This window comes from Argentina anserina, chromosome 2, assembly GCF_933775445.1.
Source record: "Argentina anserina chromosome 2, drPotAnse1.1, whole genome shotgun sequence".
NCBI lineage: Eukaryota > Viridiplantae > Streptophyta > Magnoliopsida > Rosales > Rosaceae > Argentina > Argentina anserina.
Window position 1 is genome coordinate 26,557,649 of NC_065873.1, and position 279,261 is coordinate 26,836,909.

The 279,261-nt window shown below is 38.6% G+C and overlaps 40 protein-coding genes, 1 non-coding gene and 2 pseudogenes across 54 annotated transcripts; 29 read left to right on the forward strand and 14 right to left on the reverse strand.

Moving 5' to 3' along the window:
• Positions 1-1,771: 1,771 nt before the first annotated feature.
• Positions 1,772-3,535, forward strand: LOC126785256 (ethylene-responsive transcription factor ERF011-like). Its single transcript, XM_050510885.1, has 2 exons — positions 1,772-1,965; positions 2,082-3,535. Exon 2 carries the CDS (start codon positions 2,175-2,177, stop codon positions 2,658-2,660), a length of 486 nt encoding a protein of 161 aa, XP_050366842.1. The 5' UTR covers positions 1,772-1,965; positions 2,082-2,174; the 3' UTR covers positions 2,661-3,535.
• Positions 3,536-15,600: 12,065 nt separating this feature from the next.
• On the forward strand, positions 15,601-16,847 carry LOC126785252 (WUSCHEL-related homeobox 4). 2 transcript variants are annotated; one of them, XM_050510881.1, is made up of 3 exons: positions 15,601-15,912; positions 16,053-16,307; positions 16,431-16,847. In XM_050510881.1, the coding sequence occupies exons 1-3, from the start codon at positions 15,658-15,660 to the stop codon at positions 16,596-16,598; spliced, it is 678 nt and encodes a 225-aa protein (XP_050366838.1). In that variant the 5' UTR covers positions 15,601-15,657; the 3' UTR covers positions 16,599-16,847. The 2 variants fall into 2 exon arrangements, with proteins under 2 accessions (XP_050366838.1, XP_050366837.1); XM_050510880.1 differs by having other exon boundaries at positions 15,608-15,912; positions 16,053-16,322.
• Positions 16,848-19,922: 3,075 nt separating this feature from the next.
• Positions 19,923-23,519, forward strand: LOC126785236 (polyadenylate-binding protein 2-like). Of its 2 annotated transcripts, none has more exons than XM_050510858.1 (9): positions 19,923-20,455; positions 20,842-20,960; positions 21,045-21,701; positions 21,789-21,866; positions 21,953-22,042; positions 22,131-22,268; positions 22,479-22,655; positions 22,745-22,939; positions 23,048-23,519. In XM_050510858.1, exons 1-9 carry the CDS (start codon positions 20,197-20,199, stop codon positions 23,273-23,275), a joined length of 1,941 nt encoding a protein of 646 aa, XP_050366815.1. In that variant the 5' UTR covers positions 19,923-20,196; the 3' UTR covers positions 23,276-23,519. The 2 variants fall into 2 exon arrangements, with proteins under 2 accessions (XP_050366815.1, XP_050366816.1); XM_050510859.1 differs by having other exon boundaries at positions 22,146-22,268.
• Positions 23,520-24,074: 555 nt separating this feature from the next.
• LOC126784279 (uncharacterized) lies at positions 24,075-29,293 on the forward strand. Its single transcript, XM_050509753.1, has 3 exons — positions 24,075-25,453; positions 27,231-27,285; positions 27,723-29,293. The coding sequence occupies exons 1-3, from the start codon at positions 24,075-24,077 to the stop codon at positions 29,106-29,108; spliced, it is 2,820 nt and encodes a 939-aa protein (XP_050365710.1). The 3' UTR covers positions 29,109-29,293.
• A 2,320-nt stretch (positions 29,294-31,613) lies between these two features.
• Positions 31,614-33,314, forward strand: LOC126785241 (uncharacterized acetyltransferase At3g50280-like). The gene has a single exon (XM_050510868.1). The coding sequence runs from the start codon at positions 31,867-31,869 to the stop codon at positions 33,235-33,237; it is 1,371 nt and encodes a 456-aa protein (XP_050366825.1). The 5' UTR covers positions 31,614-31,866; the 3' UTR covers positions 33,238-33,314.
• Positions 33,315-45,775: 12,461 nt separating this feature from the next.
• LOC126785250 (NAC domain-containing protein 72-like) lies at positions 45,776-48,540 on the forward strand. The gene is made up of 4 exons (XM_050510878.1): positions 45,776-46,239; positions 46,994-47,266; positions 47,757-48,114; positions 48,207-48,540. The coding sequence occupies exons 1-3, from the start codon at positions 45,781-45,783 to the stop codon at positions 47,871-47,873; spliced, it is 849 nt and encodes a 282-aa protein (XP_050366835.1). The 5' UTR covers positions 45,776-45,780; the 3' UTR covers positions 47,874-48,114; positions 48,207-48,540.
• Positions 48,541-51,216: 2,676 nt separating this feature from the next.
• Positions 51,217-55,836, forward strand: LOC126785233 (probable E3 ubiquitin-protein ligase RHG1A). 2 transcript variants are annotated; one of them, XM_050510855.1, is made up of 6 exons: positions 51,217-51,538; positions 52,612-54,413; positions 54,605-54,658; positions 54,974-55,072; positions 55,164-55,307; positions 55,396-55,836. In XM_050510855.1, the coding sequence occupies exons 2-6, from the start codon at positions 52,692-52,694 to the stop codon at positions 55,525-55,527; spliced, it is 2,151 nt and encodes a 716-aa protein (XP_050366812.1). In that variant the 5' UTR covers positions 51,217-51,538; positions 52,612-52,691; the 3' UTR covers positions 55,528-55,836. The 2 variants fall into 2 exon arrangements, with proteins under 2 accessions (XP_050366812.1, XP_050366813.1); XM_050510856.1 differs by lacking the exon at positions 51,217-51,538 and having other exon boundaries at positions 54,608-54,658.
• Positions 55,837-57,168: 1,332 nt separating this feature from the next.
• Positions 57,169-59,969, forward strand: LOC126785246 (transcription factor SPATULA-like). Its single transcript, XM_050510874.1, has 6 exons — positions 57,169-57,562; positions 57,704-57,799; positions 57,907-57,972; positions 58,067-58,132; positions 59,163-59,486; positions 59,574-59,969. Exons 1-6 carry the CDS (start codon positions 57,230-57,232, stop codon positions 59,682-59,684), a joined length of 996 nt encoding a protein of 331 aa, XP_050366831.1. The 5' UTR covers positions 57,169-57,229; the 3' UTR covers positions 59,685-59,969.
• Positions 59,970-62,146: 2,177 nt separating this feature from the next.
• Positions 62,147-65,068, forward strand: LOC126785237 (probable serine/threonine-protein kinase At1g01540). The gene is made up of 7 exons (XM_050510861.1): positions 62,147-62,944; positions 63,095-63,199; positions 63,303-63,425; positions 63,513-63,683; positions 63,788-63,917; positions 64,001-64,210; positions 64,668-65,068. Exons 1-7 carry the CDS (start codon positions 62,286-62,288, stop codon positions 64,812-64,814), a joined length of 1,545 nt encoding a protein of 514 aa, XP_050366818.1. The 5' UTR covers positions 62,147-62,285; the 3' UTR covers positions 64,815-65,068.
• Positions 65,069-65,749: 681 nt separating this feature from the next.
• Positions 65,750-68,099, reverse strand: LOC126784280 (subtilisin-like protease SBT3; annotated as a pseudogene).
• Positions 68,100-78,905: 10,806 nt separating this feature from the next.
• On the reverse strand, positions 78,906-81,357 carry LOC126784281 (subtilisin-like protease SBT3). The gene has a single exon (XM_050509755.1). It carries the CDS (start codon positions 81,355-81,357, stop codon positions 79,087-79,089), a length of 2,271 nt encoding a protein of 756 aa, XP_050365712.1. The 3' UTR covers positions 78,906-79,086.
• Positions 81,358-83,056: 1,699 nt separating this feature from the next.
• LOC126784282 (subtilisin-like protease SBT3) lies at positions 83,057-85,345 on the reverse strand. The gene has a single exon (XM_050509756.1). The coding sequence runs from the start codon at positions 85,343-85,345 to the stop codon at positions 83,057-83,059; it is 2,289 nt and encodes a 762-aa protein (XP_050365713.1).
• A 1,268-nt stretch (positions 85,346-86,613) lies between these two features.
• Positions 86,614-92,759, reverse strand: LOC126784283 (subtilisin-like protease SBT3; annotated as a pseudogene).
• Positions 89,517-91,275, reverse strand: LOC126785258 (uncharacterized). The gene is made up of 4 exons (XM_050510887.1): positions 91,150-91,275; positions 90,478-90,833; positions 90,226-90,252; positions 89,517-90,133 (listed from the first exon to the last, which is right to left on the reverse strand). The coding sequence occupies exons 2-4, from the start codon at positions 90,509-90,511 to the stop codon at positions 89,829-89,831; spliced, it is 366 nt and encodes a 121-aa protein (XP_050366844.1). The 5' UTR covers positions 90,512-90,833; positions 91,150-91,275; the 3' UTR covers positions 89,517-89,828.
• A 3,710-nt stretch (positions 92,760-96,469) lies between the features above and the next one.
• LOC126783765 (subtilisin-like protease SBT3) lies at positions 96,470-98,942 on the forward strand. Its single transcript, XM_050509292.1, has one exon. The coding sequence runs from the start codon at positions 96,488-96,490 to the stop codon at positions 98,780-98,782; it is 2,295 nt and encodes a 764-aa protein (XP_050365249.1). The 5' UTR covers positions 96,470-96,487; the 3' UTR covers positions 98,783-98,942.
• Positions 98,943-104,477: 5,535 nt separating this feature from the next.
• Positions 104,478-106,379, forward strand: LOC126783299 (uncharacterized). Its single transcript, XM_050508743.1, has 3 exons — positions 104,478-105,325; positions 105,420-105,605; positions 105,694-106,379. Exons 1-3 carry the CDS (start codon positions 104,831-104,833, stop codon positions 105,973-105,975), a joined length of 963 nt encoding a protein of 320 aa, XP_050364700.1. The 5' UTR covers positions 104,478-104,830; the 3' UTR covers positions 105,976-106,379.
• Positions 106,380-107,180: 801 nt separating this feature from the next.
• Positions 107,181-110,058, forward strand: LOC126782875 (probable BOI-related E3 ubiquitin-protein ligase 2). Its single transcript, XM_050508213.1, has 4 exons — positions 107,181-107,305; positions 107,390-107,490; positions 107,729-108,039; positions 109,365-110,058. The coding sequence occupies exons 1-4, from the start codon at positions 107,232-107,234 to the stop codon at positions 109,890-109,892; spliced, it is 1,014 nt and encodes a 337-aa protein (XP_050364170.1). The 5' UTR covers positions 107,181-107,231; the 3' UTR covers positions 109,893-110,058.
• A 9,826-nt stretch (positions 110,059-119,884) lies between these two features.
• Positions 119,885-121,671, forward strand: LOC126782459 (heat stress transcription factor B-4). The gene is made up of 2 exons (XM_050507711.1): positions 119,885-120,347; positions 120,451-121,671. Exons 1-2 carry the CDS (start codon positions 120,096-120,098, stop codon positions 121,384-121,386), a joined length of 1,188 nt encoding a protein of 395 aa, XP_050363668.1. The 5' UTR covers positions 119,885-120,095; the 3' UTR covers positions 121,387-121,671.
• Positions 121,672-123,585: 1,914 nt separating this feature from the next.
• LOC126783297 (protein ROOT INITIATION DEFECTIVE 3) lies at positions 123,586-127,206 on the forward strand. 2 transcript variants are annotated; one of them, XM_050508741.1, is made up of 9 exons: positions 123,586-123,876; positions 123,973-124,086; positions 124,182-124,315; positions 124,417-124,561; positions 124,940-125,139; positions 125,592-125,719; positions 126,294-126,532; positions 126,678-126,882; positions 126,981-127,206. In XM_050508741.1, exons 1-8 carry the CDS (start codon positions 123,691-123,693, stop codon positions 126,849-126,851), a joined length of 1,320 nt encoding a protein of 439 aa, XP_050364698.1. In that variant the 5' UTR covers positions 123,586-123,690; the 3' UTR covers positions 126,852-126,882; positions 126,981-127,206. The 2 variants fall into 2 exon arrangements, with proteins under 2 accessions (XP_050364698.1, XP_050364699.1); XM_050508742.1 differs by lacking the exon at positions 126,981-127,206 and having other exon boundaries at positions 126,678-126,959.
• A 4,270-nt stretch (positions 127,207-131,476) lies between these two features.
• On the forward strand, positions 131,477-132,205 carry LOC126784528 (transcription factor HEC2-like). The gene has a single exon (XM_050509992.1). It carries the CDS (start codon positions 131,477-131,479, stop codon positions 132,203-132,205), a length of 729 nt encoding a protein of 242 aa, XP_050365949.1.
• A 9,930-nt stretch (positions 132,206-142,135) lies between these two features.
• Positions 142,136-144,811, forward strand: LOC126782477 (triacylglycerol lipase OBL1-like). Its single transcript, XM_050507732.1, has 5 exons — positions 142,136-142,442; positions 142,677-142,864; positions 142,966-142,999; positions 143,825-144,444; positions 144,533-144,811. Exons 1-5 carry the CDS (start codon positions 142,145-142,147, stop codon positions 144,803-144,805), a joined length of 1,413 nt encoding a protein of 470 aa, XP_050363689.1. The 5' UTR covers positions 142,136-142,144; the 3' UTR covers positions 144,806-144,811.
• A 7-nt stretch (positions 144,812-144,818) lies between these two features.
• On the reverse strand, positions 144,819-148,227 carry LOC126782476 (uncharacterized). Of its 2 annotated transcripts, none has more exons than XM_050507731.1 (8): positions 147,999-148,227; positions 147,814-147,925; positions 147,612-147,683; positions 146,866-147,543; positions 146,293-146,656; positions 146,027-146,108; positions 145,473-145,721; positions 144,819-145,134 (listed from the first exon to the last, which is right to left on the reverse strand). In XM_050507731.1, the coding sequence occupies exons 1-7, from the start codon at positions 148,164-148,166 to the stop codon at positions 145,518-145,520; spliced, it is 1,680 nt and encodes a 559-aa protein (XP_050363688.1). In that variant the 5' UTR covers positions 148,167-148,227; the 3' UTR covers positions 144,819-145,134; positions 145,473-145,517. The 2 variants fall into 2 exon arrangements, with proteins under 2 accessions (XP_050363688.1, XP_050363687.1); XM_050507730.1 differs by having other exon boundaries at positions 147,612-147,692.
• A 1,763-nt stretch (positions 148,228-149,990) lies between these two features.
• On the reverse strand, positions 149,991-154,375 carry LOC126784284 (uncharacterized). Its single transcript, XM_050509757.1, has 11 exons — positions 154,185-154,375; positions 154,050-154,077; positions 153,908-153,956; positions 153,684-153,769; positions 152,471-153,558; positions 151,930-152,342; positions 151,606-151,837; positions 151,036-151,171; positions 150,663-150,757; positions 150,415-150,538; positions 149,991-150,282 (listed from the first exon to the last, which is right to left on the reverse strand). The coding sequence occupies exons 1-11, from the start codon at positions 154,313-154,315 to the stop codon at positions 150,208-150,210; spliced, it is 2,457 nt and encodes an 818-aa protein (XP_050365714.1). The 5' UTR covers positions 154,316-154,375; the 3' UTR covers positions 149,991-150,207.
• A 129-nt stretch (positions 154,376-154,504) lies between these two features.
• On the forward strand, positions 154,505-158,271 carry LOC126782515 (THO complex subunit 5A). Its single transcript, XM_050507772.1, has 7 exons — positions 154,505-154,927; positions 155,022-155,649; positions 155,750-156,087; positions 156,235-156,494; positions 156,832-157,405; positions 157,481-157,612; positions 157,751-158,271. Exons 1-7 carry the CDS (start codon positions 154,712-154,714, stop codon positions 158,015-158,017), a joined length of 2,415 nt encoding a protein of 804 aa, XP_050363729.1. The 5' UTR covers positions 154,505-154,711; the 3' UTR covers positions 158,018-158,271.
• Positions 158,272-158,891: 620 nt separating this feature from the next.
• On the reverse strand, positions 158,892-162,554 carry LOC126782569 (bZIP transcription factor 46). Of its 6 annotated transcripts, none has more exons than XM_050507837.1 (5): positions 162,413-162,554; positions 160,968-162,133; positions 160,095-160,166; positions 159,949-159,978; positions 158,892-159,238 (listed from the first exon to the last, which is right to left on the reverse strand). In XM_050507837.1, the coding sequence occupies exons 2-5, from the start codon at positions 162,114-162,116 to the stop codon at positions 159,164-159,166; spliced, it is 1,326 nt and encodes a 441-aa protein (XP_050363794.1). In that variant the 5' UTR covers positions 162,117-162,133; positions 162,413-162,554; the 3' UTR covers positions 158,892-159,163. The 6 variants fall into 6 exon arrangements, 2 of the variants coding, with proteins under 2 accessions (XP_050363794.1, XP_050363792.1); XM_050507835.1 differs by having other exon boundaries at positions 158,892-159,241; XR_007670774.1 differs by lacking the exon at positions 158,892-159,238 and adding an exon at positions 160,376-160,474 and having other exon boundaries at positions 159,946-159,978.
• A 21,388-nt stretch (positions 162,555-183,942) lies between these two features.
• LOC126783693 (protein DCL, chloroplastic) lies at positions 183,943-185,825 on the reverse strand. Its single transcript, XM_050509207.1, has 2 exons — positions 185,275-185,825; positions 183,943-184,310 (listed from the first exon to the last, which is right to left on the reverse strand). Exons 1-2 carry the CDS (start codon positions 185,713-185,715, stop codon positions 184,134-184,136), a joined length of 618 nt encoding a protein of 205 aa, XP_050365164.1. The 5' UTR covers positions 185,716-185,825; the 3' UTR covers positions 183,943-184,133.
• A 993-nt stretch (positions 185,826-186,818) lies between these two features.
• LOC126782164 (glutamate receptor 2.7-like) lies at positions 186,819-190,070 on the forward strand. The gene is made up of 5 exons (XM_050507346.1): positions 186,819-187,079; positions 187,183-188,471; positions 188,654-188,957; positions 189,033-189,430; positions 189,541-190,070. The coding sequence occupies exons 1-5, from the start codon at positions 186,824-186,826 to the stop codon at positions 189,913-189,915; spliced, it is 2,622 nt and encodes an 873-aa protein (XP_050363303.1). The 5' UTR covers positions 186,819-186,823; the 3' UTR covers positions 189,916-190,070.
• Positions 190,071-192,122: 2,052 nt separating this feature from the next.
• Positions 192,123-196,232, forward strand: LOC126782165 (uncharacterized). Its single transcript, XM_050507347.1, has 12 exons — positions 192,123-192,523; positions 192,847-193,021; positions 193,239-193,322; positions 193,548-193,789; positions 194,010-194,238; positions 194,398-194,562; positions 194,637-194,768; positions 195,042-195,155; positions 195,339-195,386; positions 195,570-195,648; positions 195,744-195,800; positions 195,929-196,232. Exons 1-12 carry the CDS (start codon positions 192,336-192,338, stop codon positions 195,979-195,981), a joined length of 1,566 nt encoding a protein of 521 aa, XP_050363304.1. The 5' UTR covers positions 192,123-192,335; the 3' UTR covers positions 195,982-196,232.
• A 4,253-nt stretch (positions 196,233-200,485) lies between these two features.
• LOC126783467 (cold-regulated protein 27) lies at positions 200,486-202,949 on the forward strand. 2 transcript variants are annotated; one of them, XM_050508941.1, is made up of 5 exons: positions 200,486-200,680; positions 201,256-201,459; positions 201,546-201,843; positions 202,289-202,401; positions 202,484-202,949. In XM_050508941.1, the coding sequence occupies exons 1-5, from the start codon at positions 200,591-200,593 to the stop codon at positions 202,523-202,525; spliced, it is 747 nt and encodes a 248-aa protein (XP_050364898.1). In that variant the 5' UTR covers positions 200,486-200,590; the 3' UTR covers positions 202,526-202,949. The 2 variants fall into 2 exon arrangements, with proteins under 2 accessions (XP_050364898.1, XP_050364900.1); XM_050508943.1 differs by lacking the exon at positions 200,486-200,680 and adding an exon at positions 200,740-201,144.
• A 713-nt stretch (positions 202,950-203,662) lies between these two features.
• On the forward strand, positions 203,663-206,332 carry LOC126783473 (uncharacterized). The gene is made up of 4 exons (XM_050508948.1): positions 203,663-204,135; positions 204,439-204,634; positions 205,538-205,669; positions 205,821-206,332. The coding sequence occupies exons 1-4, from the start codon at positions 203,834-203,836 to the stop codon at positions 205,941-205,943; spliced, it is 753 nt and encodes a 250-aa protein (XP_050364905.1). The 5' UTR covers positions 203,663-203,833; the 3' UTR covers positions 205,944-206,332.
• A 7,274-nt stretch (positions 206,333-213,606) lies between these two features.
• On the forward strand, positions 213,607-216,866 carry LOC126783608 (abscisic acid 8'-hydroxylase CYP707A1-like). The gene is made up of 9 exons (XM_050509109.1): positions 213,607-213,884; positions 214,007-214,331; positions 214,758-214,907; positions 215,126-215,374; positions 215,526-215,618; positions 215,711-215,789; positions 216,072-216,178; positions 216,274-216,392; positions 216,487-216,866. The coding sequence occupies exons 1-9, from the start codon at positions 213,664-213,666 to the stop codon at positions 216,608-216,610; spliced, it is 1,467 nt and encodes a 488-aa protein (XP_050365066.1). The 5' UTR covers positions 213,607-213,663; the 3' UTR covers positions 216,611-216,866.
• Positions 216,867-217,191: 325 nt separating this feature from the next.
• Positions 217,192-218,170, reverse strand: LOC126783615 (thioredoxin-like 4, chloroplastic). Its single transcript, XM_050509116.1, is given in 3 exon segments — positions 217,192-217,368; positions 217,618-217,905; positions 217,907-218,170. Coding segments are annotated over 3 exon segments (678 nt in total). The 3' UTR covers positions 217,192-217,242.
• A 388-nt stretch (positions 218,171-218,558) lies between these two features.
• On the forward strand, positions 218,559-219,545 carry LOC126783616 (sterol carrier protein 2). Its single transcript, XM_050509117.1, has 3 exons — positions 218,559-218,937; positions 219,020-219,080; positions 219,185-219,545. The coding sequence occupies exons 1-3, from the start codon at positions 218,827-218,829 to the stop codon at positions 219,358-219,360; spliced, it is 348 nt and encodes a 115-aa protein (XP_050365074.1). The 5' UTR covers positions 218,559-218,826; the 3' UTR covers positions 219,361-219,545.
• A 184-nt stretch (positions 219,546-219,729) lies between these two features.
• Positions 219,730-219,802, forward strand: TRNAK-CUU (transfer RNA lysine (anticodon CUU)). Its single transcript has one exon. It is a non-coding gene; the product is annotated as a tRNA-Lys (tRNA).
• Positions 219,803-219,869: 67 nt separating this feature from the next.
• Positions 219,870-221,918, forward strand: LOC126783605 (pentatricopeptide repeat-containing protein At2g04860-like). Its single transcript, XM_050509105.1, is given in 9 exon segments — positions 219,870-219,889; positions 219,891-220,182; positions 220,184-220,244; positions 220,247-220,423; positions 220,426-221,060; positions 221,062-221,157; positions 221,160-221,695; positions 221,697-221,728; positions 221,731-221,918. Coding segments are annotated over 9 exon segments (2,037 nt in total).
• An 88-nt stretch (positions 221,919-222,006) lies between these two features.
• LOC126783606 (protein CYPRO4) lies at positions 222,007-224,866 on the forward strand. Its single transcript, XM_050509106.1, has 2 exons — positions 222,007-223,774; positions 224,285-224,866. The coding sequence occupies exons 1-2, from the start codon at positions 222,146-222,148 to the stop codon at positions 224,564-224,566; spliced, it is 1,911 nt and encodes a 636-aa protein (XP_050365063.1). The 5' UTR covers positions 222,007-222,145; the 3' UTR covers positions 224,567-224,866.
• A 142-nt stretch (positions 224,867-225,008) lies between these two features.
• Positions 225,009-226,622, forward strand: LOC126783613 (photosystem I chlorophyll a/b-binding protein 5, chloroplastic). The gene is made up of 6 exons (XM_050509113.1): positions 225,009-225,243; positions 225,355-225,487; positions 225,771-225,883; positions 226,004-226,108; positions 226,206-226,294; positions 226,372-226,622. The coding sequence occupies exons 1-6, from the start codon at positions 225,029-225,031 to the stop codon at positions 226,512-226,514; spliced, it is 798 nt and encodes a 265-aa protein (XP_050365070.1). The 5' UTR covers positions 225,009-225,028; the 3' UTR covers positions 226,515-226,622.
• A 4-nt stretch (positions 226,623-226,626) lies between these two features.
• LOC126783604 (protein WEAK CHLOROPLAST MOVEMENT UNDER BLUE LIGHT 1-like) lies at positions 226,627-231,329 on the reverse strand. 2 transcript variants are annotated; one of them, XM_050509102.1, is made up of 4 exons: positions 231,165-231,329; positions 230,990-231,041; positions 229,063-229,930; positions 226,627-228,885 (listed from the first exon to the last, which is right to left on the reverse strand). In XM_050509102.1, the coding sequence occupies exons 3-4, from the start codon at positions 229,894-229,896 to the stop codon at positions 227,002-227,004; spliced, it is 2,718 nt and encodes a 905-aa protein (XP_050365059.1). In that variant the 5' UTR covers positions 229,897-229,930; positions 230,990-231,041; positions 231,165-231,329; the 3' UTR covers positions 226,627-227,001. The 2 variants fall into 2 exon arrangements, with proteins under 2 accessions (XP_050365059.1, XP_050365060.1); XM_050509103.1 differs by having other exon boundaries at positions 229,063-229,950.
• A 3,286-nt stretch (positions 231,330-234,615) lies between these two features.
• Positions 234,616-237,597, reverse strand: LOC126783607 (UDP-glucuronate:xylan alpha-glucuronosyltransferase 2). Of its 2 annotated transcripts, none has more exons than XM_050509107.1 (3): positions 237,067-237,597; positions 236,259-236,916; positions 234,616-235,713 (listed from the first exon to the last, which is right to left on the reverse strand). In XM_050509107.1, the coding sequence occupies exons 1-3, from the start codon at positions 237,268-237,270 to the stop codon at positions 234,764-234,766; spliced, it is 1,812 nt and encodes a 603-aa protein (XP_050365064.1). In that variant the 5' UTR covers positions 237,271-237,597; the 3' UTR covers positions 234,616-234,763. The 2 variants fall into 2 exon arrangements, with proteins under 2 accessions (XP_050365064.1, XP_050365065.1); XM_050509108.1 differs by having other exon boundaries at positions 237,072-237,218.
• A 1,079-nt stretch (positions 237,598-238,676) lies between these two features.
• Positions 238,677-241,573, reverse strand: LOC126783612 (protein TIC 22, chloroplastic). Its single transcript, XM_050509112.1, has 8 exons — positions 241,154-241,573; positions 240,908-240,970; positions 240,653-240,727; positions 240,218-240,265; positions 239,799-239,858; positions 239,622-239,693; positions 239,254-239,289; positions 238,677-239,169 (listed from the first exon to the last, which is right to left on the reverse strand). Exons 1-8 carry the CDS (start codon positions 241,544-241,546, stop codon positions 239,077-239,079), a joined length of 840 nt encoding a protein of 279 aa, XP_050365069.1. The 5' UTR covers positions 241,547-241,573; the 3' UTR covers positions 238,677-239,076.
• A 6,488-nt stretch (positions 241,574-248,061) lies between these two features.
• LOC126784285 (probable calcium-binding protein CML41) lies at positions 248,062-248,508 on the forward strand. Its single transcript, XM_050509758.1, has one exon. It carries the CDS (start codon positions 248,062-248,064, stop codon positions 248,506-248,508), a length of 447 nt encoding a protein of 148 aa, XP_050365715.1.
• A 17,939-nt stretch (positions 248,509-266,447) lies between these two features.
• LOC126783617 (polcalcin Cup a 4-like) lies at positions 266,448-266,836 on the forward strand. Its single transcript, XM_050509118.1, has one exon. The coding sequence runs from the start codon at positions 266,500-266,502 to the stop codon at positions 266,785-266,787; it is 288 nt and encodes a 95-aa protein (XP_050365075.1). The 5' UTR covers positions 266,448-266,499; the 3' UTR covers positions 266,788-266,836.
• Positions 266,837-267,040: 204 nt separating this feature from the next.
• On the reverse strand, positions 267,041-273,401 carry LOC126783603 (phosphatidate phosphatase PAH2). The gene is made up of 12 exons (XM_050509101.1): positions 273,283-273,401; positions 271,468-272,909; positions 270,378-271,254; positions 269,503-269,804; positions 269,307-269,380; positions 269,058-269,142; positions 268,867-268,953; positions 268,704-268,776; positions 268,353-268,396; positions 267,932-268,060; positions 267,728-267,835; positions 267,041-267,612 (listed from the first exon to the last, which is right to left on the reverse strand). Exons 2-12 carry the CDS (start codon positions 272,725-272,727, stop codon positions 267,559-267,561), a joined length of 3,093 nt encoding a protein of 1,030 aa, XP_050365058.1. The 5' UTR covers positions 272,728-272,909; positions 273,283-273,401; the 3' UTR covers positions 267,041-267,558.
• Positions 273,402-279,261: the final 5,860 nt, after the last annotated feature.

A 279,261-nucleotide genomic window follows, 5' to 3' on the forward strand; every position in this document is an offset into this window, starting at 1 on the left:
AAATCATTGTTTCTTTAGGTGGCCTGAGCAAGTGGCAGGCAAGCTTCTCACCAAAAGAAATGAAATAGATAGCTTCAACATAAAATTACACTTCAAACCAAGGAATGAAATATCAGCGAGAACGGAAATATCGATGATCCGAAAATTGAAAAATTCAATAGAAATTTTGGGAAAATTTTGTTTTTAAAAAATAATTAAGTAAATTGATGGAAATTTATATAAAAACATGAAATTTTTAAATGAAACTTTGAGAAATGTTTATTTGATCAATTATCTACTATATGTCATAAGAAATTATTATATAACTATTAATTTATAGTGAGTTATAGTAATTTGAGGTGAGGTGAAATAATCGTCAAACATTATTAAAAATCTACTTAATATATATATATACCTAAATGGAGACTAGCTCATCACGCCTTATTTACATATGATACATTAAACATTAAATTACATTAGAGATTTAGAACCACATAAAGGATCTATGAGGTACAAATTTTTCACTATTTTCATTATGTTTTTGAGTAAAATCCTGAATATATTGTGAACAATAGTCATTAAATAATACCTCCCCTTTCTAATTTTATATATATTGATTTATATGCCAACCATATGAGTCATGAGTGATTAACTATGGGTTGTGCTACTATTAGTTCCCGTTTGGATCAAGCATTTCTCGATTTTGACCATAACCATTTGTGAAGATTGTGCATCAAATTGTGTCCATATGTTTTCACTTGATTGCATCTCATTAGAGAATAAACATGGTAGATAAGGCATATTAAATTCTCTCATAAGGATAAAGTCCATCATTGCTTCCTCCTAGACCAAAGGGGTTCGATTCCCTTCAACAACTAGTTCGGTTTTATTTCAATTTTAGATTAATGTTTAGACATGTAATGCAATATATAATAAAAAAAAGTCATATATAACAATAAGTTAATGTAGTAGAGTTGACTATAACTTTGGGCTTGTAAAATGATGGATCCGAAGTTTGATTCTCCTAACCCGTGATTTTTTATTTTATTTGAAGTTTACTTTGACACGTGGCGATATTGTAAAAAATCGGGAAATTTTGAAAGTTTCCGGATATATCGGGAAATATAGGGAAATTTCGAAAATTTCTATCGAAAAATGATTGGTATGTAACGGATATATCCATATGTCGAAAAATAAAAAATTTCGCAGAAATATCGAGGAAATTATGGATATTTTAGTCTTTGCTTCAAACACATATTCTATAAACACTAGTAGATCAGTATCAAATATAAAGTGACCAAATTAAAATGAGCTTATAGCAAAGCAACTTTAACCAAACTGATCTAAAAGCATAGCAGTGTTTTGCCACTTCAATCCTCAGGGTTTCCATCCTCCACCGACCTCGGTGGGTATGTGGTCGTCGACATTTTTTTTCCCTAGCTCTCAAGTAGCAACACAAAAAACCCTTAAAATTTTGATGCTAGTTCATTCGCATGTATCATGTCACTTATAGTCTTATATATTAATGCAGGTGCACGTCGGTGTTCATAATTTAAATCGTAAAATATATAAATTGGGATGGATATTGTGTATCGTGGCAACGAGGGCGGACGAATTATCCAAAGCTAGTAATGTGGTAGAGATTGCGTGCAAGAGGAGTAAACATCCATCTATCCACGTCGGCGGCCTCCACATGCCCACAAAACCAATACGTTGGTCCTTTGCCGATCGGAGATTATATATAACCTCCAAACGCCTTTCCACACTAACACAAAAATAAAACTGCAAACCAAGCCCTAGCAGCAGTGCCTAATTGGGAAAGAGCGAGAGAGAAACGAAGAAGAAGAAGAAGAAGAAGAAGAAGAAGAAAGCTTAGGGCAAAGGTGAAAGGTGGGAGCAAATGATGGAATATGTCGGCCATTTTTGTACTTATCTTCAATATATATCAACGTGGCGGCCGTGCCCATACGCCACACTAGCAGCCAAGTACGAAAACTAAATCCCTTCTCTCTCCCTCTCGTCCTATATTGAATTTCATTCTCATATTAATATATAATCATCCTTCATTCATTTGAGTTTTGTTTTTGTATTGGTTTCTAAAGCTAGCTTAGATACCGCAAAGCCAGAGAGAAAAGCTAAGGGAATCAATATCATATTAGCAGCCAAGCCAGCTACAGAGGTTTCGTTTTCTTGGGATGGAAGGAGAGTACACTTGTTCGTCATCGTCTTCTTCATCGACGACGACGAGCTTAGAGAAGCGCAAGAAGAGACAACACGAGAGCGATGACAACCAGGAGAAGCCCTACAGAGGAATAAGGATGAGGAAGTGGGGCAAGTGGGTGGCCGAGATTAGAGAACCTAACAAGCGATCCAGGATTTGGCTTGGTTCTTACACAACTCCTGTCGCCGCCGCTAGAGCCTACGACACCGCCGTTTTCTACCTCCGAGGCCCTTCTGCGAGACTCAACTTCCCGGAGTTGGTTTTCCAAGAAGGCCAGCTGCATGACATGTCATCCGCTTCCATACGCAAGAAGGCCACCGAGGTTGGAGCCAAAGTCGACGCTCTCCAAACCGCTCTCCGGTCGCCGTCGTCGCAGTCGAAAACCGGCTCCCGGTTTGGTTCTCAGGTTAAGCCTGATTTGAACGAGTACCCGGACCCGGAAAACTCCGATGACAACTGATCAAACTGTTTCCTAGGCACGATGATGATCAGACTGATCCCAACTGTCTATAATATTATTCTCCTTTCGTTTTTTTCATTATTGGTTTCTTCTTCTATATATTTCCACATATCTCAGTTGATGATGAACATATAGCTACCCTCTTTGTGCAATAAGTGAGAGATGGATAAATAGATATACGTAGAAGGAGATATTATTGGGGTCTTAGAAAACAGAATCAAAAAGGGTTGATGCTGTTTTGATTACTACACCAGTACACCAGTTTTGGTTTTTCATCGTGAAACTGTAACAGCTTGAAGAGCTAGCAATAGTTAGTTATTGGGGTCGATCATCAATAAATTCGTTCGATTCCAACGTATTTAGTTGCTTGTATGGTTTTGGTGGATGGAGACGGAGGATCATTCTCTGCGGTTGGTATCGATTCTGGACCCGGCCGAGTTTGAGCAAAAGAACAAAATGGGAAAGGAACACCGGTGGCCTACTTCGTGGTATTTGGTTACAGACTCTTATCATCTCAATTTGATTTTGATGAGTAAGTTGCCAAACAAGGCGAGTAGATAAGGAGATAAGGGAGGAGGAAGAGGAAGCAAAGAAGCGGGTAGCAACTATGACGTGCTTGTGGTGCGAAGTATGAGGTAGCTATGAAGGAGATGGTCTTCAATCAGGGAGGTTATGTCCCTCTCACCATTAACATAGTTTCATGATAGGACTCGTAGTATTGGTAGTGAAAGCTTTATCATGGACGGTGGGGCTTTTTTTTATTTTCCTTTCTCCCATTTTAATTAGTGCTTATTTACTATTATAGTTCTGTATTATGGATGAGCATATTTACTAATGAGGAATGAGAAACCTGAAGGCTTGGCCTGTGATCTGTATGGGGACCAAAACCTCAGTTTTATTATGTGTACAAGGATGGTGATCGATTCCTTTTCTTTCTTTGTTTCTCTTCTCTCTTTGTAAGCCAAATCTGCGGCCGGCTGGCTGCCCAACTGTCTCTGTATTATTCATATTCTTGACTTTCGTATATCAACTAGAATTATAATCTACGGTCTTCTTGGATCTTATAGGCCTTATCATATCGCAACTGTTCTATTTAAATAATTACAGCGCTATGAATCTGCTAAGGAATTCCCCCCCCCCCCCCCACTAGAGAAATAAGGTTATCATTGATTTTTACATTATTATTATGATCAACTACAATTTTTTTTGGTAAGCGTAAAGAGGACCAACATTCTCGTACGAAAATATATTGAAACGAAAAAAATAAATAATTGAGGAATAAAGAATAACAAACACAATGATCCCTCAACTAACTAAGAAACAGGTAACGAAAATGAAAATTAGGAAATCCTAATCGATCTCTATTACAATGACTCATCAGAAAATCTGCAACTGAATCCTACCAAATAAAATTATCTGAAGAAGCACCGAAATTAGCAAGAGTATTAGAAGCTTGATTGCCCTCATGATCAACTACATGAATTCCATTTTCTGTTTTTCCTTAAGTGGGGTGATTGATTCAAGCACCATGTTTTACGAATCAATTAACATATGATTAATTGACATATGAGTAATTTATATATTGACGGAGGAATACTGGAATTCCTCAGTCAATAGGTTTGACAGAAATAATTTCAGCTAAGTCAAGGCATATGTTTGGGTGGTGTTTATCTCTATAACACGTACGTAAAGCTATCGAAAATTAGTTTCTGACAAGATGTTAAACTAGAATTGCCATCTTGTTATGCAAATCAGTCGTCTATTGACACTAACTGGTTATAAAACTTTTATCATTGATCTTCATCCGAAATGTCTCAGCACATAACTTGCCTTTGTAGAAAAGTGGCACTTCGGTGGCGTAAACATATAGGAGATTCTCTTGACAGATTACACATTCAGCTTTTGATTCATAAAGCCACATTTTTTATTTGAAAACCTAATCTACCTTGCTTTACAATCAAAACAATTAACAGCACTGTACACTATTGAGAAAATCAGAAAAGAATCGATCATCATGTTATCTCAATTACCGAGAAGATTATGTTTCATTAATTTCTTTGATTAAGAAACATATCGGATGGGAATTGCTGTGGAAATTCTGCTGATTAAACATGACCAAACATCCAATGCGAACCAAGCGCCAGGGTGACCTTACTCCGCGCAGAAGTAAAAGACTACACGTACCTAATTAAACCTCCTCCGTTAATCAAATCCTAATATGAAGATCCTGTGTGGAGATTAATGTACTACTTCAGCTATATAACAAGTAGTGCTTCACGCCTTCACCACATACAAAAGCTATAAAAAACCCAAGGTCTACACAGATAAATACTATGGTCCCAACAGACTTCTCCATGTCACAAGAACTAAGACTGTAAGCACTGAATTAAGCATTCTTATGTTGAGATAAGCGTGTTTAAGTGCTGCCAAATCTTGGAGAAGTTAGGTTCTACCTCCCTTTCATTGTCTCACTTTTATAGGTGAGGTTCAATTACGTCAATATATAGCCTCTAGCTGCTTGTCTACTTCATAATTTTCACATTTATTTTTCTTTCTTAATTCCTCGATCGACATACATTGAGATAAAATGAATATGCCACCAATTTAACCACTGTCAAAATATTAAACAAAAGAAAAATGAGAAAATGATATCCAACGTGCAATTAAGGGTAATTGCTTATAATCCAAGATACATAGATGTTGAAGGGCCAGTCAGATAGATATAGATAGTCTCTTCGCAAATACAAGGGGGCGTCGATCATATATATAGCTAGCATTGACTCTTTCTTGTATAATAAAAGGTCACACATTTTCTCCAAAAAAAAAAAAAGTCACACACACACACACAAACTGATTTATAACAATAATGGATGCTATGTGATAGCAACATATATGATAGGAGTCCATTAAGCATATAATCATAAAGATCTAAACAACAGAAAATGACTCTACGATAGTGATAGATACTAGATGCCAAAGCATGAATACAAGACTTTAAAAATCAGCATATCTATTTGTCAATTTATATCGACTTCTCCTTCACATTGAAGGCAATTAATCAAGAAAGAAAGGGACAAACCAAACAATGACACACCATCTCCAATGAGGCCGGTGTTGTGATTTAACAGAATTGACAGTGGTGCTGTGCCCTGTAAAAGTTAATTAATAACTTTTCTTCCGGTAAGATGAGTTCACCATTCTGGTGATATAGCAAATTATTCATTTTATTGGATTATATAAACTACACTGAGTCACAATATCATATCATATGTGTTAATTCGTAGAAAAAATTAATCAGTGCTGTTTTTTTCTTCTTGTTCAGCAAAAAGTTGGTAAAGGGACAGAAATTGTGTAAGCAGAGTATTAAGGATGGATATATAAAAACACTGATACGTGAAGTGAAGGTCAGAATCTCAGAAAGGTCTTGTTTTAGGAATCAGTAATAGAACAAATTAAGCTAGCCCACGAGTCTAAGCAGATATTCGAAAACTCTCTTAGGAGATCAGATACATAATTAAGCAGTTTCAGATCCAAGTTTTCACGATTAAACATGAATAGAAACATGATCATATACATCTGCAGAAGCTTCTTACCAGGCATAGAGCAGAATCAGTCTAGGAAAACAAATTAGTGTTTGCCACTAATTGATGTGTGTTTGTCCAGTAGGAGCTGGGGAGGTCAATCAAAGATTCAAAGATCGAATATATTTCATGATCACTGATCGAGCTGCAACCAAGATTGAAGTCTGTTCTATCGTTTATGCATGTACAAAACAAACAGCACCATGTCATCCTTAATTAGCTGACGAACATTTTGAACTGACACATAATTGTGTCTAGGCCCGATCTAATTCTTACTATAGTTAAATACCTACCTCAAACCCTAAATCCTAATTAAACCCAGAACGTATTCACCCAGGTAGGTTTCTCGATCATGATGTCCTTGTTTCATCTGAGTTTTGCATGCACACACAATACGGGTCGTATAGTGCCATATATATGTACCACGATGGAACCGAGGACTTCATGCATCAACGGTGACATTGTCGCCGTCGACTCCGTAAAAACTGGGAGAACCAGCTCTTATGTTTGAAATTGTACGGGATAAATGACAAGACAAGACGAGTCATTTCAATCGGGTCACTGTCGCTTTAACTTTAAGCAGAACCGACCAATATGCAGGCCTCTCAACCCAATAAGAGAATACTGTAGCAATTGCATAATTGTCACTGTTCATAATTTGGGCTTCCCGATTCTATTATTGTATCCTTAATAACAATAATAATCTCATGATTTTATAATATAAAAGTTTTATGGTACAACGTTAGCTTTATGTGAATATGCTACACAAACTATGGCTAGATGTATTAGTCTCTAGCTACCAATGCAAAGAGCTAATCTATGTATAAGATGAACAGTAATCACGTATAGTCATGAATTCTCTACTCACAAAATGAAATTATATTGGATCTATATATAAATAGTAATATTGTATGAGTATGTCGCACCGTCTTTTAAAATACAGCCATATAATGAGCTAATAAATAACTCAATTCACATGAAGTATATATTTTCTCGTGACATTTATAGAATTATAGTGTCATTTATCTTACCATATTGTGGATGTATGTATATTAAAACGAAAGTAGTATAAGAAAGGATCGAGGTGTTTAAGACTATAAGAAGGGGCTGTACGTAAAAGTATTAACTCTCCGAGTTTGTGCAAAACGTTTATAGGTTAAAGGCAATGGAAGGAAGAGAAAAAGGCAGAAGCAAGAAGAATATATGAAGGAAAGGGAAAGCTAAGAAAAGTTTGTATAGTGAGATTTTTCAATGCCATCAATTCACTTAATTGTGTTTGGACTACTGTCATCCATTTACTCCCCAAAACAAAATCACTTTGCACCCACTTTTTCTTACATGACACGACCATTTCCTCACTACTCGATCATGCTCGATCTCCTTCATTCTTTCCTCTCTCTTTTTTGTGAGCAAAAGGAAAAGGATGATGAAAAAGAAGAGGGAATTAGAACTGTGGAACATAAAGTCATGAACTCAGATGCCCCATCTAAATCTAGTCGGGAATATATTTCAATCCAAACAATGATGACTTCCTTCTCCCGCATTCACTTTACATTTTTGCACAACATAAACATATCATGGTAAAAGCAGGAATGAATGGTCAGTGGCATTTGCTTCAACAATCCCTTTCCTATCAATTTCCAAGTTAAAAAGGCTTCCAACCAAAATGCGCGATAGAGGACTAGAGCCATATAGTAATCTCAAGTCCTTGCAATATATAAAAGGTACGTTGCTGAAGCCTGAAGGTGACCTTCTCCGTCACTCTATGCAACTATATATACAGGCAACTTTTAACTTCATTTTAATAAGAGGTCAGAGGTGTGTGTTTTGAGATAAAAGAAGTAATCCATTCAAACGGAAAAACCTTGATATTGAACGAATTCACGGTGTGTTGGCTCAGGCCTGAATGTACGTATCATGTTTAATATGCAATGTCCTTCTTCTATGCACAATATAAAGATTGACTAATTTTTCCATTTCGCCATGCACCGGGATGGATAGCGCCCGGAAAATGGTCGATCCGATCTGTTTTCAGCTTACATGCCATTCATCACCATTCCTAATTCTGCTCTATAAACCCTTCTACTTCTCCACACCAGAGAAAACACACAAAATGCATCCATTTTAATTTCATGAAAATGCAAAACGGAGATAACTTAGTTTTAGCGGCAAGTGTAAGAGTGATAGAGTAAATTGAGTGTGAACAATGGACACGTGCGAATGATGGAAATGTCTTATTAGCTAACTAATGATGGGTTTCCACCGATTGCTCCACTGCGTGGGTTCCAAAGATATCATTTAATGTCCACCCAACTTCACATTGCTACTACTCCTCCTGGATTATTAGTCCCCCATCTTTTCTTTTTGATACGAAATACAATATATTAAATAGAAAGCTCACAGGACACTCACATTGTATCACATTGTACAAAGTCAAATACAAGGGCACTATATTTGGCACACAATCAAACCAACTAGTCCCTTGATTAAAATTATGACTAAAATTGGCAACAACATTAGCTACAAAGTTTGTTTCCCGAAAAATGTGTTTGAAATATATAGAATTAAAACATGAAGCTAGTGATCGGATATCTTTCACTATGCTAAGAAGTCTCCATGAAACACTCGAAGCTTCATTGACCGCATCAATAACAAGCTTAGAGTCCCCTTCCACCTCTAGATTGTGAAGTCCTTTCTCCTTCGCTATGATCAAACTGTCCCTAAGTGCCAAAGCTTCAGCAACCGGGACTGTGGTTCTTCCAATATTTCTTGTTACTGCTACAAGGGGCTTTGCATTGCAATCACGAAGAACAAAGCCAATGGCACAACATTCTGATGTACTGAGCCATCAAAAGTAATCTTAATAGTGTTTGCAGGGGGAGGGTTCCACCTAATGGTGTTGTTGCTTTTCTCGCATCCCCTCCTACTATTTCCATCATCAAGACTTGAGCAGTTCTTCAAGTAGGAGTTGTTGTTGTCACCACATTTAATGTGGTATTTATTTTATCATTAAAAATGACATTATTTCTTGCCTTCAAGATTTGCCAACATAAAGTGAGAGATTTGGCAAACAAAGCTTCACCGTATGGTTTATCCAAAAATAATTCCTTGAAAACCTGTAGCCACTTGACCAATCAATGTTAGTATCAAAACAGATAAATTTCAAACTTCATGAGTGAAGGTGAAGCTACCAAAGAGGTGGTATGCAGTCTTATTGTCCAAATCACACAGAGAACATGAATTATCATCAATGTAACCAAAACGAGACAATTTGTCCCTGGTTTTCAGTCTTTTCCGAAGAAGGAGCCAAGTAAAGAATTTAACCTTTGTCTGTAAATTTAGTTTCCACATCATATTAATTAAAGCAATATGCTCATGCTTGCTTTTTTCGTTAATTTGTAGCCAAGTGGCAGATTTAATAGAGAATTTACTTCTATAGGAAGGACCCCAAACATATATGTCCTCTTAATCACAATGTGGGATTGGAATCCCTATAATCTGCTTAACCAAAGTAGGGTCGAAAAACATGGCCAATTCATTTGTATTCCAGCTCTTGTTCATGAAAAACTGCTCCACATTATCATCCCAATTGATGAGGTGTAGTTTATCACTACTCACCAAATTAGCTAATGGGAAATCAAAATCTCAATTAAAAGTCGAGAAATGTATAGTTTTACACTTTTACCATTTCCAAGTATCCATCTCATATTAGCTCTCTAGGGTCGAGCACTCCTTTCTATGCCAAAGAGTTAGTTTGCTTCTTCTTGGCCTGCAAGAGAAAAAACATTTCCTTAAAATACTTCAATTCCATAATTTGCACCCACCAATTGTCATTGTCCTGTAACATCTTCTAAGCTCCCCCATCTTTTACTTTTTTTTGACCGACACAATACCTAACACCCCCCCCCTGTTCCTGTTTCTTTATGGGGCTTAAGGCATAGATGATGACCCTAGTTTCGTAGTTGATATATAATGTTAATTTGTTGTTTCAAAATGTTAAATTTTGTCGACATTTTTGTGAAGTTTACCGGAGGTTCTTCCTCCACCCAAGTGAAGGTTCACCCTCAAATGCAATTCCCAACTGCATGCATCATCCAAACTCCAATTCTCCGGCTCCGTCGTCTACACCCTTGACGCCAGAGGAAGAAGAACGAAGATGAAAAAGATAAAAGCTTATTTTAAATTTCACAAAGATCTAACCTTTTGTGATTAAATTTCACACCGTCTGTTATACTATTTTCAACAAAAATTCGATGAAAAAACGTGATCGACAAAATTCAATTTACTCTTTCAGATCATTTTTTTGGTTGCGTCAATCATACTACTACCTATGATGACATTGTCCTATATGGATCGATTTAACCACATAGTCATCCTTAATAATATTACACATGACCTTATTCTTAACGTACATGATTACCATATAGGTATGTGATCGAGTTGATGATCAATCAATTTTCATGAATTGATATGTGCCCTGCAATTCAAATGGTATATATTGGATGTGACGGACATTTTTGGCCAATTAGGATGAGCACATGATCATTTCTGTTGTGTCTTCTTTTTGCTATATAAATTCAAATAGCTTTTGCAATTGTCGTTAAGTATAAGACTAATGTGTTTGTTGGGAAACAATATATATTTGTAATTTCTCACATTCTTCAAACACAAGGCCCACAAATAATTCGAATTATTAGGTAGAACAGCTCTGAATAGAAATGCATGCATGTTATCCCCTAGTTGATCATGAGTAAAGCCTAATGCAAAAATATCAATCATATCATTAATCCGGTCCATCTTGGTTTTATGGTTCACAACAATTATTTAGCGCGATAATGATAAACTTGGAAAAAGATTGAGGCGGTGGTTCTCTTAATTACTTGCATGCATGTTAACTTTAGCAAAAACTTAGATTTAGAAATCGACATCTTTAATTTTATTTCACATCTATTTGGCTATTTATTATATGAATCATATTTGGATCAGAAGAGCTTTTATATGTTTTAGGTGAGAGCATATATATAGCCGAGGAATTATTCCTTATACCTTGTACATGGCTGATCTGGTGTTCCCAACGAATAGACTTAAGACACGTATGCAATATTTTAAACTAACGCTGAATGGATTGGAACACAACGTAACTTCGTAACTCTGTTTAATTTGCAACACTGGCAACACTTGTCTCCCCAGTCTTTCATAAATCCCCAAATTCCAATCTCTTAATCTTTATAGTTTGTTAGCAAAACCTAGAAAAGTGAACAATTGTCCGATTAATTAGTTTTCGAAACTACGAGCCTTTGCGAGCAGTGGTGGATCCTAGATAGTCATATCGGGGATGCTTAAAGTTTTAATTTCTAAATCGAAGAAGAAGTAAATAATGAAAATTTGGACGGTGCTTAAAAATCATGAAGTAATTTTTTTCGAACGCTTGGTTTTGGCTGAAGTTTTGATATTACATGATCTTAGTCTAATAACCTATAATCATTGAACAAAAAAATACTTATATTAGACAACTACTAACAAAATGACATTACAACTAGCTACCAAAATTGATAAGTGCACATACATAACCAAACAATTCGATAAAATAGTATAACACAAAAGTCACAAAACAATTCGGGAATCTATAATTTTATTCAATCAATTCATACATCAAGAAATACTTAATTATGTTAATTGAATGAATAAAACAACTTGAATCGATGAAGTGGATGGTCAAAAACCTGCTTCTTCTTTGTTCTCTTCCTTGACTATTCTAAAAAGTAGCAATTAGAATTCAACTCAATCCAAACTCAAAATCAGAAGAACTAAAATAATTAAACGAAATAAAACTAAATCCTAATTCCAATTTCATCACCTTCTTCACTTGAGATTGTCAAACAAAAAAAAACTATAAATCCCCAATTCGATCTAGGGAGCTGGTCGAGTAACGCCGCGAAACCAACTTTAGTAGTTAATGGAAGACGGTAGTAATGTGGTGAATAGTGGAGCTAATGCAGAGATTTAGTTTAGGAATTAAGGCCTTAGTCTTTGATGTTGGAAAAAAAGTGAATTTAATTCATTACTATTATGTGTGCATGTGAAAATGTTGAGTGTATGTAGGTATAGAGGATGCTTTTATTTAATATATATATATATATATATATATATATATATTACTATTTGTTTTGTGATTGGTTGGGGATGCTTGAGCATCCCCTTATTATGAAGAGGATTTGCCCTAAATTGCGAGGAAGAAAGTTTAGGTGTCCAAAGATTATTTTGGATATCAGTTATCGGTTGCATGAATTGGGTTCCGGTGTTGCATAATGGCGCAGAGGTGTGAACGGTCTCGTTGGAAGCAGGCAAGCCGTGTCGGAGTTGAGTCATGGTGGTGCTCTGTTCTTGGTGATGGAAGAGAGAGGAACTCATATCTACTTTATCTTTCCTCTCAAATCTTTGTAAAATGAACCCAGAAACTTAAAATTGGCTTGATTGTTGAGATCAGCAGTGTGGAGTCCACTCAGTGGACAACTATTGGTTGCATAGTATAAGTTTGTTCTATTGTTGCATTAAGATAGTAGATCCCAGTTCACGTTCTTGAGAAAAACTCACCATCTGTAATTGACACGAATATGAGAAGTCATAAACATGACTTTATCGTATACATTGACACGGTCATCTGTTTGGTTAATTAGAGTAATTATTTTGTATAAATGAAACACTACGTGACACTATTATGTAGTGTACTCAGCCAATTATATTACTCTATAGTGGGGTAAATATATACGCTGTCAAAGATGAAAATATTATTTAAATATAAGTAACTAATCAGAAACAGAAACAGATACTTACAAAAATAATTAATAATATTAAAAAGTACGATATTATATAACGGATCATATAATAATTTTTCAGTTAACTAATATGACTGATGTGTTAAAAAAGTACACAAGTCCTGGAGTTATTCGAAAGGAACACCAGATCAGCCATGTACCAAGTATAGGGAATAATTCCTCATATATAGCCATATAGGTGCAGAATGATTATAATCAACCTTTATGCTATATGTGTAGGGAATTTTTTTATGTCGTGATTGAAGGGACCTTACGTGAATCGGTGAGTGAAGGTCGCATAGCTGTAAATTGGCAACTGATCGAGGTTTTTATAAGATTGGTAAACATGGGATTACTATATATATGGAGTCAAGCTCATCTTCTTAATTTGTTCTTACTTATTGTCAACAATGGTATCATTATCCCACGCACAGAGTCTAGTAGGAATGACATCTGTCCAATAAAATCGAAAAGGATCACCTTTCAAAAACGATCCTCCACTTTTCGAGAATCAAATTCGACTAGTCTCACTTTCACCGAATTGCATGCCAAGTATATATGTACATGAGTAAAATTTAAATTCCGATCCAGATGATAATATCACTGCCTCTTAAAAAATGGAGAAACAACTTTCGGGAGCAATCAAAGGTTTCTTCGATTCTTAATTCGACTTCGTTGAGTGACTAGAAATTAGTTGAAGTTTCATGTAGGAGAACTCGATCTATCGCTGATACAAGAGGGAACAAAACTTGAAGTTGGCCTGAACAACTAGCTAGCTAGTGGCTAAAGTATTTGGTGAGATTGTTTTTGTCAATGTTAAGAAATGAGCTGTTCCACAAATTTCATCAATCAAATCTTAATATCATGGGTTCACTATTGAAACCTGTCCACATGCATTAATAATACAGAAAATAACGCCACAAATTCAATACAAGTGTTAAACGTTTTTGCTATATATGAGACTAGCTTGTAGTAAAACGAGTGTAATTAACTGTACGTTGATGTAAATTCTGCGTGTGTATTGAACATGATCTACACAGCATATATTAACACGAAATATATTTCACAACCAGCTGCATGCAGATGCTACATGTTACTTGATCGCCTGATCGGTAATGATCATATGGGCAATGGATTTTTTTAAGGCTGTTCGATCTTTATTCACCGTTTGAAAAGGATCAGTCAAAGATAAGAACCCTAGCTAGCATTATCAACTGTGCTTTTGCAGTCGGATTCATAGTTCATAGTTTCCAGTAGCCTTTTCTAGTGCAAAACTGCATCCACACATAGTGTATGTTTCAAATTTACATAATTAAAGTAGTACTGCATAATTTCTGAACCAAGCCAATTTATACGAAAAACTAATGCACGTACATCACCGCTCTTGGGCCCTCGTAGCCTGCAACATAAAATGATCGAACTAACTCGATCATAATTCTTGTGCACGCAGGTGTTTAATTTGTGATGATTCATGTCGACTGCGTAATATGGTGTTCTTGAATGAATTGAGTGCTTCTTCATCTGCACAATTCATCCAGCACACGTGTAATTCGCAATCACTCCAACAAATTCACTGTGCTTGAATGTTTGATTGCAGTAATTTCCACTACCCCAACCCCATCATTAGTTCTTCCCCAAGTGGGAAACTTTAAAACCACCACAGGTCCGTAAGAAAAATACGTACTAGCTTGCAGGAATTCTATATTTGCAGACAGAGATATGGCAAAAGAAGAAAGTAGGGCTGGCTATTATATATATAAAGCTAAACATACTATTTGGGAAATTGGGAACTACAAGACATACAGTTCCCAAAACAAAGAACCAAGTGAAGAGGGTATAATTGGCATGCATTCATATAGATTTGGTGGTCTTGATTTTCAACGTTTGTATACAACTCCGAAATGCATATATAAAGAGTGAAGACTATCTACGACAGCATTCATTCATCTATATCCGTATCTGTCATGGGAAAAGCAAAGGCCCCTAGCCAAACACAAAGCAATGTAATTCCGACCAATTTAAATATTTTGGGTCTGAAATTCCCATTCATTTTCAATATTTTGGGATTGAAGGGAGGAATCTTTTGCTCTCATTCCCTCTCCCCTATCGCTTTTTAGTGAGGAAAAAAGCTGTGAGAGAGAGAGAGAGATAGAGAGGCCACCGAAAAGCATGGACACCTTATCATGAAAGCAAGAAAAAAACGACCCGATTTGACGGGGCCAACCCGAACGCACATACGTACACTCAAACACACTCTCACTCGTTCACTCACCCACACGCTCATTTCTTCTCATAGCAGTTCATAGATATTAGATACTCTCTCTCTCTCTCTCTCTCTCTCTCTCTCTCTGTTGCTTTGCTTTGGTTATTGCTTTCTCTATCAGCTAATTATTTTGAGATAGCTAGTTAGATCTGTCTCTCTTTACTCATATTTTTTGTGTGGCAAATCTCAAGTCAACCGCACCTCATCATTTGGTCTTGGTTGTTCCTAAGCACCACCTCATTTCCCACTTTTATTCCTTTCTCTTTAATTCTCTCATCATCACCTTCTTCTTTCTTCACCCTATATAACTCCTGGTTATTACTATCAATCAGTCCACCATGGGAATGAGCAGCATGAAGGTGCGTCAGTTCGCACGTGGATTCTGGGACTCATCCACCACCAATCTTGAGCCCTCCCTCAGCCTTGGATGCAAGCGCTTACGCCCTCTCGCTCCCAAACTCTCCGACACCACTGCAACCACTACTCTCGCTCCTTTCGATCTCAAGAGCTTCATCAGACCTGAAAGTGGCCCTAGAAACAAGTCACCATCCCCTCAGGACCATGAGAAGAAAGATTCATCCTCCCCCACTCAGGTACACACATATCTCCCATATTTTACGTGTATATTCAATCGGAATATTTATAAACATGTCACTTAATCTCTAAAAGTCAATATTCCATAATGTAAACCAAAGAATGAGGTAAACTAAACTTCAAAGTTTCTGTGATGCAGGTAGAGATGCACCCGGGAGGGACGCGCTGGAATCCAACACAAGAGCAGATAGGGATACTGGAAATGCTGTACAGAGGAGGAATGCGGACCCCAAATGCTCATCAGATAGAGAAAATCACGGCTCAGCTTGGCAAGTACGGCAAGATTGAAGGCAAGAATGTCTTTTACTGGTTCCAGAATCACAAAGCACGTGAAAGACAGAAGCAAAAACGTAGCACCCATGCTCTCACTCACTCTCCAAGAACCCCGACTCCTGTAATTACCGCCACCGTACGTATAAGTAATCACTAGGGTTCAACCGCAGTCAATAGATCATTATCGTTTATGTTTATACTTCCAGTCTTATGAAACTCATCAGTCATGCGTACAAATTTTCAGGAAGAGGTACTGGAGAGAGAGGAAGACAGTTTATACAAGAGGAAGTGCAGAAGCTGGGCCTTTGATTGTTTGGCAGACGATTCGAGTACTATAACTTGTAACAACGACGTAGTTGAGGGAGATAGGACCCTGGAGCTCTTCCCATTACGCCCTGAAGGCATGAGATGAGCAACAGATCGACGAGGCCAGCCAGCTTTAGTTTGTTTTCCCACTAGTACTAGTACTACTCTGACATGTGCTTTTCTTTTTTTCTTTGTTTCGGGAAAAGAAGAAAAGGACATGTAATTCTGTTTCATCACTTTCATGTACTGATCGATCATCTATCTACCTACTAGTGCCTTTTGAAAACCAAAGCAAGGCTTTGTCAATTGTCACTAGCTAGAATAGACAACTCTTTATTCCAAGCAAGTTCTGATCTCTTACTCTTTCTCTCTATTTGGTGGGTGTCACTGTGTGCTGTATGCATGCGACTCTTTTCGGTTTTGTCAACAGCAACATTTTTCCAATATTTCTTGAATAAGCTTTTTTAGGTTAAAAGCGGGGAGCTATGGGACACTGAAGTCCACGCATCTACTTCGTCTTCTTCTTAACTCCTAAGCATTTCAAATTGGTGGGAAAGATGGATTAGTGTCATATAGCGCCAATGTGAAAAAATTATAGTTTAAAACTCACCACTAAGATGACTTTGGTAAAAGTATTATATCAGTATCATGGATTATCTAGAGACGTGCATGCATTATTGCTAGTCTTCCATCATTAGCTTCTAATTTTTTTTTCATTTTATATGAATTCTTTGAAAAAAACTAGTGTTTTCGGTGGGATCGTGATGATTTAATAACTATAGCAATGGAATTTCATATAAAGGGAGGGAAGTCTATCATACAATTTGAAATATAACAATATTATCTTACATCATAAAATAGAAATATAATCTCATATATATTCATCATCTTTTGTGCTTTTAGATGTGATAACGTTATTTTGTATATGAGAGGGTCTTGTAATTCGGCTAATTAGGAAGGAGCTTGTATGAACTTATGTAAGAACGCATCATATACAAGATAACCAGCGAACTACGGAAACTCTGACTCTCTTTGGATACTTGGGCTTGTCTCCGCAAGATTAAGCTACACAATTTGTTTTGAGTTCATATGGTCCTGATCACCTAGTGGTATCAAATTGATCTATGCACTATTGAATCTTAGGGGTATACAAAGTTCAATTCAGAGCAATATGCACCAATGAATTGCATGTGAAATTACACAATTTGTTTTGAGTTCATATGGTCCTGATCACCTAGTGGTATCAAATTGATCTATGCACTATTGAATGTTAGGGGTATACAAAGTTCAATTCAGACACCTTACATTTTTTAATTGTTATTGTTTAGAGTTGTTATTCTTTATGCTTCTATTTCTCGGGTTTAGCTGTTGTGCAGCACTGCATACTATACATACTGAGAGAGCTGTCTTGAAATACACGTGAGCTGTGTTTGTGGTGGATTAGGGTCGCTGCACGCATACATCGATGAATACATAGTTGTTGTGAGGAAACATATTGGATGCACCACGAAGTGTAGGCACCGTTCAATATCTTATTACTATCGAGACAATCTTAGTCTTTTATGTATTTATATAAATAAATACTATGAAGCACCCGCCATTAGATCAAGTTTCCATCAGTAGTTGTTTTAAAAGTCAACGTTTGTTAACAAAAAAAACCTATAAGGTTTACATCTCTACGTTTTCACCTTCAAGTGAAATGCTTTTTTCTTTTGAACTTGAGGTCTCTCTCTCTCTCTCGTCTGTTTGAAGAACCCATAAAAATTAGGGTTGTAGCAATTAGGGGAAATTGGAAAGGGGGGGGGAGTCTTTTTGGATCTCGGTCTGATTGGGTTTAATGAGGGAGAGGGAGATGTGGTGGACACATGGCAGAGATCAGGTTTGTGTGGAGACAAGTTGAGGTCAATACTCATTGTGGTCGGGGGAATTGGGTGCTTTGTGATGGTGAATTGAGTGCTTTGTGATGGTGAATTGGAGCTATGTTTAGGTTGATTGGGGTTGTGGTAGGGAGAATTTGGATTTTAGGTTGATTGGGTTTGTTTTAGAGCTTGATCTGTCGAGTGTCTTCCCATGGCTTCGTCTGATTATTCTTCTATTAAACTAAGAGGTAACAAGTCCTTCCACTTTTGCCAATTGCTTTTCTTCATTATTACGACACAAACACAATCCATGATTTTGGTTTCGTAATTGTTATTTCAAATGGGTGCAATGAAATGACGCTATTGAAATCCCCACCGACTTGCTTAATTGCCTAATAAAATCAGACTTAAAGATTTGAATGACTTCCGATTTGTTACCGAGATTGAGACCCTATTCTAGAGCAGACTTTAAACAACAATTGCTGACGATTCAAATGCAGGCATACAAGAACACTCATCACAAATTTGAGGGAACTGGGAGTCCCACGTGTCCATTAAATGGTGATGGTAAAGTTTTATTTACTGTTTTTACCTCTTTACCGAATGGAGCAGATGAAGACTAAAAGATGGTTTTCTTAAAAGTCACGTGATATGCACGTGTTGCTTGTGTATGTACACCACTGAAGCACATATTACACTGCGGTTGTTGTGATTGATCTTCATGAAACTTGTATATATTTACCACTAATCTCAAATTGTGAAAGATTCTGCAAACCTAAATTTGACAACTTTGCTTGGAGGAATGACGACCAATGGGTTGCCGAATTCCGTGGCTCCCAACACTGCCGTCAATTTTGGTGAGGTTCTTTGAATTAAGGAACTTATACTGTTCTAATGAGGAAATCGAAGGAAAATACCATATTTTAGGTGCATCAGTGCCTCGGGTTCTTTCCATCCACAATTAAGACAAAATCCATGATTCTCTTTCTTCCAAAACTAAGTTATGGCATTAGAATAAGCACGACTCAGATTCACCCTTCTATTTCATTCCCGCTTTGTTAATTGCTACACATAAAAACCGTTTAGAAGAAAAAGGAATTCAAGCTGTAACGAAGGCATATAAGCATTCAGATGAAAGTCCTCGTTCCTCCATAGCCTTTGTACTTTGCTTTTATTGTTTATTAAAAATCGTCACGTGTCATGATATGATTGGTCGTAGTTACTCTGGCTGACCAGAAATAGTCTGCTAAGTTTCTTCCTTAACAGGGCGGGCAACTGGGGCAAGTAGAGGTCATATGATGAAAAATACGGAAGGTGCAAACCCTAAGGCCTTATTTATGGGGTACCTGTGATCCATACGAATCGCAGCCCAATACTATCATAGGCCCAACCCACTTCAACAGATCAATCTCGTGCGTCGCGCTGAGTCACGTGGCCGAACACTACGTCATTTCGCTGGCAGTTGAAAGCCGCTGAGTCGTCAGACGAAATCAGATCCAACGGCCCAGAACGAGTCTCAGATCAAACTAGGGTTTACTGAGCAACAAGGAGTATATAAGCGGGCGCTGTAAGACCAGAGCCGGCGCGGTGCAGTGTTACTCTGCCCTCCTTTTCATCCAAAAACCCAAAAAAATTTGAGTTTCTGTTCGTCTTTTTTTTTTTTTTTCATCCCGTCGGAATCTCTTCGGATTTCGAACGACGACTCTATCCTCCAATACCAAAAAAAAAAAACCAAAATTTTTGCCCGGGATTATCTAGAATATTAGGGTTTGCGTTTCTATCCATCACAGAAAATCTTTGCAAAAAAAAGAAAGAAGGGGATTAGGGTTTGTGATTTTGGTAGCGATGGCTCAGAGTCAAGTTCAGCATCAGGCTCCGGTGACCGGTCCGAACGGCGCGGCTGTCAGCGCCGGTGGTCAGCAGCAACAGCAGATGGTGTCGACGTCGCTGTACGTCGGGGATCTGGACCAGAACGTGACCGACTCGCAGCTCTACGATCTGTTCAATCAGGTCGGCCAGGTCGTCTCCGTTAGGGTTTGCAGGGACTTGTCCACTCGCAGATCTCTTGGCTACGGCTATGTTAACTATACCAATCCTCAGGACGGTTAGTCTTTCTTTTCCTTTCTATAAATTGATTTGTATATTTAGCCGATTGATTCAATTTATCACAGACGCTTTAGTTTTCGTGTTTAAATTAGATTAATTTGTGAGTATGATGGTCGACTTGTATGCGTATTGAAAAAATGGTCTATTTTGTATAGAGGATTTGCAACACTAAACTATATAATTCGAACATTTAAAATGGAAATGTTTTTCCAGCCTGTTTATAGAATCATGTCGATGTGAATTATGAAGTTGGTCGTTGCATTGTGGGCATTTGTTATTTTCTTTGAATTTCGTTGGCATGTTTATGTTTGTGTGCTTCCATTGGGGACTGTGGCCTGTGCCTGCAATGTGTGGAATTGAATCCTTTGTTATCGTTGGTTGTAGCTGCGAGGGCCCTGGAAGTACTGAACTTCACTCCACTCAATAGCAAATTGATCAGGATCTGCTATTCTCTTCGGGACCCTACTATTAGAAAGAGTGGTACCGGAAATATATTTATCAAGGTATTTATACATCTTCTGTTTGATGAATTTTGTTCTGTACAAGATATTAGCTCTATGCTTATATGTTCTTTCACTTGAATGCAGAATCTGGACAAGGGAATTGATCACAAGGCATTGCATGAGACTTTCTCTTCTTTTGGCAACATTCTTTCTTGCAAGATTGCCACGGATTCATCCGGGCAGTCCAAGGGTTATGGTTTTGTTCAATTTGACAAGGAAGAAGCTGCTGAGAGTGCCATAGAGAAGTTAAATGGCATGCTTTTGAACGACAAGCAAGTATTTGTTGGCCCCTTTCTCCGTAAACAGGAGAGGGATGGTGCTTTGGAGAAGACCAAATTTAGCAATGTGTACGTGAAGAATATATCTGATTCCACTACAGATGATGACTTGAAGAAGATTTTTGGTGAGCATGGGCCGATTACTAGTGCTGTAGTGATGAGGGACGGTGAAGGTAAATCAAGGGGTTTTGGTTTTGTCAATTTTGATAACCCAGATGATGCTGCTAAAGCTGTCGAGCTTCTTAATGGAAAGACATTTGATGACAAGGAGTGGTATGTTGGCAAAGCTCAGAAGAAGACTGAAAGAGAAGTTGAACTGAAGGAAAAATTTGAGCACAGTATGAAGGAAGCTAGTGATAAGTTTCAAGGTGTGAATTTGTATATCAAGAACTTGGATGACAGCATTGATGATGAGAAACTTAAGGAAATATTCTCCGAGTATGGTACCGTCACATCTTGCAAGGTATGTTAAGTGCGTCTTTGTTGGACTGTTGACAGTCCCACATCAGCACCTTCATCATTTGAAAAACTTTTTACCTTTGTTCTGCAGGTTATGCGTGATCCTGAAGGAGTCAGTCGTGGTTCTGGTTTTGTTGCTTTTTCAACTTCTGAAGAAGCTTCTCGAGCTGTAAGTCTTATAACTCTAAGCATTTTAGAATGATAATTAGAAAATTTGTGTTGGTTTTGTAATTTAGAAGTACCGTGACTTCTCAGCTTGCGGATATGAATGGCAAAATGGTTGTTAGCAAGCCCCTATATGTGGCACTTGCACAACGGAAGGAAGAGAGAAGGGCAAGGTTGCAGGTATGACTTGTAGTTTGGTCAAAAGTTTGTTGGAATCGTGTAATTTGGTTGTTTTCTCAGCCTCATGGTTATGTTTTACTCTTAACAGGCTCAGTTTTCACAGATGAGGCCTGTTGCTATGGCTCCTTCAGTTGCTCCTCGATTACCGATGTACCCTCCTGGTGCTCCAGGTCTAGGCCAACAATTTTTGTATGGGCAAGGACCTCCAACTATTATTCCACAACAAGTAAGTTGTTTTTGCATTTGCTATACGTAATCATCAATTGGATGATATTATTTTTACCAAGTCAAATTAAAATAATTCCCTGAGTTTACATGATGTTATTTAGGATAGGGTGGAATTTCTTGAACTGATACATGTTTATCAGTTAAGCAGCTATGTGATTATACCATCTGTCCTCTAGTGCTTAATAATTTCTTATGTTTTTATGTGTAGGCTGGATTTGGCTACCAACAGCAACTTGTGCCAGGATTAAGGCCTGGGGGTGCTCCAATGCCGAACTTCTTTGTTCCAATGGTCCCACAGGGTCAGCAAGGCCAACGGCCCGGGGGTCGCCGTGGGGCAGGTCCAGTGCAACAGAACCAGCAGCAAGTGCCTATGATACCGCAGCATGTGAGCTCAATGCAGATCTCAGTCGCTTAATAAATCTTGGTTTTGTATTGGTCTTGTTGCTCTTATTATTATGTCTCTATATGTTTCAGATGATTCCAAGGGGACGTATGTATCGGTATCCACCTGGTCGCAATATGGCAGAAGCTCCATTTTCTGGTGGTATGCTCTCTGTTCCATATGACATGGCTGCCATGCCGATGCGTGATCCTGCAGCAGGACGTGCTATGCCCGTTACTGCTTTGGCTTCAGCCCTTGCAAATGCTACACCGGAAGAACAAAGGACGGTAAGCCTTTCTTGACTTCCCCTGATGACACTCTTCCTGTAGGCTCACCTGGAAAGCAATGAATGAGATTTCAGCTTTATGACGTAAGTTTTGTATTTCTGTGGGCAGATGCTTGGCGAAGCCTTGTATCCTCAAGTTGATGCATTGGAGCCTGACTCAGCAGCCAAGGTTACAGGCATGCTTCTAGAGATGGACCAGCCTGAGGTTTTGCATTTGTTAGAGTCACCAGAGGCTCTGAAGGCGAAAGTTGCAGAGGCCATGGAGGTCCTGAGGAATGTTGCCCAACATCAGGTTAACAACAGTGCTGACCAGTTGGCCTCAATGTCTCTGACTTGACAACTTATCCCATAAAAATACCCAACTCTAATTGGGAGGGAGGGGCATCTCTTGTTTTTATTCCTATCCTGAGACTGCTGTAGGATTTATCATTTGATTTTGGTTGCTCGTAGCTTTGTCAAACTTGGAAGCCTAGATTTTATTTCTTTGCTTTTAGTTGTGTTTTGTCCTCTAGGATTTTTGCTACTGCTACTTTGGCTGTGCCGTTTGGTTTATTCACTTTAATTAAGTGTTTATTTGTTTGGATCTGCTTTGTTACTCCATTTTAGTATTCAGTTTGAATTGTTTTCACCATGGGTATATGTTTTCTGTACTTGCTATCACCAGGGTGTGCTTGACTGATCTGTAGAGGCTGCGAGTCTGAATAAACCGTGCCGTATTTAGATAATGTTCATCAAGATGCACTAGAATCAAAATATCAGTACGTTATCAATGTTAAATGCATATACACATCTAGATTTTGCTTCTTCCCTTTTTGCTTGGACCCATGGGTGTAAAGAGTCGGGTGTGAAACCCCTGACGAATTTGCTCAAGGTGGAAATGCCAGTTTTTTCGGTCTTGGTATATGCTCCCTTGGTAAATCGTAAATTCGTAATCAAGCAGAAGCGTAGGGGAATGTGAATGTTATGGATCTGGAAAAACTTGTCAGCAGTGACATGAGCCATGGCCTTATCTACAGCCGGTTCATCTTATTAATTATAATAATCGGACTTGGGACCCGTCAACAGGCCTGCAGGTCTGCAACTAGATATGTAATACACAACCAGATGAGCTTACTAAGCAATACGGAACACGACTCATGGCTTCCCCGAGTGTCAAACACATTTCAGAGAGCTTCATCCAGCCTCACTATGCTTCTGAAGTGTCGAAGCAACCCTTCTACCTCACCCCCACCGACCTCGCCATGCTCTCCGCCCACTATATCCAGAAAGGCCTCCTCTTCAAGAAACCTCTTCATCAAACCAACAACCCCAATTTTATCGATACCCTTTTGGCCAAATTGAAACACTCCCTTTCCCTCGCCCTCGTTCATTTCTACCCTCTCGCTGGTCGGCTTGTGACGAAGAAAGAACAAGACCCTCATCTGTACTTGGTCTATGTTGACTGCACCAACAGCCCCGGAGCCAAGTTCATCCATGCTTCTCTTGACATGTCCGTCTCCGACATTGTCTCCCCAACTGATGTCCCCTTGGTGGTTCAGTCCTTCTTTGACCACGACAGGGCTATCAACCACGACGGCCACACAACGTCCCTGCTCACGGCTCAGGTCACGGAGTTGGTTGACGGCGTTTTCATCGGGCTGTCAATGAATCACTGTCTCGGTGATGGAACGTCTTACTGGAATTTCTTCAATACTTGGTCTGAAATATACCAAGCTCAAGAAAAGAACATCACTCTGACCGAGATTTCTAATCCCCCAGTGATGGATCGGTGGTTTCCTGAAGGTCACGGTCCTATTATTAGCCTACCTTTCACAGACCCGAGTGAGTTCATTGACAAATTCGAAGCACCGAAGCTCAGAGAGAGAATGTTTCACTTCTCCTCAAAATTCCTAGCCAAACTCAAAGCCAAGGCCAACTCAGAGTGCGAGTCCAGCAAAATCTCCACCTTCCAGTCATTGTCGGCTCTTCTCTGGAGGACTATTACTCGAGCACGGGTTCTCCCTGCTGATCAAGAAACCACTTGCAGGTTGGCTGCGAATAACAGAGCAAGGTTAGACCCGCCATTGCCTTCAAATTACTTTGGCAACTCAATTTATCCGATCCAATCCGAACCGATCAAAGCTGGTGAGTTGCTTGATCACGGGCTTGGATGGGCCGCGTGGAGATTGCACCAGGCGGTGCTCAACCTCACTGACCAAGAACTAAAAAGGTTTCTTGATGGCTGGTTAAAGTCGCCGGTTGTGTTTAGTATACAATTTTTCGATCCGTTTAGTGTTATGATGGGGAGTAGTCCTAGATTTGATATGTATAGAAATGAATTTGGGATGGGAAAAGCAGTGGCGCTTCGAAGTGGATATGCAAACAAGTTTGGTGGCAAAGTGTCGTCGTTTCAAGGGCGCGAACCAGGAAGCATTGACTTGGAGGTGTGCCTTCCTCCGGAGGTAATGAGGACTCTTGAATCTGATGATGAGTTTATGGAAGTTGCTTCCGTACCAAGTTATGATCAGTCCAGCTAGTTTGCATGGTCATTTGTATACTAAGCTGAAGCTATGTCATGTTGCCATGTTTACCTTGAGTCGAATAAGGGTGTGCCATGGGAATAATGCTACTAAAAAAATTTCATCATTAACTTTTGTTGCCCATCTGAGTAATTGGATATTTTTGTCGGAAACTTATTTGGTGCTTCAGAGCAGCCTTCATTCTTCGTCATGAGAACGATTTTCGTTTTTCCGTTGATCTGAGAGAGTGAGGGGTCTCGAGGAATAAGATTTCAAGAGTGTTCAAATTATGATATAACTCCATCGAGTAGGTAATTCGAACTTCGATTATGTCCGTTGTTTTGGACGCATTTTAGTTGTTGAACTTTTATTATTTTCGATTTAGTGCCTAGTGATAGTGACTGCATGAGGTGACTTGTCACCTTTTATGCCTCAACCTTGGACCAATGAGCCTCTTGCTCAAAGAGGCTTTAAGCCAAATGAATTTGTTTCACCTCATGCAAGCACTATCACTAGGCACTAAATCGAAAAATAATGAAATACATAAGTTCAACAACTAAAATGCGTCTAAAACAACGGACATAACTTAAGTTTGAATTAAAAGCAAAAAAGTAAATAACTTTCCTAACCCTAACATGAAAATCATAGTAGAGTTAGGAAATGATCTTTCTCCATGAGGCCTAAAGCTAACCAGACCAACATAGGAAAAGAGAGATTTGGATTTTTAACCCAGCCCATATGTTCGAACCCCCCAAATCCACCCCCATTCATAGTAGATCCGATCACCTCTGACCACATAGAATCTCCACCTCCTCAGTCCGACGGCCGACATGGCTTCAGGGTCATTACAAGGTTGGTGGTTAGGCTCGATGCCGCCGCCCCTATGAAAAACTGATCCACTGCTGATAGGGATTGGCCAAAACTCAAATCACAACCTCTGACAAGACCTTAACAATGTCCAACTTTGAGCAACACCCTCAGCCTCATATTCCAACCTGTAAAGATCGAGATGCCTACGAACCCTACCAAGTTCACAACACCAAATGGAATAAACAACCCAATGCCAACTCCGGCCTCGATTGCTTACACAACCGAGCCTTTGTTTGTGCGTTACCACTTGCAAAATCCGACGTCGGGACATCTTGGAGCAGTTGGCAGAGAAGCCGCCGTCGTGCATCCCTAGGTTTCAAAATTTTGCTCCGGGAAAAGTGGAGCCTCGAGGAGCTTTTAGATTTGGATATTGTTGCATGGTGATTGAAATATGTTCAATATCATACAGAGTGAATCATTTAAAATATTTTGGAGTCCCCAATTATTAAATGCACATAAAATGGGGTTGGACCTGAGCGAGATTGGAGGTAGTATGGATGCAGTTAGGTTGTTGAAGGCAGAATTTGAATGGATTTTGTGGAAACATGTGCGAAAACGCTATAACTAAGTTGCTCACACTCTTGTAAGAAAGGCTTTGAAGTTGGAACAAACTATGCTTTGCTATGAATCAGGACCTCATTGACTTATTGCGATTATTGATAGTAGTATTAGAAGCTAATGCTGGGAACCTTTGTTGTCTCTCGTGATTGTTACATTTCTTTGTTTCAATTCAAGTTTGTTTCAATAATAAAAATAAATATAAATAAAATAATGCTTTATCCAACTTCAAATTGCCCCTGAAGAATCAAGAAAGCTTCTTTTGACCTCGACATGCCTTCCTACTATATATTGAACTAGAAATCCAATATGGCCACACCTGTATGCAACAATTTGATTAGAGAACTGTTTCGCCATTTTTACTAGTTTGAGCATGTTGGTCATTGATACATTATATTTGGTTAATCTACTATATATCAATGTATGTTATACATCCCATATCCGACGGTTGACAAAATATATTATTTTTCTGACCTCACTAATGAAATAATATCGACCGTCAGATGTGGGATGTATAACATAGATTGATGTATATTAGAATTTTCTCATTTTGCGTTGGGTTTTAAAAACTCAAATCATGTGTTTAGAAATTAGAACCCAAGTACGTTATAAGCGGTGGGAATTCATTGTCATATGACTGATGACTCGTATCTCTGTTCAAACTTCAAAGTTGATGGACTCATCAAATCGAATCTTTCTTCCAAATATGCAATTTCATTTTGTTAGCTTCCAGATCTGAATAGCACGACCTTTCATCAGTGGTCTCATTTTATTCAATACCAATTAATAAGTCATTGCTGGAGACTTCATCGCCCTGCAATTATATATAAACCAAATCAGCTTAGCCAATAATCACAGCTCAAATCTATGGCTTCCCCAAATGTCAAACGCATCTCTGAATGCTTCATCCAGCCGCACTCTGTTTCTGAAGAATCGAAGCAACCCTGTTACCTCAACCCCACTGACCTCGCCATGCTCGCCGCCAATTATGTCCAGAAAGGCCTCCTCTTCACCAAACCTCCTCAATCCAACAATCCCAAATTCATCGACACTCTTTTGGCTAAACTGAAACACTCTCTTTCCCTCGCACTCGTTCACTTCTACCCTCTCGCCGGTCGCCTTGCGACAAAGAAAGAAGAAGACCCTCATCTGTACTTGGTCTATGTTGACTGCACTAACAGCCCCGGAGCCAAATTCATTCATGCTTCTCTTGACATGTCCGTCTCCGACATTCTTTCCCCAACTGATGTGCCCTTGGTGGTTCAGTCCTTCTTTGACCATGACAGGGAGCTCAACCATGACGGCCATACCACGTCACTGCTGACGGCTCAAGTCACGGAGTTGAAGGACGGCGTTTTCATCGGGCTGTCAATGAATCACTCTCTCGGTGACGGAACATCTTACTGGAACTTCTTCAACACCTGGTCTGAGATATTCCAAGCACAAGAAAAGAACGTCTCTCCCACCGAGATTTCCAATCCACCAATGTTGCAGCGGTGGTTTCCTGAAGGTCGTGGTCCTATTATCAGCCTACCCTTCACCGACCCAAGTGAGTTCGTTGACAGATTCGAAGCTCCAAAACTCAGGGAGAGAATGTTTCACTTCTGCTCAGAGTCCTTAGCCAAACTCAAAGCCAAGGCCAATACAGAGTGCGAGACCAGCAAAATCTCCACCTTCCAGTCCTTGTCTGCTCTTCTCTGGAGGACTATTACTCGAGCGCGTAGTTTGCCACCAGATAAAGAAACCAGTTGCAGGTTGGCTGCGAATTGCAGAGCCAGACTAGACCCAGCATTGCCTACAAATTACTTTGGCAACTCAGTCTATCCAATCAGATCAGAAGTGATCAAAGCTGGTGAGTTGCTTGATCACGGGCTTGGATGGTCCGCATGGAAAGTTCACCAGGCTGTGGTTGCCCTCGATAACCAAGCACTCAGAGGGTATGCTGATGACTGGTTTAAGTCACCGATGGTGTTTAGTATGCGATATTTCGATCCATATTGTGTGATGATGGGTAGTAGTCCTAGATTCGATATGTATAGAAATGAATTTGGAATGGGAAAAGCTGTGGCGCTTCGAAGTGGGTATGCTAACAAGTTCAGTGGCAAAGTGTCGGCGTTTCAAGGGCGCGAGCCAGGAAGCATTGACTTGGAGGTGTGTCTTACTGCGGATGTTATGAGGGCTCTTGAATCTGATGATGAGTTTATGGAAGCTGCTTTTGTATCTAGTTATGATCGGTTGAGCTAGTCTGAAATATGTATGCTGAATATATAGTAACTGTATGATGTTGCCAGGTTCGTTCACCTTTAGTCGTATTCGGTTATGCTATGACAATTCTACGAGGATTTATCGCGTTATGTTGACGTAGCACGGGATTTAGGTTATATGATGTCCTCCCGTTGTCAAATTTATCTTCTTTCTTAATAAATAAATCCGGGCGTGGGGATGAGCCTACCAGGTAGGCTGTGTTCCAAACCCCTTTAAAAACAATAAAAAATAACGCTACTGAAAAGTTTTAGTAAAAAAAAAAATGTATAGAGCTAGTTTTAGTAAAAAAAAATTTTTTTTGATAGAAAACTAAATACTTAAAGAATATGTTGTAACTAAAAAAAGATAATGAGAAAAAATGGGGAGATAATATAAATAAATTAATATAGAGTTTAGAGATAGGAAATAATAGACAAAGTTGTAAAATATAAGAACAGAGAAAAAATTTTGAAGGGGAAAAAGAACTGGGAACCAGAATGAAAAAAAAAACAGAATCAAACCCATAATCACTTGGTAGGACTAAAATTAAGTGCCAACATTAGCTAACTTGACCAACTCAAACATCTGCAAATATAACACATATACTAAGTACTTGCCCTCCATGTAGCTCTGCCCTTGGCAATAATAATAATGCCACCTAAATTTTATATAACCATTGTTGGCTATCTAATTAATTTGATGTTTTTGCCGGAAAAATTGTTTGGTGCTTCAGACCATCTGTCATCTTCGTCATTAGGCTGTGGTCGGATGGTGGTAACAATGGCAACAGAGATAAGAAATTATCTTCATTTTGCGAAGGCTGAAGCGTCTCAGCCAGAAAGCCAAACCCAAAATGTTGGACAAGAAGAATTTCAGTAGGCATAATTTGACAAACGAATCACATATAGAAAATATAACCCTGTGAACTCTAACTGGTATAATAAGGTGAATACAAAGGTGTAATCTGGGAATCAAAGTAGAGATTAGATAAAAAATGAAAGTGAAAAATGAAACTCAACCAATTTGCAGACGAAACCAATATTGAGCTGGTTTAATTTAAGAAAACTTGGAATGTATCTTGATCAGGGGCGGAGCTACGTTCATGGCTCTAGGTGCCATGGCACCCCCATAATTAAATCTAATTAATTATGTCTAGTCTCTAGCAATCGTCAAGTTTACTTTCAAGATTTTGTCATTCAAATGTTTGAGTTTTGTCTTGTGTCCTCATTTAATTAGCTGATGATGAATGTTAAGTGCACTAGCGGGAAAAAAATATTAAGAAAAAAATTTATATCATGAAGTAAATTAATGAACAAATATAATTGTACCAATATTAAATTCCTTGTGTTTTTTGTTATTAAAATGAAATAAATATTTAATAACAAAAATGTCCATCATGTGGATAATATGTGACCACAAATTGAATGAAAAATATTAAATTTAATGGTGAGGGTGTAAATCGACAGTTTTTACCAAGTTGAGGAGGTAAATTTTCGCATTTACAAGTTCGGGGTATAAATTGACAATTTGAGCCAAATTCATGGTGTATTTTAATAATTTTACATTTTTAATATTATCATTAACTTGGCCCCCTTTAGATCTTGGTCTGTCAAAAAATAGCAACAAACACCTAATTTGTGTCCATATAAAAAGCTTTTACATTCAACATAAAACTTTTTCTCTTGTTAATTACGACTTATGAGGATTAATTACCTAATGAGGAATGTAATTAAGAAAGCATCTTCTATTTTACCACTGCCTAATTCAATTTCAAATAAATTTATAAATGAATTTCTTAACTAAATTATTGCACATTGCATTTTCATAGTGAAGTTTGTTAAAACACCGTATTTTTGTAGTCATTTAATTTGTTACATTCCATATAACCTTAATTTTATATGCGAGAAAATTACATTTATGTATCGGCCCCCCTAAGCGTGAAATTCTAGCTCCGCCACTGATCTTGATTAGTATACAAGTTTAGACTTAATTGTGCTTCAATGCACAACACTTTGCTTTCTTTGCATTCAAAGTATCTTCTTTGTGTGTGATCCTACGTTATGTTCACCTTATCAAGTGTTTGTAGAACAAGCTTTTCTGAGACCAAAGTTACACAAGTCTAATTTGCTGCCCTACAACATTCGATCCACTCTTTATTATACTACAACTATGAATCTATGATCTATCTATCAGAGGTGTGAACTTTTTATTTTATTTTTAATTTTTAACATTTAGTTGTACTAAACTACTAGCATTTTCTAAAATTTATTCAACCCAAATTTCTCTCTTTTTGCCCTTCTCTTCTCTTTCTTATCACTTGTACCAACTCGAACAACTTTTGCATTAGAGTAAAGTACAAGATACGAATAGATAGAAGAAAATAGTCATACCTAGTAAGGTATACCTACTTCATCAAGTTTGTGAATTTAACTAAATAACTCTGTTCAAAGTTGGACTCGGCAAGAATTTTCCCCCATTCACATTCTGACTTTCTCCCTCTCTATTTCCTCCGAGCTTCCTTGAATATTCCGATATCCTAGTGAATCAGTTGTTTTTCACTTTAGGACATACAAATATGACCACAGAAAATTGGCAGTTCATGGCTATATATTATGATCACCAACCCTCATTGAGAATTTGACCGAACACTAAACAATAGCAAAAACTCAGAAGCTGGAGTCTTCACCAAATCTGCAACCACATATATAAACCAGAGCAGCCATTGCACATACACACAGAGCGAGTCATTCACAATATCATGGAGTCCCCAGGTGTCAAGTACATCTCAGAATGCTTTATCCAACCTCATACTGCTCCGGAAGAATCGAAGAAGCCCTTTTATTTGGCCCCCTTTGACCTCGCCATGCTCTCCGTCCACTATATCCAGAAAGGTCTGCTCTTCACTAAACCCCCTGAAGCCAACAACCCCAGTTTTTTCGAATCCCTTTTGGTCAAACTGAAGCACTCTCTGTCACTCGCGCTCGTTCACTTCTACCCACTCGCCGGTCGCCTTGTGACGAAGAAAGAACAAGACCCTCATCTCTACTTGGTCTATGTTGATTGTACCAACAGCCCCGGAGCCAAATTCATCCATGCTTCTCTTGACATGTCCGTCTCCGACATCCTTTCCCCAACTGATGTCCCCTTGGTGGTTCAGTCCTTTTTTGACCACGACAGGGCGGTCAACCACGACGGCCACACCATGTCGCTGTTGACCGCTCAAGTGACAGAGTTGGTGGACGGCGTTTTCATCGGGCTGTCAATGAACCACGCTCTCGTTGACGGAACATCTTACTGGCACTTCTTCAACACTTGGTCGGAAATATTCCAAGCCGAAGAGAACAACAATACTCTCTCCAAGATCTCACGCCCGCCGGTTTTGGATCGGTGGTTTCCAGAAGGTCATGGTCCGATTTTCAGCCTCCCTTACACAAATCCGGACGAGTTCGTTTACAGATTTGAATCTCCGGAACTCAGGGAGAGAATGTTTCACTTCTCCTCAGAATCCCTAGCCAAGCTCAAAGCCAAGGCCAACTCAGAGTGTGGGACTAGCAAAATCTCCTCCTTCCAAGCCTTGTCTGCTCTTCTCTGGAGGACTATAACTCGAGCGCGTGCTTTTCCACCGAATCAAGAAATCACCTGCAGATTGGCCGCCAATAACAGAGCAAGAGTCAACCCTCCATTGTCTCCTAATTACTTTGGGAATTCTATTCACCCGATCAGATCACAACCTGTGAAAGCAGGGGAGTTGCTAGAAAACGGGCTTGGATGGGCGGCGTCGAAGTTGCACGAGACTGTAGTGAACCACAACGACAAATGGATCCGTGGATCCATTGATGCGTGGTTAAAGTCTCCGACGGTGTATCAATTGGATCGGACTTTTGACCCGCACAGCATAATGATGGGGAGCAGTCCTAGATTCGATGCGTATGGCAATCAATTTGGGATGGGAAAAGCTGTGACGATACGAAGTGGATATGCCCACAAGTTCAGTGGTAAAGTGACGTCGTATTCGGGGCGTGAAGTAGGAAGCATTGACTTGGAGGTGTGTCTTCCTCCGGCTGCAATGACGGTTCTTGAATCTGATGTGGAGTTCCTGGAAGCTGCATCTGTACTTGGTTATGATTAGTCAAAACTGATTTGAAGTTCTATGCAATTTTTATTTAACTTTGAATTTCAATAAGATAAGATGATGGCTCTACCTAATCTTCTATTTACTATTTGAAAAAGAAATAGTATCGTTCAACATGATTGTATATAAGATTGACTCGTGATTCGTGCTCGGGTCTTTTCGATGATCCAAGAGGATGAAAGATAAAACAACTTTTTTTTTTGAGATAAAAAACAATTAGGAAAACAATTATACTCAGAGGGCTAAGTTTACACGAATTGGGTTTGAACTTCTAGAAGATATATAGTCTATGTTTTGTAGTATTTCTTTATCTAATCCAATTTGAATCCTAATTCACTTCAACCTTAATTAGGTGGTTAAAGAACTCACATCGGTCTCCAATTCGTATTCCAACAAGCTGCAGATCTTTCCCCATCTTGCATTATCTCAATGTGAATGTTTGTTGAAAACTTCATACAGTTTAGTTCTTTTAGGGTTTGGCTGCGTTTGTCTACATCGCAAAGGTATAGCTTGTAGCTAAGTTATTTCTTATCCAAGATAAGAATTCAAAGAGGGCACGTTGATAGCGTTCTGCACTTGCTAAACCCTAAGCCTAAAGGCTCTCTCTCTCTCTCTCTCTCTCTCTCTCTCTCTCTCTCTCTCTCTCTCTCTCTCTCATGGCTAATTCAGAAGCAACAGATGTATTCCCTCCCGGCTTCCGGTTCCACCCCTAAGAACAACGACTCCTCTCCTACTATCTATTGAACAAGAAATCCAACCCAGCCCGGAGACTACAATTTGATTAGCGAACTGCACGAGTTACAAAACTGCGAGCCGTCCTACCTACATAACTGGACCTGGTATTCGTGTAATACCCCGAATTTTCGAGTTTATAATCGTACAATTTCTTATAAATTATTAAGCTTGGTAATTCGAGTAAAATCGCATTTTTACGCCTTCTTGTCGATGTCTTGCGAAATGAAACTGATTTCGGAAATTAAGGTCGAAAAACATTACGTTTTCATTGGGTTTAGAGTCGACTATTGTTCCTTCGCTTATCTCTGAAAACTTCCTTCATGGAAGTTGTAGAGCTCGTTGATACGAGTTAGTGGACATGCGGCACACCTTAATCGGATGTCGTATATGAAAGTTGTCAGCAACAGAAGTTTGGTTTCCGATTTTAGAAGGCTATAGAATGACATTTTTGGAAACTTTCTAAAACCAGAATTTTTTTCGCAGCTTCTCTCTCTTCTCCCCCGACCCCGGTATTTTCCAGAAAATTCCTCCGGCCCGGAACTCAGCTGTGCTGTGTCGACCCACCCCGTGCAGCTTTTCAGCCGCGCTCGACCAAGCACAGCGATAACTCCATCGAGCTCGACGTCGCCGGCGAGAGCAGGGCACGAGGCGACCGTCGCAGGTCCTCCCTCCTCTTCATAGACACGAATCCACCAACGGTGAAGCTCTAATCGAGCCATTTCATCTCCAATCTTCAACCATCAATTCTAGATCTTGCGGCGGCAATTCTGGCGGTTTTCGGCCGACTTGGAGCGAACTGAAGGTATGGTTATGATCTTCACCTTGTGATTTACGTTTTTGTTGTTGAAAGTTTGTTGATTTGATGAAGCTTGGGCGGAGGTGGTTGTGGCGCGCGTGCAGCTGTCTAGGGCGGCGCGTGGGAGCAAGTTAGGGTGGTGGGGACTATGTAATAGGCCTAGGACGGTGTATGAAGGAAATCACTTGGTTTTGGGGGTTGTGAGTGAGGTCACGCGCGGCTACTGTGGGTGGCGCGTGAGTGCCACGCGCGGCTGCGGTAGGGTGGCGCGTGAGCCTTACGCGCGGCTGTCTGTGGCGGCAAGTGAACAATGTTTCGTGAACAGTGTTTTCGTGAACATTGTTTTGCTGTAATTAATAATCATCTGTTGGTTTACGAGTCGTTTTCTAAGCACTTTGTCATGCTATTAGGTGACCGACGAAACGAGTGAGGGAATCATTCTCGGTATTGTAGAAGTTGCCGCATGAAATAAGGTGAGTAAATCTCACTATGACAAGTCTACCCTTGGCGGTGACTCATATTTATGATTCTTAAAAAGAGTTAACTGTGACATCTATATAATATAATGAGTTGTGTATGTGTACGAAAATGGTAAATATGATACATATATATGAGTTTCTATATTATATAATGTTACGGTGTTTATTTAAATTATGAGATAACATTGTTTTCGATTAATTGTGGCAGATAAGACCGGAAAGGAGATAACGTATCTTCCGGTATGACGGATTATTGGAGTGACTACATATATATATATATATTGTTGTGCAAGAGTCGCTTGGTTGTAGTACATAAACATGTGTGGTTGTATTGTACGTGGTTTTAACATTGAGTCTTGTTAAAACGTTTTCTGGTCTTCGGACGTTGTTGGCATTAAATTGAAACCAAGCCTTGGTCGGTTTCAATCAGTTAGAGCTCTAGTTTGTTTGCCGGTGTACTGCATGAGGGGTAACAGATGGGTTGCATGGGTATCATGAGTACCCATGTTTTTAAATGATATTGGGTAACAAATGAGTTGCCCAGTGTCTCATGAGTACATATATTTTTAAATAATATTGGGTAACCAGATGGGTTGTCCAGAGTCTCATGAGTACACTTGTGTTAAAATGTTATATTTCCTTTGTATGTTATAATGTTAGTTTACTCATACGGGTTGTAAAGCTTACCGGGTTTGTGTTTACAATCCCGGTGTACCAAATCGATGGTGTAGGAGATAGTACTACATGTGGGGATTAGCAGGCTCAGAGAGCTTACTCGGAGGATTACTGAGAGTTTCATTTTTCTATTTGTGGTGATGATTGAATGTATATTACATTTCCAATTGTTTTAATAATTGAGTGTATAAACTGGTAATGTATTATTAAATTCAACTGAGTTGTAATGTGAACTCAGTTTCGATGTACTGTTGTTGTAAGATGATTTCATTATATTTGAGATTGTTTTAGAGTTATCATGGCTTCGAATTCGAATTTTTATCATTCGAAATTTCGGGACTGTGACAATTCGTACGGTTACAAAGGGAGGAAGAGGCACTGGCACTTCTATACGGTTGGAGTTTCGGAGGAGGAGAAGAAAGCAAAGGAGGGATGTTGGAAAAGAACAGGTAGGGTTAGGGATGAGTTCAACCGCCTTGGGGTTGTTTTAGGCACTAAGACTAGCTATGTCTATAATAAGGGGTCGCCCGATAAAGCCTCACGTACTAATTGGGTACTCTATCAGTATGCTCTCCTTAATTATGTTGAGGTAATCATACTTTCTCATATGCACTTTGTTTCTAGTGTCTATATAAATTTGTTTGGTTAGTGAATAATATGACTGACGAACCCCATTAGGGTTTCCTCATCCCCCGTTAGTGGATACTAGAAACAGTAGAAAGACTTCTTGCTCATGTCAATTATCTGAATTTTTTTTTGAAGATATTATCTGATTTCATACTGTCATTAAGTTAATACAGTGACTTTTTATGTGTACAATCTTTAAGTTATTCAAATGGTTTTACCACTGAATCAATGCTATACATCATCCTATTATAAATCTTAATTTGTGCAATCACTTTAGATATGAAGCATAAACCAGCTTTTAATGTCTGTTTTGCTTATGCTTCATTACTTATATACAGTGATGAAGAGGCCTATATAATCATGTTCTCTATAGATATTCAGCTGTAATGGCTTACCTTGTTGCAAGGCAAAAATATGTAAATTGACTTATGGGATGTACAACTATATATGCTCGTGTTGCAGGGCTCTTTTGTCATATGGCGATTATTTTCAAGATCGGATAATAGTTTCATCAATTCCTGTGCTGGTAATGATGCTGGAGTAATCACGCCAAAGCCAGAGCCTGAGATTGAGCCTGTGTCTATAACAAGTAATGAACAGGTGTTGCAATTTTTAACAGATATTTAGTATGTATCACCAGTTAATGAATGGATTATATTTCATGTCTAATTTTCTTTTAGCTCATGATTTTAATGTTTGCCTGCACTATCTCCATTTTGTTTCGTAGAACTTTGCTCCTGGAGTTTATCATCTTCCACCTGGAGGCTACATTCCAGAATTACTAACCCCAATCCCCCCTTACTGCTATGCACCACCTACTCCTCCTGTTGGCTCAAAGCCGTCTAGTTCTGAGCCTACAGATTTGAGCCAATTGATACACTACTAGTGAATGCCACACCGGAATCACGAAGGAATGTACGTAATTAACTAACTTAGCCTATGTATTATTTCCATAAATTGAGAAAATAATCGAATGAAATGCATGGAAATTCACCATATTATTTTAATGGGTGGCAGTTTCTCAGTGAGAATTTGTTTATAGAGGTTGAGAGGTGGGGGGAGGGGGCAAGCGCTGCTAATCACCTGGTCAACTGTTAAGTATCAGATGACGCTCAACAGCCGTCCGATCCAGTCAAACAGTGATCAAACAGTGGTCAAACAGTCAGATCAGACGGCTGTTAAACGCCACCTGGTGCTCAACAGCTGACCAAGTGATCAACACTCGGAGAGCAAGCCGGCAAGGCAGAAAAGGTGACAAGCATGCTTCTAGAGCTGGACAATCATGAGGTATTACATCTGCTCGAGTCACAGAGGCTTTAAAGGCAAAAGTTGCAGAGGCCTTGGACATCTTGGCCTAGCTGGGCTACGGGTCATTCTTAACAAACGAGGCAACAGTACCCGTTCCGGCACAATATACCATACCAGAAAGCAAGGCATTTGTACACCATTATCCGATGACTTGCGTTTTGCCACATATATTTTTAATCTCAAACTTACAATATCAAACTGGCTACATTCCGAACTCATACTAATATATATTTCCATTCTAACAGACATTGTTGTACCATGCAAGTACCAACTATATATTTTTCTTCTTCTTGCGGATCTTAACATGCTCCATGAAGTTTATATCTAAATGTTTGGATTCATTTGTCTTGGCCATCTTTTTGGTTTCAAAGTAACATTTATCTTTGTTCCTCTTCAAGAGTTTAATCTCTTAACCTATTCATTTTTATTTCTTTGTACATAAATTCAAATAAAATCTTCAAATCTTTGAAGTCTCGACAAATCTATCTTGTTATGAATGCAATCTATACTACTATAACTACAAGCTCTCAATTGGTGTCAACAACTTCACCAGAAAATGGATATGTCAGAAATACTTATGCCAAAGAGAATTATAAGCTAAAATGATAATATTGTTCCAGGAGAATTACTATTATACCCTTGTGTGTGTCTTAGCCTTATTAGGTTTCCTGTTAGAGATATATTCGCATCTCTGTAATAGATTAAGACTCTGAATCATGCGGGATTCAAGTGATGTAATGCCTATATGTAGGTCCTCATATCATTCAATAATACACAATTATTTCATCCTGCATCACGTTATCATGCACTTTGTTCTACAATGTTTGAGCGACGAGGCCACCAGAAAAATTAACCCTATCCCTAACCTCCAACATGTATGGCAGCCGTCTCTTTTAGCATAGCCAGTAAAGTTGAGAATTACCGACAAAATTGTCGTCGGAAAGCATAGAAGAAACTAGAAAATCCAAATCGATATGATAAGGGCACCCATATTTTTGATTTGGGCACCCATCCTTCTTCTCCGATCGATATGCTAGCCCAGCCGCAGCTCCGCCCTGGCTACATGATGCCGCCTTGCGTCTTCTGGTCACCCCCTCCGCAGCTCTACTGTCGTCGAGAGACCACCTATCCAGATCGCCAACGCCGCTTTCAAGCGTGCCTTTGTACCCCGACGCCGTCCCTGCCTGGGTCCTCTGCATCTTGACCCGGACCTAGCCTGGCAGCCTCGAGCTTTGCTTGACCCGACAACGCCCTCCTCCTTCTCGCCACTCGGATGAGACATAGCTTCTAAAAATCGACGGCCGCTCCTGTACGTCTAGAACCCGGTGCCGATGCCAAGCCGGAATCCGTGTGCAAGAGACGCCTTCGTTGCCAAATTTCTCGAACGAGCCTCTCCGACCAGTGACACATGGAGGTCTCCTCAATTGCATCTGCAAACCCGCGTCTCTTCTTGGACTCACCCCGGATCTCCACGATCCGACCCGTATCGGGGGTCTGTTGACCCGAACCTACAGGACCCGATCTGTTTTCCAAATCCGACCCGGCCCATAATTCAAGGCCTATGGCTCCACCAAGCCCAACTGAGCCTATTTGGCTTTAAACTTTCTTTTCTTTTCCTTTTTCCTATTTCATTATTTAAATATTTACTAGCATGTGTTTTATTTCTAATGATATTTCACGTGCTCGTATAGGAAAAATCATTGCTCGTTGTACTATGGTGATGACATTCATGCCGAGATGGACAATACTTTTTTCATCTACATATGATTTCGATTGTATCCTCATAAGATTTTTATGTCATCGGACAAAGATAAAAAATGATTTCATCAAGCAACTTCTTATATGACGATCGATTTGCAGAACAATTTAATTATATGCAGTCTATTTGGCAGACCAACAAGTATGTTTTTCTTAAAGTTGCTGTTTTTGAACACACACACACATATATTATCGGGCGCTATTAGCTTTCTTCATGTCTATTTTTCCGGCCTTTCTTATAACGTCGATGAGACCAAAGAGAGATATGATTCCCCTCTTGGTCGACGTTTTTCGTGTGATGGTCCTGGGGGAGTCACGTTATTATTTAAAGGGAAGAAATTGATTTCGTGTGGTCGCCTGAGTGCACTACTGTTTTGGGTGCGATCATGAGAATCACCGATATGCATCGATTATTTTGTGACCATATACATCACAACCTGTCTAATTCTGGTTATATACTTGAATAGTTTTGATTGCTCGAAACCTATACAACCCTCATTTCTTATGGATGCGTCGACATCGCAACTGTTATTTGAATGTTTGAGTTTTCTTAAACTCATGTCTATAAACGATAATCCCAAAGTCTACGTACTCATTTATTTGAGTTGAAATTCATTTCTCTGAAGCAGCACTATTTGCTGACAAAATATCCCAAAAATAACAAATTCTATGGGACACACCTAAAGTAATTCAATAAAATGTCTATGACGTTGTATTATCAGAGTTGACCTTGATGCATGCTTCATATCCAAGAAACACATGTCATTTTTGGCCCCTGTATCTATTTATTGAGGGAACTTTGGAGATGGAAACGTAACATTATTTCATTCTCAAGTAAGCAAATTTTTGAGCCTCATGCTAAGGCTCCACCCGATCCGATATGCAAGATTTTGTTGCTAAGGACTTTTGATTAGTCAATCTATTTTGGCTATGTTTTCTGTTTACTATTTTTCAAGTATGACGTTGGCATTGCCATGTTTCTTGCTCGACTTTAGCTTAAGTAGTCTATTGGAATTGAAAACTTGGTTCTATTGTAATAAATATTGACATATTCAATAAAATTTCTCGTATTCTTTGTTTACAAGATGATCTCGTGAGAATTTTATTTGCCTTGACTTAGCATGCATGGTCAACGTTTGCAACTCACGTGGTTTTTAAATTGACCGCTTTTGGGTTACATGTGACCCCAATAGAACTACATTGTGAATTTGAACCTTAAAATTTAGAAAACGGACCTCGGAACGTCAAAATTGACGTCGTTTTTCCCGGTTACTGTTCCAGTGTTTTATCGGCGTTTTGGCCGTCTTCCGGCCACTTGCCGGCGTTTCCGGCGCCATCATCCGGTGCCTGCCGGTGTCCCCTGTCCGGCCAGCTCCAACTGCCGCCGGTTCCGGCATGTTTTCGGCGATTTTTCGTCGTTTCTCGTCATTTTTTCCAGCAGTTTTTACTGCCACGTTTTACCAGTCCAAATTTTACCCGGTTTTTGAGTTATTTTGACATGGTTTTCCGGTTAATTTTCCGGTTTTTCTCCAAGTCGTTTCATAGCTCAAACGATTTTATTATTATTGGTGACCACCCGCACCAATTGGATGGTTTTCCACCATAATTGTTTGGTATTCAACTGCTCAAATACCATGTTTTTCCAACTTTTAAGTTGAAGAATGTAGTTCTATTATCATGTGATACATTCGATGGGATTGTCATTTGTTTCAATCCCCCTCTTACAATATCCTACGGCGTATTGTCCAGAAAAGTTCACCACGTTGTTGACTCTCTTAATCTTTATTTTGAGAATGTCCCGCCGTGAAATCGAGTGTCTTGCTAATTGCGTAACCATCCACACTGTTCTACGTCGCATGTAGTTGTTTTACGGATCTCGTGTGAAGATGTTTTATATCTTCGTGCCTTGCTAAGTTTTAAAAGGTCATACATGCCAATGATGAATTTTCATCTTGATATTTGTGTTAAGAATGAAGAGGAATAAATCTGTCCAATTTTATTGACAATAGCCTTTTCAAACTTAGACAGTAGCTTTGTTAGCCTGCGGACATGGCTTTACTTGCCTGTAGCAGTAGCTTTATGTAACTTAAGATTCTTTAAATCATGGGTTTGGTTTTGCTGTCTTCTCGGTTTTGACATGATCATTTTTTTGGTCATTTTGAACGAGATATGATGATTCGAGTTCTTTGAAATTCACATGATCATCTATTTTTCATGTTCATGAAGCGATTGGAGGACCACCTCACCCGTGCTCCACACGGTGAGGCCATGCATATCCGTCCCCAGCACGGTGAGCCCGAGATTGCCCCTCTCGGCAGCTCCATGGCATTCAGGCTGTCGGTGGCGGCATCTTCTCCTTCACAGGAGCTTGTGATACTTCCCGTATTTTCTAATGCCTCCATGGAAATCTCTTATGCTCATCGCTCATTTTGCAAAACTTGTTCTCTTGATATATTTCAAGGAAGTCCTTATTTACTAAGGCTCTAATCGAGAACATTCTATTCTTACAAAGTATTTAAGGTGACATTAGTGGACCCTACCCAACCGAATGCAGACATTTTTCGGTATGTTTATGATATAGGTTAAGAGCATCGACGCGTTGGTCACACGTCGCTTTGCTATCCACAAGAAACGCTGTATTTGCTAAAGATTTTAGCTATGACCATCATACTAAGGGCTCACCACCCTTCCCATCCTCTCGAATATATTTGATTGGATACCGTTTGAGAGTTCACCTCCACGATTTTTGATGATTTCGTTTTGCATGTCTACTGGGATCGTCGTTGAACATATTATTCCTCATGTTCATTCACTGTACGATCTAGCAGATCTCGGACTTGGTTATGGGTACTAACCTGCTTATTTTTGCATGAGGATATGTAATGATGTTGCATGCAGCGATACTTATTCGTTTCAGACCCACAACTTGCCAAGCGTATAGTGTGTACCAGATGGTTACTGGATACGATCCCAACATTCTTTTTACTAAACGCCTATTTGGTTAAAGTTGTTTATGTATCTCTATTGTAGTAATCTCAATGGGTCTACTTGAAACGATTAAGTATTTTAGTTGGTTATGATTTATGAATCACCAACACTTGTCGGCTATTTCCAATCTACAACCGTGAATCTCTATCCTGCGATTTTAGCAGACGGTCATTTTGTTGAGACATATTTCCCATCATTAGGGGGAGATATGGAATGCTCTCATTCCGATTTTAACGCCAGGAATTGACGTGGTGTGGAACTATATCTCATTAAGATATCGCACTACTCAAAGTGAGTAAAAGTGCAACGCATTATCAACCTCCAGAAACTCAAAGATTCGATGCTCAATGACTTTATTGATATTTCGAAAGTGACGAGATCGCACATAAATGATGTGATGTGCCGGTAAGGTTGGAACTCTTATAATATGGGAGAATTTCATATGACCTGGTCCTAGCACCGTTGGTACCATCCCTGACAGTGGGAAGGAAACCGACGATGACATTGTCGTACGTTGTGGTGTTGTCGGCGCCCGTGGTATTGCACCACAAAACAAGGGCGGCAAACACAAAGATGGACTAGTAATGGTCATAGCCTCGGTCTTGGCTCCTGGCTAGATGAGGGAGAGACTATTATTTTCTAGAATCAAAACCAGAAAGAAGCGATGTGCGTAGGCACAAGTATTTCGCTCATCATCAAGATATATTCTCGAAACATGTGTATCAACTAAGTTCATGTGGGACGCTACAGACTCATTTTGTTGATGTTAGAGAATAAAAGAAATCTCTCAATTGATCGTATAACCGCACACATGTGTTTAATGGATTGATCTCCTATGATTGATGATGTATTCGTTTATGCTCTTATTCCGTTGTAAAGTATCAACGATGAGCAACTTGACCGAAATGGAAAGAATCAATACAGGCTGAACTAGACTTGTTATGTTGGTCGTTGTTCGTAAGTGTAATGAGAAAAATGAAGTCATGTAATATTTGCAAGACTTATGGCGAAAAGATTGTATCATTATCCTAGTATTGACTATGATGGTTTATATTTTCTCGTTATGGACATAATTGCTTTCCGCTACTTGATCAGTAGTAATGTCCATGAAAACTGATTTCCAGTATATGATAGTGGTCATAGAATATATGTAAAGGGATCTTGACACATATATGACAGTGCCCGAGGGACTTTAAATGCCTCCAGACCACATAGAGCTTATGTAATCAGATTGTGACGTTCGAGAGAACGTAGTATAATCGGTTGCAAGAACTCATATCCATATGTGTTCATATGAAAGCTAATTCTTGATTCTCGATTCCGTCTAAGTATAGATGATGAAGAGATTCCATGAGCTATACATTCATACATGTTAGTATTGTTGGGATACTATTGCTTTTATTATGATGTGATTAACTATGTGCTTATGCATCGTCATTGGACTTGCATTGCTCCCTTGACATGAGTTTAGTTCTACACTTAGTGAACCAACACAAATCCTATCCACACCAACGCCGCCAACAGCTCCAGCAACATCAACGTATGCCTTGATGTAGCAGTCGACACTGGTAGCGTAGAGGATGCGTACGGTTCCGTCTTGGACCAAAATCAGTCATTCATTGGTCTATTCCCCCATTCTTTTGTGAAAGACACATTGTATGTGACAAATTAGAATCGTTCCAGTTCCGTATGTCAACTTCAACGAGACATACAAGACAGCTTGCTCAATAAAATATAGTGAAATTAGTACAGCTGGAAAGGTCTATGTGTCTACTTTCCAGGGACATAAACCATTTGTTCATAGCTATCGTATTGAGTGAGTTATGACCGTTTTAGCAAAATAGGACAGTTCTGTCTGAAAATTTGCAAGTCATTTAACTTTGACAGAGCACTGTGAACTGCTCCGATCGAATTAGGTTGTGAACTTTATGTCATTGAAAAGCCACTGGTTTACTTTCTAGATCATTTTATGGTTCACTGATACCTATTTTGATGAAGAAGTTATGACCATTTAAGTGAATAAAGTTCATTCTACCCGAGAATCTGATTTTCATTGCAAACTCTTGTTTTGAGTTGTTATGCAATCTTGTTTCCTAAGATATAAGTTTGGCTAAGTATAGCATGTATGATCTAAAGATATGTGGCTAGATTAATGATTAATCATTAGCTTAAGACTACGTTTGAGAAGCATGTAATGAACGTTGTATACGTTGTTCTTTGTACTCCATGATTATGACACTAATCAGTGAGAATTGTTTCGTAGACTTCAAGAGGAGTCTTCCTCACATGATGCTATCAAATGTAGACGGTGCGTTGTGCTCTTTTTCCATTCGATCAAGCTTTTGTTTTTACCCAAGAGGTTTTTATTTTGCTTGACAAGGTTTTTACCGAGGCAACGATGTGTGCACCATGCAACCTAGGCATGCAACACAAGATGGAGTGTTACAGGAGAATTATTATTCTACCATTGTGTGTGTCTTAGCCTTATTATATTTCATGTTAAAGATAGATTTACATCTCTGTAATAGATTATGACTCCGAATCATGCGAGATTCAGGTGATGTAATGCCTATATATATAAGTCCTCATATCATTCAATAATACATAATTATTTCATCATGCATCAAATATATAAAAGAGTCAAAAAAGTAAAATAATAAAGGAAAAACAAAAAAAAAATTCAAGAAATTAACAGAAAATAGAAGTGTTGTAGTTAACATTATTTTAGTGAGTAGTAGAATGTTGAATCCGTGTAAAAGGCCACTGAACAAATATATGTTGCGATTATCTTATGATGCGTGATATTTGCTAATTACTTCCCGCACGTATAGATATTGTACACGCACGCATTAAAGAAAAAAACTTAAAATAAATTAAAAGATTTTTTTTATTCCCATCGAAATGATGTCACGAATGATAAGTTGACTTATCTCAAGTCCACCTTTCAACTCAAAACGCTGTCCTTACAGGTCGTTTCATTTTCATAGCTCAGCATATGTCCCAACTGTACGGTTCCAATAGGCGGGGAGTAATTGAAGCACGAACAGCGGAGTGTAGAGCATCACTGCCACTCCCCCAAACCACACACAAGGCTTCATTAGCACGCTACTCCTCCTCTATATAAACCCCTCCCCCTCTCCGATTCTCACTTCCTTTCTTCTGACCCCAAATCCCATGGGCGACGCCAAAGCGACGTCGTTTTACCTCCCTCCCGGTTGCCGATTTTACCCCTCGGAGGAGCAGCTCCTCTGCTACTACCTCTCCCGCAAGAACACCGCCGCCGCCGCCTCTGACGGCATCTCCGGCGACGAGGACAACGGCTACGATTTGATCAAAGAGCTCGACTTGTACGGCCATGACCCGTTTGATTTGCCGGACTACGCCTGCTACCCGTACGGCCGCGGTGGCCGGAAGCGGCACTGGTACTGCTACACGGTTAGGGTCTTGAAGGAGCGGCGGGCGAAGAGCGGGTATTGGAGGAGGAAAGGGAGGGTTAGGGACGTCGTCGGCGGCGGAGGGAAGGCGGTGCTGGGGCGGAGGAGTAGCTTTGTCTTTTATTTGGGGAATTCGCCCAAGACGGCTGTGAGGACTGACTGGGTGCTCTATCAGTACGCTCAGGTTGATCATCTTCAGGTAGAACTGTTCGCCATTTCAATCTTGATTGTTCTTTATTGAGTTATTAGGTTTTGGAATTGCGAATTTCGAAGTTTTTTTTTTTTTTGAATTTTGATTCGGAATGTGGAATTGTTTCTTAAAGAGGAAGTCTTTTACTGTTTCTAGGGTTTAGGGTTTATGATTTGGGGAAATGTATGTGGTTATGATTTGTAGGCTGGGGTAATTTCTTTAATTGCTGTAGTAAGCATTCATTTGTTAGCCTTAAATTTCGTTTAAAATCTTTAACTTTATATAAAAAGAGGAATTCTTTTAGAACCATGCTTGATGATCACAGAGGGGGAGCTTTTGATCTGCATTATGATTTGGGAACTTAGATTTTCATCTATAGTGAGTGCTTGAGAATCTAGTTTTGTTTTGCTTAGTGGTTTAGTTTTGTATGGCAGAAGTGGAAGCTTGGCCTATTAAGTATCGTATGCAAAGTTGATTCTCTATAGTTTTCAATTGTCTATCTCTTTGTTGTAAAGATGAATTGTGGACATGCAAAGGGTGAAGTTATTAGGGGCCTTGTCAGTCTTGACCTGTGAAGAAAGCTATTCAATTGTCAAATGATGTCCGGGCAACCATACTTTTGTTTCTTATATTGATTATGGTATTATTCCTTCTTAGAATCAAGCATTTTGTACTAACCGGTGCAATTGATATTTCCTTTACCACTTTGTGTATACTTGCATAGGTGATATGAGTAACATATTTTATGTTTGTCTATGTGCAGGCCTCTTTTGTCCTGTGCCGAGTATTTGTGAGATCTCAGGGTGGAACTAGCATATCAGAGAATGGCTTAAGTTCATGCGCTGAAGAAACTGTTTCCACAGTACGTCACATTGGAATTCAGCATGATGGATTTAATACTCCTCATATTGTTCCTGAGATTCACGTTGACAAATCTGTGCCTAGGAACACTGACAAGTCAAACGATCAAATGAGACTGGAGACTGAGGTAGATAAGCAAGTCGAGACTGGGCATCTATTTCAAACTAATGATCAGGTAATGCATTACAATTTACAAACAATTCTCCTTTTCACTTCAGTTATGGTACATTTACCATTTACATTCTCGATGTGCTATATTGTCAACAACAGTTTGGGTTAAGTTTTGATTGCTATTTTTCTTTCCTGATCTTTAAGTTCTTGACTGAAGAGTTTGCATTATGTCATTTCCTTTCCTCCTGTCAATGTGAAGTGCATATATATAAATTTCTTAAATTCTTGAAATTTGACTGATTAGTTTTACCTTGATACATGCCTTGTAAATTGTCATTTTGGATCCTTGTTATCTTACCATTTTATTAGTTCAGTACACCATGTTACAAAAGTATTGAATCCACTGTAAGATATTGGCAATGTACAAGTTGCTTTTGAGATTTCTGCATGTGAATCCATTAGAAGACATCTTTTTTATGGCATTTCTTTCCTTGGCTGTTCTTACTTATGAACCATCTCCTGAAATCATTTTGATTTCTTTCTGTGCTATGCAGGTGCCGTCATTTATGGTCGGTGTTAATAATCCAGTATTGCTTGATGGTTTGTCTTCTGAGCATCTGATGTCCCTTATTGAGGGAGACTTTATAGAGTTGGATGATCTCATCGACTGATTAGTATCTTAAAACAATTGGATATGTCTTATTAGACTGTGATCAAAGATTAGCTCTCAAAGTGGTGAAGGTTTACCTTAATTTTCAGAGTAAAATAGCAGCTGAAGCAATTAATCTGAGGTGTTACATTTCAAGTTGTACAATTGTTCTGATACTGTAAATACACAAGGATGAGAAGAGAACCCTAAGATCATTAACTTAATGGTTGTAAAGTTCAGAGGCAGGATCTCCACCTGTAAAGGTAATTGGTACATTCTTGATACTTTTGGCACTTTGTTTTCAGTCCATTCAACGGGATACTCACTTTTGTTTTGTTTTGGTTTGGTGATGCAGATTTGCTTACGCCTCAAAGGGGTGGTTTTCACTGGGACAAGAAAAGACTTTCTGATGATGATAGACCTGATTTAAACAATATTAGTATCGGCTGTCTCACTGAGGAACACAATACTGCTGCCTTCTATGTCTATGATATGCAAAACATTACACTTACGGAAACATTTAAGTTTTCCATCACCTCTATAGTGCCTTCCCTTGATGAAGGTTGTCTGATTCTGTTTCCCTTCTGTTTGTTACTGCAGAAATTGATAGAACTATTATCAATTTTGGGTTTAAGGAATTTTCAGTTCCTGGTGGCATTCAGTTAAAAAATTGTACTTTTGTTATGCTATCTCTCGACTCAATTATGTGCAGAGATGCTTTCTACATTTTAATTTGCAAGTGCATTTTCATGAATATTTTGTGTTTGCTATGTTTGAACAATTCTCTTCTTCTAGAACCAATTCATACTAGGATCTTATACTATTGAGTATTGACCTTTAGGTTTAGGCGTTTAGCTAATCTATCTGCATGTTATGGAATCCAAGAACAAGGGTCGTTTGGTAACTCACAACTCCATTGATTGGGACTTGTAAGGTTGAGCACTATTGCCCCAATTCTGATACTGTACAACTGATGAACTTTAATGTTGGAGCTGTTCAAGTCAAAAGATGACAAGTAGTATTACCATGAATTGATTTCTAATTTGTCCACTGACAGGAGGTTGTGTTTCATAATAGTTCCAATTAGTGATTATTTCTCACCTAAACCTTGCTAGTGGACCTTGGTGGATGGTTTGGTTATAATTCACCTCTGATTTTCTCCTATATGGTAAAAGATGAATCATTATTGTGCTAATGTTATTGCCTACCAAAAGCAAGATTTCATCACCTTGTCTTCAGCAAATTTAGTTTTCTTGGAACTCAATTCCTTGCTATGAGGCAATCTTGCTCCCCCATACTATGTTATAACAGCTGCTTCTCTTGCACCAGTTGACCTCTCTCTATTCATGTGTTTAGGTACAAGAAAACTGCAAGGACTTGTTTTTCCATGTGCATTATCAGATTTGGCTCCATATGCCCACACCTTATAACATTTTGCTATTGCAATCCTTGTTTTTGCCGCAGGCCTTTGTGAGATCATGGGTTTTGCTCCCTTTGACTAAATTTGATTCAATAACTACACCACCCAACCACCCACCCTCAACAAAAAAGAATCAAGAGTGTTAACACAGGGTTTAGGTGCCATACGTACATCTCCCTCAAGGCCACCACAAGCTTGGAAGCTCAACCCCACGCCCATAAGATCATATTGTATGTATAGAGAAAGAAAAGAATACCTCCCACTAGGTCTAAGTAGTTTGCGGTTGAATTTTGATGCATATAATTGAATGGAACTCAAATTTTATGGTAGAGTAATGAGAGATATTCCTCCTCTTGGGTGAGGGAGCCATTTGGCGTGTACCGTAGCTAGAGTTTTAGGCTGTCAAGTTTTCTCTATCTTCCATCGTGAAATGCACCAAAAAAATTTCTTAATATTCGCTTTGGTGGAGGAATCGTCAAACGCCCTATCCTCATTAGCAAGATAAATAATGGTTTTCAAAAGAATAGGAGAAGATACTGGGATTACGCAATGACTTAAGATGGTGATCCAAATGGGGTTGCAAGGAATAGGAGGATTTTTGTTTTCGTGGCCTCAAATCAAAACGCAGAGAGAAAACTATGCGAAGTTAAAAAGCAAAGCAACGCAACCAGGTTTGAAAGGTATGAGGGGAGGAATAGGAAAATAAAAGCAGAAATGGAAGAAGAGGAGAGTATAGGAGGACCAAAACAGACGTAAAAGAAGCAAGAGGCCCATGATGGGGATTTGAACGGTAAGTAGGCAATGCCATATAGAAAGAAGAACCCTGCTTCAGAATACTTAATAGAGACATTTCTAGGTCCTTGTTTTCACACCTCTTTCAAGCAAAGTTATATGCCAAGCAATACGGCAAAAACCAACACACACAAAGAGAGAGAGAGAGAGAGAGAGAGAGAGAGAGAGAGAGAGATGAAACTATGTTCTCTTCTAGTGTCGCTTAAAGGGAAAAAAGGAAGAGCAAGATAAAGTCCTTGTGTCCAATATGATCAAGCACCCCAAACCCAACCACACCCATTTGCACACTAAATTTGTACCGACAGAATAATTCAATGACACACCCCTCTTTCATTTCTGGGTCGTTTTTTTCCCCATAACATAGAGATTAGATTTTGAGTACCCTAAAATAGGTATAGTCAAAAACTAAATTACCCTCAAGCACACAAGGCAGGCAGATCTTTAGGCAGATGAGAAAAATCTAAAGACATCCCAGCTCGGGACCCAGAATGCATCATATGACGACACGTGTGCCCTCACGAGAAGAGCTGGGGCTCTTGTTAGGGTTCAGAACTCAAACACAGGAGCTTAAAGTCACCGAGGCCAGAAAGGGGTATAGTGAGAAAGAAAAGAGAGGCAGGGCATGTGAAAATGTGGATGGTGATGAGGCGTGAGAGGGTCAGGCATATGGAAAATGAATGAATATGTATATGCTTGGCGTGAAAGAGCCACTGTGGGGCAAGTTTTTGTCTTTGATTTCCTTTCATTATTTCTAGCTGGCGTTGGTTACGTAGAGCAAATTATAAGTATGACTATGACCAAACTTAAAACCCCCCATTTAGACTTAAAAAATCTCAAACAGGCGTAGACATAATCGGTCTACGGTATATTAATGTATCGATAGATAAAAAATAAATTTCGAAATACTTGGTAAAACAGTAATTTTAGAACGAACAAAGTAGCTTTAGAACCATCTCAATCTCATCGTAGCCTCGTCTCTTTTGAACAGGTTAGCTTCAGAGCTTAGACTTAGTAGGTGGTGGAGTAGGGGTTTTGGATTTTTGTTTTGAATTTTTTAAGTTTTTATGTTTTGAATGTATTTATTTATTCTGTGTAGTAGGAAATATATATTTCTTAGTTAGGAAACTGCAATCTGTGCCTAGGGCCATAACTCTCTCCTCGGTTGTCTCTCTCTTTGGGTTATTTCGTAAATTAAAGATTACTGTCCCCCTCCTCCCCTCTTTAATCCCCTTTCTCTCTTCACATTTCATTTCAATTTCATTTCATCCACCCAAAGAGACCAAAGCCTCTCTCCCTTTCTCTCCAACCCCATTGCTCTCTTTCAGTGGGTTTTGTGTTGTTTTCTCTCCCAACCCTCTTTCTCATTTTTTTTCTTTTTTTTTTTTCTGGAGAAAGAGAGAGAGGAAGGAAATTCATCATCATCTTCTCGCCTAATTTGTTCCTGTTCTGGAACATAGATCGGTTCCTTCATCTGGGTATGTTCGTGCCTTTTGATTTGTTCTGTTTTTTGTTTTGGTTTAGAATCGATCGGTTGGTGGTGGTAAGATTGGATTTGAAAGCCTTGAGCTGGTTTTTATGGGTCAAAGTTTTGTTCTTTCTGGGCTTGTTGTGTTTAATATCTCCGGAGCTGAATTGTAAAGGGTAGGGTGAGGCTTTGAAGCCTTCACAGCTTTCAAACAGACCCAAAGATTGTTACTTTGCTATTGTTTTTTTGGTTTTTGATTACTGTTTTTTGGGTTCTCATTTGTGGTTTGATTCTATGTGGCCTTATGATACCAGCTGCTTTGAAATGGGATTTTGGTTTGAGTTTCGGTCATCCAAATTTGACCATGTATGTGGGTGAACCGATCTTTGATTTTTTACCAGTAAATAGGTTCGATCGGTCCTTTTCTTATTAGACTGGCTATAATTCATGATGTGCTGCTTGAAAGCTTGAACCTCTGAATTGTTTGACATGGTTATGCATTCTACTTTGCATATTTCAACTGGTGGGTGGCTGAGTTTATGTGAATTTTATTGTTTCTGAAGCATTGCTTGCAAAGGGTTAAGCTTTTACCCCATTTCTTTGCTTTACAGGTGGTGTGGGTTTTGAGGAAATGTATTTGATTATAAATTTTTGGTTGCTTGTTTCACTCATTATAGTTGTACTCTTTCTTCAGTTGGAACATGAACACATTTTCGGTGATGTTCAACAGCTCCTACCGTGAGGGAGCAATCTTAACCTTAGTAATGTGTGTTCTCTGATTGGGTTGTTGTAGTGTCATTGATATATCTAGTATTTTTGGGCATTTTGGTGCCAACAACAGCGACACAGGGCATAGCAATGTCTTACAATTCAAATGTTTCAGTCTTTCCAACTTGGCATTTGATTCCCACTTGGATCACATACATCACATGGTATCTGTAGAGGATTGCTTTTGTTTCTCTTAGTTATCAAAGAAACTGATAAATGAAAGATTGTTTTTGGCCTTATGAATTTCTTGTATAACTATAACTTACTTTGATTCATTGTTAGTAGTAGTAATCTTTCTTCTACTTTTGGTTTCAGGTCTGTCAAATTGCACAGAGCTTATTGATTGTACTGAAGTTTTCTTCTAGCATTTCACAAGGACTTCCATATTAGCCCTAATGCAAGGGCAGAGGGGTACTATCGGTTCCTTGCCTGAAATGCTTGATTTTGATCACGGGAATACGTCGAATGATGCTGCTATAGATCAGCAGATTTGCTGGAATGGCTCACAGAGTCCTGCAGAAAGTCGAATTCCTGACTTTTTACAACCACATATTGATATGAATGTTGGTTTTGGGAGTTCTATTGGTCGTGAACATCAGAACTTAGGCAGATGGTGTTTAGGTGAACCTAGTTCTAGAAACTCACAGGGAGAAGTAAGTCATGGTGAGCGAAAACCTGATTTTGGATGGTCATCTTCATCTTCAGTGGATGCTTGTGGTGAAGCTGGTCTAAGGTTAGAGGAGCGCCGCTATGAGCCAACTAATAACCTTTCACTGGACAACAATGTGAATACTATTTTTACACCAAGTTCCAATTCTGATGCAATTCCACAGAATCTGAACTTAAATGCACGTTTTACTGGTCATGGTGGTGATAGTAGTCAAGTTATGGAATGTCCCAACTCATACAAGTATAATGTTACTGAGAATGAGCGGACTCATACTACTGGTAATTCTGATCCTTTTCTGCTTCCTGTTGCAACAAGTGGATTTTTAGTGGGAGATAATGATGGCAGACCAGGTTGTTCATTGGAGGGCCGCCGCTTATCTTGCAAGAGAAAGACTATGGAAGGACATTTGGGACAGTCTTCTTTAAGTGGAGGTTGTAGTTACTTTCAGCATACAGAAAGTGGTTCAAGGCCTTCTGGCTCTGCTCACTATAATGCAGGCATAAACATTTCTACCCCGTCGCAAGAGGGAAATCCAAGAGTTGGACCAGCTGGCAGAGAACTTACTGCTGACAGCCCTCCTGATTCAAATGTTGGGAGGAGCTCAGAAGGTTCTCACAGAAACTTCCGTGTGAGAATAAATCCATCCAATCAACAAAATTCTATCCACTCGGCTAGGTTTTCAAGTAGGGCTGCTAGGCATTCTAGTGGTTCCTCTTCGCAACTTTCTCCTAGTCTTCTTCCAGTTGATCATAGTCTTGACTTGAGACCTGCACCGGTACTAGATAATATGAGTTCACAGAACCCACCAGTAGTGGTTCACGTCCCTGTATTGCCCCAAAATGTGCAGTCTATGAGGTGGAACAGTGGTTCAAGCTCAAGAACTGGCAGCTTATCAGACTCTCTGTTTATGGGAGAGAGAGATGCTCCACCGCGTGAGGAAGCAAGCTCAAGAAGCATGGCGAGACAGATATTGGGTCATCCTATATTTGTACCAGCAACTGAATTGAGGAATTCTGTTAGACTTTCTGCAGGTTCATCCAGTAGAAATTTAGCAGGTGTAACTGCAAGTGTTCCTGGAAATGTTGCTTCTACATCTCGGACTGGTCCAAGTTCAAGCGCTCATCCAGCATCTGCTCCTACATGGGTTCCCCACCACAATTCTCACCTGCAATTTCCTCGAAGGTTATCGGAATATGTCCGTCGATCATTGTTTTCTGCTGGTGGTAATGAGTCTGGGAACCAGGGTAGTAACCTTTTGCCAATGCGTGCCGGTTCTGCATCATCACAGGAGGCTGCGCATTCATCTGGAGCTGCTAACCCGGGTCATCATCAGCCTCACCCAAGGTCTGCATCCTGGTTGGAGAGACATGGAGATGGACTTGGGCTTCCATATTCATTACGCACTTTGGCTGCTGCTGGAGAAGGAAGCAACAGGCTTGTATCTGAGGTGTGTTACTGAGTTATCTTTTTATAGTGGATATCATGGGATAGACAATTACAACTATGATGAGTTAATGTTATCCCATCATTTCTCCTGAATCAGTTTTTATTTGTTCAAATCTCCAACTCATATTGTTTCGTTAATTATGGTATAGAGGTATTTGGTTTAACTTATGAAGATCTCTTTGTGCTCTTCAGCAGATTTGCAATGTCTTGGGTCTCATGCGAAGGGGTGAGAACTTGCGATTCGAGGTAAAATTTCTTTTTTCTTTTCAGGTATTCTAGAGCACATCAATGGAAATCCTAAACTAAAACTATCTAAATTTACAAAAACTCAAACTCTGATTGTTTATTTAGTTCTATGGTAAACTGACATGTGAAAGACTTGGAGAGGCTCTGGTAGTAATATGTGATAATTCTCAGTTGTGTTCAACAATGTGTATGTGTGTGGAATTTCTTTTTTGTATTTACTTTGTGGATATTATGTTTTGGGTTTGACAAGGAGTATTTTGACTGATTGCTAATATGAATTATTGTATTGAACTGGCTTTGAATTCCTATTGCCAGGATGTTATGATTCTTGACCAGTCAATGCTGTTTGGAGTGGCTGATATTCACGACCGGCATAGGGATATGAGACTAGACGTTGACAATATGTCTTACGAGGTAATTGGTACAAAATAAAAAGCGGACAATAGTTTCAAGTCCTTATTTATACGAACGAGACTTCTCACTTTGTGATGTATTATCTATGCAGGAGCTTTTGGCTCTGGAAGAGCGAATTGGAAATGTGAACACTGGATTGAGTGAAGAAATTATATCCAATCGTTTGAAACACAAGAAGTATGTTGCCATGGAATCTCAAGCAGAGACAGAGACGGAGCCGTGTTGTGTATGTCAGGTAATAACACCGTGATACATATAAACGTCTATGACTCTTGTGTTACTCCATTGTATTGTTGCTTAATTTATCTTCTACATGCATGCAGGAGGAATATAATGCAGGAGATGATCTTGGAATGCTTGAATGCGGACATGATTTCCACAGTGACTGCATCAAACAATGGTTGACGCACAAGAATCTGTGCCCCATTTGTAAAACTACAGCCTTGGCAACATGAGTTGACATCAACGATTTTGCAGGCTTGTCATTTCTTCAAAAAATAGGCAAAGAGGGTTGCTTTGGTTTGGGGCCTGCCTATATTGGTTCAGTGAGTCCCAATTCCCCAATGCCTCCCTCACCTTTCCATGCTTGTCGAGCTGAAGTTAGTCCAAAAGCACAACTTCAACAAGAGTCGAGCGTCAAATTTATTATTATTTTTTTATTTTATTTAAAACCATTGGCTTCCTATTGGAGGCGCAAATTTTAAAGTTGGAAAGCAAAACTGGGAACTGACTTTTCATTTTATGAATGATTAGGTTTTGATATTTTGTAATGGTTTGCTGCTGCGTTTTATTTCTTCATTATAATTCTTTTAACTTTTGGTTTGGTCAGATTATGCAGCATGTTCAACTATTACTGGTAATAGATCTGGTTTTGAACTCGTGTGCTAGTGATTCTACGGGTTGTAGTTGATTGTTCGCAGTTGATACTTGATACTTGATACTTGACGCATGAAACTTCTTAGCCTGGTGCACAGCTAAGGCAAGGCAGCCAATGCGTGGTGGAAGTTTTGCATCATTTTGTATGAAGTTGCTTGGAATTGCTCATATCAATTACATTGCTTATATCATGATTTTGATGTTTCATCACGTGTTAGGACTTGGGAGCCAAAGTGCATTGTAGAACACGGAATGTAGAACACACACTTTTGTTTTTCTTACAAGTCCATTATCCCTGGGTGCCAACTTTGAATTGGAATCCTAAGCTCAAGTGTCTTATTTATGGTAATAGCTTAGAAATGAAGGGGAAGGAGCCCTTCTTAATAGGTGGTAACTTAATGTAAATTGTAAGTGGTAAACGGGACCTCGGGAGTTGCACTCTAGAATGATAAATTTGCAGAGGCTAAAAGGCTGACGTTTGATTGGATAAGACGGTGGACGTGACATCTTTGACTTTAATATCCCAATTTAAGGCGTTGAACAAACAAACGCACTTTTGAGAACTTTGGTTGTAACATATAATTAAACTCAAATTTTATTAAAATTGCCACAAACAAAAGACTTATTATTAATTTTGCCCACTCCCTCCTCTCTTCTAAACTTACAAAGATTGCCTACCAAGTACCAACTTGCCGACTCATAGAGTATATAAGTAGCTATAGTGAGGGGAGTTCTCCATGGTAAAGTTTCAATACACGATTACAATTTTGTAAAACTAAATACTCCTAACATAAACACTTGTTAGATATCAAATCGATCATTTTAGACATCAAATCAACTAGGCCGATTCGTATTTGTGAGCATAATTAATTACAAATTTAAACCAATATAAGTAGATTCACATTTCATGCATTGTATAAGTTGAATCTCTAATTCTAAGTTATAACTATCTAAAAGAAAACAAGAAATAGTGATTATTGTGTCCTTAATTGTTGAAATTGATAAGCAAAGATCATAAACAAAAGAGAAGGAAGGGGCTCAAAATATAATTTCAGGAACGTCACGGGCTCTCTGAGCAAATACCAATAATAGAGGGGATGATTAGCGCGGGAGAGTAATCAAGATTGTGAGGTGTACGTTTAAACTCTAAATCATCCCTCTGATTCAAATTTAAAGCACCAAAAATGTCAAAACGGCACGGAAAAAGAGAAAACGGGAAACCCAAAACCAAACCGAACCAAAACTTAAAAGCAGCGTGTTCCTTACTCTCTCTCATTAATCATGGCCGATCTGTACGGAACGCCGCCGGACTCGGAAGAAATCTCCAACATTCTCAGCCACCTCCTCCACGGCGGCTCCTCCTCCGCTTCCTCTTCCTGCGCTCCCTTCAAGCATGTGCACCTCATCAACTCCTCCTCAGTGCCACCGCCTCATCATACGACACCGTCTCACGACCACCACCCTCAGCTGCTGGCCCGATCGGCCGACCGGCCCCCTGATTTTCATTTTTCGGATTCCGGCGGGTATTTCGTGGACTCGGACGCCAACACTTCGACGAAGGGGAGGAGAGTTTCGTCGGAGAATGATCTCGGTGACGTCAGCTGCGACAGTGAGGTAAAAGCTATTCTTTTTCTCTATCATCAGATTCAGATAGAAAAGACAAAGATTGAGACTTCTGATTTGTTTTTGTTAACAGTAAGAGTTTGTTGAGGTAGAATTAGTTGGAAATTTGAAATATTTTGGTGGATTTATAAGGGTCCTGAAGCGCCGGAGGTTCCATTGAACCCAGCTCCGTCGCGTAGTTTGTCCAAGAGAGGCAGAGCGGCGGAGGTTCATAACTTGTCTGAAAAGGTTAGTCTTTTTTTTATTCCATAACTTTGTTCTTGGCAATTTGGCCCATAATGTGATTATACGACCCATGTGAATTTGATTCGGAGTTGAAATTGATTGTGGAACAGAGAAGGAGGAGTAAGATCAATGAGAAGATGAAAGCTTTGCAGAACTTGATTCCGAATTCTAACAAGGTACTGTACTCTACTTCAAAATTTTCTGTAGCTTTAGTTTTTGACTTTTTGTGTTTCTGTTTACAAATGAGTGATCTGGGGTTGTTTTTGTTAGACTGACAAGGCTTCAATGCTGGATGAAGCAATTGAGTATTTGAAGCAGCTCCAGCTTCAAGTACAGGTCAGATAGTTTTCACTCCTGAATGTAAATGGCAATTGCTTTTTATATGCTTCAATAATAAGTCGTGTTTAGCAGTGTGAGCTCTTTGGTTTTCTGGTTTGCTAATTCAAGTATTGAGGAGCTATAGTGGCTTAGTGAGTGAACTATTTGCTACTTTCAAAGAGTACAGTTTTTTCTGAAGCATGATTCAGTTGCGATTATTTTGTTTGTAGCTAGATTTGAAATCAACAGAGCTCTGAGATCACTTTTGGCTAACTCATTATTGCTTAGTGCTTATGCAATAATCCTGTCTATGTAAAGAAGTAAATATTTTATAAAGTGTAGTGCATTAGCTTTGGAAACAACAAATGGTTCAACATTGTCCATCTGGATTTAGTAGACCTGACCGACTCGAGCATTGCGAAATCGTTGCTCCATGCTGTAGCGATTGTCAAGAAAGTCATTTCGTATTTGAGACAGAGTACTTCACAAAAGCCTATTATAACTTGCTAGATGGAAATGCATTAATAGATTAACATTGTTCTTACTCCAACGTTTAAAACCGAAGATGTTCTTTAAAAACTATGAACAACCTCTCAGCCTCATCTCTTGCTACCTGTTATTGTGGCTTAATCATAGCATATAATCAAGTTTGGCTGTACATTTTAGGGACTAGGCTGTTTTTCATCTTCCTTCATCCACGTAACAATTTAACATCGAATTTGTAGCCTTTTTCATGACCTAGGTCATGTGCTTTTTGAAGGAAGCCTATTGTGTCCTTTGTTTCTCGCTGATCTTTTGTTGATCCTTGGTTTACATTTTAGTCCTACCAACTGTGCATAAATGATACCTAGCACAGTAGTTAGGTAGAAGATCATGTGTCCAACAGTTATACTTGGACCAGGATATGCTGTGTATAAAGTCTACCCCTTCAGATTTTGTATTTGCAATATACCCTTTACCCTACTGTCTTGTGCTAAAATAATCATGAAAAGAAAGTCACTTTTCATAATAAAGCTAACATGCTCTTTTCTTCTGATTGTGTTTGCAGATGTTAACGATGAGAAATGGACTGGGTTTGCACCCCATGTGTTTACCAGGAATGATGCAGCCTGTGCAAATGCCTCATATGGCATCGGGCTTTGACGAAGGAAATAACAAAGTTCCAAAGTCTACCAGTGGAATGAGTCCTTTTTTTGGGAGTGAAGAGAACTGCATGCAATCAGCTTATAATATTTCTAGTGGATGCACAATCTCGAACCAGTCAATGGTCGCAACTTCAGCTGCAAATGTCCCTGGTTCAGAAGCCTCATTCGTTTTTGGACCATCGACCCAAGCTTACTACAGACCCTTTTTTGGTGCCACATCTCCCAAGGTAACTCTAGCATGAAATGCCTAACTACATAACTTATAAGAACTTCATGGACTAATGCTTGTCGTTTGCTTGCAATGGTGATTGTAGGAAATATTCTCCGGTGAAGGTGAGCCTTCCTCAAAATCAGAATCAAATCCGACTGGGAAAGCCTCTTCATCAGATGCTGATAAGGTGTCTCCAGTTAGACCTGATGTCTGATATCTAGCTGGTTTACATGAAGTTCAACTTGTTCAATCAAGAAACCCGCCATGAACCTCAAGTTGCTGATATGTTTCACACTTGCTTGTGTCATATCTCATTGTTTTCCAAGTGTAACAGGCCAGTTACCAAGATCAAGGCTGTGGCATTTTCTTTTGCAGCTGATGCTTCTTAATTACTTAACTTGTATAAAAACGCTCACCAATCTTGGATGAATGGTGGCCATTTCTGCTAATTTCTTAGATCTGTCTGCTCACTCTTTTGAAGAGCATTGGATAGCCAAAATGAGATCGTTATCATATAAACCAGTACATCAGGGAATGTCATTAGAATGATTTAATTATTTGTACTATTACAGAGAATTATGCTGAGGATAAATTGGGTTAGCTGTTCAATGCTTTACAAGTAAGAAGATACCTTAAGTTGGAGGATTACATTAGAATAAAAATGATTCCATAAAATCAAAAATCAGAAGCTAGGACTGATATTGGTTGTACAAGAAAAGCGGGTTTGGCTGCTCAATTTCAGGAAGAGGGGGATCGACCATCAAATAAGTTGGCTTCCAGAAACAATCACCAAGACATGGTTTTCCCCAAATGGTGAGCTGAACATGTACACCAGTATCTGTTCACCGAGAAGGCCAGGGCTCCTCATTACCTACTTTTGTATACTAGAAAAGCATAAACTGGATGTTATATCTGCTCACATTTCCTCCGATCAACATCGTTGCATGTACATGATCCATCCACAATATGTAAGACTACAAATTTCATTCTTGATCTTACTCCATTATCTTGTCTTTAATTACATACTAATTCACAACGATCTGGCAGGTGGAGCTTGTGATGATACTACAGACCCAGCTGGGGTGGTATCAGTAGAAGACACATTCAATGAAGCAGCAGGTGAGCTGATCTTGTGCCTCTTTTCATCATTCATATACTCCTAACATTACAAGGAAACTTTCAACAAGGAAGAGAGGGTAGGATACCGGTGTGTATTTCTGAAGGAAACTTTTCCGAGCTTTTTTAGTTGAAATCATCAATTACATATGAAATGGGATGGTTTAATTTAGAATCTTAGTACCAGAAACTGATGGCGCCACATTCACATGGCTAGTAATGGCAATACAGTACTGAAAGTAACAATTTTGCACTTATCAAACTGTGGTGTGCACCTCATTTACTTTGATGTTGTTGTTTGAGTAATTGTGTGTTGAAAAATGTTGATTCTAACAGTGACCCTGATCAGAGCATGACAACAATCAACCACATTTTGATACGAAGCATAAAGAGGGTTTTGCCAGCTGAGATGAGCCGACGACCACCAGAGTCCACCTACACAAGTGGTCCATTGGTGGGGGAGGGGCCCAAAAAGGACGGCCCATTTTGATGTATTACATTAATTCTTCTCATATGAAAATCAAACTCGTGCAACAGAAACCAATTATGAAAACCTTTTCTAATTAACCCCAATTTGTTTGGATTATGTTAATCAACTTGATGACTTGGAGTTCTCTTATTTTCCCTCTTAGCACTTGAGAAGCTTTGCCTCATTTAAACAAAACTAGCATCTTCAAACTAATCACCACCATATCCAATAACCAACAAGTCAATAAGCTACGTTATCCTGTTTAGAGACACGGGTCAGTAGAGTCTAAATCGCTTTTTTTCCTAACTGTTGCACACTTGGAATCTTAACATGTATAAATACGATTGAATATGTACAATTGGTGTGGACCTACGAAAATGACCTATTTCTCAATATACTTGTATAATTAATTTAATATATCTATACATGTGTGAGTCGTTCCATTATATTTTAGTTTGGTGATTTGATAATGTAACGCTATTTCAAGATAAGTAACTATACTATTTTGGAAATACTAGAGCTCATTTTCAATTCAAACACTATAAATGCATGACAAACAATAGAATTATATGCCAAATCATCTTTAGAAAAACTCATCCTATACATGTATGGTCAAACATACATCATGAACATTATGACAAACCATCACTCTCAATCTTCATACTGAACTCTCATATAAGTGATATAACTAACTTCAATTTACCGTTATAACGTTGATTTTATTGTTGACAAAAGAGTTTAAGGACGTTGAGGATTCCCTGCATTTTTGGTATCGTTTCATAAATAATATATGGAAAACACTCAACAGGAAAGTGATGATACTGCAACTCCAATTAAAATAAAGTTTAATTAATAATGTATATCTCATCAAGTGTTAAATACTAAATACAAGTAAGACCAGAAGTAGATACGATCGACACTACACACGTATAAAAGAAGGAGGAGGAGCAGATAGTGGACGATTCTCATCATGATTGCCTCTGCCGGCTTGCCCCACTCACCCTGACCCTCAGCTCTCACAGACTCCATTCTTTCCAATTTCCTCTTCATTTTAATTTTGTATAAAATCTTCCCACTCTCACTTGCTCGCTCACTATAATACGAATCTCCACTCTCCTGTCCTCATTCCCAGTTCTCTCTGTGTGAATGCCTCTCTGACTTTCTATGGCAACTCCTCCCCACTTTTGAGTTTGTGTTCTCTCGAACAAGGAGGAGTTAGAACTAGTTACAATGTCTGGCTACTCCTTCTTAAACGACCAGCTCTCCCGCCGCACCTCCATTTTCGGGTTGCACCTCTGGGTTGTTCTCGGAATCTGCGTCGGCGCAGCCATAGTTCTTGTTCTGTTTCTCATCTCTCTCTGGTTCACTTCTCGCCGCAACACTACTTCTTCGAGTCCAAAGCCAACCCAGAACTCAACTATCCCAAATGTCTTCAAGGAGATCCAGGAAATCCGAATCGACTGTGCTCGGACCACGACCAACCCGCCGGACCCGAAGCCGGCCCAGATCCCTGACCCGGTGCCGGAGTCTGATCCCTTGACCAGGGCGCAGGCGGTGCTGCTTCAGCCGGAGGAGGAGAGCCCGGTGAGTACTGGGAGGCAGAGAATTCACATTGAGATTGGGAAGGATCATCGGATTTCGTACCCGGAAAAAGGAGGTGGGTCGTCGTACGGGAGCGGCGAGACTCGCTCCGGCGACCAGGGGGGCATTGCTGGGCCGGAGGTGTCGCATTTGGGGTGGGGGCATTGGTATACTCTGAGAGAGCTTGAGGATGCTACTAATGGGTTTGCTGACGAAAATGTTATTGGTGAAGGTGGGTATGGGATTGTGTATAGAGGTGTGTTGGAGGATCTCTCAATGGTTGCTGTTAAGAATTTGATGAATAACAAGTAAGTGGTTGCTTATTTAGTTTGAGTTGTAATATGTTTGAGGTAAAGTTGGGATCTTTGTTGCGTTTAGTATGAACCCAGTTGGCAAATTTAAGACTTTTGTTGGTTAAGGTGTGAGAAAAGTCGATGATTTTAGTTGTGTTAGTGCAGGGGACAGGCTGAGAAGGAGTTTAAGGTTGAAGTTGAAGCAATTGGTCGTGTTCGTCATAAGAATTTAGTAAGGTTGCTTGGCTACTGTGCTGAAGGTGCTCACAGGTATATTGGTCTTCTGTTTCTGGTATCTTGTATCTCCATTTCGTTGTTGTTTACAGTTCATTGCGTTTTATGTTCGTGGCACTTACTTGGGAGTATTTTGTAGAATGCTTGTGTATGAGTATGTTGACAATGGGAACCTGGAACAATGGCTTCATGGAGATGTCGGGCCTCTCAGCCCTCTTACATGGGAGAATCGTATGAATATAATACTTGGGACAGCAAAAGGGTATGCCTTGAATCAAATGACCACAATTATCGGGACGTTGTTGTTGTTGTTGTTGTTTGTCAGTACTAAACTCTGCTGACATTATAGGTTGGCATACTTGCATGAGGGACTAGAGCCCAAGGTTGTTCATCGTGATATCAAGTCCAGCAACATCTTGCTTGATAAGCAGTGGAATTCAAAAGTATCCGACTTTGGCCTAGCAAAGCTTCTTGGCTCAGAAAGGAGTTATGTGACAACTCGTGTGATGGGAACATTTGGGTGAGTTAAACTTAGCTACTTAACTACTGTTTGTTTTATATCTGGATTGTTTACATAAACATGATCTTTTTTTGCAGAATTTAATTACGTGTTTACTTTTGTAGATATGTAGCTCCAGAATATGCTAGTACTGGCATGTTGAATGAGAGAAGTGACGTTTATAGTTTTGGGATTCTCATAATGGAGATAATTTCAGGTAGAAACCCAGTAGACTACGGCAGGCCTGCAGGAGAGGTTAGTTTCAAGTGATCAAATATTACTTGATAACATCATCTTATTACGAGAATGATTAGTACTAACTGGTAATTAAACTTCAGGTGAACCTAGTTGAATGGCTTAAAACAATGGTTACCAATCGGAATGCCGAGGGAGTTTTAGATCCGAGGCTGTCAGAGAAGCCTTCTTCCAGGGCATTGAAGCGCGCTCTTCTTGTTGCATTACGTTGTGTGGACCCAAATGCTCAGAAGAGGCCGAAAATGGGGCATGTGGTGCATATGCTTGAAGCTGATGAGTTCCCATTCCGTGATGTAAGTTTGCATATATTTCCCTACTTAATCTTGTCCGATGGATTTCTATTTTCTAGCTTTTGTATGAAGCTTACCTTGGTTGAAACTCCTCAACATGTTTGTTTATTGTTCTTTATGGACTCATATATGTAAGGCAACACCTTTCAAAAAAATGTGAGGCAACTACCTTTTGCCTATGTCTGCATTATAAGACATTAGCTGCTAGTGTATGCTGCATGTGTTTTCCAAGTTCTGGTATTTCAAGACATTTTAAATCAGAGCTAATATTTTGTATTTCATTAACTCATTTTGCTATTCATGCAAGGAGTTGATGCTACATTACCAATTTATCATTACATGAATAGTGGGTGTAGGCTGTGTAACTGTATCATATAGTTTGTTTTCAGTGAAAATTTAATGCTTCAGAGAGCTTTTGGTTTTGATTTCTCACTTATTATTGTTCTGTAAATAATTTCAGGACCGCAGGCCAGGAAGAGAATATGGACGCTCACCACGTGATGCTGCAAAGCGTGTTATGGAGTCAGGTGATAGTAGCGGATATGACAGTGGTGCCCAAACTAACATATCAGTATGGAGAAAGCAAGAAGTTGAAGAAGTGAATTAGCCGCCTACCAGTTACCAGCTTCATGTGTAAGGTGAAATGACACACCTTGTTTTACTCATGTGCCCATGTCTAGATCTAGATCAACCGTTATTTACTTTCCTGTATAGTAGCTAGTCATGTCAATATGAGTTTGGAGTCCAGCATTTTGTTCTCTTCTCTTGATGTAATTGGAATAACTAGAATTCCATTCTGCTTTTTCCCACTGGCTGTTGTATAACTATCTCAGTATAAATAGATCATTTCACTTCTCTGTGTCTTCAAGCATCATCATATGCATCATATGGTCTGAAACTCTGAATCTTTTTCTCCTGTCGGTGCGTTTCTATTGCTCTTTAGTCATAAATCATATTATCAAACTTTTGATCCACTGAAACAACTAGGGAGATATAGTTTATACTAGGATTTGCTATGTTTAGGCAAAACTAGAATAACTTTCGGGTCCTACAGTTCACAGGTATGGATTGCAATTGATTTTGTTAACTTTTGGCTTGAAGGGTGTGGGACTCTGTTTTGTTGTACAAGAAACCTTGACAGCTATGAGTGAATTCACGGAAGGGTGAAACTTTGGACCCCTCAGTTATGCGTTATGCTGGCTTTGTGTTTTGGTCTCAATGCAAAAGTTATTATGGGACCTTCTCTTCTGTTTTTTTTACCTTCTGGCTTTCTCTTCCAATTCCTCATTAGGTCCCGCACCCAACTTTGAAAATGTTGGTGGTTTTGAGTTCTTGTTATTTGTTTCACTTTTGGACTGAACATCAAAACATTTGACATTCAGCTTTTGTTTTATACTTAAGAGAAAAATACTTTATTTTCCAGATGCTGTAAAAATACAGGTAGTAAGAAGAACAGCACAGGAAAAAGACTTGTACACGCTGCTCTGCCTACTTCTCACAGCTGTACAGTGTGTATTTGATGAGATGATGACATGACAAGCATGGTGCTTCTCAATTCTGTTAGAGACGAGTGTAAACACGTTTTAATTTATTTTACATTGTGATTGAGGTTTATTTTGTATCAACTAGTTGATAATTGCTACTACAGGGCTTGATACTATATGGTTATACTGGTCAATCCATCTTAAATAACCATATATAACACTTGGGGCATCGCTATCGACCGCTATGCTCAGAGTGAAACCTTGCTCTTGATTCTTGCCTGTGAATACTAGAATACTAGGCTGTACTGTAATCCTCATCCCTTTCGGAACTTCTAAATATGCTCGGTAGGTTGATGTATCATCCCCCACGTTTGTCACAACCCTGCTGAAGTCTTTGGCTTTAGGAGAGTCTGTTCCATTAAAAATGGCTATGAAAGAAGGGTAGTTTAGGTCAGCAGCTTTTGAGCTGCAGTACCACTGGCTTCGTCTGATAACAGCTTTCATTTCGTTGTCATTATACCCAAGGCCACATAGAAACTCAATGTAATCCTGCACGTCCATGTCATAGATTAGTCCAGGGTTCATGGCTTTGTTTGGGTTGATATGGCCTGCACCAAAATCCAAGGGCGTTCCGGGACGATGAGACCCTTGATTTTGTATGGTCTTTCGAGTATTGTCAGTGGAGTATGCTGTGGTCATGATGGCCGATCTAATGGCTGCTGGACTCCATTCCCGGCGAACAGCCTTTAGCAGAGCTGCCACTCCAGCAACATGTGGTGCTGACATTGATGTCCCTGATAGTAGTGCATAATCTGTTTCTAAATCATACTTGTGTACTGTCATGAACCCCTGGTTAGTTCTATATGCAGCCAGGACATCGACTCCTGGAGCAAGAACGTCGGGTTTCAGAGTACCGGGAGTGACAGGGTCCGGTCCTCTTGAAGAGAAGTCTGCTATTTCCGGTGATGGTTTTGTACCCAAATTTGTGTTCACAAAACTCAGGTTCTTAACTCGAGTTGTATTGGCCTGTGTTGCATAGTCTCTGATCAAGGCCCCTGTCGCAAATGGAACAATGATGGCAGGAATGGAGAAGTCTTCTGGGTCTAGAAATGAGAAATCTGCCATGAAGATCCCAGCATAACCACCTGCCCTCTCTACCTCTTCCTTTTGTCTTTCCACATCAGTCTCAGTGGTATTATCGCAGAACACTACCTTTCCCTTCACTTCTTTATGGTCCAGTGCCCCAATATTGCATGCTGCTTTGTTTACATTGTCTTTCCGTAGTACAATGGCGCATCAGTAATGTAAACGCTCTCCGGGAAGTATGATGTTCCTTCAACTGTCAAATCATTATTCAGAGTTAATGTTGCAGTGAAGGTGCGATCAAGTGTGCCGGCCCCTACTGTTGTGATCCAGGGTGCTCCATTGTATGTTGTGTTGTACGCCCCGTCATTTCCAGCAGCACAAACAACAACAATTCCCTTTTCAATTGCAGAAAGAGAAGCAATGGCAATGGCATCCTTGAAATAAGGAAGGAAGTCAAAGCCAAGGGACAGTGACATTATATCAACACCATCAGCAATTGCCTGGTCCATGCCTGCAAGCACGTCACTAGCTGCAGTCATTCCTGATGCGTCTGTTTCCCAAATGACCTTGTACATAGCAACATGGGCTCGAGGTGCTACCCCTCTTGCTGTGCCTTTGGCATATCCGAAATGACTTGCGCCAAGTACATAGTTACCTGCAGCTGTTGATGAAGTGTGAGTTCCATGACCAAGCCAATCCCTTGGTGAATCAAAGTCATGTTTTTTAGAGATTTTGAGTCCTGCTGCTTTCAGGCCTTTGCTAAAGGATCGAGCCCCAATGAGCTTGTTGTTGCAGATAGATCGGCTGAAGTCAGTTCCATTCTCGCATGCGCCTTTCCATCTTTTTGGCACTTCAGACATTCCCCTATCACTAAAACTCTCGCTCTCTGGCCACACTCCAGTATCTATAATCCCTATGATCACATCTTGGCCAGATGAGGAAGCAAGCAATAAGCCAGAGTTTTGTTGTAGGCCTAAAAACTTGGAGCTGTGTGTTGTGAAGAGCTTGCCAAAAGACTCGGGGTATGTAGCTACATGCGCCGGGGATTTTTCCAATTCCGACAGTTGAGAGGCTGTGAGCTTGGCACTGAAGCCATGCATGACATGGCTGTATGAGTACAATAACATTTCGTTCTCTTGATTAGCCAGAGATGAAGATGACAGTAAAGACCTGTGCCATGATTCATGGGTGGCGAAAGACGTCGGTTTGTGGGAATGATCCATGTGAATGATGTATGTCTGAGATTCCTCAGCATTTGAAACTGCATTGTTGATCTGCAGTATGGTAAGCACTAACAGAGAGATCATCCGGTGGAAACCCATCTTTCGAGATATAGCAGAGAATACGAGATATGGAAGTAAATTTATACAAAAATGATACTGCTTACTGTATAAACTATAACATGTCGGATAATCTTATGCGGCTTTGTTGATTGCTGAACGATATGTTCAAAGTTCATACGTGTTGAATTGATATAGTTTCTTTCGATCGATTTTCGCTATGTCATACTGTTGACTACGAGTGATGTTAGATTTTGTTTTTGCATTATAAAGTTGGTTAGTCCGTTGCATTTGTTAAGTCCGTTCATTTCTATTCTGGAAAATTTGGACTAGTCTCCTTATCCGATTCATTATATTCTTGCTTTTGTTTTTATAATATGTTTGAGTTCTGGGTAAATATTCTGTCCAGGACATTCCCAATCTACTAGAACTTGAATCCAACCTGCATGTGTTTGGTAGTAGTCTTCTCCATAATTGCTGCAGCTCAAAATTGTTATACCGGATGACAAGGGCAGAGCTGGGATTATGATTTGAGGTGGGCTAGAAAAAAAAATTTCAATGAACGTTCACTACATATATTTTCTTTTTAAATTAAACCATATATTAAGATAAATATATATGGCTATATATAATTCCAATTTAACTATAGTGCGAGAATTGTTACGACCCGAATCTTTTACGATTCGTGGTAAGAATAATTTAATCTTTTCCTCGGAACGAGAGTCGTACTACGTGTGACGACTTTAAAAGTTGACTTTTGACGCGTAAGTTTTTCCGGAAAAACTTCCTTCACGAAAGTCGTAGAGCTCGTCGATACGAATTCGTGGACATGCGGCACGCCTAAATCGGAGTTTGTATGAAGAAGTTACGAATCAAAATGTATTTGGGTAATTTTTTGGAATTTAGTATAAATAGGGGGTGAAAAAAAACCGAAAAAGGAGAAAACCCCGAAAATTCAAAATCGTGTGCCAATGTTCACGCGCGGACCGAAAATCTTCGCCGGCGCCGTTCTCCGCCGTCCGGCCACCGATCGGGGCGCCACCGGTCTCATTCGCTCGGCCTCGTCATTTCCCGTCGATTGGTACCAGCCCCAACGCCTGCCGACCGCCGTGCACGGCGCAGCAATGCCCGAAAGATCTGGCCAAAGTCAACGCCGCCGTGCGACCGTTTTCCGCCGACTCCGGAGCTCGGGGTTAGCATCGTTCGACTTGGTTTTCCATTCTGGGCATGAATCGATGGAGTTGGGCGACGAATCGAGTTAGATCGTGACCTTGGAAACGGGGGCACTGTTCTGACCTTCATCGGCAGTTTCCGGCCACTTCCCAGCTGATCTGGGCTTTGACGCCATTGTGAAAAAGGTATGGTTTCTTGTGATCTACAACTTTGATGTTGGAGTCGAGTCGATTTGGTGAGGTCGGAGAAGGGTGGTGCGTGGGGCCCACGCACAGCCACTGTGGCGACACGTGCGGCGGTGCGTGGTGACCTTTTTGGGGCATTAGGTTACCTCTTTGTGTAGCATTCGTCGATACGAACTTATCGACATATTAATCGATGTAGTTAGTCGTTGTATGTTGTTGGTAATGTAGATTACCGTATAAAAGGATAAATGTGATTGTTGTGATTGTGGTATATTTGGTGTATGATGAGTATGATGATGGTTGTGTTGATGTGTGTTTGTTGGGTAAGGTTTACGATATTAATTGGGCAAGGGTGCATGGGCTGAGAAATGCCAAAAGGAGTGATTTGGTGAATTCGATGTGTTGGGTGTCCATAGTAATTTTAGTTAAATATTAGGGGGAACTACGAATGGCTTGATCTCTCGAAAAATGGTACGTAGGCAGCCCAAACAAGGTTTGGGTGCAGCCACAATTATTTTAGATTAAATATCAATTTACGTTTGCAAGTATCCAATTTTGATGCTAGGTTTCTAGCTACGAGTGGACGTTAATTTAAATATATGCATGCATGAATAATTATTTATGTGATTTCGGGCGTTATATGATTTAATTGTTTTGCGATAATATTTGGTTTACTTGGAAATATATATGAGATATATATATATATATATATATATATTTATAACGCTTTATTTGATTTAATCGGAAAGTGTGGATTTTTATCCGGGAACGGGGTTCTCGGGATTTGTTATAGTCATATTGAGATTTATACGTACGGTTGGGAACCATACTCGTTCTAATTATTATTATCTGGTATCCTCTCCTCTAACTTGTTAAGTTAAAAGGGGCACGATCAACGGATAAGAATGATTTTCTATCTTATTCCGGTATCCTCTCCTTTAATCCTATAAAGGAGGTACGATCAACGGAATCATATTCTATTCTATCCGGTATCCTCTCCTTAGCAACATCAAAACGGGGGCATGATCAACGGATATGAATGATATTTATTTTGTGACTATGTTAGCATACTGATCTACTATTCCGCCTGGAGGGCGATGCCGCCCGAGGGGCGAGGTTACATGATATCATTTTTCCGCCTGGAGGGCGATGCCGCTTGAGAGGCGAGGATATATAGCCGGCTAGGATAGGGTGTTTCAATACCCTCTCCGTGAACGTGACGTGACAGTATTAAAAACTTGAGATTTGATAGGTATATATATATTTTTGGCCAGGGCCTATGGTACGATATTGTTATATTGTTGCGACTAGCGGGGCTAGTCAGCTTCTAGCTATTTGCAATTATTTATGTAGACTAGCGGGGCTAGTCGGGTCTCTAGAATGATCGGATAGTATTAATTTGACTAGCGGGGCTAGTCCAGTTTATATTATGAGTTACTAGGTTGACTAGCGGGGCTAGTCTATTTTTATATTAGCTGAATGATTATTTGAGATTGGGAAATCCCCTAAATTGATTAGATAGTTCCGGGATTTTAGTAATTATTTGGGAATTATATATTACGTTAAATAACGACTTTGGTGGTCGTAACGTGAGTTGGGAGGTTGTGGTAAGAGGAGTGGAAAGCTCCAGGGATCGATCGAGGTTTGTGTCCTAACGTCTCATAGCGTAATGGACGTCTTTATGAATGTTATAGGTTGATAATTTTTATTGTTGACATATTTGTGATTTGTGTTTGAGGAGAATGTGAAATTATGGGGAGCAGATGGCTCCAGGTGTCAGGGTGGTTTTGAGATATTAGAAGTGTCGTTTTCGTGCAAGTAGGGTTGGCTACTTTCAGGAGAGACTATGCCGAAATTTTGGTAAATCTCTTTTGATAGTGGTCCCCGCACGATCTGCCTCGAAAGTAGGGTACATTTTGGGGCGGGTCGTGTCAAGAATCATGATATCTAATTGAATTCAAATTAATTTGACTTAGGGCATCAATCAATTAGCATGTGGAATTGAATTACAATCATGAGTATACTCGTACTTGGTCAATGGAGAGAGAATAAAGTGGGAGAGGCAACGGGTAAAGAAAAAAAATGTTGACCTAATTTTCTATAAAAAGCAAGCTGAATTATGAATTGGAATGTCTGAATTACTTAATAAAAGAAATAGTTTATATTTGATAAAAATATAAATGTGTTCTGGGAGAATTATTATATTATCATTGTATGTGTCTTAGCCTATTTAGGTTTCCTTATTGTAGTAGATTATGTTTTATGTAATAGATATGAATCTCTGATTCTTCGGGATACTCCGTGTCTCCGTATGTAATGTCTATATATAGGCCTCATTATCAATCAATAAACTGTTACGTTATGTTTCATTACGTTGTTATTATTCTCATTTCTATCATATTGTAACACGTTATCATGCACTTTTATTATAAAGTGTCTGAGCACAAGGCCACCACAAGAAAAATTAACCCTAGCCCTGAAATACTTATCCCCGGCAACCTTTTTCTTGGTATCGTCGAAAATTTTGAGCGAATTCGACAAATAGTTGTCGAAAAATTAAAAACATTGAAATCGACTTTGCTATGGGCACCTAGTTTTCTTCATCGATCTGTGTTGGTCGACCCGCGCCAGCGACTTGCTATTAATGCAGCTCCTTTTTTCGTCAAGTCTTCCCCGACTCTGTCGTCAACCAAACATGTTTTCCGTCAAACCTAGAAATTTGCTATGGGCACCTAAACTTCTTCTTCTTCGATCGATCTCCTAGCTTTCATGGCTGCAACTCCGATGTGCGTTCAATCTCCAGGAGACATCGACCCAGAACTGAACCGGTCTTGACCCAGTTTCAACTTTAGGCCGACCCGTCTCTGACTTGGGCCTACAGCCTGCTGAGCCCAATAACCCTTTCAACTCTATTTCTTTTTTCTATTTATTTTTTGTTTCTTTGTACGTTTTAGTTTCTACCTATACATTTCACGTACTCAAATAGGAAAAAGGATTAATCATCGTACTATGTTGATGACATGCATGTCGGAGATGAACGTTACTCAAAAGCAATTTATGTCATCTGTACGAAGATCGAAAAAGAATTCAAGAAGCTTTCTTGCATGAAGATAAATTTAAAGACTTTCTCAAATTAATACGGTTTATTTGGTAGACAACAAGTAAGCTTTTCTTAAAGTTGCTGCTTTTGAACATATATTGATATATATATATATATATATATATATATATATATATATATATATATATATATACAGTCTCTATCAAGAGTGAAGCTTCACTCTGAAATTTCAGAGTGAAGCTTCACTCTGAAATTTCAGAGTGAAGTTCCAATTTTGGCACACTTTTCGGTCAAATTTTTTCACCATAAGCGATTCAATATTTAGATATGCTATTCAAGATCATCTCTATAAAATTTCATCCAATTTGATAATGATTTGAGCTTTCAAAATTGAGATTTACACGAACGGTTCACGTTGAACAGTTTTAATTCATTCATTAATTTAATCTAATTTCAATACCTTAACGATGTTCGAATTAGATGAAATTTTGTAGAGATGATCTTGAATAACATACCTAAATATTGAATCGCTTATACTGAAAAAATTTGACCGAAAAGTGTGCCAAAATTGGAACTTCACTCTGAAACTTCAGAGTGAACCTTCACTATGGATAGGGACTGTATATATATATATATATATAAATTATTGAGAGCTATTAGCATTGTTCATGTCTCTTTTCCTGCCTTTCTTACAGTGTTGATGAGACCAAAGAGGGATATGATTCCCCTCTTGGTCGACGTTTTTCGTGTGATGGTCCTGGGAGAGTCACGTTATTATTTAAAAAGAAAAAATTGATTTCATGTGGTTGCTTGAGTGCACCGTTGTTTTGGGTGCGATTATGATTTATGAGAATCGTCGTTTGATGGGACGCGCGAGCGTCACACAATTAACCCTGTAAAATGTCATCGTTAGTATAGAATAAGCAGAGATCGTTCTTTCCGGGGAATTGAAGGGAACTAAACTTTTAGTGTTAACAAATAATTGGGGGCTTGAGATTGATTATTAACTACCGAAATAAAACTTAAATTACTATTTACATGATCGACTTCTTTTTAACAAACTTAAAGCAAACTTACCATTACCCCATATAATTACAAGTTCGAACCTATCATGCATTCTAATTCGACCAATTACATACTTTTTAGACACCAATACAATTAGAGCCTTAGGGGACCATCTAATCATGCAAGATTTCAATTAACATTCAGATTGACTTAGGGCCTAATCTAAATTTGCATGTAATCGAATTCAATAACACTTAGTGAGTAGAAATCAAACAAGATTACATTTAAGCACCAAATCATTGTTGGAGACATGTTTCATGTATGGCGTCACCCACCATGGTTTCACATGCAAATTTCCAGAATTTTTACCACTTTTAATCAACACAAAACGAACCTACTTAGGACATGATTTGATTTATGTCAATATGGTTGATGAATCTAGCACTCAAACACAATCCTAGGGACTGCATCTAAGCACTAAATTCATATACACATATTTGAAAATTATCTAAAAATATGAGAAAGATGATTAGAACACAACAATAGAAATAAAAAATCATTAATTATAGGAAACCATCAATTCGGCAAAGAACCAAAAATCCAATAAAACAATATGAAAATTTTGATTCTTAATACAAAAAAATAATCCCACACAAAAATCATACTACAATCTTCATAGACGAAGTATTGTAGAAAATCAAAAACGAACAAACTCATGAAGAAGAGTTGCGAGAATCACACGTTGTAGGACTCCATCTCTTAATTCTCTCCACTTTTTTATCTCTTCTATTTAATTGTTGCATGACTTGTTAATGATAGAACTCCATGTGCATGGCTTCTCCTTGTTTTCCTCTAGTATTATCTCTTAAATCTAATATGAAAATAAGAAAATAAAATCATAAGTAAGATAATTAGTTTCGAAACCTAACAAAGATTCCTAGTGCAAGAAGGACTTTCAAAATATCGTCAATGCGACCGAAACGTAGAAAGATGAAGACTCCTAATCCAACTAGGTTTCATATTTCTACAAGGATTCCAACTCAAACTAGGACTCTCGACCAATTCTGAGTGTTTAACTCATGTAAGCACAAAAATGCATCAAATACCTCCCAAGACTCTTACTACGACTCAATGACTCAATAGTACAACAATAAGGGCTAAGCAAAGTACAAATATAGGTAAAACATGTTAAGAACGTCACACAAAGTGCTCATATCATCGTTATGCATTGATTATTTTGTGACCATATATATGACAACTCTTCTAATTCCGGTTTCATACTTGAATTATTTCGTTTATTCGAAATCAATACAACCCTGGTTTCTTGTGGATGCGTCGCCATCGCGACTGTTCCTTGAATTTTTTGAGTTTTTTTTTAACTCATGCCTATGGACGATAATCCCACAGTCTTCGTACTCATTTATTTGAGTTGAAATTTACTACTCTGAAGCAGCACTGTTTGTTGAAAAAATATCCCAAAATAGAAAATTTTGTGGGACACACGTACTTAACATGTGATTCAATTTACGTCTATGATGTTGTTTTACCATAGTTGACCATGATGCATGCTCCACATCCAAGAAACAGAAACCATATTTGCCCCTTCTATCCATTTATATTGAGGGAACTTTGGAGATGGAAACGTAACATTCTTCCATTCTCGAGTAAGCAAATCTTTTGAGTCTCAGGCTAAGGCTTCGCCCGATTCGATATGCAAGATTTTGTTGCTACAGACTTTTGATTAGTCAATATATTTTGACTATATTTTTTGCTTAATATTTTTCAAGTATGACGTTGGCATTATCATGTTTCTTACTCGACTTTAGCTTAAGTCGTCTATTGAAATTAGAAGCTTGTTTGTGTTGTATTAAAGATTGGCATATCCAATAAAATTTCTCGTATTCCTTATTTACAAGATGATATCGTGAGAATTTATTTGCCTTAAACCTAGCATGAATGGTCAACGTTTGCAACTCACGTGGTTTTTAAATTGGCCGCTTTTGGGTTACATGAGACCCTGATAGCACTACATTGTGAATTTGACACTTAGTATTTGGAAAACGAACCTTGGAACTTCAAAATTTGACATAGTTATGATCTATGGCATTTTCGGAACATTTTTCCAGCGTTTCCGGTTGTTTTGGCCGCGTTTCGGCTCATTTCTGGCGTTTCTGGCACCAGTGTCCGGTTCCTGCTGGCGTTCTCTGTCGGGTATGAAGTTCGGCATCCTAACTGGCTAGATTCCGGCCGTCAGCGACTGATTTTCCGGCAATTTTTTTGTTGTTTTCCCATTGTTTTTCCAGCATATTTCCAACATTCTTCGTTAAAGCTTTTTCCCGCCAAAGTTTCATTCGGTTTTGAGCATATTTTGACATGGTTTTCCAGTTTTCTCCAAGTCATTTTCATAGCTCAAATGATTTTATTATTGGTGACCAGCCGCACCAATTGGATGGTTTTTACCACCCTAATTGTTTGGTATTCAACTGCTCTAATACCATGTTTATCCAACTCTTCAGTTGAAGAATGTAGTGATATTGTCATGTGATACACTTGATGAGATTGCACTTTGTTCAATCCCCCCTCTTATAATATTCTACGGTGTATTTCTAGAGAATTTTACCGTGTTGTTGACTCTCTTAATTTATTTTGATGATGTCCATCGGCAAAATCGAGTGTCTTGTTAATTGTGCAACCACCCACACTGTTCTACGGGACATGTACTTGTTTTACGGATCTCGTGCGGAGATTGTGTTTTATATATCTTCGCGTCTTGCTATGTTTTAAAAGCTATACATGCCAATAATTTTCATCTGAATACTTATGTTGAGAATGAAGAGGAATATCTTTGCCAGAAATTCAAAAATAGTTGTACGCAACCCTGCTGCTTGCCCCGTAGCCCCTGCAGTTGCCCTCTTGTTCCACACCGTTTCTTCAATCTTAGGTGTTGTTGCCAAGGTCCTCAAAATAAACTAAGACTAAAAAGAGAGGACAATTGAAGAAACGGTGGAGTGGTGACAGTGGGAGAGGGCAAAGCCCTTCCCTTTGGTAAAATGGTGCGGCGGCCTCACTATGTACGGAGAGATGATAGGGTTTTCTATACGGAGATGAGACGCTCAAGAGTAAACAATATTTACTATTTCATAACAAATCTTGAACTTCTTCTTGAATGCATCTTTCGAGTATCATCCAGCAAGGGCGTAGTTACATACGGGCTATGGTGGGCTACAACCCACCCCAAATTCTCTAAAAACTTGACTTTATAGTTTAATTTTAGTGTAAATTATTCAGTTTTAAAAATTAACCCACCCTTAATTTAAATACTTAGCCCATATGCTTTTAAAATTAGTTCATTTTGTTGCATTATGATAGAAACGAGAATAATAACAACGTAATAAAACATAACGTAACACTTTGATGATTGATAATGAGGTCTATATATAGGCATTACATACGGAGTATCCTGAAGAATCAGGGATTCATATCTATTACATAAAACATAATTTACTCTAATAAGGAAACCTAAATAGGCTAAGACACATATAATGGTAGAATAATAATTCTCCTGGAACATTCCCCCTTGTGTTGCATGTCTTGGTTGTATGGTGCACATAACGTTGTCTCGGTAAAAACCTTGTCTAGCAAAATAAAAACCTCTTGAGTGAAAAACAAAAGCTTGATCGAATGAGAAGAAGAGCACAACGCACCATCTACATTTGATAGCATCATGTGAGGTATACTCCCCCTAATGTCTACAAAACAACTCCCCCTGATTAGTGTCATAATCATAGAGTACAACCAATAACGTATACAATGTTTATTACATGTTTCTCAAAAGTAGTCTTAGGCTAATGATTAATAGTTAATTTAGTCACACATCCTTATATCATACATGTTATACTCAACCAAACTTAGATCTTTGGAAACAAGATTGCATAACAACTCAAGACAAGAGTTTGCAATGAAAATCAGATTCCTGCGTGGAATGACATTCACGTACTTAGACGGTAATAACTTCTTCATTCCGTGATGTAAGTTTGCATATATTTCCCTACTTAATCTTGTCCGATGGATTTCTATTTTCTAGCTTTTGTATGAAGCTTACCTTGGTTGAAACTCCTCAACATGTTTGTTTATTGTTCTTTATGGACTCATATATGTAAGGCAACACCTTTCAAAAAAATGTGAGGCAACTACCTTTTGCCTATGTCTCTGCATTATAAGGCATTAGCTGCTAGTGTATGCTGCATGTGTTTTCCAAGTTCTGGTATTTCAAGACATTTTAAATCAGAGCTAATATTTTGTATTTCATTAACTCATTTTGCTATTCATGCAAGGAGTTGATGCTACATTACCAATTTATCATTACATGAATATTTAATGCTTCAGAGAGCTTTTGGTTTTGATTTCTCACTTATTATTGTTCTGTAAATAATTTCAGGACCGCAGGCCAGGAAGAGAGTATGGACGCTCACCACGTGATGCTGCAAAGCGTGTTATGGAGTCAGGTGATAGTAGCGGATATGACAGTGGTGCCCAAACTAACATATCAGTATGGAGAAAGCAAGAAGTTGAAGAAGTGAATTAGCCGCCTACCAGTTACCAGCTTCATGTGTAAGGTGAAATGACACACCTTGTTTTACTCATGTGCCCATGTCTAGATCTAGATCAACCGTTATTTACTTTCCTGTATAGTAGCTAGTCATGTCAATATGAGTTTGGAGTCCAGCATTTTGTTCTCTTCTCTTGATGTAATTTGAATAACTAGAATTCCATTCTGCTTTTTCCCACTGGCTGTTGTATAACTATCTCAGTATAAATAGATCATTTCACTTCTCTGTGTCTTCAAGCATCATCATATGCATCATATGGTCTGAAACTCTGAATCTTTTTCTCCTGTCGGTGCGTTTCTATTGCTCTTTAGTCATAAATCATATTATCAAACTTTTGATCCACTGAAACAACTAGGGAGATATAGTTTATACTAGGATTTGCTATGTTTAGGCAAAACTAGAATAACTTTCGGGTCCTACAGTTCACAGGTATGGATTGCAATTGATTTTGTTAACTTTTGGCTTGAAGGGTGTGGGACTCTGTTTTGTTGTACAAGAAACCTTGACAGCTATGAGTGAATTCACGGAAGGGTGAAACTTTGGACCCCTCAGTTATGCGTTATGCTGGCTTTGTGTTTTGGTCTCAATGCAAAAGTTATTATGGGACCTTCTCTTCTGTTTTTTTTACCTTCTGGCTTTCTCTTCCAATTCCTCATTAGGTCCCGCACCCAACTTTGAAAATGTTGGTGGTTTTGAGTTCTTGTTATTTGTTTCACTTTTGGACTGAACATCAAAACATTTGACATTCAGCTTTTGTTTTATACTTAAGAGAAAAATACTTTATTTTCCAGATGCTGTATAAATACAGGTAGTAAGAAGAACAGCACAGGAAAAAGACTTGTCCACGCTGCTCTGCCTACTTCTCACAGCTATACAGTATGTGTATTTGATGAGGTGATGACATGACAAGCATGGTGCTTCTCAATTCTGTTAGAGACGAGTGGAAACACGTTTTAATTTGTTTTACTTTGTGTTTGAGGTTTATTTTGTATCAACTAGTTGATAATTGCTACTACAGGGCTTGATACTATGTGGTTATACTGGTCAATCCATCTTAAATAACCATAGATAACACTTGGGGCATCACTATCGACCGCTATGCTCAGAGTGAAACCTTGCTCTTGATTCTTGCCTGTGAATACTAGAATACTAGGCTGTACTGTAATCCTCATCCCTTTCGGAACTTCTAAATATGCTCTGTAGGTTGATGTATCATCCCCCACGTTTGTCGCAACCCTGCTGAAGTCTTTGGCTTTAGGGGAGTCTGTTCCATTAAAAATGGCTATGAAAGAAGGGTAGTTTAGGTCAGCAGCTTTTGAGCTGCAGTGCCACTGGCTTCGTCTGATAACAGCTTTCATTTCGTTGTCATTATACCCAAGGCCACATAGAAACTCAATGTAATCCTGCACGTCCATGTCATAGATTAGTCCAGGGTTCATGGCTTTGTTTGGGTTGATATGGCCTGCACCAAAATCCAAGGGCGTTCCGGGACGATGATACCTTTGAATTTGTAAGGTCTTTCGAGTATTGTCAGTTGAGTATGCGGTGGTCATGATGGCCGATCGGATGGCTGCTGGACTCCATTCTCGGTGAACAGCCTTAAGCAGAGCTGCCACTCCGGCGACATGGGGTGTCGCCATTGATGTTCCTGAGTCTAGTGCATAATCTGTCACAAAATCATAATTGTTTACTGTCATGCATCGCTTGTTTGGTATAACTGCTGCAAGCACATTGACTCCTGGAGCAAGAATGTCTGGTTTTAGAATACCCGGAGTGATCGGGTCTGGTCCTTTTGAAGAGAACTCCGCTACTTCTGGTGAGGGTTTGGTACCCAAGTTTGTGTGCACAAAACTCAGGTTCTTAACTCGAGTTGTATTGGCCTGTGTTGCATAGTCTCTGATCAAGTCCCCTGTCGCTAATGGAACAATGATGGCAGGAATGGAGAAGTCTTCTGGGTCTACAGATGTGAAATCTGCCATGAAGATCCCAGCATAACCACCTGCCCTCTCTACCTCTTTCATTTGCCCTTTCACATCAGTGTCAGTGGAATTATCGCAGATCACTACCTTTCCCTTCACTTCTTTATGGTCCAGTGCCCCAAAATTGCATACTGCTTTGTCTACATTGTCTTTGCCGTAGTAGAATGGCGCATCAGTAATGTAAACGCTCTCCGGGAAGTATGATGTTCCTTCAACTGTCAAACCATTATCCAGAGTCAATGTTGCAGTGAAGGTGCGATCAAGTGTGCCGGCCCCTACTGTTGTGATCCAGGGTGCTCCATTGTATGTTGTATTGTACTCCCCGTCATTTCCAGCAGCACAAATAACAACAATTCCCTTTTCAAGTGCAGAAAGAGAAGCAATGGCAATGACATCCTTGAAATAAGGAAAAAAGTCAAAGCCTAAGGACAGTGACATTATGTCAACACCATCAGCAATTGCCTGGTCCATGCCTGCAAGCACGTCACTAGCTACAAGCATTCCTGCTGATGCGTCTGTTTCCCAAATGACCTTGTACATGGCAACATGGGCTCGCGGTGCCACCCCTCTTGCTGTGCCTTTTGCATATCCGAAATGACTTGCGCCAAGTACATAGTTACCTGCAGCTGTTGATGAAGTGTGAGTTCCATGACCAAACCAATCCCTTGGTGAATCAAAGTCATGTTTTTTAGAGATTTTGAGTCCTGCTGCTTTCAGGCCTTTGCTAAAGGATCGAGCCCCAATGAGCTTGTTGTTGCAGAGAGATCGGCTGAAGTCAGTTCCATTCTCGCATGCGCCTTTCCATCTTTTTGGCACTTCAGACATTCCCCTATCACTAAAACTCTCGCTCTCTGGCCACACTCCAGTATCTATAATCCCTATGATCACATCTTGGCCAGATGAGGAAGCAAGCAATAAGCCAGAGTTTTGTTGTAGGCCTAAAAACTTGGAGCTGTGTGTTGTGAAGAGCTTGCCAAAAGACTCGGGGTATGTAGCTACATGCGCCGGGGATTTTTCCAATTCCAACAGTTGAGAGGCTGTGAGCTTGGCACTGAAGCCATGCATGACATGGCTGTATGAGTACAACAACAATTCGTTCTCTTGAATAGCCAGAGACGAAGATGACAGTAGAGACCTGTGCCATGATTCATGGGTGGCGAAAGACGTAGGTTTGTGGGAATGATCCAGGTGAATGATGTATGTCTGAGATTCCTCAGCATTTGAAACTGCATTGTTGATCTGCAGTATGGTAAGCACTAACAGAGAGATCATCGGGTGGAAACCCATCTTTCTAGATATAGCAAAGTATACGAGATACGGAAGTAAATTTATACAAAAATGATATTGCTAACTGTATAAACTATAAGAACATGTCGGATAATCTTATGCGGCTTTGTTTAATTGCTGAACGATATGTTCAAAGTTCATACATGTTGAATTGATATAATTTCTTTTGCTCGATTTCCTCTATGTCATATTGTTGATTATGAGTGATGTTGGATTTTGTTTGCGTTAAAAGATTGGTTACATGCATTTGTTAAATCCGTTCATTTCTATTCTGGAGAATTTGGACAGGTGTCCTCATCCAAATTATTATATTTTGTGTTTTTTTATACAGTAAAATCTCGTTAAATTAATACCCGATTAATTAATAAGTTCGTTAAAATAATATTTTTTTTCGGTCCCGACTCAGGCCTAATGTACTAAATTAATATTTTGTTAAAATTTGAGAATTCATATAGACCTCATTGAATATATAAATTAATACTGACATAATTTATATAATAATTTTTACATTTATGAGGATTTTATTGAATTTTTTTATTTATTTAATTATCATCAAATAAAATAATACAATATATCGGACAACATAATATTTTGAATAACGATATCCGTGATAAATCTAATATTGTAGTGCTTAAACAAAAAGTAAAAACAAATCTTCGAAAAAGTGAAATAAAATATTTATTATTAATAAGTTATCAATTAATTTATTGATATATTAATATCTCGCTAAAATAATAAATTTTCTTCTAAAGAAAACTAAGAGGGATGAAATCATCTACTTATGCACCAACAAATTTAATTGATTTAAAACAGTCATTTGTTTCTCTCTCTTTTTTGGTCTGAAGTCATTTGTTTCTCAATCTAGTCTTTCAAGTGAGTATATGAGAAATGATAATACATGATTCTTAACATGTTGTATATGATAGTGCACGAATGACAGAATGAGGTTACAATTATATATGATAGATCCATTTATCATGAAATATCTTTCTCCCTCCTTTCTTGATGAAGGCATTAGTTTGAGGGATGGGAAACAAAAGTAATTTGATTGACAATCTGATATATTGAGAAGTTTGATAGGTGAATGATCAATGATCCCTCTCACAACAAGTTCTAACGTTTGAATTTGAACAACTAAGTTTTTACCTGGGTTACTTGATCAAGAACAACAAGAAGTTCATAATCCAAGAAGCTTACACGGGTTTATTTTATTTCTGAACTCAACAACTATCTGCTGGGTGTCTAGTGTATTTTTCAGAGGATAAATTGGGAATATTGAACAAAATATAATAGGGCGGGGTATGTTAAGAAATTTGTTAGGTACATTTAACAGCATCCTTAATTTATAGAGGTTTTATTGTAATATGTTTGAGTTCTGATAAATATTTAGTGCAGGCCGGTCCCAATCTACTAGACCTTAAATCCAACCTGCATGTGTTTGCTAATAGACTTCTGCCGTAAATGCTGCAGCTCAAATTGTTATACTTTAATCTTTTGTGTTAGACTGTTCATCGAGAAATGACAATGTGAAGTTCACGATTATATTTTTATTTTATTTTTAGGAAGACAGAACATATTATATATCATAACAAACTAACAAAGTAATGCTTGCTTATATTTAACAACTGAAACACTGGTCACCACTAGTTCATTTTATTTCTAATTTTTCTCTAAACCTGCAAATGATGAATGCGTACTACTAGTTATTCATGGCCACTACAGGGCTTGATACCATGTGATCATGGTCATCAACCCATCTGAGATAACCATAGATGACATCTGAAGCATTCCTATCAATCTCTACATTCATAACAAAACACTGCTGCTGATTCTTTTGGGTGAATGTAAGAGTACTAGGCTCTACTGTTATCCTCATTCCAGTAGGAACTTGCAGAATTGCTCGGTAAACTGATGTGTCCTCCCCAACGTTTGTCAGAATTCTGCTAAAGTTTTTGGTCCTCAGAATGTCTGTTTTGTTGAAGATGGCCATGAATGAAGGATAGTTTAGTTCAACAGGGGACTGTCTACAACTCCATTGGCTTCTTCTAGTAACTGCTCTCATCTGCTTATCATTGTACCCCTGAGTACACAGAAACTCAATGTAGTCCTGCACATCCATGTCGTAGACTAGTCCGGGATTCATGGCCATATTGGGGTTGATGTGACCTGCACCAAAATCTAAAGGTGTGGCAGGAAGACCAGACAATTGGTATAGTATGCTGGTGTGAGAATTGTCAGTTGAGTATGCGGTGGTCATGATGGCCGATCGGATGGCTGCTGGACTCCATTCTCGGTGAACAGCCTTAAGCAGAGCTGCCACTCCGGCGACATGGGGTGTCGCCATTGATGTTCCTGAGTCTAGTGCATAATCTGTCACAAAATCATAATTGTTTACTGTCATGCATCGCTTGTTTGGTATAACTGCAGCAAGCACATTGACTCCTGGAGCAAGAATGTCTGGTTTTAGAATACCCGGAGTGATCGGGTCTGGTCCTTTTGAAGAGAACTCCGCTACTTCTGGTGAGGGTTTGGTACCCAAGTTTGTGTGCACAAAACTCAGGGTCTTTACTCTAGCTGTATGGACCTGCGTTTCATATTCTCTAATCAAGGCCCCTGTAGCAATTGGAACAATTATAGCAGGAATGGTGAAGAATTCTGGCTCAAAAAATGAGTGGTTGGACATGAAAATTCCGGCATGGCCACCTGCCCTCTCCACCTCCGCAATTTGAAATATGACCCTGCTACTACTATCAGGACCCTCGATGGTATTATCACAAAGGACTACCTTTCCTGCCACTTCTTTGTGATCCAGTGCCCCATCGTAGCATTTTGCTTTGGCCGCATTGTCTTTGCCATAGTAGAATGGCACATCAGTAATGTAAACACTTTCCGGGAAGTATGATGTTCCTTCAACTATTAGACCATTCTCCAGAGTCAGTGTTGCAGTGAAGGTCCGGTCAAGAGTTCCGGCCCCTACTGTTGTGATCCATGGTGCTCCATTGTTTATCGAGTTCGGAGCACCCCACGTATTTCCAGCGGCGCAGACAACAACAATGCCACTTTCAATTGCAGAAAGAGAAGCAATGGCAATGGGATCCTTGAAATAAGGAACGACGTCATAGGAAACAGACAGTGACATTATGTCAACACCATCAGAAATTGCCTGATCCATGCCTGCAAGAAAATCACTAGCATAAAAGTCTGAGTTGTTCCAGCCAACCTTGTACATGGCGACATGTGCTCGTGGCGCCACCCCTCTTGCCGTGCCTTTTGCATATCCGAAATGACTTGCGCCGGGCACATGATTACCTGCAGCTGTTGATGAAGTGTGAGTACCATGACTAAACCAGTCTCGTGGAGAATCAAAGTCATACTTTGTGGAGATTCTTTGTCCTGCTGCTTTAAGGCCTCTGCTAAAGGATCGAGCCCCAATGAGCTTGTTGTTGCAGAGAGATGGGGTGAATTCTGTTCCATTCTCGCATGTGCCTTTCCATCTTTTCGGCACTTCAGGCATTCCCTGATCGCCAAAACTCTTGCTCTCTGGCCATATTCCGGTATCTATGATGCCTATGATCACATCTTGGCCAGATGAGGAAGCAAGTAATAAGCCTGAGTTTTGTCTCAGTCCTAGAAACTTGGAACTGTGTGTTGTCAAGAGCTTGCCAAAAGTCTCCGGATGCGTGACAACATGAGCTGGAGATTCCTCCAGTTCGGAAAGTTGAGAGGCTGTGAGCCTGGCACTGAAACCATGCATGACATTGTTGTATGAGTACAACAACATTTCGTTCCCTTGATCTGCCAGAGATGAAGATGACATTAACGAAGTCAAGATAGACCTGTGCCATGCTTCGTGGGTTAAAAAAGACGAAGGTTTTTGAGAATGATCCATGTGAATGATGTAGGTTTGGGATTCTGCAGGATATGAAATTGCAATGGTGATTTGAAGTAGGGTAAACACTAACAGAGGGATCATATTGTAGAAACTCATCTTTCTTGTTGTGTCACTGTGGATATTGGATATGGAAGTAACGTGGGTTTAAGGATTTATAGACATGGAGCATGTGTTAATTGGGTTTAATCATTGAGAAAGGCTAAGAGCTGAGTCAGGGCATTACTATTATGGAGAGGATTTGACTCACCTACATAATTGTAACATTTATTAGCCTGGGTTTTTATCTCTACCTACTACATTTTCCTCTTCTGTTTCCATAAGTTTGAGTTCTTGTACATTTTCCACACAGGTAGGTAGACAAATCCAAGTAGTAAAGAGCTGAGATAGTCTCAATATACCAATAGAGAAAGCAAAAGGAATATGAAAGTCTTGATATAGATGTAAGAAACATAAGAGGACTATGTTAGCTGTATGCACATCATAGTTTTGTATAGTCTGATCTTCGTATGACTCTATCCCGGTACTAGCAGATGAACAATTAAGTAACAACGCGTCTTGATCGGATTAGAAGCTTTAAGAAGTAATCTTTTTCAGCACAAAATGTATGGTAGGATTGTGTGTTAGGACTTAGGAGTTAGGAGTAGCAGTCAAGTTAAGAAGGGGATCGACGTACACATCGTCTTGATAATGTCTAGTTTTTTTTTTTTTTTTTTGAAATGGAAATAATGTCTAGTTTTAACTAGTGCTCCGTGTCGGAGAAACTTTGGAGAAAGAATAATTGAGTCCAAGGATCTCATCAAGAAAATCGCTCCAATTTGTGCTGCTGCTAATTTTTAATTTTTTACTACTCCAGTAAGAGATGCAAGACAAGATTCCTCCAAGTTCAGTAAATCGATCCAATTCGTGTTAAAAGTAAATTTTATCTTGTGCTACAGGCTATTATCCCTCACTTCTTAAAGAGCCCTTCATTAACCACCATCCTATGATCCAAACAAAATCTAAACATTAGATCGCCAGTTATAATTCTCCTAGGGAAGCAGGGAGACTTACAATGATGATGTAAAAAATCTATTGTGTTATCAGAGAGGTAACAGATCCATCGTTTTGCTTTTGCTATGAACTACGACAAATGAAGCAGTCTCCTGAGGAATTTAGGGAAGGCTTCTCACCTTTCGAAAATATCTTTTATGTGTTTTCTTTATTATCTTCGACGTATACGGTGTTGTCATTAAATTGATTAACATATCAATAACCAGTACTAATTGCTTATTGTGCACTTGAATTGTGATGCTTTTCACCTCTGAAATACATGTTCATTTCAATGCATGTACTATTGAACTTGATGGATATGCTGATGATGACGATTAGTTACTGACGACAATTACAGGGCTTGATACTATGTGATCATGTTGATCAACCCATCTAAGGTAACCATAGAACACCTTTGGAGCACTGTCGTCGATCTCTACATTCAAAATATAACCTTGCTGCTGATACTTTGCTGTGAATATGAGAAAGCTAGGCTCTACTGTTATCCTCATTCCACTAGGAACTTGTAGAATTGCTCGGTAAATTGAAGTGTCATCTCCCACATGTGTCACAACCCTGCTAAAGCTTTTGATTCTCGGAGAGTCTGTGCCGTTTATGATGGCCATGAAAGAGGGGTAGTTTAGTTCGGTGGGGGGCTGTCTGCAAGTCCATTGGTTTCGTCTAAGAATTGCCTTCATCTGCTTGTCACTGTACCCCTCGGAACATAGAAAGTCAATGTAGTCCTGCACATTGATGTCATACACTAGTCCCGGGTCCATGGCCTTTCCTGGGTTGAGGTGGCATGCTCCAAAGTCTAATGGTGTGGCCAGAAGACCAGACCATTGTTCTTGCACGGTGATGACACTGTTATCAACCGCGTATGCTGTGGTGATAATTGCTGATTGGATGGCTGCTGGGCTCCATCCTGGTTTACGTTGATCAGCTTTTATGAATGCTGCTAGCCCAGCGACATGGGGTGCTGCCATTGATGTCCCTGATTCTGGTGCATAATCTGTCACTATATTGTCATTTCTTCCCTTCATGGATGGCTTGATAGATTTCATTGCAGGCAGCATATCGAGACCTTGGGCAAGAAGTTTTAGAATACCGCTAGTGATCGAGTCTACTACTCTTGAAGCGAACTCTGCCGCTTGGAGTGCTGGTTTGGCTGCAGTGTGATCAAATGTCATGCTCTTTATTTTGGTCGTATCGGCTTGTGTTGCATGATCTCTAAGCAAGGCACCTGTAGCAAATGGCAGAATCATAGCCGGAATGGTGCAGTCGTCTGGATGTAAAATTGACATATCCTGTGAGTGGAGAGTAGTAGGTGAACGGAGAAATAGTGGAGGAAATCACGGGTAGTGGAATATGTAGTGGAGAACACTTTATATGTGTATATATAGATGATTATTGTGTAATAAGATCAATAAGCAAGATTAATTTCCTCTTATCCGTCATGAAGATTCCAGCAGAAGCACCTGCTCTCTCTACTTCTTCCTTTTGTCCCTCAAGGTCTACCTGTCTCTTGCCGGGATTCTCACATAACACTACCTTCCCAGAAACTTCATTATGATCTAATGCCCCAGTGTAGCACATTGCTTTGCTCACATTGTCTTTCCCATAGGCCATAGTACAACAGTGCATCAGTGATGTAAACTTTCTCTAGGAAGTATGATGTCCCCTCAACTGTCAAACCATTTTCTAGAGTCATTGTTGCAGTGAAACTACGATCAGTTGTGATCCAGGGTGCTCTATTGCATATCGAGTTTGGAGCACCAGCGGCACAGACAACGACAATTCCATTCTCAGCTGCTGAAAGAGAAGCAATGGAAATGACGTTATTGAAATAAGGGGGAGTCTCTCCCAGGCTGATGCGAAGAGATATTAATATGATATCAACTCCATCAGAAATTGCCTGGTCCATGGCAGCTAGCACATCTGTAGCTGTACTCTTTCCTGATTCTGCTCCCCAGAGCACCTTGTACATGGCAATATGCGCATGCGGCGCCATTCCTCTTACGGAGCTTTTTCCATAGCCATATTGAGGTACACCAAGCACAAAATTACCTGCAGCAGTTGATGATGTGTGAGTTCCATGACCACGGTAGTCTCTTGGTGAGTTATAGTCAAATGGTGGGATTTTCAGGCCTTCAGCTTGGAGCCCTTTGCTAAATGATCGAGCCCCTATGAGCTTTCCGTTGCAGAGAGATGAACTAAATGCCGTTCCGTTTTCACACGTACCTTTCCACCTCTCTGGAGCTTTTACATTATAACGATTGTGAAAACTCACTCTCTGGCCATATTCCAGTATCGATAATACCTATAACCACACGACAGCCAAAACATCCCGATGGCCATGCGCCATAGTTCTGTTCATGTCCAAGAAACTTGGGGTTGTGTGTTGGGAGCAGATCAAGAATTAACTCCGGGTGTGTGGCAACATGAGCTGCAGATTCCTCCAGTTCTGACAGCTGAGTTTTTGTGAGCCTTGCGCTGAAGCCGTGCATGGCATGGTTGTACGAGTACAAGAACATCTCGTTCTCATCACGTTCTTCAGGAGATGATCGCTTTAATGATGTTATGATGGATCGGTGCCATTCCTCATGTGTTAAGAAAGATGCAGGTTTGTAGGAATGGTCCATCTGGATGATATATGTCTGGTATTCCTCGGCATTCGACACTGCGTTGTTGATTTGCAGTAGCATTAACAGTAATAAAGAGATCATACTGTAGAAACCTTGCTAGCTAGCCCTGGAAGCTATAATTGCAAAGGTGGTCTATTATATGTACTGGAGTCGGCAGGGTTATATAGTTGTATATGATATCTTTTATGTACAAGAAATTAACATACTTCACGATGAAAATACTTATTTCTTATATTGTGAAACGATATGTTCTAAGTCCTGCTCCACAAAATTCTTCGTTATCATTGTTTTTATGTCAACTTGTCTATTATTCTATTTTGCTGTCTTCAATTTGCACCGGAATGGTTAATTTGTTCATCGCATTGGCCTTTACTCATTAGTGTTCTTTTGCATTTAGAATAAACTGGACCGCTCCTTTTGTCCAATCTTTTTTAGTTGTTACCCTAATACTGTATTGTATCCGAAGAAGGTATCCACATTTTCGATATGGGCATTGTGTGGCATTTGGGAAGCAAGCTTAGATGAGCTCCCATCAAATTTGTGCTTCTCTAGATTTAGAACTGTAAAACCTTACATTCTTTTTTTGTTGGATTGATCAATTCTAATAATAATTAAACTACTACAACATGTAAAATTCTTAGAGGCATCTCGTCTATGGTGAAGATTCCATCTTCCTTTGGATTTTGAAGTTCGTGTTGAAGTATTGCTCTTGTTTAGTTGTATCCTTTTCATTCCAGTTTATGATTCTTCCCTTAACAAACACAAACTTTTTCTGCTCAAACAGCACTGCATCAGTCTGAGGATCGAGAAGATGGCAGCATCAAGAAGGTGGCAGCAGAGTAAAACACAACCACTTTCTGCTCAAACATCAGTCGAGGAAAACATAACCTCCTTCTGCTCAAACATCAGCCGAGGATTGAGGATTGAGGAGGTGGCACCGGAGGGAAACACAGCCTCTCTTCTCTTTGCTCACACTTCAGTCTAGGATCGAGAGCGTAGCGCGGGCACTGTTTTATGCAGTGTTCACCAAAGATCAGACAGTAAGTACAAAATTTGAGCCTGGCGCGCCCCCTGGAAAACAAACCATCACAAACTTTACAAACTATATCAGCACCAATGCCAACAATTGCATTCTTGCTGGGGACTTCAACCGCGTACGGACAATCCGATGAAGTGTGTTCATCCAAGGAACAAATCAAACATCGATCTTCTGCAAGTTTTGCAAATCATTTATCAGACAAATAGCAAAAAGAATGATTCATATATGCAGATCAATCATAAACAAAAACACAAAAAGCGCACCAGGAGGGCAGGCACCGAACTGGAGCCCTGCAAAGAGAACACAGGTATTGTTAAATATGCTATCCCTAATGCATATCATATTGTGTGAAACCCAAAAACCTGACTGACTACAAAACACTAGATAGTGATTTTAGTACGAACAACACAGCTCATGTCACCCCAAAACATGTGGTATCGAATCTAATCTATCAGTAATTTTAACTAATAGAACACACTTAGTCCGAGCAAAGCAAAATGAAAACAAAATCATACCGGGATAACGGCAGTATTTTCGAACCTGTCCCATCAATGCGCCTTAAATGGCCAAGTGTTGTTCACTAAGTTCCACAGTAGCTGTTTATGGGTATTATTGTCGGATATGAATGCAAGGGAATTTGACCAAACATACTTTTTTTATATATATTATTGAATTCACCACAGATCAGAAGACTGACCCCCAAGAGAATTTCAATTGAATTCATAATCGAATGAATTCAAAACACAGAAGAGGCATTAAACTAAAATAAAAACGGAATTATACACTCATTTCCATCAATAACTTGAATCGCTGAAGGAGAGCTTGTCATGCGCATATCTTCAGAAAGCTTGTCATGCGCGATGCCTTCCATCTGAAATTGGGGATTCATTATAGTCACAAACTTGCTATTTGATAGGAGTTATACTGTCAGATAAAATCAATATGAAGAGCAAAATCAACCTTAATGTCTATGCATCATAAAACAGTAAAACTCAAAAATTACTTGACATTGATCGAAAACGACCGCAAATTGAAACATAATTGACTCACAGTCCCTGAAGCAATGTACAGGAGGACAAATTGAAATAAAAAGCGAAAATCAAATGAAATCCAATTGAATTCATTATAAAAGGAATTCAGAACACAGAAACATTGAAACCCTAAAACAAAAACGGAAAGAAGCATACCATCTTCTTTACAGTAATTGGGCTGAAGAACCGAACTCCTTGGCTTTTTCTCGCACACATCTTCTCTGAGGGGAAGCTGCTTGTCACGCGCAATGGGTTCCATATGAAGAAGTTTGGTGATTTAGGTTTTCGTTTCCTTCCGATAGACCTCGGCTGTTAGGATGATATTATATGTATTGAGCTTAGCCCAGCTTTGTACTAAGAAGGCCCATCCGGCCCGATCATAGGTAGGTATCGAAATAGTAGTATTTTTTAAAGATTTTCCCAACCTTCAACCATTACACCTCATTAAGATTTCAGCCCATTCTAACCTTTACAAAAAAAAAACTGCAGAGAAAAGGTATCGGAAAATCTTACCTATTAGAAATAATTGACTTTCAAGACCCACCGTGTATTTATATGGTTTGATATAATTTAGGTTATTCAAAAATATGTGAAGATGTGCGCAGTAAACTAAGGTGAACAAATAATTTACGATTACATAATTTTTTGGGCCGGTATCCTTAAACAAGCTTTATTGGGCTCAAGGTGCATTCGGCCCGTATCAGAGTTCTCCCATCGGTTTTCAAGGTGAACAAATCCTCCGACGGCTGCCATTGTCACTTTCTATGAAGAAGAGCACGAGGCAGACAAATGAAGCAGTCAATGTTAGTATTTAAACGCTTGAAGACTTCAGGTTTGGCTTCTCACCTTTCGAAAGATTCGATTCGATTCTGTAACTTTCTTTCTTATCTTTGAGGTATACATTGTTGATTGAATCATTGGCAACTGTTGCTGTTTAAATTGATGAATTTTGGAAACAAGTAAACTCTGAAATATATGTTGTTCATAATATTTCTGATTCTGTAAAACATGCACTTGATCAATATGCTGATAATGTCGTCTAGTTATAAAGGGCAACTATGGGGCTTGATACTGTGTGATCATGTTGATCAACCCATTTGAGATAACCATAGGTCACCTCTGGCGCATCGTTGTCGATCTCTACATTCAAAACATAACCTTGCTGCTGATACTTTGCTGTGAATGTTACAGTGCTAGGCTCTACTGTTATCCTCATTCCACTAGGAACTTGTAGAATTGTTCGGTAAATTGATGTGTCTTCTCCCACATTTGTCACAACCCTGCTGAAGCTTTTGTGGAACTTCAGCCATTCCTTTGTCATTAAAGCTATCACTCTCTGGCCAAATTCCAGTATCGATCGTACCTCTAATCACATCTTTGCCAAAAGCTGCAGCTGGCCATATGCCAATCTTGTGTTTTAGTCCAAGAAACTTGGGGCTGTGTGTTGTCAGCGGCTCAAGAAATAACTGCGGGTATGTGGCAAGAGCTGGAGATTTCTCCAATTCCGACAGTTGAGTTCCAGTGAGCCTTGCACTGAAGCCGTGCATGGCATGGTTGTATGAGTACAAGAACATGTTATTCTCATCATATTTTTCTGAGGATGACCGCATTAATGATGCTAAGGTGGATCAATGCCATGCCTTATGTGTTAAGAAAGATGCAGGTTTGTAGGAATGGTCCATCTGGATGATATATGTCTGGTATTTCTTGGCATTTGATACTGCATTGTTGATATGCAGTAGCATTAACAGTAATACAGCGATCATATTGTGAAAAAAACTATCTAGCTAGTTCTGGACCCTATCAAGATAGTATATACGCACTAGGAGTCACTGGATTATTATATATTTGTAATGATATCTTCTATGTACTAGAAACATATTCCATAATGTTAATGTTTCTTTGTTTAGCTGTAAAACATTATTTTCAAAGTCCATTCTTCATATAATTCTCTGCGTGATCATTGTTTTTATCTCTACTTCATGTCTATGATTCTATTTTGTTTTCTTTTCTGTCCCATTTGTTTTTCTCATTTGGTATCAAGAGAAACTGGACTACTCCCTTGTCCAACCTTTATCGAGTTCTTATTCTAATACTGTATATTATCTGAAGAAGGTATCCAGATGTGAAATCCTTTGGACCTCACTGTGAGCGATTTAACCATTGTGTGTCACTTGGGTAGCCAAGCCAAGCTTAGTTTTTTCCCCTAATGTTCTCGGTTAAGATTTGAAACTAAAAGACAGATGCACTTTTTAGTTTTAGAATTGTAAAATCTTTCATTCTGGTGTTGGATCGATCCTAATAATGGATTACCACAGCATGTAAATTTTTAACTTTGTAAGTAGGCACAAGAACGGGGATAGTGGATACTATTACATCAAAATAGCAAGTTGACTCAGGAATTGCCCATGATTATCATTGTAATGCTCACCCCTATCAAATACAATGCGTGGTTCCTTTTCTTCCCAAATCTTTATGCTTCCTTAGCAGAGGGAAAATGTAATAGTGGTCCATTCAATACTGAGCCATACAACCACATTCCATGGATATCCTAAAGCTATCTCTCTGATTTTTTTTCGTTTGGTGCTAATTCACACGGCTCTTATTTCTTCTTTTTTGTTTTTATCAGGATAGAAGAAGGAAGAACGAAAGTCGAAGTTTCGTGAGTTGGTCGTGGAAGTGAGGTAAGCTACTCTACCACTCGATCTTCTGTTGTCATTGCTCTCACTACACTTCCTTTGGCTTTTAGCTTTGAAGCTAGACGAGTGGAGGAGACATAAGTAACAACAAAACAGTTGACTCAAAAAGAGGCAACATCCATGTGATAATATAAACAGGCTCTATCAACACAAGTTAGATTCTTTAAGATCATCGCACTTAACAGGAAAATGCAACAGTGGCCCTTTATAAATGTGTGCCTAACAACCATATATTATTCTCTGGTCTGATTTCTTGTAGGTGAATATCAACTTGGGAGTGGATAAAATCAGAAATTAGTGCACCAAGTAAGTTGAAATGCATGTGCTTCCTTATGTTCTGAACTGTTATATGAAAATAACAGATACAGCTTCGTTTGCCTATGATAATTGATCTCATAATGAGCCCAACTTGAAAACTGAACTGTGAATTAATTGGTATGCTGATGATGATAAATGAATCATTGAAAGTGAATCTTTGCATTCGCCCTCTATGTCCCTTCTGAGTTTCAATATGGTATAAAATCTCGGTGATGAGTTTTTTATACTGCCGAGTTATTGACACTCCAGATATGTGAACTGTTATATTACTTCACCACCAAATGAGGCATATTGCAAGCAACAACTAAATTAAAGGCTCATATTTATAGAGAATTGAGGCTCATGTCTCAGAAGTCTTCCGGAGGCTTAGAACTTGCGGTATGCGACTGTCATAAGTTGCTCTCTTTTTAGTTCTTACCATTGCGGGAGTGCACATGGTAGGCTTGAATGACGACAATGAAAGCATTTCAGTCTACATCATGACTACTGCAATATGAACTGAAGTTGATGTCTTTGTTTTCTGTGGTTAGCTCGGAAAGAAGCATTTGAGCAAAGTATGACAGATAAGCCAAGAACTCACCGAAATTTCTTGTATGAAACTGACTCTTGAGAGTGAAAGGTACACCGGTAAATGGGTTCACCACGTTTTGGGGTTCATTACAGTGTCAATCATTTTGGTATTTACATCTTCCACTTGCATTTTGGGAATTGGCAGCTGTGTACCTAGTTCACCATATATAAATAGAGGTTTTCTCCTGTTTTCTGTGGCGGTTAATGACATTGTCAAGATCGGCGCCCATCCTTATGTCACATGCCAAGAATCAAGATTGACTGTTAGACACCAATTTTATTTTATTTTTGGGTAAAGCGCGTTCCCCTATTAAAATTTATTAATATTTAAAAAAGGTACAAAAAAGCTGGAGGATAAAACCAATGTCACAAATAAAGCCAAATATGACAATTACAAAAAGAAATTGTAAAATAATATTGAACCTTAACATATAATGAAACCAAGCAAATAAAAAAGTTGTAACCATGAAGTTGAACTCCTAATTAATCTTCCGCACAATAGAAACCACATGGCAACGAAAAAATGTCATCCCATCATCAACTTACCACTTGTAGACTTTAAGTAAACAACTCATAATCAAGATGTAAAACGATATTTTGGGATGCCCAAAAATTCAGCCTGCAAGTACCTGAGTAGTTATGTCGGAGGCCTAGCATACCAAGTAAGTGAATCCTTTGAAAGACTTAAATTTGCCATCTATGCCGCTATATTTCATTATCTGAAAATATGCTAAAACACGGATAGAGCCACTCTCCAACCACATAGTAGACCAACCTCTAGAATAAGCAATTTCAATAGCTACAATCACCACATAAAACTCAACATAAAAAGAAGATTTGCAACTTAAAGCTGGCAAAAACTTCCTAAAACAACTCCATTTGAACTGCCTTGATGCTATGGAAGGGATTCTCATCCTCCAGTGGTGTCTATGTTCTGTGTCGATGTTGTACTTGTGTGAAATGGTGGCATTACGGTTTTCAAGATTAAGCGGTTTGAGTTTAGGGCTTAGTATTCTACTAAGCCATGGAAGGATGTAGTTTTAGATATAATCACCTGGATCAACACACAGAAGATCAACTGAGCAGTTTAGGACTTGAGGAACAGTCGCATTAGTGTATAGCTTAGGGGAGTATGTGATTTTGGAAGTCATAACCATTATCTATAAGATGCATGGGCATAGGGGTGGGCATAAAAAACGGAAATCTTGATCCCGTCCTGAAATTTATAGGGACGAGACGGGACGGATGTCTAAAAATGTTCGTCCCGTCCCGATCTAATCCCGTTTCATAATAGTGGGATGAGACGTGAGACGAATAATTTTTATCTCGCTTCGTCCCGTCTCGTCCCACCTTTAATGAAAACTTAAAACTTAATATATATTTGTATCAAAATGAAACTAATTTATGTTCTTAATAACTCTAAAATTATATCAACTCAAATAATAATGGTAAATTATAATATTTTGAACATAATATGCATTTTTTTGTTAAAAATTCATTATTGAATGTTACTTTGTTAATAAAAAAAATAAAAATATAGGTTTTTATTTAACTTCATATAAAAGTGAGATTTATCATGTCTCATCCCAACCGGGATTAATCCCGAGTGGGATGCATTCTTAACAACCCTTGTTCCGTCCCGATTCAAAAGAGTGGGATGAGCCTCGTCCCGTTCCATCGCGTCTCGTGCCCACCCCTACATAGGCATCAATCATAGATGCATATTGAGGGTCCCCTACTAATATAAGATAGCATTTGAATGGACAACTTTGGATCGTCAGTACTATTGAGGAATATCTTAAGGTTCACATACTCCTTACTCCTAAGTTTTCTATAAGAAACACCAAAGTTCACAATTTCTTCTATCTATTCAGTATTCACTTCAAATCTCTACTACTAGCCCTTGCATGGATACGCATAATCATCATGTTCCCTTGTACTTGTGGCTTTCCATTGTCACAGTCGCAAGCCTTGCCATAGTCTCAACCTTGGCTCATGAATCCAACAATTATATCATCCACATGGATTCATCATTTATGCCCAAAGCCTTTGCTGATCACCATTCTTGGTACTTGTCCACAGTGGACTCTGTACTATCCACTTCTTCTATCTCTTCTAAGCTCATATATAGCTACACTCATGTCTTACACGGGTTCAGTGCAAGTCTCTCTGTTCCTGAGTTGGAGGCCTTAAAAACTTATCCAGGGTACATATCTTCTGTTAGAGACTTGCCTGTAAAGCCGGACACGACTCACTCCTCCCAGTTTCTTGGCCTCAACTCCAAAGCAGGAGCATGGCCGGTTTCCAATTATGGCAAAGGCATCATTATTGGTTTGGTGGACACTGGGGTTTGGCCAGAAAGCGAAAGTTTTAACGATGCTGGAATGTCAGAAATCCCACCAAGATGGAAAGGAGACTGTGAAAGTGGAATGCAATTCAGCTCTTCACTATGCAACAAAAAGCTCATTGGGGCAAGGTTCTTCAACAAAGGAATCGTAGCACAAAACCCCAATGTGACATTTTCTATGAACTCCACAAGAGACACTGACGGCCATGGGACACACACCTCCTCCACGGCTGCTGGAAACTATGTAGCTGGGGCATCGTACTTTGGTTATGCCCCGGGAACTGCCAGCGGGATGGCGCCTCGGGCGCATGTGGCCATGTATAAGGCTTTGTGGGACGAGGGTGGCTTATCATCTGACATAATTGCTGCCATCGAACAAGCAGTTGTGGACGGTGTGGATGTGTTATCCCTATCGTTCGGATTAGATGGCGTTGCGCTGTACGAGGACCCTGTTGCCATAGCCACATTTGCAGCCATGAAGAAGGGCGTCTTTGTTTCCACATCGGCAGGAAATGAAGGACCTTTCTATGGTAGTTTGCATAATGGAATCCCTTGGGTTCTAACAGTTGCGGCTAGTACCATTGATCGTGACTTTCGAGGAACTGCACACCTTGGAAATGGAGAATCCGTAACAGGGATGACTCTTTTTCCAGGGGTTAATACGTCTTCATCTGCAATCCCAGTTGTCTTCATGAATGCATGTGGTTTGAAGATGTTGAACAAGGTTGGGAAGAAGATCGTTGTGTGCCAAGACAACAGTTCCATTGAGGAACAATATGTTGCTGTTCAAGATGCAAAGGTTGCCGGAGGTATTTTCATTACCAACAACACCGACCTGGAATTGTTCCTCCAGAGCCAATTTCCCTCACTTTTCTTGAGTTCAAAGGAAGGTGAAACTATCAAGGACTACATCAAGAGTAACTCTAACCCGAAAGTAAGCTTGGAGTATCAAAAAACACTTCTTGGTGCGAGACCAGCACCCGCTGTGACTAGTTACACATCTAGAGGTCCATCTTTCAGCTTTCCCTTTACTCTGAAGCCAGACATTGCGGCTCCTGGCTCACTAATCCTCGCTGCATGGCCTCAAAACCTTTCGGTGGTGATGCTTAACAACAAACAGGTCTTGTTTAACGAGTTCAATTTGTTGTCGGGAACATCCATGGCGTGCCCTCATGCAGCTGGGTTAGCCGCGCTTGTGAAAGCTGCACATCCTCAATGGAGCCCTGCAGCTATCAGATCAGCTATGATGACTACTTCGGACATCAATGATAACACCCTTAGCCCCATCAAGGACATTGGCGACGATTTGCGGCCGGCTAGTCCTCTTGCCACGGGAGCAGGTCATGTCAATCCCAACAAGGCCCTCAACCCGGGACTCATATACGACGCGACCATAGATGATTATGTGAACCTTCTTTGTGCACTAAACTACACCCAGAAACAAATCCAAATTATAACCGTATCAGCCTCGAACAATTGTTCAACCCCATCATTAGATCTTAATTACCCATCGTTCATTGCATTTTTCAATGTCAACGATTCAAAGCCGGGCGTAGAAATCACTCAAGAGTTCCGAAGGACAGTGACCAATGTAGGAAAGGCGCAGTCGACATACGTAGCAAGCGTGACAGCATTGAAGGGGTTTGAGGTTGGCGTCGTTCCGAACAAATTGGTTTTCAAGAGGGAAGGTGAGAAGCTGAGCTTTAAGTTGAGTATAAGAGGTCGGAGACTGATGAAAGAGATCGAGGCTTTTGGTTACCTGACTTGGGTGGACAGTGAAGGTGATCATGTAGTAAGAAGCCCCATTGTGGCCACTAGACTCAGCTCGGATGTTGTTGTGTCACGCAACCACTAGCTACAGTAGTATGTGGTTCGACTCCATTACTTCCATCTGCTGAGTCGAAATAAATATTATTTCACATAGGATCAGGCTTCGCTGAAATCATGCAGACTATAGGCAACTATTTTATGTGGAATTGTTAGTGTTAACGTAGTCAAGTGAATGTATCATTGGAATCGACATGAAAATCATTGACGAAATCTCAAAACCTTGCAAGAGAATTTGCGTCTTCAATGGAAAATTAAGAATTTTCTTACAAATTAAACTAGTTAAAAAAACTATCACAACACACACTCTACGTATGTGAAGGAAATTAAGAAAGTTACAGAGTAGTAGGAAGACATTTTCTACCACTGTTGTATTTTTATTTTCTATTTAATTATATTTATTTAATTACTATTTTAGCCCTATTAAGTAGAATTATTATAGTTTTTAAATATTTAAGAGTCATTTCAGAAAAAAAAAATATGTTTTGGCTAGCAAGTCATGTTCTTGTTATAAGAGTATAGATAAACAAAATTTAGAATAGATTCAGGAGTACTTGATATTGCACAGGAGCTGTTCGACCCCATAACCCAGCCCGAATGAAATTTTCAGACGATAAAACACGGGATTGGTGTCGTTGTTCATGACAGGCAGGCCAGATTATGACTTGGTAACCAATAATCCAATACACAACTGGTAACACGCAGGATATAGTTTAGCTTTATATACTCTGATGCATTCAGATAAGCTTTTTTATTTTCCGGATTTTAGTTTCTCCATATCCATGCTTATAACGTTAAGAAATTATAACTAAATAGGAAGAAGATATGCTTTCGCATACAATCACGACATAATCATATTTCTATAGTTGACTGAAAATTAAAAAATTTATGTTCGATCAGGATTTTGAACCGCAGAAAGGTTCGACTTCAAAAATTAGATCGTACTTAAAGACTTAAACTAGTATTTCAACGCTTTGAAGAACAAACAAAAACCTTGTCTAATTAATGTTATACGAATCAAAATCGTAAATGGTGTGTATGAATTTTACAGAACCTTTTTTCTGTTGGATTAAAGTCATGTTTTCCCTTACCAGCATCGTGAAGTTGCCTTTAGCCAAAAGTTGGACATGTCGGGATTCCAGATAGTGGGTGGAATCCATGAATGCATGCCATGAAGGTCTTTGTATTTCTTTGGACACCATTTCCAGTTCCCTTTCTAAAATTAGCTGCTTCTGTGCTTCAGCTAGCTTAACATTTTCAAGAGCGATCGATCGAGGCCAGTGATATTTGATGATTCAATTATTGAAGCTGGATCCAAACATACATGATTACATACAACCCAATCGATCACCGTACTACTAAATCAGATTAGCAAAAGTGAAAGGAGCCTAGCAGCTAGAAATTAAAGATATGAATCACAAAGTGCCACGCGCGCTGCCCAGTAATTAGTAACTACCAGCTCACAGTCCTGGTAGTGTACGTGGGAGTGTGGGACTGGGATAAACACCCATCTTCGATCACTTCGATCCTTTTTCTTCAGTGACAAAATAGTTTTTTTTTCACTTGCTAACAGTACTACGCACTCTGGAAAGGTAAATGCACGGTTCAATCGACTAGGAATTGCTGCCATATTTGATCACTCAGATAAGAAAGATTACAGTGCTCCCATATTATCATGAACAGATCTAATTAAATTGTTATGGATAGTAATATATTTTTCTACCACCATGTATACATATATCTGATAATGATTAAGATGTGCTACTGGAAATTAAAGAAACTCGAGCATGAAAACTCGACTAATACTGTATATATTACTAATGCAGTAATGCATGTTTTTAAAGCTTGAGAAATGAGAAGTGTGTATAATTAATGATAGCACCGTCTTACGTTCCCCAATAAGGGACGAAAGTCAACAAGGTGATACGCACCAGATCGATTTAAAGACATTGCTGTCATTGCAGCAATAATACAAGGAACCCTATCTATAACGAAATAAAGCCGGTAACCATGTCGGCCATGCAAATTAGGATCATAACTCTTTGGAGTTTTGGTCCAGTTAATCGGGCTTCAATTGTGGGCTTGATTCAAAATAGCCGGTGGTTGGACGAATTCTCTTGCACTTTATAAACTTACGGGTGCAACTCTTTTAAGGCCCACTTACCTTAGGTTGGTTACATTGGTTGATTGGTACTGTCCCCCTTACCATTACGTTGGGAACTTAGGATGATCCTAATCTTATATGCTAAGAGATGCTATGGTAGTGTTAAGTCATTGTCCAATGTTTGTTCCTAAATTAGAAGAAAGAATCTAGTTAAAGTTGAGGTGAAACGATTACGGCTAGCGCTTCAGTTTACCAAAGTTGAACCAGTTTAATCAATTTCTTAACCGCTGACATCGGGCTAGCAAAAAAAATGGGTTGGTCGGAAACGATCAACTTAACTGAGATCCAGTTTTGCCGATTCGGTTTTGATTTGTGATTGGGAATTATTTTATAATTTTTGACTCACCCTCGACATATTTCATACCGAAACCTGCATTGATGCACTTTTTTTTTACGAAAAATGACTGCTTTTTCTTTAAAAAAAATACACAAAATTTATCCAATACACTATCACAAAAAAGTGTACAGTCAAAAATCCCGCATAACTTATGCAGCCTAACAAACGATACCTTGAATTTGTGTATCACGGCTGGTTGTTCTTTCTTTCAATTAGGAAATTGGCCATGCTCAAATTGCCCTCAATCGACCTGATCCGCCATGAATCTGAAATGAACTTGCTCCGTAAGGAACTAAGGCCCATGAATCTTCATGAACTGCTCTTTTTCTTTCTAGACCCTAATTTTAGTCTTGGCAATCAAAAATAAATAGGTTTCTTGAGTGTATCGTGATGGTAGAATAATAGTTGGAAGATTGAAGTCTAAATAAATTGCACATGGTATGATATTTCTTTTGTTGGCGGTGGTATCGGTTATAATGCAGCATCTATGTTTATATTTGCACTTAAAAACTTGGTTTCGGTCGGCCTATTCACATGCTTACAATGAGAACCTATTTTTGCTTCACACAATATCCATACGTTCACAATGCAATAGCAAATGGAACCATCTGGATTAATTTAACAAATTAAGCATATGAAATAGTTACTCGTGAAAATGTACCATATGTCAAACATATCATTTGATATGAAAGTTAAATACACATATTTGTTAGAGAAAAATTCATCAACAGTCTCTAAACTCATGTGGTAAGAACAATCTGATCCCTGACTTTTAAAAATGATCAAAGAGATCCATGAACTCTTATTCTAATATCAATAAGGTACTTCTGTCAAAACTTTTGAAATATTCCGTTAAGATATTACTTTTTATGTTAATTTTGTCATTTTGTTAAAATTTTGACGGAGCATGGTGGACCTAATTCTTAAAATTTATTTTAAATCTACCATCTATACTCAAAGGTAAACATTTATTTTATCATCATAACAATTATCATAGCTTCTAGACTTAGGCTTTTAGCGTTTGTTAAACTGTCTTTAAAAGAACTGCAACAAGAAAAAGAAAAATATAAAAAACTAATAAGAAATAGAGAGAACCTTCCAAGAAATACCAAAAATTACTGAGATATTATCTATAGAATACAGCGTAGAATCTACGCATCCCAATAAATTTTTGAAGAAGATCATAAACCTCTTCACATTTTGAGCATCGGTTAGATTCGCCCTAACTGGTATCAGAGCTTGTTTCGCTCAGAAACAAGTGAAGATCATGCTTATGCCACAAAGTTGGCTCATTTTATCCAATAAAAAAGAAGTCAGAACTGAAAATTACCAGTCTTTTTGTACTGAAAAAGCTACTTATAAGTGGCAAGTGTGTTTTTATTCAAAACATATTCAAGAAAGCTAGTACTCCATAGAATACGTTTGTAAAATATTAAATACCCTATATGACGAACATATTCATCTCCAAAAGGAGATTGGAATAGCAGATATTGATCCATCAATACCTAGCCTGATTGAATTTCTAGATTATCTATCTAGAGAAAAAGGCAATAACAAAGTTGCAGAACAACTCAAAGGTTTAATCTTCGATTATATTAACTCAACGAAAGAAAAAATATCCCAACTAACAAATAACAAAATGACAAAATTAACAGAAAAAGTAATATCTTAACGGAATATTTCAAAAGTGTTGACAGAAGTACCTTATTGATATTATAATAAGAGTTCAGGAATCTATTTGATCCTTTTTAAAGGTGAGGGATCATATTGTCCTTACCACATGAGTTCATGGACTGTTGGTGAATTTTCCTCTATTTGTTATTAAGTTATCAGCTTATCAAAGAGATAACCAAGTTCATAATGTATATGCAATTGAAATTAAATTATCACATTTTAATACACCTTTTATGCCTACTTGGAATGAAAGAGAATTTTGTATCTACTTTGTCTACAAACAAGGAAGGAAGCAATTTTGTCGCCCACCCGTATTATGCTCACCACTTTAAATGCATGTTAAATGTCTTTATAATACTATAGTTATAAATTTGTTGAGAAAAATGACACTTGACATGCACTTAGAGTAGTGGGCATAAGATGAACATGATAAGGGTGAGCAACAAATTTGTTTCTAACAAGAAAGCTATATATGAATCTCGTGGAGAATTCGACCGCGGCTCAAGATGAATGCTGGCGTTATACCTAACGCATGAGTCGGACGAGAACTATAGTTCCCAATGGTGGACAACTAGCATAAGAACATGCACCTGGGCCTCATCATGGGCCGGACCGGGACAAGCCTTACCCTAAATTTTAGGGTTTAGGGTAGGGTCGGCCGGGGCTTTGATTAAGTCAACAAAAATAGGGTCGGACTAAGGCTCCGATTTTCAAACCCTTACCCGCTCTAAAAGCCCATTCCTTTAGGGATAAGAGGTACGGGTCGGGCCGGCCCTTCAAATAGTGCTAAATATGGCCGAAACGGGCCGAATATGGCCTTTTTTATTTTAAAAAAATTAAAAAATTATATTTAATTTTTTTTCTCAAAATTTACTTATGTGGTTGCAAGTATAACACAAGTTTTTTTTTCAAGTATATGATCATATTATAAATACATATATGCCTTATATTTAACTTAAACATCTACACTTTAAATCTAAGTGATTATATATGAATATCTTATATCAAATTACACAAGAATCATTGTTATTTTTCACGACAAATAGAAACATAAGGCATAAAGTTTACAAAATCAATTGTAATAAAATGTGAGGTGTATTGTATATAAAATATATATAAAAACATATTTAAAAATAGAAAAAAAATAAATTATAATTAGAGCCTAAACGGGCTAAATATGACATGTTTAGCCCTAAAAGACTTAATAGGGCCGGGCCGAGTTTGATTTGGTCAACCTTTACCCTACCCTATTCGGAAAAAATTAAGGCCGGCTTCGGCTCTATCGGGTAGGGTGGGCTTTCGGGCTTATGGACTAAATGATGACCCCTACATGCACCTTATATATGTGAGATTTTTTTTTTATCAAATAAACTACTCAAATGCTATAATTAATTTTTCGTAAGTCGAACTCATGACTAATTGACTATTAATTAGAATAAGAAAATAAGACTATGTCGCAAGACTAATGCTGATCGACACAATCTCTTAACCTTATAGCCACTTTCAATAATCTCTCTATGTATAGACAAAATTTCAAAATAATGGAGGAATTAGTTTAATTTTGTTTGGCATGGTGTGTGATCGCGGTGCCAACCGTGATTTGCCTGTCAGTTGATTCGTTCCTCGCTGGTTCCTACACCCACCAACATCCCCATCCTACAATCTTAACCCATTCCTCTCCATCTCAGTAAGGTATCACACACACACACACACTCTCTCTCTCTCTCTCTCTCTCTCTCTCTCTCTCTCTCTCTCTCAGAGTAACAGCAGAAACAGCAGCTAATCCCTTTCCTCCATTAAAGTCACATCCCCAAACTCTAATCGAAAGCAACAGCAACACTTGAGATCATACACACACACATTACATCTGAGTGAAGTGAAGACCCACCACCAAAATTAAAATGCACGCAAAAACTGACTCCGAGGTCACAAGCCTCGCCCCTTCCTCCCCTACCCGCTCCCCCCGCCGCCCCGTCTACTACGTCCAGAGCCCCTCCCGTGACTCCCACGACGGCGAGAAGACCGCCACCTCCTTCCAGTCCACCCCCGTCCTCAGCCCCGCCGGCTCCCCTCCCCACTCCCACTCCTCCCTCGGCCGCCACTCCCGCGACTCCTCCTCCACCCGCTTCTCCGGCTCCCTCAAACCCGGATCCAAGAAGATCCAGCCCAGCAACGACTCCTCCTCCCGCCGCAAGGGCCACCACCACCACAAGGCCTGGAAGGACTGCGCCGTCATCGAAGAAGAAGGCCTCCTCGACGACGACGATCGCGAACGCGGCTTCCCCCGCCGATGCTATTTCCCCGCCTTCGTTCTCGGTTTCTTCCTCCTCTTCTCCATGTTCTCTCTCATTCTCTACGGCGCCAGTAAGCCCATGAAGCCCAAGATCACCATGAAGGTTCGTTCATCCCTCCCGCACTGATCCAGTTTCCATAAGTTTTTATTTTTCAGTTTACAAATTCTCATTTTTTCTTTAATTTTAAACTCCGCAGAGTGTTAAATTTGAACAATTCAAGATCCAAGCGGGCTCAGACTCCACCGGAGTAGGCACCGACATGATCTCCGTCAACTCAACCGTGAAATTCACATTCCGTAACACCGGCACATTCTTCGGAGTCCACGTCTCGCCGAATCCTCTGGATCTATCCTACTCCCAAATCACCATTGCTTCCGGAATCGTAAGCATTATTAACACTAATCTCCATTCAAAATTTCCATATCTCATTGCTAATCTCCGTAATAATTAATCTCTCTCATAATTTTCAGATCAAGAAGTTCTATCAATCAAGGAGGAGCCATAGAACGGTGACGGTGTCAGTAATCGGTGACAAAATTCCGTTATACGGGAGTGGAGCTAGTATCAGTAGCTCAACGGGGACGACATTGCTGCCGGTGCCGCTGAAATTGAACTTCTTGATCAAATCGAGAGCCTACGTTTTGGGGAAACTGGTGAAGCCAAAGTTCAACCGGCGCGTCGAGTGCACTGTAACTTTCGATCCCAAAAAGCTCAACGTTGCGATCGCGCTCAAGAATTGCACCGTTTTTTAATCAATTAAGTCACGAATGAAGAAGAAGGGGAGGAAGAAATGGTTTCTATTTTATTCGTTGTTGGTTTTCCTTTTCGGTGGTGGGCAACTCAGCGGGCAGATTTCCGAGTTGGACGGGCAGGCTGCTGAGAGTGAGAGAAAAACGCGGTTTTGGACTTTTGAGCTGCCCTGACTGACCGAAAAGTGTAGAGTCAGTGACTCGTGGGTATGGTGTTACATTATTCACCTTCTTTTTGGTTTATTTATTCTTTTTTTTTTGAGTTGTATTATTAAGAAATTATTAAGTTATTCGCAATAATGCAACTTCTTTTTTTTTTTTTTGGTATAGGGGGTTAATGTTCTTATGAATCAAAGTTCACATTTGTATAAGAGAAATAGCAAAGCAAATGCACATTGTTTATGTTCCTTTGATTGCCCTAGATCTTTTTTAAATTGATCAATTAGGTGGTATCATCCTCAATCCTCATGAATTGATATGCATGAACCTGCTAAAAAAAAATTATGCATGAATTTAGATATTTTAAACTGATAGTATTTTGTCCCCAATGGATTATTTGTCATGAGCAAATTATATCATTTTCAACAATTTGTTGGGATTCATGCATGTTAAAGGTTGTCATTTAGTTCACTCTCTTATCTGAAAGGGTTCATAATAGTTTTTGATGATGAAATTGGTTCTTCTAAGGATGCGTGTGCAGTGAGAATAATGGTGTCTACTACCTTCTCTATTGTAATTTCTCTCGTTTGCGAGAATTAGGTCTGCATTTTCACATAAGGAAAGAGATCAAGCAGCCCATATGCACCATGGCAAACGAAATACTTAAAAACTACTACATTGTAATTAGTTAACGAAATCAAACCGATGATAATGTGAAAGGAAAGATATGAACTCCCTTAGAATGGAGGATCATCAAACTGAACTTGACAATTTGAATGAGAAATTAGTAGAGGTTTTAAATGGATTAGTTTTTATCAATTTTTTTAAAGGGGTTATTCATCAAGTTTACAAGAGTGGAACATGTCTTGGGTTCACAGACCACGAGCCCAAAATATTTTTCGCAGTCAGTTCTCCTTGAAGAGCGGCCCACACAATTTATCAAAAGTACAAGGACCATTTGGCAAAAATATGCGAATCTTCCTAGGCCAGCTCGCTGTGCTTATGACTCACGAGTCCTCTCTCCTCTCTCTCTCTCTCTCTCTCTCTCTCTCTCTAGTTTCACACCGGTCTTCTTCTTCTCCACTTTGTGAGTTTTAGTCATGGCTCTTCCCCAACACCACTTTCAACACCACTATCAAACCCAACAACAGCAGCAGCAATCCAAGTCGTTCAGGTATTCAATTTTTCTTCTCTCATTTCAAATTTCATCTCACAATTTCAGCTCCGCACATTTTAGTTTTTGATCTTCTTTTGCTAGAAATTTATACACAATCGACGGTCAGATGTCGCCGGCCGTCGCCTATTTCGACCCCAACGCTCTACAAGATCACTCCCAGCACCCGCCTTATGTTCCACCCTGTAATCATCTCTCTCCTCTTTTCTTTCACGCTCTGTTTGTTTCTCAGAAACCCTAATTCAAAATTATCAAATTCATTAGATTGTGAGCAAATTTGGGGTTTTGTATTTCATTTTCTTAAAGAACTGAACATCAGAAAATGCAAGTCCTGAGTAATTTGGGTTTTCCCTTTTCATTATCAAAACCTAATTTCACTAATTTTGAGCTTAATATGAGTTACAATCGGTGGTGTGTTTCTAGTTCATGTAGTAGGGTTTGCGCCCGGCCCGGTGGCCACGGCAGACAATAGTGACAATGCCAGTGATTTTCAATGGAACTATGGCTTAGAATCGAAGAGGAAAAAGCTCAAGGAGCAGGATTTCTTGGAGAACAACTCGCAGATGTCGTCCGTTCTGCAACAGCAATCAGTCTCAACGGGCTTGGGTTTGTCCCTAGACAATAATCGCATGGCCTCTACAGGGGACTCGGCTTTGCTGTCTCTCATTGGTGAGGATGTTGATCTTGAGATACAGAGGCAAGATTCTGAGATTGATAGGTTCCTCAAGGCCCAGGTCTGGTGTTTCTGGATATAGTTTTATTCTGTTGCGTTGTTGAGTATATTGGATGAACTGTTTGGAATGGTTGTGTGATGAGTTTGTGTATAGAAGAGCATGTGTTATTTAACTGCTGATAATTTGGTCTTACAATTTTTGTGCATGTTTTTGTTGTGGTTGTAACATGGTAATGTCTTTGGCTTTCTGCTCGTGGTATTTTCTGTAGTTTCCATCTCAGATTCATTGGTATGCAATTACTAATAGATATTTTAAGTGATCGGTTGCCACATATGGTTTCAGCTTCTGAACCCTGTAACCGGTCAATTTAAATTTCAACCATGCTAAAATCATACCTCAACATTGAATGAGTTCGATATGGATTGCCTAAATTGAAATGGTTGTTGAATCTCTTAAAATTTTTGAACAAGGTGTATTGTTGTCATCTGTAGTAGCAAATTTCATGAAACGGTCATTAGGGTGGTTGCCATTTCATGTAATTCAGTTAGAATACACTCGAGAAAGTACCTATGACTGGCTTCCGTTAAGGATATGTATTATTGATATTTGTCCGATTATGATTTGACCAATATAACTGAAGAAGTAACATAAGTGATTATACATTTCTTAGTTAAGTTATGTCTCATCTTCTCATTATCCAACAACAATTTGACAATTGGAGACTTATTAAATAGCATCCAGAGGCCCAATCAAACAAATGTCTTTTTTTTTTTGTTATAGTTAACTTGAAGATGCTTTCTAGAGTAACATGGGGATTTAAAGTGGTAGTCATTCAAAAGTTTGGAGAAGGAGAATTTAGGTTATAAGAGTTAAGAGTGTGTACTTGTGCAAAAATGATTGATTTAGATGTCCATGGTACTTTTCTACTTTTCTGTCCTCTTTGTTTCTTAACTTCCTTGTTGAAGAACTTGTCAGTATCACAAACAATGGACAACGTTATGACTTTTGAGTATGCTCTACTTTTGTAGCAATTGTAGTGGATATTCTCAACCAGTTGAGATATAGGTGGACGGTTACTTAAATATCCCATAAATAGAGTTACCAAAACAAGAACGGCTCCTTTTAGTCAATCTTGTTAAGATGAATATTCTTTACTCTTTAGGATTCTCTCTAGGTTTTCTCTGTTGACGGTTTCATTTCTGGCTTGTTGAACTCTCTGTACTGATGACGATTCCATTTCTGGCTTGTTGGCTTTCTTTGGCCGACATTGTTTTCCGGCAGTCTTGTTTTGTTTGCAATGTTTCAAGTGCTAGCAATTACCTATATTATTTTAGTTATACCATACTTTGGTAAACTTACATTTATGTTTTTATTTCATAATCTAGAGTGATCGCTTGCGACAAAATATACTGGACAAGGTCCAAGCTGCCCAACTTCAAACTCTCTCAGTCGTAGAAGAAAAGGTAATTCAAAAGCTTAGGGAAAAAGAAGCGGAAGTGGAGAGCATCAACAAGAAGAATATGGAGCTTGAAGAACGAATGGATCAGTTGAGTCATGAAGCAAGGATTTGGCAACATCAAGCCAGGAACAATGAGCACATGATCACAGCCCTCAAGGTTAATCTTGATCAAGTAATTACTCAAAGTAGAGACAGCAAAGAAGGATGTGGTGACAGTGAAATAGATGATACAGCTTCCTGCTGCAATGGTCGTTCCATCAATTTTAATATGTTTGGCAAGGAGAGCAATGATGCTAAAGAGGTCATGACGTGCAAGGCCTGCAGAATGAATGAAGTTTGCATGCTTCTATTACCTTGTAAGCATCTTTGCTTGTGTAAAGATTGCGAGAGTAAGCTTAGCGTTTGTCCCGTGTGCCAATCTTCTAAGTTTATTGGCATGGAAGTATACTATTAAGTGACTGCTTCATGTGAAGCTGTAAACTTATGTAGTCATATGCATTGTTGTTGTCATCTGTTCATTAACTGCTTGAATACCCTATTTGGCCATCCCATTCCATTAGGGTCCATCAAGTAATCAAAGAATTACTGGCTTTAGCCTAAAGTGAATATTAGCATTTATGCCTCCATTTTTGTACCTTATGTTTCTATATTAAGTCTCAAATGAATCTAACGCAATTAAACATCCAAAAATGAGGCTCCTTAGGCCTTGGCAGCTTCTGATGACCTGACACTGCTTGAGCTTGTTTCTCTATAGAAGTATAGAGTATACTGGTGAGTGTTGCAGTTTTATATACCTTCCGAGTTCCCACCGTAACCATGAACTTTTAATGGCACTTTTGGTTGAAGCATGATGCTTAGAATGTGTTCTACCTAATAGTTTTGGATTCAAGTGTTGCTTTTCTTTGAGAATACTAGGCAAAACTCAAAAGAAGGAAGATAAAAACCAGTTGAAATTGTAGAATCCGATCCAGGGACCCGTTACAAGTAGACGGATGGAGCTAATACAACTGGACTGGCCTGCAATAGATTACAGACCCGCTGTGCACTATTAAGGATTAGTGGGTCTGGATCATAACTGGACAAGGTACAATTTTATCCCAGAAGCATCATATGAAATCGACCTAGGGTTTTGTTGTGTTTTCGACTATACTCTGATTCATACTCCCTCCCATGTTTATTCCCTCCATGTTAACATACTTTGAGGTGTTAGTTTTAATCACAAAATTTTCAATACAATTAAGTATTATTCACTCACTTATGTGGAATCTCTCCTCCCCAACACCCAACAAGGCAACAAGTCTTATATAGATGGGAATAGTAATATAAGCTTGAGCTTATTTTCTTTATGGTATGAATCTTGGGAAGGAAGCTTATAGTTATGAACTTTTTGGATGGTGTGGTGTTGCAGAAAAGTAGGAAGAAATTAGGACTTAATTAGTAGCTTTAGTCTGAGGTAATAGAATTGGAGGGAGAGGATTGAAAACTTCTATCTAATCATGCCCTAGAAAGGGATGACAAAGAAGAGAGTGAATGTGCTTACACATGATTGTAAACTATAAATCTAAGCTAGCTCTATTATTATTACAACTATTATCGATCATTATGATTCCCACCTCCACTTCCACCACCGCAAACCCCATAGCCGAACTCAGTCTGTCAAACTCATACTCGATCGATCATATATATACACTTTACCTTTTCTTTCCTAAAATTCTAAAAACCCTCATGAAATATTTAACATTTGGATCCACTAGCTACTGAATAATTATATGGAATTTCAAATATTGAGGAAGATTGCAACTCCTTTGGTTCAGGCTCAATCATTCTGAAAACTCCTCCTTATTCCCTATAAAGCTGTGGGTTTTTATTTTTCTGAGCTTCACTTTCTTTCTTTCTTTCCTTCCTTTTTTTTTTTCTTGTTTCCATTGTAGGGACTGCCCAGCCTTTTGATGGCTTCATTCCACTTTGTATCTCCTTGCCTTCTTTTCACCAGACGTTCGTATGTTAGTGAAAGTATATTTAGGGCTCGAACTCAATATTCTCGATCTCCCTCTCTCACTGTCAAAAGTTATTCCATATCCCATTTTAATTCTAAAGTGAACTAATGAGCTTTTGTGGATCTGATAGCCATGCTTCCTGCCTGCTTTAAGGGTTTCGGTTTTTCAGAAGCTTCATATTTCAAGTCTGATTAGCGGTGATGCTTAATTTCTCTCATTCTAATTATATGAATCAAGACAGATTATTTTGGCACAGTCTCACTCTTGCAATCAGCAAACTCATAAGCTGATAAGCAAGTGAAGAATCGAATGAATATCCAAACCTCGCAGTCTACCAAAAATGGACCACTAACTATGACGCGCTAAGAATAATTTCATTTCAATGATAATAAATTACTACTTCTGCAAAAGCTATCCTGCACATACCAGCATGAAAATTACATATTTTACAGGTTCTAATCTAGAATATGTCTTGGAGTTCTACCATTCTCCATGTCCACCAATCCACTGCCCAGTAATTTGGTAATTATTAGAGAACGAAAAACAATTAGTGTGGAGTGCAGGCTGGCTTCGCAGATCTCAATATATAGTTTAGGATTCGTGCGTATAAAGAAACACTAATTCAGTAGCTTCCATCTCCAACTTGCATGCTGAATCGATCATGCAGCATAAATATATACATGCATGTCAATAAAATCCGAAATCAATAATATATATATAAGGCCCCTCACCAGAAATACTAGGTAAAGTTATTCTATTATGTTGCAGAAAAGAAAAAGACAGTGTCTAATTCGATAGGTCATGCATCCAAAATATAACACTTTACAGTTCAAAAGTTCCACAACCATATACATTACAGGTTGAATCTTAATTGTCTCATATATTTGTACTCACCCCATGTTCCTTGGAACGATATGACTCTTAAGTGTAGTGTAAATTTATAAAATCCATAATTGAAAGTGTTGCATATATAGCTACGGCATAGGAACAACACGTTGAATGTTCAATGCTATTGTTTGGTTCGGCTTTTGGCAACAGTTGCTAGCTACCAACTGATAGTATATATGGTGGTGGTCCTAGAGATATATAGAAAACCAAGCCACCTTAACATCACGTACGTCCTTGTCCGTAAGCTCTTCCGATCTAACTTAGAAGCTCCTAGTGCTCCTTCCACGCACAAAACAAATATTAATCTCATCGAAGCCTCTAAAAGGGGTAATGCATATGTCTTCCTATTCTTCACTATGCCTCGGACTTGATTAAATAAGTAACTAATTGCATAGAGCATGTTGTTGGATCGACTTTGTTTATTATTTGGGTATATCCTTGTATATATGCATGCAGAAAATCAAAATAGTGAGAAACTTAGATCTTGATATTTCTGAAACACTTTTTATATTTACCAAACAACAAAAAGTACTGGGATTTTTAATCTTCTTTTATAAACAATGAAGATTTAAATGGACATAATATATGAAAGTGAGTACATATATACAGTATGAGAGATATTAGTAAAAGGGATTAAATTATTCCTCACAAAAGCGAATGAACCTTAACTAACATTCATCTGCTTGATCAACTAGTCAATTTCTGTTTCAGTTAAATGATCTTGTACCGGACCGGATCACTTTGAAGCTTTATTACTTGGCATGATTGAGCAGCCAAAAAAGGAGTTTCGTAAGTGGATATGTAGGTGGCATGCAGTAATTTTTCCGGCAGAAGTCACACGAATATTATTTCTTCATATTTGCATGCAGAAAGAGCAAAACAAACAAATCGAAACCGATAAACTGTGGATGCAGTAGATTCAGTCGGGATCAACCGCAACACTACTGTAACTAATTTTCTTATAACGTGATCAATTATATACCAATCAAATATATATAATTAGCTAGCTAGTTTTCACCCAAAATTGACGAGATGTTTCTAATTCTAATTGATGCGTGAAGCATTATTGAATGCCTGAGAAGAAAATAGCAATTTAATCTGTAGCTACTTTAGCTTAATTTATAACCATCCCTGGCAACTAATTAATGGATTTTTATCAGATAGATAGAGAGTTGTGTGTGACTGTGAGTGTGATGTGGGTCTTCTTCAACCTAGCTAGCTCTATATATATGCCTGAAATGATAACCTTGAAGATGATGGAGGATCCCGATCAGCTTTCATCATCATATCACAGAATCCCTTGAATTGAGGAAGAAGAACTGGAAGAAGTAGTAGCAGTATTAAGCAATCGATTAAGCTAATTGAATTTGCAGCAGCCTTAAACCGTGGGACCTTTTTTTCTCTCTTTAACGTTCATCAGCCACAGTATAAAAAGAAGAAAGAGAATAGAAGAGAAGGAAAAGAATGTGATGTGCATGTGATCCAACAGCCTTTATGTTCCCCTCTAATATATAAGTGTCCTTGAAGTCCTTTACATGATCGATCACCTTCTAAAATTCTGATTAAAACCCAACCCAGAAATTTGTCTTCTTTTGACATTCGATGACTCACACTTTTTCGGGTTAATCATGTTTAGGTCATAGATGTAGATTTGCATGTCCTCGCGATCGACCTCTAACTTATATCTAATTGGGGTCCCAGGTTTATAAGACATGCGACTGATGCAAGCTAGCTAGGGTCGGCCATGGTTGATATTCGAATAATTGCACCGACTAAAAGTATGTTATTAGTGGAATCTCAGGCCCCTATATCATTTCATACAAAACTATATTATGGATCGATCAATGATCATGATTAATGTCTAATGTCCTTTACATAAACTTGGTGTGCAAGCAGTTTGTATCCATGCATGTAGAATATGCTTTGTATAAGTAAAGTCGCTCTCACACGTTTATAGAAGGATCTCATCGATCTCTTTTTAACGTAGAAGATGAACGAATGGCTTTTAAGACTTTAACAAATGAAGAAAAGGGGAAAGGAGGTGAAAATTAAAAGAAAAGATCGATAGTAGTAGTGGAGGAATTGGACGACTAGTCTTGTTCTTCTCTCCTTTTAATGTGTTTTATAAAGTGTAAGTTAAATTTAACTTTTTTTCTTCATTGAAAAGAAAATAGATGGATCGAGGCCATGCAAGTCTCGCTACATGCATTATTTTTAGTATTTTGATCACGTCGACCCTTTGTTGGGTCTTAGATTGCTCTCTTAGTCTTTGAGATGCTAGGAAGCTGCTTTAATGCGTCTTTTCTTGAATGAATAATGAACGTTTGCATGGAAACTAAATATATATTACGTTATCTCTATCCATTATTATCATATATAGTGACTCTTGCACCCCAATTCGAATATATATGAAGATACTAATTGTAAAGATAAAAACAAGTAAATATATTTTCTTTATGTAAAGTCAGTACCACCTAAAGTGGTAACAAGCTTTAGGGAACTTAGCTATAAAGCGCGAGTATACGCAGAAGATAAGAACGATTTGCTTTAGTAATCATAACTGATGCACTATACTAATAATTCACAGTCGGATACTGCCAATAAGTTAATTCTTGATTCTGAGCTTATTTCCTAATCCGGTGAAAACTATTTCACCGCTGAGGTAAATGCTTATTGTGTAATAATTCCAAACACTAGCTAATAGTTTCTCATTTCATGCATGCACTTATGGAAGTGGGATACTTTGTGTGACTGAAGAAGAGAAGGATCGATGCATGTGATAATTATAGAAACATGATCGAGAAGAAGCCCCTGCAGTGAACGATATATATAGAAACGTCAGTCTCATGTATTAAAAACAGAATGGACAAAGAACCTGGGTACATTAATATTATGTACGTAAATCAAAGACAGACGGGACTCTTGTCCGCTCCTTAATGCATGCCCAGTTGCTCGTGCCCAGGATCCACATATACGTAGTTATATATGATCCCCTCGTGACCGTTTTGAATATTGTGTTTCTCTGTCTGAATTGAACTCTTAGAAGAAAAATAAGCACCTGCAGGATTCGAAACCTAGCTAATATTTTCATTGTGCTCTGTTTGACCCAATTCAAACCCCATAATCCATCACTTGTGTAGTTGTGTGCCCACAAGGACCATCGATTCATCTATATTATTATTACTGCTACGATCCAGTTTCATTGAACACAGATATTCGATTGTACAAAAATGGTTCTTAATTATAAAAGGTTATTGTGTTGCGGGGAAGAAGTTAGTCAAAGAGACAAGAGAGTGCTAGAGAAGACAGAAGAATAAAAGAAAAAGAACCTTGTAGTAGATCTGTAGTATAGAAATAGAATACAGAGTTTGATTCTTTCGATTTAGAAAGAAGGAAGATAGGGTTCAGCTAGTGCGTATGTCTGTCTCTAATACAGATTGATTAAAATGTGCTATTACCCATAAAACACAATTTAAATATGGAGTTTTTATCCGTATTCGCTCTGCGGTTGAAGTTGTCGCTCCTTGAAATTCTCATTCCCAGACAGTATAATAAGCAAGGCTGATTTAAGAAAATCATATCAGAAAGCTTGGTTTCTCAGTAGAAATAATTTGTAAGGTTTTGATTGTTTTTTGGAAGCTAGGTATCGGCGGTGGTCATGTGAGAGGAGGTGGGGTTTCGATTTCACTTTCGCTGCGTTTTAGAAATTGGAATAGAATCTTCTTGCTCTTCAGCACACATCATATACAGAGAGAGAGAGAGAGAGAGAGAGAGAGAGAAATTGATGAAACTAGACTGGACTGGACAATGGGGGAGAGAGATTGGTGATGGATGGATGATTTAGGTAGTGATGGTGGTGGTGGGCTCGGTAAAGAAGGATCATATATGTCTGAGTTCCTGACATTTAACTTGTGAAATTATTTAGCTTTCTTGTTTTTCGAGATCTCCATACTCTGTGGACCCTCGTCTGTCTAGGTTTACCAACGGATCAACGTAGCTCATCACTTCGGTAATTCTAATGCATGGTTTGCTTGATTAAGCTACCTCATCACGACTATGATTTTTCTGTTGGAAGTCTTCATCAATCATTAGGTTTAGCAGTGGTGAGATTTGCATGCATAGGTTGTTTCGGATAGATGCATATACTGTATAAGAACTAGGCATGATTGATGCACGCTGAGGAATTCTATAATGTACATAGGTGAAGATAGTACTCCCCAGAGATGTATGGGAATGCCCATGAAATAATAATTCCCAAAAATGTGCATGCAACAAAACAAGAGTCACGAGAATGGTGAACCTACAGAGAGAACAGAACCCCATCAAAGATAAAAGGGGACTACTAGCTGCTGCTGCTACCTACTGTTTCCATGTCAGCCGCTGAAACAATGCAGAACTGTGCACAACCTCTCTCTCTCTCTCTCACTCAACTGCAGGGTTAGGTTCCGCGTGTTTTTTTTGGCTAATGCAGCTGGGATTTAAACAAAGAAAAAGGCCAACAGAGTGTAAGAACTTAGAAGGTGCGTCTCAGTGCCTGTGTTTTTCTTTCTCCGATCTTATGCTGGAGCTTGCTAGCTTAGCTGGTTGTCAACGGAACCATTTCCCATTTTAATTGAATATCGGGACTTGAAGCTACCGGACAATTTCTTCCTGTTATTTTCTATATTAATTCCCCAATCCAAACCTTCTGCACTGTGCGGTCTGTGCCAGTCTCACATGCATATACGTACATATAAATACAGATATATTTCATGGGGCAATTCCTTGTTCCTGTCTATTGTTTTTTCTTTTCGATACTTGAAATGCTTTTGTATGAAACTGAGTTTTTGTATTACCCTTTTTTAAGATCATGGTATTATTATTAATCGATGCTTGCCCAAAAGCGGAGGGTCAGATATACCTTTCAAAATACAAGTATTTGTCTCTCCTTTTGTAACAGTGATCATGTATAAGTTTCCAGTTTTATAATGGTAAAATGCATTTTTCAAACTAATTAACAATGTTGGGTAATGGCAATTTGAAGTAGGAAGGGAGATAGTGTCATAGTGGCATGCAGAAGTGAAATGAAATGGGACAGTTTATGAGTTTTAACTTTTGTTTTTACAATAATGAGAGAATATATGATGGGCAATGATCAAAATAATCAGTTGAGGATCTATGTGGTATAATTAGTCATCATTTTCCTATTGTTTTCACTTTGTTCCTGGATGAGAACACCTGATTGTGTCCCTACTACCCTGCCCCTCCTTACCCTATCCTTTTTTGCAGTCGGTCTTTTTACCTAAGTCACAAATTAAATGGTTATTTCTAGTTCTATAGGTAGGTCGCCTCGCTGACCAATTAATTACAGTGAGTCAGTGACTTACATGCTATCTAAGCTAGCCCAGATAATTTGTCACCTTCAATATTGACACTTAAGAAGTTAATGACCAATAAAAATCAAACCACATTTCCGCATCTGAACAATAGTTTATAATAATCATTACATCTTAGGTTTTGTAATAAACCACATATTAGTACTTCTCATCCTAAACTGAGTAATGTTGTATTACAGTTACCTGGGTATCGTCTTTGTTGGTTTGTAGTCGGATTAGAGAGCTCAATGAAAGAATAATATATGTAATTTATGGGGTTTTTTTATGAACTTTTATAGTCAATAATTCAATCGATCACCCGGGCACGTCAGCCAAAAGGAGAAGCCGAGCCGATGGAGAAGAAGGAGCCAAAGTTGGAAGCTTATGAAAGCAGCCGCAGCAGCAGCAGAGAAAAGTGTACCCTTACGATAAATTATTCATATTGAAGTTTGGAACATTATGGGGGAAAACCGGAAAAAAGGAAAGAAAGAAGAAGAGGAACAAGGCAAGGTAGAGAGAGAAGGAAATGGAAAAAAAGCAATAGAAGAAGCAGAAGAGAAGAGAAGAGAAGAGAAGGTAGAGAAATGTCGTGATGAATGAGAAGAATACAATAATACACACACACAGGCTTTAAATCCCATCACTCAGTTCGATGTATCCTTTACCTTATATCTGCTAGAGAGCTGTATGTTACAAAATAAGAGTAGTAGTAGTACTAACTAGGAACTAGCTAGAAAGAGAGAAATAGGAACAGGAAGTAGAAAATGATCGATGGGGATTATAAATTGGAAACTGTGTTCGGTTTTGGTTGGAGCAGAAGACAAGCAAATTAAACAGACAAAAGGAAACCTACAAATTGAAAAGAGAACACACGTTTGACGCGAGAGACCTCCATTTACCTTTTCTTTTCCTTTCTTCCATCTTTTTTACTCTTTTTTTTCGATCCATTACCCGAGTATTACTATACTTTATACTACATTGACCCAATACCCTTCTTCTTCAAGATTCTCTTCAATTAACGATGCATTTGTGTTTTTCTGTACTTAATTAAGTCGAGCACTCAATTCTAAACCCCATCTTTTAGTTTAATTAAACCACCTAGGATTACATGTAGGTAGCTTGGTTAGTATACAAGAATTATTGTCGTAATCTTTTGTTCTTGGTAATGTATGCTTAGAAATCTGTATAGGAGTTCTAGTTGCATTTATGGCATTAGGGAATGTTCATTTCTCCACCTATATCGTGTTTCTCAAAATTATAAGGAAAAATCTATATAACCTTACATATTTGAATCATGGATCATGAAACTTCTCGTATTATTTACTAGTCTCGTTTTACAACCAATTACGTAAGAGCAATGATCACAAGTTATCTCATAATATTTAAATACAACATCAAGAAACAAAATGCAAATACAATATAAAACTACAAGGACGTGTGTGTATAAATATAAATATATATGAGATGATTCGAATATATGATATAAATAATGAATTTGCAAGAGAAGTTTTCTCTATCAAAAATTTGGATTTTTCCGTATCATGAGAATCCAACATTGATTGTCAAAAGTTAAAGAGATAAAAATGAAGAGTATAGTGCGCCTATTTTTTTCCATGTCACAAATGATTATCTCTGATACGTGATTGAGACTGAATTTTTCATTTATTTATCGATGAAAACACCATACATCATTTATAGAAAAACAAGAGACACATAGGGAGAATGAGAACCCAAGAGGAGCAAATCACAAGTTATTAGTAAACTAAAAAACAAAATGATATCAAGGTCAGTTAGGATAAATCAAAACCCTAGCTAATTAGAAAGGGGAAAGAAATGAGAAAATTCTAATATACATCAATATATATTATACATTTCACATCCGACGACGGTCGATATTATTTTATGAGTTAGATTAAAAAAATAACATCAGTTGTCATTTGATAATATATATATATATAGCATAAATGATGTACAGTATTAATCCGAAGGAATTGAGAGGAAATGGTAAATTTGAAAAGACAAAAGGCAACAGCACACTGCTCTTCCCCTGTGCGTGATTTTTAAGTGGGTGTGCGCGGGATCAATCTGTCAGTACTAGTGTACAAAAACAAACAAAGATAGAGCGAAGGAGAGGAGGAGGGGTCACGGGTTTGTCTTGAAAGGCCCTTATTTCACACTCCCACACTCAGACACATATTCTCTCTCTCTCTCTACCATAAACCAAGAAGAGTTCGATCATTTCCAAATTTTTAAAACCCCCAAAACCCAACCAGAAAAACAAAAACAAATACCACAGTACCACCACGACTCTCCTTTTTTCTCCATTTTTATCCCTCCATTCCACCCAGTCTCTCTCTCTCTCTCTCTCTCTCTTCTTAAAACCCTCTTCCTTCATTTCTCTCCGGAGATCTGCTTCTCATGGCTTTGATGATTGACAATTGCGGCGAGGGCATTCTCCTCTCTCTCGACTCCCATAAATCTGTCCCTGCTCCATTCCTCACCAAAACCTATCAGCTCGTCGACGATCCCGCCACCGACCACATCGTTTCTTGGGGCGAGGACGACACCACCTTCGTCGTCTGGCGTCCGCCGGAGTTCGCCCGCGACCTGCTTCCCAACTACTTCAAGCACAACAACTTCTCCAGCTTCGTCCGCCAGCTCAATACCTATGTAAGTATATACATGTTCTCACACACCTATGATTATATCTATCACTTTCGTTTCTGTTTTTCAATCAGAAATAAAACTGTCGTTATGGTTTTGGTGATATTAGGGTTTCAGGAAGATCGTGCCGGACAGGTGGGAGTTCGCCAACGAGTTCTTCAAGAAAGGCGAGAAGCATTTGCTATGTGAGATCCACAGGCGCAAGACGGCTCAGCCAACTCAGCTCCCCATCAACCACCACCACCATCAGTATCCGCATTCGCCACTCGGCAGCCACCACGTGGCCACCGGCCCCGGCTTCTTTCCTTTCCCGCAGAGCCGTGGCAGCAACTCTCCCACCGACTCCGACGACCACTTTCTCAACTGGTGTGACTCGCCGCCGCCACTCGTGTCGTCCCCACCTTCTGGCGGTGTTGGTGGTCCCCTCAACAGCGGCTACTGCAACATGGCAACGACGACAGTGACAGCTCTGTCGGAGGATAACGAGAGGCTGAGGCGGAGCAACACCATGCTTATGTCGGAGCTCAATCACATGAGGAAGCTTTACAACGATATCATCTACTTCGTTCAGAACCATGTTAAGCCTGTCACTCCAAGCAATTCTTACCCAGGTTCTCTACTTCTCTGCAGTCCAACACAAAACTCATCACTCAATCCCAACTCTTCCGCGGCCATACACAAGCCTCTGAACCAGGTTGTTGGGTACTACCCCGGAAACCCTAAACAAACCCAACCACATCACCACCCCATGGCACATGTGATGATGAACAACAACAGCAACACCGTTTCTTCTCCGAACACCATCACCACGTCGAAGAGTACTGGCTCGGTGAGGATAATCGAAGACAGGCCAGGTAACATTAGCAACAACAATGGGTGCAAGACAAAGCTATTTGGAGTTCCACTGCTGCATTCGAAGAAGAGACTGCACCCGGAGTACAACAACGGCTCGAACCACATGGCCATGGAAGCAAGTAAGGCGCGCTTGATTTTGGAAAAGGATCATGATTTAGGTCTTCACCTAATGCCCCCATCCACATGTTAGTCAGCTATTTAAAATTAGAAAGGTTCAAAGGTCTCGTCTTTTTCTCCAAAACCCATCAATCAAAATTAAACTACTTAGCTTTAAAGGTTTCATCTTTTTGGTCCTAGTTTAAATTTTGTTTGCTTGTATTTCTGGGTCTGATCATGAGATATGTGTGGGTGTTTGTGATGAGTGTTGTCGTCTGTATATATATGACTTTTAGTGCAGGTTGTTTCCCACCGCCATGAATGCAGGTGTGGGTTTTGGGTTGAGTGATCGATGAAATATTATCAAGATGTTATCTTCAAGTTTTGAGTTTCATAAATGGTTCATAAATTTACAGATTTTGTTGGATTTGTTGTGGCGCTTTTAATTAATTTCTCTCGAATTTTGAATCTATTTCTTTCTTCTTCGATCTTCTTCGTCCTGAACCCTGCAGGCCTTCGTATATCTGAATGTGATCCCTGAGTATGTTTCAGTTGCATTAATGGCTGCCCTGTGAAGACAGACAGGGGTATTCATGACAAATTGCCGTCTGGTCCATTTTCAATTTTCTCTAGCATTTCTCTGATAATTGAGCTCTATTCTCGCCTTCTCGGTTCATACGTACAATGACCCCCGACGACTAAAACCCAAAATATAAAACAAAAATACAGGAATTTTGACAGAAAAATAGTGTTTAATAATGAAAAGAAACTGTTCAAAAATCAAAACCCAAGTATGATCTGAGATATGTCAATAATTGTAATTATTTCTATCATTATGAAAAGAAGATCAAAGTAGGAGATAGAGATGGAGATCGAAAACTATGATTTACTGAAAAGAAAGCTATCATCATTTTGATCAAGGTTGTAATCTCTATTTCTCGTTTCCATGAAATGTCAGGAGTCACTACTCCACGCAGCAAAAAGCCAAACACATACTTACAGATGGTCTGTATTAATCTAATAAACCTGGAAAAAAGGAGTTGGGGTTCCGATGAAAGCGAAATGCCGAAATGTAAGAAACGAAACTGACTCAAAAATGTGGGTATGAAATGTTTCTATCAATGCTTCTATGCACTTTCTTCTTCTTCTTCTTTTCTAAACCAGAAAAACCTACCTCTGCCTTTTCCTACTTCAAGTATCTGATCGATCATCAAGGGATTAATATCTTCTGCATTCATTTATTGCTTGCTATAAAATTTGAATCTCTATCATGGATTTCCTTGTTTCTCTCGGACATTTTCTCTACCCATGATTGTGAATAATGTGAGACAGACAGAGATCTCTGTTTTGAGGTGTGATGAGGAAAGGAGAGGACTAATGTTATAGAATTATAATAGAATTGGAATGTCTTTGTCGTACTTATTAGACAAGGGTCTGGTTTCGTCTCGTAGCCAATATATAATAACCAAGCCCTAGATTGACACCGGTCCACTACCACTAGGTTGGTAGCCTTATGCTTCTTTCTTCTAAGCTTTTGTCCTTTACTGAGTACTCGCACGTGACTGGAAACATGAACGTGTTATAGTCTATCATCCGTATATTTGAGAGCATACAGATCTACTGTGTCGGTGTTGTTGTGAAGATTTTGGTGTCCAAATCAAATAGTGTAGGAAGGAGGGGGCTAAAGTGGGTGATGGGCTTGGAAAGCGGATACGGATCATCCGGATAAAAAGAAGCTTTAAGGCCGTGTTGGACCACGAAATGGGTTCGTTCTTGAAAGCTCGAAAGGGAAGATGCGGTTTCTATTTTCTATAGACATGTTTGGCTGCGTTTTGGACTTTTTGAAAGCACTTTGTTGACATTTAGGCTTCGGTCTTTTGATGTAACACACTATTTTTGACTACTTAACAGTTAGTTGTAATATAATTACGTCAATTTAAGTACACGATTGCAATTTTGTGTAAGACATACTGCCCAAGTAATTGCTTTATGGTGCTTTAGCCCAAAAGAGGCTAAAAACAAACTAGTCTAGGTCATCAAAGACCATAACTCACCCCTAGAGATAATTTTACATTTCCAAACTTTGGAAAGGGTCCTTTGAATTGTTTTCTGAACAAAATGTTTTTCTTTTTCATCTTAAATTCTTAATCGAGCAAAGAACCGAAACACACCAACCTAAAACCAAATAGTATTGGACCGCCCAAAAATGTATCTGCCTGAATACACACAATTTTGGAAGCCCAAAACGAAAATTTGAACAAAACTTGAAACCCATAGGAGCGTGAACGGCACTGGGGGAATCATTCCCCGCCGTTTTCTTCTGGCTAAACCCTAGCAAAGCCACACGCACTCCATATATTCACCCCGCGGGAATTCTTATCCCAAAAACCCTACAAAAATGGAGGTGGTGGTGGCCTCCTCCTCCGTCGACTCCGACATCGCCTGCTGGGACTTCAGCTCCGGCGCCGAGCTTCTCCGCTACAAGTCCTGCGCCTCCCCCAATCACGGGCTCGTTTCCGTCGGCGACCGCTTCCTCGCCTCCTCCCAGACCAGTGGCTCTGTCAAGTACTGGGCCTGGTCCAAGGTGAGTTACAACGCACACTACTTGTTCGATGAAATGCCTCTACCAAATTTGCCTCTTTTTATTTGTAACTTGATGTGTTGAATTTGTTCTACGCAGCCTCAGCCTGATGCGAAAAGCTCGCAAGAAGAACCGATCAAGCCGCTTGCAGCTAACAGGGAGGGCACTTATGTAGTTGGTGGAGGTAAATCTGGGACTATATATCTGTGGGAGGTTAGTTTTTCAATTGTTTGGATTATCATAATCGATTGTGGTTCGTGTTAGAATTTAGGGTTTGAGTGATAATGTGGATGTTTTTGTTGTGTTAGGTTACTAGCGGTAGGATGCTTAAGAAGTGGGACGCGCACTATAGAGCTGTGAGCTGCTTGAGATTTTCTGATGACGGGACCATGCTGTTTTCGGGGTCTGAGGATGGAGAAATTAGAGTCTGGAACCTTGTAACGTACTAGTTTCTATCTTCAAACTTATATGTCCTGATGCAAATGTATGTATTTTAATTCGGAGATTAGGGCAGTTTATAACTCTGTCTATTGGATGTATTAGGATATTAGATGATCATCAGAGTCAACGTGAAAACCACCAGTACTTGCTTAGCTTTACTGAGCACTCGCTTTCTGTGACGGATATGGTGTTGGGATTTGGATATGATCCCATTATCGCGTCGGCTTCAGAGGATCGAACGTGCAAGGTATTACATGCTCGGTTTGGATTGATTATGGTACTTAAGTAATGCTTTGTCATTAGGGACTGATCATCTGTTGTTACATGTATTGTCATTAGCAGCATATTTCTAATTTATTTTGTTATGGTCTACATATGGTATTATATATCATAATATTATTGGTTGTAATGGATATTTGTGGATCATTCTGTTGATCAGGGGAGTATCTTATTGCTATATATATTTTTTTGCTTTCTTTTCACTACATTGTGATTGATTAAGCCACTTCAGTTTTTTATTACACATGTTCTGGTCATGTTGGTAATGTTCATATCACAAAATTATGATGCCTTCTTGTAGCCCATATAGTATGTCATTTTTGACTTGGATGTTTATTGTTCATAGATTTGGAGCTTTTCAAGAGGAACATTATTAAGAAATATAGTTTTTCCCACAATAATTGATGCAATTGCAATGGATCCTTGTGAAAATCTCCTCTTTGCTGGTGGTAGAGATGGAAATATTTATGTGGCCGCACTTAATACTGCAAGGACAGGTAGCAGCAAATATGGACTGCATATCATCAATCGCTTCTCAAATCACAGGTTTCTCACTTGTCCTATAGTTTGACTATTGAATGAACTTTTTGGCATTCTCATTGTAGGTAGCTCTATTATTCATATTGGTCGTGTTTAGTTACAACTATGAATCTTTGTATAAGTATATGTTTGTGTTTTTGCACTCAAATATAGGCACAGACCCCATAAATACCATATTTTAAAGTTGCATTTGTATTTGTTATAGACATAATCGTACAGTTGATGTTTCATACATAAGAGTCATGGTACAGTTCTTTTTCTTGTTCGCTCAATGAATGACATTGTGGCGGTATGCTATATTCAATCTCGCAAGGTGCACATTCCAAAAAGTTGTTGCATGCTTTGAAAACTCTTTACTTGAGATGGACTTTTGGTATTTGGTCCAGCTCTCTATATATTGCAGTATAGAAAATCAAATCTTATTTTCTTTTAATGATTTAAATTTGTTTTTTTAACAGTAAAGCAGTTACTTGCTTGGCTTGGGGACTGTCCGGAAACTATTTGATCTCTGGATCAGAGGATGGTGTGGTTCGAGTATGGGATGCTAAAACTGCTAACATTGTTCGTGTGCTCAGACATTCAAAAGGTTATTCCACAGTTATTTAATCATTATTTTCTTGGTTTTGTAGGATTCTTTATAGGTATCTCTTGATAATGTATGTCTTGTGACTTCTAGACTCATTCGGTGTCTGTGTGCAGTTCCTAAGCATCTGGGTTGTGTTTCAAACAGTTGCATTTATTGGAGTACATACTTTCATTCTAACAATTGAGTATATCTATGTATATGGCTTCCTATTTTTAATTCATTTTCTTCGCCTATAATATTTTTGACTGCCCTTTGTCTTTATATTGAATGGATGCATAGAATAGGCATGTGAGCTCATTATATCTACGTCGTTTTGATGTACATTTAAGATTTAAGAGTCAAATTGAGAACCACACCCTTACAATCTGGCAATGTTACAATTGGCAATGATATCATATCAGATTTTTCTCCTCATTTGGTTTAGGAATTTAGGGTTATGCATCTTCATATTATTGATATTTTTGTAGTCCTGTTGTAAACTAGTCTGCTGGTCACTGCTACCACATCGACATACTAGCCTGTTTCTTCTTAACCATGTTAGAATGTTGTGTGAAGTTTGGGTTATACTGTGCAGGTCCGGTGAATAATATTCTTGTCATTAGACAACAAGTTTCTCAGATGAACCCAAGTTCACAAGCCTCCTCATGGAGGCACGGGTCCTCATTACCACCTCCACTGGAAAAGCGTGCATATGAAGCAGATAAAGATGCAGGTTTTAAGGCAGTCATTGGTCTCAATAATGCTTGCAGTAAATCCACGGATGCAGTGTTGATCACTTCTGATGTAATGGAGCGCCAAATTAGAGAGCTTCAGGTTTATTATAAATTCTTAAATATTTTTTGTAGTAGAATTTTCTTAAATATTAGACTCCAGTTCGCTCCTAGATATAACCAATAAGCATAATGGGCACACTAATGTTTCAAGTATGTTGGTCTCATAAAAATATATTTGGTTTCAGCAACAAGGTTCTGCTTCAGCTGAAATGGAGATTGAGAGACTAAAGCTTGAGAATAAAAAATGCATACAAATGGTTCAGCAGTGGAAGAAAATGTATGACAATTTGCATCAGTTCTGTGTGAATGAGCTTGTCGATGGTGATAAAGGAGGAGCCCCAAATGAAAATGCTCTCTAAATGTTGCTAATCTGGACCGACAGCTTGTGAAATAGAAGTTGAAATCAGCATAGGGTATGAGACGCATCTTCCAATCTTGTTTTGTTCTTTGTAATCATTTTACATCAATTAGTTACGTACTTCAGTTTCTTTGGACTATCAGTTTCCATATGTAACGTCAATTAGTTCCAATATCACTGAAGCAGCTGGCTTGATATATGAACGTTGCATTCTGTTGCTCCCTCTTTAGTCTCAGAGTGGTACATCCATCCAATTCTGCATACAAAAACAGGACAGACATCTTACTCTGTCCGACTGTCTTCAGAGTCGTCCACAATTTGAACTGTAATAGTTATACTCGGAATCCCCTGGATAATCCTATGGGTCTGCGCTTATCAGAGAAAATTTGCGTTTGATAGTGATGCCCCTTGATGATCAGAATTGGTCTACACAGGGTCAGCCTCCGAGCAAATATAACTATAAGTATAATAGTACCCTACCCTCTTTCAAGGCCCAGTTTTCATCCAATGGAACCCCCCACCCTACTCGAAGACGCGAGACTTCGGGTTATAGAGGTTTAAGGGCCATGCCTTTTGCACTAAGCCAAGGTACGTAACTGTGCAGATTCTACTCCCCAGACAATGAATGCTGAATACCCTTCTCAATTTCCTTTCGAATGATTTTGAGAACCGTAGTTTTCAATGCAGCGTGTCTCAAAGTCCAATCTTTTCTGTTTAGGGGAGGCTGGGAGGGTAAAGACTAAAGACTAAAGACCAAAGAAAGTTGGAGAAGCAGCCTAGCAATGCCAAGCAAAGCAAGAATTCCATTATTAACACCATTAGAATATGTCGCTCTCTCTCTGTTTTATGCCTTCTGGTTTTTGGTGCGGTTATTATAATAGTACCTATGTACAAGTAGAGAATTATAAAATATAAATGGTAGTGTGGGGAAGAAGATAAGGTAGAGGAGAGGGTTTGATAGATATAATGCAAAGTTAAAAAACCACCCAACAATAGCAACACCAAGATCTCTCTCTTTCAGATTCTTTTTATCCAATAATCCTATCGAACCTCTTGCTACAGAGAAGAACATGTCTCTTTACTCATGTCCCACTTGGAACAAAAAATTATATGCTATAAATCATGCATTTTTATTGGATATATGGATCGGAGCAGTGGAGATGGGGTTTTCATATATGAACCATCTAGTATAGATATAAAAATCGATCACTCCTACCGAATTACCTAGCTCTCTAGCTGGTTGCTCAGGTATTGGATTTGTTTTATCATTCTGTGGGAGATTGTTACTGTAAAAATATTAGGGCTTTTTATAAAAAAGTATATTTTGACACATGAAATGAGAAAAAAGTCACCTAAGTTTTGGAAATTAGAAAAAAATCAGTTTCCTAAATCTCTTATACCGTTGCCACTGAAGTTTGAATTATTTACAAAATGCCACCGAACTCATAACTTTCCTATGTTTCAATCGCCGACAGAAAAGGGAAGATTTCTCGTCGTAACCTTCTCCTCCTCCCGTCGTCGTCATCGATCTGTCAGGTTACGGTAGCATTAGTTCTTCATTGATGTCATTTTCGTTGCTTGAATCGAAGGCGAAAGAAGAGGTGAGGCACTGATGCGGTGGTTGGTCTGGGTTGGGTTCGGTTAGGCTACGTCGGAGAACATGGCGATTACGTCGATGAAGATGGTGATTGGGTTACCAGAGTTTCGGGGTGCCCAAAAAAGAAATTCGTTTTCGAGATGTTGCTGCTTCTACTGCTGATGCTCGTCGGAAAAAGATATTGAACGAGTTTATTGTTGTTGTATCACAATAGCTATCACACTACCTATCACAGTAGAAAGTTAGTGTGATAAGTAGTGTGATAGCATGTGTGACAGCGAGTGTGACATGTAGTGTGACATGAGTGTGACAGTGAGTGCGACATGTAGTGTGACAGATTGTGTGATAGATAGTGTGACATCATAAGTTAGTGTGATAGCGAATGTGACAGTCGATGTGATAGTGGTCAGTGGGTGTAACACCAAATGTGACAGCGGGTGTGATAGGTAATGTGACAACATATGTGACATGCTGAGAAGAAATGTTTAAATATGCGAAATCATATTCAAATTCAAAGGAGATTGGTATGAGTATGTTCATAATGAAGAGAATAACTAGAATTAGGAAACCTTGAGCTCGGATACAGGTAGTGTGATAGGGGTTGTGACAGTTAGTGTGACATGGGTTATGACAGGGGCAATGTGTGTGATAGTGGTTGTGACAGTAGGTGTGACAGTTAGTGTAATAGGTAGTGTGATAGTGGTTGTGATATGTAGTGTGACAGAGGTTGTGACAGTTAGTGTAAATAGATAGTGTGACAGCTTCTGTGATAGTGGGTGTGATAGCGGTTGTGACAGTAAGTGTGAAAGTTAGTGTAAGAGGTAGTGTGACAGAGTCTGTGACAGTGGTTGTGACAGTAGGTGTGACATGCCGAGAGGAAATGTGGAAATATGCGAAATTCTGTTAAAATTCAAATGAGATTGGTATAAGTATTCTCAAAATAAAAAGAATACCTAGAATTAGGAAATCTTGAGCTTCGGTTTCGCCGGAATTGCTTAGAGCACCGCCATCAATGGCGGCAACCCTTTGCGATGGTTGTTGCGTCTTGTATGGTTGGTCGATTCGAAGTGGATAGTAGATCAAATGAAAGAGGGGAGCGAGATCTTTCTAACGGTACCAATTTCGTCAAAATCTATTGCCGGACGAAAAAGTTATGGCCGAAATTAGAAAAAAAAAAAAGTGAGAAAAGACAAAACAGTTCAGAAAATATTTTTTTCCTAATTTTATTGACCTTTTTCGAATTTCCACATGTGATAATATTTTTTATAACTAATTCATAAATAGTTACTTTTTTCTAATATAAATTAAGAGATGATATTTTTTAATGATTGGACCTTAATATTAAAGTTCGCCGAGTTCTGGTAGCTGCATGGTAATTAGCTGGTTGGAGATTCCAGCAGATGAATCAGGTCTCAACTGCTCAGAAACCTGATCCGCCTCGAAAGGTGTTCCCGGAGCAATTTATTTGAAGAGGAGTGAAACCCTAGCCTAGATAATTTTATATCAAAGATAATATATAGGTCAGCTTGGAGTCTCATTCCAATTGGACCATTATCACTGAGAAGAGGTCCACAATGATCGCAACGGCACCGGATTCGCACCGCCAACCAGGAAAGGAAAGGAATGTGTCTGTCATATATTATAGAGGAGGGTGCTGGTGAGATTTCTGACACCTGTCATGTGGGAGTGGGGTTTAGATCTTCAGAAGGCTGCTTCTTCAAACGAAAGCGATATTAATTTTAAGAGCAAAGTTATTATTTGATGACAGTCCCACACTCAAAATCATAAAACATAATAACGTACACCAGGACTTTCTCCAGTATCTTCAGAAACGAACATGATTCATGCACCACAATAAGCACTCATTGATGATTCTGTCATTTTCAATTCCTACTCCATCTAAGCAGTTGGGGTAGATCCCAGCCCTTCAATCCCCAAAACATCACATTCGAACAGAAGTGATCGATATGATCATTCGTATCACAAATATCACAAACTGGGTTATATTTCTCATTCACTTTTTGGTAAATTGACCAATGACCAAGATCCTTGTGAAGATAAGTGAAAGTAATTAATAATAATGCTCCAGCTTCAATCTTAGCCTCTATTAGGTATAAGGGTGGAGATGCTCTTCCAAATCTAGGAAGGTAACAAATTAGCAATAATTTGATATGGACTTGTTTTAACTTTTTATCTATAGCAAGGAATAGATTGTTTCCCAATAAAGAAAGGAAACAAAAATAATGGGAAAACAAGAAAAAAGAGCAGCAGCTTTGTGATAATACAATCTTACAATGATATCACGATATAGAATATATCAATGCAATTGGATCTAAGCGATTGGATGATGACCAATGCAATTGGACACTTACCTTTGCGATGGATTGGGTATTATTGTGTGAACACACACGAGTGGACTTAAACTAACGGACATAAAACCCCTGAAAAAAAAGAATATATCAATATATATTATGCAATTTACAGCATTTGTATCCCTCATTGTTTTTTTGAAAGGGGGTTGGGGGAAGTCCCTCACCTCATAATTATTCAATTAAACAAAACATCAGAGAAAAGCATCGGAGGGGACGTAATGCCTGAACTTCGGACTATAGTAGTAGCATAACACAAATTCTGGTAGGAACATCTGGACTCTCGTTGTTTAAACAATGGAGTAGGAAAAAAAAAACACCGTGAACTATCTATATATCATATATGTAATTTAATGGTTCTCACACTGTATTGATAGTCTGTTCCCAATACCGCTATTTAATTGGTTGGTTTTCTCTCCCATTTCTTGTTTCCTATATTACAGCCTTTGTGTGTTTTCTCCCCTTCACTGCAAAACTTATCAGAACACGATCTCACTCTCCTTTTATCTTCCCCATCCCTCTGCTACCTTACTTCATCAGTCTCAGTACAATTAACTCTTTGTACTTCTCCTTCCTTTCCCATCTTTTCTTACGTATAATAGATACTTGCCATACATAAGCGACTAGCTTGCTATCTAGCTAGCAACACCAGAGCAGCAGATGGATATGAACCAACTAAAATCAGAGGAGCAGATGGAAATGATGATGATGATGCAAATGGATAAAATCTCTGAGCTCTGCGGCGCCTACAACGACGTCATGTCTAACCTCCCTTCATCTGAACACTTTTCTGGTAGTGCAACTTCCATGCCACATTACAGCCATGACCAAAACCCTCACAGTGTTTCTTCACCTCCACCCTCATTTCTTAACCTAAGCCCATCAACCATATCATTCACCAACTCTCTTGAACAATCACCAGAACCTCAAATGGCATCGGATAAGCGTGCTTCAATGGCGGCGATGAGGGAGATGATATTCAGAATCGCCTCGATGCAGCCAATCCACATAGACCCGGAGTCGGTGAAGCCACCAAAGAGAAGGAACGTGAAGATTTCCAAGGACCCTCAGAGCGTGGCGGCGCGTCACAGGAGGGAGAGGATTAGCGAGAGGATAAGAATACTCCAGAGACTTGTCCCTGGCGGGACTAAAATGGACACTGTATCCATGCTGGACGAGGCTATTCACTACGTCAAGTTCTTGAAGTCTCAAGTTCAGACGCTGGAGAGAGCATCCGTGAATAACAATTACAGGGTACCACAAACCGGGATTGGTTTTCCGGTGGCGATGTCAAGTGGCAGTAACTACCTTTCTAATTCTATGACCAAAGCGTACCAAGCTCATCCTCCGCAACGTCATCAGAATATGCAGCATTTTGGAGATGCTTGATTAATTTCTTTAGGGATTACTATTAGTCTTCGTTTGATTGAAGGGATGTAAAGGAACATGAGCATGGTTTAATTGTCCTTACTCTGACCTTGTAATCCATGTCCTATTACTGCTACCCTAATAATTCTCATCAAGATTTTTTTTTAATATTTATTTAGTATACATCCGATACATTTTCATTCGGTTGGACAAGAACTATACTAAACGCTGACATAGATACATATAACCTATAGGAGACAATTGTATTGTATAGATCCATGTAGCAGTTAAACACCAAAACAATATCAATCAAAAGCTTAATCCGGTTGTTCAGACCGAAACTATATATAGCAACCAAATATATATTGTTCTTCAACTTGAGCAACATGTTGTCCAATATGGTTGAGATATCAGATTTCTGAAGAAACCAAAGTATCTTGGAGATGGGTCGTAGAGATACAGAGGTAAGCAAAACTATCTTGTTCGTGTCTGGAGAAAAAACAAATTGGAGAAGCTTAGATTAGAGCTAATAATGTTGATGGACCAATATAATGTTCTGAAATCTAGAATTGTAATTTGGGGACAACATATTATTGTCACGTGAAAGTTGAATGCTTTTGATTTTGCTGCCGACACCTGTACGTATATAATCCCCCACCCTGGTGTTGATTAACTACTGTTATCTTGAGCTTCTGATACGTCCCTGGATCGCACTAGTACAGTGATGCTTAACGTCTACAATATCTAGTTGCAGTCTTTCTTTCTTTTCTGGACTTGAAAACTATATATGTAGTCTTTTTTTCCTTGTTTGATGATCATGAATTCATGATATATTTTGAGAGTTCAGATGATATTTAAACTCTAAACTCTAAATATAAATATTTCGTGACAATATCATAGTTACATAAGCATGTTAATTAGTTGACAGTATGAGACTATGAGGTACATCGCGACGATCACTAATCATTCAACGACTTGAACTTCCAGAATATCATTATTTTGAAACGTGACATTCCGAGATAGATTAGGGCTTTAGAGATTGATTGAGCAATATAGTAATTGTAATAGTTGGCTATTTGGCTACTTGGCTAGCTTTGAAGAAAAGAGAGAGAGAGAGAGAGTGCATGGGAAGTCCACGTGAAGGTCTGACAGAGGTAACGGTGGTGCTTTCACTGCTGGATAACTTTGGTTGCTAGCTTGCTTTCACGATCAGGCAAAGGCAAAGTGATAATATTGTTTTCGATTGCCTTCTGAACACGTGAACTCAATCCTACTTGGCGCTCCACCGTGGATGTTTCAGCTGCCAACTTGAACTGTTGAACGGAAATTTAATTATGACCTGCTTCATCCCCATTTGATCACACACGTACAACCAGTCTTCTCAGGTGTAACGAAAAAGTATATGCAGCGATACATGCAGCCCAGAGCTTTCAATTGATCCATCAGACACCTTTGAAGCATGCCAAGCTGAGCTAGCTTCAATTCCTTCACCTTCGGACCAAATGAGAGAAGACAAAAGTCTTAGGGTAATTTCCTCACTGCATGTCTTGCATGACCAGTTGATTGGCTAGCTAGTTACTTATTTTTATCTGTATTACTTACTAACCATGAACTTTATATGTCTCAAGTAATTCACAGCAGAAATTTAACTTCCCCACTCATCTCAATACTTAGTTTTAGAATAGTCCCAATGATGCTTCTACCAGAACACTCAATATATAATAGCATGTTTGATAATGTCTTCACTACTCATTATTCAACAGGAACGCACAATTCAAAACGTACGTACATATACGTTGCATGAACTTGGACAGTGCTAGTTCACATATCAATCAGCATGTATATATACTTGTCTAGCACAAAAGTTTAATAATTAAGGATCGAGGGGAATCGGTGAGCATTGAAGAATTCGGATATTGCTTCCATATATAATCCTCTTTCGTGTTTATGGTTCTGCTCCTTATGATATATAATTATATATCCCATATGTTGATAGAGGATAATCGCCGATCAGTAAGCCTGAAAGAGGTCAAATTAAGAGTACGTCGCTAAGTTGTGTTATTTGACTTATTTCTGAAAGAGACGAGTGCGTGTATGCGTATGCTAATGTGTCAAGAATAGAATCTTGATCATGCATAGACAGATTAAATCCGATACATATTAGTTGCTTCAGTCCACAACACATCATCCCAGCAATAACCAGGATTACATATATATTTCTAGCAGAGCAAAAGATAGGCATGTATTGGCGGAACTAGGAATAAAGAATGGGTATGGCTGGTTTTAGATATTAAATATTTTTATGAAAAATTAAATATCTATAGAATTTGTAAATAATATGTTGTAATTAAAGAATAATAGTGAGAAAAATGGGAGAGTAGAAATAATATAGATTTATTAAAAGAAAATAGTAGACAGAGTTGTAAAGTATAAGTATAGAGAAAAAAATGGAAAGAATTGGAAGGAGGAAAAATAAACATGAATGAAAGAAAAGAGAAAACAAAAAGAAGAATGTGGGAATTGAACCCATGACCAGTCCTACCCAAGATTAATTGCACTTAGAGGTGTCAAACGGGCCAAAACCGGGTTTGTAACGGAGTTGGGCCGACCCATTTACATAAACATTAGGTAGGTCGACCTGACCCATTTTTATTTAAGACATAATTAGGAAACAAATTTGTGTTATTAGAAAATTATGTTTTATTTATCTATTTAGAATAGTATAGTAATAAAATACTACAACATATTTCATAATTTTAGTTCTAAAATGTTACATATGTCAAATCAATGATCTTTTTTCATTACTTTGATAATATTTCACTAATATATGTTGTTGAAATAGTGAAATAGTCAATAAGTTTTGATTTAAAGCGTGTATATTCAATTCTCATTGATATAATTGTTTAAATATTTATATAAATAATATAAAATTTTATGTTTAACGGACCAGTCCTCGAATTTATCGTGTTCGGACCGTGTCGGGTTCAAAACAAACTCGGGCCTGGTCCAGCACATGGGCTCATATATCTCAACCCATTAAAATAACCGATTATGACCGAACCGGACCGCTTTTTAACGTGCGAACTCGGGCTTTTCGGCCCACTTGCCACCTCTAATTGCACTTGGCCTTTAGCCAACTCCATTAACTCAAACTTTAGTATGTTTAACACATATACTTTGTAATATTTGAAAGCGATTTTCGACTGGGCTATAGTCCTACAAGCTCGCTAAGAGGTCCACTCCTGCCATGATCAATAAAATTAAGTGATGGAATACAAACAGTCAAACAAACAAGTGTTGAACAACTACTCAGAAGACCTATGCCATGTATATAGTGAGAAAATTCGCATCGAGACATCTAAGACCATTCTCTATCTATCTGCAACATATATATCTTCAACCTAAATCGGAAGGTCTTCTAGCAATCTGCATGCAGTGTTGGAGTAAGAGGTGTTCCCTTGTCCTCTAAACATGGATCATGCAAGGAGACATTGACTTCAATGCTCTCCTTCTTCGATTAAGAAATCTTTTTTTCTTTTTGATCTTCAATTTGATTTCCGTCTTTATCTCTTGGACTTTAAGCTCTATCAACCATAGAGGCCAATGTATCTTCGAACTGCATTATGGACGAGACATATCTTGTTTGAGAATAGATATGATGTAAATTAATAATTAGGTTTACATAGGGTTTAAAGCCTTGAAAGCTAAAGTAAATAAAAGAGAAAGTTATAATAAAACCTAATTTTTCAAGACAAGCTTTAAAAAGAAACCCACACATATTTTTTCTTTTAATCTATACCCAATCCACGTAGGCAACATTCCTTTTAGAGTGTTTGTGCATATTTTGTGTTAGTCTGTATGTCTGAATTGCCCTTTAACAACATTCTATGTAGAGTTTTGTTGTATAATTATAACAATTTGAAAGTATGTGAATAATGACCTAATTTATGCAAGTATTCATGTCATATTTGCATTGAAAAAACATTTATATTTAGCTAAACTCTAAACAGTGCAAATGTTGATACAAACAATTCATTTCCTTTGAACCAATGCAAAGAGGAAGAAATTTGAATCGATATGTTTATTGTGAACATGTGTATCACATTACCACCTATGCATATCCATTTGTTATTCTTGAGATTGATTTTTTTAAATCTTTTTTAATTGCAAGTATCTTTGGTTTAGGTATTTTTATATATTTTTATCTAACAGATAGGTTGTAAGTAAAGTAACTCTATTAGTTAGGTTAAGAACATAAAACTTATACTTTAAAGATTTATTTTTAATTGATATTTAACTTTGAATTAGGTTACAATTAATTGAAGAATGAAAAAGAAATAGTAGTGTGCAAATTATTGAGGGTAAGAACGTACGAAGTAATGAGTTTCAATACAAAAACGACCTTTAAGATAGAAACCTTAAATTACTGAAATGATATCAATAGATATATATACCTTTGAATTAGGTTAAGTTGAAGAATGAAATATAAATAGTTAGTGCAAAATGTTGAAGGTCATACGAAGTAAATTGTTTTTAAAACTCAAAAACTACCTTTAAGATAAAAAAATTAATTTACTCAATTTATTTCTTATTTAAATCTATAAACCTTTTGATATAGATACATGTAAAGTAGATTCCTGCAACCACGAATTCTTAGAGTATTGCTAGGATATCAAAATCCTAGCCGCACATAGAGCCCTCGTGCTTTGATAGTCTCCGAAACCAAAAATCTCACGATGTTAGTCGTGATTCTCATTACTCCTCCATCACACAATCATGTCTTCCACCCATGAATCAGTGACGACAAGCTTTATCGCCTCCCTTGCGCTCACACTGGGAGATGAGGACGACGTGATCAACATCTCACAAACGAACAAGGAAACAAAGGTGTGAACTAATTCCATACTCTACCTCCTTGTCAAGCCTCTCACCACCAAATATTATACTATTGGTGATTTGCAATCCCAATTTCGTAGGGTTTGGGTGCTCAACCACGGCTTCAAGGTGCTATCTCAACCAAATAACAAGTTGGTTTTCAAGTTTAACCTGGCGTATGATCGCAACAAGGTGTTCTTGGGAGGTCCTCGGTACTATCTGAAGGCCATTGACAAAATTATGTTTGAGGTTTTTTCTGATTATTCTATTAGCCCTAATGTTAAAAGTAAGGACAAAATTTAAGGTCTTTTTTTAATTTTGAATAATGTTTTTATAATTACGCTTGCTCATAGTTGTAAGATGAATAAGTCGTGCTTAATTTATAATGAGTAGACATATGTTATGTATCATGTGAGTATGATCACAGCCTCTTGTCTATATGGAGATGGTAGCAGATGAATATGTAATGACTATTTTGACATTGATTCCCTTTTTTATTCAAAATAGTGGTTTATTAAAAAAAAAAGTAAAGTAGCTTCCTTAATTCTAGCAATATTGATGAGTTGAAAAAAAATTTAAAATCAGGAAAGAAATCTACAATTAAGGTATTTAAACTATAATTCAATTCTAATAGTTGACTAATGAAATTAAATAGTGACCGTATGTAATTTTGATAAAAGCGAAAAATAATGTATTATTAAATTAAATGTGTAGGTTTATTTAAAAAAATGTCCCCTAAATAAAATTGACTAGTGAAATAGATCAAGTCATCATCATACTCCACATGTTGGATGAAGGATAAAACCAAAAAGGGTCATTTACCACATGTTTTTTTTTTTTGAAATGGTCATTTACCACGTGTTGGTTGGTCGGATTGGAGGAGTAGGGTCCCCATCGAGGGAGAGTGGCACAATCCAGTTTTTGGCCATCCCATTATTCTTCAATGGATCATCAAATTCTGAAATCTTATGATAGGAGAGATGTACCTGTATTTATTCCAACACAACACAACAACTTTTACAAATTTCGTGTCCTAATCCACTTTGAAATTCATAATGGATTTGTGCTCGCTGAACCAACTATTCTATTCTCGTCGGCAATAATATCGCTAAAGGGGCTAGAATAGGCCAGAGTGGGTGGAGTCACAAGTGGTAATGCCAATTAGTCATTGTTATATGTAATTCTAATTTTTTTTTTTAAAAAGAAGCCATGGGAACGTTAAAAATTGTTTGAGGCCTAATTTGGTATTGTTGTAACTTAAAAAATTAAAAACGGATGATGATGTAATTGTCAATTGCACCAAATGTGAATCAAAACAGTTTCATATTTCAATCAACTTTAGAAAACATATGTAAGATATTCTTAGACTGGTTCCATCACTTGGAAGTAGGCTTGAGACCGGTTCTAAAATACTGATTTTTTTTCATAATCGGAACCGGAATAAAAAAAAAAGAAAAAATGGTCCGGATTTAGCAGCATTTGCTTCCAGAACAGGAATCGAATCGAATCGCAAATATCAGGTCGGTTTTCAGATTTTACGGTTCCAAAAGTTGACTATAATATATATTTATCTCCAACCTTTAAACAATAACCAAATAAAATACCAACTTCAAAATGCAAATACAAAACGTCAATAACCTCTTTAGTACAGTTACCCAATGATCAACAATTAACATAATCAATTATTTCAAAAATAATTGAGAGAGAGAGAGACTGCAAACCTAGGATAATTTAGATTATAGGGAGTAACAAAATATTAGAGGAAGTCAGGGCGTAAGGCAAAGTGAATAGTTTTTTTAGTTTATATAATGATTAGTAGGAGCCTAAGAAGTAAAGAAAATAAAGTGATGAGTGATGCGGTGACGAAAAATATTTCTTTTAGGATTTTTTTTATATAATTGTGAATACTCGGTTCTAACGATTCCAAAATCATTTTCAAAAATAGAAACTGGAATCAAATCGAATCAGTCGGTTGTTTCGGTGCAGTTCCTCTAGAGTTAATAATTTATTTTTTTTGGAATCGAATCTAATCGACCATTTCAGTGCGATTCTGATAGTTCTAAACAATTCTCATATGTAAAGTCCCGGACCTACTTGGAAGAGATTCAAAAACTATGGTTTGCCGATTGTAGGATTGTGGATCGGTGGAAATGGACTAGCATGCTTGGCTCGACACATTTGGACGTACTTTATGCGGAAAGATATACGTTAGACCTAATTTAATCACATTGTCAAAACAAAAGAATATTGACTCCTCGAAAATTGTCAAAACAACAAAATATTGACTCCTCGGAAAGATGTACGTTAAACCTAAGTTAAGAACAACCGAATATTTATTGAATAGCAGCTTGTAAAGACTCGTCGATCACAAATTATCTGGAAATTTTTGCCTGTTTTATTGAGTAGCTAGCTAGCAGGTTGCTTACACGGACCTAGCTAGCTAGAAGGCATAGGCATAGTTTTGAAATATCAATCAAGGAGATTGTTATTCGCCATGACTAAAATATATGTATGTTGAAGTGAAATATAAAAAAATCTTGGCATTCAGGATTGATATGAGAGATCCAATTAATTGACTGAGAAAGTTATTCCGAGGAACGAGTGTACAACTTGATTTGCAGTTTAAGATTCGATCAAACTAGATGAGCTTGACAAAATCACACGCTTGACTAATTATATACTGACCTGCTCTATTTCTATGCAAGATTTCTATCCCTTTTATAGTTTTCCTTTAAACTAGCTGCGTCCAAAGACGGAACCCGGGGCCAGGGGGCCCTATACTTTTTGGAGATATCTTTAAAAAAAAATATACAATCAATTTTAAAATAGAACACATAGTTCAACGGAGAGATTCATATAAGGTCATTCATATAATTATCTTAATAGTCAAAAATTATGAACAAAAACGTATGAGGTATAGAAACAAAAGGGGTGTTTAAGTAAATTCAGTTATTCTTTTTTGTTTCCTCTTTTTTATTTTCCAATAATAATATGTATATTATGATCATTTTTAACTAACTTAAATCAGATTATGTGAAAATTAAAATAACGTGATGTGTATTAAGAGATATATAGTGTGTATTGAAAACTTTTTTACTTTAAATTGCTGAAATATTCCATTTCAAATTTTCCTTGAGAAAATTTCTATTATATATATATATGTAGCTATTATCAAAGTTTCAGAATATAACACTAATTCGACTTTTGAAAATCATATGAGAGAATTTCAAGGTTGTTGTGTTTACATGTATCATTCACTCGTTTACATTTTTTGAATATACCAATAATGTATGTTTCCCATGAGATATATATTTTCTCAATTTTTTTCCCGTATCATTGTAACATGATTTTTCGTATGATAAATCCTTTGTTTAGGTTTTTACTTTTTATTTTTTTCACAGTCTACTGTTACCTAATAGATAGAAACATGCATATGCATATTGGTACAAATTTCAAACTCAACCTATGAAAGAGATATTTGGGATGATAGTAAACCAAACAAACAGATTGATGTAAAATTCATACCTAAACTATAGTCTATATATATACATACTTAATCCTTAGGTTGTAATTATAACTAAAAACCTATTAAATAAGGGAAAAAACTTAAATTCTACCTCAAATTTAGGTTGCAAATAAATTACTGAAAATGACAAACCTTTGAAATAGAAAGTTAAAATTCTCATGAAGTAATTTCGATATTGAATTGATTTTAATTTATAAATCTCATAAATTCTAGATATGTAAGGAACTGATCCATAAATTTAGAATAATAATGAGTAAAAGAAAAACGGCTACTGTTAAGGGACCATGAAGATCTATAATTAAGGTAGTTAATGAGAAAACATAATTTATTTATTGACTTATCACTAATGTAAATCAGTTTTTAATAGTGACATTTTTGTAATTTAAAAATAAAAGAGTGGGCTGAATATAAACCTAATAAATAGTGTTGGGTGTAAATCTAAGAATTTACTAAATGTAAAACATGTGTACCTTTTTGGGCGTGTATATAAATGCCCCCTTCCTAAAAAAATCAACTATGCATTGGATAACCTACGGGCTTGACGTCCACTGTAGTATGCATATTCAAGGGCTGGAAGTTGGTACCTGCATAAATTAATCACTCCTCTCCCCTCTCCACCCATATAAAACTGCTTCATATATACTAAAGAAAAACACGTTTCTTTGATCTCCACATACCCAGTCTTCATAATATAGAACCCGATTCCTACATTTCTCTGGTGCTTCCATTCTCCTCGCTCGATCCCCTTGCTGCTTGTGAGTCACGTAAGTGCTTAATCTAATTGAGCTAAACCGAAGCACGTGCGCTTGACTACTGATTTTTCAATTGATATGCTCTCTCTTTTTTACGAGATAGATCGAGATGAGGCATATTACAAGGAAGTATGAGAAATTATCGATTATCGATGACATTAAGGAAGTATGCATGTGCTAAGTTAATTATTGGAGTTGCCAAATAATTAGAGCAATTATTTGATGAGCAACTATTATGTATGTGTACTTAGAATACCACGTAGCAATGTGATGTACTTAATCAATTATATTATTGCATGGTGTGATAAACATACACGGAGTGAAAAGATAAAATATTTAATATTATAAAAATATGAATAATTAATAAAAACAAACACATTAAAACTTGACTAATAATATTAAAGAGATTATAGACTATGTACTAAGTAAGTATAATTATTTTTTCTTATTTGATATGCAACTCAATTTTACGACTATTAAAATAGCAATCTGAGAACTCTAAGTTTCTATTTTTGACTTTTCACGAAAAACTCCAAAAAGCAAAATAATAATAAGAATCCTTCATTAATTTCATGTTGGATAGCTACCATCGCACCATGTCAAGTGCCAACGTTTGATTATTTGCGTAAGAAATTAAGCATCTAGCTAGAAGCCTACTTTGTGTATATATACAACAGCGCACCCATAGAATCTATTTCCTACATTTCACTGGCCGGTGCAGGCTTTAAAATTTCCAGTCAGACATTTGAAATAGCTAGCTCAGAAATCGATCACCTTGCTTCCAAGCCATTCCAGCTCAATATTAGCATGGCTTCTAAGGAATCTGTATGTGACAGTTACTTGTCTCTGAAGCCAGAAAAAGCAACAATCATCGAAATTATTCGCTCTCTGTTTTCCTCGGATTTAGAGAACGAAAGATTCATCGAGTCCTCAGAAGAAGGGAAGTTAGAGAGAAAATGGATAATCCTCGTCTCTGTTATAGTGCAATGGGTCTTCTTATACATCCGTGTTCCTCTGGCGAAAATAGGGGATGTGCTGCAGAAATGGCTCAACCTTATTTCGATCAATGGCGGACTACTCATGCTCTTCTTAAACTGGCTGAGAGGTACGTAATTATTTTTTGCATTGTCGTGAATATGTAATCAGATGTGTAGCCAGAACATGGCTAAACCTTTGATGATATGTGTGATCAGTTATCTGGGTTCGACCGGATTGATTGTCTTCTATACATATATGAAGTCATTAGTAGCTGGTCCATCTGATGTAAGATTATTTGAAGAAGTCGAACAAAATTTACAAAGAAGACTCATTATGGATGATTAATTAAAATGGGGTGCAGGAAAGGTGGTCGAGCCGGATTCATTATCATCTAGATCAGTGTTGGGAAATCTGGACACGAGAATTGAATTAGACAAGAGCATCAAACCTGAGAATACAAGATACAAAGCGGTTCTCTCCATTATGGCTGCTAAGTTATCATACGAGAACAAAGACCTCGTACAATCCGTCGTTAATCATCACTGGAAGGTTTTGTGAACACCAAAGTCATTAGCCTCATGCATGGCATCATCACTTCATGTTCCTTATGATGATAACGATGAACTAATTTATATCTTATCCGTATGCAGATGAAATTCATTGGATTCTACAATTTTTGGAACGGTACGTAAGAACTAATGAACTAAGGAGCAAACCTACAATTAGTTAGTATGTAATTGATTATTAAGGTCACTATCATTTTAATTAATGTCTGTCCTGTCATTTCCTTTTTGAGATGGTATATTTATTAGTATATATGTTACTATATTTTATGTAAAGTAATAAATCAACCATAATCGATCTCGTCTGATTTCCATAGTTAGTGCGTGTACTGACCCGTGTAAGTAAACATGTTTTCTTTCTTATGACCTATGACAGGTTGATCTTGTAATTAAGTAAAACACGTTTCTTATGAGCTATGAACTCTCGTATATAGAAACTCCAATTACCTTAAAATATCATCAATTTGATCAAAATGGATATGAACATTTATAATTAATCTTGAAATATAAGTTTAACCTTATGCTAGTAAGAAAAATCTCCATATTTCTTCCCTTTAAAATGAAATTCACAACGCCAAATTCAACGTGAACTGTGATTCTGTAAAGGGAAACATCATGTATTGTAAACTAAAAGTGTGAATCTCACTCTTGTATCCAAGCCTCTATAACAAGGGTCCAAAGATGTTGCATTTTATGCATTTAATCTTAAGAAAATATTGCTGAGAAAAGACAGAAACTGAGAAAAGTACTTGCTTCTTATTCATTGCATCTTAAAATGTTGATGGCTAAAAGAAAAAGAAAAGTACTTGGTGAAAATGTATCATAGATCTTACATCTTCTTCTAATTTTTTTTGGTCGAACATCTTCTTCTAATTTCTTCTTTTAAAAGTAAGTTTGGCCAGAATGGTCTGAAAGCCAAGCCTAAGTAGTAGAGCTCATTGCACAGGTTACCAAGGAAGAGATTCGACACAGGCCTTCTTGTTCAAAGACACACAATCTGACCCTAACCTGATTGTGGTGGCATTTAGAGGCACTGCCCCATTCAATGCGGATGCATGGAGGATCGATTTCGACATCTCATGGTGCCAGTTCAACAAAGTCGGTAAGACGCACGGTGGCTTCATGAAAGCTCTCGGCATGCAACCGGAAAATCGGTGGCCACTTGAACTTGAAAATGATGATCAACACTCTCAGTTTGCTTACTACACAATCAGAAAAATGCTGAAAGATTTGCTTCAAGAGGATGAGAATGCGAAGTTTATATTGACGGGGCACAGCTTGGGCGGCGCGTTGGCAGTTTTGTTCGCCGGGGTGCTAGCAATGCACGATTGTGAGTATGCATGGTTGCTGGAGAGGTTGGAGGGGGTTTACACGTTCGGACAGCCGAGGGTTGGAGATGAGAAGTTTGGGGAGTTCATGAAGGAAAAGTTTAGGAATCATGATGTGAGGTATATGAGGTATGTTTACAACAATGACTTGGTGCCTAGAGTACCTTTTGATGATAAAGCCCTCTTGTTCGAGCACTTTGGGCCAACTCTATACTACAACAGCTGCTATGGAGGAAAGGTCAGTCTCTCTTCTCTCTAGTACAACCTCAGGCATGAGAGAAATCTCGAGTGATACTAACATAAACATCCATTTGGGTTTTGAGCAGGTTTTGAAGGAGGAACCCAATAAGAACTACTTTAGCTTGCGATGGTTCATACCAAATAGACTGAACGCAGTGTGGGAGCTGATTAGGAGCTTTATACTCCCTTTGGTGAAGGGTTCAGAATACAGGGAAGGCTGGTTTATGAGACTTTGGAGGGTAGCCGGATTAGTATTTCCAGGAATCCCAGACCATATTCCTCAAGATTATGTTAATCTTACGAGATTGGGGACCCTGCTTCTTCCTAAAGAAACTCCTAAAGTACAACACTCGGAATAGAATAACACCTTGATTTACCTTGTAATATGTAAATAGCTCAACTAGATGGATTGTATTTCAATCTGCACAAGCAGCATATTTATAGTGGAAATATATATAACAAAGCAGGTATATAAGCTAAAGGTCTTTGATTTACATACAGAAAAGCATTACTAGTAATTGAATCCCCCAAAACTTACTACCATCCTAGTCATCTAATACTGAACTTGAGGTACCGGAATTTTCACACCAACAGACAAGTGTTGACAATGATTGTGTCAAAATAGTAGCTGCTAACTGATATACGCCACCCATTCATGCTCTAATCCTCCATACCTCAGTTACTTAACCTGGAAAGAGATGTAAATGAAAGTTCAGCACCGTAACATAGCATACGAAACAGAAAGAGGTTCATATCCATTAGAGCAGACCCAGGACATGCATGTATATTAAATTAGACATTTTCAGTAACTACATAATCACACTTGTATTGAAACCAATGACAATTACATACAAACTCTTTTAAGAGCCTCATGTGGTACATAATCAACTATGCGATTATGTTGATTAAAACATAATCACATAAAAGCCTTATCCTTATATGATCATATAAAACAGCAGCAGATGCTAGATACTAAGGAGTATCATCAGTTTTTGATAAGGTTACAGCTAAGTATTGAACAGGTACCTTGCTTTTTAGCTCAAGTGGAACAACAAATGGCTGACTGAGGCATTAGAAAGCATGACACATAAAGCAACCACTCAAAGAACCGATATGATGAGTCCTGCGAATTATTAAAGATTTACGTGAGCTCCTTCCATCATGTGCTTGATTTTCTGATACTGAGCTTCTCATGTCTTGAGCTTTCTTCTGCGCTGATCTCAACTTGTTCATAATTTTATCCATGGATGATGACCTCTTCTTTTCCAGCTTCATCTGAAACAGATTAGAGATATTGCAACAATTAAACACAATGTGACATCACCTGACATGTCTTATACAATCAGCATAAATCTGGAAAGTATGATAATATACAGTTAGTTGCATTTCCCCTACAACTCCTCATTGATTGCTATAATATTACCTTTTTCCCGACTTGCCAACACAAATCTGGTTACAAGGGGAAGATACCTAGCGGCTCATATACTAGTCTACGATAAAACTTATGTTCGACATGGGACACTTAGGTAGTTACCACTCTATAGAAAGTTAGAAACACATTGAGAGATAGAGAGAAAAACCTCTAGTTTTCGTATTGCTGCCTCAGCTTTTGCCTTCTGCAAATTCTCCCATGCAGCAATTTTGGCTTCTTCTCTTTTAACTCTGATGAAAGACAGAGGTCAGCAATACATATTAGTAGTGTCTACCACCCTTCATTTTTTTTTAATGGCTATTTCTTCATAAGATTTGGATGAATATAATTTTAGCTACAGGTTGACATTATCAATCACAAACACACTTCATAATATAACTATATATACAAAAAAAGATTATGTAGAAAACATACTTTGAAACATTCTTTGCTGAATCAGAGAGATCCCAAGCACAAGATCGAACATCAGCATCTTTCTTTTTCCACCTATCAACAATATCAGAGCCCTTCCCAGGTAATCGGATTTTGTGTTTCTTGGACCACCTTGTCACAGTGACCCTTTCATCAACCTGCACATCCCTGACTTCCAATTTCAAAGAGGCGGCACTCTGCATTCCCTCAATAAGGAAGGGCGAGGAAGTGGAAGCAGAGTAATCCTGTCCCTCCTTGGGAGATGAGTGAGTGCTATCATCAGGGCTCATTTGGGTTGCCATGTCCCTTCGTGAAACTGCGCGAGACACATTGGTGGCCGCATCCTTAACCCCATCAAACTTTTCATCTGATGATTTACCAATGGACACAGGCAAAACATCAGTATTCAAGAATATACAATAGTTCCACTGAACTACCTATAATTATGAAACAACATCTAATTTTCGTCAGTGCTGAGAGAGAGAGAGAGAGAGAGAGAGAGACTACAAATTGTTTGCTCAATACAGATTCCACTAATTAGAAATACAATATAATGTAACCAAATTAAACAATTACCTTGAGAATCAGGCAGTGATGACTGCTGGTCCAACACCTCAGAGCAACCATGCACACTAACGGAACGAGCAATGCAAGGCTCATGCCTAACCGGAAAGGCCCCATTATGAGCGCCGGAGGAGTGGAATGCCATCCCATCCACTGTCATAACCCCAGCCGAAAACGGAGAACCCGCCATGAAATTAGGAACACTGCCCCCATCAAACATGGGCATTGCCGGCGAGTACAACGAATAATACGCAACTCCAGGAGGACCGAGCGGACCACTCTTTGCCTTGGGCCTCCTCTGCGCCTGCTGATTCGACAGCCTCATCACACCATCCCCCTGAACCGGACTAAAAATCCACCTCTCTGCATCTTCCCACTTGGACGGCAACGTCCTCCCGTTATTAAACGGCAACATAGCAGCTGCAGTAGTATTCTTCCTCCCCAAATTAGCACTCGGCGGGACTCGCTCCGAGCTCCAACCTTTCTGCACTCCAGGACCAGTGTGGCGGTAAGTAGGAGTTCCGGGACTGGGAAATGTTCCGGACATGCGTGACGCCATCGAGCTCTTCTTCAACGTCCCCAGTCTCGGCGACGAGGCGGCAGAGGCATTGTTCAAATCCAGAGAAGCCGGTCTCGGGCGGTCCAGCTTATTCAGCAGAGCCTCAGATCTAGATCGTCGGTCCTGGCATTCTATACAAAGCAAGAGTCACTCCACGTTTGGATTGTATTGGACAAAAAAATAGTAGTAGCTTTAGTACCTTTCAAGGCGAGAGAGAAAGAGCTGCGTGCCGAATCAAGAACCGAATCCGCGTCGTGGTCTTGGTTTTGAACTGTGCGAGCTCCAGGCCAAAAGAGAGTGAAGTCAGGGAGAAAACAGAAAGTCACATCGTTTGAAAAACAAAAAATTGAAAGGAGCAAAAGCGACGTCGTCGTCTCTGAGCTTAGCTGTACTACCACTACCTTTGGCCTTTTCTCCTTTTCTGGATCGACGAACGTGGCCGTGGCCGTGGCTGTGTGAACCCGGATTGCTATTCGGATCCGAGGTGTCCTCGAGCTGGCGGCGGACCGAGTTCTGCATTAAGAGTTTGATTAATTGGAAATGGGAGTGAAAGAGAAGCATGCAGAGGGTTTGGGGGGAGTGCTACCGGAGAGATCTCGGAGGCGGTGGAGTCGTGGTCGAGGGCTTCGGAGGCGAAGGAGCAGCGGTCAACGCTGGCGGAGGCGGAGGAGGAGAAGAGGCTGGAGTCGAGGGTGTAAATGACCGAGTCAGGGCTGGAGTCTCGGACTCTTGAACCGGATCGATGCTCCGACATTGTTAATTCACCGGTGGAGCGTTCACACGGAGGAGGAAGGAGATTCGGTTTAGGGAGTGACCGAGTGAAATGGCGGGTATTAGGAAAAAAAATTGATTTGTTTATGGGAAAGTCACTGTCATTATGCTTTGCAAATCACGCTACAAATATTTTTATTCATTTTCTAATTATTACACCGATTAACACAACTTACAATTTATCTACAGCCTCGGCTACAGATTTTCTTTAATGCTATAACAACCACTTTTTATTTGTCAGATTTGTGTTGATCTTTCTAAATTTAAGATATATATCTAATTATTTAATTATTATTTAAATAAAAATAAAAATAAATATTATAAATTTAAAATAGTGGGTAAATAAAAAATAATTGGTAAATTTATTTCCGGTAACAACCTACGATCTAGACTCGGCAAGAGTAAATGTGTTTTCACATTTATCTTTATAAGTTTGAGAATAGATTTCCTCAAGCAATTTACATACGACATGACAGATAGTTAATTAAATTAAATACCTAGTTATGCAATTAATTCCGATCAGATGGATTATACTTATACTAATCTAGTGGGGATCAGAGGGTTTTGCTTCTTTTAATGCTGGGATCGTGATTCGGTTTTTTTAAATTTTAACTAGAAGAAAATGAAAGTGGGACTCACCTGTCATGTGTCAGCAAACTTTTTGGGTTAGTCTTCGGGTCCGGGTCTGAAGGTGGGCCGGAGTAACACGGACTTCTTTTTGGGTTGTCGGGGTGGATTGGAGGTTCCGGTTACTCTCAAAATGCAAGAATTTTTGAATGTCAATGATGAAATTCGAACGCACTGATGCCAACATACAGTTTCCTTCAAACCAATTTGAGATGTTATCGTTTGAAATCTTGATACAGTAAAGAAACTATTTAGAGTGCGACAGAAGAAGTGAAATTCACGAGTTTTAATCTCAAATATTAACATAGAATTTTATACTCACACAATTGTCGTTGGAAGACAAGAAAAGCATACTAATGGAGACAAATAGATTGCTGGATGTAATGGTGAAATTGGACAAACTATACGATTGCATCTAATCAGTGTGGTCATCGTGATTGAATTGATGGGAGAGTTTGATTTGAACCAGCAATAGGTACAAAGAACATCATGCATTAACATATTCATTCATTCAGGACTTCAGGTAAAAAGGAAAAGCAGAAAGCAACCGCGGGTTTGAATATGGGCAATCATAGGGCAATCTTTCTGTTCCTCCATCACCAAGCTCCGTTGAATTGATTCAATATTCTCTTGTACAGGTCCTTATGTCTGAGATTTCACTTCCTTTTTCTTTCTGGTACGACAAATTGTCGAGTACATTACTCGTTTTACCCAACCTCACTCGGGTCTATGATGATTTTTTTGGTGCGATGGGTAACTGGAGCTATTTTTATGTCCAACTAATGGCAGCTACACAGCCTCAATTTGTGCCGTCAAACGGGGTTAATGGAGATCAACAGCTCTATATATTCCCATAATCTCCGCCGGTGTTGTTTAATTTAATGGAAAAGTTCTAATCTGACTGAAATCAATTATTTTTAGCAGACCCAAGCTCATTGCATTGGCCTGTTTGAATTATAATAAACGAACTTGGCAGGCATTACTCTCCAGTCTCCACCTTCCTGACCAGTCATCTTATTAGCCCTGTTACGACTTCCGACCATCCTTGATCACCAAACACATTGATTCAGATTTATAATATGGAAGGTGATTACTATTCTTTAATCTCTAACACGCCCCCTTTTCCCTCGTCAATTTGTAGTTCTAGACTCCTAGTTTGCAGGGCTGTATGCTATTACAATGCTGTAATCTGTGACTTCCTTATTAAGAACTTTTATCAAATGCAGGAGAGTTGAAATGGAAGCACCAGCACACCTATTCTGAGGAGGCTGTTCCTTGCAGCTAGAGCGTAGTTGCTCATGGCAGATCATTCTCTACTGACTTCTGTAATGTGAAGGCAAAACTTGCATAGACGTTCATACTCTGGCAAAGTAAGGATACAAATATTGATATATATGTTATTCTCTCCCTGCCGTGTCACTGAAGTAAGCAGTTACTCCCTTCAACTTGCCATTTACAAAGTTTTTCTCCACCTAACATCACATACAACAATCAGTAATGGTATATGATTATTATGACTCCACAATCTATTTACTAGACTGTCCTGTGAGTAAGAGGAGACATTGAAGGCACGGATATATAATGCAATAAAGAAAAGAAAATACCTCTAGTGACCATGGTGGAGTCCCTGAAAGAGACAACTCTGCTAATTGGTTGATATCAACATTTCTAGGAAGAAACATGACAATGTTGGAAGCAACTTGCTTTGCAGTGTTGAAGAGAAAACATCTGCAAGCACATCACTGAGTTAGAATGAAGTGATGAAAGAGGAGAAGGAGCAGAAAATCAATATGATTCGCAAGCTGGACTTAGAAATTGAAGGGAGTAAGATTAAGAGTGGAGGAAAACAAACCCATCATGTGGCTTGAGCATTGTCATAATGTCATACGTCTCTTCTCTAGCATAATCAGGTCCTCCCCATGGGGGTGACAAAAAGACTGTATCTGCCTGCAGTAAGAGGAACACTGACGGTTTCAAGATACATTGAACAAAAGCCTATAATTGAAAAAAAAAATTAAATTGCCACTGGCAGGGATATAAATTTGGCAAATTCACATAACAAGAATCAGATCTGTAGAACTGGAACTTCAAATAGTCATGGTGACCCACAGCAAATAGAGGTGAAGCATGACAAATCAACAGTAATTTGTCACTGAAATTATGTCGCAAACCCCACCTATACGAATCACATCATCAAATAATTCAAGAGAAGTCAGCTTTAGTACCTTCAATCTTGATGCCAAATGGAAAAAGTCCCCCTTTATAAAATCTATCCTTTCATCTACTCCATAGATTGCAGCATTATGTTGAGCATAATCAATTCTTGTTGGATCAATATCAATGGCAGTCACATGTTTGCTTCTGCAATGTGTACATAAAAAGTAAAGTTCTGTCAGTGTGCCATTCATCAAAGTAAAAAAAATGAAACTGGCAAAGCATCCACTAAAAGCATAAGGCAAAAAATATACACTCAGATAGCATCATATCAAGATGTTTGGAATAACAATATCAGTGGGAAATGATCAATGATGTTAGCAATTAACCGATTACATAGTTTAATCATTATTCGAGTGTGCATGGCTAACTATAACTCCAGAAGCTTAGGTGAATGCTTGATCAACTGAGAAATTTGTATGTACATATGGACACAATGCATGCAAACAAATACATACAGTTGCAATTTCTATTCAAAGTTCTGACATGATTTTTTTTCTTTAACTATCAACATTTATGGTGTTTACTGGAAGAAAGTAGCAGAAACATAATAATTCTACGATAATCTTGATATTACTCACATCTGAGCGAATTGGATGGCGTTCCCACCAACTCCAGTAAAACAGTCAATGATGATGCCACACCCACAACGTTGGGCATGATGCCTAGCTAGAGCTTCTGGTGTAACTGAAAACCATCCTTCCTCATCCATTTTTATACCATCATCATATCTGGAGAATAAGAGATACCTCTGACACCAATATTTACCAATATCAGTAGAGAATTCCTTCAGCAACCCTTCAGCTAGAACTTCTGCAACATGCGTATGTTTATTGGAAAACAAAGTCACTGAAGAAAAAATTTGTAAATGACTAACAAGGGACACAGCAAAACTAAGATCGTACCTTCATTCTCGTTGTGGAATTTTCTGTGACTTCGAATTCTTCTGACCTTCTTTTTTCGTTTTACTACTGCAGAGTTGGATATCATTTGCAACTCAGTTGTTGTTGGAACTCCACTTTCAGAATGCATAATCCTATCCTCGACTTCCTCAGTGCATGTATTAGACGTGCTGCACAGAAAAATATTAGAAACTTTGTAGATTTCAGACAGATAAGCAACAATTAAAAACAAATTCAACCTGCACATATCTAATCTTTGAATGGCTTCCTCTTGTTCACAATATTTAGGGATTTCCTCACAAGAGTGAACTTTATTCGGTTTATCATAGAGATGACAAGTATTTGTTTCTTCACTTTTTCCTAATTGCAGATTACAGTTGCAGGCCTCATCAGCAACCAGCGGCATGGTTTGGTCTCTGCAAGTGTGAACACAATGGCACAATCCATTAAGAATAAAAGTCTTAGTGTTTTATACTCATATAACAGCATAATCAGAATAATAAGTTCCAAATGACAAAAACACATCAATTGAAAACATATTTACCCAGCAATGTGGATTTGATTTGATGACAAGCATGATGCATTTCCATCATCGCCATTGTTATTCCTCTGATTCAGTTCATCCGAAATCTCACGATATATGCTTGCACTGACAGTTGATGTGGATGTATCAGACATAGAATTGACACTGAGTTCGACACCCCTTGAGAGCACATCATATGGTTGACTGTGTAATGCCTCATCATTTCTGTGTTCTTCAAATGAATCAATTTTACCCAGATCACATAAAACTGTTGTCTTTAAGTTCGTGGTGACATCCATCTGAGATACTTCAGCAACACCTTCATTTGTCTCAAAAATTTCTAAATGTTCCATGCCCTCAGGTGGGTACCATGTGGAAGTCTGTGTTCTCATATTATAGAAGTAATTTCTCATATAGTAGCAATCCCAACATACCATCCAGTCTCCAATATCACCTCTTTGTTGGCCGTCTAATTCATCACTGTCAAGTACTTCTGAACACATAGAATGTGAGGCTGATTCAGATACACTTGGCTGCTCAAGGACGTGATCCTGACCAGCTTTGGTAAGTTCCCCTTCATGACAAGCTATTATTGAACACTCTAAGTGTTCATGCTCCAACAGTCTTTCATCTGGCTTCATCTTATTATGGACATAAGCAGCATTTTCTGAACAGCTGCCTGGGTATAGTGCAGCATCTAAGCCAGTTGACCTCGCCGAAATGCTTGTTACATCAGTGACCACAGCACTGTTGTGTAATGAACCACAATCCTGGCCATCATCAGAAACAATCCGGAGTCTCCCATTATGTAGTTCCGCGTCAGAATCTCTAGAAATCTCAATCATACTTGCTGGAGCATCTCCTTCACCAGAGGGGCAATGCACTTTGGTAGCATCAACTGCAACATCAGAGCAAGATGATTCGCTTTGGCCCATCATCGACATACAACACAAAACACTGCTTGGATTATCATCAAATATAATAGGAGATACACTCTCCTCCACACTCACTTTGGAAGAGCCCAGGGCTTCACCCACAGTGTCTTGAGAAGTAACAGAATCATTCACGCATATTCCCTTCCTTTTGCCTCCAGTCTTCCTTTTCTGCTTCTGCATATAAGTTCTCAACATAAACAAATCCGAATAATAATGCTAGTGCTTGTAGTGGGGAATGTAAATGCTAAATAACCAGTACTTAAACACTTCAATTGAAATCACAAAACAAGCTAAAGTACCTCCTTATTTGTTCGAAACGAGACCGGAAGCCCCAACTCACTCATCTGCCTAGTAAGTTCCATATCCTCCGGCAAAGCTCCACATTCTGAAACCCAGCAAAATCAATTAAACTAACTACTACCCTAAATGATACAATCGAAGTGCTAAACACACCATGAGCTCTAGAAAATCAAAAGCAGATGGTTGAACAAAACAAAGCAAGCATAAAAGTGTAATCACTAGCCTGGGGAAACAGCCTTTGAGCCATCGTCTCCGTCATCCTGAACTGGTTTCTGTAATCGTCGGCGAAATTCACAGCATTCAGTAACGAGTGTCAAACTTAAATCACAGAAATTAAAATTGCGCTGAAGAAAGCAAACACTTACAGTCCCATCGTTCCATGTGCCGTCGTCCCTGTCAAGCAGACAAAAATTGGGTTAAACCGAATAATCACAGAGCCTACCGCCTCACAAAACCCTAGTAGTTTGGCGGAGGAGAATCAGAGAGAATAAGAAAAGCACCAGAGGAAGACTTGAGTGAGCTTCAACAGAGATCCGAGAGCTCTCATAGCAGGCCCTACGTCTTCAGCTTCAACCATCTCTACTCCGTTCAAACTTGAGTAAAGCTCATCAGTCTCCGGCGAGGGAGACATAAATATGAATACTTAAAACGGTGCGTTTTGGTGACCTTATTGGACCGTAGCCCATTCTGTAAGTTTTATACAGAGGGATATAACTGTCTTTTTAAATGTTTCCGACATCGTATTCTGTCGTATTCAGCGCGAATTAAACCATTTATGGCTCGTTTCCCAGCGTATCCTTCGATGCAGAGATATAGACGCTGAAATACCGTCAAATTGGTGTAAAAAATGCTCGGAAAATTGCCGGAGACGATCGAGAATATAGACAAGAAGACGATTTTACCCCTCAGCGTGTTCTTTGCTTACAGCATCGACATAGGGAAAGTTAAACGGTGCGTTTTGGTGAAAGGACGAATATAAGGGCGGGTGTCGAAGAAAAAGCGAAGACGCAGAAAGTGAGGGAGAAAAATGGAAGACGAGGAAATAGAGGAGGGGATGCTGGTGGAGGAAGAGGCTGCTCCGCCGCGGCCGGAGAAGTCGCCCTACGAAGTTCTGAGAGAGACGAAATCGTCGGTGGAAGACGTTGTGGCGAAAATGCTCTCAGTTAAAAAAGAAGGCAGACCTAAATCGGAGCTCCATGAGCTCGTCACGCAGATGTTCCTCAACTTCGTCACCCTCCGCCAGGTTGGTTAACTCAAAATAAGGTCTTCTGTAAATTTTGATCAGATATTTGGGGCTTTTAGTTTTCTTAGATTTGTGGATTGATTGTGATTTGCAGGCGAACCGTTCGATCTTGCTTGAGGAGGAGAGGGTGAAATCGGAGACGGAGAGCGCAAAGGCTCCGGTGGACTTGACGACATTGCAGCTCCACAATTTGATGTACGAGAAGAGTCACTACGTGAAGGCCATCAAAGCCTGCAAAGACTTCAAGTCAAAGTACCCTGACATCGACCTTGTGCCGGAAGAAGACTTCTTCCGGGATGCTCCTGCTAACATTAAAGAGCCTGCATTGTCGAACGACGCCGCGCAGGACCTGATGCTCAAGAGGCTCAATTTCGAGCTCCATCAGCGGAAGGAGCTGTGTGAGCTTAGTGAGAAGCTGGAGGTACGCAAGAAGGGGTTGCAGGAGACGATTGCCAATAGGAAGAAGTTCTTGAACAGCCTTCCCTCGCATCTTAAGTCGCTGAAGAAGGCGTCACTGCCGGTGCAGAATCAGTTTGGGAATTTGCATACTAAGAAGCTCAAGCAGCTCCACTCGGCTGAGCTGCTGCCGCCGCCTCTCTATGTCGTGTACTCGCAGTTCTCGGCGCAGAAGGAGGCTTTTGGAGAACAGATTGATCTGGAGATTGTCGGAAGTGTGAAGGATGCTCAAGCTTTTGCCCACCAGCAAGCAAATAGAGACACCGGTAACTAATGCTGCACTCAAACTACTTAGTGTTTTTGATCACTGCTGTGTGGGAGAAATGTATAATTGAATACTTTATAATCTTGTGTTTAATGAACCAGGTGTTTCTACGAATGGAGAGACTAGTAGGTTAGAGGATGATGCACCTGATGAGGATGATGAGGGGCAGAGAAGGAGAAAGAGGCCCAAGAGAGCTCCATCGAAGCAGAACCTGGATCAATCAGGAGTATATCAAGTGCACCCGTTCAAAGTTATTCTTCACATTTTTGACGACGAGTCTTCTGATCCCAAGTCTGCAAAGCTTGTGACCCTCAAGTTTGAGTATTTGTTGAAGTTGAATGTTGTATGTGTCGGAGTTGAAGGGTCTCATGAGGCAGCGGAGAGTAACATCTTATGCAACCTATTCCCAGATGACACTGGCCTTGAGCTTCCCCATCAGGTTAGAATGCTTCCTTTAATTGTTGTGCACCACATCTTATCATCCATCTGCTGCTTCTCCTTCCCTTCCCACCAATTTTTCTCTCTCTCATGTCCTCTTCTGCGTTGTCATGTGACACTGATCGCTACCTTGCATTCATTGATACAGTCAGCCAAGCTCATTGTTGATGGGACTCCTGCATTTGATGAAAAGCGAACAGCACGTCCATATAAGTGGGCGCAGCATTTGGCTGGAATTGATTTCTTGCCTGAGGTGTCACCTTTGCTTTCTGTCCATGATGCTCCAACCAGTGACATAACTAAAACTGATGCTGTTATATCAGGTCTGTCACTTTATCGCCAGCAAAATCGAGTACAGACAGTTGTGCGTAGAGTTCGCTCTCGGAAGAAAGCTCAGATGGCTCTCGTGTGAGTCATTCCTCTGTAATTTAGAGTCTTTCGAGGACAGTCTACAAAAATTGTAGGATAAGGATGCTGCTTTGTTGATTAATTCTGATTGTCAGCTTTAGTGTTTTGTTTACTTGGTTGTTATCTGTATTGGCTTCTTTTTCTGATATAAAGGTAGCTACTGTTGTGTTCTTTTATCCCTCCTCCTTTCTTTGGTAATTTAATCTGCTTTATCTTTCTATAACCTCTATGCCTATATCAGGCGTTCCTTTCTATTCGCAAGTCTCTTGATGTCTTGTGTGAGTGTGGTATGGTGTCCTCTATGTTAAGAAATTGCCATTCTTTGATTGGCTTACAGGGTTCAGCTTGAATCACTCATGAAGCTTAAATGGCCAGCTTTATCTTTTGAAAGTGTTCCATGGGCTTTGCATGCTCCTTTGTGCAAATTGCATGGCTGTTCACCTGTAGGAGCCGAACCATCATCTCTGTCGGCCATAGACAAGGAGCAGGTTCAGGAACCTATGGACACTGATTCAGTTGGGCGATATAGTTCTTCAAAGGAAGAGCTGGAAAGTATGAGGGAAGATGGGGAACTTCCATCTTTGGTTCAAGTTGCGTCAGTCAGTGATGATAAACTTGTTCAGCACAAAGGAGACTCCAGGAGGCTATCATTACTTTCAAAAAGACCTCCTGTCAGTAAGGCAAGGCCACTAAGTTATAAAAGACATACTGAAGAATTAGATTTTTTGCTGGATACTGAGAGTGATGTGGATGAACCTACACATCTTGCGCCAGAAGAAGAGAATGGGGTGCCTATTCAATGCTTTGAGGTGGCTGGAAAAGCATGGGTGGATTATGGCACGAGGGAATTTCGTCTTGTTTTAACAAGGAATATAGACTCAGGGAAGGGGAATGTGAAGTTAGAAGCCAAGGTAGCTAAAAAACTCATTTTTCTCTTGCTTCTCCATTATTTTTACTTCTGGCATTTTATTATTACTATCCTGCAGATAAAGATCAGCATGGAGTATCCTTTAAGGCCTCCCTTTTTTACATTGAGTCTTTGCACTATGTCTCGAGAAAATCACTATGAGAGTGATGATTCTGAGTTGTACAATGAACTTCGTGCAATGGAAGCCGAGGTAAGCTATTTATGCACTTCTGTAGACCATCTCGTGGGTGTCTTGATTTATATGACCTGCATCAGTGTAGCATTATCATCTTTATCTTGTTCGTGATGCAATCTAGGAATGATTTTTCTTTCTTGTTTCTTCCTATAGGTCAATCTTCACATAGTGAAGATGCTATCTCAAAGTGAAGAAAATAACGTCTTAGGTCATCAAGTGTGTTGTCTAGCAATGTTGTTCGACTATTACATGGATGAGGCATCGCCATCATCTGAGAAGAGAAAGAGTACTTCAGTGGTTGATGTTGGATTGTGTAAGCCTGTTATTGGCCAGCTTATCACCAGATCATATAGAGGAAGGGATCGCAGGAAGATGATATCCTGGAAGGACATGGAATGTGCCCCTGGCTATCCATACTAGCTGATAGCTTTGGCAACTAGAATCTGAATATGGCAAAACTGTTGCCAATGATTGCTGTCGCATTAAGCAAGTGACAGAAGAATGCAGAAGATGTTTGTTCTATTGATTCCCAATAGATTTTCTTGCTGGTTTAGGATATTACTTTAGTTTGTGTTCGATTGTTGAGTATTATTATTTGATTTATATCCCAACGCACCAGCCAAGGCTGTGGATCATGAAATGACCATAGTTCAGGATCCTTTACGTGTATCACATTAGATCTGGATGTATGAACTAATGAAAGTATGAAACTGTGAAGTTGTGTGTGAGAGAACAGCCTACCTCTTTGCAGGTCATCTTTAACCTGGTCAAAAATTTCCTCTTTGCTTCTAATTTATTTTTGCTTCAGCCTTCCAACATTGAGAATTATCAAGGTATAGTACTAAAATCTCAGTGGATCAAAGCAAACTTTTCCTTTAATTTACAGAAATTCTTGGACGATTACAATGGAACATCATGTGTTTGAAGGTGAATGAGATAGATGTATCATGAAGTACATGGGGGTAACCAGTAACCATAAACGCTGCACCACTAGAAAAGGGGAAAACAAACACTATCATCAGCTTGTGTATCATGCAGGCCTCCCAACAAAAAGAAAACACCACCATTCCCTGGTTACACAGAAGCTTTACTTTTGTTTCATTGTGATTTCTTTTCTTCTATTTTTTGGGGTCTGAACTCGAGCAAATAGCTTAAGCTCTGAAAGTACAAAATGCAGCATCCAGTGGTGGCAATACATACTCCAATGATACTGATCTCTATTGTTCAAGAAACTGAAATAACATTCTTTGGAAATTGGTAACGAAAGAAAGGTACTGCAAAGGGTCCAACCAGGTAGATGCTGCTAAAAGTACTGGTCTGACTAATTTGTAGGTAACTGGACATACTCTACAATATGTATCAAGGATATCTCCCTGACCATATTTTGCTTCCTCTCGCCTACCTAGTCATACTATTCAAGAGAGAAGCATATATAGAGAATAGATATAAGTTCAACCTACTGCACGCTAATTCTCTCAAAAATTCTACAGCACAAGACAGATGATCCTTAAATATGTACAGCCACCACCTTCCCCACATTGTAACCCCGATCCTAAGCCCTTCGCTTCACGACGGACCGGACTGTGTTCGTCTTAAGCAACGTCTCTTGCCTCCTCTTTGAAGATTTTGAATCTCCATATCCTGCAAAGTTATCAAATTCCAGATGGTCGATCAACAAAGAAATAAAGAGAACCACAGTGGTCATTAAAAAAAAATTCAAGATAATAAGCAGCAGTTTGAATGCCTTTTTCATCTAATTTAAATAGTTGATCTGAGAATCTCATGTGTCTCTGTGTATTGATGAAACAGTAAAATGGCAACGAGTAACATTTGGATTGCAGACAATTATAAATGTATTGCTCTGATACTCATGTATGCAGTACTGTTATAACCTACACACTAGATGGTTTATGTACTACTAATGCAGTAAACCAGAACAAAGTCCACAGGAAAGGTTTCATAAAGGATCCTTTCATAAAGTACTTCAAATGAGTAATGAAAAGCGGTGCAGGTAACTGAAAGAGCTACGGTGCTACCACATGTTACTTGTGGCAAGAAAAACTGTAGGTCAGTGGTTAACTTAAAAGTTTAAAATACTATGGGGACAAAAGAAAGGGCTGTAAGAACTTGGCTGGAAAAGAATGCAACAATGTGTTGCTTGGGAAGCTTAGGTTAAGATAGAGTTCCCAATGACAAGTAATCGAGAAAGCATGTCTAAACTTTATAGCAGATTCTTCTGTGGAAATATAGACTGACTCCTGATCAGCGGTATATTTTGTTAATCTAAGATTATTACCCTTCTTCGGGTCTCATTTCCCAACTAGGATAAGAGAACAGAAAAACCAAAGTACCTGATTCTTCTGCAGTTCCAGCATTTCATCCTGTGGCAACCAATAGAAAGGTGAAAGAGAGTCAGCCACTGAGCCACATGAATTTAAATTTTTCATATCCATTACTTGGTGCATGCATCAATTGTTTCAACTATAGATAAACAAACCTGTTTCTTCTTCAAGTCTTGGTTCTCCTCTTTTAGCTTTGCAACTTCTGCTTCCAACTCCATTGTGTAAGCCTAGAAAAAGCACACAATATAGAAATATATGACAAAGATGAAGAAAGTATGAGATGACGGTGTATTGAAGTACCATATTCATCCATTTTTCCCATGATGTTCAGTTTCTAAGCAGAACTTAGGTCAAAGGTATGGTACTTAAAGCTTTCAGTGATTTTGGGTCTATACTCCCGATTTGTGTTACTTTTCTTAAACAAATGTTCCATTACCTTGTAACTCACTGGATCCTTAAAACTTCTCATGACCATAACTTCCCAAAATCTCATCTGTTGTCACGTTGGATCGCTAGCACATTTACCCTTCTGCGGCTATCTTTCATGAAGTTTTGGGATACAAAAAGTCAATAGATGATAAAAGCAGAAGGTCAATGTCTAGCAAAAGTGAAAATCGACAACAACAAGATGAATTTGTTTAACCTCTCCAGAATAAGCACACAACAAAGTTTTTGGATTGATACGAAAAAGATAATGGTATAGTCAGGTTCTGTTTCCCGTTTATGTGCTGAAATCCCCACACTCACAGAGCTCTGGTAATTTACTATGATGGCGAAATAAAAGGTTGAATTTGATCCACCATTAGTTCTCTCCTGGATTCTTTAAGTTCCAAGACTTCAAAATATTTTGCACCATAACACTCCACTCCACTGCTAATGACCCAAAAACTTATGGGAAGTCACTTCTACTAAGAAGTTGCACCACATGAATCCCCAAGACGTAAACTAACGAGCTCAACGTTTACTTGATAAAATTAACTTCATAATTATGTCTAAAACAGCAGTAAGACAATGAAAGACGTATTCACCTGTTTGCGAGCTCTTGATCTAGCAGCCGACTCCCTGTTCTTGATCATCCTCCTCTGTCTCCTCTCCACAACTTTCTCCACAGGCCCGCCTTTCCTTCCCCTAAAGCCATTGCTAAACACATACGGCATTGGTGACACCGACGACGTATCAGTCCCATTACTCTTCCCATTCCCAATCCCATCTGACGACAGCTGATTCGCCGGAGACACTGCCGCCACTCGACCATTCCCACCTCCTAATCCAACCATTCCCATCCCTCCTCCTCCTCCTCCTCCTCCTCCTCCTCCTCCTTGCAGCACTGGACTCTGAACCAGAGCATTACTCATCCCCTGCTCTCCTATCCCCATAATCCCACCCCTCAATCCTGGACTACCAAGCTGAGAATTCGACCCCAGACCTATCTGTGAAGCACCGTAACTCACAGGCTGCTGCTTCGGAAATATCTGCTGCTGCTGATTTGATCTAACCCCATTAGCATTGAGCGGCAAGTTCGAATTCTGATTACCAATTTGACTCCCATTATTATTATTACTCTCCAGAATCCTACTCCCCATACCCCCAACACTACTCCGTTCCGGCTGCTGAAACCCGAACCCCAAACCACCGCCGGCGTTCCCAAACCGAGCCAATTCTCCGAAAAACCCGCTGCCACCTGGCTTTGAGTTACCGACAAGACCATCCTCTCTCACAACTCCAGCTCTGACCAAAAACTCCTCCAACGTCATCTCCCCCAAAGTCTGTTCTCTCTGCTGCAAATTGGACCCGCCGGCGCCGCCATTTCCTTCCTTAGACGACAAGTTCCTCCACACCTCATCCACCGTCTTCTGACTCAGCGTCCTCGGCAGCGTCAGCGACCCTTGTCTCTGCAGAGGCAGCTGTCCCTGGTTAAACCCATCTTGACCGCTCACCACGCCGGTAGGCACCATAGTCTGAGTCTCCTCCGCGCTCCAGATACTCTTCAGGAGCTCATCCATGTTCATCGACCCGAAATCCTTACCCGGGCCTCCCATGGTGTTCTGTAACTCGTCGAACGTGAGGGAGTAGATCGACGTCTGCCGCGCTAAGTTGTTGTTGCTTCCCGGCGGCCTGCCTCCGCCGTCGCCTTGGAAGTCCGTCATGAACCCCTTGAAATTCATATTGGCACCCATTTCGCTCCTTGATCCAACTGAAAACAAAATTTGATGCAAAAGCTAGTGAATTCAGAACCATAGCAACTCATATAATCCAAATCCAACTGTGTTACTTACTTTATGAGCTCACAAAAATTGACCAATCAAAACAGTACCCACCTACCAAAAGCTCAAATTTCTCATGCAAGAACAAGAACAGCACCAACAAAACAAATTTCCACCTCAAGGTTCCAGATTTAACACATATGAACAGATGATCATAAAAAATAATAATAATAATAATAAAATCGATTCGATTCTATTGATTGTTTTACCTGGTTACTATTTTGGGAAGTTTACAAGTTTGGGGTGCGGCTGCTGCAAAAACTTGGTGGTGTTGCTGCGAGCGCCAAGTGTCTGAAGCTCCTTAGCCGAGTCGCGGCTTTGGCTTTTAAGACATTTTGAGGGGTGGGGGAGGTGGGCGCGTACAATTATTATAACTATTTTTACATTTTAATAATGGGAGACGTGGACCAATCGCCGATGAGGTAGAGGGGCCTTGATGCTGACGGCCGGCCAATGGAAGGGCGCAATCTGGGGGAATCGCGGCCGAACACGTTGTGGCATGGTCAAGGTTTGGATGGGAGTTGTTTGGATGTTAGTGGGGATGGGGATAAGGACCAGCGACGCAAGCATGGGGTGTGCTCCGCTCACACGGAAAATGCACGGTCGCCTTTTGTTAGGTGCGATTGATTGACGGACAGGGGTAGTTTCGTCTATTTGCTAGTTTGAAACTTTGAATGGTTTTCTTACTGTAGCTTTTACTGCTGTGAAAGGATGAACCGACAACTTATTTGTCTGCTCGGACGATAATAACCTTGCTGATCATGCCAGAGAATATTCGTATCTAGGGTTCTTGATTGAAGTGTAGCCTGTTTGGATAACATGATCGTCGATGAGCTTAATCTTGCAGTGATTATCGGGCGGTTTTGATATGATATAACTGATAAAATGATGCGACTCCAATATGATAGTGAACGAAGCTTAATCATGTATGATTTATATGGCGGTTTTCATACAATTGGACTAACCAAATAATGCAATCCGAATTTAATAGTGAAAGGGGCGGGTTAGGATGATTTGTTGTTCAATTCAAGCTTAATAGAGACATGGGCTCGCTTGCACGGAGGTAAAATAAAAACAGTACGAGTGCTCTCATGCGCTAGGTCAAAAGAGAGATCCGGTCCCATGTCTAGCGGCAAGCGCTCTCACCATTATCAGACGGGTGTTGTCGTCCCAATACGGGTCTGGTGTAGGTTGATCTCCTTGTTTCGTGGTTGGATCAAACATGTGGTTGTTGATAGGGGGGTCGGTGGATGTTGTTAGTTTTGTGTCTCGCTGGGCGGATCACCGGTCGGAGCACTTGGTGTCGGGACGAGGGCGAAGTGGTAACAACGAGTCTGTTGCGGCACGGCATGGATCAGATCAGATTAACCTGATATGGGTTGCATTGCATGGGGTCGATCAGAGATGTTTTACTAGGGGCGATGTGGATCTTCAAAGTAGTTGGGATGGCGTGACGAAGAGGCCAACGATCCAGTGTTTGTGGAGGATTATAGCACTAGGTGGTCTGCCGGCGGTAGTTGACGCATGGTCGAGTTGCCGGCCTTCCGGTTGTCTCTCTCTAAATAAGGTTATGGGTGGGCCAATCTTTTAGGGCTTGACTCGAGTTGTTTATTTATTTATAATAGTTTATTTGCACATACAAAGTATTGTACGTGTGAAATAAGTACATGCATTGGTTATGTAGGCGTAGTCGAGCTTTGTGTATGTGTGTGCATTTTTAGTGTCTTATATGCTCTAAGTAGGTGGTGAGTTGTAATATCTAGATTTTTAAAATAATTTAAATTCTATTTATAGTTTGAAAAATAGAAAGTATGGGTCACCATGAGCTTGCCGTTTTTTTGGTGAAATTTTTCAAAGTCTCAAGTTATTTTTAACAAATTTTTGAAGTTTGATCCAATTCTTCCTACTTGGCTCCATCTCATTGGTCCAAAACTTAGCTTAATTGCTATGTATTCCAGGGGATTGAATCCTCTCCTAATGCAATGTCTCCTAATATTGTCTAATAAATAAATCGTAGTCATCCATTACTAATCAACAACCAACCAAGATAAGCTCAATTGTTAAAAAAACAATTCATACCCTTCTCTCAACCAATTTCCTCTCTCTCTTTCTCTCGGTCATTCACATCTCTAACTCCTCGACCCTTTGTTTCCTTTCAGTAAAAATGAAATGCCGATCTCTCTTGTGTCTTCCATCCCAGAAGCTCCCCGCCACGTATAAACTCCCACCAAATTAATTCGAACTTGCGTGGAGACTTCTCTAAATTATCGTTGAGACTTCTCTAGATGAGCTCTTACACCTCTTACTATAATTTTGTGTTCTCTGGAGAGATGCTCTCATAAACTGTCCCCATTAACTACACTTCCACCTCCAAGAACCAAGATAGTCCAAAATATGCATGATCGTCGGGACATAAGTGTGTGACACGAGTTCCTTACTTTATCAAATAGTTGTTGCCTCCTAGTGACATGGTGAAGTTATATATCCCCGGATTTATTTTCTTGCAGCAACATAATGGGAAAAGATGTACAATTAGTATTTATGTTTCGTAGTAGTCAAGTTATTTTTATGGTATGTCACCATTACAGTAAAGCAAGTAGAGTAGCCATTAGAGGATTTAGAGCACTCTTTGCTAGTTGGTGTCACTTGTTTGTAGAGATGTCTGATATTATTTCAGATCTTTGTAATTGCCACGCCCCGGTCCCGATATCAGTGGCTTTTACCGCACCAGACACTGGTCCCGAACGCATAAATTAAATATTATAAAATGGAATGTAAATAAAAAATAAAATATATGCTTCTAGGTTCTTCTTTCTAGGCTTGTTGATAGATCGTTGGTTAAAACGTCTATAATAAACCTTGTAAAACATCATTGTTAGTATAGAATAAGCAGGGATCGTTCTTTCCGGGGAATTGAAGGGAACTCTAAACTTTTAGTGTTAACGAATAATGGGGGGTTTTTGAGATTGATTATTAACTACTAAAATAAAACCTAACTTACTATTTACATGATCGACTTCTCTTTAACAAACTTAAACCAAATTTACCATTATACCACATAATTACAAGTTCGAACCTATCATGCATTCTAATTCGACCAACTACATACTTTTTAGACACCAATACAATTAGACCCTTAGGGGAACATCTAATCGTGCAAGATTTCAATTAACATTTAGATTGACTTAGGGCCTAATCTAAATTTGCATGCAATCCAATTCAATAACACTTAGAGTGGAAATCAAATAAGATTACATTTAAGCATCAAATCTTTGTTGGAGACATGTTTCATGTATGGCGTCACCCACCATGGTTTCACATGCAAATTTCCAGAATTTTTACCACTTTTAATCAACACAAACCGAACCTACTTAGGGCATGATTCGATTTGTGTCAATATGGTTGATGAATCTAGCACTTAAACACAATCTTAGGGACTACATCCAAGCACTAAATTCATATGCACATATCTGAAAATTATCTAAAAGTGTGAGAAAGATGATTAGAACACAATAATAGAAATACAAACTCATTAATTATAGGAAACCATCAATTTGGCAAAGAACCAAAAATCCAATAAAACAATCTGAAAATTTCGATTCTTAATACAAAACAATAATCACACACAAACATCATACTACAATCTTCATAGACAAAGTATTGTACAAAAATCAAAAACGAACAAACCCGTGGAGAAGAGTTGCGAGAATCACACGTTGTAGGAACCTTGGAGGTGTGTCTTCAATGGTGATTTCGGTGGAGATGGAATTTGTATATGGGAGAGAATGGTTTGCTCTTTTGGTGAAGGATGTTTGAGGTAGTATTTTGGTAGAGGTTTGGCTCTTGAATGCAAATGAGAAGTGATCCCATTTTGAGAGGTGAAGCCATCTATATATAGAGGAAAGATGGAGGGTTTGAAATTGATTCTTTCTTCCTATAATAATGTCATGTTTTAATCCCTAAAACATGGAAAGTTGTATTCCCTAAAACATGGCATGCTTTAATCCCTAAAACATGATATGTTTTATTCCCTAAAACATGCCATGTTTTATGCCTTTAATGATCATCTTCTATTTAATTGTTACATGACTTGGCTCCATCTTTTTTTTTTCTTTAATTATCTCTTTAATCCAATCTGAAAATAAGAAAATAAAATCATAAGTAAGAGATAATTAGTTTCAAAACCTAACAAGGATTCCTAGTCAAACTAGGAATATAAACCAATTATGCGTTTTAAACTCATGTAAGCACAAAAATGCATCCAATACCGCTCAAGACTCTTACTACGACTCAATGACTCAATAGTACAATAATAAGGGTTAAACAAAGTACAAATTGAGGTAAAAACATGTTAAGAACGTTGCACAAAGTGCTTCTATCAACTACCCCACACTTGGCTTTTGCTAGTCCCTTAGCAAAACAAAACTAAATGAGACACTATTGCCCCTAAATGATTGTCTCAGAATCTCAAAACACATAGTTTTCAAGTTTAAGCATTTGAATGTAAGCACATAAATTCCAAGTTTCATAAACATGCTTCATAGTATGAATTAGTCAGATACGAGACAATAAGCATTTAACATGTTTAGTCAATCCAATCCTCCTCACAAGGCATACTCTCTTCTTTTCACTCAGATTCATGGTTATAATTCACACATAAGTATATGCAAGAGAAAGGATATTAAGGCATCAAATAACTTGCATATTTCAACAAATGAAACCACTTTGTGAATAACATAGGAAAACCTCATTTAACAACTAAGTGCACAAATGGACCAAAACCATATGCTCAACTCTTGTGATCATCTCCACAAACCAAGATTTGCTCATTTTTAGAATCATTAGGATCATTAGATAAGGTAAATGTTTAGGCGTAGCTAAAGGCATGGAATATCAAGGAATCACAAAGGTAATCCTATAGACTTAGCAGAGTAAACATCATCCTTATGACACCACACACCATCAGGGCCGACTATAACAAGTTTGGCACAATCATCATTCTAACCACAAAGTGAACATGGACAAAGGTCAAGTAAAAATTTTTAGACCTTCAATTACAACTCAACTCCAAATCACAAATGAAAGACAACATAACATTTTTTTCTTTTCTTGCCGAGTTCATCATTCTTTTTTTTTTCTTTTTTCTTTTTTCCGGCAATGCTTGCTTAAAAGCTTATTGAATTTTTTTTTTTCAAATGCTTCCACCCCACACTTATTTCATGTATCATCACAACATCTTCTCAATAAGAATTCTGCCAAATCTATACGACAAGGTAGAGGTAACTATACTAAGCATGGAGATAACATATGTGATGAATAAAAGGCTCAATGTAGGCTCAATGTAGGCTCAAATGTGGTTCAACTAAGGGGTCCCAAACAGGGCACATATAGGGATATATGGTTGTTTGGCTAAAGTGGTGGTATTCCTAGAAATGATCCATAAATCATTTTCAAAATCAGAGCATTTTATGACTTAAATGTTTCAACAATCACAAAAGTGAGTTCTAGTAAATTCTAGAGTCCATTAAAAGCTATGACACATAGTTATTGAATATGCACAGAATAGTGAGGTTCATAAACAACCACGAAATTTCAAATTACATCTCATGAAGAAAGTACATATAGGCTCAAAAACTCACAGGTTGTTATGGACTTTAAACTGACCAAAACATGTATGTCATAATCAATTAATCCAAATCTCACATGTTCATACCAAATCCACATTATCAATGAAACTTACAATTCAATTCGTACGAAATGCAAAACCATCATCTATGTATTTTAGAGACATAATCATCCTAGACTTTAGGGGCATCCTAAGACTCAATAAAGCAATAATTTTTTATTTTTTATTTTTAGATTTTTTTTTATTATGACACAAACAAACAATGAAATTGCAACCCTACCCCACACTTCGAAAATTACATTGTCCTCAATGTAAGCTCAATAGTAAGAATGTAATTCACAAGCATAGAATAAGATCACATATCAACACATATACAAGTCAACCATAAGAGTGAAGGGATTAGAAAATTCAAACTCCCGTAGACGACTCCCCCACAGATACGGTTGAAATGGGTTGCCTCCCATGCAGCGCTTGAGTTTTATAGTCTCTCAGCTTAGACTTTCTCATGTTCATTCTCCGTTAGGCGCATCTCTCACAATTGTCTCCTCATACGTGTGCTCCTCAAATGGCTCATAGTAGGGCTTAAGTCGATGCCCATTCACCTTGAATGCCTTCCCTGTTGTATCACTTTTAATCTCAACTGCACCATGAGCAAACACGTTAGTAACAACAAATGGGCCAACCCAACGCGAACGAAGTTTCCCTGGAAACAACATAAGCCTCGAATGGAATAACAGAACTTTCTGGCCTACTTGGAACTTCTTTCCTCTAATCATTTTGTCATGGTAAGCACGGGTTTTCTCCTTGTAAATCCACGAAGCATCGTAAGCCTCATTCCTAATCTCCTCAAGCTCATTGAGCTGCAACTTTCGATGTAGACCTGCTTCATCCAAGCTCATGTTGAACTTCTTCACCGCCCACCATGCTCTGTGCTCTAACTCCACTGGAAGGTGACATGCCTTCCCATACACCAATCTGAATGGTGACATCCCAATAGGCGTCTTGTACGCGGTCCTGTAGGCCCATAATGCATCATCCAACCGATCACTCCAATCCTTCCTTGTTGGACCTACAGTTTTCTCCAGAATTCTCTTAATTTCTCTGTTAGACACTTCTGCCATGCCACTTGTCTGAGGATGATATGGTGTCGAAACTTTGTGGGTTACTCCATACTTCTTGAGCAATGCCTCAATTGTCCGGTTGCAGAAATGAGAACCTCCATCACTTATCAAAACACGTGGTACTCCAAACCTGCAAAATATGTTAGTTCTCAAGAAACCTGCAACCACTTTTGAATCATTAAACTTGGTGGCCTTTGCCTCCACCCACTTTGACACATAATCAACAGCCAATAAGATATACACGAATCCTCTAGATGAAGGAAATGGACCCATGAAATCTATACCCCACACATCAAAAATTTCGACAGTAATAATAGGAGTAAGGGGCATTTGATCTCTTGGACCAATCTTACCTGTCCGTTGACACCTATCACAAGAAACACAAAACATGTATGCATCTTTAAAAATAGTAGGCCAATAAAATCCACATTCAAACACCTTCAAAGCTGTTCTACGAGGCCCAAAATGACCTCCACATGCCTCATTATGACAAAAGTTAAGAATTGACCTATGCTCATTTTCTGGGACACATCTCCTAATGACTTGATCACTACATTGTTTCCATAAATACGGTTCATCCCACATATAATGTCTAGCCATTTTCTTCAATTTAGCCTTATTAGCATGCGAAAGTGTACTAGGAAAAGTCTTAGTAACTAAATAATTGACAATGTCTGCATACCAAGGCACACTTACCTTCATCCCAAAGAGTTGCTCATCTGGGAAAGTCTCACGTAGTGGCTCTCTTTCCTCATCTTGCACGATCCTACTCAAATGATCAGCCACCACATTCTCACTTCCCTTCTTATCTCGAATCTCAAGGTCAAATTCTTGAATCAACAGTATCCACCGGATCAACCTGGGCTTAGCATCTTTTTTAGTCATCAAATATCTTAAGGCTGCATGGTCAGAATACACAATAACTTTAGAATGTAAAAGATATGATCGAAATTTTTCTAAAGCAAAGATTACAGCCAAAAGCTCCTTTTCAGTAGTCGAATAATTTATCTGGGCCTCATTAAGAGTCCTAGATGCATAGTAAATCACTGTAGGCTTCTTTTCTCTTCTTTGGCCCAACACTGCCCCAATTGCATAGTCTGAAGCATCGCACATCAATTCGAAGGGCAAGTTCCAATCCGGAGGACAAATGATGGGTGCACTAGTCAACAACTCTTTCAATTTCACAAACGCTTTCTCACATGCATCATCCCATATGAACGACACCTCCTTTTGCAATAGGGTACACATAGGTCTCGCCACCATGGAAAAATCCTTGATGAATCTCCTATAAAATCCTGCATGACCAAGGAAAGAACGAACCTCTCTCACAGTTGTGGGAGAGGGTAAGTGATGCACAATATCAACCTTAGCCTTGTCTACCTCAATACCCTTAGCAGATATAATATGTCCCAAAACTATCCCTTGATTCACCATGAAATGACATTTTTCCCAATTAAGAACAAGGTTAGTTTCTACACACCTTCTCAAGATTAACTCTAAGTTCTCTAAACATGCATCAAAGTCTTTTCCATAAACACTAAAATCATCCATAAAGACCTCAATGATATTTTCGATAAAGTCAGAGAAAATAGCAAGCATACATCGTTGAAATGTACCTGGTGCGTTGCACAAACCAAAAGGCATGCGTCGATAGGCAAAAGTGCCAAATGGACATGTAAATGTCGTCTTCTCTTGATCATCCGGATGAATGCATATCTGGTTGTACCCACTGTACCCATCTAGAAAACAATAGAACTCGTGTCCAGCTAATCTCTCCAACATCTGGTCCATGAACGGCAAAGGCATGTGATCCTTGCGTGTTGTAGCATTCAACTTCCTATAATCAATGCACATCCTATGACCGGTCACCAACCTCTGGGGTACCAACTCATTCGCCTCATTTTTCACAACAGTCACCCCACTCTTCTTAGGCACAATTTGCACTGGTGAAATCCACCGACTGTCCGAGATAGGATATATCACTCCACAATCAAGCAGCTTGATCACCTCTTCTTTCACGATTTTCATCATTGGTGGGTGCAATCTCCTCTGAGCATCACGTGTAGGCTTGGCGCCATCCTCCAAAAGTATCCTATGAACACAAGTTGTAGGGCTGATCCCCTTGATATCCGCCAAAGTCCATCCAATAGCGGTCTTGTTCCTCTTAAGCACATCAATCAATCTAGCTTCTTGTTGCTTACTCAGTGTTGATGACACAATAACTGGTAGAGTATCATTCTTTCCAAGGTACACATACTTCAAATGATCTGGAAGCTCCTTCAAATCTAACTTTGGGGCTTGTACCACAGATGGTAACAATTTATTAGTGGAAATGGGAATTGACAAGAAAGAGGGATACCTTTTGTATGGTTGAGTTTCAAGCTCATTCACTATTTCAAAAATTTTGGGCTCAAAGTCAGCCCACTCCTCTCTTGGGACACGGTCCCCATGCTTGTCAAATCCGGCCCCTTGCTCCATAGCTAATTGCTATGCTTCCAACGTCTCTGACATAACTTGTGCAATAGAATCATCCACAGAAAAACACGAGTTAATGTCAGAAACTGGGTACTTCATTACCTCAAAAATGTTGAAGCTGATAACATTTCCATCAAACTCCATCGTCAAACTCCCATTTGCAACATCGATGCATGTCCTTGCAGTTCTCATGAACGGTCTCCCCAAAAGTAGTGGAGTTGTTTCCAAGGGTGATACCTCCATGTCTAGCACATAGAAATCTGCAGGAAAAATCAAGTGACTGACCTGCACAAGGACATCCTCAACATACCCCTTAGGGTACTTGTTAGATCGATCTGCTAATTGGATAATCACATTATCATTCTTCAAAGGTCCTAATCCTAGTGATTGATAAACATTATATGGCATGACATTTATCGAAGCACCTAGATCAAGCATAACATTATCAAATAATGTGTTACCAATTTTACATGGGACAGAGAAACTTCCCGGATCCTTCATCTTAGGGGGTAGCTTCCTTTGTATGACAGCTGAAACTGTCTCATTCATCTTCACTACCTTTTCTTCCCTAATTTGTCTTCTTGAAGTGCAAAGCTCCTTAAGAAATTTCGCATATTTAGGGATCTGCTTGATACACTCTAACAATGGAAGGTTAACTTGCACCTTCCTAAAGACTTCTAACACCTCCTCATCAGATTTATCCTTCTTGCTCTTTGCAAACCTAGAAGGGAAAGGTACATACGAAATAGGATTAGTTTTAACTAATTCATTTGAGTTAGCATTTGTACCTTTGTGTGCTTCATGGATCGGCACACTCTCCTTCTTGGAGGTAGATGGATCTTTCTCCAAGACATTCATCATAGTCATCTCATCACCCTCTTCAAGAACATGGGTTGTTTGGGCCTTCCTAGCAATAATAGGCCGCTCCTTTAGCTCGAGCCCACTCCTTGTCATGATAGCTTGGGCTTGCTCATTCTTTGGGTTAGGTATGACACCACTTGGCAACTTTCCTTGCTCAGAAAAACGGCCCATGAAGTCTACTACCTGGCCCATATGCGTTTTTAGCTCCGCAATGTCTTTGCTATTCGCTTGTTGACCCACCACCAAAGTTTGAGTCACGGTATTCAATTGACTTTGTCCAGCAACTAAAGATTTCAACATCTCATCATAATTAGGAGTACTAGCCACGTTGGGAGGTGGAACATTGAGTAGTGGAGCTTGTGGTCTAAACAAACCAGCCGGACGAGGCCCAAATTGCATAGCATTCTGATGTGGCCTTAGTACATTCTCATTATTGGACCACCGAAAGTTTGGATGATCACGTAGGCCAGGGTTGTAGGTATTCGAAAATGGATTGTACCTTTGACCTCCTTGATAACCAAGGGCATTGACCTCCTCATACCCTCCACTAGAAGCAACTTGAGGACACTGATCAGTAGGGTGCCCATCCGTACAGATTCCACAAACTTGAGCTCCACTAGTCTTCATGAAATGATTCATCATCTTGGACAACTTATCAACCTTGTCCTCTAGAGCAGAGCTTGAACTCGAGTTAGTCTCATGTACCTGCCGTGTAGAACTAGCAGATGTTCCAAATTGTTGGTTGTTCATAGCTCTCTTCTCCAAAAGATCTTTTGCTACTACATTGCTCTTGTCCAAAAACGATCCACCAGCAGCTGAATCAAGGAACTCTCTTTCCATTTGTAGCAATCCTTCATAGAAATACTGAAGCAACATACCTTCTCTAATGCCATGGGCTGGGCATGATGCTACAAGAGATTTGAACCTCTCATAGTAATTGTAGAATGACTCATCTTGTCCTTGCTTGATTCCTGTTATCTGTTTCCTGATGTGTGTCACCCTTGATGAGGGAAAATACTTCGACAAAAACTCATTAACCATTGTTGTCCATGAAGTAATCCTACCAGCAGGTACCTCAAACAACCACTTTTGAGCACGATCCTCCAATGAATAAGGAAACGCTCTCATCTTCACAATCTGAATGTCTGCTCCTCTAGGGCACATAGTCTCACAGTTGAACTGGAACAGAGTGAGATGTTGATTGGGGTCATCTCCTGAGAGTCCATGGAACTTAGGCAAATGATGCAGGAACCCACTCTTCAACTCAAAATCACTCGTCTTGCCCTCCTCTGGAACAGGGTACGCTATGTTAGAGGATGATGTCCCCCCAACTGCTCCTTCTACTTGGCCATTCTGCTCTCTGATCGATGCCATTTCTGGTTTTGGAACTAGGTTTTCCTTTGTTCGGTTTTGAACTGTGGGCACTAGATCAGGTAAATCGAAATTTAATTGGCCCAAAGGACACGGACTTGTCAACAATTCTAACTCTGGATCCTCAAAGAACAATGGATTGAGCCTACCACAACTTGATGAACCTGGAAATGGCGAAATGAACCCAAAGTCTCTTTCTTCTTGAAATGAATCTGACTCAATGGAAACGTTATCAAACTGATCTTGAGGCTGAATTCTTTTCAGGCGTGCATTAAACTCTTCGGACCAACCACTAATCTTGGACATTCATGAGCCTGAAAAGAACAATTATTAGTACTTTACAAAGTATGAAATACAAGTATAAGTAAATACAAACTCTTTTTTTTTTTCACTTTCGTTTTCTTTTCTTTGTTTGTTACAGATTGATTGTTTTTTTTTTTTTACAAAATCTACAAGTGTAAAGTATTACTAAGTCTAATTGATTTTATTCACACACAATCCTAACATTTAAGGTACGTGGAGCAGAGGAGCTAACTGTGCAATGGACTGAAATAGTCCCAGGTAAGGGTCTTGCTTTATCTGATATACCTTAAAAGTTACAATATCATTTTCTTTTGAAACTATATACATCTATTTATACAAAGTTATTTTCTAAGTTATAAAGTGAGGTGGACGTGCGGCCTAAGTATGTCGTCTAGACACAAACTCATTCCTTTGTTTCAGAAGGCTGGATAGCTAGAATCAGAGATAGTCACAAGGCAGGACTCATTTGTTGGACACCACGGGGGCCACATCCTCGAAAGGATGCTTTCCCAATCGACTCCATCACCGAGATGTATGTCAGTCTATGAGCCTCTGAGATCCAATTTTGTAAACCTTGAACCAGGGTAATGAAAATAGTATGCCCCTTACTCAGCTTGGAATAAATTTGTGTGTTAGACTGCTCGCAAAGTGTTAATAAAAGCCGCTCTCAACCCCAAGTGACCTTAGCAAGATACAAATGGAGGGTTAAAGCTAATATTAACAAAATGGACTTTACCTATTCCGTTCACTTTATAACTTACAATAAACTAAGCATAAATAAACATTTTAGTTTCCTTAATTATCTAACTGTAATCAAGTATCATATATGCATACTACAACAAAATTAAAACATTTATCACTAAAATATAGAATAAAAAAAAGTTAATTTTTTTTACAAAGTTACTGTTCACGTTTGTTTATTTACTGTGAGTACTTTACTGTTACTGATTACTGTTCATATACATTTATTTTTATTATTCCTTTTTTTATTTACTGTACAAAATTTATTTTTACTTTTTTTTTTACAAGTATTTTACATTTTTACACTTTACAAAAAAAAGTAAAAAAAAAATTTACAGAGATTTACTTTTTTTTTAGGTGTAAAAAAAAAACTTATAATTGTTTTTATTGAAGAATACTGTTCACTGTACTATTTACACGAATTTATTTTTACAAATATACAATATAGTACAAAATTAACACTTCAAAGAATTGAGACTTTCTCAATTCCCCGGCAACGGCGCCAAAATGATAGATCGTTGGTTAAAACGTTTATAATAAACCTTGTAAAACATCATTGTTAGTATAGAATAAGCAGGGATCGTTCTTTCCGGGGAATTGAAGGGAACTCTAAACTTTTAGTGTTAACGAATAATGGGGGGTTTTTGAGATTGATTATTAACTACTAAAATAAAACCTAACTTACTATTTACATGATCGACTTCTCTTTAACAAACTTAAACCAAATTTACCATTACACCACATAATTACAAGTTCGAACCTATCATGCATTCTAATTCGACCAACTACATACTTTTTAGACACCAATACAATTAGACCCTTAGGGGAACATCTAATCGTGCAAGATTTCAATTAACATTTAGATTGACTTAGGGCCTAATCTAAATTTGCATGCAATCCAATTCAATAACACTTAGAGTGGAAATCAAATAAGATTACATTTAAGCATCAAATCTTTGTTGGAGACATGTTTCATGTATGGCGTCACCCACCATGGTTTCACATGCAAATTTCCAGAATTTTTACCACTTTTAATCAACACAAACCGAACCTACTTAGGGCATGATTCGATTTGTGTCAATATGGTTGATGAATCTAGCACTTAAACACAATCTTAGGGACTACATCCAAGCACTAAATTCATATGCACATATCTGAAAATTATCTAAAAGTATGAGAAAGATGATTAGAACACAATAATAGAAATACAAACTCATTAATTATAGGAAACCATCAATTTGGCAAAGAACCAAAAATCCAATAAAACAATCTGAAAATTTCGATTCTTAATACAAAACAATAATCACACACAAACATCATACTACAATCTTCATAGACAAAGTATTGTACAAAAATCAAAAACGAACAAACCCGTGGAGAAGAGTTGCGAGAATCACACGTTGTAGGAACCTTGGAGGTGTGTCTTCAATGGTGATTTCGGTGGAGATGGAATTTGTATATGGGAGAGAATGGTTTGCTCTTTTGGTGAAGGATGTTTGAGGTAGTATTTTGGTAGAGGTTTGGCTCTTGAATGCAAATGAGAAGTGATCCCATTTTGAGAGGTGAAGCCATCTATATATAGAGGAAAGATGGAGGGTTTGAAATTGATTCTTTCTTCCTATAATAATGTCATGTTTTAATCCCTAAAACATGGAAAGTTGTATTCCCTAAAACATGGCATGCTTTAATCCCTAAAACATGATATGTTTTATTCCCTAAAACATGCCATGTTTTATGCCTTTAATGATCATCTTCTATTTAATTGTTGCATGACTTGGCTCCATCTTTTTTTTTTCTTTAATTATCTCTTTAATCCAATCTGAAAATAAGAAAATAAAATCATAAGTAAGAGATAATTAGTTTCAAAACCTAACAAGGATTCCTAGTCAAACTAGGAATATAAACCAATTATGCGTTTTAAACTCATGTAAGCACAAAAATGCATCCAATACCGCTCAAGACTCTTACTACGACTCAATGACTCAATAGTACAATAATAAGGGTTAAACAAAGTACAAATTGAGGTAAAAACATGTTAAGAACGTTGCACAAAGTGCTTCTATCACTTGTCCAACCTCGGCTCGATAAAATCTAAACTTCTATGCAAAAGAGTAAAAATAGATGGATGAGAAAAACTGTTGGTTGAATCACTTAAGTATGATTGTGTGTATTTATGTGTGAAACTATCTACTCTCAAGTATAGGAGGTCAAGTTTTAGTAAGGGAAAGTGTAGAGTATCGTACCCAAGGGATTGGGGGAAACTCAACTCAAACTAGATTTCCGCAAGAAAAACAGGAAAAACATGCATTCTAACTTTTTACAAGTTCACAACCTTAGCCATTTGGAAGCTAAGAGTCATGGAGATGGTATTAACAAGTGGTAGTGAATCGACTTGGTTGATTTTAGAATTAAGCTAAGCAAACTAATTCTTGCACAAAAACAACAAAGAAAGGTAAATGTAAAGATATAATCAAAAGAGGAGTAGAGACTTAGGCATTGCACCTAGCCTTACTCATGCACAAATGTCTCTCAAGATTAATGCATAAACATGTTTGACAAACTTCTCCCTAGTGCTTTGGTAAAGCTACCAAGAAACCAACTAATCATGCAATTTAACAAAGTCTTTTGGAGCCAAATTAAATCACAAAACCTTAGTCCCAATTATATTACCTTATAATACAAGTGGGCTTATGTACCACAAGCATAACACCCCCTTAGAGTAATTACACTCATGGCACAAGCATTAAGTTCAATGTAAGAAATTCAAGCAACTTAATATTTCCCGTAAGAAACACTAAGCCACGACCTAAAGGCTACCCATGCTCACGGATTCAAGAAGTTGTTAAGTTCAAGTTCCGATTCATTAATTACCTAAACATGTTTCTAGGTGACAAAACTAGCAACACATTTAGTAAGCATTTTAAGTGTAGAAGCTCATAGATTCAACATGCATCAACATCAATTAAAAGTAAAATGAATTCATTAGCACATGAGTTTGGCTAGGGCTAGTCTAGCCTCAAATCCAACTACTCACAACCCATTAAATACAACAAACCCTTGAAAATGAAATACATCAAAAGAGAAGTAGAGAAAAGAGAGAAGAGATTACCAAGGGTTTGGTACAAATGATACCAAACCGTACCTCTAAAGGTTTACTACCCACAAAGATGTAATAAGAAAGAAAATGTTTATAAGTATGGTATTAATGAGTTATAACAAAAGAAGAACTCCATGAACACCATACTTTATCCACATAATCTAGGAACAAATAACAATGGTTGAGAAAAAGTATGAGTAGAGGATGAAGAGAGTGAAGTGACCCGAATCTATGAAATAAGTTTGTGATTGATCAAATGTGTAAAGGATCTTTAGTTTTTTGTGAAAACTCAAGACACTTTACACTTTTCTTTGCACAACTTGGTATCTATGACTTAGGCCTAAGAAAACTATGTTAAAACTATGGAAAATATGAAGTTCTGATGGAGTTTTAGTGTGGTGAAGGAGAATGCATGAATTTGGGAAGAATGAGGGTATTTAAAGGCCTTAAGGTCACAAATGAATGGTGGAGATGTAAGGGGATGAATGGCTAGATATGGTGGACAAATGTGGAAGCACAAATTGTGGATCTTGTTCTTAAAATGGTTCCCTTCATTTGTCTTCTTTTATTTTAAATTTAAATCCCCAATTTATGGAGCACAAATTGTGGATCTTGTTCTTGAAATTGTCTCATTCATTTGTCTTCTTCTATTTTAAATTTAAATTATAAATTAAAATTTACAATTCATAATTCACCAATATGCTTCATTGACTTATTGACTTTAACCACCACCATTTCCGGCAACCACCTTCACATCGCCGGAGTTTGACCGGCATTTTTCCGGCGTTGACTTTTGTTTTCTTGTGAAATCTCCACATTCGCTCTTTTTGGCTTGAAACTTTCACCCGAATCCATAATGTGCGCTAAATCAACTATTCTTGACGTGTTTCTGATCATTTGCACATTTTCCTAGCATGAGTAGGAAACGTAATAAGAAATAAATAAATATACAAAAATATAAAGAAAAATAATAAGAATAAGGCAAACATTACTAGGTTAATATTAACCTAACAAAAACCACGCGCTCAGTGAGTAGATCATGTAATATGTTAGTGAAGCAATATTATTAAGACACGCTACAAAATAATATATATTGTATACACATAAATTCATCACATCACATCCTCCTTTCTTATTGGATATCTTTCAATTTAGTGTACCCCATAAGCACCTAATGCATATATTCTATACATCAGTGTGTCACATACTTCGTCATAACCAATCAAAAAGTTCAAATGTTTCATGACTTATCATACAGTGGATCTAGCACATAATATAACACATATAAATTCCACATATTTCGCAAATATACATGCTTCAATGGAAAATAGATAGATATTTCGAAATAGATCTAAAACATATTTTTCGACCATTTTAAAAGCATATAATGTTTGAAACACATTACATAAACCACTCAACTCAACACACCACCCCATATACCGAACGTAAAACATAACCTTAAATCGAGCTTTCTAAAAATCATCGTTGGATCTAATCCAATTTTTTAGGATATAAGGATAACGTCGATATGAAACCGTAGCCACTCGCAGATTGATAATCAAAGTTAGAGATCAAAAGTTATGATCATCGGAAGTTTCGTCACTAACTAATATAATAATATAAAACGAGAAGAAAAATGAGAAAGAATAGAGATGTCCGGCTGAAAGTGAAGGACAATCCTATATATAGGTTTTGAAGATGACACGTGTCACTCAGCCATTTGTGACTTGGTGTCACGTGAGCACAAGAGAAGAGCACACAACTTATGTCACATGACTCACATATGATGATGACATCAATAACTGGTCAACTGTCACGTGTCACCACGTGGTTCAATCAGAACCCGTCACGTCACTAACGACATTGATTTCGATATAATTTTCAGAAAATAATTAAAAATAATTTGAGATTCTGAAAAATTAACAAAAAATACCACTGACTCGTGGCGATCCCTATTTTATATTTATTTTTAAATAAATATAAAATTTGACCAATTTGAAAAATCGGGATATAACAGTAATCATAGGTTCGCTACATAAATAATATAGTGAGGAACTGAGATAGAGTGATACTAATTAATTGTCACTGGATTCATTTTTAGCTCTTCAAATATGGCATTGCATGGAACATGCATATGGTTATTAGGTTTTATGTCCCCTCTTGTATTCGATGACTTCATTAATTAAAAATTAAGGGTAGCCGTACAAATCTTTTATTAAAAAAATAGAGACATGGACTCCCATAAGAGTAGCGGTCATGTTGACATTGTTGAGTTAGTATCAACTATAGGGTTAGTGTGTTGTCACCGTAGCTCTTTATAGTCACTATCTTTTGGTCTTTTTGTGAAACACCCACTCAAATGTTACTTGAATAAATCGTTACATCATTCACAAAAGCTTAAACTTTCTAATGTCAAAGAATGAGATTTTTGATCTAAATTACTATATATGCTAAATCGAGTTGAGCCGACGATGTAATAATAATTCGGTTAAAACTAGCTAGGTCGAATGAGCCGGCTGATGGACAAAGTCCTAATGTCGGCCGGCCTACCATATTTTTCATCTTTCTCTTTTAATTAGTAATTAATTACTTTTTTGTAGGGAATTAGCAGCTAATCACTCCGTAATGCACTTTCCCATGATTAGTCTACGGGATATCAACCAATGACCAGGAATCCTCCATCATTACAGAACGGCGTTATACACTGTACTGCTGAAAACATCTGTATGGGGAGGGCAATACTTTCCTAAAATACAAGCTAAACCCTATTTTATGTGATCCTTAACCTGTAGCATACGCAATTTAGAAAGTTGTACGGTCATAATTGGTTAGTTGAGATACCCTTGAACAAAGTTAGAAGCTATGATCTTGACCTTCAAGTCTCACTGTCTCCTTGATCATACCAATCGACAAACTTCTATCCAAAAAAAATATGGATTTGTATTAACTATTACGTGGCCGGTGTTTACGGTTTCCCTACAAAGACTCATAAACTCCAGGCTATTAGTTTAATCAGATGGCATCAGAGGCTCAGAGCTCGTCCCTTTCATATCAGAAGGTCCAAAACTTGTGGATCGAGATGTGGACGTGAGGCGTTTGCTTTTGAAGTCAAGGCCATGTAAAGGCATAGCAATATCTTTCCCAGCATTCAAAGTTTCAACACCCTGCACTACGATTCTTCGTTCATCATTTTCCTGTTTCGGGTATAAAGAAATAGCCAGGCCAGAATTGACGATGTTTAAGAGGGACACATGGAGCTAGCTAGGGCATGACTCGACTGAAAACTGAAAAGTCCAATGTGATTGCAGTCTCTCATCACCAAAAAACAAAGTGATTGCAGTCTCTGTTTAATTATCATAACATCATGGTTGCTGGCATTCTGGGATTGGAAGCAAAGCAAAAATGGACCAAAGTTGTCTGGCATGTTCCCTTTGGGATTAAATATACTGGAGCATTCTTCTCTGGTCCAACCCCATCGTGGTTTGACGTTGTCGAGCATTTGTATCCGTTAGCATTGTAGCGATACAGTTCGCGCGGTGAAGAATCCTATTTACCGATGGGAGGTTGGATTGCACGTGCCTCGTTGGTTATTATATCTTATCATTCTTATTTTGATCTCCAGAAGGAGATTGCAGGCTGAAGCGATTACCTTAACTTCTCCAAGAAATCCGGCATAGCAGAAAATGTGTTACCGTATAGGCCTCAAGACAACAATCGGTGGCAACAAAAGGTTTGAATTTGGATCTGAATGGATATAGCGTGAGACCCAGAAGAATCAAGCTTAAAATTGACGTGGTTATGAACAACTCAATCATTGGAGAAAGGACAACCGGTAGCTTCGAGTTCTCCATGGGTTATCTGCTATTTCCGGCGATTCCAACGACATATCGAGCTGCATGTGGTACGGCATTTCGACCGGGATAGACATGGTGGAGATGACGGCGTCGACCATCATGTCGAAGAGGTTATGGTAGCGGACGCTGGTGGATGCAATCACCAGTCCACCCACGCAGACGAACACAATGCCTTTTTCTCCCAAATTACAATTCAATTCATCAGTTTCGCGATTGCCTAACCTAATACTCAATTGCTCACTTTAAAACTTACCCTCCTCGATTAAGATGACTTTATTCCTCGATATTTTTAACCAAACTTACTAATTTTTAAATAATAATTAAAATGAACAATACTAACTCTTCCAATCGTTAGTTCGATCTGTTATGACTAATGACTTGCTGCCACCTGTCGTCGACAGAGTTGGACCAAAGTAGTCCGGACCATTCCAGAACGCTTCAAATATACTTGCCCAGATTGGTACATTTCTTGGCTATGTTAGCTATCATATATCATATTCACAGGAATTCTCTAGACTAATCCTGGTTTGTTTAATCGATCAACACCCTTAAATTATTTCATAGTAGTTGAACTTTAACACTTAAAGAACTAGTCAGATTGATTAATTGAAATATTAATCGAAACATTGATGTAATGCATTCAGAAGCTGAGGATCACGAGGAGAACTGAAGTAATTGTTTGTAGACGAGTAAAGAGATAGACGTTGCAATCATCTTTTGCGATCTTTGTTCAGTACACGGTGCCACGTTGCACCACTAAACAAAGCCACAGTTTATGAAAGCATTGAGCGGTGCTAGTGCTTTGAGTAGGTAATAATGCAACGTGTTTGTGCCCTAGCGAGCACTACAAAAAATGGATATTGACACAGAATACAGTAGTGACTACTAAGCACGAGAGCTGATCGAAACCTGCTTCTCCCAACCCCAGTTGTTTCCTAAAAAAAATCATAATCAATCGGCTACAACGTGGCAAAGATATATCATTGATTCATTTAAAGAGGGTTGTTTCCTATGTTGCACGGATACGGACACGTGTGTCCGTATTCGACACGATACGATACGCGGACACGTCAAAATCTCAAGTGTCCGACTTAGACACGTAGTGGACACGTTAATTAAATTTTATATTAATAATATAGTTTTTAAAATTAAAACTTAGTCAATCCACATTCAAACTAGACATAATTCTAGTTTTCCTGTCATCTAATTTGAATGTTGTTATATGCAGATATTAAGTTTCTAAGTTCCAATAAATGTTCATCATTTGATAAATGTTCATCACCAGGCAACCAATTCTCGGAAACTTCCAACGGAGGAAAACGAATGCGGTTGTGAAGGCTGGATGACCTAATGTTTATGTTTTTTCTGTTTTTCTGTTAAATCTCAATTATACCCCTGCGTGTCCTTGTTATTTTCGTGTCCAGTCCGGACACACACGTGTCCAACTCGGACACTCACGTGTCCACCGCGTGTCCAAAATCAGACACGCGTGTCCGAGCGTATTTGCGCGTGTCCGCGTGTCCAATACGCGTGTCCGTGTCTGACACGCAATACGCGACCATTTTCGCGTGTCTGTGCAACATAGGTTGTTCCGACATGAAAAGGGTATCGGTTTGTGTTTGCTCGTAAGTGCAGATAGTCAGAGATAGATAAGCTTTTCTGGTTCCTCTAATGGCATGCTTGATCCTCTTGTCACTGGATCGGAAGCAGATGAAAACGATGCAGAGGACACGTATGTACATGATTCGATCAAAATTGAGAGAAAGGGAGTTGGGGGATGACGATGTATGAGGCCATTTTATTCCGGCCGTGATAGAGAAGCTATGCTCCAATTGTTTCTAGGTCCCTTTTTTTTAGTCATTTTATCAAACATTTTATCTTTAAATACATAAGAATCACAAAAAAACAATATCCGAATCTCGTGCAAAGAAAAAAAAGTTGCCGGCAGGTGACTACAGATCTGTTAATGGGAAGGTTGTTAGGTCATTGTCTCATTAAAATGGCAGATGATGGAATCATGTAAAGGTCGAAGTCCTAAACCTTTCATGGTGTTCCTCTAAAGCATGACCAGGTCTAGAGTCTCCGTATCTTTCCCATATCTTACTAGACGAGTTTAGTGTGACCAGGATCGAAACTCGAAAGAAGACTGCTTCAAACACAAGATTAAGAAAGACGCTCACAGAAAGATTCTCCGTATACAAGGTTCGGATACCATAAGTGAAAGTAGAAACTCAAATGGATGAACCAACAATCAAAAAGATGATGCATGACACTTTGAAAATCCATTTCACAGCATTTCTTACCACATTTTTACTCTGAAAGAAATTTCGGTATCTACTATTGCTTTCTGACCTCACTCTAATAGGTAAAAACAACATAGCATTTGGATCAAAAATTGACATATAACAGGCATTACAGAATGGATGAATTTTTTTCTTCAACATAGAGTTATAGAAAGTCAGATGAATGGTGATTCTGGCTTTATACACCGCGTCTACGCTTTCGAAAATGTCTTAGAATGAAGCTGTCAGCATACAAGGGATAGTTCTTCCTAATGAGCCCTTTTATGCATTTCCAATATGAAAAGTCGACCAATGTGCCATCTTTTTGAACGATGAACAAGCATCTTGAGCTTTCAAAATCTGGATGATAACCAACCTGCCAACCAATAAAGAGAAAAATGAATCATATATAGAAATCCACTTCACTTGGATTACAAAATATAGCATACTTGAAATACCACCAAATCACTCATCTATGATAACATATTCAGTGCAGATGAAGATTTCACATTCTCGTCAACAATTCAGAGGCAGAAAAGTTAGCGGCCATCATTGGCAGCATATTGGCCACCACATCACAAAACACACGCACTCAATGAAGTAGCATCATTCCAGGAATTTAGCAGTGTTACATTAAAGCCAGAATGCATGATCATATCAGATACATATATACCCCCATGGCCCCATGTCTAATATGAAGCAGTATTACCCCAATCCGCTCTTGCCCTAGACTGTAGAGCTATAGTTCCCTGGCAGAATCCAAACTGGATAAAGACTGCAAACTGGAACTGTTTATAAGACTAAGCACTTCTCATTGGGGGAGTGCGCATATCTGCCTATCTACATCAGATTCAACTTTACAGTTATCAGAAGTGCCAACCTACACCTTACTATGATGCTAGATATCTAAATGAAGCAGCATTAGCACTCTCTTAGAGTATACACTATACATCAATAGAGCCACAACCTCTTCGGAACTGGAACACAGCTATGTAGAACACTGGAAAGTGGAAACTCTCTGACTAGTTATCCCAGTTCTATAATTGAGTACCAAGATTACATGTATAGGCTACAAAAATCCTCCAGTTCAAAATACAAAGAAACAAGCATCGCCTAAGTAACTTAATAAGTCCATCGCAACTGAACCACTTTCGGCATTAGCACTAGCATTCACAATCCAAATTGTACACTCCAACTTTCACTAAGATCATATCCATGGAGTCCAACTAAGATATATCAAAATTCCATATGCACAAATAGAACTGAACTACCTATAAAAAAAGAACAAAAAAAAAAGAACTGAACTGAACTGAACTGAACTAAGGAAGATAGAACTATACCGTGACGTAATCAATTCCGGAACCGATCTTCTTGGCAGCTTCAGGGTGATACGGAAGCAGCCTCTCAAGAACAGTCTTCTCATGCTCAGGGCTCAACCTATCTCCACTTTCATATCTCCCAGAATGAAGAATCATCCTCACAAACCCAACCAGCGGAACAGTATCTTCTAAAATCTTATCTTCCCAATCAACCCATTTCCCTTCCTCTCCTTCATCTTCCCCCGAAATCTCATCTGTGTCCAAGTCCTTCACCACCGGCTTACGCAGCAGCTCCGGCCCCTCCGCCTCCTGCCTCCCGGCCCCGGTCTTCACCGCGCAGAGGCGGCTGTGGAGCGACGTCGTTTTGGCGATGGGGAAGGATAGAATAGTGGCGGGGCCGAGGAGAGTGAGGGAGGTGAGGTGGTTGTGGACGAGCAGCGGTGGTTTGGAGATAGAGGCCATGGAGGGTTTTGCGTTTTGGGTAGTGAGAGATTGAGCTCAGTTAGTTGTTGACATGGTTCTTGAAGTACTGAAGACCCATCATCATCATCATCATCAATCAGAGTTACTTGCAGAGTTTTGTAGATAAAGAACTGAACGATGCGCGCTCGGCTCTCCAGTGTCCACCTCTGCTTCTCACTCTCGGGCCCTGCCCGGGTCTGCTGCCACTAAAGCCCAAGGCCCAACACAACCAAGATTGAAATTTTTACTCCGAGTTCTAACGTCTTTCAAATCCATCATCTGTGTCTGACTTGAAGTTACATAATTTCAACTCTGTGCGACTGTGCATGAAGCTTATAATCTTTCAATTTAAGACTAATATTGCTTCGGTGACGAGCAGTCGAGTGGTATCGTACTTTCAAGCGTCGAGTAAAGGAATATTACGTACCTCAGTTAAGTTTCATATATCACTCTTAAAGTAAATAAAAAATAAATCATAGAAATGATTTCCAAGAATTTGAGTTGATAATGAAAGGTTCTAAAGAGCCAGTGTACGTTGTGAATTAAAATTAACACTATAGTTAGAGAGATATGAAGCAACAATCATCCAAGTAAAGATTTTCATTGTTCACTCTCTCTCATTGACTTTGTCATCATCTTGGATATATATATGTCTGGTATTTCTGTTCAAGAGTCAGGCCTCAAAGGATCAAACAATGGCGGAAGTTGTTCTGGTAATTATAAATATATATATATATATGGCAAGTTGATCGGAAGGCATGTTTGATATTAGCCAGGGCCTATTATGGACGATAGAGTAATGTTGCTCAACGATTACAAGTTTTCAATTGAAAAAAAAATCATAAAACTGGTAAATGTTGAGTATTGACTTCTCATAAATAATACACCCAACTAGCATAGATTGCATAGTGATAATGAATAAACTAAAACCAGCGTTGATTATTGGCTCATTGATGAAGCGTCCTGGAAAAATTGCCACAAGTAGCATTTTCAAACTTTGAATCTTTCTTTTGGTTCCTTTCACAAGTCATTAGTTCAAGGTCAATAAAACGCATGATTAAATTTACATATGATTCACAGAAGGAATATCAGGCTAAGAAAATACAGTATGTCTTGGGGCCTTTTGGTTTTGCTGTTGCTGGTGAATTCAGCCCTGGCCAATGGAAGAGGGGACAGATGTCAAGAAACCCAACGACACAGGGTTGCAAGAATAGGAGCTGTAGTTGATCTCACTTCTCGTGTGGGAAAAGAACAAAGAATAGCCATGGATTTGGCTATCCAAGACCTTCTTCACTCGAGCTGCCTTAGAGTAAACTTAGACCTCAGAGATTCACAAGGCAATTCTGCCAAATCAACTGCTGCTGGTAATCTTCTAAGGTTTTAGTGTCAAAAACCATAGTGACATTACTTGCTACTCTAGTATTCTTATATTTGGATTTGGCTATCAATCTTTGTTTTCTTTGGCAGCAATCAATCTTCTGAATCATAAAAAAGTTGAAGCCATAGTTGGAACACTAACCATGCAAGAAGCAGCTCTGGTCACTGAGATTGATGATTGGACCGCAAACTTCACCATCCTATCACTTACTTCAATTGCCATAAGCCCATCTCCAGCCTCACTTCAGCTGCCAAATTTTCTTCAAGTAGCAAATGACATTGTTATCCATATGCAATGCTTAGCAGCCTTAGTTGGTCATTTCCAATGGAGAAAGGTCACTGCAATTTATGAACAAAACAATGACTTTACTTCCTATTCTGGAATGATATCTATCCTCTCTGATTCACTTAAATTAGTCAACTCAGAGATTGAACACCATCAATCTTTCCCAGCCTTTTCTTCTCTCTCTGATCCGGATGCCTTTTTTTATGAAGAGCTGAAGAAGTTGAGGAGCAAAAGCAACAGGGTTTTCATAGTTACCCAGTTTTCTTTAAATTCAGCTGTTTTTCTCTTTAAAAAGGCAGAGGAAATGGGGATGATGGGCAAAGGCTATGTCTGGATTGTCACTGATGAGATTGCAAGCCTGATCGACTCTGTAAATTCTTCTATTAAGTACAACATGCAAGGTGTACTTGGCATCAAAACCAACTTTATGGAAACAACCAACAATTTTGTGAAGTTCAAAACCAGATTTCGCAGACTATATGGACTACAATACCCTGAAGAAGAAGAAAACTCTAGTCCAAGCATCATTGCTCTTCGAACATATGATACAATGCAGGCCATTGCTGTAGCCATGAAAAAGGCTACCTCAAAACATTTGTCTCAAGAAATTGTGTCCACCAAATTCCAAGGTCTAAGTGGCATGATGGAGTTCAAGAATGGCATGCTGTCCCCACCACCAACCTATCAAATCATCAACGTTTTTGGCAGAAGCTACAGCGAGATTGCATTCTGGTCACCAAGCTTTGGTTTCTCAGATGACAGGAACAATCACATTGATATGAAGAAGAGGACTCATCAGAACTATGTCCATGTTTTGGGTCCAATCAACTGGCCAGGTGGCTTACAAGCAGCTCCAAAGGGGTGGACTCTTGTCAATGGAGAGAGACCTTTGCAGATAGGTATTCCAGCTAAGGGTGCCTTCAATCAGTTCGTGAAAGTAACATATGACCAGGACAAGAATCGTACACACATCTCAGGGTTTTCAATTGACATGTTTCAAAAAGCTTCCAAAAACCTGCCTTATGAGTTGCCTTATGTGTTTGTTCCCTTCAATGGCTCATATGATGAATTGGTGGAACAGGTCTACTACAAGGTACACACTGTTGTTCTTCTACACTAAATAAGACACAGGTTTGGAGTCCAGAGTTGTCTAACATGCTATCATATATTTTCAGAACTTTACTTTTGCATGCGACAATAAGTGTCTCTTACACGGCGGCACATATAGGGCTCTTTAGACACTGATCTATGACAATTTCTACTAATGTTAAACAGCGCTTGGATGCAGCTGTTGGTGATATAGAAGTCCTAGCTGAGCGGTATCATTATGTTGAGTTCTCACAACCATATATAAGCTCTGGACTTCAGATGGTAGTCACTGTAAAACCAGACAAGCTGAAGGAAAAATGGATGTTCATGCAGGCCTTTAGCAAAACCATGTGGTTGCTCATGATCACTATACACCTTTCTGTATGCTTTGTCGTTTGGTTTATTGAAAATGAGCATGGCGAAAACCTTGATTTAAAGGGCATTGGGGCCATTTTGTGGTTTTCTGTCACCGTTTTGTTCTTTGCTCAAAGTAAGTCTATGTTCAGGTATATCTTAAGTTTATTAAAGTGTAATGATCGTCTTAACATACCACTACAATATGCAGGAGAGCGAATTCAGAGTAATTTGGCAAGGCTGGTGCTGACTCCATGGTTAGTTGTGATACTACTAGTAACGGCCACTTTCACAGCGAGCCTCACTTCTATGATGACTATCTCTAGAGTCCAGCCATCTGTGCTCGATGTGGAAACACTTCAAAAAATAAATGGAACTGTTGGATGTAATGGCAACTCTTTTATAATAAGGTACCTGATCGATGTTCTAGAGTTCAGACCAGAAAACATCAAGAGAATATCCTCCATAAGTGACTACCCAAAGGCCTTTGAGAACGGAGATATTCAAGCAGCATTCTTCGTCGGCCCCCATGCTAAAGTCTTCCTCGCATGTTACTGCAACGGCTATATGAAAGCAGGCCCTATATACAAGCCTAGCGGCTTTGCATTTGTGCGCAATTCTCCCTCTCTATCTTTTTGTTTGAGGCATTTCATCGAACACTTTGCTTCAAGCAGAGTTAGTAACTGATCATTGGGGTGGTTTTTAATTGTTTGCTTCAGGTTTTTCCAAAGGGGTCTCCTCTGGCAATTGACATGTCAAAGGCAATCCTAGATGTAAACGAGAAGAAACAAGTGGAGCTATTAGAAAAACAAATGCTCTCCTCCTTCAACTGTTCAACTTCACTCAACTTGAACGATGGTCCTATAGGTTATGAGCCCTTTTCTGGCTTGTTTCTAATCTCAGGTTTGGTTTGTGCATTTGCAATTCTGGTTACGACTGGGCGCATAGCCAGTAGGCATCTGCAGAATATGAGCTGCATACGAGCAATACTCATCAAAACAAGAATTCTAAGCTGGGCTTTTATGTACTTGATTCAGAGCTGCAGCAAAACTCAAAAGCAGTGCCCCACAAGCTCCTTTCTACAAGGAACATGACCAGTACTGGTGAGATAGTGATTTAACACTCATCTGTCAAAATGTAAATGCTTAGGGATACATTTCTGCACGTAAAGTTATAGAATATAGATCGAATGAAATGTGTAGATGATTAAATCCTATTTGAGATTCAGTGAGAAATGTTATAAGCATTAAAGGCCAGTAAAGTCCCCTGTGCCAAATCTTTACTAATTATTTATATGTTCTCCATTTAAAGAGGTATTTATAATAAAAAAATGGAAAATCTATTACTTAAACTAGGAGTGTTGGTACATCAAATGTAGTTTGGTCATCCTCCAATGGCATTTCCTAGTTGAAATAGGAATATATGAAACTAAATAGAAACGTACATCGTCAATGTACATAAGTGCTATATACAATTGCATCATATTCACTAAGCTGATTTATGAACTAAAAACTTGATTAAGATTTTCAGCTTTCACTAAAGGTAAAAATGTTAAAATAGTACATCAACTTTGCAATTAAGGTGTGTTAATTTTGTGAAATAAGACTTTAGTATATGAACTAACAAATGTAACCCACTTTTAGTACATGCTATTAATAACACCGTTAAGTTTGTGTAATTATTCATCATTAATAAGGTAGTTTGGTATCTCTCTCTCTCTCTCTCTCTCTCTCTCTCTCTCTCTCTCTCTCTCTCTCTCTCTCTCTCTCTCTCTCTCTCTCTAATATACAAATCTATTTTCCACATGGCTTCATCTTGTGCCTTGTGAATTGTTATGCTTGTATGGAAGATGTGAGCTGGTGGTGGGCTTAAGGGAAGTAAAAGCTTTATGCTCAACTAGATTCAAGTGATGTTTATCAATCTTCCCCGTTAACCACTCAATCCCCTTCATCGACTACCTACTGTCCTACTGATATGGCTATATCCATGTGCATAAGTTATGTTATTCTTCAATCGGATTGATTGTGGAATCGTCAATTACACACTTGTAATCATACCTATTATCAATCAATTATAGGATAATATTGTATCAATTAGACTCATATGGAAATATGTGACTGCATCACTTTAATGGATCGGTTTCCCCACTGTGTATAAACTATAAAGATTGAGATTTTCTGGGTAACTATCTTTCACTTAAGCTACAGTAGACATGACAAGAAGGTTGACCAATTTGCCCCTAAAATGACACTTAACGGGAAAAGTTAATTGCATGTACAACAATTATATGGAGTTTGTTAGTTCATGTACTAAATCGTTATTTTACATAGTTAATACACCTTGATTATTAGTGAGGCAAAGTTGGTGAATTGTTATTCAAATTTTGTCTTCTCTAAAGGGTGATAGCTAATGTGTATTATGGAGATACATGTTCTAAATCTTTATGATTTTAAGGATGAGTGGAGTAAAAAATATTAGTCATTACACACATGCATCTGTGAGGAGTTTTATTTAAACTTTTTTTCCGTTTTTAGCGGAGGAAAAATATAGTATGGGATTGTGGGAAATTATCCAGTAGTTTTTTAATTTTTTTTTTGTTAATTTATATTTTTGCATGTCATTTGATTAATTACTTTTATAACATTTATATATTAAAAATTATTTTAAACTACCATACAGTCTAAAATTATTTATGTGATTTCATACCCATTTGAGTACAAAATGAATTCTGGTTATAAGAATGTAGATAGATATAGATGAGAAACCTACACTACAATAACAAGTTTATAGGTTTTTTTATATCTCAAAACTTACTTTTCGTTTTAAAAAGAATTTATTGTTCCTTTCAAAAAAAAGAAGAATAATTTATTGTCAGTACAAACCTCCACCCTGTTCGTAGTACAAACCCACGAGAGTCTGTTGGAGCGGGCATCCAAACGGATCCAGAACTGGCCCAAATTGAAATCACCAGATACGTTGTCCCCCCCCAGCTCCCCCAACGGCCACCCCTCCCTCCAAAATGCGCGCGTACACATCACTCTCCCCTCAAATCCCCCAAAACCCCACACCCGTATACCTCACGCTCCTCCGCCGACGTCCGTACAACCCACCTTCAGCCCTGGGTTGCCAAATCTGCAAGTACATGTTTATAGATCTCCGCCGACAACCCCCTCACCGGCTCAGCCGGTAAGCCCCCTCTCCCTTCTCTCTAATCTCCCCCTAAAAAGTCAAGAGTTAAAACAAATTAGAAGGATAATCATGCCTCAAGATTCCAGTTCATGCGAGGAAAACGATGGCGTCGATTACACTCAATACCTAGACAAAAAATAATAATAATCAATCGGATTCATTTTTTATTTTGTATAAATACTACTCGCATATGCCAGTTCATTTTAGCCTTTTGAACACCTGACAGAGTCAAGTGCTAGCTAGATCTCTCCTTTGAATCCGATTGATGCTGCTATTTAAAATGCTCGTCGGGTTGTGATTTTGATCCGGATTTGAGTGATTCGGAATGGAAGGCGGGGATGGGACGATGCGGCTCGGGGCTCTCAACTTGAAGGCGGATCGGGTCAGGTTTGATTCGAGCCCCGATTTGTCGGTGTCGTCGCCGGTGACCAAGCAGAAGGCCGCCGCCGCCAAGCAGTTCATTGAGAATCACTACAAGAATTATCTACAAACACTGCAGGATCGCCAAGAGAGGTACTCAATTTGGATATGGCTTTTATTTATGTCAAATTGGATCAGCCTTCAATTTATGTGAACAAATGCCTTTACTGTTTGTGAGGTTATGTTTGGTTTCTGACACCGGTGTAGTTATTAAGGTTTCTACTTGGTTTGTAAGAAACTTGATCAAGTGGAAGAAGTAGCTTTGACATGATTGTTCAGTGGTAGTTTAGCAGTGGACGAGATCCTCATTTGCGTACAAGTAATGCCTTATGGCTTCATTTGGCGTGGGACAACTTTTTGTATATTTCGGAAAGAAAGAAACGTGCTATAACCTAATACATGGCTTCCTGTTTTAGACGTCGAGCACTTCAAAGGAAAGCACAAGAAGATCAGGTACCGGCTGAGGAACAGGAAGAGATGATGAGGAACTTGGCACGCCGAGAAACAGAATATATGAGACTCCAGAGGCGTAAAATCGGAATTGATGACTTTGAGCAATTAACTGTAATTGGAAAAGGTGCATTTGGCGAGGTAAATAGAAACATTTGAAATGTTACATCTTGCTCGGTTGGTTTGAAAATATACCATAATATTCCTTTCCGTTCAGTCGAAATAGCTCTTGCATTTTGTTTATGGCAATGTGGAGGCCCTTCATTTAGTAGTTTTGTTGATCATATGGATATGGGAATGAGATATACTTTCTCATACAAATTTTCATGCCTGTCTCTAATTTGTTTTACAAATACAGGTAAGGTTATGCCGTGCAAAAGGTACAGGAGAGATTTATGCAATGAAGAAATTGAAGAAATCAGAAATGCTTAGCCGTGGGCAGGTGACAATATTTTAAATTAGCACTATCTACTCAAATTTATCTACGCTGTTGTATAAGAAGTTTCCCAGTACTATTGCATTGATGATCATAATCTATATATGATAATGATTTGCACCCGAACTCAGCATCGAATAGGTTAATATATAAATTTTGATCACTACAAAATGCATGATATTATGTCATGATGATATGTTAACCGTCATCGTTTTCTTTTTGATGTTCCAGGTTGAACATGTGCGTTCTGAGAGAAATTTGCTTGCTGAGGTAGATAGTCGGTGTATTGTAAAACTTCATTATTCATTTCAAGATGCGGATTTCTTATACCTTATCATGGAATATTTACCTGGTGGTGACATTATGACTTTGTTGATGAGAGAAGATACTCTTTCTGAAGATGTTGCACGTTTTTACATGGGAGAGAGTACCCTGGCTATTAACCAAATTCATCAACACAACTATGTTCATAGGTATGACACTCGTGTGAATGAATATCTAATGAGTTTGTCCTCTTTCTTGCCTTTTCTATAGTATCTTTTACTTCCTCGTGGAGTGATTGCATGTGATACACAATTTCATGTTCTCATCATGAGAGATACACAGTCACAAGAGGCACACACTAAGAATAAGGTCATTTCTTGATACAAGTGTTTTACCTTACACTTACTGGCAATCTGATTCTTCTTACAGGGACATAAAACCAGACAATCTGATACTGGATAAAACTGGCCATTTGAAGCTTTCAGATTTTGGCTTGTGTAAACCTTTGGATGACAAGTACTCTACATTATTGGAAAATGAGGACTTAACCTCCCAGGAATGCATAGATGAAACTGAAGGACAATCTGGCTGTGAAAAGGTTCCTTGGTTGATGCCAAAAGAACAATTACAACAATGGAAACGTAATCGGCGTGCCTTGGTTATCTTCTATCCCATTTGTAATCAAATTATATCCAATTCTCATTAAATTTTTAGATTCAGTATGCAGACATATCAAGCAGTGATGTAAAACTAAGGAAATTTTTGTTTCTTTTTATGTGTAGTATTGAATTTTACCAATAACATCCTTCTTCTGCAGGCTTATTCAACTGTTGGAACTCTTGACTACATGGCTCCTGAGGTTTTGATGAAGAAAGGATATGGCATGGAGTGTGATTGGTGGTCTCTAGGAGCAATCATGTATGAGATGCTAGTAGGTTATCCTCCATTCTGCTCTGATGACCCAAGGATCACATGCCGCAAGGTAATAATTGTTGTAGCTATATGATATGATCCTTTATAATTGCAGAGTTTATAATACTGCTATTCTCCTCGTAGATAATCAACTGGAGAACATGCCTGAAGTTTCCTGATGAGCCAAAAATTTCAGACGAGGCGAGGGATTTGATTTGTCACTTGTTATGTGATGTTGAAACAAGGCTTGGGACACGTGGAGTAGAAGAAATTAAGGTAACCATGTCTGCAATTGGTTATCTACAAGTGTTAAGTATCACAATTAGCTTCAGAAAATTGCTGCCTTTTGAAATAAATTATACACAAAAAAAATAACGTACTACTGTTGTCTTGATATATTAGTAGAAAGCAGAGTGCTGGCAAACAAATTAAAATAACCATATGCCTGTTCTAAATTTCCTCACACTTGTTGGAATAGTAACAAATTAATTGGAAAATTGTGAAGTATTCTTGTTTGCTGTCTGCTCACATATTAATAATGATTCCCAGGCGCATCCATGGTTCAGAGGTACTGAGTGGGACAGCCTGTATGAAATTGAAGCTGCATATAAACCTACAGTTGTCGGAGACTTGGACACTCAGAATTTCGAGAAGTTTCCTGATGTAAGATCACTAGAATATAATGAATTGCAGTATTTTATCTTTACTGGGACTTTTTTTTTTTAAATGAACAATGCCTGATGTTAGAACACATGTACTTCTACGTTTATGCATTACACTCACAGTAGTCTTAGTTGATAGTTCTTGCATCCATTTGTTGAATTCTTTTTCTTTTTCTTTATATAGCTAGAAGCCGCACCATCTGCAACACCAACAGTGGGACCTTGGCGGAAGGTAATGACTTCATTTTTTCTTAGTTTTTTTTTTTTTTTTGAGTTATATGTGATGTAAAGCTTGCTGGTTTGAATCAATAGTCAGAGTAGTTTTGGCATTCAGTAATTTCCATAATGGTATATGATAGTTCAGTAAGAGTTTATTTATTTATTTATTTTTTTGTTTATTTTTTTGCTTTTGCAGATGTTAACCTCAAAAGATAATAATTTTATTGGATACACTTTCAAGAAATCAGATGTCCTTAAATCACTTGAAAGTTCAGGTTGGCTGCTTCTCTAATTAGCTACCTTATGTATTCCTTTCTCTATTGGTTCTTGTACATGTCTGGTCGTCTTACAACTTAACCATGCCTTGCAGGTACAGACATGAGATCAAACGGATCTTCAAAGTCCCCTTCACTGATTTCCTTGTTAGGTATGTGTTACTCGCAGCTACTTCTTGATCTCAAGCTATCTATGTGTAGGTATAGAGTTCAGCTTTCCTTGGGTTAGAGCAATTGACAAACCACTGTCCTAATTTTATCTCCACTTTTGCCTAACCAGGTAGAATTGACTTGCAAGACAGTGTAATACCGGAGGCCGAACCAAAGCAGTAAATCTAAGTTTTGTATTGGAGCAAGCATTATTCTTTTCTTCATGCGCACACTGCATCCGAAGCCCATTGTTTTTTTACAAGATCAGATTTCGCGAGGTTTGCTGTATGCATGAAGACGAATAAAGAGGTTAGCGCGAAAGTTGATATATTATTGGGTGCGATTCTTTGTAACTCCCCCAGCCAAATACTCCCTTCTATCTTACTGTAAAGACAGTAAACTCTCAAGTTCAACTTTGCCACTATTTTGTCTGAGTTCTTTTGTTTTCAATATACAAACCCCTCGGAGCACCCAAAAAAAAAAAACTTCAATCTTAGCACTTACGTACCAATTTCATCAGTGACCCGACTTTCCTTTGTAATCAACCTGCATGATTGCTTCTGGAATTTGGATTTGACATGAGTAACAAGAAAAATGCTGAGGCAGCCTCCCTCACTCGTAATCTCGAGAATTTGACGTGGCAAAATTACAATCACATCTTTTTGGTCAGTTTATATCTTGACCGACTTGACGTTAATCAATTTTAGGCCTTTACTATTTAGTAAGTCGAGGTAAAAAAAAATACAAAATTTTATCTTGGTGAAATCAAAGGAAAGGTCAGACCCTCTCCTCCTTTAACCCCATCTCTAATTCTTCCTATTCCTTCGTCTTCCTGTGAATTATGCAATTTTTCAACCGTCGTAGCTAATTTTAGTCGCGTATTTCCTCTATCAACTCCGAGGCACTTAGGGAGATTCGGAGGATGGCATGATGCACTGGAGATTTGGATTTGATCTAATCATTCTAATGTATGATTTGGCTGTGCAATTGAAGGACCAGCGAATGAGTTAAGGGAGAGGAAGAGAGACTTGAGGTTGGAGAAAAAGGAGGTCGGGTATGGGGCCGGAGAGCACACGACGGAGCCGCAATTCCGCAAAGGTGGAAAGAACGGAGGAGGGTGACGGGGTTAGAGGAGAGGAGGAGGAGGAGAGTGGTAAAAACTTGAAACGAAACAGTGTGGTCACTGTGGTGAAGAAAAAAATTGTATCTTTTGCATCCAGCCGATCCACAATTCTACGATGTAATTATGGAAGGCAATCAACTAATTACCTATGAGGGTATGATTCCTTGTTTTGAAAACGAATTATATCTGATTCCTAAAGGCATGGGAATCATAATCAAACAGGATTTCTTTTCTCAGTAGTGGTGATGGTATATTTGGTGGAAATATTATAAATAAATTTTTTTCACTATTTGTTTTTTATTTTGGACACACGGCGTGATGTGATACATGTCTTATTTTTTTCTTAATTGGTTTCAAAATTTTTAAAAGCGTTTAAATTAGTTTCAGTCCTCGAAAAATTCTCAAATATTAGTGCACTCTCACATTGATGCGCTCTATGCAGCCATGTAATTTTTTTGGATCTTATGTTCGTGTAACACGACAAGCGTTAAGTAGGTATTAGAACACAAATGGTTGATTGAGTGGATCGAGACTCAAAAAAGATTAAAAAAATGGTGAAAATTTAACCAAATACATATTTCCATGTAGTGATCACATCCTATGGTCTGTTTTTCTAAGATCATTTCCTATATATGGATGCCCTTAGAGAGATAGTGTCTTATATATGGTTTAATGTGTCGATTGAGACTCATACATTAGCAGAAGTATGTTAATTTTTTTGCATTAGTCGTATTTCTCTATAGTGATGGCATCTTACAGTTGGTTTTTCAAATTAATATCTCCTCAATACAGTTGGTGTTGAAATTAACACATTTGCATATAACATAAGACACTAGTTATACCATATTAATAGGCACATTGTGATTCATATGACTGATACCCGACCAATGAAAATCTGACTGTTGGATGTGACCGCAACACTCAAATATGGCCATAGTAAGAAATTCACTTATTTTTGTTGTCTTTTGGGATTTGATCCACACGGTTAAACATGTGTAACCAACTACGCCGCTAAGGGAGCCATGTCTCTCGCTGAAAGATGTTTCCAAAATTTGTCATAAGTGCATAGATCGTCTTATTGCGAGACAATGGTAATATTCTGAGACTTTTTCGAGCATCGTTGATATTTTCTATGAATTACATAAGGTTTCAGAAAATTAAAATTTAATTTAAAATCCAATTATAAACACACGGCGATGAAGTGATGTGGCACTTGTCCACTTATTTTTATTTTTACTTTCTTAAGTGATTTTGAACTTCAAAAAGCGTTTAAAATTAGCTCGGGTATCTGAAAAAATACCTAAAAATTTATTGCGCTCTCACAGTGATGCACTCTATGCAACTATGTAAATTTTTTTGAATCTTATGTTCGCGTAACACGCCTAGCGTTAAGTAGCTATTAGGACACAAAGGGTTTGATCGAGTGGATCGAAACCCAAACGACGTCGAAAAAAGTGTAATTTTAACCGGACACATATTTCCATGTAGTGATCATGTCCTATGGTCGGTCTTTCTAATATCATTTCCTATATACGGCTACCCTTGTGGAGGTAGTGTCTTACATAGGGTTTAACGTATCGATCAAGACTCATACGTCATCGAAAAGTATGTGAATTTTATGCAATAATCATATTTTCACTATAGTGATGGAATCCTAGGTCAGTTTTTCAAATTAATATCTCCTTAGTATAGTTGATGTTGAAACGAACACATTTGCATATAACATAAGACACAAGTTATACTAAATTAGTACAACTCAACTAGAAAATATTATCTTGAGCTTTTATTGATGATGGATCTCCAATTTACATATATGTTAATAAAATAAGTATCGTGACTAATTTGTGATAAGTTTCAAAGAAATTTTTGAGAAATCAGGCTAATATAATTTGTGATAAGCCATGTACTTTTATTCTACTTTTAATTTTAATTTTTTTTTTTTTGAAAACCCTTATCCTAAAATTGTGGAGGTTAGTTACCACAAAAACAGCTACGAAAATATGGCTCGGTTAATCAACTACGAGAGATGATCGACAATAGTGCTCGAAAAATCATGGTCAAGTACAATCACCACGTGAAAAGATTTTTGTTATTCGGCTTCAAATTTGACCCTAATAATTTCACCACCATATAATTAAAGGAGACGGATTCTTTTCCTTGGAAAATGAGGTTTGAAACCCAATCGTTTATGCAAAGCTTACATGATGGTGTATGGAATGAGCATAAATTGACTTGTTAAGGGGTGATCAGAGACGCAAAGCGGTGTGTAATACGGTAACCAATACGGTTTTTAATTAAAGTAATTTACCCTAAATAAATATGTAATACCATACACAACTTGTAAATACCCCTTATTAGTATGCGATGTGACCACATTATTTATTTATGGAGGATAAATAAGTAATTAGTAAATAACAGAAGAAATTATATTGAAATTGCATTTTTATTTCTTTTTTTAGATAATCTTACATTATATTTAAGAAATTATGCCATGAACAAGTAAAGGGATAGAATCCAGAATCCAACAGAAATTTCAACATGAAGTTTTATACCGATCAACCTTTCAATCTCTTCCCGTCACTTTTTTTTTGTCAACAATCCTCTACAGTCATCAATAATCCTCGGCCTCTATGGTTGTTCTTCTTGGTACTCCTGGCACTGAAAATCGGACTTGTTGGATCTACTCGGGGACATTTCGAATTGTTCTATTTGGTTTGCAGGCCGCCATGGTAGAAACTAGAAAAAGCCGTTCTCAGTTCTTTACTGGTTTGTTTGAAGAAACATGGATTTCGAATTGTTTCCCGAGACACACGTGCCAAAAATTGTTACTGTAGTGCTTTGTTTTGGTCCCCTCCAAATAACCATACCGTTCGTTAGCGCGTGTAGCCCCCACGCTGTTAACAAAAAAAAGGTGTGAACCTTCACCTGGGAACCTCCGGATAATCATATACGTCTGATCAAGAATCCAAGACAGCAGCTCAATTCTGTGGTCCCAATTTCAGATATTTTCTTAGCCAATCAATCTGATAATATCTTTAGAAGATATTATAAAAGGTTTATCCCTTTAATAATACAATTGGTCATAATCTAATCTACATGTTATCTTCATAACTCTTCTCCACGTCAAAAAAGACCCCCCAAACCAGCAAATTGCGTACTTCTGAACCATCCAAGAAAACGAAACCGCAGTTTGATGAGTTTCAAAATCAAAACTGACCACATTTGATTACTTTATCCACGACACGTCGTTTTCTCCCCACACCCTCCAAAAGTCTTCAAACCAGATATTTTTTTTGTCCATCCTTAACCACGTCGAAATAAATATGCCGAAATTGAAAATATCTCTGCCTATATGGATCAACCAGAAGAGTTGAAGACGCGCGAAACAGGAAGTGCGGTTGGCGCGTCAAGATGGATCGGCTGCAGATATTTTTCTGGAGGCTTCCGATAAATATCTAACCCCCCGGGACCCTGACGTGGCAGTGAACGGCCCACATGACACGTGGAAAAGGCGCGACAACTGTACCGACTTTTTGTACCCATCGCCGCCCTCCGAAGCCTTTCATTTCTACCCCTTTAATTTTTCATCGCTCACCGTCTTCCTCATTCTTCGTCTTCCTCCTCAGATCATCTAAGCTTTCTTTTGTGTTTAAACAGATAAAGATTTTTATGGATAATTTCAGAGTGGAAGAGTTGCAGGTTTCTGGGTTAAATGGTGAGACACCGCATGAAGTGGACCCTCCTCCTCCTTCAGAACTGGTACTTTTGATTCCCTCTCTCTCTCTCTCTCAAAATCCATACTTTGTTGTTTTCTTGCTTTTGAGAATTACAACATTTGTGTCTTCATTTTTCCTTCCTAATGTAGCAAATATATGCTTGAGATGTTCATCTTTGAGTTTAGTAAGTAGGTTGGAATTGGGATCTATGAAATCTGCAGAGGTATTAGGTGGGTGGTATTAGTTTGATTTACTTTGTAATTATTTTTGTAAAATTATGAGAGCTGTTTATATATTTATCTCTTTGAAAATATCTTGATATTTGTTGTGCTGTTAGTAATATGTATATTATAATGATGTCAATGCTTCTTCGTTTTTTTTGGAAGGAAAAAAAAGTTGATTCTTTTGAACTTATTGAAGTAGTTTTTATTGATTATGTTTGAAAGCTTTCAACTTTGTTGATCTAGTGAAGGAATATGAGGTGAAATGTGTTCTACAAACACATGGGTATGTAATATATGTGTGTTTTAAGTAATTTGAAATACCAGCAAATCTAGATAGAAATCCTTGGTAGCATTTTCACAAATGTTTCTGATCATGGTTTGCAACTTATATTAGGGTTCTCAGGCGCCAACTGAAACTATGTCTACAGAATGGACAGATGAGAAACACAGTATGTACCTAAAATCTATGGAAGCATCGTTTGTTAACCAGTTGTATAACTCCATGGATTCGCGTGGTCGGCACACACATAAGGGAAACTTGTCTCATATAAAATCATCCAAGCAACCCCAATTCAATTCTCGTGCTGCTTCAGGCCAGGTTATAATCTGATATATGTATCTTTCAATGATTTCGCATTTGTGATGTATAAATTTGGGAATTGTTTCTAATAGTTGTTGGCACAGTTTAAGGTACTTCGAGCTGGCTGCTGGCAGAAAATCAATTTTGGAAGAGGTGAAGCTGAGTCAGATTGTGGTGAACTTCTCGCGAATCCATGGATCCTGCATTTTAGATCCACCAGCAAGCCAAAAGATGTTGAATCTCCTGTTGTCCAAGAACAGGCTGGGGCTATATATGAAGAAGTTGATTCAATTTCTAAGAAAGAAATTACTTCGGCACCAGCTACTTGTTTGAAGCAGTCTAATCACTTTAATGTATCTCTTTCTCATATGATGCATCAGGATATGGTTGGCGGCAATACAGGTGCTTTCAGCTATATCTTGCCGTACTTCCATGCAATATGTTCTTATTCTGCAACTCTTGATTGGCGTTTTGATGTACATGTCCTATCTGGTCGGCCATTGTTGATGCAATAGTTTATTATCCTGCATAGATTCTGATTAACGGAGCTTCTAAATTTAAAACTAGTTAATGAACTCCCCAGTGTATTGCTTTAAGCTCCCTTACCAGTCCTTGATATCCCTGTAATTTTGGCCAAGAAATGGGATATTTGAGAAGATATAACCATATAAACTAAATGACAGATAGAACGTCTGAGATTTCAGTTATACACAGTACATGAGCCTCACTTTCTGTGCTGCAATTTAAGGACATTGTGTGTTCCATTAATTCAAATAGATTTCCTCTATGATGTGCTCTACTTCCATCCTCTAGCTGTCATTATTAACCCATGTTTTGATTCTTGCAGAGGTGTCCGACCAGAACTTCGCTGATGAAGATATCAAAGAGGAAAAGGCCATTGCTTCATGCAACTCTAAGAGGATGAAAAATCTTGTACTTCAAGCCTCAAGTAACGACCAGGTAATGTACAGGCCATATATTATTCCTATCATTGTGCAAATGTGGCATCATCTCATTTTGTTGCTCTCTTTTTCAATTTTAGGTTGTTCCATACCAAAAGCCTGCTGATACCGAAGATAGGTGAGTAAGAGCTATATATCTGCAGCTTCATGGCAGAAGGCTCGTGAAATGGAAGCGGATGGATTTTCTGGTTACCTTCTAACGTAGTATGACACTGGTGACCAAGTTTTGAGGTGATGCCTGCGTGTTACAGTCTATATATCAGAGAGAGATGGAGAAAGATTCAATCAAGGAATATGTTCATATTTTGTGGGTGTAAATGGGGCTGGCTGCAGGATAATGGGGCGGCTGAATTGTTCTGTTATTACGCAGTACAGATTGTAGAGTTTAGTATCAGTAATGTTTTGATTAAAACAATTTAGTGTCTCATTTTCAGATACCGGAGTTTAGAAATTTCTGCTGATTCAGATTGATTTGTTGGATATATCTTGCAGTCAGGAACTCAGGATGACACAATTGTAATACTGATTTTCTGGATAGCCATAACATGCATCGTGTGCTTTTATTTCTTTTCTGAGACGATTATATGTTGCTGGTATTTTGTGGTCTGCATTCATTATCATGTTTGGGGAATAAATGACTGGTGGCCACTACTCAAGAGCACGTACCCTTACAATTATTTGATCTCTATTATCCTCTCAAATAATATGATTGATTGATATAACTTGTTGTGATGGTGACAATCTCGGATGGTGGATTGGTGGTTGGTTGTACTTGGTACAATTATGAATGAGATCATGTATAAGAAGTGGGGACTTGAGTTTGAAGGTAGCAAGAAAATAATTCAGCTTAACCTGCTGAACAGATTCAAACTTACAATCAAGGTAGGAAGGTCGTGCGAGAGCATTGTTTTTCCGGTGAAGGTTACCTAACCGGTAAAGCAATCAAGACAAAATAATTATCACAAGCACAACTCTTGACTACATTCTGCATTATAACTCCGGAATTTTACGAATAAAAGTTGAAAAACAGAAATGTAAATTTTCCCAGTGGTAAGGTATTACTAGGCTGCTCCATAACTCAACCTAGAACTTGTATGTTTCATACATCAGCTTTGAGAGAGTCATCACTGTCATGTATCAGCAGCTCGCAACATTTACGGTTTCATATTGGGCCTTGCGATTCAACGTGGGCTTGGGCCCGAACCTAAAAGAAGGAAAAGCAACTCGTGCTTAGGTGACAGCGTCTCGAACTAACAATCGCTCCATCGCGGCATCCTCCGCTACCGCATTCACATCCTCCGATTTGCGTCTTCAATTTTTCCATACTCAATAATACTTGTTCGGTCAATATCTGAAATCTCATCCGCTTCTCAATTCTTCTTAGGGTTTCCGAACATCTAGGAACCAATCTGCTCCGTCGAATCATCACGATGCCGCCGTTCTGGTCGAGCACGGCCTCGAAGGCGGTGGGGTCCTTACTCTCCCGCCGAAATGGAGCCAGGAATCATCACCTGTACACGTCCGCCAGAAATTCGAACCGGATTCGGCGCCTGAGTAGCATTGCCGGCATAGAGACCCCGTCGGTCCGGAAATGGACCGGCGATGGTGTCAGCGACACGTCACGGGTTTTGGTGAATCCTTTTTGTGAGCAGAGGAGGCGGTTTTTGGGCTGCGGCGACGGTGAAGAAGGCGGCGTGTTATCCAAGGTTTACGAGGAGAGGCGCGTCTTGGGGTAATTCTGGTTACCGTTTTCAGCTGCTTAATTACTTTATTAAGAAGAATCATGTGTTGGAATTAGTTACAGTGGTGTTTGTGTAGTTTATTGATTGAGGCTCAGATTCGCTTAGGCTTATATTGCATTGGGGACTCTATTGTTGGTTTAATCCACTTTCTGTTTGAGGTTTTCTGTTATGTGGTGTTAGAACATATGGCATTGCCTTCGGAAGCTAAATTTCTTGACTGATGTGTGGGAATCTGTGTCGTGCGTGGTTTTCCCCCTGTGATTACTCATGGGAGATGGATCATTGGGTTTCAGGTATTCCCCCGAGCAGTTATATGATGTGGTTGCTGCTGTAGACTTGTATCATGGTTTTGTCCCCTGGTGTCAGCGATCAGAGATACTTCATACCTATCCAGATGGCTCATTTGATGCTGAGCTGGAGATTGGTTTCAAGTTTCTTGTGGAAAGTTACGTGTCCCACGTTGAGTTAGAAAGACCAAAGCGTATCAAGGTAATCACTTTCTTCAAGCTTCATATGACTAATTTTCTGTGAGAACTCTTTGCCGTGGTGTCTTCACTTCTCTGCTTGCTGACAATCAATCGCATTTTAGTGGTTCCCAACTGAACTAATGATTTTGTGTTTTCCTTATCATATAAAGCTGTGAACATCAAAGATTTTAAACGTGACTATCACAGTTTATGTTGAAACCTGGTGTTTGCTGCTGCTGATGTTGAGAACCATTAGGTTTATCTGACGAAATATAAGGATTTGCTTTAGATCCTGTTGAAAATGTTTGGCTTCAGTTAAATCTCTTTTATGGAGTCTGATGATTAGATTTCCTGGAGGAAGATATAAAAGGAGAAGATTAGTTAGTGAACATGTGATTTATTACACTAAGGGAGTAAGGGGCACGAAGACTATGGTTTCTATAGTATTGAGTAACACCTTTTGAGGAATCTTAAGTTGAATGGCACCACACTACGCGTATAGATGTTGGTTGGTGTTCAATGATTGACATGAACTGACCTGACCTGACCTGACCAGTGGTGTTTTCTTATGGGGTAAAATTTCGATGGACGTAGTCCAATCTTGTGCTCAGTGAAATGTTTTAGAAAATGAATTTTACTTGAACATTCATGAGTAGTAACAGATTGACAGTTGTGGTTGGATTAAATGAAAGAAAGGAAAAGAAAAACTCACTACTGCTACTTATGAATCAATTTAGGCAATGAAATTAATTTCACAAGTCCCTTGGTGGTCCCTTGATGTTATTTATCTAGCATGACATTTTCAAAGAAGCTCCAATTGATTTGTAACCAACTTACCATGAGTTTGATTTATTTGTACTGTTAATCTTGCTTGTAGTTCATCTGGAATTTCTGGCTGACTCCTTTGTTTTTGTTCTACTTCTAGACGACTGTGTCAAATAGTACCCTCTTTGATCATCTAATAAACATCTGGGAGTTTAGTCCTGGACCTGTTCCAGGAGCTTGCAACCTTTATTTTTTGGTGGATTTTAAGTTTCAGTCACCTCTTTATAGACAGGTAAGGGATCTCATTTCTTCACTTCTGATCCACTATTCTTTTTGGGTTCTTTTCGATGGTTTTTTCTTTATATAAGCACATTCTCTTTATTACTTTAAACTGGACTAGTATTATTGTAAGCATTTTGATGTTGCAATGACCTTTGCGACAGGTGGCCTCGGTGTTCTTCAAAGAGGTGGTCTCGAAGCTTGTTGGTTCATTTAATGACCGTTGCCGGTTGATATATGGGCCAGGAGTTCAAGTTCATGAAAACTCTTATGGACAAAGGGTATGAGAGTCTACAATTTGGCCGTTTGAGAAGACCAAGTGAATGAGCTTCTGTGGAGTGTAGTCAGACAAACCTTGAAACCAAATTTTAGTTCGCCTTGCCTCTCGGTAGTTTTTGTTACAATATGCTGCCGATAGTTGCCCTTCTCTTCTGTGGATCATTGTCCACTATGGATGCAGGGTTCCTGCTCATTTGTTCCCGTGTACTTTGTAGATCAATTGATCAACATGTACTTGATTGGATGACAGTTTTAATATTACATTACTATCTCTCATTATTAAAATCCTGCTGTAGGTGAGAAATTCCAGTCAAACTCCTTGATACAGTTCCTGTATGATAAATAATACAAGCAGCTGATTAGCGCCATTTGGTGTATCAGGAATGATGCTCTTTAAATAACTGGTCTGAGTCAGATCATTAGAATCTATTTTCACTTCAATGCCACTTCATCTCCATTCTTATTTGCTGTTAGCTTCATCTTCACAAGGAAATGGGGTTGACTCGATTGCTTCTTTCATGATTATTGAACTAATCTGGCCGAGAACTTATGTACCTCTGTTGATTTTCGGATGTTTTTCCGTCTTAAAAGAGGTGAATGTAACTGATAAAGGGATACTGTGACTGGAGATTGTAATTGATGTTGAATATGCTGATGTCCAAGATTGGTGCTGGTCTAGTTGTAGCACACTGAGAATGAGTACTGTAACCCAAAAAAGGAGAAGGCCGGGGCTGGATAGAGTGACCGACAATGGTAAAAAAGAAGAGTCGACGGTGACCGGTGATCGTTTAAACAATGTACTACGAAATTGATCCGTCAATTTTATTACAGTCGTGAAGATTGAGCCTTGAGTTGATTCCCCAGATAGATACCTCGACCGAAAACTACTCAATAATTCATGCACTCGAAGGAAAAATAAGATTCGCCAGCTGGAAATAGTGATGTGGTAAGAACATATGATCTGGACCCCTTTGAGATCGTTTTAGGATTGGCTAAAAAACGATGATTGGAGATGGGGATATGAGTCTGAACCACAAAACTGATAGAATATGATGAACACAGATAGCTATAGCTGGCTAATGCTGTTATAGAAAGGAAGAAGGAATATTCATAATTTCATATGTTCATATATCTTTATCATCTGCCTCGTTGATTGATTGATAGTGCCGTATATTACCAAAGAATTAAAGCATCCAATGACCCAACTTTTTTTTTCCATGATTCTTTTTCTCAGAGTAGAGATTCTTACTCTATAATGCACCCTTAATTAGCAGCTTCTAATAATTACTTGAAAAAAAAAAAGCTTCACTAAAGGCGTCGATAACAAGAGGTGGGAAAGTACAATTGCCTTCTATCATCAACGATTATGTATAATTATTAACCGATGTACGTTGATATACGTACATACATTTATCATTTTTTCAAGTTTCACGTACATTTGATTAAAAAAAAGTTTCACACGTTCAATTTATGTGGGTTTTTAACGAAATTTGTTTACATGCTACCGTAGTATCACGTGACAATGTCTATTAGTTCTCATTACTTGTTATATTTCGACACGTGAATTTATTACAACTAAAATTACAATTTAACATATTTTTATTATTTATAAAACGAACTTCATGGTATTTGATGATTTTGAACTAGAATTTCAAATTTGAAGTTTAGAGTTTAAGACTTAGGATTTAGGGTTTAAAACGTCATCTCTTGTGGTTGTCACCAAAATCCCAAATATACTGCATCCTGAGTTAGAGCATGTAATAATTGTCATGCGTCCTTGTATTACATGATCTTGTCAATACGTGTAGGGTTCAGGGTGCAACTCTACTCGATAATAAAGTCGGCTTTTCTGCTGCAAGATATGTAAAAGATATGTTAACTGATAAGAGTTGATAACTGGAAATCTATAAAGAGTCCAAGTCAAAGGTAAAAGATGCAAAGCTACATCTAGATATAGTTGATGTTGATCAAAATAACTTTCTTTAATTGTATTAGAGGCTAGATATGGGAATTAAGGGAAGGGATATATGAGTCATGAACTCATCATCTACCTAGTGACGACAGTGACATTTCTAGGGAAGCATTCATATTTATGCAGACATACGCTGCATAAGCCAACAAGTGTCGACGTGGTGCATTCCACGGAAAGTTATATCTATAATCTTGATGCACAATATTCTCTTGTGAATCGTGAATGATATATGATCTTTGATGAATCTTCATCTTCATGTCTTCTATCTGGCGTTTTTATGCAACACAAGACATATATGTACATAGAATTATGGACCAAATCTATTTAGCTAGCTAATGTCGATCTTAAAACGATCGTCTAGCTTAGCCCCAACTTTTGGTGACGACACACGCATGCATATTATAACCACTATTGCTTCTTCAGGCCTCACTATGATGCTGACAGAGTGAAGACTGATTCGTATATATTGTCTGATTGATCTCATATTTTTGGTCTGAAGTCTGAACTGATTGGCCGGTGTCATGCATCATCATACAAATTTAAGTCGTTGCAGCTATACGAAATAATGGATAATCAAATTGCATAAACCTTGTACAATTAACCACATTCAGAAAAGAAAAGAAAAATCTTGCATGTATAAGTCTATCGTGTCTCCTTACTGCTATTTACTTCAACATTGTTGAGTTAGATGCTTAAATTTCTTATGTGTTATATTTTACGTGTTAGACTCATTGTCTACACGTACTTTACGCCTCTTAGTATAAGTTGTCGGGCACTTGACTTAAAGTTCCGGACGAACACGAGTGGATGGTCGTAAGAATCACAAAACCATGTTCCCCGATGAATTGATGAAACCAGACCCGGAAGCTTATGTTACGAACGTTGCTTCGAAACGCGACATTGAAGATGGACATGGACGTTGTCTAGCTTAGCTACCAGCCATACCGTGATACACGTACTCCCTCCACTCGCATTGCTCTTTTTCAGTGACTGAAATATATAGACATTTACTGTATAAACATATATCCCCTTATCAGTTTATTCTTGGACTTATCTCACCCATGCAAAACTGCATTACATACACGTACAAGCTAAGGTACAGCACGTACATACTTAGAACTTAGAAGCTAACTAATTAAGGTCAAGGAAGGTGCATGCATGTACGTACTCGATACATCAGAACCTTAGTGTTGATTAGATTGGCACCAATTCTTTCATTATAGCAATGTTAGTGGCTAAAGAAAAGCTTTGTCTTCGGTCTTTGTTCCTAATTTCTTCGAAGAAAACAAACAAGAGCAAATGATCAGATACTGCACTACTATATGTCCTGCTATATATATATTATAATATAGAGTACGTATATTGTGCATTCTGAGCAACAGACACCTGCCCCTCTATGCTCTATCCAACCTAGGAGAGAACTGTGCATGTCTTAGTATCTCCATCAAAATTTCCATCCCCCACGAAACACCAATCGTTGTCAAACGGCAACGTCCTCCCAACTCTGCAGAAGGGACGGAGACGAAGATGCAGAATTGCAAATGACGCGTGTGGAGTAATTAATCAGTACATGTTATGTCCCTCAGTACCATATCATCTCCAGGTCCCCCCCCCCCCCCCCCGTATATCATAGCCACGTTGAAGTAGTCGCCAAAAGTTTGCTGAAAATGAGCAAACAGATTCGAAACACTATCCAACACTGTGCATGGCATGGTATTTGAGAGTAGCTAAGCTGCTTAATGCTCTAGCATTATTCAGCATGTGAGAATTCGATTGCGAACGTGACAGAGACCAACAGACGATGATGGATCGCCAACTGAATAACGTACAACCGATTATTATATCCAATCGCGGCCAGTTCACCGGCGCAGTTCTAGTTTTCCGGTCCTTATTGTGATCTATATCCACATTGTTAATTTTAAGTTCGTAATTTGTGAGCTAGGTTCAACTAATTAGGACTATAATTTCTACAGACTGTAATTTCTGTGAAAGGGAAAGATCCGAAGATGACCGTGTTTCTTCTTGGATGCAGAGGTACGTACTCTTTCGTTTGTCCTTCAAAAATGATTGAGATTGCATCAGTACCCAGATATGGCCTACAGGTTCATGTTCTGCCTTGATCGTGCCCAATATTAATAGGTCAGTAGCCCATTTTGGCCAAATTTGCTGGTTGGTACATGCCGGCCGGCATCATTATTGTGTCAGTGAGAGATTAATCAAGACTGCATTGACGATATATAGTGATATTCCAATGCATGGCAGCTAGCTATCGATTTTTCATACGACCTTAATGTTTAATCCCTAGCCCCACGTTGAGTCGCAATGGGTTAAGTTGCTAGCTATACGCATGTTATTTTCTGATTTGCTAGCTAGAATTGAGGTTTTATATATGCCAAACAGTCGCCTAATTATTATGTTTCAGTCTTTCTGATATATAGTGATATTCCAATGCATGGCAGCTAGCTATCGATTTTTCATACGACCTTAATGTTTAATCCCTAGCCCCACGTTGAGTTGCAATGGGTTAAGTTGCTAGCCATACGCATGTTATTTTTCTGATTTGCTAGCTAGAATTGAGGTTTTATATATGCCAAACAGTCGCCTAATTATTCAAAAAACAGTCGCTAATTATTATGTTTCAGTCTTTCTGAAAATCACTATTTTGAACAAAAGGATCCCATGTCATGTTCATTACTTCGTTATATGGAACAATATGTCCCCTTAATTTACCCTCAATCCATTTGAATGGAAACGTTTACAATTAGCTAGCTAGGGTGATGAAAGTCATGCATCGAGAAAACACATGCAAGTGATCGACATCGGTGGTTAACTATCGACCAATTGTAGGACAAATGAGATAAGTATATATCAACATTGCCCAAGGTGCTTGGTTACGTATCAACAATCAGTGTTATACACTCCACTCGTATAAACGTATCGATCAACTTAGTATAGCTAAGATGACAATATAAGTATCCATTCAATAGGTTGTATGTCTAATACTAAAAGTATTCGACGGCGATAATCATTGGAGAGCATATATATATATATATATATCGAGAGAGAATGTCTGTAATGCACTAAAAGTGCAGACGTTAGTGAGGACATCGCATCTTCCGGCCACCGGCGACGCAGAAGGTATTGACCAATGGCGGACCTAGAGGGGGGCAAATGGGGGCTCATGCCCCCACTAATTTTTGGAATGTAGTAATTTTGAGTGATGTCTTAACTAAATATAAAAAATTAGTCCAAATATTAACAAATATGCCCCATATAAATTTAAAATACATACTACATGTCAATATGCCCCCTACATAAAATAATTTCCTTGATCCGCCACTGGAGTTTATGAAAAATTTACAAATTTCAGCCACCGTGGGTGGGCGAAAGAGCTCAAGCTAGCACAAACATGAGTGTCGGGAAGGGGGAACACGGCCGACACCTTCCACACCATCGTTGTGTGTCACCGGTGGCCAGAAGCGGCGATGTGCGCACCACTCTCGATCCTCTATATATATATATATATATTCTACGTACTAAGGTGCACTTCCGCCAATATAACTTGTCACTTGTGTTTCTAGTTCTTCAAATTTGTTAGTGTTGATTGTTGCTTCAGTCTGGGGCATGCATATATTGTGTAGTAGCATCCAGCTCAGCCTCTCCAAGCTACCAGATCGGATCATTTTCCTGGTCCTCCTTGATTCTCCGGATCCTCTCTGCTTCCATGGCCATGGAAATCTGGGACCCATCGAACCGAGTAAAACACACCATGTTTAGCTTTTAACTATTGTTATTGAGTACGTTAATATGCGGCATAACCTGTTGGCTACATTGTTTTGATCGGTGGATGTAGGATGATCTAGCGTGCATGGTTTTAATAAGTATTTTTGGTTTGGATTTAGTAATAATTAAGGAACATTATTCTACACACCAAGGTTCAAGTTAACTATGCAACATTAGTTATTAATTATTTAATCATCAATTCAAATGGGAGTGATATTTGACATGTAAGTGAAAATGAAGTTAACTGAAAAGAAAATTACAGTATTGGACAATCTCGATAAGCATGATAAGCAATAATGAAAGGAAAAATGCAAAAACAAGGCCAAAAAATTAGCCATGTATCCCCACCAATAATATTGATACAAATTATTCACGTACTGTTTCTCTAGCCATTTCAAGCAAAAATCTCTATCATTTTTCAAGCCATTATGCATAACCTCTCCAAGGCTTAGCTAAAAAAATGAAGTATTATTTATTATTAGCTACAGCATGCACGTACTGTGGTGTTCATAAATCACCAGCAAACTGGTTTCTGGTTCCCTTGATAGACTGAGGTAGTTAATTGATGCGAATTTAGAGTCAACACTCAACAGAAAATGCTAGCGGTTCATGGAAGGAAATTAATTATTGAGAGGACGGTGCCGCCGTGCCGGTAGTTGTCAATCGTCATTGCCTTTCTTAACTACCAAGGAGTATGCAACGTCCATTTTTTCAAAGCTAAAAATCCTCCAGTTACATCAAGATTTGAAATCTTAAGATTTCTATAGTTGACTAGTTACAAACTCAGAGCGGGCATTCTACAGATTGAAGTGGACACTCGATCTTGATTACCTAGAACATTTCCGAATACCCTTTCATAAATTGGATTAAAAACAAGTCACAGATATGATTTGCCTTCAATTGCCCCCATATCTAGTCATATCAATAAACCTTGCTGGTCTGTTATATTAAGTGTCAGTGTGAATTCGCTCTCTCTCTCTCTCTCTCTCTCTCTCTCTCTCTCTCTCTCTCTTAAATTTGCAATTAGTACGTGTTTGCCACTTTGTCAATGCATCAAATGCACCAACATATAAGATACATGCTATTATTTAAAATAGATGAATTCGGATTTCGATTTAACATTTTCATGTGATCGTGATCTCTATAACATTTTCCTCACCAAACTGCTCAACTACGTACAGAAGATACATTAGTTAATTTATTATACATCAATATATGTTATATATCCTATATCAAACGGTTGACAACAAATATTATTTTTCTAACTACACTCACAAAATAATATCGACCGTCGGATTTGAGATGTATAACATACATTGATGTATACTAGAATTTTCCAACCTCTATTTGTTATATTCAATCTTTACACTTTTTTCTTCTTCATCACCTTAAGTCCTTAAATGCAAATCACATGTAGCCTTACGTAGCAACAGTTTTAGTGGATAAGCATCTACTATCAAATTCATCTCAGCCTTCTTTGAAACCGCTGAAAAGAGGGATCCATTCATGTACTGATGCACAGATCTGTAACAGAGTACCGTAACTACGTCACTCATCCAACACTTGGCATCTGAAAATCTACTAAGTCCATGTCAAACCTGGTTTGCTATATGTCAAACTTCTTAAATTTGTTAACTTCTCAAACAACATTAAGTATCGTATCTTTACTAAGAGAACATATAATCCTAATATTTGGCTGCAGATTCTATCCTAATTTTCCGATGAATATATTTGACATCACGAACCTGACTAATTCTTTCCCAAACCTAAAATACCATATACGCACGTCACAAATCTCAGGGTGACACGTGTCCCGTATGTTTTTTTTCAGTGTCTGCTTCGCTCTATATAAGGGAGCCTCCTTCCCCCTCTCGCAGTGTCTCACCGAAGCATCGAAATCATTTCATTGGTTTTCTTTTACTACAAAACTTTCACTCTCTATTCCACAGTCACTCGCACCCAGAATTTTATAGATGGTCGTAGTTTTCACATACGCTTTCGTTTCTTTCTTATCCCTTATCTTCTCGTACATTTTCATGAAGGGAAACAAGGGAGGAGAAGAAGAGCCCCATGATCATGGTCATGAGAGTAGGGCTCAGCTCCCTCCAGGTTCATTTGGCTGGCCTTATATCGGAGAGACTCTTCAGCTCTATTCTCAGGACCCAAACACTTTCTTCTCTACCAGACAGAAAAGGTATACATAAGTACAAGTCATTGCTGCAAGCTTTCTTGCTCTTTCTGGCTGGTTTTTATCAATTCTGTCTTGTACAGTTTATGATTCTAATAACATATATGGGGCTCCCTGTGGATTCATAGGTATGGGAAAATATTTAAAACCCATATACTTGGATCTCCATGTGTGATGCTGGCGAGCCCGGAGGCTGCAAAGTTTGTATTGGTTACTCATGCTCACTTGTTCAAGCCCACCTATCCTAAAAGCAAAGAGGGTCTGATTGGTCCCTCCGCATTATTTTTCCACCAAGGAGATTACCATATCAGACTGAGGAAGCTTGTTCAGGGATCACTTAGCCTTGATGCTATTCGGAATTTGGTGCCGCATATTCATTCCACGGCGGCCTCTGTGACCTCGGAGTCATGGGGCAACGGGAAAGTCATCAACACCTTCCATGAGATGAAGAAGGTGTGTAAACTGATGGTCTAGACACAGGTTTGGATTGGAAGTATATGGAAAGTCTGGACTGTTTCACAAAACGGTCTTCATATATATATATATATATATATATATATATATTAAATTGCCATTCTGTCAATTACAACGTCTCATTAGGTGTTTAGTTGGCACTCATTGCCTCTGGTATCAAATTGACACTTCTCGTGTGTTATTCACCATAGAGAAACTTGGAGCATGCATAACGCATACGTGGAAGCTGACAGCTTTGTAGTTCCATATGTGACACCAACTTAGAATATGCGAAGAAAATAGTTTTCATATTAGTAGATGCAAAGTTTTTTTTTTCCTTAAAAAGAGTCGATATGAACAACACAAAGAAAAATTTATATATATATTGTTCATAATCATGACAGAAAGTTTGTTTTGTCATTGCAGCTTTCTTTTGAAGTTGGAATACTAGCAATTTTTGGCCATTTGGAGACCCGTTATAAAGATGAACTCAAGACTAACTACATGATATTGGAAAAAGGCTACAATTCATTTCCCACAAACATTCCTGGAACACCATACAGAAAGGCTTTGCTGGTGAGTTGATTATGATTTGCATTTGATCGAGTAATGTTTTCTTGCTATATAACTTTTGTATCAATTCAATCTGTTGCGACATATTTCATAGTAAAAAAAAAAATTACAATAAGTTACCAAACATGCAGTCTCACTATATATAACATAACAAACTGTGGAATACTCGCACCTTTTCTCGTAAGTTCTCCTCGATCTCATTATTCCCAACTGTGTTTTAGGCGAGGAAGAGACTTGGACACATTCTCGGTGACATTATTCATGACAGAAAGGAGAAGAGATTACCTAAAAAGAATCTCTTGGGATGTTTGCTGAGCTCAATAAACGAAGGAGGGGAAGTTTTGAGTGATGACCAAATCGCAGACAACATAATAGGAGTGCTCTTTGCTGCTCAAGATACCACTGCCAGTGTCATGACCTGGATTACCAAGTACCTCCACGACGACCCCAAAATTCTAGAAGCTGTCAAGGTATATGTCATATATGGACGTTGGCTTCATCACATCAAGTTATATATTGTTGAAAGCTCAAACTTGCTGTCTGGCTCTTCAAATTAAATTCATGAAAATTAAGTAAATCGAATTCATATATCTTAGTGTTAACTAGCTGCTTAATTTTCAGGCCGAACAAAATGTAATTCGCTTATCAAATGAACAAGCAGGTAACCAACCATTGAGTTGGGCACAGACTAGAAGCATGCCAATTAGTTATAAGGTACATACGCTAACACATGCATTGTCTTCCATATACCTTTACCTAAACTAAGACAGTAACGCACTAATGTTGTCTGCTATATATCATCTCAGGTTGTGTTGGAGAGTTTGAGAATGGCAAGCGTTATATCGTTCCTCTTTAGGGAGGCTGTGGTTGATGTCGAATACAAAGGTAACCGGAGGACTAAATAGGAGTATATTGTGTCTTTCTTTTCCAGCGTTGAATGGTAAAATGAAATACATGATTTATAAACAAAGTAAAATTTGTGAGTCACGCATCAGTTTAAATTTTCACATCACACTGTTCTCAGAATCATGAATTCATGATCACTGCCATGAGGAATGTGGGGCTTTAGATCATCTTATAAATAAGCAAGAATGCATTATTTCTATCCCAGCAACAGAGAAAAATGAGGTGTAGATGTATGATTGGCCTTGGAAATTGTGGCTGCAGGTTACTTGATTCCAAAAGGTTGGAGAGTGATGCCTTTGTTCAGGAACATTCATCATAATCCTGAATTCTTCACCGACCCTCAGAAATTCGCTCTTTCTAGATTCGAGGTATGGACGGTACAGTGCTACCCTTTCCCTATCTTTAGGAGTTGCTGTCATGGCCAATATAAGAGAGAGACTGATAATTGACATATCTAACTTAGGTTGCACCAAAGCCAAATACATTCATGCCATTTGGCAGTGGAGTTCATGCTTGTCCAGGAAATGAGCTTGCTAAGCTGGAATTACTGATTATGATCCACCATTTAGTTACCAAATTCAGGTATGTTTTATACAAGTCTTGAAAACTATGTTTTATTTGAGCTAAGAGGAATTTTATGTATAAGTGAAATTTTGTTATTGTTTCTGTTTTGCAGGTGGGAAATTGTGGGATCCCAAAGCGGGACTGAGTATAGTCCATTTCCTGTGCCTCTGAATGGATTACCGGTAAAACTTTGGAAGTTAGAATACGACATGGCTCTCCATCCCTCCCCAAATTAACCTCATCTAGCTTCTTCTCACATTCCATATTCTACTAGGCCAAGGCATTTTTCATCTGTATTCTCTCTGTTTGCTCCCATCCTAATATTGCCGGGGGGTAGTAAGATGCCCTTCATTTATTTTCTAATATTGCCGGGGGGTAGTAAGATGCCCTTCATTTATTTTCTTTTCGTCCCAAAATTTTGGTGTTGCAATTAATCCTTGTCATTCTAGAGGTGTATTGATCTTTTATTCGAAAAAGAAGTGTACTGTCTCTCTATCGTTCCCCAAATATGAACTTCATGGTAATTGAGACCACAGATTTTGATAAACTACTCACAGTTCAAACATCTGCGACTGCACATGCATCAATCTGACCTCTACAAGAACATACATCAAACTTCAAAGCTAAAAATGGGAAAACTATGTAAGTAAGAAATAAATGAACTCGTTTAAGAAGGTTTTATTACTTATAAGTGAGAACACAGTATACTTTAGCTAGCATCATCAATATATATATATATATATATATATATATATATATATATATTGTACGGGTTGGTCCGAAAGCACTATCAATCATCATTTTATATGTCTGGAGATCACTGTAAATTCACAAATTCAAGTCTGTAGACATGCAAAACTGCATTAGTTCAAATCAATTCAGATGTTGGAGGAGATGTGTATTTACGAATTGCCGCAATGATCCTCTCCTTGTCTCTAGTCGGAAATGCTTCCAGAAGGACACCATCTCTATAGAAATGGAAGAGGGGCACCGTCTGCAATGTTCCGTATATCATCTTAAATTAATTAGCAAGCAGTATGTTATAAAAAGATAGATACACAGAGTCGATCAGTATATACACTGATGCTGTAAACATTACATGTTGACCGTAAAGAAATGAAATTCTAAGCCACTTGTGCAAGTTACAATTAAGTTTCCTCAATAGATGAGGTCTAGTACAACATCATTGCACCCCAGGACCCAGGTTATACGATTATGAAGAGTTATTACCAGAGGAAGTTACCTTAATTCTAAGCCGGTCTGCAACCTCGGATTGTTCATCATACTCATCAATTACCTGCAGCAAATTCCTTTAGAATTATGTATTGAGCTGCAAAAAGAAAGTTTAACAACTGCGGATGGAAATTAAATAAGATACTTCACCAGCCCTCTTGCATAACTTTGAAAACCCTTGCTCTATGTACTTACAACTTCCACACGAAGTGCGATAAAAATCTACAACAACTAAAGAATTCCTTTCTTTGGCTGTATCAAGAATTTTGAAGAATTCCTCATCAGTATAAAACTCTCTTAACACATTCAACTGGACAAAGATCATCGTCTTCATCAGACAATTCTCCCTGATTTTCATCAGCCACTCTGATTTTCTTCATAGCACGGAACCCATGGCAAAACTTTGAAACTTCCCAACCTGTAATTTTCATTCTAGGGCATAATCTGAAATGTGTTCTATCAGGGAATGAGATGGGAATTTCATATGGACTTCTGATGATTGGTTTTGATCCAAAATTTAATGAGGCCTCAGCCTTGCTATAAAGAACAATCTGTCTTTGCATCAGAGAAAATGGCAATTGGCAAACCTCCAAAAACAACAATGCTATTAAACCTCCATTAGTGTATATTATGATTATTAGCATAACTAGCTCAACAAGAACTATTCCATTAGCAGCTGAACTAGAACTGAACCCGAATATGATTAGCGAACACTGAACAACTGACAGTTAACGATGGAAGACTCCAAATGCAGAGACATGAACTAAAAGCTGATTAGAACTTGGCTTACCTCAGAAACTTGAGGATCCTGTTTGCCATATTTCAACTCTGAAAATGCTACGAATCACACGAGGACACGACACCACTATATCAGCTATCTCCAACTGACACTCGTTTAGTTTCTTAATCATTGCATCCACTGGGGGACCAAAGCCCAATAAAACATAACCTGGGCCGTGCTCAGCTGAGGCGAGCCCAGGGTCTGTGACGTCAGACAAGAAACCAGGAAATTCATGGGGCGTGGTTGGTATGCGTGGCTGATCCGTCATCTCATCTCTGCTTAATCCACATTTAGTTCGCGCTTGATTTATATATACCGCTATTAAATTCCATTTTTGTATCGCCGAAACCAACCAACCCACCCAGAGTGGACCAGTTATATCAAAACGACGTAGTTTTTGCTGTTGTCGTTGTCGTCGTCGTCGAAGAAGAAGCAGAGATGGGGAGCAAGGATGAGCTGAAGTCGGAGGCTCTGCTGGAGCAGATGAAACAGCACCTCGCCACCGACAAGAAGATCGGCCTCGTTTACCAGATCAACATCGCCCCCAAGGTAATATAAATCAAACAATCAGGGCTTTTTCCACCGTGTGATTTCCATTGTAAAGTCTGATCCTGACAGTTTGATTATGCAGAAAATTGGGTTCAATCAGGTGATTTACACCATTGATCTGAAGAGAGGGGAGGTCAAGAAAGGTTATAGAGTTATTCCGATTTTAATGGATTTGGCCTGTTTTGTTTGGGTAGTAAGTGAAGAATTCGATAGTAAATTGAAGGGGTGGGAATGTGAGTTTTTTCAGGTGCGTATGAAGGAGGAAAGGCGGATGCGGCGTTTTCGTTCAAGGATGATGATTTCGTGAAGATAGCGCTGGGGAAGATGAATCCTCAGATTGCTTTCATGAGGGGAGGTAAGGGCAGCATGAGTGCCGCTACCAAATTCACTCCCGACATTTTCCCCAAGCCTTCCAAGATGTGACTTGCATTTGTATCAGTTGCATTAGGAAAGAAGAGGGCTTTATTTACTTGAATCATAGGTAGAAATCCATTAGACCAAATCACCATACTGTTTCAATAAGCTGGAACTGCTTTTCATCTGTTTCTTGTGTCTGCAAATCTGCCTTCTGCCTCATTTTATGTTTAGCTAGCTATTTGTGTTGCGTATTGCTAATCATAATGTTGCATCGAACGAATTAATCATCGACTTTTTACGTTCATGTTCATATTTCTGTTTGTCGATAAAGTTGAGGAGTAGTTTCTCTCTTTGTTTAATCCAGCTCTCCATCCTGTCTTTCACTAAAAGAACCCACTCCAGTGAATTATCCTGTACTATTTAACTGAGCAATAAGCCCGTCTAGCTCAGTTGGTAGAGCGCAAGGCTCTTAACCTTGTGGTCGTGGGTTCGAGCCCCACGGTGGGCGTTTGCTTTTTGTTTTTTCACTCATTTTTCCCGCCGGTGAAGTCTGGCGCCAAAACCTGCAGCAGAATATGAACTTGGCCTATTCTATTGCTCTCTACAAAGCCAGCCCTTGTCTACTTCCATTCGCTTCTAAATTCTCACATTCAAACCAAAACCCCAAAGCAAGCGCTACTTCTTTTTCGCCACTTGTACGAGTACAACGTCAAACCCAATTATCTCACTTTCTCTTTGCTCCTCAAAGCCTGCACATCTTCTCCCTCATATTTTAATTCAGAAAATGCCGATATAGAAGTGAATCAGATTCATACCCACTTGGTAAAATCGGGTGTCGACCGGTATCTCTATGTGGGCACAGCTCTTCTTGATCTTTACATGAAACTCGGGCGGGGCGAGAAATGCTCAGAAGCTGTTCGATGATTTTCCTGAGGGAGATGCTGTCTCTTGGAATGCGGGGTTTTGAGAATTGGTCATCACTCCAAAGCATTAGAACTCTTTGTTCAAATGTGTAGAGAGGGATTTAGTCCGGACCATACGACTTTGGTTAGTTTGGTGCCGTCTTGCGGTAGGCATGAGTTGGCTTTCCAGGGTAAATCTGTTCATGGATTTGGAATTAAGGCTGGCCTTGTTTGGATTCGCAAGTAAAGAATGCACTTACCTCGATGTATGCGAAATGTGGAGATCTGGAAGCGGCAGAGGTCTTGTTTGAAGAGATTGGTGACAAAGGTGTGGATTCTTGGAATACTATGATCGGTGCTTATGACCGAAATGGTTGCTTTGATGAGGCAATGCGTGTGTTTAAACGAACGCGAGAGGAAAATGTGCATTGCAATCTGGTGACCATGGTGAGCCTTCTGTCGGCAAATGCTGATCCAGAGTCTGCTCATTGTCATGGCATTAAGACCGGTCTTGTAAGTAATGCTTCTGTGATTACTTCACTAATTTGTGAATACGCAACACACGGCAATACAGAATTCGGAGAACTGCTTTTCATTGCCGCAGCTTTGGTTTCTCTAACTGCACTAATTTCTGGTTATGCTGAGAGAGGTAAAATGGTTCAGGTGATTGAATGTTTTTCTGGCTTGCAGCAATTAGACATGAAAGTAGATGCAGTGGCTGCGGTTAGTATCCTCCATGGGATAAAGCACTCTGCTGACTTTGGGCTTGGACTTGCTTTTCATGGTTATGGATTGAAGACAGGGTTGGCCGCAGATTCTTTGGTTGTAAATGGGTTGATCAGCATGTACTCTCGGTCTGACAAGTTTAGAGTATGCGATCTCCTTATCCTATGAGACGCGTGAAAAACATGTGGTTACTTGGAATTCTTTGATATCAGGCTGCGTTCAAACTGGAAGGTCAAGTGAATGAGTGATGCCCTGGAGTTGTTATCTCAAATGCACATGTCTGGATGTAGTCCTGATTCCATTACTATCTCTAGTTTACTATCTGGTTGTTGCCAACTTGAGTACCTGAAATATGTGGAGGCACTTCATGCTTGTGTACTAAGAAGAAACTTTGAAGCAAAAGATTTTGTCGGAACCGCTCTTATATACTTGTACACCAAGTGCGGAAGAATAGAGAAGGCTGAAATTGCATTCAAGAGTATAAAAGAACCATGCTTGGTAACATGGAACTCAATGATCTCAGCTTATGGCTTATACGGGTTAGAACATAAAGCTCTTGCATGCTTCTCCGAAATGCAATAGCAAGGGCTGAAGCCTGATAAAATCACATTTTTAGCAATATTAGCTGTTTGTACACATGGAGTTCTTGTTCAGCAAGGAAAAACAGATTTCCAAATGATGAAGGGGAAGTTCAATATAAAGCCAGGTCTACAACACTGTGCTTGCATGGTCACTCTCTTAGGCCATGCTGGTTTGCTCGACGAGGCATTGATGTGATTTCGCGGTTTGGGGAGCTCTGCTGAATGCTTGAAGCTAGGGGAGTACATAGCCAAAAAGCTGTTCTTCTTAGACAGTAAAAACGGCGGCTTCCTCGTGCTGATGTCAAATCTCTGTGCAGCTAAAGGAAGGTGGGAAGACGTAGCAAGAGTGAGGGAGATGATGAGAGTGGCCGGAGGTGATGACTGTACAGGAATTAGTGTGATTGAGATGACTTGAGCAAGTGAACTGAAGTGATAACCCAAATGTGGGCTTTTAATGGGCTCATACAAGGCTGGTTCAGGCCCATATAGGAATGTACCTAATCTTTAGGTCACTTCATAAACCCTAAAAAGAAGCCAAAAAAACCGCAAAAGCGCTCCCATTTCAAAATTTGAACTTTGGTTCTCCCCAATAGTCATCTTCTTCCTCAGATCTTCAAGCCCTAATTTTCTTGAACTCTGAAAATGGGTGGAGCTCACAGCCGCGAAGATCTCGAGCTCATAGACTCAGACGAAGAAGAGGAGGAGAATTTCCAGGACGCCGAGGAGAAGATTCAGAGGTCGGCGGAGAAGGGGCCCAAAACGCCGGCGTCGGTGGACGACGTGGAGGCCAAGCTCAAGGCTTTGAAGCTGAAATACGCCTCAGCGTCGAAGCAGACTCCGAATCTGAAGAACGCGGTGAAGCTGTACCTCCACGTCGGCGGGAACACGCCGAAAGCGAAATGGGTAACCTCTGAGAAACTCACCTCGTACTGTTTTCGCAAGACGTGTAGAATGGAGGTTGGTGATGATGATGAAGAAGAAGAAGAAGAGGAGGAGGAGGATGAGGAGAGGGAGGATTCGTGGTGGGTGTTGAGGGTGGGGATGAAGATTAGGGTTAAGGTTGGGGCTGAGATGCAGTTGAAGATGTTTGGGAGGGAGCGGCGTGTCGATTTTGTAGCCCGGGGAGTTTGGGCCATGAAGTTCTTTACTGAGGAGGATTACAGGGTGTTTGTTGCTAAGTATACTGATTGTATGTTTGAGAATACTTATGGATACGAGGCAAATGAGCAGAATAAGGTGAAGGTGTATGGGAAGGATTTTATTGGGTGGGCAAAGCCGGAGGCGGCGGATGATTCTGTGTGGGAGGATGCTGAGGATAGTTTGGTGAGGAGTCCGGGGTCTGCAACCCCGGTGAGAGTGAATCAGGACTTGAGGGAGGAGTTTGAGGAGGCGGTGCACGTGGGTATACAGAGCTTGGCATTGGGCGCGTTGGAGAATAGTTTCCTTGTGGGAGACTCTGGCGTGCAGGTTGTTAAGAATTATAGTCATGGGATACAGGGGAAGGGTGTTTATGTTAATTTTGATGATGGGAGTTATGGGGGTGGGTCGAGTTTGGCGCGCTCCACGCCCAGGAAGGCTCTGCTGATGAGGGCTGAGACGAATATGCTGCTCATGAGTCCCATGAAAGAAGGGAAGCTGCATACGACGGGGCTTCATCAGTTTGACATTGAGACTGGAAAGGTTGTGACGGAGTGGAAGTTTGAAAAGGATGGGACTGATATTACAATGAAAGATATTGCTAATGACAGCAAGGGAGCTCAGTTGGATCCTTCAGGGTCTACATTCTTGGGATTGGATGATAACAGGCTTTGTCGCTGGGATATGCGTGATAGGAAAGGGATGGTTCAGGATCTTGCAAGTGCCAATACTCCTATTCTCAATTGGAACCAAGGGCATCAGTTCTCCAGAGGAACCAACTTTCAGTGCTTTGCTAGTACTGGTGATGGCTCGATTGTTGTCGGGTCTCTTGATGGAAAAATCAGGTTGTATTCGATCAATTCAATGAGGCAAGCCAAAACAGCTTTTCCTGGCCTTGGTTTTCCTATTACGCACGTAGATGTTACGTATGATGGAAAGTGGATTTTGGGAACAACTGACACCTGCTTGATCCTCATCTGTTCCTTGTTTATTGATAAGGATGGGAAGACAAAGACTGGCTTTGCTGGGCGTATGGGGAATAGGATTTCTGCCCCAAGGTTGTTGAAGCTGAATCCTTTGGATTCTCACCTGGCAGGTGCTAATAACAAGTTTCGCAATGCTCAGTTTTCTTGGGTAAGTCTAAGTTTGTGGGAGTTATAATCATTTGCTTGCTTCATTTCTTTCTCTATTTTGCTTATATAGCTTAATCTGCATGGCATTCCTTAGTATCAAGTAGCTGTTAGAGAAACTACATGTATGTCTTGGAGTCTATGGTGTCAGAAAATTTGGCGTGTGATTCCCCTTTCTTTTTCCCACAATAGAGGCGTGCATATGCCCGCTGTCAAGTTTAGATTCCAAAATGTCTTCTTTTTCAGCTTTTAGTTTGATGAATTTCTGCGTGTCTATTTTGTCATAAATCAGAACTAGTTCTTGGATCATTATTCTTTCATAGTTTCTAGTTGAATAGCTAGAACTTTTCTATTTCTTCTTGAAAAGTAAGCTTGAATTTATTGTTTCTTTATGTCTCTTATACAATCCATACACACAACATATCTTCTATGAACTCCAGTAACTGTTAGTTGTAAATTTCGTGAGTTTTTTTTAGTGCAGCATATAATTATATTTATTTTGCATATCATTCAGGTCACAGAGAATGGGAAGCAGGAGCGCCATTTGGTTGCAACTGTCGGAAAGTTTAGTGTGATTTGGAATTTCCAACAGGTGAAGGATGGGTCACATGAATGCTACCTAAATCAGGAGGGCTTGAAGAGCTGTTATTGTTATAAGATAGTCCTGAAAGATGATTCCATTGTTGATAGTCGCTTCATGCACGACAAGTTTGCAGTCACCGACTCACCTGAAGCCCCGCTTGTGATTGCAACCCCATTGAAAGTCAGCTCCTTCAGTATATCCAGTAGGCGATGATGTTCAGAGACATGACCCTTCATCTACTCTGAGCTTTCTTAGCTTGACTGATGAAGTTTTCAGTGCTTATTTTTAGGACTTCCTAATTGTATTTCACATGTTCTATGAGGGCATTGTGTTTAGGTAATTTCAGTATGGAATGATGTCTAATTGCTGTTCCATTAGGAGATCCATTAATGTTAGTATTTGTCAAGTTCTTAACAGAACATGATATGCTGCGTTTAGCAGCCTAGTAGGGGACTCGAGAAAACTACAATGTATTAATTTGCTTCTCTATGGAAATTTCTAGCGTTCGTAGTATGATATTCTCCTTGGAGCCGTTTGATTGTTGCATCAAGATGGGGACATATCTTTCTTTTATTTTTCAAGTGGACCTCTTTTTTCAGTAATTATATATAGGTGAAATTTGTGGACCTGTTGTAATTTGGAAGGTGCTGTTGATAGAAAGATAGAGGAAGAAAAATGTCGGTTGCAGCAGGAGGAGCTTTCCTTGTGCAGCCATCTTCTCAAAGCTTTGCTTTGCATAAAAATATACAGAAACACTCGTTTGGTGCCAGAAACACATCTTTGCTTGTTAAACCAGGAAATGCTGCAGGTTTTGCGCGACACATGGTTCGTGCCCAGGTGCGCCCAACATGGCTTCCTGGGCTCGAGCCCCCAGCATATCTGGATGGAAGGTGAGTGTCCAAGATACTGGTTAGATTGGTTCCATTGTCTTCCTCTTTAGTTTTAACTTTTGAATAGAGGTTCATTCTCTGTCTGGAGGGGCTATTTTTTCTTTATAATAGCTTGGCTGGGGATTTCGGGTTTGACCCTCTTGGGCTTGGAGAGGATCCGGAAAGCTTGAGGTGGTATGTGCAGGCAGAGCTGGTTCATTGTCGCTTTGCAATGCTTGGAGTTGCAGGAATCCTCCTAACAGATGTCAGTAAATCCAAACCAATAGTTTAGTTTGCATTCTTTATGGCTTAGTAAAATCCAAATGGCTTCCTGTTTATTTCTGACTATTGGATTTTCATTAATATCAACCACATATTGTAGATAGAACGTTTGAGGCTTTATCCAGGATATGGATTTGATATGTCGCGTTAGTTTAAGCAAATATTAACACAGTAAATTAAAAAGAAGCTGCACTCTTTTTCTTCATTTCAATCAATGAAAGCCATTTTCTTGCAATGCTGATGATCTATAAAATACTATGTTGCAGTTACTGCGTGTAACAGGAGTTCTCAGTATCCCAGTTTGGTACAGTGCAGGGGCAGTTAAATTTGGATTTGCCAATACAGAAACTTTGATCATTGTGCAGTTCCTTCTAATGGGGTAAATTATATCCTATTAATAAACCTTGCTCCCTTGATGATCTGCTGGTAAAAAAATTCTTCATCGGAGTTTGCATATAGTTTATTTAATTCCTGCATTCACCTATCCTGCTGTGGTTAGATTTGTTGAAACTAAAAGATACATGGATTTTGAGAATCCTGGATCCCAGGCGAAAGATGGATCGTTCTTCGGAATAGAAGCTGCATTGGAAGGCTTAGAACCCGGGTAATCTAACCTGACCGACTGAAAACCATGTTTACACATCTCCATTCTGGAGTTGGTGATATGTAAATCTTTACAATAACATGTCAATGATGAACAGGTATCCTGGTGGTCCATTGTTTAACCCTCTTGGTCTGGCAAAAGATATCAAGAATGCTCATGAGTGGAAGCTTAAAGAGATTAAGAATGGTGAGATGTGCTGTATTTTCTCTATTCAGAAGACAAAAACCATATTCCAATTCGTTTTTAAACTGTCATTGTTACAGGACGGCTCGCCATGGTAGCCATGCTCGGCATGTTTGTACAAGCTTCTGTTACTCATGCAGGACCTGTCGATAATCTTCTGTTGCACCTCTCGGATCCATGGCACAGGACTATTGTTCAGACCCTAGCTAACTCTGGCTCTTAAATGTAAACAGTAAACTGAATTTTTTTTTGTATGAGAATGTAAAATGATGAAACTTAAACTACAATTTTATGCTTGTAGGAAGGAAGAAACCATTAGCTTGCATGAATGTGAAAATGTGGCACTTTGTTGATACTCGAAGAGAAAACTCGGACCCAAATAATATTCATTACAGCAAACGCAACAAAAACTTTTACTTGAACTGACTTTTCATTTCCAAGCCTACTCATCACAAAATCACTCTTATTATCTCATCTCAGCTAAGCACCAACAACGACCTTATTGCCCCCAAACCCCAACCAGTCATACAATCCTTTATCATGAGCACAATTATCATCCCAAATCCCCATTCAACTTATCATACAAAAAATAATATACCAACATCATGTACAGTGAAGAAAATAAACCTGTAAGATCAAGTCCCGCATTTACAGTCACTCCGAGAGAAATCGCCCCGAGGAAACATGTAAACTCACAACAAAGATATGCACTAGTGTCCCCGTGCAGCTGAATTTTTTGCGTGCTTTCTTCTCGCCAAAAACATAAAAATTCGCGGGAAAAATGACTTCTTCTTCTTTCCACTCTTTACTTCTTGGGGGGATGGCTCACTTTCAGTGACATTTCCTGATGCATGCTTGGGACTTGAAGCATACTGATCATGTACTGCAGAGACAGGTGCCTGGTCGAAGCTTTTAGGATCTTTCATTCCCTCAAAACTAGGCCTGGGGCTTCTAGTGTTTACAGCAGCTTGACCAGGTTCTCCAATCTTTCGTTTTTGCTCGTGCTCTGCTCTCCACTTTCTCAACTCCTGTTCAACACCCAATTTTCCTTCCTTGGCCTTCTCAGCTTTCTCCATTGCCACCCTGAGTGCATCTTTTCTCGAAGCCATTTCCTTAGTCACTTGTTCCAACTTCTCCAAGCATCTCAGCTCAGACTCCTTGGCCGCCTCAATTTTGGAACTTGCAGCAGCAACTCTCGTGTTTGCCTGCTCCTCTGCCTCATGGGCACGCTTGCTGAGCTCATAATACTCCCCTATATTGAGTGTTACTCCAGGAGGTGAATCGGCATCAGCAGGGGTGGCTCTGGCTTGCTCACTCTCCTGCAGCGCTTTGATTGCTGCTAACGCCAACCTCTCAGAAGCCCTTGCAGCCTCTATTTCCTTTCCTGCTGCTAACAATCTACTCTGCACAGTACTTGCTCCAGCCTTTGCTTGATCTGCTTCTTCTTTTGCCTTACGCAGATCCTCATTAGCCACTTCAGCAAGTACCTTTGCCTGGTCGGCCTGTTGTGCCGCTTGTTGCAACTCTTTGGGTAGCTCCACCATCTTCTCTCTGGCATCTTTCTCCTTCATCTGAACTAGAGCTATTTCTGACCTAGTCCTGTCAAGTTCAGCCTCAAGAGACGCCACAGCCACTGATGCCATTCCTTCTCTTTGCCTGATGGCGGCAAGAGCCGATTTCTCACTTTCAAGTTCAGACTTCAATGCCGAGGCGGCTACCTTTAAGCAATTTACTTCAGCAATTGCTTTTTCTATGTTGAGCTTCACTTCCTCCAGCTCCTTTTTTGCTGAGGCAACTGCTGCTTGTATATCAGTATGAGTTTTCCTCTCTGGTCTTTCTTGCCCATCTTTATCTTGTCCTCCATCACTGTCGTTCTTGAATCTTGATTCCATATAAGCAGCTAATTCAGCTTTTAAATCAATAAGCAAAGCCGAGGCTGTGTCTAGTTTGGACTTAAGATCCTTAGCGGACAGAATTTGCTGGTGGAGTCTCTGAAGTTCCTCTTCTGCCTGCTTTATCTCCTTTTCCCAATGATGAGAATCTTGTTCCTTGGCCATGACTGCTCCAATTCTTTGTTCCTCCGCTTCCAAATGGGCAGCATGTGCAGACTCTAATGACTCCTTTGTGGCAATCAGTTCAATAGTAAGATCTTCAACTGTTTTCTCAACTTCTTTGGATGCGGCAATAGCCTCTTCAGCATTTTTGATAGCCATGTCTTTCTCGGTCACTAAAGATGCATATTCCTTGTGCAGTGCTTCCAGCTCTTCTTTTACAGATTTTAACTCTGTCACTGCAGTACTATGCCTCGCCTTGGCAACCTCAAGCTGTGCTTTGGCAGCCACACTGGCCTCATCAGCAATACCTTGCTCCATCTCTTCGACCCTTAGTTTGGCAAGTTCTGAGTCTTGTTTTGCCTGACTCTCTTCTGTTTGTGCTCTCTCCAGGTTAAGCTTCAATTCTTCAACAAGTCTCTTTGTGCTGTCCAGCTCCTTCAATACTTTTGTTTTCTCATCTTCAGCAATTTCAGATCGTCTCTGATACTCTGGGATCTCCTCCTGTGCTTTCTCCAGTTCTTGCTCCACAAGTTTGCGTCTCTGCATAGGTACACTTTCTGATAAGTAAATGGTGACACTAAAAGGGTGAAAACCGAAGTTACACACACACACACACACACACACAGATGTAATCAATAAGAAAAAAAAGAGACGACTTGAGAAAGTGGTGTTCTAGAGACTATCTAACAACAACAAAAAAAGGCAAAGAAAATATACCTCCACAGTTTGTATTCTATGGGCTTTCCAATCAACAATTCCTCCAAATTTGGAAACAGCTTCTTTAACTGATTCAAAAGGAGCAGTTGTATCAATAAGGCCTCTGCTCTTAGCACTGTTAGGAGAATCAAAACCTCCAGATTTTCTCGCAGACATGCTAGCATACTTTACACTGGGTGATAATACTACATTGTTCGCATAAGCCAGCTTAGCATTCTGAGGAGAAAAGGTGGCTTCAGATTTAGTAAATGCAGTTCTGGAGGTCTTTATATTGGGCAGAGAACGCCCAGTGGATGGCATTGCAACGTCAAAATTCTTAGCAACAGAATCTGCGGCAGTATTCAGTATAGTTGTCTCTGGCTTTTTGGCTCCAATAGTTGAGGTTGAGGCTGGAGTATCTGTTGGAAGATGTTGAATTTGTTGTAATAATGGATCAACATCTTTTGGACCAGACTCTTTCTTCACAGTATCTTGAGGAACCGTAACTGTTGAGGGTGAAGCCGTGGCATCTGTTGGAAGAGGCTGGTTTTGCTCTAGGGATGGGATATTTGAAGCATGTTCGGCAGTAGATAATTTACCATTTTCTACTATTAATGAGGTAGAGACTGGATTATCTGTTGGAAGTAGTTGATTTTGTGCCAGAGATGGGACATCAGAAGCACTTTGTGCAGCCTCTACTTTGGAATTCTCGTTCTTTAACAAATGACTGTCACTTTCAACTCTGTCAGGCTTTTCTGAGTTTGTAGGAGCACCTCTGCCAGAGTGATCACCGTGGTGGTTCGGTGAAGAGGATTGTAGGGGAGGAATTTCTTTAGCAACTTTGACATCCTCCATTCCAAGAACGTGGAAAGGAGTGAAATGAACGTATCTATAATCCAATAAAAGAAGCTGAATCAGAAAAAAGAAGGTAGATCAAAGTAAATGAAAGATTGTATGAAACTCCACCAATCTTGACATCTTCAGTCTCATTAATGCATAAACACACATACTCAAAGCTTTTGGCTATACAGAAGTCTATATACCATAAGTTACTTCTAGCATTAACAATACTAAGCGTCCACAAAGTTAACACTCACATGCTTGATCTACAAGCAATTTAATATAGTTATAAGAAAGAGGTAAATATATTCGTATACGACAAAACCAGTTTTTATGAAAATCATGCATCATAAACTATAACTATTATTCAGTTCTCAGCTCCAAATACAGAAATATGCAACCTAATCAATAAAGGTCTGTGAAATAAAACAGGTAGTCAACCCTAGTTACAGGGTTTGCTGATATTGGATTATTGACCAACACAACAGTTCAGAAACATCATGCCTATGATCCATTGTTAGCTACTATTTTAGAAACATCTACAAAACTAGTATCATCTTTGAATCAAAGGTGTGTACCCTGATAATTGCTCTCAGTTTGTAAATTATCAACAACCATCTCATTCCAACCTCAGAACTTGGATGACGAAGCTGTTGCTTTCCTAATAAATTCCTCCACTCAATCCAGATAACAGTGCAATACCAATACGACACGCAGAACAGCAATAAAACCATGTCCCAATTTACCAAAAATTGTTTTTATTCTTCAGGATTTCTGGTGTTCATCATTGACTTTCACTTCCAAAAACTATTAGCTAAAAATGATTAAACTCAAACTTCAAAGGCATAAAGAGCTGCATGGCTTCATATAGAAACAATCACCACAAACTTTACAACCAGCTCAAAAAAGAAAAACGAAAAAAATGATACCTTTATTTACTCAAGCGATTAGTTGTACAGAAAACTCAAACGCCAATGCGAACCAGATTCAAATTCCAAACCCGACAAGCTCAGAGGTTCAAATCACAAACTCAAACAAATACGGAAAGTTCGGAGCTACAAGCAAAACCAAAACCAGAAGAAAGAGAAAGGAGCGGAGGATTACTCACCTTGTATTAAACTAGAAAGGAGTGGATTGGAATCGACGATGATTAGAGACAGCTGAAAATAGCCAGAAACAAAAAAAAAACAAAAACACCGAAAATCAATTAAAATTAGCAAAACTCTTAAGCAGCGAAGAAACCGCAGCTAAAAATAGTAGAGAGATGAACAGTGGGAGCCTACCTTCTTCCTCCTCACACGGACTTCTCCATCAATCTCTCTCTTCTGGTCTCTATGTTATTTTTCACTTTTTATTTTAATTTTTAATGGAAAAATCAGTAATTAATATTTCGTGGGGAGTTCAAAGGCTGTGGTTTTCATGGAGTTGATTACTCTGTTCTGTTCTGTTTCTGGTTTTTGAGTTTGAGATTTTGACCAGGATCGGAAAGGGCGGGGGTTCGGCTTCGCTCAGCTGCCCTTTTTGGTCCGGCTCGCTAAGGAAATTTAGAGTAAAAGGAATTTTAAATTAAAGTATAGAGAAAAATGAAAATGATTGGAAGTTGTTTGTGTTTATATTAATGGAATTAAAGAAGAGTTTAGAAGAAGATAGGATACTCTAATGTTTCTTTAGAGAAAGTGCTTATGATTGTGTTTGGAAGTTTGCTTTACCATTATTCTTGTTGTGGATGGCAACTAAGTGGCATGCATCAAGCCATCAACATGTTTAGAATCATTATAGAAATATGAGTTTTATAGGCCATTTTAGCCTGATTTCTTTTTCTTTTTTTTTATGGTAAGAAACTACATTTGTCTACATTCAATTTTAAATTCACATAATTTTCATGAGAAATATTTAACTTTTTTGTTGTATAGAAACAACATTTAAACATGTTAATATTGCGCACTTAAACCTCTTGTAGAATTACTCATAGTTGAATTTATATATAATAGCAACTATACACATTAGACGAACCCTCCACATATTTGGAACATATGAAGATTTGAATGGTACATTTCAATCAAATTTCAATAAATGCAAAATGAATGAACATGTACAGAATTTCCAATACAACTTATAGGTAATAAATCAGAAGATTCAGACAAATAATAATAAAATCAGATGGATACAAAATAGATAAACTAAAGACGCCGGGGTCAGCGTGGGGGTCGTCTGAACTATTGACTTTCAGAGCCAACTCAATTGGAAAATGACTCATCTGACCTCCATAGTGCCACTCTCTGCTAAATAGTGGGTAATTGTGTACAAATCACGTGTTTATTACGCGGTTGACGTAAATTGCACGTGCTCAGTAATGGGAAATACAAGTAAATCTGTCCAGAGGCCCAACGGTCCAAAACAACAAAGTCCAAACCAGAAAAAGATGCCAAAGAGTATGAATATTTTTCTGATTAGTGATTCCAAAGTCCAACGTTATTGAGTGAAATGAAAAGAAGAGAAGAATATTTCTATTGAAACTTGTAGAAGAAGAAGAAGAAGAATGAGGCAAATGCGTGGTTTGGGACTTTGGGTCTTTGGGATTTGTGGAGGGCAGAGGCAGATGAGGAAAGCAAGGTGCAATGCCCAAGTTCAAGTGCAACTTGTTTTGTATTCTGGGATGAAGATACTATAGTGGAAGATTGCTCTGGTGTGGAGAGTAGATTGCGTCGAGGAGAAGCCCAATCACATTGTTTTCCCGTATTGCTCACAATCTTTTGGGCCGGCGCTTTCAGCTTCTATAGAGGCACGGGCACCCTCGATATTCAAATTTCTTCAAGGTCTTTCGGTCTTTCCTCATATCCTAGCCTTTTGCCCTCTTAATCATTTTCTATCCTCTCACATTTTCTATGGTCATTGAGTTCGGCCACGTTAATCTGACAGGTCAAAATGAGAAATTTCAGTGATGAAGAAAAGTGATTCGAAATTGATACGTCTTTAGTCAATACTTAACTTGTTGGTAGAGATCATTGATGTGCTTTACTAGATCAAACATTAGTTTGCGAACCGTAACCAAGGCTTAAGGGTCTAAGACGTACAATATATGAAGTTGCATTTGTGCCATATTTGATGTTTACAAAGGATTAAGCTTGGAAGTGAAGCAAGTAAACAATTTGAGATGAAGTGGTTGTAGCCGTTTTGATCTAATCATCTGAGGTCATGGTTGGCTAATTGTATCTACTATTTTTGTCATGGTGTCTGTGTTGGGCTTGTATTCGAAATTTTCTTTTCTAACTACTCCTATGTACGTACTAACTAGTTGATCTTTGATCTTTACAAATCATGCGGATGCTTGAGACTCAAGTCAGAAAATAGTTAAACCATTAATTATCTACTATCCTAATCACGTTTCGTATATGTGATACGATAGCATTGGTTTTTCTGAGGACCAAGGAATTTCTAGGTTATAAATATGAGACTTTAGTTGGTACACCTAAACTGGTGTTGCTCACCCATATCTTTCACCATCGAACGGTTCAATCAAACCTTGCCTTGCACCCAAAAAATCGAATTGCTGAGTTGTTTCCCTTAATATGTAGAGCTAGTGACGACCAATTTGATTGAGATCAATTTTAGCGACTAATTGATTGGCTACTATTTTCTTCTTAGCTTTTTTGTTCATAAATATCATTAACTACAGTCCCCCGCTCACCATCGTTAGATTTAAATGAAGCTGATCTAAGGGCTAAGAGGAACCCAAACATGTGCAAAGAGTAGTAGCCAATTATTACCCTACTGATTCATGTTCAATTGTTCATCTTCTTCTCCTGTCATATTTCTCCGGTTCGGAAAGCCATTCCCAGAACCGTATCTACATCTCCTCCAACATATCCAATGTAATTTTTCTACAATCTCTTGACATATTTGTATGCCATGGTCATTTATTATCATAATTTTTCATTTTTCAAAAGGTTGGTCCTATTTCGAGGAGAAAATAACAGCTTTTGAGAATTATTGATGATGAGGGGAGAAAAATGGATGACAGATATCAATGATTTGCATCTGATGTTTTTAGAGTTAAATATAGCTAGGATGGTGAGATATATCATATATGTGAAGGAGAATAAGAACAAATATGGGCTGGGAAGTCTGCTAGTACTAATAGGTGAATATTGATTAAATTCGTACGAAGTGTTCACCAAAGTAAGAAATAACCATTCGTAAGCTGTATGTGAAATTGGGTTTGGGTCTGAGATCTTGGTTGGAGATTCGAATGAACAAAAGTAAAATTCAGGTGGAGGATGAGAGGGAGATTGAGAAAGGGTCGAAGAGACATAGAGGGAGCACGTTGCTGAAGATGTGGGTAATAATTGGCTGCAACTCATTACACATGTTTGAGTTCCTCTAAGCCCTTAGATCAACTTCATTTAGATCTAACGATGGTGAGGGACTTGTCCCTTTTTGGTCCCTGAAAACCAATCTCGCAGGTGAGCGGGACCGTCATTAACTATATATTAGTGACGTGCTTCGGGGACCCTATATAGTCACCATATTTGTAGAGCAAGCTCGTATAAAAATTCAAGACTCTAGAATGGGAAGTTTCAACGGTAAATTTTGCAATGATTCAAGACCCTATATCCCGTGTATAGACTATAGATCGATCTCGATCTACTCACTGCAAAATTAGGATAACTCGTCCGGTGTATACATGTCACCAATTCCTAGTGTTAAATCTGTCACTAGATCGAATGTGGCAATTGCAAGAGGGCGTCTTTCTCACTTATGTAAAATCTATCACGCAGATAATTAATTACCCTAAAAAAACATCCCACATATGATATGAACCTGGGGCAATATGAAAATACTGGATTCTATCAACAAAATATTTAAAGTGGAACAAGAAAACCTAATCCTCTTCCACAGTGTGTTTTCGTCTAGGATCTGTAATATTGATTTTCCAGTGTCCATTAGGAAAGTTCAATATTCTCGCTTTCCTCCTCTCCCAGTTCACGTTAGTTCTTCTCTGCTTCGTCAACAGACAAAACCTCTGCAACTTCTCCTCCAACTTATCGTGGATCTCCCACCACTTCCGGTGTGCCGCGTCACTCGCGTACACGAACTGGTTCTGTATATCCCAGTTACAGTCGTAGTCCCTGTAACACAGCCATGGCTTCAACCCCAAGTAATGTATCGCGTACAGCTTCGGTGGGTCCGCCGCGAACAGCCCGTCTTTCTTTCTCTGCTCTAGCGTAGTGTTAGCCCAGAAATTCTTCAGGTAGTTGACCCTCCTGGGGAGCCGGTGCCACCACACGAAGATCTCGTTGAGGAAGCCCTGGTCGCCGCCGTTGTACGAAACGATGTCGTCACGGTGGTCCATTAGGTGTTGGAAGGTGCAGTTGGAGGGCTCAATGATCATGACGCCAGAGTTGAAGAGGTGGACGTCGTTGCCGGTGGCCGACATCTGAGGGAAGTGGAAGAGGAGATCAAGGTTTCGGAGTACAACGATGTCGGCGTCGATGAAGATGACCTTGTCGTAGTCCGTGAGCTGCCAGAGACGGAACTTGCTGTAGTTGTACTCGTTGTAGGTGTCTTTCTGCGCTTTGGGGTTTCGGATGCGCTTTATGAACCGGAGCTTCCAGCCGGCGGCAGAGAGGGCGTCGCGTTTGGTGGCGGAGATGGAGTCGTCGAGGAGGAGGACGAGGTCGCGCTTTGTGCCGGTTTGTAGGAGGCTCTGCGCTAAGGTTATGGCGCCGCAGACGTAGGAGCCCGTCGTGTGGAGGACGGTGACGTAGGCTTCTTTGCCTGCATTCTTTGTCGCGCCTTGGATCTTGGACAGGTCATACACTTCGTCGATTCCTGCAACCATGGCATTACAGATATACTCTCAAATTTAACGGCGGCTAACTTATAAAAATTTCTCAACTTTTGGAGTCATTGAAAACATTCCAATCAATTTTCTTGAGAAAATGGTACTCGAGTCCCCTATGTACGTATACTACTCTGGTCGGATTCTCAAGTCGTTCTCATGTTTCTGTTTAGTCTAACGAGTCACTCTATTGTATATGTTTTCTAATCGAAGCATTAGTTCACGAAAAGTAGATGTTATGAACCATTTTCCCTCACATTTATAATTCAGTGCGGAAATACTAGAAATGATTGAGTTACCTTGCTCAAGACTTTTCGGGATACCAAAAGAGGCCTAAAACAGTACTATTTCCGACCAAAATTTGTTGCAACGATATAATTGCAAACATGAAGCATGCTACGAACTTTATCTCGATAGTGGTTTGTGAGTGATGAAAGAATTGGTGGGTTTCTAGTTTCTTTACTTAATTTAAAAAAAAATTAACAAAGTAGAGGAAACAAAGACGATCGAAGGTAATCCAGGAGAGTTAGAATACCTTGTCCCCATAGAGGCAAAGCCAGATTGCAAGAGCCAACAGGCAATGACACCTTTTGCTTCAACTTCGCCATATCTGCCTCAAACAACCACCAATCTCCCTCTTGTTTCACCAAGTCACTGCACCTAAAAATCTCAAGCATTGGCCTACATTTGCTCCACAACAACACCTTTAACTTCAAATTCTTGTCTTTGACTCCTCTCTTCACAGCCAGATGCGCCGCTATGAGATGGACTTGCAGCCTAAACACCTCCCTATTCCACCCCTCCTCCGGGTACTTGCACGGCAACTTGGCTACCACGAGGTTCATCCTATCGTAGATTCTATACTCCGGCATTGGTAACTCCGGGCAAAATGGCACATCAGTCTCCTCCTCTTCATCAATCCACTCAGGAAATAAATCCTCCCATTTGAATAACTCTGAAACTCGGTTGAAATAAACCGGTATGACCTTTCCAAACCTCTTCCACTCGCTGACATCATTCTCTTCCATATTCACCGTCCCAATCCTAATCCCCTTCTTTATTCTTCCTTCCAAAAAGCTCGGCAGCTCCAATTTAGTACTCGCATTCAACCCTTCATGCTGTGTGGCACCTATGTAGTCTTCTTTTGTCTCCTTCACTACCTGCTTCATCATCTTAATGCCATCATCCACCACCTGCACGTATAGATAGTTACATACAATATTAACAAAGCTATCGAATCGCTCATCAATAATTATGATACATCTATATGCAAGTATACATTGTGAGCATCAAGTGACGTATAATGAAGTGGAGAAACTACATTAAGAGAGGGATAGTCTCACCTTACCCTTCTGATTGCAGTCTCTAAATGAGCACTTAATCAGAGATACTGCTGCGTTCTGATAATAGACAGTGGCAGCTGGCTGGAGAAGAAGACCAGCGTAAACAACAAAAAAGAGAGCAAGGAAAACCAGGTTGACTCGGATGACCAAAGCCTTTGAAGAAGAAATCTTCGATAGCTTCTGGAAACCATGTCGTTCAATCATCTTAAGCTTTCTGAGGTTGTGAACGACCTCGATTGATAGTATATATATATGATGCACGTACTTAAGTTTCTGCTTTACCCCGCAAAAAGCTCTAGTCGATCATGGAGACTATGTAGAACATTTGAGAATTCAAAAGGAACTTGAGCTAGCTATCTAACTAGAGAGGTGTGGTGGTTATTTTACTTGATTCAAGAACTCCGACAGCGAAAGTTTAAGAGTAAACATCAAAGAAAGCAAAACCAAACATAGAAAGCTCCAAGTGTCGTTTCCTTGTTCTCCTTCTTAGTTACCTTCGCATAAAACCAAGCTGGGAGCTAGCAAGCTTTGCTTTGCTTTGCTTCTTCCGCATATTGCTCCCAGCTGATAGCAATACTTATGGTTATAAAGAATATGTGCTTTCTTATTCCATTTCTATCCTTGGTTTCTCTACACTCCACGCCTTTTGTCACTCTGTCCTCGTATACAAATTTTAATTTTGCTCCAACAACTCTTTCGTGCAAAATTAGGTTCTTTCAGATGGATGGAAATGAAATGTGTTGACTGTTGAGCACTTGTACTATTGAACATTTCTCCTCATAAATCTTTTCTGGTTTCCATTAAATTAAAGGAGGGAGAGATATGGTATTATAAGTAGCTAAAGTAAACATTAAGGTAGAGAAATTATAAATCTTGAAAGAGACTAAGAGAGGCCGCCGTCACACCCCCCCCCCCCCCCCAACTCCAACCACTATTTGGTTGGCTAGTCTACTTCTGCTAGATGCAATGCAATGTCAATTTTACCCTATTACTAATTCATAACCATATGATATTATTAGTAGATAATCATCATTCATTACCTTAAATGAATATCAACACATCACGGAACATAGAATGATTAGAGAACATGTTTAGCAAAACGACAACCGTGGGCCTGCCTGTTTATGGTAAACCATCCCCGAGTTCCCAACGTCATCGTCTTGACTTGGAGAAGTCTCAAAGTGAGTTTATTCTTACTGCATATATATAACCCATATGACCCAGTTTTAGTTTGCTTTGAACCTGAAGTCCAAGCAATAATTGAACACCGGAATTTTTTTTATCAATCGAGACATCGTTGAAAGCTTGTTTGGCAAGAAATGGTTATATACGGTAACAATGAATTGCAATTACCCCTTTTATCACAACAGGACACATTTCATGATTTTCATCCAACAAACCTAGCGTGTGCACCAGGTTTTAACCACCATCCCTATCCGCAGAACCCTTGGAAGTTTCGAACAGTATTTTACCCTCATTAGGCCACACTTTCAAAATATGTACAGCAACCCGTTACCACCTTCTGTGGCTCTGTTGAGTAATATGGAACCCCCCAGAGGATAGTCTAGTCTAGTCTAATTTCATACTAAACTTCAGTAATTGAGTTTTATGGGTTGAAATGCATCTTGATATTAAAATTGTTGAAGACTCTAATCCGTCTATGAGATGAGAGAACTTTAGTACAATATCTAGAGGACACTGATATCAAATGCATCAAACTTTACAACAAATTTCTTTTCTTCAGAAGGCGATTCAATAACCTCCGTCAACATGTATTCAGGTCGTTCCAATCTGCTATTTTCACTTCCAAGCTCAGCCTCCCTTTGCATATTATTGACCAATCACAACCTCTCTCTAGGAATTCGCATTATGACAGGCAACAAGAAGCAGGAGAAAGAAAGTTACGAGCAACTGGAAAACTTGCAATCACCACTGCTAAACTATATTCTTGTATGATTAGCTGTGGTTGGGCGTGATAGACATCATCTTTTAACCACATCTTGATAGACTTCATTTTCTTACCACATCTTGAATGTGTTGGGAGTAGCTTTTTCCAGGTGGAATAAAAATCAGATCTTCCCAGCCAGAGTTCTTTTCACTTGACTGCATTCACATTCAACTGCTTTAATAGAAGTACTAGAAGCAACAAGTAGTATACAAAATTCAAGCCGTTAACTGCGTGTGTACCTCCATTTTTCTCAAAACATCTTCCAGACTACCAACCTGCAAATAAATAAAACAAATTATACCGAAATAATGAGAATGTTCAGATTGCCATAATATAACAAAGAGGTTAATTTTATACTGTATTTCAATACTTTGTTCTTTAAGAAAATAATAATTTAAGGAGACATAAAAGTCAATTTTATACTGTACATCCATCTTACCCTATGAATTCACTTTATTATTTAGCATTTCTTTCTTCATGGACCAAATCAATTTTTTTAATTCTTCTGACAGTTTCCTACTTTCAACTATCTGAAACATTAAAACATTTATTTCTTTGCAATTTTGGGTAATATATGACGCAATACTGATGGCATCTTATTTAATACCATAATATTTTGAGAAACCCCTGGTCCTCGGTTGGATCTGGAAACCTTTGACAATTCCTTTTCTATATCTTCCTGCATGGTGGAAAAAATACCTTTATAACTGTTAAATCAATCTGAGAAATACCAATTGCTGAAAATTTTAACATATCCACAAGAGATTATGTCAACAAAACTTGCCTTGGTGAAGTATATTGGGCAGTAACGCTTGTTTTTCTTCCTCACAACCAGAAGGTCAGACTGGAAAAAGGAAATTAGTCTTAAGCTATACTGTCATGGTCCGTCTCTAAACTCAATAATCAATTTGATTGCTTCAAGTATATTGGGCAGTTACACATGTAAATTATGCAATAGATGAGGAAACAACAATGTGACAACCCTACTACAGGGCACTTGTGTGAGGCCATACTGTCAGGAGATCTCCAAAACACTGAACTTTGATGCTATAGATGTACTACTAATAGATGCTAAGTTGCTAACACTACTGCCATACACATGATGCAGTACTACTGATTTCCTGTATCGACCCAATTGAAGAGGTATAATCTCTGTAGAATTTATAAGAACACCATTGCAGTGAAAGAAACAAATTAATCTACCTGAAAAACAGGAACTCCATCAAAAGCAGTCATGTCTGCAGATTTGAGCTAGAAAACAGAAAATATACTGTGAGCCAACGTCGATTGTCAGAAAATACAAAGCCGCAAAATCATGTAATAGGAACCCTGTAAAAGTATTTCAGTAGATGCATTCGATTTTTACAGGAAACCCAATGTTTAGCTGTTTCCAATACTTTACAAGCAGTAGATCAATTCCCTCTATTCCCATTCTTTACTTAGAAAACTCAATATCCAAACTAAAATCCTACTGCCTATACAAAGAAGTGAAGAACCCATTATCGTATCACATATGTCATTTGTGTGTATCAGATATTTGAAGATCTTCAAATTATGCTTTCCAAATTCCAACAACAAACGAAATCTTACACGCAGCAAACAACACAAACTTAAAAAAATAGAGAATTAGAAACCTACCTCAAGTGCATTCTTTATCTGAACCGGATCAGGCAAAAACCTAAATGCAATTCCTTCAACCTTCAGCATGTACACCTACAACACATGGTCACGTACATGTAAAACATCAATGCCAGATAGCATGACCTGCTTAGCACTCTCAACAAAATCATAACCGACCTAATATCGAAAGCAGTATCACTACGCCTACGACTAGCATTCTCACTACTACAACTACATTACTTCAATTCAAGTAGCTAAGCTACAAATAGTCACCTGATCAAGAGTGATAGGGACGACCTTGGCCGGAGTTCTTAACTCTCTCGTCCTAGTCCGAACCTGAATCACCAATTCACCACACATTTGCTTACATCACTAATTCGTTAAACAAGCAATTAAGTTACACTTAAATTGATCCGCATCCAACTAATTCACCTGCAAATGCAACTAATTTCTATCCCATTAAGCTCAAATTTCTTATATCTTCAATTCAGAAATTGAAGCAAAACTACTACTACTGACCTGAGCAAGGAAAGCTTCGGCGTCTTCTTTGCGGAAGCAAAGGAGGCCAATGGACTTGGCTTCATTAGGCTCAGAGATAAGCACGAACTCATTGTTCGAATTGCTAACCGTAAACACCGCCGTGCCTACCAGGCTCCTCGCCACGTGGTCGGAGCTGAGAGTCGCGGCACTGGTGGCTGCGGCGGCCAAGGCGTGGCTCGGCTGGCCCACCCAAGCCAGAGGCGGAGTTCCCGAGGGGGAAAGAACGCGCCTGGTGACCGGCGGCAGGAGGTTACCGGCGAGGCGTTTGGTTTCTTCGAGACGGTTGGAGATGTCGGCGGTGAGGCGGAGGTAGTGGTGGTGGATGAAGGTGGAGAGGGAGAGAAGAGGTCCCGAGGGTTTTGGGGACTCCATTACTGACTGTGTGAAGAGTTTCGAGCGAGCTACACGGTGGCTTTCGTTTTTCAGAGGATTGGCTATTTCCATTTTTTTTAAGGCCCAATCAAGCCAAAAGCCCAGAGGTCACAAACCCAATCTGTAATTACATTGGCCCAATTCAGCGGCCCCTTACAGCCCAACTGGCCACGGGAGATTAGATAAGTTGAATTTAGAAATGAGAAGTTGAGAACAACCCCTTGGGGTCGACATGTAATGAGAGAGGTCTCTGACCAATAACAACATTGAGAACTCTTTCCAATGTTAAATGTTGTCATTTGGGGAAATAAGATTTGACTTTATTCTCATATCGTACCAATAAGATTTTGTTTGGGTTGATAATGTTTTGTTTTTGGCTGAGAGATGACAACACTCTAAATCTGTGGTGTCGTATGAATGGCCACATAATGACCTTAAGATCTCATTTTCGTCTAGCACACACCCTTATATATATGTGTCTAGAAGTTGAGATATCAAATTATGATATCAGATGGTCCATTCTAAAGGAGTGACCCTGAGATCACAAGCCGGTGTTAGCCACTTTCACTTACACGCACTTGTGTTCTCAGGACACCCCTGTAGAATATACTATTTATCTGTGCAGTTTGCATTACAATGATCAATCGAGTACGAACCCAAGCCGCCAAATACAACCACCATGTGGGCGTCATCCATTTATGCATCCAATGAAGCAATACCGCGACTTATTTATGGCTTGTAGTTACAAAACTGATATGCTGTGATTCTAAAAACAGTTTTGTCTTCAATGGATGTTGGTTGTGTTAAGATTTTTTTGACGCTCTAATAATTCTGTCCAATGAGTAAATAGTTGTATCATACTAACAATCTGTTTGCAGTATATATGGGAATTCTATCGAGTTTGAAAGGGTGAATGACCCCCAATGTATTGGGGCATGTCCAGCTTTTAAGGACGTCTGTTCCTATATCCAGCTCTAGAGACTCGATCTCTATCTATGGAATAGATACCAATAGCGCGAGCTGATAGTTGTCCAAGCTAGTATGTAAATACATATAGCTAGGGTTTTTTATTTTGATGGACATATAGCTAGGGTTCTTTAGCCTCAATTATATACACAAATCCTTGCATCTTTGATTCACAAAGAAGAACAAATTAAAGCATATCGATCTGCCACAATGTTGCGTGATTAACATGAAAGAATAAATATCTACTGATAATCGACCTTGATTCTTCTTCTGTCCCTACAACAATAATTCATTGTTAACCTAACATGCAACTGATCGGTTGCTAAGATTAGATACCCTAGCCACGCAAGAGGTCGTTGTTCACCTTTTATTTTCTGTGCTATCAGGTAGATAAGGTTGAGGACAAGATGGATCAACCCTTGTCGACCTTGAATTTATTCTTAGCTACTGGAAGAGTCCTGTAGAAGACCGAACACACGTACATGCCTTGTTGGTTCTATCATATCTGAATTAATATTGTTGCGTATCAATTATTGAGTACGTAATACTGTGATAGTCATCATCTGCCGTCTGCAGCTCATAACGCAACTTGGCTATAAAATTCAACTTTGGGATATATAACATCTGTCATCTGGGTAATTAAAATTAGTTAAGATCGATGCTTTTTGAATCAAAGAACGCATAAGTACCCCGGCCCATTGTGGATTCTTATTCGTACCAATCCGATATCATCAGTTAATTAGGTATGTAATGTTTACTGTATATACAGATATAGAACATAGTCTGCACTCCGCACTTTGAACCTCTCCAGCAAAGGACTGGCAAGTACGTACCCGTCAGAGATTAGCTGCTTAATTAATTAATTAATTAATAAGTCTGGTAAGTAAGCATAAAGCGCCATGCTCTATATATGTAATTAATCAATGTCTCTTTAAGGTTAATTTTCTAGTTCTATATGAGGCTTCGCAGTCGCAAAAGTTAAATTAAAGATTCCTTGCAAGCGACGTTAATTGGGCTTTGCAGTCGCTCTGATACCATGAAAAGAATATATTTTGGTTGAATGATTTCATTGATTCTCAACTTGGATACATATAATGATATACTAGAAGGAAACTACCTTTACAATGCTAACTACAATGGGAAAAGATATGTATAACTAATAACATTCCTGATACAAAAGATGCATCGAATCAACTTTCTAACAAATCAGTATCATTGGCAGATGTGAAGCATTATTTTGCTGTTGTTAATCAGCTTCTTTTGACAATACAGAAAAGCTTTCCTCTTGACCAAGTCGACCCAATTAAGTATCCCGTCCTCGATCCGTGAATACTATATCTGTTCCATGCTTCCCTCGCACGCTGTCCATGCATGTATGGTAAAATGGTAATGGTCTTCGCAGGCTGTGTGCTTGTTATATGCATGGGATGGGGTGAAGAAGAAATCGGACATCAGGACTGGGAAAAAAGATAGAAATATGTTCTATTTAGGGGAAACTCTGTTCCTTGGCAGTAACCCAAGTAAAACACAAATCATTCCTCTAGAGTGACACGAATAATTCCTATTAATATGTTTAGTGGTTTTGATAATTACGTGCAAACACATGAGAATTTTTGGATGTCAGATTCACTAATAAACATGTTTGTTGGTAAAACTGGTTCGAGGTAAATTCACTTTCGAGTTTCCTGACGACCATTGAAAACTTTTTGGTTGTGATGAAGTGAGTACGTAATGGTAACAGATGTTATGAGATTAAACTCTTAGTGCACGTTTGGTACCCCTCGCCCTATTTGTTAATATCCTCCTGTCCACATGTGGACTCCCTTATGTTGCACTAAGTTAACCCCATGTTTGGTGTTGCTGGGTGGGAGAAGGGTTTTTGATCACTCATTCACTTCTTTTCAATAATTCTGAGTTCCATCAGAGAAAACCAATGCCATGTACTTAATCATTGTATCATAAAACAACAACATGGAGTTGGAAACTTGGATACATAATGAAAGTGAGTATTGGTGAAAGGGACCAAGAACAATTAAAAATCGAACTAAAAAGACCCAAAATTCCATCCAAATCTAAACCTCCCCTTCATGTTGCAATACCCATAACCAAAATCATCTAATCTTCACCAATACAACTAGTTTTTGCAACACCGAGATTCAAATATCAAACCCAACCAATCTTCTTTTGTTTCTTCTTCTTGTCAACCCAACTATCCAATTATTTGATCTTTTTTTCCCTTGCATGTGTGATGGGTTTTGCCAATGGTGGTCGACTCTGATAAGAAGAAACAGAGATGAAGTTGGCTGGTGGAGAAAGGAAACGAGTCGTGGTGGTCGGGGGCGGTGTCACCGACTTGCTTCTTGCAAAGTCTCTGCAATTCAACGCTGATTGTGTAAAACCCAAACCAGATAATTGAATTTAGTGAGTTTGGGAAATTGAGTTGGGTTTGGGGAGACGAAAGCAAAGGTGGAGGAAGGAGCCGTGAACAAGGAAGAAGGAGAAGACATGCTAGGATCTTTTTACGGTGATACCATGTTGATCTCGGAGAGGAAATCACTCATGATTTGGGCAGAGATGAGGAATTGGAGCTGATCTCGCTAATAACCAGGCTCTCCACAATCGGTGTTTTAGTGTTATCCAAGGGAGAGGAAAAGAAGCGCCCACGTGAACACGATCTAAAGCTCAAAATGGAGACACGACCTTACCTAATAAGGTCATTTAGATTTTGCCTGTTTGCCCCAAAAACACAGGCTTAAGTCATTTGTACTCCTAATTTAAGGCTATCCAAGTTAATCCCCTCAAACAAACATGCACTAATGGTAAAACACCATTTACTGTATTTAACATTAGTTAGTAAAATTTTTTGATAAAAGTGAAGGTAAATTAAGACCCAAAAATAATAATTAACCAGCAAAACAATAATTAACATGGATTGCTAGTGTTATCAATGTTTAAAAAGGCGAAGGCAAGTCAATTTAGCCTCAAGACTTCATGTATAAGGCTTTTTACACGAAATGCATCGTCTTTGACACGTTTCGGTATGTCTTTCATGCTATATCACTTCTTAAAATGAGTTTAATACTGTTGTAGATGTGTATCCAATAACTCTAAGGTAAATGGAGATTAAATTAAAATGAGTATGAAAAAATTTCAATTTATGTGTTTATTAATTTAAAATATTTGATTTTAATGTATTTTTATTATTTATTTAAATTAAAATTATTTTTATCTACCGTTATTTCCTTATTTTATTATAATTTTAATATTAATATTTATAAGGGTTCGACAAAACGCATCCCTAGCCCTTTTAAACATTGGTGTAAATTGCATGGATTCATAAAATATTCCTGATCGATCACGTGACTCGATCATACAGATATGAGAGATGGAGAGACGTATTATAAAAATATATCCAAAGTGCAGATGCTGAGGGATAAGCAAGCTTTTGTTCTTGCAGAGCACACTATAAATTGATCCTCGCACTCTATAATCAGTTTCTCACTATACCCAGACAACAAACACAAGCCTTTCTTGTAGAGCTAGCCACGTACAACTACTTGAACCCTACGTATATATATGGTTAGGGAAAGCTGTTATCCCTTTGAAAGATCTGATTCTTATTTTGCGCCGTCCTGCTGGCCTGAGCAGACGGCCATTAAGAAGATGCCAGTTCACTGGACCAAGGAGCAGGTCCGTGGTCTTTTCAAGAGCTCCGATAGGAACGGTGACGGAAAACTCTCCAAGGAAGAGCTCAAGGCTGCTTTTCAGAAACTTGGATCGCGTTGGAGCTCTTACAGAGTTAGGAGAGCATTACGCCATGTAGATGCCAACGGCGACGGCTTCATCTCTAATGCGGAGCTCAACGACCTTGTCAACTATGCCCTAGAATGTGGTTATAAGCTATAAGCGCCATATGGGGCTGTGTACTTTAGTGTGTGCTTAACTAGCTGGTAGCTACTTTACCTTCTAGTCAATCAAGTATAGCCTATATAGTGTCTGTATATCGAGTGTGTTACTTTGGGTGTTCCGGTAGCGAAGGACGGAGGTGACCTCTAGTTACCCCTCTTTGCTTGATTAGATGAACTATCAAGTTAGATCGAACCTTGTTATGCAACATCGTATTCGATTCAGTCTTCAATTACGAGTTGCATGCACTACTAAATAAATCCCCAACATAACTCCCAAATTAATTACGAACAAAGTACCTTCATAATTTTCAGTTTTGTGTGCAAATCGAGCACGTTATAGTAAAATTCTTTCAGAACTTGTTTCATATAATCAATCGAGGGGTCGCGGGGTTGCATGTCAGAACCAAACCCAAATTCCCCCAAGACTAGATATGTCTGTAAATCTGTGATAAAATGGAGGTGCATATTATAGGGTGCATCATACCAAGATCTAAAGGTGATATAGTAAGGAAAGAGTATAATACACGTGGGGTGACATATGATGTGTGATGGATGCAGCTGCTGTATGTTATACAGCAACGCACCCTAGAATTTTCCCATATTATAGGCCATTCGAGTAATATATAATATTATAACAAGCACCTGAATCATACGTTACATACCATAATGTACATTCTTAAATAAAAAGAAGACATATAATAATGTTACCTAGATTATCAGAGCATATATTATACACATATCCTACACGATAAAACAGAAAAGTTCTGATAATTTGTTTATAAACCCAAGATACTCTAAAGGCCTAAACAAAAAGCACATGCAAACATATATATCCTGCACTTTTTTTTATATGGTCATGATACTTGGATACAGTTTGACAGATGGACAAGATAGTGGCATAAACTCATATATCCTTCACTCGGTGATGAAGACAGTACACAACATACTATTAATTTTTCTCTCTCGGTGGAACTGAACTGATCATGATGAATGTTTGTTGTGACTGCATTATCAGATATATTTTTTTAATTAAAATGATCACCCGAATGCAGCTACAAGAATCCAGTAAAATTAATCAAGATGCTTTCAGAAGGCCACACGGACCCATATACAGACATACAGACGTACAGTGGGTTCTGATTCGCACCAATGCAACATATAAATGTCCATCGATTAATTTTCCGAGATTAATTTGCTTAAGATAGAAACATTTATCAATATAGTTGCAGCAAAGGCGGAGTTACTGGTCAGTAGTGCCATACTAGCTTGTTAACGGAATTGGTAGCTCCGAAAAGTTAAATTATATCCATGCAACTATACAGTATTAGGCATTTAAGAGCACTAAATGTTAGTATGTTACACAAGCCAAACAAAGCTCGAACTAGGTTGTAGTTGAACTAATATTCCTTCTTAATCTCTGTAAATAGTGTTATTAATTATGAGACAAATACATTAGAAAAGCTCAAAACAAGCATCTACGTTATGCTTTCGTTGCACGATATTAATTAATCCGCACCTAGCGATCATCGCAAAATTATTCCTCAAATAAGATTTGATAATGTATATGACTTAATTTGTATTTTACATCTAGGGCTTTACTAACTCCACCAGCTGGTGGTTCAAAATGATTATGTCGAGAATATGGATATAGAACTCACATATGGGAAGGAAAAAAAGAACTTTATAAAGGATTGGCCACTCTTACTCAAGAAAGATGAATTACAATACTACTATAACCGAAAGTATAAGCTACAAACCAATAGCTCACCTATAAAGAAGAAAGATCGAATGGTAAGAGCTGATGCTCCATGCTGGCCTGAACAGGTGGTGATTAACAGGAAGCTGGCCGAAATTCCATGGACTAAGGAGCAGGTCCGCCAACTTTTCAAAAGCTTCGACAAGAACGGAGACGGCAAGCTCTCCAAGAAAGAGCTCAAAGCAGCCTTCCGTAAGCTCGGATCGCGGTGGAGCTCATTCAGGGCTAGAAAAGCATTACGCTATGTAGATTCCAACGGGGACGGAGACATCTCAAAAGAAGAACTCAATGATCTTGTCAACTATTCCTTAGAATGTGGTTATAAGCTATAATTAGTCTCATATACGTCGTCCGGGTTAGTTTAATTTAAAGAACAAGCCCCTTATATTAGCCCTCAGCTATACCATATCAAGGGGTTTTTATATATAGATATGCATGTCTGTTTATGTAGCGTGGTTTAATTTGCTTTCTTACTTGTCATTTTTCCTGGCCGGGCTAGGATTTTTGGATGGGGGAGATAGCCCCGCTTGTCCGGGAAACTTATGAAGCAAGGAGCTAGGTGACCTCTTGTTGCCCTTCTTTATCATGATGGATGTAAGGACCCCTGTATATGTAATAATCTATATATGTATGTAAAAAATGTACATATTTATATCATCTAAATGGTTTTGTTTGGAATGTATTTATATCATATAATTAGTCAAAGTGTTAGTAGACATGCAATATATATATATATATATATATATATATATATATATGCAAGCCTTCTCGATCTGCCATCTATGACATCTATAGTAATAAGGAAGACGGATTTTCAAGCTCTTAAAACCAATATCAAATTAATTGAAGAGAAATAAAACTGAAGACTTTACAGATGATTGAGATGAAGAATCTAGATGACAGCACGCATAGAATACCATCGAATGACTCGAAGAATACTGCTCTCTTGTAATATAATAAAAAAAAATACAAAAGAGAAGAAAAAAACGGTGAATTCTAGGCTTTTTCCGGTTTAGATCGCATCCGTTTTCATGGCTTACAGTGAGTTGCCCGGATATTCTTGTTCATGAAGTTGCATGGCTGCCGATGTCATTTAAGGATTTGTTCTATGCCTCTTTAATTTCCCTGCCGAATACTCAGTTCCTGTCTTTTTTATTTATCTAATACTCGTCGTATACTTCATCAAAACTTGATCGAGGATCAACTTGCGCGCATATATACAAAGGGGAGAATATTGCATGTCCGCGTTGCTGAGACTTGACAAATTGGCGGCCAATCACTGTTGCTGATTGCCTGATTCTGAGAATTTGACGGAGGTGGCATACCACTCGTGGTATGATACACATGGACACCAGTTACACCACCAGGCTAGGTGATCGAAGTAGGAAGCATATCCAGTACGCGGCGGCGGACCTTACATTCCCAGCCGTGGCGGAGAAGGTGGTCGCCTCATTATCTGGCAAGGAGTCCTATATGGCTATATACCTAGCTAGTTAAGTGGAGTGAGCTGAGGTGGATTATTCGGACTTCGTTCAGAGCCGTTTGGTCTCTGAGCAAATGCATTATTGGTAGTTATATGGAGGGCACGCATTAGGAGATGATAATTAAGAAATTGAGGTGGACCGCCGGCGGGCTTCCTGAGTAAAATGTGCCCCGCCACTGAAGGCCTGAAGCCATGCATCTGCGGCGGACCCTGCTCTATATACATATCCCGGTGACCTGGATAAAAATGCAACTATGCAATTAATATTTTTAATATATAATCATATGTCTATGCCTCTATGGTTCGTCCAAACAAATTAGTATCACGCTGTAATAACCCGAAAAATTTATATCTAATTTCCAATGAGTTCACGGATATTATTAAGTTGGTCATTGTCCAATTTTATTAGCCGAGAATGAAAACGAAAGGGTTCGAAATATTAATTGTTCGGAAACGTTCAATTTGACGAGTCTAAGAGTTGACTTTTGACTCATTGGGATTCTTAGGAAACTTCTTACATGAAAGTCGTAGAGCTCGTCGATACGAATTAGTAGACACGTGACACGCCTAAATCGGAGTTTGTATGAACAACTTACGAATCAAAAGATATTTGGACAATTTTGGAAAATAGTATAAATAGGGGAATTAAAGAGAAAAAGGGGAGAAAAATCAGAAATTCGGGTCGACACTGTTCACTGGTACGCCGTCCGGCCACCATAGAGCGGCACACCGGTCACGTTTGAAAAGGTTGCTGCATCCCCTGTCGATTGGTGGTAGCGTCACCCGCCATCTCGCCGCCGTTTAGGAGCGGTGAAGCCCGGAAGTTCTCCCGAAAAAGCATATTTCGCCGAACTTCAACCCGTCGGATCTCCCTTCTCCGGCAACCATTCTTGTTTCATTTTGAAGGTCTCCTTCCATACTACAAATCCTCCAAAAGATTTAACCCGAATCGTTGTGTGCTAGGAGAATCGAAGAAAAGAAATTCTAGGTTTTTAAATTGAGGCTTTTCGGTTCTTGTTAAATTGAAGTGTTTACGCTCAGAATTAGATTTTGTGGTGAACCAGGAAGTTGTTAGGAATGTCATTTAGATTGTGGTGGTGAAATTTGATGATTATTGGTGGCGGTCGGTGAACAGTGACGCCGCATGAATATTACTGTGAATAGTGTTTATAAGCAGTGTTCTGTAACAGTAAATATGAACAATCGTAGTAAACAATACTGTGAACAGTGTTTCGGTAAAACAATAACTATGAACAGTGCCATGGTAAAAAATAGTAACTGTGAACATTGTTTTGGTAAAAACGGTAACTATGACCAGTGCTTTAGTAAAAACAGTACATTGGAACAATGTTCTGTGAACAATGTTTTATGAACAACATTTAGCTGTACTGAAATCGTCACCTGATATTTTACGTATTATTTTCTAAGTATTTATCATGATATTAGGTGACTGACGAAACGAGTGAGGAAATTACTTTCAGTGTCGTGGAAGTTGCACGCAGGAAAAAAGGTGAGTAAAAATCTCACATATTTACGAATCTACCCTTGCGGAGATTCAAGATTATGCAGAATTTTAAAGAATGAAATATGACATGTATATGATATAGTGAAATATATATTTGTAAAAATGGTAAATATGTACACATATATAGTTTGCTATATTATATACTGTTATGATTTTGTTGTGACTATGTCATTTTGATGATGAGATTTCGTTGTGATTTGATTTGTACAATATGACATGATGATTATTGTACGTGGTTTTAACATGGAGATTGTTAAAACATTTTTGTCTTCGAACGTGATTTTGTCTACGGACGTGTGATGTCTTCGGACGTGTTTTGTCTTCGAACGAGTTTTTATCTTCGGAAGTGATTTATGTCTTCAGACGTGATTGATGTCTTCAGACGAGTTTTTGTCTTCGGACGTGATTTATGTCTTCGGACGTGATTGATGTCTTCGGACGAGTTTTGTTTTTAGATGTGATTGATGTCTTCGGGCGAGTTTTTGTCTTCGGACGTGTTATATGTCTTCGGACATGTTTTGTCTTCGGACGTGATTTATGTCTTCAGACGAGTTTTTGTCTTCGGACATGATTAATGTCTTCGGACGTGATTGATGTCTTCGGACGAGTTTTGTCTTCGGGCGTGTTTGGCATGTCGGAACCTAGCCTTTGGCCGAGCGAAAGTTACGATACAGTTAGAGCTCTAGTCTGTCTGCCGGAGTACTGCATGTGAGGTAATAGATGGGTTATCGGCTCATGAGTACTCATATTTTTGGATGTTGGGTAGCAGGAGGTTGCCCAATGTCGGCGGTGTACTAAGGGGTAACAGAGGTGTACCAACGCTCATGAGTACCCGTGTTATAAATGCATTTGGGTAAACAGATGGGTTGGCCAATTTCTCATGAGCACTTTCATTTTCATATTTTTGGACAACCAAATGGGTCGTCCATTGACTCATGAGTGCATTTATAATTGATGTTTTGTGATTTTCGTATATATTGATATGCGGGTGGTATTTGTTATTTTACTCATACGAGCTGCAAAGCTTACTGGGTTTGTATTTACAATCCCGGTGCATTAATTCGATGGTGTAGGGGATAACTTCGCAGGTGTGGATTAGCGGGAATCGATGGACCGCTTAGAAGATTTGGAGTTATTTATTTACATCTTGTGATGAAGATTTTGTGTGGATTTCTTTGTGAGGATTATACATTTCCATTTGTTATAATGTCGAATTATAATTTGGTTTGTAATAATCGGTTTGACTGAGTTGTATTTTGAACTCAGAGATGATCCGCTGTGGCATTTAAAATGATTTCGATTCATTAAGATTGTTTTAGTGTTTTTCATGACTTCGAAATTTGAGTTTCATGCTCGAAATTTTGGGGTCATGACACATGCATCTAATAAATTGTAATATATCAAACCGTCATGACAGATAGATTACGTTATTTACGTACAGTATATGGTGGAAGTAAAATATCGATCAGTATAATGTGTGAGATCGATTTCAATGCTGAACAAATCCAAATTTGCTTATAATTAACGAACTATCTCAAGTTCTTTAAATTTGCTCGATGTTCGGTTTGATTTGTAAAATCATGTTGTGTATGTTATGGATCAACTCTAGAGTGCAAATTAAGATACTCCTCTGCATTTGCTCGTGAGAATCATGGTGAACACTTCTATACGTACATATATACGCATCATTAACTAAATACGATTTGTCAGACCAAAATATGAAAGATAAAATTGAATCGATCTTTACACAATATTCTTTTCCAAACTTGCATATTTTGGTACGATATTCTTGGCTTTAATTCATATGAATGGAATAATTAATAGTGTTCCATGACTTCCATCAGGCTTTCGCTTTCTCTTATAAAAGCAATACATGTGCCACACGATACGATGTTGGTCACTAAATGCATGTATGTTTCAAGAATATATCGATCAACTGTTCCAATAATATATCTGGTGGACTGATTCTTACTTGGATTATTATCCCAAAATCGTTGTAATTCATCTTAAATGAATGAATCTTTGATTAATAAAAAAACTGTTCCCAAGCTCAGACACTCATGAACAAGTAACTGGGGCTAGCTTTATTCAAACAAATCTTCAGTCGTTGATCGATGTTATTCAAGTTTTTAAAGCTAAAACTGATGTAACTGCCTCGACAGATATTTCTTTCATTCTTATCTTAAAGAATCCACCATATGATGGCAAGGACCGGCACTTGATTTTCCATTAACGTATAGGTCAATACTTCAATACTTCAATCCCAAACTAGCATTACATAAGTTGAAAAATCAAAACCCGAAAGAAATTATTTCAAGCCATTCGATTTTGATTCTAATTGTTCCAGCCATTTTAACTAAAATTGTGGATGCAGAAGAGGTACAGCGGTCCCGTAGTCAAATGAGGGGTCCTGATAAGATCAAATAATACAAGGTGCATGTCAGTTGGGGGATCTTCTTCCACACAAGAACGTAGTTACATAAGGGCTACGGTTGGCTGTAACTCATCTCGAATTATTAATTTTTTTTATTTTTCTAGCTAAATTTTAGTGTTAAAATTTAAATTTAAAATATTAGTCTACCTCAAATTTCTATATATAATTCATAAATAATCGTAATTTTTTTAGCCCAACTCATTATGAAATCCTGACTCCACCCTTACTTCTACACATATATGCACGTGCATCGATCATGTTCTTCCAATATTGTTAGAAATTCTTTTTTCAATAGCTGAAAATTGAAATATTGGTCGAGAAAAGTCATCTAACTACAGATATATATATATATATATCAATAGTATCTATCCAGAGTGAAGCTTCACTCTGAAATTTCATAGTGAAGTTCCAATTTTGGCACACTTTTCAGTCAAATTTTTTCACCATAAGCGATTCAATATTTAGGTATGCTATTCAAGATCATCTCTACAAAATTTCATCCAATTTGACAATGGTTTGAGCTTTCAAAATTGAGATTTACACGAACGGTTCACGTTGAACAGTTTTAATTCATTCATTGATTTAATCTAATTTCAATACTTTAATGATGTCCGAATTAGATGAAATTTTGTAGAGATGATCTTGAATAACATATCTAAATATTGAATCGCTTATAGTGAAAAAATTTAACCGAAAAGTGTGCCAAAATTAGAACTTCACTCTGTAATTTCAGAGTGAAGCTTCACTCTGGATAGAGACTGTATATATCAATATATGCATGTTGTAGCTCCATATGTATGTTCGTCTATGACAGAGTTTTCGATTAGGGTGAATTACCTGAACATAAACCTCTGCAAAAGAAAACAGTACGCGTCTAGAACAGATATATTACGTACGTAGCTAGCCGGTCAGTAATTAATAAAAGAAAAAAAACATAGCTAATTAAGAAGAGGAACTATATATTAAACGATCTCCTGCAAGAGCAAAAAAAGACCCGCAATAATCAATTTTATCCATCAATACTTTAAATGTACAGCTTATACATGAAACACCTGACGGGCTCTTGGAATTGGAATATATGCAAGGAGCATCCCAGAGCCCTATATATGGATGTTTGCTCAACCCACTGACGGATCACAAATTAACAGCTTCAAACAGCACTATCTCACCTAAAAAGGCCCCGAGTTTATTTGCAGATATGCCTGTGAGACATCCGAAGATTGAGCCTAAGCCAGGTGTTGTTCCGTACACCAGGCAGCAGATCATAGATACTTTCAAAAGCGTTGACAAGAACAGGGACGGCAGGCTCAGCTGGGATGAGGTGAAGGTAGCCTTCACTAAGCTCGGGGCATTCTCGCCCTCCTACAGAGCTTGGCGTGCACACAGCATAGCCGATGCCAACGATGACGGCTTCATCTGTCTCGAGACAGAGCTCGATGAACTTGTCAACTATACTCTGAAACTACAGTATAAAGTATAAACCGTAGTTACTAACCTAGCTTCTGGTTCAAGCGTCAGCTTAATATCTATAGGCATATTAGAGTCGGTACACATGATTATGTGTACATGTATGTGTAGACGCATCACTGCGTCCTGCTGTGTGTGTAATATAGCGGTAATAACAGTTGTAAGCGCGCAACTTAGTGAAGGAAGGAGGTGACTTATCGTACTTACGTACGCTGCCCCTCTTTGCATAATTGCATGTACGATTAATGCAGTTTCTAATGACCAAGTTAGATAAGTTTGTTGTCTATTAGAGAACGTATTTTTTTTATGTCAAACATACTATGTTTTATAAATATTATGTGGCCTAAATAACCATTACATACTCATCCACTGTGATAAAACACAAATAAGAAACTCAAATCTAACATGTGGCATATAATTATTCTTTAATATTAAGTTTAATTATTCTTAATTCTTGCCTATTCTACGACTTAAATGAGCATAACTAAATTGAAAAATTGGGTTCATACACAAACCTAAAAGCCAAGCCCAAAACTCATCTTGTGAAACCCCTGGCAAGAATTGTAGCATGGTCGTCTTCAACCTTAGCCGCACCCAACCATCACCTATACCTAAGGAAAACTGGAATTGGTTATAAAACATTGATTGGGTCTGGATGCGGCCTAAGAGGTAGATTGTTGTCAAGAAGTGTGGTTGTATTCTTCAATCTGGTTTCACCACCACAACCATTGATTAATCCAAGATTGAGCAACCCAGGATCGTCCTTCATGCCAGCATCGCGAATCCACTTTGGGTAAACTTGAGAAAGAGAAGAGTTTGGGTCAAATGAATGAATGATGAATTGGCTAAAAAAGAAGATAGATTGGGATTGTAGATGGTTTGATTCATAGTATTGATTATATAGAGGGAGAGATTCCAATAGGAAAAAATTAGGGCTTCTCACAGTAGAGGAGGCAGGGCAATAGTAGGGTTTCTAGAGAATGGTCAGTATATCTTCTTGTTTTTGTGTCTACTAGAGAATGCTTGATGTTGATTAATAATTATGTTATAACAAGTTGATTAAAAACATGCAGAGTAGTTAATAAAAGTGGACATCGAGTATGATATAAAAATTAACCAATTCTTTTTCATATAATCAAACTTTGTCATGTGTAAATGAATTACACCGAAGTGATCTGACTACTGTGGAAGATATTGTATATACTTAAAGCAGTGAAGATTCGATCTCAAATTGCTATTTTTTGAAAGCAGATATCAATGCATGAGAACTCCAAGAAATAAAACCATGGCTGCTCATATTTGCTAAGCAGGGCCTTCTTGGCTCATTTAGTTAGTTCAAGATCATTTTCGGGCATGATTTTTGTTTTTCAATAACGCTATTTTAGCCTTTTTGATATACTATTCACAAGTTATTGAATGAAATTCATTTTTTCCAGTGAAAAATGACGATGTCTGACTTCATTGAACAAGTAACATGCATGCATTAATTCGAGATAATTTTGTTTATACTCCATCGCCTACAATATGAGAGCATGGAATTTGGTCCAATGATAGAATGATCGATAAAAAAATTCCTGCTTTTCTCAGTATTCCAAGTTGTTCGCTCTTTGACTACACCAAATGTATGCTTTAGAGACGAAGCCCAGAGACAATTTAATAAAAACGTCTCTATTGTTTTGATTAGTGACACTTTTGCTTTGCATTGTATGTCTCTGATAATAATCGAGATTAATTAAATTGTCTCTAATAGTAATAGAGACTGAAGCAATCCCCTTATAAGATTAAGCACTAAACTAAAAATTATAGAGCTTAAAAGTTGATTTAGCGTCAATATACTCAAATATTACTAATAGAGATAGATAAGTTTGTTTCCATCTTATTTTTTTTGCAAAGATAAATATTTTTAATGTATATAAAAATAAAAAATGAAATAAAACACCTACATTTTTACACTCTCTTCTACTCCACATCTCATAACAATGGAAACTTACCAACTCTCCTCAGGTAGCACAAACTTCCTCATGAACTTACCAAGCCTTGGCGTCACCGTCGTAAGTATGGGTGAAGGAATTCAGGTACTCCTTCACGTGTGCTGGAGTGGAAGCCATGGCCTTGGTGTACGTCACGGTCGTAAGTACAAGTCGGAGCATTGAATGACTTCTCGGTCCGAAGCGGTGATGATCGGAGCATCCAGACCCATGATCCTGAAATCCATTCTTCTCTTAGTGTATATGAGAATGTTTGATTTTGTTAGCTTCTTATGTGATTTAGGTTCTTTGGGATTTTGAATTTTCTGTAGGAAACTTTCTAATTTATGCCTAGTAGGTGTTTGTGGAAATTCCTAAGAGGGAAGATACATGACTTAGATAATGTTAGGTGTTTGTATAATGACGTGATGGTTGAGATGATCATTGATCTTACTCATACTGCTTTATATGATTATTTGTAATCAAGACACATGCTTTTAAATACTCAAGTTCTTAACTTTAGCTTCAAGCTCTTATATTTTTGATCAAAAGGCTAGCCCCTAGACTTGGTTATTCTAGTTTTATTATTTTCCTTGGCAAAATTTGTGTACTTAAGAGATGAGGCGGATCTTTTATCGTGAATTATTTCATACTTGATACTTTATTTAATTTTTAAATTTCTAGGATTTCATAAATTTTAGTTCATTATTTGTAATCAATACATTTCCTGCACGCAAGTGGTAAGTGTGAATTATTGCACTTACTTGGTTGGCTAAGGGAAGCCTTAACATTGTAGAGTGTGTGCATTAGACCTAGTGCATTCCCTTATTATTTGTTTTACTTGTGTTTAACTTTATATAAACCATAAATTTCGAGTCAGTGACAATTAATGTAACGACCCCAAAATTTCGAGCTTAAAAACTCAAAATTTCAAAGTCGTTAAACACCAAACAATTTCAACGAATCGAAATCATTTAAAATGCCACAGCGAATCATCTCTGAGTTCAAAATACGACTCAGTTAAACCGATTAATTACAATCCAAATTATAATTCAATATTATAACAAATGGAATTGCGTAATCTTCACAACAAACTAACAAGATAGTCACACAAAATCCTCACACAAGCTGGAGATAAATAACTTCAAGTCCTTTGAGCGGTCCGTCAATTCCCGCTAATCCACACCTGCGGAGTTATCCACTACACCATCGAATTGGTGCACCGAGATTGTAAACACAAACCCAGTAAGCTATACAGCTCGTATGAGTAAAATGAAAATATAAATCGCATATTAATATATATACGAAAATCCACAAATCAAACAAATATAAATGCACTCATGAGTCAATGGACGGCCCATCTAGTTGTCCCAAAGAAATATGAAAAGAAGCGCTCATGAGAAATTAAGTAACCCTTCTGGTTACCCAAATGCATTTATAATACGGGTACCAAGAACGCTGGTACACATCTGTTACCCCTCTCGTAATACACCGCCGATATTGGGCAACCACCCGCTACCCGATATCAAAACAACAGGAGTACTCATGAGCAGATAACCACCCGTTACCTCTCATGCAGGACTCTGGAAGACAGACTAGAGCTCTAACTGTATCGTAACTTTCGCCCGGCCAAAGGCTAGGTTCCGACTGGCCAAACACGTACAATAATCTCACATCATATTGTACCAAATCAAGTCCGAAGACAAATAAACATTTTAACAATCTCAATGTTAAATCACGTACAATAATCTCACATCATATTGTACCAAATCACGTCCGAAAACAAATCAACATTTTAACAATCTCAATTGTTAAATCACGTACAATAATCTCACATCATATTGTACAAATCAAAATCACATGCTCGATAAAATCTTGTCATCAAAATGACATAATCACGATAAAATCATAACAGTATATTATATAGCAAACTATATATATATATATGTACATATTTACCATTTATACAATATATATATATAATCCATTATATCATATACATGTCATATTTCATAAACACGTCCGAAGACAAAAACTCGTCCGAAGACAAAACATTTTAACAAACTCATGTTAAAACCACGTACAATAATCACACCTCATATTGTACAAAAATCAAATCACATACTCAATATTTAATTCTCGTCATCGAAATGACTAATTCCAATGAATTCATAACAGTATATATATGTACTTATTACCATTTATACAATATATATGTAATCCACTATATTGTATACATGTCGTAATTCAATATTAAAAACTCTTGCAAAATCTTGAATCACCGCAAGGGTAGATTCGTAAATAAGTGAGATTTTACTCACCTTCTTTCCTGCGTGCAACTTCCACGACCCTGAAAGTAATTTCCTCACTCGTTTCGTCAGTCACCTAATAGCACGATAAATGCTTAGAAAATGATACTTAAAATATCAGGTAACGAGTTCAGCACAGCTAATTGTTGTTCATAAAACATTGTTCACGGAACACTGTTCATGTTACTAATCACTGTTTTCTACAACCACTGTTCACAGTTACTGTTTTACCAAAACATTGTTCACAGTTACTGTTTTACCAAAACAATGTTCACAGTTACTGTTTTGCCATGTCACTGTTCAAATTACTGTTACAGTTCACTATTCATAGTTACTGTCACAGTTCACTATTCACAGTTACAGTTACATGTCACTATTCATGCGGCGGTACTATTCACCGATACTATTCACAGTCACTATTCATGCGGCGTTACTGTTCACCGACCGCCACCAATCATCACCAAATTTCACCACCACAACCTAAACAACATTTCCAACAACTTCCTAGTTGACACCAAGTTCTAAATTCGAGCCTAAATAGTCCAAACAACGAAGAACATGTATTCGGCACTATTCATAAATCCTAGAAATTGAAATTTTGATTCGGGTACTTACACTTCGATTTGGCTCGATTCCTTTTGTAGGAATGTTGCTGGGACTGAGACAAGCAAAACCCCCCAAGAATCTCGAGCCATGGTGGCCGGAGGAGGCGGCGCCACCACAACAGTAACTTCCGGCGGTTGCTACACCGTGTGTGGTTGTCGCCGGAGTGCAAGGCGTAGCCCAAAAGATGGAGCTCGTCGAGCCCGTCAGTTTGATAGGTGGCACGACACGAGGCGACGTCAGATGGTGGAGAAATCGGCCATAGAAGGTTTTTGGGTCGGGTGAACAGTACCCGAGCTCGGTTGAACAGTACCCCGAGCTGATTTTTAGAAAAATCTGATTTTTAATCTCCTTTCCTTCCTTTTATACTATTTCCAAAATCGGAAACGAACTTCCGACGTTAATAACACTCGCGTCCGACGTCCGATTCGAACGCGTGACGTGTACACGAACTCGTATCGATGAGCTCTACTACTTTCGTGAAGGAAGTTTTTGCAACCGAGCGACGGAATAAAAGTCGATCTATACGTTGCGGTAACGTTACGTTTTCTAATTAAACGATTCGAGAACGTTTCCGTTTTCGTTTCGAAATGTCGCAAACCTCCAATTGTCGTCTTGAATTAATTTCACAAGTTTAACACTTTGAAAATACTCGACATTTAGTTTCTAAAAATTCGGGTTATTACAATTAATTTCTTCTGCATTTGGTAGCTCTTTCCTGCATTTTTATTCTATGTTTGGAACAACATTTTCAATAAAAGAGCTTGTTTTTAGAATCTGTTTTTGATTTATAATTAAAAGATTTTGTCTGTTAATAGATTTCTAGTGTGGTACTATATGGTCATAATTGATTGGTGTCCTTGGCAGATTGGACAAAAATTGGGTTGGTATAGATCGCTGCAGTCCTAAATACTATCTTGGTTTGAAAAATTGTTTAGATGATGCAACCAAAAGTGTCCCTGAATATAAAATAATTTGTCCTTGTACAATTTGTAAAAATCGAAATAAATTTGATAGAATAACCGTGGAACATCTTGTTGTAAAAAACATATGGTCGTTTTATATAAATACAAGGTGGAAGGAGCATGGATAGTCTTATAACCAATATAGAGATCACGTGGAATTACATAATGATGGAGGAGCAAAGATAAATGTCATGCAAGAGTTCTTTAATGAGACCTTTATGCATTTGAGAGACCAACACCTGAGGCAGAAAAATACTATAAGTTATTAGAAGATGCAAATAAAGAGGTGTACTCAAGATGTAAGTTTAAGAAATTGAAGGCTATTGTGAGATTGTACCAACAAATTTTAGGGGGAGTGAGTGAGAAAATCTTCTCCAAGATTTTGGAGTTTATAAAAGAATTGTTGCCCGAATGAGTGTTTGTCAGATTCCTTTTAACCCCTTTATACTGACATAGAATACTAAACCATGTTTCGAGATTGAACTTCTTCCTTTTTTAGTTCTTTTTTTCCTTTATTTTGGTTTTCTTTTATTATTTTCTAGTCATTTTACCATTAGTAAAAAAAGAGTATTTTATTTGATAGTATGAACTTTTTTAAAGAGTACTTTATCTATTAATATGATTGTTTTCTTCAAGTTATTTTCTTTTTATTTCTTGTTGTTGACTTGTTGCAATTTTTTTTGTAGTCAATAACTCAGATATATTAAACACTATATTACCATTTTTTATTCATTATAGTCTGCATATGAGTTTAGGAGGCATTTCTTTAGAAGCAGACATATTGTATATACCACTATTGGCCATGCTAATGGTACATGTTCGTCATTGAGCTGAATATGATGCCTATATATATAATGTATATATTAGGTGTTAGTAAATTTACTATTGTACAATACTTTTTATTTAACTTAATTCTATTAATGTGTCTTGTATATACCATGTAACGACCCCAAATTTTAAGCTTAAAAACTTAAAATTTCAAAGTCGTGAAACACCAAACAATCTCAACCAATCGAAATCATTTAAAATGCCACAGCGGATCATCTCTGAGTTCAAAATACAACTCAGTCAAACCGATTATTACAAACCAAATTATAATTCAACATTATAATAAATGGAAATGTATAATCCTCACAACAACCTCACAAGATAGTCACACAAAATCCCCACACAAGCTGGAGATAAATAACTTCAAGTCCTCTGAGCGGTCCGTCAATTTCCGTTAATCCACACCCGGGAAGTTATCCACTACACCATCGAATTGGTGCACCGGGATTGTAAACACAAACCCGGTAAGCTTTACAGCTCGTATGAGTAAAATGAAAATATAACTCGCATATCAATATATATGAAAATCCACAAATAAAACAAATATAAATGCACTCATGAGTCAATGGACGACCCATCTGGTTGTCCTAAATAAATATAAAATGAAGCGCTCATGAGAAATTAAGTAACCCTTCTGGTTACCCAAATGCATTTATAATACGGGTACTAAAGAACGCTGGTACACATCTGTTACCCCTCTCGTAGTACACCGCCGATATTGGGCAACCACCCGCTACCCAACATCCAAAAATATGAGTACTCATGAGCAGATAACCACATGTTACCTCACATGCAGTACTCGGCAGACAGACTAGAGCTCTAACTGTATCGTAACTTTCGCCTGGCCAAAGGCTAGGTTCCGACTTGCCAAAGACGTACAATAATCTCATATCATATTGTACAAAATCAAGTCCGAAGACAAATCAACATTTTAACAATCTCCATGTTAAAATCACGTACAATAATCTCACATCATATTGTACAAAAATCAAGTCCGAAGACAAATCAACATTTTAACAATCTCCATGTTAAAATCACGTACAATAATCTCACATCATATTGTACAAAAATCAGGTCCGAAGACAAATCAACATTTTAACAATCTCCATGTTAAAATCACGTACAATAATCTCACATCATATTGTACAAATCAAAATCACATACTCGATATATAAATCTCGTCATCAAAATGACATAATCACGATAAAATCATAACAGTATATTATATAGCAAACTATATATATATGTACATATTTACCATTTATACAATATATATATAATTCATTATATCATATACATGTCATATTTCATAAACACGTTCGAAGACAAAAACTCGTCCGAAGACAAAACATTTTAACAAACTCATGTTAAAACCACGTACAATGATCACACCTCATATTGTACAATAATCACACCTCATATTGTACAAAAATCAAATCACATGCTCAATATTTAATTCTCGTCATCGAAATGACCAATTCCAATGAATTCATAACAGTATATAATATAGCAAACTATATATATATGTACTTATTATCATTTATACAATATATATATATATATGTAATCCACTATATTGTATACATGTCGTAATTCAATATTAAAAACTCTTGCAAAATCTTGAATCTCCGCAAGGGTAGATTCGTAAATATGTGAGATTTTACTCACCTTATTTCCTGCGTGCAACTTCCACGACCCTAAAAGTAATTTCCTCACTCGTTTCGTCAGTCACCTAATAGCACGATAAATGTTTAGAAAATGATACTTAAAATATCAAGTGACGATTTCAGCACCGCTAAATGTTGTTCATAAAACATTGTTCACAGAACACTGTTCATGTTTACTAAACCACTATTCACAGTTACTGTTTTTTTGCAAAAACACTGTTCACATCAATGTTTAACATGCACTGTTCATATTTACTATTACAGATCATTATTCACATTCACTGTTTACGCGGCATCACTGTTTACAGTTTACTGTTACAGATCACTATTCACATTTACTGTCCATGCGGCGTTACTGTTCATTATTCACAATTACTATTCATGCAGCGTCACTGTTCACCGACCGCCACCAATCATCACCAAATTTCACCACCACAACCTAAACAACATTTCCAACAACTTTCTAGTTGATACCAAGGTCTAAATCCGAGCCTAAACAGTCTATACAACGAAGAATATAAATTCGGCACTATTCACAAACCCTAGAAATTGAAATTCTTGATTCGGGTACTTACACTTCGATTTTGCTCGATTCCTTTTGTGGGAATGTTGTTGGGACTGAGACAAGCAAAACCCCCAAGAATCTCGAGCTATGGTGGCCGGAGGAGGCGGCGCCGCCACAACAGCAACTTCCGGCGGTTGCTGCACCGTGTGTGGTTGTCGCCGGAGTGCAATGTGTAGCCCAAAAGATGGAGATCGTCGAGCCCGTCAGTTTGATAGGTGGCACGACACGAAGCGACATCGGATGGTGGAGAAATCGGCCGGAGAAGATTTTTGGGTCGGGTGAACAGTAACCGAGCTGTTTTTTTGAAAAAAAAAATGATTTTCTGATTTTTAATCTCCTATCCTTCATTTTATACTATTTTCAAAATCGGAAACGAACTTCCGACGTTAATAACTTTTACGTCTGATGTCCGATTCGAACGCGTCACACGTCCACGCACTCGTATCGACGAGCTCTACGACTTTCGTGAAGAAAGTTTTCACAAAAGATCGACGGAGTAAAAGTCGATGTTCACGTCTCGGAAACGTAATGTTTTTCTAAATAAACGTTCCGTTAACGTTTCCGTTTTCAATTTCCGACTTCGCAAGGCGGCACAAACACGTTTAATGAATTTCACATACTTTATAAATTCAAAAGTGATCCAAAAATAATTCCGAAAAATCGGGTTATTACATACCACTAATAAAGTACGTGGAAAACGAACATGCACTCGGGCGGAAGACGGTAAAAAAGAAACCCTTGAGTTTAATTCAATGGGTGTTAGTGTGAGTTTAAATGATGGTATATTTGCTCGATACTTAGGTGGATTAGCTCAAGATAAGAATGTTGTTCCACTGGTTGAAAAAAATTGGCATAAAGCTTTATCAAGTGCTGAGAAAGATAACGTATGGGACCTTATACATGTATGAAACTTTTGACTTGTTATGGTCCTATTTGATTTCATTACGGTATTTGAAAATATTTCACTGTCATACTTTGGGTGTAGGAAACTATTGTATGAAAACCATAAGATGCTCATTATATGCCTCTCATAAATAACATAATGGAAAGGGTTGACAAGTACTAGAGGAGCAACAAGAACATACTTAAGTCAAAGTGTTACAAGAAAAAAATTGGCACTCTGGGACATTGTCTTCTCATTCCCCATCTACTAGTCCACATTCACAACAATCATATTAGCCTTTCCAGCCACCATTCTTCCAAATGCCTTCTTATCCCCCTCAAATATATTGACCTCAACTGCAATTTTACCGTCAAATGTGTTTTCAAATGCAACATCTTATTGGTACTGGATTGCTTAAGCGAGATACAAGTGTTAAAGAAAATAATTTGTTGAACCAGCTTAGAGCTTCATCAGATCAAAGCTCTCATGGATCTAAGCAGTAATTTGATAAACATCTGGCAAATGAACTTGTGACCTTGTTTATGAAATAAGTATTATGTGAATTTGTGTTTCAATTATGAATTGTTAGATGTGTCCTAGTAACAAATTTAATATTTCCAAGAAATACATTATTATTGGAATATGTTGCCTTGAGAAAGTCAATATATATATTTATAAATATATAATTAATATATATATAATATATAATATATATATAATATATATAAAGAAATTGGTATATTAATTTGTATAATTCAGATTAATTGTAGAGACAATAAATGAAATTCTTCTTTTGTCTCTACCAATAATACACTTTTAATTGTTATAAGTAGTTATTGTCCATGTGTCAGGGAATAAGTATTAGGGGAAAAACTTATAATTAAAGTGTCTCTATTAGGTTCTAGAGACAAGACAAGACAGGGGCAGAAACTTAGTTTGTCACTCATACTATTAGAGACACAATTATGTAAATATTTGTCTCTAGCATATTGGTCGAGACAATTTATGGCTGTAACTAATATATATCTTCAGTCTCGTTCAAACGGTCAGTAGCTGACTTTGGATTTTATGTTAAATCACCATTGGATGTAAATTCAAGGGTTGAAAACAAAATAATTCAATTTTAAAAAAATTCTCATCACCATTGGATATGTTAAATCACCATTGGATGTAAATTCAAGGGTTGAAAACAAAATAATTCAATTTTAAAAAAATTCTCATCACCATTGGATTTACATCTAATGGTGGTTAAATATTAATTACACAGTCAACTAGTGAATTCTATCCCGACTTTTATATTTCTACCAAAACCATTTTAATGGTACTCGGTGGTATACTGAGAATCCCCGACATGCACGTTTAATCACCAATTCTTTCTCGTTTAGATCATTTTTTCAGAACCGCATTCGATGAAAAGCACTAATTTACTGTAGTTAATCACTGTTTGGTAAAGCAGGAGCGAATCTAAACCTAACCAGAATAATTATTGGAAAAAATGGGGGGTAGAGCTCCAGCACCAACATATTATAAATAGCTACAAGGCTTTCACAGTTTCACTGCACCATCTTGCTAGCACAAACATTACAAAGTATCCAATTACTACAAGCTAGACTATAAGAGTTTCTCTATGGCGATTAAGAGCAAGTGTGTTGCTAGTGATGGCAAACGTGTTATGACCACCGAGGAGTTGAAGAAGTGGCTGAAGAAATTTGATACTGATAAAGATGGGCGTATAAGCAAAGAAGAACTCCGCCAGGCTATCCGCTCCACCGGCGGACGCTTTGCCGCATTCAAGAGCAGTCGTGGGTTACGATCTGCTGATGTCAATAAAGACGGCTACATAGGTGAAGAAGAACTCGACAGCCTTGTTGAGTTTGCACAGAAGCATTTGAATGTCAGAATTGTAAACTTTTGATCATCAGCTCTATATATATATAAGAATCTGTGTTGTATTTTCCATGGAATGAGTGAGTTTTAGATGCAGAATAAATACAACTGTTGCTCCACCAGGGTCAATCCACATGCTTTGGAGCTATGGTTTGCTTAGTATTCCCTGATTTCCCTCAATCCATCTATATAATATTTATATAACTGATTGAGCAGCTCCGTTGGAAACAGATAAAAGTTGCTGTTCGTACGGGTTCTTGCAGTAAAAGCTAAACAGTAGATCTTCGAAGGATCAGAACGCTTGTATAAGATTGGAAAATGAATTTACATCAGATATCGAAGTTCTGTACATCAGATATATGAGCAAATGCCTATTACCTATGTTGGTTTTTCGATAATATTTGCAAACTGACGTGGTCATGGGACTAATATACGTTAACTATACAAAATTTGATTTAACAGAAGTGAACAATGAGAGAAACTGGAGCAGGATAGAGGTGATACTGGTCTCACTGTTCTATGTACTGTCTTCCATATATTGCTTCAAGTATCAGCCATCTCAGCAAAAAGGAAGCGATGTAGAACTTCCTTGATCATATCCTGTAACTTCATTGGATGATGCATTGTCATTCTACAACCTCAGAGTGATTCGTAACTTCAGCGGTCATAACCGTACCGAGTTTCCGACAGGCTCAGCACATATTGGATTTTCCTCGACAGTTCAAGAACAAGTGTTGGAAAAGTCATCTGTTTGCATATCTAGAAAGGACCAAAAAGACTAAAAACTCTGGTTGACACCTCAACTGACATCAGCTGGTGGGAGTCTCCAGAAATTCCACGAATTAAAGTCCTCCTGTAATCAACAGGGGAAGAAAAGCACACTCAGATGGGATCCTCCCGACTTAGAATTAAAACTTGATGGCTGAAGAACAACAAATTGAAAACAAAATTTATTGCAGAATAAATACCTGCTCCTGTGAGGAGGTTGAGGTTGTGGGGGGAAACATGCCATTTACGAGAGCATGAAGGGAGGTATATGTCTTTGCATCAACACGGCGGTTCACAACAATCTCACCCTGCATTATCAAATCATCATAAAAACGAAAAGTTGACATTTGGCCTCAATGACAAATCTCAATATAACTGCTGGTTGTCATGAAGGACTTAATTACCTTGGGATTAATGATGAAGATTTTACCCAGGGGGATTCCAACCTTAAGGTAGCTGAATTCATCAGTATCTCTGTTTCCAAAACCAGCATAGAATGGGTTGCAATCAGAAGGGAACAACGATTTGATATCCTGAAAAAAGAGAGGAAAATTCAAGATATTTAAATTAAATAAATGGTGCAACTGGAATATTGCCAACAAACACTTTAATACTCAACGGTGATCCAGTTAAAGAACAAATATCAGCTAATAGTCCCACTACATCTGATTTATTACTTAACGAAAAATTCAGCAATAGACCACATTGCAAAGAATACAAGCAAGATATATCTTATGGAACCAATTAAACACCATAAAAAATATGGTAAAAGATAATGTAGGAAAACATGTCAATGTCCCAAATACAGAGGCAGGAAGTAAGGACCTCTAAGCATGCAATCTTGAATTCATGAGGAGCCCTCCGGATAACTGTGAAAAACAGGGCAAGCGTCAGTTCATGCATTATAAATCAAGTAGGATTCAGTCACGAGAACTCTATTATGGCATATATAGGCTACTTCTAAGCTCACAGAACATTGATATTTTGCTTTTGGTTGACATATGGTTTTCTCAAGTAACACATTAAGAAAAGAAAATGCTCCAAAACTCTACATAAAGCAGTTAAACACTTCAGTTCTATCATGAAAGTAATTGTAGCGGTGATTCAAACACGCACGAAAGATACCTAATTGTGGAAATTAGTTCCTATAACTCAGGTGGATACACAAAAACTCACCTTCCCGAAAAAGAGAAGGAAAAAGACCATCAGGAGAAATAACAACAGGGCCATCAGGTAGAGCCTTCCCATCCTGTTTAAATATGGAAACAAAGATAAAAATAATATGATAGTTTATAAATATTCTGATACATTAAGTATTTAACATGAACCAAGTACTGACCTGCTTGAGGTTAAACAGAAATTGTCGAGTCTGTGATGACTGAGAAATAGCGCGTGCACTCAAAAAAAGTACTTCATATCCATTTTCCTGTACCATATTAAAATTATGATCAGCTCCCCATGAGAAGTACAATATTTAAAGCATATTATATTTGCACGAGGCAATGGCCCCATAAATGAGACAAAACAAACCTTAATAGCTGAAAACAAATGTGTGACACCTGTTTGTGACCAATCTACACCAACCAAGGGCATGAACTGACCTAGAACGTCGGATCTGTATATGATGCAAATCAAGCAGATGAGGCAAATCAGAAATAGATCCTCGTCTTATCTTGTTAACCATTTCAGATCCTGAGAAATCTACTTTACTTCATACTTTTTGCAAAATGTAGGACAAACATGAGCTTAAAGAAATAGGATTATCAAAAACAATCTTACTTTGTGATTGTTCCATCCACATCTGAGATCACTATACGAGTATTCCATTTCCAAAGAAAAATTCTAGCATCAACCTAGTGAGCCAAAAATAATAAGGCAGCGCAGTAAGTATATCTGGAACAGATAAGATGACACACAAATCAAATCATAAAGTAATTAACTGTCAGCAAGAACTGACAACTTAGGTGTATATTACCTGTTGCTTTCCAAGCATTGCAGTAGAGAATGTGAAAGTTACTGTATTCTTCCCTTCATTTAGATTTAATGATGCCAGCTGCTCAGATGTTGGAGAGGTTTCCCTTTCTGTTTTCTTCATCTCCTCTGGTGTCAGCACAATGTCAATATTATCCACACCAACAGTGCTCTCTGGAGCATTCTCAGGACTTCCACAATCATTCACATTTGGTTGCAGAGCCTTTTGAGAATTCGCTCTTCTGAAAGCAAAAGGCCAGAGTTTCCATCTTCCACTAGGGGTAACACTTGCTTCCGATGGATCTCCTGTAATGTTTTTGCTCAATTTGGTCAACAGCTATCATGCCTCTAGGCCCTCAAATATTTGTCTTTTCCCCGTAGAAAAAAAAAATGAATCATTTATAAAACAATGGAAGCAGCTATGGCAATTAATTCTGACAACAAGCAGCTATGACAGGCCTAGAAAGGTACATCTATTAGGATAAAGGTTTCAGCATGAAAATACTTGAGAAGCAGATCATCCTTCAAATAGAAACTGTTTGCATATGGATAGCTTTGCATAAAGAAACTTGTGTGTGTGACGTTTTACATTTTGCACCATAAAGCCTGAGATCTTTCTGACATACAAAACATTGCAATTCAGGCAAAAGTCTATAACCAAGAAGAAGATGAATTAGTAATCAGTTATTACCAATTAGATTCCATGGACAGCCATTTAATCCGATAAGGAATGTAAAATTCTGTACACACTAGTGGAAAAAGATGAATGTAGTCTATTTCAACACACACACACACACACACCGATGCATTACAGTATCATTTCAGCAATGAAAATCCTGAAAATAAGCTATCATACATAGATACAACCAAATTTGTTACCTAGTGCAGGACTGCCAGGAACATCTTTGAGCGCCACCGTACCCTCAGCATCTTCAGTATCCAGCTCTACCAGAGGTAATTGTTGCTCTTTGTCCAATATTACACAGCTCAAATCATCTCTATTTTGCTGTATCCAGTTCAAGGTTTTGGCTTCTGAGTCCAGCGAATGGCTTAAAGGAGAATCAAGATCCAGTGCACTCAATTTTTCAGTCTGATGCCACATACTGGGCATCGACTCCACCAGCCTCCCAACTTCCTTATCAATAGCCATCTGATTTCTAGGGATGTCAACTGTAGTTGTTGTTTCCTTCAGTTTGCCAATAACTTTCTCAAAACCAGTTGAGGGGATTTCTTCAGTGAACTTCTCTGGAGACGAATATGATTCATAATTTGTACTGACTGCTGACCCATTCAATCCTTTAAGGTCATTTGGACTACACAATATACTAATTTCTCCATCTACACACTGTGAAGAACTTGAGCCCATGCATTTTACCTTAGCAGCATTGAGTTCATCAGAGTCGCTGAAAAGGAACTGTTCTTCCTCTAACATCCCTGGTGGTGGCACCACACTTGCGGCTTCAGTGATTTCAGAGCCACTAACATATGCAAAAGAGGGTTGAACATCATATGCAGTATCTTCGCCTTTAAATTCTTTCTTATATTGAAGTTTCTGGTCAGAGTTGCTTAACCCAGAAAGGATTTGTGATTCGATCTCAACTGAATCAGGCAATGCACTAACATGGACCATTTGACTACATTTCTCTGGAGTTTTTGCAGGCCCTCCAATGTCCCCATTATGAGGAGCTGTTTCAGGAGCCTCCAGTGGTTGCACCTTTAAGGCAATATTTCCAACAAACTGCTCTGTAACTGCATCCTGATCAAGAACACGAATCAATGAAAATAAAAATTCAAGTGTATATTTTACAATGAAGAACCTTAGTTGAAGGCGTAATTTCTAATTGAATAGTATTCCTGATTGCCAACTCATATTTGTTGCTAAATAAGTTGTATAAACATGACATAGACAGTCTTAAATAGTTTAAAGTCCCTTCTGTACTATTGCAAGAGATTCTAAGAGAACAATTACCTTTGAGAGCAGTTCAGTTCTGGCATGAACTGCTTCGGCATGAACACGAACATTTCCACTATCTCCTCTAGTAATATAAAGCTTTTCATGAGTCTGTTCGCTGGAACCATCTATTCCCACTACTGAACTCTCTGATGATTCACAGTATATAAAAGATTTAACTCTATCCGTTCCAACATCCTTCCTGGAAATGCCACAGCCAGGACTTACAATACCTTTGTCATCAACAACCTGTCCAACAAAATGCTTGCCTGGAAATGCTTCCACCTCTACTGAGTATGGAATTGAAGCACCCGGACCTACAATATTGGATACAAGTGCCTTTACATTCCCATCATTTTCAGTTGCTCCAGACTCATCCAATTCTCTGCATACTCTAGACACTATACCCGGGGTGTTTAAACATGAAATTAGACTAGCTTCCTCCACATAACTAGGTGGCTTGTCAAAGCCAGACAAAGGATCATTGCCTATTTTAGCATTACAGAAGGCGGTTGCCCCATGCAAAGCACAATCAGGTGGAGATGAACACACCCGGCGGTGCTCAGAACTAATCTGCATGTCTTCATCGGCTCCACTCTCCAAAATATCAGGACAAGAAAGACGAGAACCACCCTCTTTCCTGGTTTTCTTGGTGGCAAGACTAGTGGACCATTTTACCTCCAAAAGGTTGGCAGCAAACTCTGCACGATCCAAAGAATCCGCCCTTCCGACTGTGCTATCACCACCATTTGCTTCCTCTTTGACCGTCAGTCTCTCCTTCATGGACCTGCTTCCAAATATCCCGAATATCCGTGACTTCCGGGAATTAGTCCTGGACATTACCTTCCCATTGCACTTATCATTCTGATCGACCATCAAACTTTCAGCATCATAGTTGCAACTTTTGGACTTCAATGGCTGCCTCTTTTCTCGAGATTCCTCATCCGTCTCATCACTGGAAGACGAGGAAGGAAACAACACAGATTCCCCTTCTTCTGCACCAACCTCTCTAAGAAAGTAAGCCTCCCCTTTATTATCCAAATACATGTGGAAACTAGCTTCCTCTCCATTTACACAAATGTTCACCACCTTCTCCTTGGACTTCAAAACCCCTTGAAATTTTCCAAACCGGACATTCCACGCCGAAGACTTAAAGCTCCCATCTTCTTGTTGAACTACAATAATATCCACAGCTCCACCAAAAGGGTGAAAAGGCCCCGAGACGGTGTATACCCCTCTCGAGATGTACCTCCCTAATCTCCCTAACGGTGGATACATCCTCCCCTCTTTGATTTCTCAAACCACCCAATTCCCTAAATCTCGAAACTCAATCATAATTCCCAAAGCCTGTTGATTTCCTCAAGAAATCTTCAGGCTTATTACCGCAAAGCAACAAACTTTAACTCAAACCAACCGCCAAAACCACATCAAAATCCAATCTTTGAGACCAATCCGCCACACTACATTACAATTCAAGAACCCAAATGATCAAAACCCACAAATCAATCGTCCTTAGCTCAAAACAATCATTGCATGAATTAAAAACTATCAATATCCCGCTCAAGAATTTCAACCCCTTAATTCAAAACTAAGAAACAAACCAAGAAAGCAAGCATTAATCCAGATACCAAATCCAAACCCTGTTTCCAACAAGTTGTCTCTCTAATCAGAAACAGAACACACTACGAAAGACACAACCCAATTAAAAAAAGTAGGAAGACATTAGCGGTTGGCAGGTGCAGCATGTTCGGTCTTTAATCCTCATTAAAATCCCAACCAAACATAGCAACACAAGGATGGAGTTCCGTTGATATATCGAAGTATGAAACTGACCTGGAATTGGAAAAGAGGTACGGGAAGACGGAAGAAGAAGAAGAAGAAAGAAAGAAAGAAACGGGGGCCTACAGAGATATAAAGATCGTAACTTGGGTTTGTTTTCTTGGAAATCTCAAATGGAAACACGTTAGCAGCGTCTCCGTTTCGAAGTGGCAATATAGTTAGGTGGAGGTTTGAACTCACAAGGGTCCATTGACGCTTTTCTTTATTACGTCATTTTTTGTTTTGCCGCCATGTGGGTTCGTCTAAGCTTTTGCTTAAGATTAGACCCCTTTGGATCAATCCCATTATTATTGAAGAACCAAAGGAGCTGTATATTATCGTATGAGGCATCCACATGCCAGGACCCTATATGGGAAAGAAGGGAGACTTTATAAGAAGATGAACATGCGAAGTTGTTAAAAGATGGACTCAATAATTAGAATGCCTTGTAATTTCTTGTCATGTTATTATGTTTTTGTGTTTCTTAGGTGCAGAATAGAATGTTTTGTTGTTTAACAAATAGAGTTTTGTGCTTAAACAGTTGTCTATACGCATGTGAGTGATGTCTAATTGCTAATGAAACAATGGGAAATGGTTTTGGAAGGTGTGATTTTCGTTATTGAAACAGTATTATTGGAAGCTCGGTTGATATCAACAATGAGGGTTGTGGAAATGTAACGCGGTTTAAGAAATTGACAAATTGATCACAACCATGGTGAGGTATATAAACTTATGAGAAATTTTTAATACACACCCCTAATTTCTTAATACACGCTCCTTACTCAATACATCACATATTAAAATTTTCATTATACAATTGTAATACTCCAAATTTTCGGGTTCGAATTATATGAATTCTTGGAAATTATTAAACTTGGAAAATTAAATAAATCGCATTTTTTTCGCTTCACGACGATGTCAAAATGAAACATAACTGTCTACGGAAATTTTAATTGGAAAACGTTACGTTTTGTGACTTGGGAGTTTACTTCAATTTTCGTCGTTCGTTCCGAAAACTTCCTTCACGGAAGTTGTATAACTCGTCAATACGAGTTCGTGGACACGTCACGCGTTCTAATCGGACGTCATATGTAAAAGTTATTAACAACTGATGTTAGTTTCTGATATTGGAAAAATGTATAAAAGGGAAGTTTGGGAAACCCTAGTTTCCAAAATTGGAAACCAGGCCACATTTCTCTCTCTCCCTGCAGCCCTCTTGACCCCGACCCCTCCCCTCTCGAAAATCTCTCGGCAATCTCGCCTCACTGGCCTTCGTGGCCTTCACCGCCGACCCCAAAGGCACCGCACGGCCTTCAGCTCCCACCCTCGACCGTTAAACGTCTTCGTTCGCCGCGCCGAAGCTCCCTCGCCGAATTGAAGATTCTGCAACTCGCCACTGTCCAAGCTTCATCTCCGGCGACGCAAGCGCTCGGGGATAGTTTCTCTCCACCACTCCTCACCCCCCGGTGCCACCTGCAAGCGGATTGGGACTCGAATCACGCCGCATTTCGTCCTCCACGAAATCAAGCACAGTCGGCGATTCGAGCTCCTCCGGCGACTTCCCGGCGGTTATAGGGCCCAATTTAGGTATCAAACTGTCTCCCTTTGTGCGATCTACATGTTTGATGTTGAATTTGTTGGAATTGAAGTGGTTTCGATGGAGGAGGTGGTGGCGCGTGGGTGGTTGTGGAGGTGCGGGGAGACGGCATTAGGCCGTGGAAGGGAGGAGGAGAAGAGAGGAGAGAGTTTTGGGCGGCGGTGGGCAAGCCACGCGCGGGTTTTGAGGTGGCGCGTGAGCACCACGCGCACCCACTGTGGGCGACGCGTGAACAGTGTTTTCGAACAGTAATTTTTGTAAAACGTTTTTTGTATAGTAAAAAAGTAATTTCTATACAGTAAATTATAAAAAGTAATTTTTATACATTAAATTGTAAAAAGTAAATTTTGTACAGTAATCCGACGAATAATATTTACGTGAATAGTAATTACGTAAAAACCGTAATTTGCTGAACAGTAAACAGTAGTACTGATTCTACATTTGAGGTTTTACGTAACGTTTCTAACCATTTTATAATACAACTAGGTGATCGACAAAACAAGTGAAGGATTTTCTTTTGGTATCGTGGAAATTACGCTCAAGAAAATAAAGTGAGTAAATCTCACTATGACGAGTCTACCCTTGGTGGTGATTCATATTTACGTTTTATTTAAAAGACCGAACTATGATATGTATATGATATAGTGGGTTGTGTATGTGTATAAATGGTAAATACGATACATATATACTGGTTGCTATATTATATATTGTCACATTCTTATTTCCAAATGAGTTTATTTGTAGCACCAATATTTCTTTTATTTGAGCATGAGTCGCTTGGTTGTTGTACAATAACATGTGAAGATTGTATTGTACGTGGTTTTAACTTTGAGTCATGTTAAAACGTTTTCTGTCTTCGGACGTGTTGGCAGTATCGGAACCTAGCCTTGGCCGGGTGATAGTTACGTTTCAGTTAGAGCTCTAGTCTGTCTACTGGTGTATTGTATGAGGGGTAACAGATGAGTTACGTGGGTCTCATGAGTACCCATATTTTTGTGATATTGGGTAACAGATGTGTTGCCTAGTGTCTGACGGTGTACTGCATGAGGGGTAACAGATAAGTACATGGGTCTCATGAGTACCCGTATTATAAATGTAATTTGGGTAAACATATGGGTTGCCCAATGTCTCATGAGCACTCATATTTTCAGATATTATTGGACATCCAGAGGGGCTGTCCTGTGACTCATGAGTGCATTTATGATTAAATATTTTCAGTATTTTTTTTATATACTATGTGTGTTATACTATTGATTTACTCATACGAGCTGCAAAGCTTACCGGGTTTGTGTTTACAATTCCGGTGCACCTATTCGATGGTGTAGGGGATAGTTATGCAGGTGTGGATTAGTAGAATCGGGAGAGTTACTCCGAAGATTTCGAAGTTTATTATTTCTATTTGTAGTGATGATCGAGAGGATTTTACATTTCCATTTGTTATAATGCTTGAATTATAAACTGGTTTTGTAATAATCAAATCCACTTAGATGTACTATGATCTCAGTTACGATACGCTGTGTCTATAAAATGATTTTGATATATTTGAGATGGTTTTAGAGTTTTTCATGGCTTCGATTTCGAGTTTATCACTTGAAATTTAAGGGTTGTGACAATAATTTTACTAAATACACAACCCAAAATACCTAAAATATCATTAATCACAAAATTCATAAAATATCTTATTATTTAACAATATCTTACTTAATATGATTAATATATATCAATATATTTGTAGATGTTCATGTTTGATTATAAATGTTCTAGAGAAATCTCTACTGTTCTTCATATCTATAAACATGAAAATAATAAACAAAATGAAGAAGACATTGCTCATACTGTTGTTATGATGAAACACCCCATGGTGTATGGATGAAGAAAAAATTGAAGTGTTTTCATGATGTCTTAACATTAATTACCAATTTTGACAATCTAAACTTAAAAATTATGAATTTATCTATGGAAAGAAATTATCGATATGATTATCAAAATTTCTCATTCTAAGAACATGGGGTGTATGAATTGATTACACATATGAAACTTATTTATGAAATTTAACACTTCCTTTATCGTATCAATTACCAAAATTGAGTTTCTCCTTTTTTATATTTAAATTATTTATTTTTAAAATTTGTTGCACATGACTATTTTGTTCATTTAACATAATTTATGATTGAAATTGTAAAATAATAGATATGTGTATTTAAAACTTCTCTAAACTTATAAAGCACAATTTAAACGGATATTTGAGTTGTGCTACCTCCGATACTATGATGCTCTAGGAATCTTGGATCACAATTATTGAAACTAATCCAAAAGGTGGAAGTTGCTGCAAGTTGAATTGGTGACCAGAACAAAACAAGTCAATGCTTGTGTTATGCCATCTTAATTACTTGGATGTCGACCTTCTTAGGATACACTTCAATATCCAGAAGAACTGAAGAAGAGGATAATGTGATAATTATATTATTTATATGTATGTATTCATTCAATAAGATGGACATTCTATGGCTCACTTTAGTATTCGTCAGATTTGAATCCATGATGACATGATGTTATACCCCAAGTCCAGTCCTAGGCTGTTATGAACATAATGTCATAATCTAAATTGCTCTCGTATTGAAATCCTTGGGTCAGACTGACCGATACAATGTTGCTCAGGCCTGTTTTGAATTTGCAGCACAGACCCAACTCAATAGTGAAATTGGCTAAAGAGGTTAAACCCATGTAGAAATAAGCTAGCTAGAAGGGTGCATATATTTAATTAGTGGAAATTACTAGCTAGGAAGATGAGAATGAATTAGTTAACCTGAGTATACATGGAAATCTTGATAACTGATTAATTAGGTATGTCTTTGTGATTTACTCTAAGCTTGGAAGAGACCAAATAAGTTAGGATATCCAACTATCCCAGTACATGCAAATAGAAAATACACGCAGGGATTAGACATTACTCACATTAGTAACGTCATTCTGTAATCTATATCAAAAGAAACAAAAATACTCTTTAGCATGCATTTGTGTTTTACTTGGAGGTTTGATCATGATTAAGATCAGGGTATAGGTTAGCTCTTATTGAGCCCAACAACATTAGCTTTTATGTTGTCTACCTTCTTGGTGATTGGGAAAAAAAGAATCATGAATATCTGTAGTGGTCGATTGCAATGCTTTTGGAAACTTATATCAGAACAACAGTAATCTGAGCTGAGAGAGCACAAAAAACCAACGAGCTTGAATCCTGGTGTGCAGTCACCATAGAGTTATGCATTTGTATTTTCCAATTGGAACGTACAGAGGGTTTTTGTTCTGCTGTTTTCTTACAATAATTTTTTTTTTCGTTAGCTAAATGATTTAAAGGAACACAAGCAAAGCACTTTCATGTGGATCTTGATTTTGTGGGATTGTGAATAGTGAATGTCGTCTAATCATTATAATTCAGTTTGGACTGTTGCACTCAATCTACTCTTCTAAATTCTGCAAAATTCAATCTGTAATAAAACGTTATGATCATGTAATTCCAGATTGATAATGTTCTCTAGATCCTTTGTACATGCATATAACATTACCAGAAAAATAAGTCATAAATTCACAAAGACAATCCTTAAACACAATCAGTCATCATTTAGTAACCTGATCACCACCGTATCCTGACCACCGTCATGGTTTCAACTTTCAATCACAGACGTACTGTAACACCTGATAGACTTCATCATGTCTTTGTTGTGTCAAACTAGACCTAATACGTACCTTCTGCATTATTGAACTTATCCAAGGCATATACCTTTTTATGATTATTGTACTCGTAACTTTCTTGTTTTGAATCTGAGGCCATCAAACACCTTATATACACAAAGACCATTGCATCGAGACATCAACTCCAATTGGCACCATCCTCTTTTTCATATCATCATCATCCCCCCTTACACTTATGTTTCACACACTTTTATTAGAAAAAAAAAGATTCATGTTCTTTCTCATGCACTGCCTCTTTTTGTGGGGACTTGCTATTTCTTGGTGCTAAAGTTCATTTGTTTCCTTTCTTTCCCTCCTCGTGTATTTACTTTATTAATTGTGCGATGATTTTATACTCATATACGCGTGTATGGCTGATGATTGTATAGTTCTCCAAAACTTTGGACGATGGAAAATCTTGATGGGAATTGTAACAGAATTTCATTTGGTACTTGGGAAAGAAATGATCACTTGCCACATGAACCTGCATGTTCATTTTAGCTCTTTCTGTTAAGCTCTTAACAACTGCTTTTACAGATTGTTGAGAATGACTTGCCTGATGAATTGGATCTTCTATCTTTAGTATATCACGGGACTGAGGATACGATCTAGCAAACTGAAATATACGGGTTCCACGCGGCCTCCGGCCTCAAGAATAAAGGCAAAAA

Bases quoted from the DNA above. Each gene is read 5' to 3' on its own strand.
- LOC126783613 (XM_050509113.1), top strand. From the start codon at position 225,029: ATGTCGGTTGCAGCAGGAGGAGCTTTCCTTGTGCAGCCATCTTCTCAA. The intron at 225,488-225,770 runs GTCAGTAAATCC...ACTATGTTGCAG, and splicing joins CAGGAATCCTCCTAACAGAT to TTACTGCGTGTAACAGGAGT. The intron at 225,884-226,003 runs GTAAATTATATC...TGCTGTGGTTAG, and splicing joins GTGCAGTTCCTTCTAATGGG to ATTTGTTGAAACTAAAAGAT.
- LOC126785258 (XM_050510887.1), bottom strand. From the start codon at position 90,511: ATGGGACAGGTTCGAAAATACTGCCGTTATCCCG. The intron at 90,253-90,477 runs GTATGATTTTGT...TTCTCTTTGCAG, and splicing joins AAAATACTGCCGTTATCCCG to GGCTCCAGTTCGGTGCCTGC. The intron at 90,134-90,225 runs GTGCGCTTTTTG...CAAAACTTGCAG, and splicing joins GTTCGGTGCCTGCCCTCCTG to AAGATCGATGTTTGATTTGT.
- LOC126783606 (XM_050509106.1), top strand. From the start codon at position 222,146: ATGGGTGGAGCTCACAGCCGCGAAGATCTCGAGCTCATAGACTCAGAC. The intron at 223,775-224,284 runs GTAAGTCTAAGT...CATATCATTCAG, and splicing joins GCAATGCTCAGTTTTCTTGG to GTCACAGAGAATGGGAAGCA.
- LOC126783616 (XM_050509117.1), top strand. From the start codon at position 218,827: ATGGGGAGCAAGGATGAGCTGAAGTCGGAGGCTCTGCTGGAGCAGATG. The intron at 218,938-219,019 runs GTAATATAAATC...TTGATTATGCAG, and splicing joins AGATCAACATCGCCCCCAAG to AAAATTGGGTTCAATCAGGT. The intron at 219,081-219,184 runs GTTATAGAGTTA...GAGTTTTTTCAG, and splicing joins GAGAGGGGAGGTCAAGAAAG to GTGCGTATGAAGGAGGAAAG.
- LOC126784281 (XM_050509755.1), bottom strand. From the start codon at position 81,357: ATGGGTTTCCACCCGATGATCTCTCTGTTAGTGCTTACCATACTGCAG.
- LOC126784285 (XM_050509758.1), top strand. From the start codon at position 248,062: ATGGATATAGAACTCACATATGGGAAGGAAAAAAAGAACTTTATAAAG.
- LOC126783603 (XM_050509101.1), bottom strand. From the start codon at position 272,727: ATGTATCCACCGTTAGGGAGATTAGGGAGGTACATCTCGAGAGGGGTA. The intron at 269,805-270,377 runs GTAACAAATTTG...AAAACATTACAG, and splicing joins TCCTGGCAGTCCTGCACTAG to GAGATCCATCGGAAGCAAGT. The intron at 268,777-268,866 runs GTCAGTACTTGG...ATATTTAAACAG, and splicing joins TTCTGTTTAACCTCAAGCAG to GATGGGAAGGCTCTACCTGA.
- LOC126782569 (XM_050507835.1), bottom strand. From the start codon at position 162,116: ATGGGTGCCAATATGAATTTCAAGGGGTTCATGACGGACTTCCAAGGC. The intron at 159,979-160,094 runs GTTTGTTTATCT...TGGTTGCCACAG, and splicing joins AAGACTTGAAGAAGAAACAG to GATGAAATGCTGGAACTGCA. The intron at 159,242-159,948 runs GTACTTTGGTTT...TTGATAACTTTG, and splicing joins TGGAACTGCAGAAGAATCAG to CAGGATATGGAGATTCAAAA.
- LOC126782476 (XM_050507730.1), bottom strand. From the start codon at position 148,166: ATGTCGGAGCATCGATCCGGTTCAAGAGTCCGAGACTCCAGCCCTGAC. The intron at 147,693-147,813 runs GTAGTGGTAGTA...TTTGGCCTGGAG, and splicing joins AAAAGGAGAAAAGGCCAAAG to CTCGCACAGTTCAAAACCAA. The intron at 147,544-147,611 runs GTACTAAAGCTA...TGCTTTGTATAG, and splicing joins TTTCTCTCTCGCCTTGAAAG to AATGCCAGGACCGACGATCT.
- LOC126785250 (XM_050510878.1), top strand. From the start codon at position 45,781: ATGGGCGACGCCAAAGCGACGTCGTTTTACCTCCCTCCCGGTTGCCGA. The intron at 46,240-46,993 runs GTAGAACTGTTC...GTCTATGTGCAG, and splicing joins CTCAGGTTGATCATCTTCAG to GCCTCTTTTGTCCTGTGCCG. The intron at 47,267-47,756 runs GTAATGCATTAC...TGTGCTATGCAG, and splicing joins TATTTCAAACTAATGATCAG to GTGCCGTCATTTATGGTCGG.
- LOC126783608 (XM_050509109.1), top strand. From the start codon at position 213,664: ATGGTCGTAGTTTTCACATACGCTTTCGTTTCTTTCTTATCCCTTATC. The intron at 215,375-215,525 runs GTATATGTCATA...CTTAATTTTCAG, and splicing joins AAATTCTAGAAGCTGTCAAG to GCCGAACAAAATGTAATTCG. The intron at 216,179-216,273 runs GTATGGACGGTA...TATCTAACTTAG, and splicing joins TCGCTCTTTCTAGATTCGAG to GTTGCACCAAAGCCAAATAC.
- LOC126783297 (XM_050508741.1), top strand. From the start codon at position 123,691: ATGGAGGTGGTGGTGGCCTCCTCCTCCGTCGACTCCGACATCGCCTGC. The intron at 124,562-124,939 runs GTATTACATGCT...TATTGTTCATAG, and splicing joins CAGAGGATCGAACGTGCAAG to ATTTGGAGCTTTTCAAGAGG. The intron at 125,140-125,591 runs GTTTCTCACTTG...TTTTTTTAACAG, and splicing joins AATCGCTTCTCAAATCACAG to TAAAGCAGTTACTTGCTTGG.
- LOC126782164 (XM_050507346.1), top strand. From the start codon at position 186,824: ATGTCTTGGGGCCTTTTGGTTTTGCTGTTGCTGGTGAATTCAGCCCTG. The intron at 187,080-187,182 runs GTAATCTTCTAA...TTTCTTTGGCAG, and splicing joins TGCCAAATCAACTGCTGCTG to CAATCAATCTTCTGAATCAT. The intron at 189,431-189,540 runs GTGCGCAATTCT...TGTTTGCTTCAG, and splicing joins AGCCTAGCGGCTTTGCATTT to GTTTTTCCAAAGGGGTCTCC.
- LOC126784282 (XM_050509756.1), bottom strand. From the start codon at position 85,345: ATGAGTTTCTACAATATGATCCCTCTGTTAGTGTTTACCCTACTTCAA.
- LOC126785256 (XM_050510885.1), top strand. From the start codon at position 2,175: ATGGAAGGAGAGTACACTTGTTCGTCATCGTCTTCTTCATCGACGACG.
- LOC126785236 (XM_050510858.1), top strand. From the start codon at position 20,197: ATGGCTCAGAGTCAAGTTCAGCATCAGGCTCCGGTGACCGGTCCGAAC. The intron at 20,961-21,044 runs GTATTTATACAT...ACTTGAATGCAG, and splicing joins CCGGAAATATATTTATCAAG to AATCTGGACAAGGGAATTGA. The intron at 22,940-23,047 runs GTAAGCCTTTCT...TTCTGTGGGCAG, and splicing joins CACCGGAAGAACAAAGGACG to ATGCTTGGCGAAGCCTTGTA.
- LOC126783607 (XM_050509107.1), bottom strand. From the start codon at position 237,270: ATGATTGAACGACATGGTTTCCAGAAGCTATCGAAGATTTCTTCTTCA. The intron at 236,917-237,066 runs GTGAGACTATCC...CTATACGTGCAG, and splicing joins ACTGCAATCAGAAGGGTAAG to GTGGTGGATGATGGCATTAA. The intron at 235,714-236,258 runs GTATTCTAACTC...CCATGGTTGCAG, and splicing joins TTTGCCTCTATGGGGACAAG to GAATCGACGAAGTGTATGAC.
- LOC126783604 (XM_050509102.1), bottom strand. From the start codon at position 229,896: ATGGAGGATGTCAAAGTTGCTAAAGAAATTCCTCCCCTACAATCCTCT. The intron at 228,886-229,062 runs GTATATTTTCTT...GTACCTATGCAG, and splicing joins ATAGAATACAAACTGTGGAG to AGACGCAAACTTGTGGAGCA.
- LOC126783299 (XM_050508743.1), top strand. From the start codon at position 104,831: ATGCACGCAAAAACTGACTCCGAGGTCACAAGCCTCGCCCCTTCCTCC. The intron at 105,326-105,419 runs GTTCGTTCATCC...TAAACTCCGCAG, and splicing joins AGCCCAAGATCACCATGAAG to AGTGTTAAATTTGAACAATT. The intron at 105,606-105,693 runs GTAAGCATTATT...CATAATTTTCAG, and splicing joins TCACCATTGCTTCCGGAATC to ATCAAGAAGTTCTATCAATC.
- LOC126785246 (XM_050510874.1), top strand. From the start codon at position 57,230: ATGGCCGATCTGTACGGAACGCCGCCGGACTCGGAAGAAATCTCCAAC. The intron at 57,800-57,906 runs GTTAGTCTTTTT...ATTGTGGAACAG, and splicing joins TTCATAACTTGTCTGAAAAG to AGAAGGAGGAGTAAGATCAA. The intron at 57,973-58,066 runs GTACTGTACTCT...TGTTTTTGTTAG, and splicing joins TGATTCCGAATTCTAACAAG to ACTGACAAGGCTTCAATGCT.
- LOC126783612 (XM_050509112.1), bottom strand. From the start codon at position 241,546: ATGGAGTCCCCAAAACCCTCGGGACCTCTTCTCTCCCTCTCCACCTTC. The intron at 240,728-240,907 runs GTGACTATTTGT...CATGTGTTGTAG, and splicing joins TCCCTATCACTCTTGATCAG to GTGTACATGCTGAAGGTTGA. The intron at 239,694-239,798 runs GCAAGTTTTGTT...TCCACCATGCAG, and splicing joins GCCCAATATACTTCACCAAG to GAAGATATAGAAAAGGAATT.
- LOC126782477 (XM_050507732.1), top strand. From the start codon at position 142,145: ATGGCTTCTAAGGAATCTGTATGTGACAGTTACTTGTCTCTGAAGCCA. The intron at 142,443-142,676 runs GTACGTAATTAT...AATGGGGTGCAG, and splicing joins CTTCTTAAACTGGCTGAGAG to GAAAGGTGGTCGAGCCGGAT. The intron at 142,865-142,965 runs GTTTTGTGAACA...ATCCGTATGCAG, and splicing joins TCGTTAATCATCACTGGAAG to ATGAAATTCATTGGATTCTA.
- LOC126782875 (XM_050508213.1), top strand. From the start codon at position 107,232: ATGGCTCTTCCCCAACACCACTTTCAACACCACTATCAAACCCAACAA. The intron at 107,491-107,728 runs GTAATCATCTCT...GTGTGTTTCTAG, and splicing joins CCCGCCTTATGTTCCACCCT to TTCATGTAGTAGGGTTTGCG. The intron at 108,040-109,364 runs GTCTGGTGTTTC...TTCATAATCTAG, and splicing joins ATAGGTTCCTCAAGGCCCAG to AGTGATCGCTTGCGACAAAA.
- LOC126782515 (XM_050507772.1), top strand. From the start codon at position 154,712: ATGGAAGACGAGGAAATAGAGGAGGGGATGCTGGTGGAGGAAGAGGCT. The intron at 154,928-155,021 runs GTTGGTTAACTC...TGTGATTTGCAG, and splicing joins ACTTCGTCACCCTCCGCCAG to GCGAACCGTTCGATCTTGCT. The intron at 157,406-157,480 runs GTAGCTAAAAAA...ACTATCCTGCAG, and splicing joins ATGTGAAGTTAGAAGCCAAG to ATAAAGATCAGCATGGAGTA.
- LOC126782165 (XM_050507347.1), top strand. From the start codon at position 192,336: ATGGAAGGCGGGGATGGGACGATGCGGCTCGGGGCTCTCAACTTGAAG. The intron at 193,790-194,009 runs GTATGACACTCG...TTCTTCTTACAG, and splicing joins CAACACAACTATGTTCATAG to GGACATAAAACCAGACAATC. The intron at 195,156-195,338 runs GTAAGATCACTA...TTCTTTATATAG, and splicing joins ATTTCGAGAAGTTTCCTGAT to CTAGAAGCCGCACCATCTGC.
- LOC126785237 (XM_050510861.1), top strand. From the start codon at position 62,286: ATGTCTGGCTACTCCTTCTTAAACGACCAGCTCTCCCGCCGCACCTCC. The intron at 63,200-63,302 runs GTATATTGGTCT...AGTATTTTGTAG, and splicing joins TGTGCTGAAGGTGCTCACAG to AATGCTTGTGTATGAGTATG. The intron at 64,211-64,667 runs GTAAGTTTGCAT...AAATAATTTCAG, and splicing joins ATGAGTTCCCATTCCGTGAT to GACCGCAGGCCAGGAAGAGA.
- LOC126785233 (XM_050510855.1), top strand. From the start codon at position 52,692: ATGCAAGGGCAGAGGGGTACTATCGGTTCCTTGCCTGAAATGCTTGAT. The intron at 54,414-54,604 runs GTGTGTTACTGA...TGTGCTCTTCAG, and splicing joins GCAACAGGCTTGTATCTGAG to CAGATTTGCAATGTCTTGGG. The intron at 55,073-55,163 runs GTAATTGGTACA...TTATCTATGCAG, and splicing joins TTGACAATATGTCTTACGAG to GAGCTTTTGGCTCTGGAAGA.
- LOC126784528 (XM_050509992.1), top strand. From the start codon at position 131,477: ATGGATATGAACCAACTAAAATCAGAGGAGCAGATGGAAATGATGATG.
- LOC126783693 (XM_050509207.1), bottom strand. From the start codon at position 185,715: ATGGCCTCTATCTCCAAACCACCGCTGCTCGTCCACAACCACCTCACC. The intron at 184,311-185,274 runs GTATAGTTCTAT...ATTGGTTGGCAG, and splicing joins CCGGAATTGATTACGTCACG to GTTGGTTATCATCCAGATTT.
- LOC126784279 (XM_050509753.1), top strand. From the start codon at position 24,075: ATGGCTTCCCCGAGTGTCAAACACATTTCAGAGAGCTTCATCCAGCCT. The intron at 25,454-27,230 runs GTTTGCATGGTC...CATTTTTACTAG, and splicing joins AGTTATGATCAGTCCAGCTA to TTTGAGCATGTTGGTCATTG. The intron at 27,286-27,722 runs GTATGTTATACA...CAATAATCACAG, and splicing joins TTAATCTACTATATATCAAT to CTCAAATCTATGGCTTCCCC.
- LOC126783473 (XM_050508948.1), top strand. From the start codon at position 203,834: ATGCCGCCGTTCTGGTCGAGCACGGCCTCGAAGGCGGTGGGGTCCTTA. The intron at 204,635-205,537 runs GTAATCACTTTC...TTCTACTTCTAG, and splicing joins AAAGACCAAAGCGTATCAAG to ACGACTGTGTCAAATAGTAC. The intron at 205,670-205,820 runs GTAAGGGATCTC...CCTTTGCGACAG, and splicing joins AGTCACCTCTTTATAGACAG to GTGGCCTCGGTGTTCTTCAA.
- LOC126783467 (XM_050508941.1), top strand. From the start codon at position 200,591: ATGGATAATTTCAGAGTGGAAGAGTTGCAGGTTTCTGGGTTAAATGGT. The intron at 201,844-202,288 runs GTGCTTTCAGCT...TGATTCTTGCAG, and splicing joins TATGGTTGGCGGCAATACAG to AGGTGTCCGACCAGAACTTC. The intron at 202,402-202,483 runs GTAATGTACAGG...TTTCAATTTTAG, and splicing joins AAGCCTCAAGTAACGACCAG to GTTGTTCCATACCAAAAGCC.
- LOC126783617 (XM_050509118.1), top strand. From the start codon at position 266,500: ATGGCGATTAAGAGCAAGTGTGTTGCTAGTGATGGCAAACGTGTTATG.
- LOC126785241 (XM_050510868.1), top strand. From the start codon at position 31,867: ATGGAGTCCCCAGGTGTCAAGTACATCTCAGAATGCTTTATCCAACCT.
- LOC126785252 (XM_050510880.1), top strand. From the start codon at position 15,658: ATGGGAATGAGCAGCATGAAGGTGCGTCAGTTCGCACGTGGATTCTGG. The intron at 15,913-16,052 runs GTACACACATAT...TCTGTGATGCAG, and splicing joins ATTCATCCTCCCCCACTCAG to GTAGAGATGCACCCGGGAGG. The intron at 16,323-16,430 runs GTACGTATAAGT...ACAAATTTTCAG, and splicing joins CTCCTGTAATTACCGCCACC to GAAGAGGTACTGGAGAGAGA.
- LOC126783765 (XM_050509292.1), top strand. From the start codon at position 96,488: ATGGATACGCATAATCATCATGTTCCCTTGTACTTGTGGCTTTCCATT.
- LOC126784284 (XM_050509757.1), bottom strand. From the start codon at position 154,315: ATGTCTCCCTCGCCGGAGACTGATGAGCTTTACTCAAGTTTGAACGGA. The intron at 154,078-154,184 runs GTGCTTTTCTTA...TCTGCTTGACAG, and splicing joins CTCACTCAAGTCTTCCTCTG to GGACGACGGCACATGGAACG. The intron at 150,758-151,035 runs GTACTAAAGCTG...CTCTTACTGCAG, and splicing joins ATTTGGCATCAAGATTGAAG to GCAGATACAGTCTTTTTGTC.
- LOC126782459 (XM_050507711.1), top strand. From the start codon at position 120,096: ATGGCTTTGATGATTGACAATTGCGGCGAGGGCATTCTCCTCTCTCTC. The intron at 120,348-120,450 runs GTAAGTATATAC...TGGTGATATTAG, and splicing joins TCCGCCAGCTCAATACCTAT to GGTTTCAGGAAGATCGTGCC.